Below are 218189 nucleotides of genomic sequence, written 5' to 3' on the forward strand. Positions count from 1 at the left end.
AGCATTATTTTAGTTTGCAAATAGCTGGGGTAAACTCAGGCTAGAATTTTCATAACTGGACTGAATATTTTCCATATGAACTTTCCACTGGACAAGTTGATGCGAATCTAGGTGAACACAGCACTTGTTTGCATAAAAACACCAAGGTTTGTATTTTATAATAAAGCAGCCATTAGGTGTGTGCTGGACTGAAGTTTTTTAATATAAAAAAATGTTTCTACTCAAACATTCACTGAATTCCCAGACAAAAAGTCATTTATTTAAACACAAATACATTTACAGCATGCAGTCAGTCAAAACTAAATGATGGCTTAACAAAAAACAGAATTTTATGTGCCTTCCGCTGTCCGACTTATTCTGCACCATATTCCACAGGCGGAAACCTTAGTGTCATCTCATGTCAAATTTAGAACTATTACAGTAATTTCCTTAGCACTGTTTAAATTATGCAAATAATTTAGTTGATCACCATGAATAAATACGAGGTTTTTATTCAATTGCGTTTATGCTTTAAAACCATTCATTTCTACAAGATCTGAGGAACAAGCTTACAATAAGCACTTGAAGAGTACACTGCAATGCAATCAGGATAGCAAGGCATTTACTATTCAACAGATGAGAATAAACACCCTGGGTGCAGTCCTGTCCAGATGATTTGCCATGGCAACTTTGATGCATGTCACATATTTGAAATTGTACAAAGAAAATTGCAATACAAGAGATAGGTCCTTAAACCAGTCATGTCACCAGTGTAGTGACTGCACTTTCTGGCCAATATTGAGTGTTAGGCACATATACAACCCAGAAAATCCAACAATATGCAAAATTAGGTTGTTTGTACTACTGTCAAGACAAGAAATGTACAAAAGAAATTACGCTTCATCTTAGATAATAAATCAAGTCTTATGGTCCAAATTTTTTTTGAAACCAGATGGAATAATGCATTGTTTTTTGAAGTAAGGATATTCAAACAAAGCTGTTTACATCAATCCTTGAAAGCCTTTTTTAAAATGAAATCAGATGCCCTGATATACTGACTGGCTTATCAGTATCAAGAGCAACAGATCCAAGACTGATTGACCTTGCAATGAAAAGGCTTTGAATACAATTGACCTTGAAATATGTTCGGCACTATGTTTAACTTGAGTTGCTTTATTGGCGGATTTGTTGGTCAGCCTCTAGTAAGTAAAACATAGAGCTGGAAAATTTGGAGGCTGTCGTGCACAATGCCAAAAAAAAACGTTTAAAATGGTACATCAATGAGTCATTTATTCAGACCACACAAAAACATTTATACTACCTGTGAATTTGGCTATTAAGTTGTAAAGTGCATTTTCTTCTGCACAAGAATGAATTCACTTATTCACACATCCAATAGTCCTTTTTTTGCCAATGCCTTGTCACAAGGCTTGATTCACTAAGTTTAGGGTAAATGGAACAGAACAATCTTCTGCCTATATTCACATGTATTAACACCCCACTGGTAATCTTTAATGAATCAACAAGCAGAGACCTGCATTTCTGTAATTATAAATTACACATTGAGACATTTTAGGAAAGAACCACTTCAGGATATGCCTCAACAATGTTTATATCAGGACTAGATTTAGACCACTGGGTCCTTTGAGACACTGCATTGAAGTTTAGTGCATCACATACTGCTTTCTCATTTTTTCCTCTCCGTAATAAATCTTACCCAGTTATCAGATCATATGCATCGTTCATTTTGTTCATCACATTTTCCCTGATGTTAATAACCAGCCTTGTGTTGTAAAATGTTTTCTAGATAAGTGCCAGAATAGAATCAGTTCTATCTCACGTGGATAAGATAATTTTTAAAGACAAGGTAGATTTAAAAAAAAAAATCAGTATTTTGCTTTTCTAGAAAAACCCAATGATAAAATAGTAATTTACAAATTTGCACTGACTTTCTATTTGTGCCTATTTTTAATCAGCCATTTTGCATTTTATTGGTTATCACTAAACAGTGTGATTAACAACAGATATTAACATATATTTAAACACACCAGAGAGAAGGGCATAATGTTCAAGCAATGGCCAGTTGTTAATGATTTTTATCAATGACAACTTTAAAAAATTAAGTGTTTGCATTTCATCCGAAATCCATTATAAAACCAGTACAAGTACAATGTCTTAACTCAAATACTTTTAAATAATGCTGTCTTGCTATATAAAGAACACAAAGGTGAAATACTGATCCTCAAATTTATCACAAAAAGCAATGACAAAAATCTGGACAGAATATGCTGTTGTGTGCTCCATCTCAAAATATAACGCCTTTTAATTTTCCCTCATACATTTATGGTCAGCCAATGTGTTTCAGTGTTCTCCCATAACCTTAGTCGGACAATGCCACAATATATTCATGTTTAACAGTTTCATTGAACATTCCTGTATTTCACTGTTAGCAGCTTTTTATTCAGTACTACCCTAACAGTCTGCTCTAATCCCATACTGTCATTAATGTACCTTCAGTATTCAAATTGTACTACTCCTCTTCATCTCAAACCAAAAAAAATCAGTTTCAAGAAAAACTTCAAGTACTATCTTAATTTACACAAGGGTGATAGCTGCGTTCCTCCAAATCATTTTTCACTGTAAAACAAGCTTATTAAATCTACTTGGCGACATTGTTTCACAAGTCCTAAAACAATGAAATGTACACAAATTAGGCTTCAACGCTTCTGCTAAAGTTTTCCTGCAACAACGTACATTCAACTTGGCACAGTGCAGACTAAATTTAAGACATGAATGACAATGTACTGTGCAATGGAGCTACACGTTAAATTAGATGTAGTTATTTGCAAGACGCCTACATTGCACTCGTTTTGCAAGATCAGTAAGGAGATTCTGCCAAGGGTGGAGCTGTACAGGCCAATTTTTTTTATTTTTCAAAAATAATCCTGTGAAAAGTCTTAGTTGGAGAGTTCACACTGCTTTGGAATGATGGGTTGTTTGGATGATGTCTGCGTCTCTTTGATTATGTTGTTGCTTTAGCAGCTGTGTAGAAAAAAGAAACCAACATTTAAAAAACTAATAAATCCACACTGTAGCTTGTAGAAAGTCACTTCAATGATACAAATGCCTGAACATTATTATAAAACAAAGAGCATTTTAAAACAGAAAGCTGGCACAAATTTCCCCCTTAATGAAGCTGCAGGAGAGACAAGAGAAAAGGTAAAAAGGGTGATTGAAAATTGAGGAACCATAACTGGGAATCTTGATTGTAGACAGAGTTAAATTCAGCATTCATATTTTAGTATTTAAAATCAGGTGGTACGTCTTTCACGAGAGAAGTAAGGAAGTGTTGAACTTCCTACCATAATCAGTAGACGCTGGTTCAACATCTTGAAACTGGGGGGATAGATAAGTAGATTGGAGTTCTGCTCCTTCATCAGCTGAATGACATGGTGACTCCATTCACCTGACGAAGGAGCAGCGCTCTGAAAGCTCGTGGCACCAAATAAACCATTTGGACTTTAACCTGGTGTAGTGAGACTTCTTACTAGGGTATAAAGGGTTATGGCGCCAAGGAAGATAGGCACAGCAAAGGACATGGATCAGCCACGATCCCACTGAATGGCAGAACAGGCCCAAGAAGCTGAGTGGCCTAATCCTGCTCCTAGCATTTGCTGAGCAAAGCAAGCAATGAAATCAATTTACTTTTCCCCTTCAGATGTTGACCATCATGGATTGAAATGTATAGCAAAACTGTAATGTGTTCAATCAGCCTTTAAGTTTTCATATTAAAATTCTGAGTTTTTATTGCAATTCAAATATTATTAAACTTCAAAAAATACTGATAGATTCAATAAACTGTTAAAAGTAAACTTCTCTATACACAGGGAAATTAAACTTTTTGCCCATTACATTGTGACAAATGTATGAGTCACATTCAGAAGACATATTTTCACCAGAAAAACACAATACCATCAGATTACCAAAATCTTGGCTACCACTTAATAGTCTTGGAAATTCTGCAATAACCTAAGATTACTAATCTTAATTTAAGTGCTTTCCACATAGGAGTGAAGTATGTCCACTGTAGAAGAAAAACAGTTTTTCAGTGTACTATTAATAGGATATCAGTGAAAGCAAAATAGTGCAGTAAAACTGCAGCCTGACTGGCAGTTTTAGATGGTACTGGATGTGAGGAGTCAATCTCAACTGCTCCAAATTCATATTACTAAAATAACAAAAACTTAAAAGTTAAATTTTTGAAAACGTATGGTGTTGAATAGATTCCGCTCATTTTCAATTTTAAGAAAATACCAATTATCTTGTGTTTCTAACAGAAATATAACAAGCTAGTTGGAGGCTTTTCAGGTGGGTAATTGTATTTTGTTTTCTGTTTAGAAAGCAGTATAAATGGGCAGAATACTGGTGTTGTTTCTTTGCAACTTGAAGTTGTGTGTGGCACTAAGACAACAATGTAAAATCAGTGTGCGCTGGACCTGTGCACACAGCAGGAAAAATCTTAACTACTGATCTCTGTGTACAAATCAATAAAGTCCCATCTTATAAAGAACTTGGGAGGGGTCAGTACAAATGGGGTGGATAAAAAATCCCAAATTATTTAATATGCGATTTCATTGCACTACTAAAAGTCACAGGCAAATTCTAAAGGATTGTAATTTAAATTATTTCAAATACACAGAAGTTCAATAGGGATCCATAGGATTAGGAAAGATTTGGGGGGAGGGAGTTAACTATCACTACAAGTGTGAAAATAGAGATTATGTATTCACCTATTGTCATTTACATCTCTCAGGTGACCTGCATGATCCAAGAATACCCAGGAGAGAGAGAGAGAGAGAAAGTGCAACAGTAAAGTTAATGAAATGTTTAAAAGTTATGTTATTAAACAGGAGAATGCGAAAGGAAGAGGAAAACTTGAAGCCAACTCTTCTTGAAAATGCACTGTTGCTGGAACAATATTTCAAAAAAATTTGTGCCTTCCACTGATGTAGTGGAGTAAACTCAACTATAACTGCCTGTGCAGCAAGGGCAACAAATTAAATATGTGACAAGGCAAATGACAAAAACAAGATGGTTTAGTCAAAACTGCATGTGGAAATTTTCAAAATATTTGCATTTACATTTATAGATAATGGCCCACATGTTGTGATCAGTGGCAAAGTGAAAGTGGTCACTTGTGACCTTTTTATAGAATGCCTACAGGACAGGAGGCTGCCAACTGGCCCATCAAGTCTGCACTGTCCTACTCAGGCCCTATCCCCATAATTCCACTTATTTATTCTGCTAATCTTTCTAATGCTAAGGGGCAATTTAGCATGGCCAATCAACCTAACCTGTACATTTTTGGAGCGTGGGAGGAAACTGGAGCACCCGGAGGAAATCCACGCCAACACAGGGAGAACGTGCAAACTCCACACAGACAGTAACCCGAGGCTGGAATTGAACCCGGGTCCCTGACACAGAGGCAGCAGTGCTGACCACTCGGTCACTCTCTTAAGAAAGCTGTCTACAAAGATCTACTTATCTTCAAGGCATGGATTTTTCCCTTCCCAGATATCCAGGGATCTCCAATTCTCCAGGGATGTTACCAAACAGTATAAACAACCAATCACACTGAAGTACTCACAGCAAACCAGGAAGTAAAATGCACCTTAAAATGGTATTAAAAAACGAAGGCGAAATAGAGGGAAATAAGTGATTGGACCATGCAAATTGGATTAAGGTAGAAATTGGAATATCAAAAAAATTAAACCTGTGTTTCTACCACAATGGGGAAATTTGACATTATTAAATAAAAAAAGTTTATGATCAGAGTGGTTCTTATAAACTTTGTATGCCATTAAATACTATTCAATAAGGCACAACTTGAACATTTCAGGACAGCAACTTACACATTTGTTTTTCTGCAAAGGACTCAAGAGGTTGCTGTCAATTTAAGAGGAGAAATGTCAGTGAACACGGACTGTTTCACTGTCACTGCAAAATCAAGATCGCTATCTCAAATGGCATTCATCCGTTTTTCACAGCAACCAATTAATCCACAACTTTTGCATAGATAACTAAGCAAAGGTGGTTTGAGAACAATTACAGGTGTTCAAGAACACAGCAAAATATGCAAGACCATATGCACTTAAATACAGATTCTGAATATAATTCTGAACATACCCAATAACCTGTGGAAAATACATTCAAAACATTCCCTTAACCTCTAGCTTACACATTGAATAACAAGTTTGACGTTATTTTTATATTTAGCAGATGACCTACCTTTAACAGATGAAGGCAAGAAGCCAATATCTCCAATTTCAGCATTATTAGCCATCCCTCCACTGACACTACAAAGCAAAGAAAAACATCTTATTTAATACAATTCCAGACTTCCAAACAAACTTGATTTTTTATTTTTTTGGAGACCAAGTGTCTATTAGAAATTTTTGTTTAGCTGACCCACAACGATTTGCAATCTGAAATAGATTCCTATCTGCAGCTAAAAAGCACACAATTCTAATCAGAGTACAGAATTTTCAGACACATTACTTCACATCCAGGACCAGGTTCCACATCACTGTTCACTGCGGCTACTGGTACCCACTACACTACACCACTTCCTCTTCGATGACCATAAATGCTCTTCCTGAAGCTACCACATCCCTCCACAATATGGTTATCATCTCATAATAAAAATGTCAATCCTCTGAAAACAGTTACTGGAACTGCAATCTTGATACTTAATATATTTTGTTCCTTGAACATTTTTAATAAGGGTTTGTAATGAAATTTAAACGGTAAGCATCCTCCCTTGAATATTATACCACTGGAAACATATTTTGGGCAAACATAAAAGGAGAAATATTGCACTTGAAATTGCTAGTTAGAACTGTTGTCACACTATTCATCCAAAATAGTTGTGGTCTATACACAGAAGATCCAAAATTTGATGTCAAACTTCAAATCAAGAAACCAGTTGAAGTGTGGTGCTAAATAATTTGTGTGGTAGATATATCAGGGATGGGCAACAATTGCTGGCTTTGCCCACAATGTCCACACCCTGTGAAGAATATAAAGAAAAAAAATCACTGCAATTCAGGGCAGCTTCAATCTCAACTTCAAATGATTTCATGAAATAAATGTCACAGCCAGGCCACTAGATGCTGACAGCAGGTTTCACACCTCTTCCCTTTTCAGTGAATCACTCCAGTGAACAGTTCATAGACTAAACTATTGCAGCTTCACAGTGCAGGGTTAATGATGGGGTCAGATACTATGAAACATTTTAAAATAACTACCGGCTCACAATCTAAAGTACAATCAGCTAGTATCAATGGAAGGAGTTACTTCACAAAAATTCTGCTGCACAGAATCATAGAAACTTACACCATAGAAAGTCCTTTGTACCTATGCTGGGTTGTTGAAAAAAAATCAGTCAATATTTTTGTCCATAACTCTAATTCACTCTCTTCAAATGCCCCTCCAACTCTCAAAATTTATGTGAATTTGCTTCCAGCATCTTTTCAGATCTAAGAATTCTGGGGTGGAAAAGTAAAAAAACTACCTCCATATTCTCCCACATTAGATAAGAACATAAGAACATAAAAAATAGGAGCAGGAGTAGGCCATCTGGCCCTTCGAGCCTGCCCCGCCATTCAATAAGATCATGGCTGATCTGTCGTGGCTCAGTTCCACTTTCCGGCCCTCTCCCCATAACCCTTAATCCCCTCTCTTATCAAAAACCCATCAACCCGCTTCTTGAAAATATTTAGCGAGGCAGCATCCACCACTTCAACGGGTAGAGAATTCCAGAGATTCACCACCCTTTGAGTGAAGAAGTTCCTCCTCAACTCCGTTCTAAAACGCCCCCCCTTTATCTTGAGGCTGTGCCCCCTAGTCCTACTGTCTTTTTTGAGCAGGAAGAGTCTCTCCACCTCTATCCTATCCATCCCATTCATCATCTTATACGTCTCAATGAGATCTCCCCTCATTCTTCTAAACTCCAACGAGTACAAGCCTAGTTCATTCAGCCTCTCCTCATAGCTCAACCCCCTCAACTCCGGTATCAGCCTAGTAAACCTCCTCTGCACTCCCTCCAAGGCCAAAATATCTTTGCGCAGGTGCGGCGCCCAAAACTGCACACAGTACTCCAGCTGCGGCCTCACCAATGCCCTGTACAGCTGCAGCAAGACCTCCCTACTTTTATATTCAATCCCCTTCACTATGAAGGCCAGCATCCCATTCGCCTTCCTGACCACCTGCTGCACCTGCAAGCTGGGTTTTTGCGACTCATGCACAAGGACCCCGAGGTCCCTCTGCACCGTCGCCTGCTGCAGTTTTTCGCCACGTAAGTAATAGTCCTTCCTACCATTCTTCCTTCCAAAGTGGACCACCTCACACTTGCCAACATTAAATTCCATTTGCCATTTCCTGGCCCATTCGCCCAGCCTATCTAGATCCTTCTGCAGACTCTCCACACCCTCCGCACAATTTGCCGTTCCCCCAATCTTGGTGTCATCCGCAAATTTCGACACCCTACACTCGGTTCCCTCCTCCAGATCATCTATATAAATGGTAAAAAGCTGAGGCCCCAGCACCGACCCCTGGGGCACTCCACTAGTCACCATCCGCCAATCCGAATAGCACCCGTTGACCCCCACTCTCTGCCTCCTATTTGACAACCAATCCTCTATCCACGCTAACACCCTACCCCCAACTCCAAGTCCCCTGACCTTCTGCAATAACCTCTTATGAGGTACTTTGTCAAATGCCTTCTGAAAATCCAGAAAGACCACATCCACCGGCTCTCCTCTATCCACCGCCCTAGACACATCCTCATAGAACTCCAGTAAATTTGTCAGACACGACTTCCCTTTAATGAAACCGTGCTGCGTCTGCTCTATCAAGCAATTCCCTTCAAGATGCCTCGCAATTTCCTCCTTAATGACGGATTCTAACATTTTACCTACCACAGACGTTAAACTAACCGGCCTATAATTCCCTGCCTTTTGCCTGGCACCCTTCTTAAACAACGGCGTAACATTAGCCGTTTTCCAATCTTCCGGCACTTCCCCGGAATCCAGCGATGTCTGGAAAATAACCACCAATGCATCCACTATAACCTCCGCCATTTCTTTCAGAGCCCTCGGATGCATTCCATCTGGTCCTGGGGACTTGTCCACAATCAGCCCCTCCTTTGCTAATGATGTGAAATCTGTGACTGTTGATTGCTGACAGACTTAGAGGGAACAGATTTTCTTAGTCCTCCAATGTTCTTGAAATTCAACTCCATCTCTCATGTTTCTGACTATTTAGTCATCCAATTCAGGTTATTCTGCAGTCTGCAACTACCCTCAATCTGGCAAATTTCATATCATCTGCAAACATTACATTGCTGCTTCCTACATCAGTTCAGGGTCATTTATGAAAACAAAGAGTAACACATGTAGAACTGACCCTTGGAAGAACACCAATGCAACTGCTTCCTAGTCCAAAAAACATCAATCCACCATTCCACTAACCTATGCTTTCTATCACTGAGCTAAACCATGTTTGTACCAACACTTTTTCTTCAATTCCATGTGCTTCCATCTTCTTAACAAGCCTTGTGTGTCACTTTTGGACAAAGATTTTGGACAAAGTCCATCTATTACTCTACCTTCATCAACATTTCCTATCACCTCAAAGAATTCAATTGTCAGCCAGACATGATTTACTTCTAACAAATTCCCACTGGCTCTTTTCATTAACCTGTGCATTTGCAACATGAAAGTTTATTTTGTCCTTGATAATAGTTTTCCCACCACTGATGTTAGGCTGATTGACCCATAGTTTTGTATCTTACGCCCCTCTCCTTTCTTAAATGCTGACTAACATTTCAGCCCTCCTGTATCCAACGTGGACTGAAAGTTTGCAAACAAACACCTCTGTTATTTCTAGCATTGCTTCTTTAATCAACCCAGAATGTGGCTGACCCAGACCTGGCAATTTACCAACTTTCCACTTTTAACATAACCTTCGCAGCATCTGCTTCCTTGGGAAGCAGAGCTACCTTAGCTCTGGTACTGTGTAACGAGGCAGGTAGAATTAGGAATCTTCTTGTGAGGGATCCTCTTGGGACGAGTGATCATAGTATGGTTGAATTTCTGATGCAGATGGAGGATGAGAAAGTAGGGTCCCGAACCTGTGTCCTCTGTTTGAACAGAGGGGAGTATGATGAGGGCGGAATTGGCAAATGTAGATTGGGAGCGCAGATTGGTTGGTAGGACGGCTGAGGAACAGTGAGGATTTTTAAGGAGATTTTTTTGGTACTCAGCAGAAATATATTCCAATGGTAAAGAAGGACTGTAGGAAAAGGGATAGCCAGCCGTGGTTATCGAAGGAAATAAAGGAGAGTATTAAATTAAAAGCTGATGCGTTCAGAGCGACTAAAAATAGTGGGGAATTAGAAGATTGGGAAAGAATAAAACAAAACAAAGAATGACTAAAAAAGCGATAAAGAAAGGAAAGATAGAGTATGAAGCTAAACTAGCTCTAAATATAAAAAATGATAGTAAAAGTTTCTACAAATATATAAAGGAGGAGGAGACTGGCTAGAGTGAACGTTGGACCCTTGGAGGACGAGAGGGGGGATTTAGTGGTGGGCAATGAGGAAATGGCTGAGGCTTTAAGTAAGTTTTTTGTGTCGGTCTTCATGGAGGAGGACACAAACAGCTTGCCGAATATTAAAGATAGAAGGATGGTAAGAGAGGAGGTCCTTAATGCGATTCCTGTCACTAGAGAGGTAGTACTTGATAGACTAACAGGACTGTAGGTAGACAAGTCCCTGGGACCAGATGGAATGCATCCCAGGGTTCTGAAAGTGGCAGAGGTGATAGCGGATGCCTTAGCAATTATTTATCAAAATTCGCTGGACTCTGGGGAAGTGCCGGAAGATTGGAAAACGGCGAATGTTATGCCACTGCTTAAAAAAGGTAGCAGACAAAAGGCAGGGAATTATAGGCTGATTAGTTTAACGTCTGTAGGTGGAAAAATGATAGAATACGTCAAAGAAGAAATAGCAAGACATCTAGAAAAGAATGGTTTGATCAAGCAGACGCAGCATGGATTCGTGAAGGGGAAGTCGCGTTTAACAAATTTATTGGATTTCTATGAGGATGTGACTCGTGCTGTAGACAGAGGGGAACCGGTTGAGGTGGTGTTTTTAGATTTCCAGAAGGCATTTGATAAAGTGCCTCACAAAACGTTGCTGCAAAAGGTTAGGGTGCACTGAGTTGGGGGTAAGGTGTTAGCGTGGATTGAGGATTGGTTGTCTAACAGGATGCAGAGATTGGAATCAATGGATGCTATTCTGGTTGGCAGTTGGTGACTAGTGGAATGCTGCAGGGATTGGTGCTGGGGCCTCAACTGTTTACTATTTACATAGACAATCTGGAGGAGGGGGCTGAGTGTAGGGTAACAAAATTTGCTGATGACACAAAGATGAGTGGAAAAGCGAATTGCGTGGAAGGCGTGGAAAGTCTGCACAGAGATCTGGGTAGGCTGAGTGAGTGGGCGAGGACCTGGCAGATGGAGTGTAACGTTAGCAAATGTGAGGTTATCCACTTTGGTAGAAATATTAGTAGGAGGGATTATTATTTAAAAGGCAAAAAGCTGCAGCATGCCACAGTGCAGAGGGACCTGGGGGTCCTTGTGCACGAATTGCAAAAACCCAGTCTGCAGGTGCAGCAGGTCATCAAGAAGGCTAACGGAATGTTGGCCCTTATAGCGAGGGGAATAGAATATAAAAGCAGGGAGGTCTGCTGCAACGGAACAGGGCACTGGTGAGGCTGCAACTGGAGCACTGTGTGCAGTTTTGGTTCCCGCATTTGCGGAAGGATATATTGGCCTTGGAGGGAGTGCCGAGAAGGTTCACCAGGCTGATACCAGAGATGAAGGGGTTAGCCTATGAAGAGAGATTGGATAGATTGGGTCTGTACTCGTTAGAGTTTAGAAGGCTGAGGGGGGGATCTTAGAGACTTACAAAATAATGAAGGGGATAGATAGGGTAGAGGTAGAGAGATTCTTCCTGCTCAGAAAGGATAGCAGAACTAGAGGGCACAGCCTCAAGATTGGGGGGTGGGGAGCAGTTTAGAACAGAGTTGAGGAGGAACTTCTTCACTCAAAGGGTGGTGAATCTCTGGAATTCTCTGCTCGTTGAAGTGGTGGAGGCTACCTCGCAAAATATATTTAAGTCACGAGTAGATAGGTTTTTGATAGACAGGGGAATTCAGGGTCATGGGGAGAAAGCGGCAAAGTGGAACTGATCCACTTCAGATCAGCCGTGATCTTATTGAATGGCGGGGCAGGCTCGAAGGGCTAGATGGCCTACTCCTGCTTCTATTTCTTATGTTCTTATGGAAGAATACTCATTTAATACCAGGTCTTTTGCCTCGGCATCAATTCAATTTAACCTTATCTCTATGGAAGCTCATTTTAGATACATTCATAAAACATTACATATAAATGAATAATTACTGGAAAAAGAAAGGGAGATGCTATTGAAGCTTTTGATCTTGCATTCATAAGGTCAGATTCACAAGAAAATGGTAGAGACAATGTCATGGAAAATGTGACAGGGAACGGTTAACTGCCAAGCTTGTGTTTTAAATTCAAATCCGACAAGTTGACACCATTTGGTCAAGGCATTGCACTCGGGAATGAACCAGGCAATGGCTGTCCCCAAGCTTCTGTTTAGCTGAAAAAAAAATGATGCACAGACACATTACTCCGTCTGCAAAGGACATGGCCCTGTTAGTGAATGCAGTAACACTGCAAACCCAACTGATAACCTTAAGTGTAATTCTTAGCATGATAAAGATTGTTCAACAAGTGCTGTCCAATTGTAGGTTTACATCTAATGGCGGGCACGCGTTTGCAAGGATGGGCTGGTTGTGTCTGGTCAGTACTTTGCCTGTTCACGATCCGCTAGTTATTAGGATATCTAGGGCGGGATTTTAAAGCTTTGCTTGTAAATTCCCACCTAAGGTCAATGGATCTTCCACTGTCTGCCCCTTGCCTGCTCCACTTTCCATGGCAAGCTGGATGGTAACATTCCAGCAATGGAATCCTCACTGGGATTCAGACTCAGATTCCACTGTGATATGGGGCAGCGAGTTCGACAAATTCACCACCCTCTGCGAGAAATAGTTCCTCCCCTTCTCAGTTTTAAATCTATCATCTCTCAACCTATAACTGTGACCTCTTGTTCTCGATGACACCACAAGAGGAAACATCTGGTCTATATTTACCTTATCAATCCCTTTTAGAATTCCATATACCTCGATCAGATCCTCTCTCATCCAACTAAACTCCAACGAGTACAAGCTCAAACTGTTTAATTGCTCTTCGTACATCAACCCTCTTATCTCAAGAAGCAATCAGGTGAATCTCCTCTGAGCTGGCTACAACGCCACCACATCGTTCCTCAATTAAAGAGGCCAAACTGGACAATACTCCAGATGTGGTCTCACTAACACGCTATACAATTGCAATAACACTTCTCTACTTTTACACTCCAGTTCTTTTGCAATAAATGCCAAAATTCCATTTGCCTTCATTACATGCTGTACCTGCGTACCAGCTTTCTGTGATTCATGAACAAAGACACCCTGATCCCTTTGTTCAGGTGCATTTTTAATAGAATGTTTGCCTTCATAGAGAAATGATTCGAGTACAGGAGCAGAAGATGTCATGTTGCAATTATACGGGGCTTTGGTGAGATCTGGAATAGCGTATGCAGTTTTGGCCCCTTTGTCCGAAGGAGGATGGTTTTTGCCATGGTGGCTGTGCATTAGAAAGTTTGCCAGATTGCTTTCTGGGATAGCAGAAATGAAATATGAGAGCTTGACTCAGATAGGATTATATTTGCTGGAGTTAAGAATGAAGGAGGGAATTTCATGGAAACCTACAACATTTAACAGCACTAGATATGGTAGATGCAAGAAGGATGTTGCGATCGTGGGACAGTCCAAAACCAATTGTTACAGTCTAAGGTAAATTATATAGGACTATGACCAGGAGAAATTTCTTCACCTAGAGAGAGTTGTGAGCCTGTGGAATTCTCTATCACAGAAAACAGCTGAGGCCAAAACATTGTAGGTTTTCAAGGAGGAGTTAGATGCAGCTCTTGGGTCCAAAGGGATCAAAGGATCTGGGGCAAATGCAGGAACAAGTTAATGAATTGGGTGATCAGCCATAATCATAATGAATGACTGAGGGGTTTGAAGGGTCAAAAGATGTACTCATGCTCCTATTTTCTACATTTCTAGTTGTCTCAGGGATGGTATTTGCTACAATAGGATGCTGTCATCAAGCTATAACGATATTCTGCTTCACTCACACTTGAATGAGTATGTAGATGAATTTCAATGCTTGTGTGATGTCAAGTACATAGGCTGTATGTCCCAGCAATCGGCAGATTGTATCAAACAGCAATGTCCCTTTGGTTTCTCCCAACAAAGTACTGACTGTACCTAATCAGCCCACGCGGGCAAAACTCAAGTGTGTCCAATATTTGATGTGATTCAGCAATTGGACAGCACTTGCCGAACAATCCTGATTGTGCCAAAAATTACACTCGCAATTACAGTTGGGCACATAGTGTGGCTCAATTACACATATTCACAAACTCTGTCTTTTGCAGACAAAAGGAGCACATCCACACATTGCACCTTTTTCAACTAACCAAAAGCTTGAGGGATAGTTACTCTCTGGTTCATTCCCCAGGGCAATGCCTTGACCAATCAGATACAACCCACTAGGTTTGAACTTAAAATGCTTGGCAATAAGTGGTTCCTTGGTGCATTCACCATAACAGTGCCTCTACCAATTACTTGCCAACAAATCAGCACTCTTGTGCAGTATAAATTGTTGTTTCTTTTACAATTGGTATTCTTGCAAATCTTCCTGCAAAGTGCAAGATGCAAAGCTTCAAAACCAAGTTCTGTACAACCAAACATCTATAAATGAAGTCTAACAATAAAAGTACCCCATCACAGAGATCCAACTTTAATTACGTATTAACTATTCCACAACATTAAAATAATGAGTGAGGCCCATTGTGAGCGCATATCCACATCAACATATCAAACTTCTGTTAAAAGTTGAGAAAGGCACAAAGGATCTCTGGAATCAATTTGTCATAAGAACATAAGAACACAGAAATAGGAGCAGGAGTAGGCCACGTAGCCCTTCGAGCCTGCCCTGCCATTCAGTAAGATCATGGCTGATCTGAAGTGGATCAGTTCCACTTTCCCGCTTTCTCCCCATAACCCTGAATTCCCCTATCAAAAACCTATCTACTTGTGACTTAAATATATTTTGCGAGGTAGCCTCCACCACTTCAATGAGCAGAGAATTCCAGAGATTCACCACCCTTTGAGTGAAGAAGTTCCTCCTCAACTCTGATCTAAACTGCGCCCCCCCCCACCCTTATCTTGAGGCTGTGTCCTCTAGTCCTGCTATCCTTTCTAAGCAGGAAGAATCTCTCTACCTCTACCTGATCCATCCCCTTCATTATCTTATACGTCTCTATAAGATCCCCCCCTCATCCTTCTGAACTCCAACAAGTACAGACCCAGTCTATTTAGTTTCTCTTCATAGTCCAACCCCCTCATCTCCAGTATCAGCCTAGTGAACCTCCTCTGCACTCCCTCCAAGGCCAAAATATCCTTGCGTAAGTGCGGCGACCAAAACTGCACACAGTACTCCAGCTGCAGCCTCACCAGTGCCCTGTACAGTTGCAGCAAGACCTACATACTTTTATATTCTCTCCCCCTCGCGATAAAGGCCAACATTCCATTTGCTGCATTTGAAGGATTGTCCATTGTCTTGCATTTGAAGGATTGTAGCATTTTCCCATAATGCAAGTTGCAGTAACATTGAGACAAAAGGGGTGATCTAATTGTTCATGACACTTTATTTCTATCAAAATTGTTTAAGAACAGGTTTAATAAAAACAAAGCTCAAATACCCTTGTTGCTTGGTTCAATAATCTCCGTACTCATAGGCAGTCTGCTTTCCCAGCACAAGGCAAGGCATCCCAAAAGGATAGCACTCAACTACAGCTATATAGAAACATTTGGTGATTATACAATCTATTCAAAAAGGATTGAGGTTGTATAATCGTGCATGTCCCCTGGCTGCTATATCTGTACACTGTTCCCTCCAAATCAACTTGTCATTTACTTTGCCATTTCAATACTTGCAGTTGGTAACAATTTCAACGCCCACATCATGAGTCTTCACAGGAACAGTAGAGTCAATAACTGGTTCATTCTTCTGTTTTTATTCAGTTTAAGAGAACTGTTATCACACCATTTTACAAACTTCTTCAGAGTTTGAGGTTTACAGCATGGAAACAGGCCCTGCAGCCCAACTTGTCCATGCCACCCCTTTTTTAAAACCCTTAAGCTAATCCCAATTGCCCACATTTGGTCCGGATCCCTCTATACTCATCTAACTATCTAAATGCTTTTTAAAAGACAAAATGGTACTCACCTCTACTACCACCTCTGGCAACTTGTTCCAGAAACTCACCAACCTCTGAAAAAAAAAAATCGCCCCTCTAGATCCTTCTGTATCTCTCCACTCTCACCTTAAGCCTATGCCTCTAGTTTTAGACTCTCCTACCTTTGGGAAAAGATATTGAATATTGACTGTTTAGCTCATCTGTGCCCCTCATTATTTTATAGACCTCCATCAGATCAACCATCAGCCTACTACGCTCCAGAGAAAAAAGGCCCAGTCTATCCAGCCACTCCTTATAACTTAATCCATCAAGTCCTGGTAGCATCCTAGTAAATCTTTTCTGCACTCTTCCTAGTTTAATAATATCCTTTCTATAATAGGGTGACCAGAGTTGCACACAGTATTCCAAGTGTGGCCTTACCTATGTCTTGTACAATTTCAATAAGACATCCCAACTCCTGTATTCAGTGTTCTAACCGATGAAACCAAACATGCTGAATATCTTCTTCACCACTCTGTCCACCTGTGACTCCACTTTCAAGGAGCTATGAACATGTACCCCTAGATCTCTTGGTTCTGTAACTCTCCCCATTGACTAAGTCCTGCCCAGGTTCAATCTGCCAAAATGCATCACCTTGCACTTGTCTAAATTAAACTCCATCTGCCATTTGTCAGCCCACTGGCCCAATTGATCAAGATCCCGTTGCAATTAGAGATAACTTTCTTCACTGTCCACTATGTCACCAATCTTAGCGTCATCTGCAAACTTACTAACCATGCTTCCTATATTCTCATCCAAATTATTAATATAAATGACAAATAACAGTGGCCGCAGTACTAATCCCTGAAGCACACCGCTGATCACAGGCCTCCAGTTTAAAAACATTCCTTTACAATCACCCTCTGGCTTCTGTCAAAAAGCCAATTTTGTATCCATTTTGATACCTCACCCTGAATCTGGTGAGATTTAACGTTATGCAACAACCTACCATGTGGTACCTTGTCAAAGGCCTTGCTAAAGTCCATGTAGACAACATCAGCTGCACTGCCTTCACCTAACTTCTTGGTTACCCCTTTAAAAAACTCAATTAAATTTGTGAGAAATGACTTTCCACTCACAAAGCCATGCTGACTGCCCCTAATCAGTCCTTTTGTCTCTAAATGCCTGTAGATCCTGTCTCTCAAAATACCTTCCAACAATTTATCCACCACCGATGTGAGGCTCACTGGCCTGTAGTTGCCAGGCTTTTCCCTGCAGCCCTTTTTAAACAAAGGCACAACATTTACCACTCTCCAATCTTCAGGCACCTCACCCAAGACTATCGATGATTCAAATCCCATCTATTGACTTACGAGGAAAACTTTCACTAATCAACATGTGGAACAAGAGGATTTAAAAGTCCCTTTAACACAATGTGTTCGAAACAGTTCATGATCATTGATGTAAGAGCAACTAATTGGTAATCATTCAACTCAGCAGGCCAATTCCATTTGTGAAAATTCCATTTTGTGTTCCTAATGAGCCCATTTTTCTCTAAAAACCTGCTCCATTTTATATGTTTATAAAATGTTTTCTGGTTCAAGTTAATGTGTCAAACATATAAATCTTATTTGCAAAGTACTCTGCTGTTTAAAATTTGTCTGCCTTTACAGTTTTGTGTGCGATTAATACATTGCTTGAGTAGGTTCACCAAGTCTTCAAGACTTGAAAATTGGGGTGTAGTTTTTACATCAGTATGACCTGTGCATTAGCTTTTTGTTGAACAGTGGCTACTTTTCAAATTCCTGGAATCAGCCAAACTCACTATAAAATTCAAAACAGAGAAGAAACTGGACCAATTGCAGAGAATTATTACACATTAAAAGAAACGTGCAAACAAAAGCTTACATAGCCAGAATTGAAGACTTTAAAAAAGCTGCCAGGAACATGTATTTAATTACAGAAACTAACAACGTGCAGGCATTTACAGCCTTTTCTCCCCCAAAGACACCATCAATATCTGTATATATTGCTATCTTCGAGTAATAAATCAAGGAAACCAAATAACTCCACACAGGGAGATCACATAAATCATGTTGATGCATTTTAATTGCATCAGTCCAGCCAGCAAAATCAGGTTCAGAAGCCAATTAAAGGCATTGAAATAACATTGCTGCTATCAGTGTCATCTATTTTTTGCTTCAATCCTTCAAGCTCTTTCAATGGGGCCTAATTTGTAGTTCGTTCCTTTTGGTGGTTGAAAATAGTGGAAAATCCTGCACATTTGTAAAACACCTTCAAATTGATCTTTATAATTTGGAGAATTACTTAGAGCACCAAAAAACAAGATATGTCAATCACAGAAATTTCCTTAGGACAACCTTCTCAAAAGTTGATGCTAGCAGTATGGCAATGGGTGTCTTTTTCCTTCATTCTGTTGATGAAACCACTGCTGAAAAAGGTAGCTTCACAAAGATGACACCCTGTCTTTATACATCATCAAGGTGAACAAACACACAAGGGGACCAAAACTGCACACAGTACTCCTGGTGAGGCCGCAACTAGAGTCCTGCATGCAGTTTTGGTCCCCTTATTTGCGAAAGGATATATTGGCCTTGGAGGGAGTACAGAGAAGGTTCACCAGGCTGATACCGGAGATGAGGGGGTTAGCTTTTGAGGAGAGATTGATAGACTGGGCCTGAACTCTTAGAGTTTAGAAGGCTGAGGGGGGATCTTATAGAGATAATGAATGGGCTACATAGGGTAGAGGTAGAGAGATTCTTTCTGCTTAGAAAGGAAAACAGAACTAGAGGGCACAGCCTCAAAATAAGTGGGGGGGTGCAGTTTAGAACGGAGTTGAGGAGGAACTTCTTCACTCAAAGGGTGGTGAATCTCTGGAATTCTCTGTCCACTGAAGTGGTGGAGGCTACATCGCTAAATATATCTAAGTCACGGGTAGATAGATTTCTGATAGACAAGGAAATTAAGGGTTATGGGGAGAAAGCGGGAAAGTTGAACTGATCCACTTCAGGTCAGCCGTGATCTTATCGAATGACAGGGCAGGCTCGAAGGGCTAGATGGCCTACTCCTGCTCCTATTTCTCATGTACATTTCAAACAAATCTACAGAAACAGCATTTCAAAATAAAGACAGAAAGCAATTAATTATAGCACTTGCCTTCAACTAATCCTCAAGTCCTTATGTCTGCCTTTCATATTGCAAATCAGTCAATAATTTAATTTAACTTCTATTAGTCACATTTCAATTATCCACAATATAAATAATTTCCAAGACTCGGACAGCATAAAATCTCAAGAAATATTTCCTCACTCCACAGCATTAGGACATGAAACTCCCTATTCTGGTATTAACTTTACAATTGAGGATTATATTCAATTTATGCTGTTTGTTTAATCTTTGATCCATTTTACATTCAGAAAGTTAACAAACTCCACCAAAATTTTGAGATTTTGAAGTTTTCACTTAGCAGGGTAGGGAGTAATTATCTTCATTATGGCATAACACGATAGTTCCACTATTCTGACCAATAATTAATGGTTCAAGCAAGATAGCATATCCGTAGTTTTCAATGGGAAAGGGTTTGACAGAATATGAACAGAATTCTGTAGATTTGAAAAATTTGCATGTGGTTAAAGCAAGTGAGCTTGCAGGGGCTCAAGACACTGCGTCCCACATGCAGATTTAGTCCAAAGCATTTGCTTTATCAGATCCATCTCAAACAATTTTTCACATGCAAGATACGTACAACTTATCTGATTTCACACCACCTCCACCTCCACGTACGGCAACTGCTTGGCTGTTCTGGAAGAATCCGCCTCCCCCACGAATTGCACTTGGGTGAGTTGGGGAAGCCATAGGGGGCTGACCAGGCCGGATGGGTTTAGCTAGACAAAGAAAAATGCATTTGTGAAAACACTAACTGCTTAAATCTTCCTCAGTGACCAAGTTATAGATTTGCACATTAAGTGCTTACATAGATAAGAAAAGGTCAGTCACTTGCATACAATTTAGGAATGGTGCATTGATTATTTTGGCAGGGAAACAGACCATTATGCCCAATTGGTCTATGTTGGTGTGTACATTGCACAAACCTCCTTATATGCTAATTATCTCTACCAATTCTGATTGCCTTTTCCTCAATGACTATTCCCCTATTCGCTTCTTGTTCATACCATTCCCTTAAATGTCTCAATGCTACCTGCTTCAACTCCATGCGGAAGTGAGTTCCACTTGGTTATCATTATTTAAATTCTGTGAGCACCTTACATCTTTGGCCCCTTGCTCCAAATTACTCAAGTGGAAACTGTTTCTCCATATCTCTCCATCAAACCCATCATCCCTTCATCAAAGCCTTCATAATTTAAAAACCTGTCAGGTTTCCTCTTTTCCAGAGGAAGCAGCCCTAGCTTGCTTAATCTTTCACCCTGTTTTCAAACAACTAAATCTGACTACATTTCCAGGTGTGTGGTTAATATAATTGAATACACAATTTGTGATTCAAAAATTTAGTTACTACATTTAAGGGTTAGGTAGAATAAAGCATTGATTTGATTTCAATATCATAGGATGGTTAAAGCACAAAGAAAGCCATTAATCCATCGTGTCCATGCTTGCTCCCTGCACGAGCAACCATTTATTTTACTAAGTTACAAAATAACCTGTTCTTAACCATAAACTAAACCGTAAGATAAATGTTAACATAGAACATAGAACACTACAGCGCAGAACAGGCCCTTCGGCCCACGATGTTGCGCCGACCAGTTAAAAAACAATGACCCACTAACCTAAACCAATCCCTTTTCGTCCATAAACCTATCCACGGATCTCTTAAACGCCCCCAAACTAGGCGCATTTACAACTGCAGCAGGCAGGGCATTCCAATCCCTCACCACTCTCTGGGTAAAGAACCTACCCCTGACATCCGTCCTATAACTACCCCCCCTTAATTTAAAGCCATGCCCCCTCGTGCTAGCTTTCTCCATCCGAGGAAAAAGGCTATCACTATCCACCCTATCTAAACCTCTAATCATCTTATATGTTTCAATAAGATCCCCTCTTAGCCGCCTTCTTTCTAGCGAAAACAACCCCAAATCCCTCAGTCTCTCCTCATAGGACCTCCCCTCCATACCAGGCAACATCCTGGTAAACCTCCTCTGCACCCTCTCCAAAGCCTCCACATCCTTCCTGTAATGTGGGGACCAGAACTGCACACAGTACTCCAAGTGCAGCCGCACCAGAGTTGTGTACAGTTGCATCATGACGCTGCGACTCCTAAATTCAATCCCCCTACCAATAAACGCCAAGACACCGTATGCCTTCTTAACAACCTTATCTACTTGATTCCCAACTTTCAGGGATCTATGTACACATACACCTAGATCCCTCTGTTCATCCACAGTATTCAAAGTCCTCCCGTTAGCCCTATACTCGACACATCTGTTATTCCTACCAAAGTGAATTACCTCACACTTCTCCGCATTAAACTCCATCCGCCACCTCTCAGCCCAGCTCTGCAACCTGTCTAAGTCTCCCTGCAAACTATGACACCCTTCCTCACAATCTACCACACCTCCGACTTTGGTGTCATCAGCAAATTTAGTAATCCACTCAACTATAACCTCATCCAGATCATTAATAAAAATTACAAACAGCAGTGGCCCCAAAACAGATCCCTGAGGCACACCACTCGTAACCGAACTCCATGACGAATATTTACCACCAACCACCACCCTCTGTCTCCTATCTGCTAGCCAATTCCTGATCCAATTTCCTAGATTACCCTCAATCCCATACATCTGCATTTTCTACAGTTAAATCAAATGTTAAAAAAATAATACTTTAAAAATAATCAATTCATGACTAGGTAAGTTGTTGGATTCTAACATACCAATCTGGTATGTTAGAATCCAACAACTTTGTAGGTAACGTACCAATCTGTGCAGAGTGCACTCTCTTTGCCATGTTCTTTGCTCGCACAGCATCCTTGATGCGATCCACTTCCTGCTGGTAACGTTTGCGATCGCGGGCTGCATTCTCTTTGGCTTCCTTTAATGCAGATTCCAAAGCCTTGACTCTCTCAGCTGTAGCTCTAAGTCGTTTTTCCAGTTTTGGAAGCTCACAACGAAGATCTGCATTATCTCGTACCAACTAAAGATAAGTATAACAATTTAACATTAACAAAATATGAAAACCTGATCAGCTTGCATTGGGACTTCACAAAATTACAATTTAAAAATGGTTCATTTAACATACACACAATATACCAGATTTATTTCTCAGTCCTCGACTTACACAAATCTACTATGTTTTTATATCTTTAGGATGGTTTAAATGTTCAATTGAAGCACCAGGGAGTTCAAATGCTTCAAATGAAATTATAGGGCAACATTTTCTGGTCCTGCGCACTGTGGCAGGTGAGATGGAAAATTTGGCAGACCATTGAAAGGCTGGATGACCTCTGGTCAGAATTTCTAATCTCAGGGTGGGCAGGACCAAAAAATCCTGTCTATAGTATTTCAAAATATACTAAGTGAAATCAGCATTATAAATTGATCTATAGAATCCCTGAGCAGAAAAAGGCCTTTCAGCCCACCGAGTCTGCACCGACTCTCCGAAAGAGCATCTTGTGGGGACTGATTTTATTGGTAGTCATGAATTAACTGAAAAGCAAGGGCAGGACTCTCCAGCCTCCCAGCCACTGTTTCCTGGCGGCAGGAGGAGGCACTGCATTTGTAGATGGTAGGATTCTTTGTTCTGGCCGGTATCAATACAATTTCCCAATGAAGCCACCCCAGGCTGCCAGGAAACTCGTGGGCAGAAGTGGGCTGCCAGCAGGCCAGAGAATCCCGCTGGCATGGACAGCTGGAGAATTCCAGCCCTTGACTTTTATTGCTAAGAACTGAACATTAAAGTAAGATTTCTATCTGTATAGTCCAATCTGATCACTGAATAATCACAATCTTGCATTTATTCAAAGCAGACACAATCAATAATACTTTGTCTCTTCAAATCTTAAGTTAATCAACGTTCAGCCATTAAACTGGCCTGTTTAAATGGGTTAGTGGTTTAAATTGGGACAGTTCGGGCTGTTTTTTTTGAGAGTTGCATCGGGCCTTGGTTAACAAGAAGTTTAAATATAGACTCATCGATTTGTACATTGTTAGTTACAGATCTTGGGTGTTCGGAATAAGGGTTTATCCATCAACAAAACAGCTAAAGGCGACCCTTATAAAATCTTGGCCAAAAGATTCAAACAGGACATACCAGAAACATGAATTACAAATGTACGTTGGATTATATTCAGGGCCAGAATGGCATAGCTCAGGCACTACAAAATGCCATCTAGGGTTCCAAAATGGAAACTAATATAAACAGGAAAATCAGAATAGATGTAGCTGCTTATAAACTGCTATTATCAAGGGCTTGTTGCTACGTCTGCAAATTCTAGCCTTCACATCAATGACTTTTTTTTTAATTATAAAGCAGATAGTTTTAATCAGCAAAACATCAACCTGAGAGAGATAGGCACAAACCATACAAAATTGCTTACTTACACCAGCAGATTTATCATGACATTTTTCAGTGCAGGAAAGACAGTGTGATGTTTTTGTGTGGAAGTGGGGGATGGATGCACATCTTCAATGAACAACACTGTTACCTCATGAAGAAATCACCAAAGTATTTTCCAAAAATCAAAAGGCAACAGTATATTTCTCATTGCAAGGTTCATAAATAAGCACCAAAGTTACAAATCAAATATCAACATAATGTGGAAAAGCAACTATTTATTTTTTATCCTTTATCATTTTAGAATTTTGAATAATAAATACTTAAAAGCTTTCGTTCAATCTTGTCTTTTGTGCATTTTCCTTTTACTCTCTTGCTATAATTACAGGACATCAGCTAATATACACTAAACACATTTTTGCTTTCTTAAAAGTTAGCTCAGAAAAAGCTGGAGTTCATAATTGATGCTGTTCTAAAGATGTAAACAAAAACATATTCTGATTATTCCTAAAATTGTTCCCATGGGTTTTGTTTAGTAATTTATCATTTCAACGGGTAGAATGAAATGCAAGTCCTGGCACTCAGTGACTGGCCTTGCGTCAGACATGAAAAACTGTGGAAGTTGTAGGTGTGTGGCTAGATCCTGGCAAACAGAGGCCTCAACGCAAATCTCTTTCGTTAATTTTGCTGGATCTGGGCATAAATGCTTAGGATTCTCAAACTGGCAAAGGTCTCCTGTAAATTTACTAATTTTATACCTAGTTACAGATTTTATTTAAGCAGCAAGTACTAAATTCAGTGAAGAATTTAGGATGGCAGCTAAATGATTTTCAAAACCAAAAACTGGTGTGTTACTTGAATGGTTACTTTTGATTTATAGCTTTGGAAGTTTGTGATTGGTTATTTTTAATCCCTCATCAGTACGTTTCCTATATTTTCAGCTGTTATTTGTTGTCTTCTAAATATGAAATCTGTATCGATTAAGTATAAGGTCTGGTGTCTGAAAAGATTTCCTTGCAGAAATGTTAATGCCTTCAGCTTACCTGTTTGTGAACCTTTGTGAGCTGTTCAAGGTTGTTCTCGAGAAAGGAGATCTTTTGCTTCTGTGCAGCACTGCCACCAGTGTCATCAGAATCCATTTCTGCACTCTAGGAAAAAATATCATATTGAGCAATGATAAAGATTTACAGCTTCAAGGCATTCAAACATTGAGTTGGAACTTATTACTGTAAGACACAGTACAAGTAAATGTCAACAAGCAGATCAGGCCAGAATTATTTTTTTCTCCAGTGACTGGAATGTAATTTTTTAGACAAGTCAATTAAGTAAAATACCTGGATAGGCAAAGGCTTTTCACATTTATAACTGAATGCTGGTAATAGTGTGTACTGTTCAACCTGTGTGTGTAGATTTATTTTTCAAATACTCCCAGTTGTAGTATTACATAACTGTATACTAACCATAGCACAGAATCAAGACATTCTGCCTAACTGATCTATGCCAGTAATTTTACTCCACAAGCCTCCTCCCACCCCTCTTCACCTAATACCATCAGCTTATTACTGCGAATATTCAGTTTCATGGCGCTTGTGTCTTAGAATATAAAAATAATTCTTAACTTATAATTAATATAACTAAAGTTATAACTGTTGACAATGCACAAACTCAAAGTAAACAAGCTGGGGAACAAGTCAGACAAGAAGAGCTATAAAACAGCAGGCAGACAGACTTAATGTATGACCCAACTAAAAACAAAAACTGGCCCTTCCAGTTACTAAGGAAATAAAAATGGAACCAGAGATTTAGAAACCAAAACTTCTGAACAGACTGAAATTGGTTCAGGCTTTATGAAGGGAACTGATGTTTGCAGTTTTCAGCTCACTGAGAAATCAGCCAGAGAGTAAAATGACAGCTAACAGACCTTCACTGTAAACTGAGTAAAAATCTAACTTCATCATTCATTGTGTTGATTGCAGGCGAGGCTTAATTTTGGTTTGAATTTTGTGAGGAAGTAGAAGCTGGAGGGAAGGGAGGATTGGTAAGGAGCTCTTTCAGAAGGCTGGTGCAGGCTTGATGGGTAGAATGTCCTCCTTCTATTAGGAAAGTAACCAGACTAAGGAATTAAGGCATCCAAAGTTGAGGTCATAAACATGTACTTCTGAAAATAGCTGGAGCTGAAAAGGACTGTGGCATACTTGGGTGATTCTTGTAGAAGTAAATAACCTTCTACAGTACTTCTACAGTACTGAATAAAAACTGACATAGGACACCTAGTGGTATAAAGTATTGTAGCAGTCATATTACATAAGATATTGAAAAACGGCCATGTTCCACACAAGAGAGCAGGTAGTAAATTATCTTAGGGCAATTATGATTTGCTAATATTTCATAATTCCTAAAGATAAAAAGAATCAGCAAATTCAATTACGAATTTTAAATCGTACTGAGATATCTCTAACAGATTTAAATTTATTTTTAAGCTTGAAACCAGTCACTAGGCTTCATATCTTTCATCCTTTTCAAGGTTTATTTAGAAATTCTAAGAGTTAAAAGGCAGTAGCTATGCTGCTGCAGCTACTATCAATAAAGGTTGTGCAAAATCTAGATAAATCATTTTAAACCAATGAACTGGATATAATAAACAATGCCATGCAGGGTTACTACGTGGATTTAAATTTATGAAATAACAAATAAAACTTCCTGGGGATCTCAGTGATATAATGCGTTAGGCAGCAGACTCTCAGTCCTGGAGCATGTGTTTAAAGCAGCTTAGACTGATGGACTGACGCTGTCTTCTTTTGCTGGAAAAAAGGTCAACATTCCACTAGCTTGGAGGGCCTTAAAACAATTCTTAGTGGACTTGGGTCCAACAGTGTTCATTGTCCATTGTGCCAATATACATCCACAGTATTTTGCTTTTATTATTCATGCTGAAACTGGGTGCTCGAAACAGAGACTGTCCCATTCCCAGATCAAGTTGTCTTGTTTTGACCAAAGTTTACAAACATGTCAAAAGAAAAAATTTCTAGACAGCACTCAAAATTAAGGATGCAAAGCCACTAACAGAACTCTTGTAATCCACAGACAACATTACTGGTTTCACATTTACTGTAGGTTTTGAGAAGTTATTGGTGTATTAAAAAATCTGTACTTTGTCACAGGCACCTCGGGTTCTTGTGCATGAGTTGCAAAAACCCAGCCTGCAGGTGCAGCAGGTGGTCAGGAAGGCGAATGGGATGCTGGCCTTCATAGCGAGGGGGATTGAATATAAAAGTAGGGAGGTCTTGCTGCAGCTGTATAGGGCACTGGTGAGGCCGCAGCTGGAGTACTGTGTGCAGTTTTGGTCGCCGCACTTACGCAAGGATATTTTGGCCTTGGAGGGAGTGCAGAGGAGGTTTACTAGGCTGATACCGGAGTTGAGGGGGTTGAGCTATGAGGAGAGGCTGAATAAACTAGGCTTGTACTCGTTAGAGTTTAGAAGAATGAGGGGAGATCTCATTGAGACATATAAGATGATGAATGGGATGGATAGGATAGAGGTGGAGAGACTCTTCCTGCTCAGAAAGGACAGTAGGACTAGGGGGCACAGCCTCAAGATAAAGGGGGGGCGGTTTAGAATGGAGTTGAGGAAGAACTTCTTCACTCAAAGGGTGGTGAATCTCTGGAATTCTCTGCCCGTTGAAGTGGTGGAGGCTGCCTCGCTAAATATTTTTAAGACGCGGGTTGATGGGTTTTTGATAAGAGAGGGGATTAAGGGTTATGGGGAGAGGGCGGGAAAGTGGAACTGAGCCACGACATATCAGCCATGTTCTTATTGAATGGCGGGGCAGGCTCAAAGGGCTAGATGGCCTACTCCTGCTCCTATTTCTTATGTTCTTATGTCAGACATTACTGTATTCAGGCTGGCTGCTGCATTACCTAATAACATTAACTAATTCAAAAATAATTAATTGTAGGTTAAGCACGTCAGATGTCTAGAAGACATGATAAAACATATAAATGCAAGATCTTTTTCTTAAGACTACCACAGAAGCTAATTCTAGTAAACATGCTTCAATAGTACATGTTTACTGATCCAAATTCAAATCGCCAACAAACAAATACGGTCAAGCTCTCTTCTACCTTTTTTTTTTCCATATTGAACAGAGCCAAAACATCATAATTCTGGTAGCTGTGACATGGTTTCCACCATGTTCCAATATGTATATGACATTACTTGGCAGCAAGAACACTATTTACATACCTTTTTAACTCTGGTCGCCAAGTCTTGAACAAACAACTTTCGAAGGTTATGGAGTGTCTGCAGTTCTTTTGCCTACAGAAATTAAAATAGAACAGGGATTAATTTTTGCACATTTATGAATGGATTCTATAAAAATCTTAAATCCAAACTCAATGTTTTCAATTTCACTTACCACTGTCTCTTCCAGTCCTTTGAGGTCTTGTCTTGCTTGTTCTCGTCGATCCTGCATTATACTAAATGACAACAGATTGTATTATTTAGAATGGTATATTTACACCAAGTGAAATATTACATGCACTACCAATGATTTTGAAATAAATACAAAACAGGCGGGATTTTCTGCACAACCCACAGCAACGAAGGCGGCTTGCCATTAGCTGGTGGCAGGATCATCTGGTCCTGCCGTTGTCAACTGGTATCCCATTGAATGCACCCCTCGCTACCAGGCAAACCCATGGCTGGACCCGAACATCCTGCTGGTGGGAACAGCCAGAAAATTCTGGCCAAAATTCCTGCTCCATTAAACAGGAAAACGTTTGAGCTAGTGTACTGATTAAAACTTGTCCTAAAATAATTTTGCTTCAACACCACAGTTTTAACCTTAAAAATAATTTTACAAAGTTTATTAAAACTTTAAAAGTCTTGCAATTAAGACACACACAAAACCACATATTACTTACGTCAGTTCATGTAATTTGCGGCTTTTATCCTGATCCACAGCTTTCAGCTTTTCGTGTTCTACATGTAGACGCTCTTGTTCCAGCATCATTTTCTGATTTTGGCTAAAACAAACACAGCATCTTTTGTTTTAAGCTGTAAATATTACCATTTTAAAACCAAACCACATCCAGTACAGTAGTAACACCACCCAGCAAATCCTTTGAACACCAAATACACAGGGAAATCATCAGTTTCTGTCAACAGTTCAGCACTGGGGCCAGGACACTAAATTTGAGCCTTGTGTTCAATTCTCAGCCAGCATACTATGTAATTCTAGAGCATAAAGCACTCTGATGCAAGAACTGATCATTAACTTATTTCGCCAGTACAATATTTTAAAAAAAGATACACCCAGAGAATAGCAAATCTTACTTAATGAAGCTTGAAACGTTTGAACAGTTGTTGGGGGTCAAATATTATGCTAAAGATTTCAAACTGGATCCCTTGTTTTTTGAAAATATTAAAGATCCGTTTTAATCATTGAGCCAAATGTCACGGATCATAAGAAATCAAAACGAAATTGATGTACTGTACAAGTGGTCAGATATTTCTTCCAAAAGAAAGACAAAATATTTATGAATTCAAGTATTATACTTAAAAAACATACTCTTGAAGGTCGGTAATGAGCTTTTCTTTCTTTTCAATCTCATCCCTCAAACTACTGATCTGCTTCTGATGAGCTTCACGGTGGCTCTGCATTTGTTGCTCTACAGCTTGCTGTGGACAAATGAGAAATATTATACGTCAGTTTGAACCACGAACAATCTATAAAACATTTTACTATACAGTGAAATGTTACATGCATGTCATAAATTAATATACAGTCCTACTCAGCAATCACTTAAAGCATCAGGACAAAATATAAAAGAATTCATATGGACAGTACCAATGGATAGAGTTACCTTCACTTCATTTGCAGTCTGCACTTTGTTCAAGTGCTCCTTTTCCATTTCATGTACTTTTTCTGTAAATTCATAAAAGATAATCATTTATTGTCTATAAAATCTCAACTAACAAAATCTGCATTACTTAACAGAACATAAACTATTTAAAAAAATTAAACGTTTACTTTCAGGTCTATTTTCTCCATGCTGTCAAATTTTAAGAATTCCTGGCTTTGATCCCTTGGCAAACTGCAATAGTTTATTAAAACAAAAGCAAAATATTGCAGATGCTTGACATCTGAAATACAAACAGAAAATGCTGGGAAAATTCAGCAGGTCTGGCAACATCTGTGGAGAAGAAACAGAGCTAATCTTGTGCGATTAATCGGAACTTGTTCTGAAGAATCAAACTGCACTTAATTTTGAAGTGGACTCGAAACCTTAACATTGTTTCTCCCTTCCACAGATGCTGCTAAACCTGCTGAGTTTGCCAGCATTTTCTGTTATTATGTGCCTACAACAGCCATGCTGAGATAGAAGCTAGGTCAGAAAACTATCTCAAAGGGCATTTTTTGGCTTGGTGAAGCCCAAATCATAACTGCACCCAGCTGAAGACATTTGTTTGAGATGTTGCCAGATCCATCTATCTCCTTTGCTAAACTTCACTGGCCATACCAATCAGTTTATCCCACCACCTATAATTGTGAATGACTGCAGTACCTGGCAGACCCCACTGCTGAGATGATTTGCAGAATAGAACTCGTCACCTTCTCTTTAGCATCTCCTCTCCTTCATATAACGACTCTTGCAAGCAGGTAGCCATTTTGCCCCCAATCTGGCCTGCAGCAAAATGGCTCAAGGCTAGGTGGTGCCAGCAAATTGGCATTGATCAGTACTGTGGAATTATGCTCTCCAAATACACCCACCCATCTCAGTCCTCATCTTGCATCTAGGTGAAAATGCTGCTGCATTTTACTCTTCTTTCCTCAATTCAAAATTCTGCCTCTACAATTTCAGACAATACAACTCCTCCAAATTTATAGAACAAACACCTTGTCTTTGCAATTGCAAAGGTAACTGGTGAATAAAAGAAAATAATAGATGCATCTAAACACTGCATTAGAACATTTCTATAAATTACAATCCTTGTTAGAGAAATACATATCAGCAAAAATACTACATGTCCATGAAAACCTACACTTCTCCACAGCGTTATGAATCTTGAACATACCTTGTGTCTGAAGCTTGACCAAGTCTTCATTGAGTGAATCAACAGATTCTTCCAGATGTCTCTTTTTGTGTTCTACGTTCTGCAGATACTCTGTGAGTGACTTGATCTTTGCCTCATGCTAAAATCATTGATGAAGAAAAACGAAGCTATGGTTTAACTAGAATGAAATAGAATCTGCTCTTCCCCTCTCCGCACTCGTCCCCTATGTAAACAAAGATTCTGGTACAAATTTAGGTGGCCTTTTCTTTAGATATTTCTATTAAATGATAAACAGGTTAAAGTGGCAATCTAGGTTATTTCTAATTGTTAGGCTTTTGCCTTTTGCAGTTTTATTACAATGAATCAGAATCCCTCCAGTACAGGAGGCCATCATTTGGTCCATTGAGCCTGCACCAACAACAATCCCACCCAGGCCCTATCCCCTTAACCCCATGTACTTATCCTCTAACATAAAGGGGCAATTGAACATGGCTAATCAATAAAACCAACACATCTAGGGTGGAGGAGGAAACTGGAACACTCAGGGGAAACCCATGCAGACACAGGGAGAACGTGCAAACTCAACATGGTCACGTGAGGCTGGAATTGAACCCGGGTCCCTGATGTTGTGAGGCAGCAGTGCTAAACACTATGCCGTCCATACTGAATTACTATATATGCAGAGGAGGCAGGAAAAACCTTGGAGGTAGAGCAGTTAGTATATACAGCAACAATCTAAATAGAAACAGTAACCTGCAGGCAGCTTTAATGAAAAATTTTAAATACTGTGTATTGACTGTTTTGTACAGAACAGATTTTTAGTCTTGAGGTGACAGCAGATATAGGAATGCTTGTACAATTGCTACCAATTCAATGGTTCATGTACTAGGACAGCACTTATAACTTAATTTCCTCCTAAATGCCACAGTGAACTTTACTGTGACTCAGTGCAACAATATGGTTTACTAGCTCAGCTCTAGTTTTACGTCAATCATGGTGACATCATGTAGATTAACATAACCGTGGAACATATAACCTGACTGAATGGAGATGGAATAAAAAGCACAAATAACTCTAGCAATGCGAACCTTAAATCAATATCAATGTTGTCCATGGGTCAATCAAATGCATCAAAATGACTGTGGGCTAAAAATGCTGAGTTGAGATATTTATTCAGCCTTTTGAATTATGTTGAAAAATAAAGCCTTTGCAAATTTACGAAGTGGATTTCAAAATCCATTTAATGGTTTAATTTTCAGATGTGGGGCATTTCAACTGACAACTTTCCAGATGGGAGGAAAGCACAGATCATCAACTTTCAGCATGCATCAAGCTAAGATTGAAGGTCCACCAGCAGTCACTCAGTGGAGGGGGTTTCCAAGAGGGGAAAGGGAGGTCACAATCATAAAATCTTTATGGCACAGAAAGAAGCCATTCAGCCCATTGAGTCCATGTCTCCTTTTCAATGGGCAATTCAGTCAGTCTCATTCCACACACCTCTCATCCCTATAGCCTGGCAAGTTTATTTCCCCTCTCGAGCCAAACTAACTCCCTTTTGAAATCACTGATCCTCTACATTTCTACCAGCCTTGTAAGTGGTGAATTCAAAGTTATTACTACTTGCTGCATAAAAACATTCTGTCTCAGATCTCCTGATGGGAGGAAAGTTGTGATTTTCTTCATAATTTACAGGAAGACTCCGCTCTTTGTTCCCACAATCTTCTTAATTTACTCAAAAGACCTCTTTGAACTTTCCAAAGACTACAAACCAGTTTCAGGCTGGCAGCAAAGCCACTGTAACTGTCAAGTCCTGGTAAAAATACCATTGCAATGTTATCGCTGCAAAGGGAATATCAGTTTTGATAAATGTAAGATGATCCTGCTGTTTTAGACAGGCACCCATCTGCCTGTCGAGTACAGAAGGTCAAGCTCCACATAGAACTAATACTAACCTCTTATCATCCGAATGACTGTACCCATTAAGCTCCTTCCCAACGTTTGATATATTGGTCCACTCAGTGGGCAGCCCATTTCCAGCTTTCATCAGAACAGGTTATGTACAATGACATCTTACTTTAGATAAGCACTTGAAACACCATAGCATACAAAGCTACGGACTAAGCATGGAAAATGGGATTAGAATAGATAAGTCCCCCGCTCGTTGGGATCCCCAGTTTTAAACTTACTTATTGGATAGTTACCTAGGAAACACTGGACAGAAAAATCCCCGTCTAACTCCTGGGTAACTATACAACCGACCTTCCCGCACAAACCTTCACTGACTATCCTGAGCATTTCCCCCCCCACACCCGCCCTCCCACGCTGACCAAAACCTACCACCTGATTCTACTCCTCCAACTTACCCTGACCAGATCTGACTATGTTGGCTCCATCACGCAAGCTGATCCCCAAGCCCCTAGTCTACCCCAACTACACCGCCCCCCCCAACCCAAATCATTCTCTCACTCTCACCATTTATTCAAGGCACTCATACACTAACATGGGTACTGGCCTTTTAATGCGTTAATGAACATTTACCAGAATACATTAGTTAGTGCTATTACAAGGGGAGTGATTTGCCTTCCCCAAGCAACCCAGTGGTTCAAGGAAGCAGCTGGTTTCAAAGTACACTTCACAATTCTGAAGAAGCCAGGTTCAGAAGTCCCAGCCAGAAAGGCGGCACTCTGACATGTGGCAGTGAAGTAGGAGTAGCGTGGAAATCTGAATGTGACTTCCACTCCTCAGAAGGTTCGGGCTAATGCCACTTTATGATTGATTGTAACTTGTTTGAAATTACATGCGCCCAACATATGGTAGAACCCAAAGTTTCCAGCCCTTATTTGAAAAGTAAACGCAGGGAAACGAGGCAGGGTAACAAAGGGATAACGAATATTAGTCAGTTTATTCAAATACTTGACTCCTAATATGCCCTGTGAATCATGACAACATGTTTACATCGATCTTTCCAAATCGAAACCAGTTTTACAAAATTAAGTTTTGGCTCTGATGGAAACATAGTGAAAAGGTTCACTTTTCAAATTATTGAGCAAGCTGGTCAGAGCTTTGTAGGATTTGTTGGAGCTCTGCATGATAATGTGCTTCAGGTTGAAACTGTAACTAGCAGAATAATAAAATTAGACAACCAACTTTAGATTATTACATCAATTACCTGGGAAACGCGAAGTTGACAAGCTGCCAGTTCCTTCTCATTCTCTTCTAACTTCTGATTACTCTCGACCTGTGTGCTTTCCAACTGCTTGCAGCGTTTCACCATGGTTTTCACTTCAGATTTCATTTTACTAATGTACAGTCGTGCAACTGTAAATTCCTCATCTAGGAGGCCACTTCCCTCAGGCTGCAAAGTAGTAAATTTATATTCATGTAAGTTGTCACAATATCAGTGCTGTTTTCAGACAAACACTGAATACATTTGAGTTCGCTTTTCTTTAATAACCAATGGGAATTATTGAAACGCAAAGTTCAGCAAGGTGTAGCTGAAATTATTCTCTGCCTGCTACACCACTTACAGCAACTTGCATTACTACAACACTTAACTTCATAAAGCAACACAGCGCACTTGTGCATTAACAGTATCCCACAAATACTGACACCAAGTCAAGAAATGTGACCAGAAGTTTGATCAAAAAGGGTAAGTTTTTAAAAAGGAACATCTTAAAAGGAGGTGAAGAGATTGAGGGAGCGAACTCTGGAGCTTTTACCAGGTCACCAATGGTAGAACAATGAAAATCAGGACGTACAGACCAGAATTTGAGGAGAGCAGAAATGGTGACAGATTGTATGACTGTACAAGGTTATCCAATATAATTGCTGAAAGAGCTACACGAGCTATTTACATCTTGTGGCAATTCCTGCTTACTAAAGCAGGTTCTTTTCAATGCTAACATTCTTGGTGTTTCAGCAGCAATTCACCCCAAACACCAAAAGTTTACTAATTAAGTTCATCGGGGCTTATAGCACTGAGATGGTGTTTTACTAAATTTTAATGCTAAAACACTGTGGCTCAGTCTGTGGAGTGTTTATTTTCCTGTCATCTTACAAACATACCAAAAAATAAGATGGCTCATTTATTAAACACAGAGTGCAGAACTTCATGGTAAACTATTCAGTGATTCACTCAAGGCAAACATTCTGATGCTCCATTCTTGCCAGAAAAGAAACTCATCACTGCTTTCCAAAAAAATGGCTATCCAGATGAAGGCGGCTAGATGATACCAGATGGTTAATGAAGTCTAAAATTTGCAAATGGATTTTTTAAAACCCAGATGGTTCCTTTTTCAGAAACCATTGGTTCAGAAACCAATGAAATGAGTGCATAATTTCAAAATTCATTCACAGCATCCAACCTTCAGTTTCATCACCTCTGGCTACTCTCTCAATTTTACATTCTAAATGTACTGCAAGATCTCTTTGATAACAGAAAGCACGAAGCCTAAACACGCTCACAGTAATCAAATATTTATAATCTTTTAGATAACCTACCTTTTGGCACCCTTAAGTGACAAATTGAGACAAAATTCTCAGCACTAAAGAGTCATCCTAAAAACAGGAACCTGTGCCAAAAGGTATGTTACAATTTTCAACCCCAAAAGTTTCGAACAGCGGTTGAATTGAAGATCAAAATCTGTTAACTATCTCATCTATAATCTAGCAACAGGCCCAGATGCCGTAACTAGAAAATCTACACTTCCAAGGACGTATAGACTGTGCCCTTTGTCAATATTGACTGAGCTCCAGTATTACAAGAATCTCAAAAATGCCCAATTCTCCTCCAGATCTAGCGGCAGCCATGGAAAACAACTTCACATGAGGATTTAGCATCACCAACTATGGGAAAGACACTTAAACGGTGAAGGAGGATGGCACATATGACTACATAGGCCTTGACAAAAACAATGATGCTATTGTAAAGGGCAGCAATAATCAAGACCAACTGAAGTAAAAAAGCAAGCCTGTTTTACGATTTAAGACTCAATGTCCAACAGCAACAAGATAATGTCACAGACTCTTAGAGGCAAGAATGAGCAAAAAAAACTTTTTTGTTTATATCCAATTCAATCCAAAGTCCAATTCAAAATCTCAGCAAGTGAGACATTCCAAATCCAAGTTGACAAGACAGGCAAGCCACTTCCTGTCTTGGGCTTGATCTACATGATCCAAGCTGATTGGAGCAGGCAATGCACCTCCTCCAAGGCTTGATCTCATCTGCAGCTTAGCCAAAAGGCCGAGATGCCACTTTAAAAAATTGCTTCAAATGAAGCCTCAGTGAAACTGCATGAGTACTGCACAGCAAAACTACAATTGATCTTAGCCAAAAGGCCAGGAAGTGGAGTGGGCAGAATTTTTTTTTAATACTTTATTCCAATTCAATCCAATCAAATTCAATTCAGTCTCAACAAGTTGAGACATTCCCAATCCAAGCTGACAAGACAGGGCTCTCACCTCCTGTTTTGGGCTTGATCTACATGATCCAAGCTGATTGGAGTAGGTGTAGCTCCTTCTCCAAGGGTTGATCTCATTTGCATCTTAGCCAAAAGGCCGAGATGCCACTTTAAAAAATTGCTTCAAATGAAGCTAAAATGTAACCCAATGACTTCAACTAAGCGCAGCATGTCAACACCACACCTGATCCTAGCCAAAAGGCCGAGAAGCGAATGCACCAGCGAAGTCACTCAACTGCTTCTACTGGATGTGGGCAAAAAATTTGCTCCAGATGACCAGCACAATATTTTTGCAGCGGTTTGTCGGAACAATTTAAAAATGTTTTTTCAAGATTCTATGCTTACTTTAACATCATTGTTACCAACTGCAATTCCAATTTCTGCAAGATCTTTTAATAATGATGTCATCATCTCAGTCACTCGTTTCTTCTGATGATTGGTCATTTCTTTCAGTTTTTGCAGCTCTGCATCGATGGATGTTAATGTGGCCTGAGACAACAGAATTTAAAGCAATCGTCTTAAAATATTTATTAACAGTTTGAATAAATAAGCTAACCATTTAGGCTATAAATTAGAATCAGAGATTCAAACCAGGAACAACTAAATGTTGCTTTGGCACATAAAAATGGTACAAGCTCATGTTAATTCACGTGAGGGCTGCTTGGAGAGAAACACCATTTTGATATCCTACAAGTTTTGTTAAAAATATTCAGCATGGAAACACCACCTTTAAACCATTAACAGCACCAAGATCTTCTCATGGAAGTTACCTATGACCTTTTAACAAAGTGTACAATTTTGAGATCGTATCTGGAGCAATTTCTTACCGACTTTTGACCCAGTTCGTCGCTTAGTAACTCAAATTCCCTTGTCTTGTCCTCCACTTCTTGTGATTTCTGGTCATAGTTAACTGCAAGTTCTTCCAAGGCTTGCAGCACCTCCTTCACTTCCTCTTTGGAGGCATCATTCTCAGCTTGCAGGCGATTTAGTTCTGACTGCATATTATCTTGGTCTCGTCTGGTGGATGCCAGAAGCTACAAAAAGGTGGAAAATCAGGACCATGTACATGAAAGTACTTTTTTCCCCCCGCATGTTGCCCGCAGTATTGTAAACAAGTTTCATGCTCAATGTTATTTTTGAAAAGGACCAATTATGTCTACACTACTTCAGTCATTTTATTCCCAAAGATCAAGAAATGCCTTAAATGATGCATTTAATATTGTTGCTCATATCTATGGATGAAACATAGAAAATAGGAGCAGGTGGTGGCCATTTGGCCCTTCGAACCTGCTCCACCATACATTATGATCATGGCTGATTTATGCTATTGAGTCGCACATCCTGCTTTCTCCCCATAACCTTTGATCCCATTCGCCCCAAGTGCTATATCCAGCTGCCTCTTGAATACATTCAATGTTTTGGCATCAACTACTTCCCGTGGTGATGAATTCCACAGGCTCACCAGTCTTTGGGTGAAGAAATGTCTCCCTCATCTCTATCCTAAATGGTCTACCCCGAATCCTCAGACTGTGACCCCTGATTCTGGACTCCCCACCATCGGGAACATGCTCCCTGCATTTACCCTGTGTAGTCCTGTTAGAATTTTATAAGTCTCTGAGATCCCCCCCTCATTTGTCTGAACTCCAGCAAAAACAATCCTAAACTAGTCATCTCTCCTCATACATTAGTGCCACCTTCCCTGGAATCAGGCTGGTAAACCTTCAAGGGAGTGCAAACATCTTGCAGTCCCTTGAGAGCAAGAACATCTTTCCTCAGAAAGGAGACCAGAACTGCACACAATATTCTTGGTGTGGCCTCACCAAGGCCCTACATAATTGCAACAACACATCCCTGCTCCTGAACTTGAAACTTCTTGTAATGAAGGCCGACATACCATTGCTTTCTTTCCTGCCTGCAGCACCTGCATGGTTACCTTCAGCAACTGGTGCACAAGGACATTCAGGTCCCTCCGTGCACTCTCCTCTCCCAATTTACAGCCACTTTTAAAATCTTTTAATGCTTTAATGCATAATCACATAAGCACATTGGATTAATGCAATAGAAATGAGATCCTCAAGTTGGATCTCTGAATTATAGAATCCATAGTGCTGACTGAGGCCATTCAGCCCATCGAGTCTGTGCTAACAACAATCCTTCCCAGGCCTTAATCCCCATTTCCCCAATCCCTACAACCCCATGTCTTTACCCTGTTAATCCCCCTTATGTTATGCAACAATTTAGCATGGCCACTCATTCTAACCCGCACATCTTTGGACTCTGATCTATTCAGAGTTAGTCTGTGTAATAGTTGTAGCACCAGCCTAAATGGTCTTAGCACCTTGAGCTAGAAAAACTAGTTACACACAATGATTTCTGTTTAGAAGAGTATCCAGACAGCAGACACTAATTGAGTGGGATGTTGATAGCTGTCAACATCCAATGAGCTATCACCTGATGCAGGTCTATTTCTCTCTCATGTAACTACATGAGCACAATGTCAACAAGTTTGATCAGGCTTACTTCTTCCTGGTCCAACATCTGCTGCTTAAGTTTTTCCACCAGTTGGCTCTGCTGATTAATCTCCTCATCCTGCAACCAGTACAAGCAGTTAGTGAATTATCAACAATACTAACATTACACAAAAGAATTCCTTATGCAAGGGTACACCAGTGCAGTTTAATTTAGAAATACTTTGCTTTCCCACTGCCAGCAAACCACATTTTGTTCATGTATGATCTAGGAAGTGAAAAAACCCTTAAATTTTCAAGTTTTTATCCTTATTTATTAGTGTCACAAGTAGGCTTACATTAACAGTGTGAAAATTGCCTAGCTGTCACACTCCGGCACCTGTTCGGGTACACGGAGGGAGAATTTAGCATGGCCAATGCACTTAACCAGCACATCTTTCAGACTGTTTCCGGGAGGAAACCAGGGGACCCAGAGGAAACCTATGCAAACGTGAGGAGAATATGCAGCTTCTGTACAGTGACCCAAGCAGGGAATTGAACCCAGGACCCTGGCACTGTGAGGCAGCAGTGTTAACCACTGTGCCACCCACAATCTTAAATTGTATTGACAATCTTAAATTGTATTGAAGATGCACGCAAATACACATTTGAGACCAAATCTTGAATGGTAAAATTAGGTCAAATAATCAATTACTTGCAATATGCAGTTTCTAAATGACTCGTGCTGTTTTTAAAAATAATCTGGCAGTGTGTGTTTTAAGAACATAAGAAATAGGAGCAGGAGTAGGCCATCTAGCCCTTCGAGCCTGCCCCGCCATTCAATAAGATCATGGCTGATCTGTCGTGGCTCAGTTCCACATTCCCGTCCTCTCCCCATAACCCTTAATCCCCTCTCTTATCAAAAACCCATCAACCCGCGTCTTAAAAATATTTAGCGAGGCAGCCTCCACCACTTCAACGGGCAGAGAATTCCAGAGATTCACCACCCTTTGAGTGAAGAAGTTCTTCCTCAACTCTGTTCTAAACCGCCCCCCCCTTTATCTTGAGGCTGTGCCCCCTAGTCCTACTGTCCTTTCTGAGTGGGAAGAGTCTCTCCACCTCTATCCTATCCATCCCATTCATCATCTTATATCTCAGTGAGATCTCCCCTCATTCTTCTAAACTCTAACGAGTACAAGCCTAGTTTATTCAGCCTCTCCTCATAGCTCAACCCCCTCAACTCCGGTATCAGCCTAGTAAACCTCCTCTGCACTCCCTCCAAGGCCAACATACCCTTGCGTAAGTACGGCACCCAAAACTGCACACAGTACTCCAGCTGCGGCCTCACCAATGCCCTATACAGCCGCAGCAAGACCTCCCTACTTTTATATTCAATCCCCCTCGCTATGAAGGCCAGCATCCCATTAGCCTTCCTGACCACCTGCTGCACCTGCAGGCTGGGTTTTTGCGTCTCATGCACAAGCACCCCGAGGTCCCTCTGCACCGTCGCCTGCTGCAGTTTTTCGCCACGTAAGTAATAATCCTTCCTACCATTATTCCTACCAAAGTGGACCACCTTGCACTTGCCAACGTTAAATTCTATTTGCCAGTTCCTGGCCCATTTGCCCAGCCTATCTAGATCCTTCTGTAGACTCTCCACACCCTCCGCGCAATTTGCCGTTCCACCAATCTTGGTGTCATCAGCAAATTTTGACACCATACACTCGGTTCCCTCCTCCAGATCATCTATATAAATGGTAAATAGCTGAGGCCCCAGCACCAGCCCCTGGGGCACTCCATTAGTCACCAACCGCCAATCCGAATAGCACCCATTGACCCCCACTCTCTGCCTCCTATTTGACAACCAATCCTCTATCCACACTAACACCCTACCCCCAACTCCATGTCCCCTGACCTTCTGCAATAACCTGTGAGGCACCTTGTCAAACGCCTTCTGAAAACCAAGACCGACCACATCCACCGGCTCTCCTCTATCCACCGCCCTAGACACATCCTCATAGAACTTGGCTCATTAAATTCCACAGATGACAATCGTATAACTCAAACAGGACAATGGCAAAGGTTTGAGTCATTCATTTCCATCCTTTTATTTGTTAATCTCCTTTCTAGGTAATAGTCTGACTTCTCTGTTTTTAGGAACTAAACAACACAATCAACTAGCTATCATTTAAATTATGTCACAAATCTGGCAATGAGGAAATTGGAGTCTATTTTGATTTCACAATCAACCCAAGTTAACCTGCTTACATCCATATTAAGCAATTCTTTCAATCCTATTTTAAAAACATGAATCATGCCACTCTTAATTTTACCTTCTCTGAAATTAACAAGTTCAATTACGTTATATCTTCATTATTGTGAATTTTGCTAAACCGTGATATTTCTCTCCTAGGGTAAAAGTCATTTACTAGGGGCCATTGGTTTAAGGTGCGAGGGGCAAGTTTTAAGAGATGTACGAGGCAGATTTTTTTTTTTTTACACGGAGTGGTGGGTGCCTGGAACTCATTGCCAGGGGAGGTAGTGGAAACAGATACAATAGTCACTTTTAAGGGGCATCTTGACAAGTATATGAATGAGATGGGAATAGAGGGATATGGTCCCTGGAAGGGTAGGGGGTTTTAGTTAAGTCGGGCAGCATGGTCGGTGCAGGCTTGGAGGGCCAAAGGACCTGCTCCTGTGCTGTAATTTTCTTTGTTCTTATACTGGAGTTCATATCCAAATCAAAATTACATGTTCTTTCATTTGAGATATAACATCCAGTTTTATTTCAAAATTATTTATCTTCAACACTGCTCAGAGTATTTGTTTTCTTAAACAGGTACAATTGGAATAGATTTAAAAGCATTGTGGGGTATCCCGTTTTTGAGTTAGTTCCTTCAATTTAAAATGGCAGATTTATAGTAATTTTTTAGTACAGGAGATCAACTCAACTGCATTGGTCAACTACTTCACTAATTCTAGAAAAGTCTGTTACCGTAAGAATTATTTCTGGGGATTGGGAGTCAAAAGGAAATGATCTTTACTGTAAAGTTAACGTGTTTTTGACAGCAAAGAATTAGACAACAGAAAACAGCATTTCTACTTATTGTATAAAAGCATTGTAGAAATATTCAGGACAGGATCAGCATACCTTGTCATCAAGCTGCTTATACAGTTTTGAAATTTCTGAATCCATCTTTAATTTTTCTGCATCAGTGAGTTTAACGGTAGGAGTTTCCTCTATTTTGTCATTGGTGAGAACGATCTCAAGTGCTTCCTTGTGTTTCTCTTTGTCATACTGTTCTTCTACAGGTACAGATTCACCTATGGGAAAGAATTAATTGAAGATATAAAGTAAATAGTTTTGGTTAAATTATTTTAAGTTACCTAAAATCACATGCAACAATGATGTTTACAAACTTAAAATTTAGGCAGCCACTTTCAAATGGATGCGAAAAGTAGCAATGGAGGCATATTAGACAATTAGGAAGTCATCGATGTTAGTAAAAATAAACACATTTGAATAAGATTCAATAACATTTTGGAAGTGAGGTCACTTCACTCATTTCATCATGGGCAACCTAATAAAGCAATTGGTTGGAAAGTTAAATCACTTTTCAAGTGTAACTTGAGTGGCACAACTTGATTGATGAAAGGTTACATACCTTTCCTCCATCTATTGAGTTCATTTTCAAGCCACTGGATTGTATTTCTTAAAGTCTTGTTCTTCTCCTTCTCTTTTTCATATTTCTTCTTCCACTGTTCTGCTGTGAGCTCAACATTAACAGTTACAGTATTCTTAATGGTCTTGGCTCTGTAGGAAACAGAAAAATGAAGAAACTAAGAAATTACTTTGGTTAAAAAGATCAAAACAGTATCCTCCCTCACCTGTAATCAGAATTCGATACATATAAATATCTCCAAAAAATAAGCATTTGCTCTTGAAATAACATAGGTACATTCATGCACACACTACACTACAACTATTCAGCACTAGCAGAAAAACAGAAAGAATTGCCCACTACTGCCACACTTGACATTCTTACAATATACCTGTCACTCCACAGAATAATGCCCTGCTTCACAAAGGCTTTCAATTCTTCACAGAAGACTTTCAATTGCTCCTCACATTTGAGCCTTACAGCCCTCTGTGGCCCTTGTGGATGGCCAATTTTTCTTTTCTATATCATACCTGTATTGTGAAATGTCTATCACTGCATCTTTGACAGTCACATTGTAAAATGTATGATCAATGGACATCTGCATCCCCTTTGATGCAGATGTCCAACTCTTTCCTAAGCAGCGAGCCTTGTTCCAGAGTCAGACTTTCCATACACACAGTGCAACATGCAGCACCCAGGTACACTATGGATCTACAACCGCTGACATATGCTTCTTGTGCTGCTATCCAACCTACACCTAACTTAAAAATAGTGCAAGCACGACTCCCACCACTATTAAACTTTACTTACAAACTTAGCAGACGTATTGATTGAAAATTAAAATCCTCCTGCCCAACTGAATTTAAAATCTGAACTCCCATTAAGATTAAGGTTCGCACTGTTCCAGGTTTTTGTCATCCACCGGCAGTCCAAGGACACCCTGATAATTTCTCAGCACTCTTATGGTAGATTTCAGTATGCAATATTCATATCTTTATAATCTTTCCTTCAATATAGATCAGCTGTGGTTAACCTAATCAATGCCCAGACATCGAGGGGATAAGGATAGAACTAAGAAAAAATATTTGCAGAGGTTGAACAGCAATGGGAGATATTCAGCATCAAGAAGCAGTTTCACTAAAAACATGACAGAATTAGGTAATAATGAAACATATGGATGAATAGATATGGATGAAATTGAATCCAAAAGAAAACTACCACAGACCAGAATACAAAAGAGTTAGCCAAGTTAAAATTATGAAGGCAAGCTGAGAATGTGCAATGAATTTATTGAAAGTATTTTAAAGACATAAATAACACAATGAAAACTACAATAGGGATAAGGCCACTAAGAGGCGCACAAATTAAATTCATAGGTAATAACAATGAAGCGGCAGAAATAAGGCATAATTACTTTTCCCAGCTTTTAACCAGAGGCCATCAATTTAACATAAGAATCAAAAAGGTCAACAAGACATTTGATTTAGAATGCAGATAAACAATGGAAAAATTATACATAATGAGGGAGTTTAAAACCTATGATCTGCATGGACTGTATCCATACAATAATTCCAGGGGACTGGTAGACAGCTATTATTCCTATATTTAGAAAAGAATGATTGAATATAAAAGTAGGGAGGTCTTGCTGCAGCTGTATAGGGCATTGGTGAGGCCGCAGCTGGAGTACTGTGTGCAGTTTTGGGCGCCGCACCTGCGCAAGGATATTTTGGCCCTGGAGGGAGTGCAGAGGAGGTTTACTAGGCTGATACCGGAGTTGAGGGGATTGAGCTATGAGGAGAGGCTGAATAAACTAGGCTTGTACTCGTTAGAGTTTAGAAGAATGAGGGGAGATCTCATTGAGACGTATAAGATGATGAATGGGATGGATAGGATAGAGGTGGAGAGACTCTTCCCGCTCAAAAAAGACAGTAGGACTAGGGGGCACAGCCTCAAGATAAAGGGGAGGCGGTTTAGAACGGAGTTGAGGAGGAACTTCTTCACTCAAAGGGTGGTGAATCTCTGGAATTCTCTGCCCGTTGAAGTGGTGGAGGCTGCCTCGCTAAATATTTTTAAGAAGCGGGTTGATGGGTTCTTGATAAGAGAGGGGATTAAGGGTTATGGGGAGAGGGCGGGAAAGTGGAACTGAGCCACAACAGATCAGCCATGATCTTATTGAATGGCGGGGCAGGCTCGAAGGGCTAGATGGCCTACTCCTGCTCCTATTTCTTATGTTCTTATGAAATCAAAAATAATAGTCAGCATGGATTTCAAGAGAAAAGGTTATAGTTGGCCAGCCTCTCTGAAATTACATGAAGAGCAGACAAGGGTAATGCAGCCAATATACACAGTCATTCAAAAATCCTTTAATAATATACTACACAATAGGCTCATGACTAAAATATGATACAAGATCAGGAGACAAGTAGCAGAATATGTACAAACATTACAAGAGAAGGAATTTAGAGTTACAGACTAGTGGAAGATTAAAAAGTGATGTTACACAGATTGATGCTAGAACCACGATTTTCCATTATTTACATAAATCATTTGATTCAGGAATTGGAAAAATATCTAAATTACATAAATTTCAGGGTGGGAGGGTGTTGAGTTAATATGGTGCAGGACTGAGATAAAAGGTAAGTGCAAACTGTGTGGAGTTTGCACATTCTCCTCATGTCTGCGTGGGTTTCCTCCAGTGCTCCGGTTTCCTCCCACAGTCGAAAGAAGTGTGGATTAGGTTGATAGGACACTAAGGGACAATTTTGGCAAGGCCAGAGATGTGTAGGTTAGAGGGATTAGTGAGTAAATGTGTAGGGATTTACTGACAAGATGTACAGGGATATGGGGGTGGGGCCTGGGTGGGATTGTGGTCAGTGCAGACTCGACGGGCCAGATGGCATCCTTCTGCACCACAGGGTTTCTATGACAAGAACGTGCTAAAATTGCGTTTCAACACTGTAGACAGAGAAGGTGTTTCCACGTGTGCAAGAGTTTTTTGAATGGACCTACCTCACATTAAGTTGATCTTCCTCTACACCCTAGCTATGACTGTAACACTACATTCTGCACTCTCATTTCCTTCTCTATGAACGGTACGGATTTCCATCGAACCCTACGGTGCAGAAAGAGGCCCTTCAGCCCATCGAGTCTGCACCAAATACAATCCCACCCAGGCCCTACATCCTTATCCCTACATATTATACCCACTAATCCCTCTAACCTATGCATCCCTGGGCACTAAGGGGCAATTTCTTAGCATGGCCAATCAACCTAACCCGCACATCTTTGGACTGTGGGAGGAAACCAGAGCACCCGGAGGAAGACCACGCAGACACGAGGAGAATGTGCAAACTCCACACAGACAGTGACCCGAGCCAGGAATTGAACCCAGGACCCTCGAGCTGTGAAGCAGCAATGCTAACCACTGTGCTACCATGCTGCCCAGGTATGCTCTGTCTATAAAGCACACAAGAAACAACACTTTTCACTGCATACTAATACATGTGACAATAAATCAAATTTAAAAGCTAGACGCCATAAATACAAGATATTTAATAGAACTAATAAAGAATCAAGGAGAAACTCTTCACTCATGAGTGGTGAGACATGGAACTCACTGTCACATGCAGTGATTGCAGTAAATAGCATAGGTCCATTAGTGGGAAACCACATAAGTACTGGACAGACAGGTTGATGGAGTGAGGTGAAGTTGCTAAGAGTGGGAGAAGAATTGATAAGATCTTTTAAAGTGATAAGATCTTTTAAAAGGAAGAAACAAAACAATGGAGGCCGTTCCTATCAATCCCTGCTCCACATTGACACATTCACACTTTCCAGGGGAGCGGGTTGGCTCATCTGAAGGAAATCTGATTCCTGGCTTGGGTCATTGTCTGTGTGGAGTTTGTACGTTCTCCTCGTGTCTGCATGTGTTTCCTTCAGGTGCTCCAGTTTCCTCCCACATTGCAAAAGATGTGCTGGTTAGGAAAATTGGCCATGCTAAATTCTCCCTCAGTGTACCCGAACAGGCACTGGAGTGTGGCGACTAGGGGATTTTCACAGTAACTTCATTGCAGTGTTAGTGTAAACCCACTTGTGACTAATAATTAAACTTTAGACGATTGTGTGGACCAGACATGCCAGTTGAACAACTGGATCTTATGCTGCAAATTCTGTGCAACTCTTAAGCATATTGAGCAATTCACAAAACACAGCACTTCATTGGACTCATCAACAGACATTCAATACATGCACCACATTAGAAAAATAGGTTCAGCCCATGTTCCTATTCCTCACATTTATCAACAGTCGTTGGTGTAATTGTGCATGTATCACTTCTGGATTTTGTATAGTACTTGACTGTCCTATAATGGTTATCATAGTCAACTATCCAGCTAGAAAGGCCCATAACACTTCAAATACAGATACACGCAGAAGCTAAGAGAGGATGCCAGATTCTCACAGAAAACATAATCCAAACAGCCAACACTTTCAGGAAAAGATAGATAGAAAAATAGAAAAATAAGAAAAAGGGAGTTTCAGATGAAACTGACTAAAATTAGTGTGCCTGCTTTATAACATCTTGTTTATTTTCATTTTGCAAAGAAATTCAAGTTCTCCATAAATTATATTTGTTTTAAAATATAGAATTGGAAAAGATGAACAACATAATAGAATATTCTTAAAGCAAATAATACTTATGAAGTAAATGTCACAAAGAAATTATCTAGCATGAATAAAGGATACCTCGCTCTACCAGCACAGGACTCTGCCAGGAGCTTATATAACACAAAAAACATTTGTAATTGTTCCTAAAATACTTAAGAGTTTACTCACCTCTGACCGAACATCAATGTAGTTTTAGTCTCTGCTTCATTGTAGGATGATGGTGAACAGCAAATAACTATTGTAGTTCTGCAGTTACCTCCCAGTGAATCTTGTAAAATTCTGGTCATTTTGCTGTCACGGTACGGTACATACGTCTAAACGAACAACCAAGGTTTTAAAAGTATACTTGATGTACAAAACCATCTTAACATTTATATGCCTACAAGCCTATTTTTCAAATGCAACTTGCATTCATACAGTACTCAACACTGACAGCATCTTACACCACTTTGCAGGGGGAGAAACAAAAATAAAATTAATACTTCAACCGTTGAAGGACACTGGTCAAGGTGACTCAGTTAAGCAGATAGATTGTTTGGAAATCTATAAGGATGTAAAAAAAAAGTAGAGGCAGAAGGGTTTTGAGGAATAGTGGAAGGAGTAGTAGAAAGGGTTGGAGGCAGTGCAGGGATGCAGGGTTTCATAATGTTGCACTGGCACAGCAGGGAAGGCTAGAAAGATTTGTAAACAAGGACCTTAAATTTGTTGCAAAAGTGGAAACTGGGAACCTGCACAGGCTAGAACAGACAGGAATAAGTTACCACTTAGTGTCCAAAGATGTGTAGCGTCGGTGGATTAGCCTTGGTAAATGCGCATGGGGATAGAGTGACTTGGGCAGGGGCTGGGTAAAACGCTCATTTGGAGAGTCTGTGCAGACCCAATGGGCCAAGTGGCCTCGTACTGCACTGTAGGGATTCTACAGAAAGACATTTTATAAGATGCATATTTATTATGTTTTGTTAACTCTCCTGCATATATTGCATGTTCGATGGAATTCTCATATTTAAGTTTCCTCCTAATAAAAATATATGGCAATACAACTGAAAAGTCTCAAACTGCTGGATTTATTCTGATGTCTTTGGTCAAGTTTCAAAAGGTATCCACAGGAAAAATCCTTAATCTGTTAAGATCTACACTAACAGTATATGTAGTATACTCACGCTTGATTCTGCTAGAGAAGCAATGACATTCCCCAACGCTGACAAAGATTTGTTGATATTCTTGGCTTCATCTAGTACGGCCCCTTCTGCTCCAGTTTTACTGACCTTAAATGGATTTTCAACAGAAGAAACATTCATTAACATTACTACAATAATTTCCACATTTTAAAAATAGTTTCCCCATCATTCACATTACTTACAACCATACACATCAAACCAGAATGGAACATCAGACCAGATAGACTACTTTATAAATAGTGCTCATGAGGAAGCAGCCTGTAGAGGTCTCAGTGCAAATTATGTCAGATAGAGGAAAAGGCGGTAAGGGCTGGGCAACAGCAGAGCCAAGCAGCATTGCAAAATTCTCTGAGATAACATCTAGGGCATCACTCTGCTAGCCATTTCCCCCCTGCCTTGCAGTGGGGCCATCAAGTGCAATTCTGAGCTAATCTACAAGGTGGTCTGCAGGGTCCTGACGATGTTCCTCGCAAACATCATCAGGGACTCTGTGACCTACACCAAACACACCAAGCACAAAATGATGGACAGCGATTTGGTATACGTCTGAAGCACCAGGGGGAGCCCCTGTAGAGTTTTGGTGGTTGAAGACAGTTTTAAAATCTGGAGTAGAGCAAATTACATACTTGCCCCTTTCTCAAACACAGCAAATGAGTACAGTCAGAGATTTACAGCATGGAAACAGACTCTTCGGCCCGACTTGTCCATGCTGTCTTTTTTTTTAAAGCCCCAAAGCTAGTCCCAATTGCCCTCATTTGGCTCATATCCCTCTATACCCATCTTACCCACATAACTAATTAAATGCTTTTTAAAATGACAAAATTGTACCCGCCCCTTTACTACCACCTCTGGGAACTTGTTCCAGACACTCACCACCCTCTGAAAAAATTGCCCCTCTGGACCCTTTTGTATCTCACCCCTCTCACCTTAAACCTATGCCCTCTAGTTTTAGACTCCCCTACCTTGGGAAAAGATAGCCTATCTAGCTAATCTGTGCCCCTCATTATTTTACAGACCTCTATCAGATCACCGTTCACCCACCTACGCTCCAGAGAAAAAAAGTCCCAGTCTATCCAGCCTCTCCTCATAATGCAATCCATCAAGTCCCAGTGGCACCTTAGTAAATCTTTGCTGCACTCCTTCTAGTTTAATAATCTCTTTTCTGGTGACCAGAACTGCACACAATATTCCAAGTGTGGCCTTACCAACGTGCTGTACAACTTCAACAAGATGTCACAACTCCTGTATTCAATGATCTGACCAATGAAACAAAGCATGCTGAATGCCTTCTTCACCACTCTGCCCACCTCTGACTCCACTTTTAGGGAGCTATGAACATGTACCCCTAGATCTCTTTGTTCTATAACTCACCCCAGTGCCCTACCATCAACTGAGTAAGTCCTGCCCTGGTTCAATCTACCAAAATGCATTACCTCGCATTTATCTAAATTAAACTCCATCTGCCATTTGTCAGACCACGGGCCCAACTGATCAAGATCCAGTTGCAATCCGAGAAAACCTTCTTCACTGTCCACTATGCCACCAATCTTGGTGTCATCTGCAAACTTATTAACCATGTCTCCTATATTCTCATCCAAACCATTAATAAAAAATGACAACTAACAGTGGACACAGCACTGATCCTTGAGACACACGGCTGGTCACAGGTCTCCAGTTTGAAAAACAACCCTCTACAAACCACCTTGTGTCATCAAGCCAGTTTTGTATCCATTTAGCTACTTCATTCTGGATCCCGCGAAATTTTACCTTATGCAACAACCTACTATGCTGTACCTTGCCAAATGTCTTGCTAAAGTCCATGTTGACAACATCAACTGCATTGCCCTCATCTACCTTCTTCGTTACCCCTTCAAAAAAACTTCAATTTGTGAGACATGATTTCCCATGAATAGTAAAAAGCATTTGAAATTGAGAGGATTTTGAATACTTAACTTCATGTTCAGAGGTCAACCTCTTTGCTTTTTTCTATTTCTATGATCTAGGCATTGCTGGCAAAGCCACCCTTTATTACCCACCCTCAAGTTCCCAGAAAGTTGACAGTGAAACTTCTTGAACCCTGCAGTTCAATATGGTAATGGCCCTTTCACATTGTTGTAGCTATTTGAAACAAGTAAATGACTAGCTGGGCCATTTCAGAGGACAGCAAAGAGTCACAGTATGGGACTGAGTCATAAAGGGCCTGACCAGGTAAAAGCAGGAAGGTTTCTTCCCTGAAGGAGATTTTGTGAAACAGCTGGGACTTTTAAAAACAATATGACGGCTTTGTGGTTATTTCTACAGCTGTCAGCTTTTAATTTCCAGATTTTAGCTGAATTCAAATTCTCCAAAAACCTGCATTTTCTAAATTCAGTCCCTGCCATTGAAATTTGGGAACATTGTGAAAGTCACATCTATCATAAGAAATATGGCTTTAGCATGCCAGCATTTCCTTCTGAATGGCAATCAATACAGTTATGAATGAAGCTTCCAAAAGGACAATGGCACTCTAAATTCATTTGCCAAACAGTGCCAGGAACTATATTAAAATGGAAACTCACTTCAGTTACAAGCTTTGGGAGACAAAGACTATTGTGTTGTGTAATTTTTATTTAGAGGGCAACAGTAAATAGAACATAGAACACTACAGCACAAACAGGCCCTTCGGCCCACAAGTTGCGCCGATCACATCACCTACCAACCTACAGACCTATCTATAACCCTCAATCTCATTAAACCCCATATACTCATCCAGAAGTCTTTTAAAAGACCCCAGCGAGTTCGCCTCCACCACCACTGACAGCAGCCGATTCCATTCACTCACCACCCTCTGAGTGAAAAACTTACCCCTAACATCACTTCTGAACCTCCCTCCCCTGAATTAACTAACTTGCTGTCCTGGCCTAGTTTTGTGTCAGACAGTTATTACGATGCATACCAATCTGATTTCAAAGCCCGAACTGAATTATCTTGTTAGCATACATTTGAAAAACAAAAAAACCTTGGAAAATGGCATCGCTGGCAGGCCATCATTTATTTTCCATCCCCAACTGTCCTTGAGAGGTGGCAGCGAGTCACTTTTTTCAGTTATAGCTGAGTAGATAGGTGGATAGGTCATTTACGGCCAGTTGAGAATCACCCACATTTCTGGTGAGTTTGGAGTCGCATTCAGGCCCAATCAGGTAAGGGCCAAAAGCTTTCTTTCCCCAAGGGACATAATGTAAACTTAGAGTTGCACTTATTCATTAAGACCAATAGTAGAGTCTTGCTGTCTACATCTCAGTGTCCTCACAAAGTTCAATACTCAATTAAGTTCTCGAAGTTTGATTTTCCATTTGGTACATGAACATTTTTCACTTGATTGCTACTGTTTCATCACCTCTTGAATGCTTGGGATTCTCAGCGGCACATGGTATTCAACATGACTTGGCACAAATTAGTTATGCTGCTAAAGTATTTTCGAAAACTGTACAAACATATGAATTAGGAGAGTAAGCCATTTGACTCTTCCAGCTTGCTCTGCCATTCAATATGATCATATCCGATCTGACTACAGTTCCCAACTCTACAATCCCACCTACCCTCAATAACATTAGATTCCTGACTAACAAGCGAGTCTCATCTACCTCTGCCGTAAAACAGTCAATCATTCTGCCTCCACTGGTCCCTGGAGAAGGAGAGTTCCAAAGACTAATGGCCCTCTGATAGAAAAAAAAACTCATCATCTTCTTAAAAATGAAGGATGTGGAAGCATTGGAGAGAGTGCAGAGGAGATTTACCAGGATGCTGCCTGGTTTGGAGGTAGGTCTTATGAGGAAAGGTTGAGGGAGCTGAGGTTTTTCTCTTTAGAGCAGTGGTGGATGAGAGGTGACTTAATAGAAGTTTAAGATGAAGGGAATAGATAGAGTGGACATTCAGAGACTATTTCCACGGGTGGATGTAGCTGTTACTAGGGGGCATAACTATAAGGTTCATGGCAGGAGATAAAGGAGGGACGTCCGAGGTAGATTCTTTACTCAGTGGTTGGGATGTGGAATGTCAGACACTTTAGGAACTTTCAAGCGGTTATTGGACAAGCACATGGAACACACCAAAATGATAGGGAGTGGCATAGCTTGATCTTGGCTTCGGACATAGCTCGGCACAACATCGAGGACCGAAGGGCCTCTACTGTGCTGGACTGTTCTGTTAAATGGGATACTACTTATGTTTAAAACTATGTTCGCTAGAATAGGTCTGGCCTCTCCCACGGGAAAACATCTTTTCATCACCCAACCTGTCAAGTACCTCAGACTCTTGGGGTTTCAATAAAATCACCTCTCATTCTTCTAAACTCAAATGGATACAGATCCAGTCTAGCCATCCTTTCTTCAAGATAACACCCCTACCATTAATCCCCATTATCTGTCGAATGCATCTTCTATGAACTGCTTTATATCATTTTATAGAGAACTGCATAGTGTACTCCAGATGTGGTCTCACCAAAGCCCTGCTCAACTATGGCAAAACATCCCTACTTTTATATTTCATTCCCCTCTCAATAAATGACAACATTGCATTCACCTTCCTAATCAATCACTCTACCTGCATACAAATATTTTGAAACTCATGTACCAAGACATACAGATCCCTCTGCACTTCAAAGTTCTGCAATCTCTCTCCATTCAAGGTATAGCACTGTAAAGAAATATTCAATCTTACCTTTTCACTACCTGCCAAGTCAACCAGATAAAGTTTGCCACTTAACTTCTGCTCTGTTGCAGTGTTTTCTTGTTTGACATTAATTAGAAAGATACTGTGGCTACGTGAGCTGTGTTCATTCATATCTGAAACAGACAGAGACTACTGATTAAAACTATACATTTTGTCCAGCTTCAACTGCACAAAATTACAGGGTGGTCGAATTTCATTTCTTCACTTGGTCTCCAGAGCTGTTAAAACCAGTGAGTGAATAGTTATAGCCAAAGGTTGATTTTCTTTTGGTGTGGTGCCATCGGTTAAATTTATGAGCTTCAGATGATGCATGATACAGAGATCATTAGAAAATGGACTGGGAGGGAGATACATATCTGTATTCGTCTCTAGGCATTGCAGATGCAATTTTGTAAAATAAATCACTTTTATTTACAAATTTGTAAAGTTTTCATAGTCACAGATGCGGAGAGGCATGATTTAAAATACCTGCAAGCTTTAATGGAAAATGGTTAAGTAACAGAGAAATCAGAAGTGTAGTACACACAAACTATATTAAGTGGGGGAGAATATCAAACTTAGTGAAAATTTAGTGTTTAATTAGTCGTCAAGTAACATTACAAAAATGCTTCCAGATGCATTGATCAGTCCTCAAAAATCACCTCCTATAACTTTTTCAAAGCTTGAAGTTAGCTATAGTACAAGTGGAAACCTGAAAATTACTGTCCATTTTACTATTTTTATAAAATTGCAGATTGAAATAAATACAACTTTAAAAAAATCACATTAACACTACAATGACACACAGTTTGAAAGAGTTGGTGCTTAATGCACTGTGGCTACACTTACTTGTAACTGCTACGTGTCTGTTGGATTTTCCTTCATCAATTGTATCCATGACCTCATCAGGACTGCAGACAAAGCGCTCAGTGCAGCCCTGTGTCAGGAGAACAAAAAAAAAAGGTCTTGTAAAAAGATAGTATCAGCACATTATGGGAAATATATCTTTGGGATCTTTTACCCACCTTCACATAAGGAACTCTATTTTTATCTTCATGGACTGAGAGATTGGTCTTAGACACTGCAAACAAAAAGGAACAATGTTTCATCTCATAAACCTGCAATTAAGATTTACACACAAATATATTAACTGCACATCCCTATTTCTTGCCCCACGTTTCCTCTCCATGGAACATACTTTGACTGTATTCAAATTCTTAAGGCAACTCATTGTTCAATTAGTTTCACCTGCTAACCTTTGGTTTCAATTTTTGGACCAGATCCTTTCTTACCCCATTGAAGTTAGCTTTTCCCCAGTTAATTCTTATTCTGGATTGCTCCTTGTCCAATACCATAGCCAACTTAAAACTTATGATGCAACTTTCATTGTTACCCAAATGTTTCTCTGCTGACACTTGATCCACCTCACTCTCAAGAATCAAGTCCAGCAACACTTGTACTGGAAATGTACTGCTATAGACAATTCTCCTGAACATCTAAGGATTCCTGCCTTTGTCCATCCTGTAAGATTGATAATTCTACTAACTTTTTGGATTTGTTCCTGGTTTGCAACATTAATTTTTTATCCACAGTTTAAATTAAATAGTTCAGTTTGAATTTCTATTAGAGACACAATGGCAGTCAAGACAGTTGAGATTCTTTATGCGATGACCATTGTTTGTTTAAAACTACACAAACAGCAAGAACTTTTGTTTAAAATCAGTTTGAAGAATTGGTTAAAAAGCAGTTTGACTATCTTTAAATAAAACCTATGCATTGATTTAATTGATTAACTACATTTGTCCGTTAGAACATCATCTGTTTTATTATGGTGTTCTTAACATTTGTTCTTAATGGTTTTAGTATCGGAGAGACTTTGGGTTACATTTATTTGTTGTAACTGTTCTTTAACTAAAGGAAATGTTATTTGCTTGCAAAGAAATACTAACTCTAGAGGCAGGGAACAAGGGATAGACCTGTAAACATTAGTCTACATGACTCTAATTACAGAGATAGGGTGACATCAGATGAGTCGCAGCCCAAGCCAATAGAAGAAGTGAATTTGGACCATCACCAAATAGGAGATTGTCAGATTCTGTAATGAGAAATGAGGATAAAAATGGGAAAAAAGTGATTCTTTGTTAGTGCAGTGTTACCATGGCTTCTGGACACAGTTCAACGTCACTTCAAAGATAAAGAGAAAGACATCACTTTGATTGACAATGCTCAATGACTTCTAGGAACTTGGGAGATAAGGAAGTTCCATATTGTTTTCACTGTTTTGTGTTAGGTAAGCCTTATGTAAATATTGCTTAAATTATATTTGATTAATAAATACTCGTTGTTCATACCTTGTCATGCCAAGCACAAATGAGGACTCTTGCGTTTGAAATTAAGAATTAGGAGCGCCCTTAAAATCTTTCACTATTCAAGTTATATTTAGATAATTATTCCCCCATCATAACAACTCTAATACCGCAACTCTGATTTCCTTGCAAAGTTGTTTATCTACATTTTTCATATTAGTTGGTGGCCTATAGAGTAGAAAAAGTAATTGTACCTTTTTCCTTCCCTTGGCCTCTGGCCACATTGATTCTGTCTTTGACTACTCTCGGACATCCCTCTCCAGCACTGCAATTTTCTCTTTCGTTAATACTGCTACCTCCACTTTCCCATCATTTCTGAACACTGGATAGCCAGGAATATTTAATACTTAGTCCTGTTCTTCTTTGAGTCAGGTCTCTGCTATTGCTACAACATTATATTTTCACGTGGCTATCTTCATCTGAAAGTAATCAATTTTCATTTCCCACATTCCACGCATTCACATACATGCACTGTAATCCTAATTTAGACTTTCCTGCTTACCGTCTTATGCTCAGCCAACCCAACACGTTATTCGTCCCTACTCCAGTGCCATCAGTCTCTCCCAATATTCTTTGCATCTTAGCATTCCTCTCTAATTTTGTGGCTCCCACATCCCTGCAAAATTAGATTAAATCCTCCCCAATAGGAGTAGCACATTGCCCTTGTAAGCCAATCTGCCTGTACCTGTCCCATCTCCCAAGAATTGATCCTGATATCCCAAGAATCTACAGCCCTCCCTCCTGCACCATCTTCTCCAGACATACTCCCAGTGCCAACACAACTGAGTGATTTTGAAAATCCTGCTTCCCAATTTCCTATCTAGTTCCCTAAATTCCAACTGCAGGGCCATTTCCCTCTTTCTAGCTAGGTCATTGGCAAGGAAACAACTGCTGGCTGCACACATTCTCCTTCACCTTTAGCTCTTCAGCAGCACCCATGACTCAGGCACCAGGAGGCAACATATCATCCTGATTCATGCCTTTGACTGCAAAACATCTGTCTATTCGCCTAACTATTAAATTGCTATCAATATTGTTCTTCAAGTCATTCTTGTGCCTCCTTTTACAGCTGAGCCAGACATGAGACAATGGGCTTTGCTCTGGCTGCATTCCCAAGTGCATCACTTTTATCAACATTCAAAATGGAACACTGATCTGAGAGCAAGATTTACTACCTCTTGTTATTTCTTGACTGTCTGTTGGGCTCCTATTCCTCCTCTCCTTGCACACTCAAGCTCTGAGGTTACTATGTCTATACATATGCTTTCCACAAAGTTCTCAGCACCACTCATGTGCTGTAGTGACAACAGATGTTGCTCAAGCTCTGAAAACCAGAGCTCATCATAGCAGCTGATCGCACTTTCTGCATATATTATTTTCCAGGAAACAGGAGATCCCACATGGAACAAGATGTGCACTCCATCAGTCAGAGCTGCTCTGCCATTTCTCCATCTATTAGATCATCTACTGCTTTTGCCCAGAGTAAGAATATCAAAATAAATTTACATGTTGAAATGCATGCTGACAAATCATATGGTTGCTGCAGAAATGCAACATTAAAAAAGTCATCGATATCCTCCAGATTTTATGGTTTCACTAATGGCGCTTCTTGAACTGGTTAATACTTGGACACTGTTGATTTAGGATGTCCATATGAGGAACAGGAAATCAATGCTTCACATAAAAGAGATATATGCTATGCTTGCAGTCTGACTGGGAAGTTAGAGAGAAGGATGTTAAAATAGAGCAGAACTGTGCTAAAAAAAAACTCATTTTATATAACACCTGTCACAACCAGAAGACCCCCCACCCCAAAGTGCTTTATAGCCATTGAAGTACTTTTGAAGTGTAGTTACTGTTCACTACAGGAAATGCAACAGCCAATTTGCACAAAGCAAGGTCTCACAAGCAGCAATAAAAAAGTTAAAACTTTATTAATCACAAGGAGGCTTACATTAACATTGCAATGAAGTTACTGTGAAAATCTCCTAGTTGCCACACTCCAGCACCTGTTCAGGTACACAAAGAATTTAGCATGGCCAATGCACCTAACCAGCAGGGATGAGTTAATGAATCCCTTCCCACAGTCCCCACATTTCCATGCCATCTCTTTGTTGTTCCCGCAATTATGTTCTGAAAGGCCAGATAAGCTGAAATCTTGTCCACACAAGAATACATGTACAGTGTAATCTATAATTAGATAATCTATTTTCAGTGACGTTAATTGAGGGATTATATATTAGGACAGTGGGGATGGTGCCATGGGATCTTTTACATCCACTTCAGGGGGACAGTTAGTGCCTTGCTCTAATGTCTCAACTGAAAGATGGCAACTTCAGCAATGCAGTACTCCCACATTACTGCACTGGAATGTCAAATTTATCTTTTGTGTTAAATCCTAGAACCTTACTTGGACCCACACCTTTTGACCCAAAACGCAAGGAAGACTGACAAAAAGTGGTGATGCAGGCTAAACTGATCAGTGTTTTCAAAAGTTTTGATGGTTTGTGATAATGTTGAAGAATTACATTCGTAATTCTCTTAGTAACCTTTTAAACTATCACTTGATTTTCTTTTGCAGTGTGACAAATAGAAAATAAGCTATCAATCCAATAGGTGGCACTAGCCACAAGCAGCAACAGCAAGATCTCCCATATTCAGTGGGTATTTAGCCTACATAGGAATACCCTTGTTTACTGCCACATACAAGACTGCCCAAAGTATGGCAACAATGATAACCATTTACCTCAAGCAAATCACATGTTAGGGAGAAATCATTTTGCATTAAAGTACATGACTCAGATGCCAAATACAATTATGTTTTGAAACCAACATTCACACAATTGACTTGTAGCTTATATTCTAAGGGTGTTCCATCACCATAGCCACACTTCATTTTTGAGGAACAAAACAAGCATTTTCTATTACATGCAAACTAAAGAGTAATTCAAGACAATTTATTGTTTACATTTGTGCATAATTCAGTGATGTTCAAAATATGGTAAACTCAAGCAGAATGGACTAAAATAATTTAGAAGCGCAAAGATATGCAGTCTGTAAATGTCTTCTTGTTTGTTGTTTATAAATAATTATTTAATCAATACCTTTTAAAATAATTAGCCAATTTATCAGGTTACACCAATAGAAAATAATTTAAACGCAAGAATCAATGATTCACTGATCCCTAATTATGGATTCTAGCGCTACCTTACTTCATCTATCACAACTTAACCAAGCAAATTTTTAAATTGAAAAGTGGGTTAAAAATTTCCTGCGTAGAATTTAGTTTCCCCATTCATATTCCTTTACAAACCTGTTTAACGCAGAAGATTTGTTTTGATATTTGGTCAACAGTCCATCCGGGTAAAGCCAAAACAATGTGGAGGTGAATTAACGCGCACAGACAAAATCTTAAGAAGCTGAAGACTTGATGTTATGTCCACTCCTATCAATGTTAACTACATTAATTATTTATACAAAAATACTCCGATGAAGAGACAAAATAATTTAGAAGTCTTAGAATATTTATTATTCTAATTTATGATCAGTTTGTTATAAAATGGAGAACAGGTAATTGCAGTATTGATGTAAGCCTACTCATGACACTAGTAAGTAAACAAACTTTAAAACTAAACTTTAGATAATAAGGCTTTCCCTTCCCCATTAAATTTTTTCAAACAGTTTATATGGCCTACAAATGAGGCACAATGAAATAACAATTAGAGTTAAAATCATGTGTAAAAGCAAAACTAAAATTGCACTATGAAATCTGATGGTTATGTGTAGCCTTATAAACAGTATTATCTCTGATATATAGCAATCTTGTGCAGGAAATTAAGTTTTCGGTATTCACAGGTGGGTGAGCCTAGTCTTTCTGGAAAAAGTTCCTGAACAACAGAGGTCATTAAATCATTATGAAACAAAAACAAAGCTGCTAGTTAGTGAAACAAACTGCCTGCACAGAAAGCAGATTTTTAATGACACTGTCAGCCAACATCCAAAATCTACTTTGTTTCAGAAAGCAAACACGAACAGAAGGCAAGATATATATTGGGTATCAACCACTATTTTTGTCACATAATGCAAACAACCGGCATACATGTACAATGTTATAAACTATTCAATATTTAAATTCTAAGCATCAATACTAATAAAAAAAATCAGGTGATGCTGAGCAGATTATTTTATGACAATGACCGAAGACAGCCAGAATGGCATTCACTATTACGCCAGTGGAATGTTTCTCAGAATAACGCAAACTAAACTGAAATAACTGAGCAAGGGTGAAACATATTACATAGTGATTTCACTCAACAAGCATGTGTGAAGTCCAACTTCATTTGCAAGGAACCAACTCAAAATAACTGAGATTGAGCTTACCCACACCAATCTGAGAGAGTGACATTTTCTAGAATACATAGAGAACTCAGAGCAGTGGGAGTAAACTCACTCTCCATTTGAAAAGAACTATCAGCCTGTAGAGGTTACATGAGGAAAAGCGAAAAGAGAGCATGCAGAGAAGTAGAACAGGGAGAGATACTCATACTTCATATTACTAATGCCAGTATCTACAGCCATTATGAAAACTATACTTAAAATTTGTTGTGAATGGAGATCAGGAATTTGATGGAACTCAAGTTGTTGCGCATGTGCAGACCTGGCATGGCCTTCACGTGCAATTCTGCATTTTATTTTGAGCTCTTTGGGCCCAGTGCACCTCTGCTGGAAACAAGCATGGTGCAAATAGCCCAGATCCATGTGACTGGGAGCAGCACACTATTGAGAACAAATGTTTAGGCTGGGAACAGGACCCAAGAGTCTCAGGAAAGGACAGGAGCAGGAAAAGATCCTAGCTCAGTAGGGTCCTAGTTCAGTTTAAAAAGCGAGAGACAGAAAAAAAAATAGGAAATGTCCACTTTGTGCAGACCTACGTGAAAAAGGAAACCGAACGTTGTTGATTCCATACTGCAGGCGAAGGTACCTGCTTTTGAGCAGTTGTGTTTTGTTCAGGACAGTCAAAGTGCTAAAGTTCTGCTTACAAACCGGTGGAGTATAAACACTCAGGAATCCAGGGGAACAGAATCTCGAGACGAGAAGGAAACCCTGTGACGTGGGCCATCGATCATGTTGCCCGAGTTGGAGCAGCTTGTGAGAAAACACGCAGGTTCGATCTTCAAAAGGTGAAGATTGGAATCCCTTGCGAGACATCGAACTTCAGTGAGACTGGTTGACTCTGTTACTAACATCTATGTGGGCTATTGAGAAATCCATGGACTATTTTGGTCCCATATGGCATTTATTGTGCATGTGGTGTGTTTGACCACTGTTTGCCTGTTAATTCAATGTATCTCATATTAAACCTGAATGTTAGAGTACAAAGTAGATATTGTAAATTATATCTTTTTGACCTTGTATAGTAATGTTAATTATCTTTTGGTTAAAACCTGTGGAATCTTGTCACTTTGTTCTGTGTCCTGAATCTCGGATGTTGTCTATTTTAAATAGCATGTTATTAGTCCCTAACCAAACATCAAAAAAACTTGGGACCGTGGTCCAAGATCATAACATTTCAATTTTCATAAACTGTTTCTTTTCCACAGTAAAGCAATCATTTTGTATGGCAGCAATCTTCACTTGTGTAAATAAATTTTAAAATTAAATACTTTTAAAATCTCCCAATGGCAGAAAAGGTAAATCTCAAAAATAAATTATGTTGGTGGCAGATGACCCAGTTCTGAGGAAAGTTGGAATGGTATGGAGCAATGGTATAAAGCTTCAAATCAATAATGAAAGCTCTTCAGCAATAAAGTCTACTTTAACTACTCAGATCACATTGTGACAGGGTAGCACAATGACATTAGGGCCAAGTGAAAATCCAAAAAAAAGTCACAGAAAACATGGCTTAAGTACATCTTCCAGCTAAAACTAGCCCTGATGTCACTTCACTGTATACTGTAGAAACTAACATGTCTTATTTAAACAATTTAAACGAGTTAAGAATATCAACCACTGCTTTTAAATTTTATGAACTATAGCAACAGCAACTTCCATAACTCTCCAAGACTTCAAATGAATTTTATTTGGCAACATCACTTCCAAATATATAATTCATGCCCCAAAAAAAAAAGCCCCAGTTAATGCTAGGATAGCTTAAAATACAAACCAATTTGTCATTTACAAACACTATAATCAGAAAAATTAAGAAGCTTACCATCTAAAAGATCCCTAATCTTGTCCAAGTAAATTTCAAAATATGAAACCTGGAAGATACAATTTAAGTGACACCAGTGAATCTCAAAGAACATGGTAATGTTCATTCAAACATCTTTACATAGGTAATGTTCATGGAAACATATTTTAAGTGGTGGTTGCAGAAGTTCTTTTCAACAGTTATGTTACTAGAGTAATGTTCCAACAAACGCAAACAAATCCTAAAGCAACAGTTTGAGGATCTTACTTTCTGTTAAAAAGTCTGCACACAAATAAAACCTGCAAAAGTGACTACTGCTGCCAAAGAACAGAAAAAAAGCAACAGGTTACTACTGCTCTTCAAGGATGGAAACTTTCCATTCTTATCTGATCTGGCTAATACATGACTCAGCTGCTCCCTAAAGTGACCCAAGCAAGTTACTCAGATGTATCAAAACACTACATTGACAGAAGTTTAAGAAAAAGACCAAGTATGACCTACTCAAGGGCAACTGAGGATAAGCAATAAATAGCAACCTTGCCAGTGACCGCCACATCCAGTAAATTTGCTTACCTTGATGTGGAATTCCAAGTTTTCATCCATGGAGTAAATGTAATTAAAAATATCTTGGGCTATCCTGGGGATTATTCCCATACAATCAGGATCATGAAGTGTTCCCTGTAATTAGAAATACAGTTATGGTATTATAAAGTACATTCAACAGAATATTTACTTAAACCAGAGAAATTAACTTATTCAGAATGCAACTGCAGTAAATTGTTCAGTTGATACCAGTATAGAGAGGGCAAGATCAGTTTTTACAGCCCAGTTTTCCTAATGTTCTACAAATAAATCTGCAGCAACTTGTCCTGAATCACTTGTTAAACAACAAGTTAAACTCGAGAAATGCAGGTAGAGTCCTTAAAACTTTTTGTATCTCTGGAAATAGTTTTCAGGAGCCAAAGCCCACTGCCCATACGAGTAATATTATTTGCTTATTTAAGATTAACTTTTTAAAAAAAAACAATTGGTGATTTTACAAATAAATTGGTCAAGAATTGGCAGACACAGATCAATGAGAGTGAAATGAACAAATAACAGATGGGTGGGGGAAAACACCTACCTCCATAGTGTGTGTTTTACCAGAGGATGTCTGCCCATATGCAAATATTGTACCATTATATCCATCAAGTACATCTGAAAAAAAAGATCAATAGTAGAAAGTTAGCACAACTGACCATAACAAATCTTCATGCCAATTTGTTGCAAGAACTTTAGCACATAAGAGCACAAGAAATAGAAATAGTAAGCCATATGGCCCATCAAGCCTGCTCTGCTACTCAACACATGACCAATCTTGGGCTTTGGGATCAATTTAGCTCAGTTGGTTGGTCAGCTGGTTAGTGATGTAAGGTGATGCCAATGGGCAGACTCAATTCCCTTACCAGCTGAAGTTATTCATGAATGGCTGCTTTCTCAACCTTGCCTGAGGTGTGGTGACCCTCAGGTTAAGATTACTATCAGTCATAGCCTATAGTTATCTGGGACTATGGCAACATTTCCTTAATTTACCTTTCAACCTTGGGTTTTAACTCCACTTTTCTGCCCACTTCCCATATCCCTCAATTTCTTGAGACACCAAAGATGTCTCTCCTAGCCTCAAAAATGTATTCAATATGACATTACAACAGTTGAATAGAGGGCAGATTTACTGGTATCTACGCGCCAATTGTACATTCCAGGGAACTATTGAGACACATTATTGCAGGCAAGTCCATTAAAAGATGACATGTTTAACTATTATTGCTTTAAGATATTAAAAGGTTTTTTGTACTCTATCTACAATCAACATGAAATTACTAGCCAGCACGATTAATAATGGAAATTAAGAACATTGCATATGAATTGACTTATGTTCTTATGACTCAGTATTTTGCACTGATCTCCACAAGAGGATAGAAGTAATATCCCAGAAATAGCTGTAACTCAAGAAATGGAAGGGAGAGAGGAACTCAGGAAAATTACAAATCAATAGGGAAATGGTACAGAGCAAATTAATGGAGCGATGGGCTAAGTCCCTGGGTTCTGACATTCTTCATCTTAGGGTCTTAAAAGGTGAGTTGATCAGTTGGTTTCACTTTTCCAGAATTCCCTAAATCCAAGGAAGGTTTCAACAGATTTGAAAATAGGTTACTCCTTTAGTTTCATATCCATCTTCCCAACATGCTTCTAAGAGCTTTGGAATATTTTCTACAAAAGCTCAATTCAAATGCGATTTGTTGAAATAATATACAAAATGGACTGTTCCTTTGATGTATGCACTTTGAATTCCAAAACATGTTTCATAATGCTCTGCAAAAAGAAACTACAACCAAAGCGTGTGGCAATGAAGATTCAAAGCAAAAAAACCTGAGATAAGAAATTAGCAAAACAACTGGACACAATGTTTAACTGAATTACGATATGGATGAGTAGGGCTATTTGAGTTGAAGACCACACGTATAGTATGTGGAATTTTGACTGTCTTTCTAATCTTTATTAATAATTTGGATTCAGCAGCTCAAATGCAAAGTTTCTTACATTTGCAAATCATCACATTTGGAAATAGGAATGGCAGTAGAATCTATGGAAGCATATCAGAAATTTCATGTTTTTTTATTTGTTTATGGGATGTGGGCATCCCTGGCAAGATCAGCATTTATTGCCCATCCCCAATTGCCTCGAGGTGGTGGTGGAGGGTCACCTCCTTGAACTGTAGTATAGGTGATGTAGATGCTCCCATGGTAATGTTAGGTAGGAAGTTTCAGGATTTTGATGAAGGGATGGCTACATATTTCCTAATTAGGGACAAGAGTGACTTGTGGAAAAAAACTTGCAGGTGGCAGTCCTCCCACTTGCTCATTGCTCTTTTTCATCTAGGCAATGGAAGTTGCGAGTTGGTAGGATGCTGCAAAGAAGCCTTGGAAAATTGCAGCACAGATGATACACTGTGCAGCCAGTGACAGATGGTGGGTACAGTATCAGTCAACAGCTGCTTTAATCAGGGATGGTGTAGAACTTGTCCCTTGCAGAAGATGGTAAGGCTTTGAGAATCAGAAACCACCATAAAATGTCATGCCTCTCGGCTACTTCTGTAGCCACAGTTACCCAATTAGGCAACTGGGGGCACAGTGGTTAGCACTGCTGCCTTGCAGCACCAGAGACCTGGGTTCAATTCCGGTGTTGGGTGATTATCTGTATGAAATTTGCACATTCTCCTCATGTCTGTGTGGGTTTCCTCCAGGAGCTCTGGCTTCTTCCCACAGTCCAAAGATGTGTAAGTTAGGTGGATTGCCCAAGCTAAATTGCCACTTAATGTCAGGGGGATTAGCAAGGTAGATACATGGGGTTACAGGGATAGGGCCTAGGTGGTATTGTGGTTGGTGCAGGCTCGATGGGCCGAATTGCCTCCTTCTGGACCGTAGGGATTCTATGATCAGTATTTATTGTCCATCCCCAATTGCCCTCGAGAAGATGGTGGAGGGTCACCTTCTTGGGCTGTAGTATAGATGATGTAGATGCTCCCATGGTAACGTTAGATAGGAAGTTTCAGGATTTGATGATGAAGGGATGGCTACATATTTCCTTAGTTAGGGACAAGAGTGACTTGTGGGAAAAACTTGCAGGTGGCAGTCCTCCCACTTGCTCATTGCTCTTTTTCATCTCTGTGATTCCCCCAGATATTGATGGCAGATTCAGCAATGGCAATCCCTTTTGAATGCCAAGTAGTGGTGGTTAGACTCTGCCTGGTACTTGTATGGTGCAAACGTTAATTGCCATTTATCTGCCTGTCCATACCTGCTACAATTGCAAGTGAAATGGAACACTGCACAACCTGCAGCAAATGTCTTCACTTTATGATAGCAGAAAGCTTACTGATGAAGCAGCTGAAGATGATTCGGTTTTGGACATTGCACTGAGGAATTCCTGTTCTTAGACTGAGATGATGGGTATGAGTCTAGGCAACGCAAAGTGTCTGTTGTGATTCACACGGCCTTTAATTATTCACAGGTTCCTTAATGCCACACTGTCAAATGCTACATTGAAATCAAGACCATCATTCCCACCTCACCTCGGGAATTTAGCCCTTGTGACATGTTTGGATCAAGGCTTTAATGTCACAAAAACAGAAAATGCTAGGAAATCTGACAGCATCTGCGCAGAGAGAATAGAGTCAATGTTTTGAGTCTAGATGACCCTTCATCAGGCTATAATGACATGGAGTCAATGGTCTTGGTGAAACCAGAATGGAGTATCTGTAAAATGGTCATTGGTGAGCAAGTAATGTTTGAAATGTTTGCACCATCTGCAACCTTTTTCATCACTTCACTGATGACAGTACACTGATAGGACGACAACTGGATGGACTGTCCTCCCTTCAGTGGCTATGACATAGATAGGGACTTTTCTGCTGGACAATTGCCAGTGTTGTATTTGTACAGGAATAGTTTGGTCAAAGGCATGGGTAGATCTGAAGGATTTCTTCAGCACATCAGCCGAGATGCTTTCCAGGACCCATAGTCTTTGATGCACACAGCGTGTTCTTTCTTGATATTTCATGGAATGAATGGAGCTGGCTGATGACTGGCATCCGTTATGGTGGAGGCCTTAGTAGGCCAAAATGGATCATCCACTCAGCGCTTCTGGTTGTAGGTGTCAGAGCTAATTACAGCTTACAACCATAAAAACAGGAGCAGGAGTAGGCCATCTAGCCCTTCGAACCTGCCCCGCCATTCAATAAGATCATGGTTGATCTGAAGTGAATCAGTTCCACTTTCCCGCTTTCTCCCCATAACCCTTAATTCCCTTGTCTATCAGAAATCTATCTAGCATTTCTGCATTTAGACATGGATAGCTTGTTTTGGAATTGCCACGTCAACAACACCCAAAAAGCTCAACACCATCCAGCAGACTGCTTGATTAGCGCCTCTTCCAAAAACATTCACTCCCTCCACCAACAAGCAGAAATGTGTCCCATCTGCAAGATGCTTTGTATGAATTCACCAAGGCCCCTTCCAATTATATTGCAAAGCCAAGACTGCTACCATCCAGAAGGAAGAGGGCAGCAGATACTTGGGAAAACCGCCACCTGGAAGTTGGCCTCCAAGACACACACCATACCAACTTTGAACAATAACACCTTCCTTCACTGTCATGAATCAAAATCCTGGAACTCCATCCCTAACAGCACTGAGGATGTACCTATACACCATATGGACTGCAGCGGTTCAAGAAGATAGCTCACTACCACTTTAAGATGGGCAATAAATGCTAGTTTAGCCAGTGACACCCAGATCCCATGAATAAAAAAAGAAAATCCTGCTTCATTTTTATCTGACATTTTCATAGCGGTGTGGCCATTTCAGAGGGCAGGTAAGAGATAACCACATTGCTGTGGGTCTGGAGTCATTTATTAGCCACTGGTTAAGTACAACAGAATTCCTTTCCTACAAGGACTTTAGTGAACCAGGTAGATTTTTATGGCAATTTGTTGGTTTCACGATCTTCATTATCAAGATGAAGATTTTATCATTGAGTTAATTAATTGAATTTAAAGTCCTCAGCTTTCATGGTGGAATTTGAACTCATGTCCTTGGATTCTGTAGACAAGTACTCCATAAATGAAATTCACCCAGCTAGGGATGAAGTTGAAAGTGACATAAACTTTAGCAGACTAAACATTCATCACATTCAAATATTGCATAATGACAATTAAAAGGAACCAAATGAACTATACAGAAAAGACAATGCAGTAATGAAAGGTGTACTGAAAGTAGGAAGTGCTCTGATAAGACCACATTTAAAGACAGACTGGATCGACTGGGCTAGTACTCCCTGGAATTCTGAAGAACGAATGAGAGGGGATCTCTCAGAAACAAAATTCTGATGGGACTAGACAGGCTAGATACAATGTTGGGGAAGTCCAGAACTAGGGAACATGGTAGCACAACGGTTAGCGTTGCTGCTTCACAGCTCCAGGGACCAGGGTTCGACTCCCAGCTTAGGTCACTGTCTGTGTGGAGTTTGCATGTTCTCCTTGTGTCTACGTGGGTTTCCTCTGGATGTTCCGATTTCCTCCCATAGTCGAAAGATGTGCGGGTTAGATTGATTGGCTATGCTAAAATTGCCCCTTAGTCCTGAGATGCTTAGGTTAGAGCAATTAGCTGGTAAAATATGTAGGTATATGGGGGTAGGGCCTAGGTGGGATTGTGGTCGGTGCAGACTCGATGGACCGAAGGGCCTCTTTCTGCACTGTAGCATTCTACGATTCTAGGAGTCACACTAAGAATAAGGGGTAAGCTATTCAGGATTGAGAAGAAGAAGAACTCCTTTACTCAGTTGTGAGCCTATGGAATTCTCTATCACAGAAAGATGGCCAGTTCGTTAAATACGTTCAAGAGGGAGCTGAACGTGGTCCTTGTGGCTAAAGGGAACAAGGGGTATGGAGAGAAAGCAGGAGTGGGATACTGAAAGTGCATGATCAGCCATGATCATATTGAATAGTGGTGCAGGCAAACGGCCTCCTCCTGTACTTATTTTCTTTGTTTCTATCTTCAAGTGGTGCATCCTGTAAAGAGATAGAAAGCACCTTCATATCCTAGAGATGGTACAAAGAACTACAAGGTAAATTCCTTGCCTTAGATGGTTGAATTATATTGAAAAGGGAAAAAGAAAAACCTGCATTTATACTGTGTGTTTCTTGATTTATAATCACTCTTGTAATGTAGTAAGCATGGTAACCAATTTGCACACAGCAAACTCCCACAAACAGCAATATGATAATGACCAGGAAATTTATTTGGTAATGTTGGCCAGGACACCTACTCTTCTTCAAAATAGAAAACCACAGAAAGCATTCTTTCTGGTTACATCACAGCTTGGTATGGCTCCTGCTCCAAGACCACAAGAAACTAGCCTCCCATCCATTCACTATCTACACTTCCTACTGCCTCAGAAAAGCAGCCAGCATAATTAAGGACCCCACACACCCAGGGCATACTCTCTTTCACCTTCTTCCGTTGGGGAAAAAGATAGACAAGTCTGAGGACACATACCAACCAACTCAAGAACAGCTTCTTCCCTGCTGTCATCAGATTTTTGAATGGTTCTACCTCGTATTAAGTTGATCTTTCTCTACATCCTAGCTATGACTGCACCCTCTCCTTTCCTTCACTATGAATGGTATGCTTTGTCTGTAAAGCATACAAGAAACAATACTTTTCACTGTATACTAATACATGTGACAATAATATAATCAAAAAAATAGTGTCATGGGATCTTTTTTATCTACCTAATAGGGCAGATGGACCTTGGTTTGATGTTTCATCTCAAAGTTGGCACCTCTGACAGGTCAGCACTCTCTCACTATTATTACCTGTTCAAGTCCTGGGTGGGATCTTGACCCACAACCTTCTGCCTCAGGTGAAATTGCTACTAAAAGCAATTTCATTGCAATTTCATTTCAAAGACATTGATCAGAGAAACTTGGAATCGTGGTTAGAGAGGAAGTAACTTCAAAAGTGACTTGGCATACATCAACAAATTATATTTACGTAACACCAGTAACATAAGAAAATATCTTAAGGCTTTTAACAGGAGCATTTTAAAACAAACAGATATTGGGACAGACAGTCAAAAGCAGTTTTTAAGATGTACATTAAGAGGAAAGTGAGGGAGAGATATTGGAAGGAATTCCTGATCTTGGGTCCAAAGCAACTGAAAGTATGGCTACAAACAGTGCACTGCTTAATTCAAAAGGATATTAAAGACCAAATTTAGGAGGAGTGCAGCAGATATCTCAGAGGCTTGTAGGATTAGAGGTTACCAAAATTGGGAAAGGCAGGATCATGAAGGGATTTGAAAACAAGGGATGACAATTTTAAAAATCAAGATGTTGCTCACAGTATGGGTCCACAAGCACAAGAGTGATAAGAACAGACCTTGGTGTGACACAAAACTGCCTGCAGCTTTGTTGACCTCAAGTTTGCAGAGAATGGAATGTGGAAGACCAGCCAGTTAGAACAGTCATGTCTCGAATTAACATAGGCATGAATAAGCATTTTAGCAGATGAATGGAGACAGAAGTTAGGCAATGATGCAGATGCAGAAATAGGCCATCTTACTGGGACCAAGGTTGCAAACATACCAGTTATTTGAGACGGTTGTCAGGGAGAGAGATGGAATTAGTAGTTAAGAAGAAATAGAGTATACAAGATAATATGCATTATAAAAAGTAAATTTCCGACATTACGTCAAGCTATTCCGGGAGGGCTGTAAATTCAAATAAAAGGGAAATTCTGAGCTTAACGGCAGGAGGTTTAACAATAGCTACTTTCATTTATATAGCTTCTTTAATGTGTGAAAATATCCCAAGCCATTTCAAAGGCACTGAAGACAAAAACTGAGTGCCAAGTATGATGCTACGTGACAAAATACTTGGTCAAACAGTAGAGAATCATAGAACCCTACTGTGCAGAAAGAGGCCCTTCGGCCCATCACGTCTGCACCGACCACAATCCCACCCAGATCGTACCCCCATATCTTACCCACTAATCCCTCCAACCTACACATCTCAGAACGCCAAGGGGCAATTTTAGCATGGCCAATCAACCTAACCTGCACATCTTTGGACTTTTTCACCCAGAGGGTGTCAAATTAGGCTTTGAGGATCTTCAAGTGGGACAGAGAATCACAGACAAAGCAGCGTTCCTGCCTCTAGCACCCTTTCACAGAGAGTTCCAGATTCTCACCAACCTCTGGGTGAAAAAGTTTCTCTTCAAATCCCCTCTAAATCTCGTGCCCCTGACCGTAAACCAATGGCCCCTGGTATTGACTCCTCTATTAAGAGGAAGGTTTCTCAACCCCAGTCCAATCAGCCTTTCTTCATTGCTAAAATGCTCCAGTCTAGACAATATACTGGTGAATCTCCTCTGCAACATTTTTGTGCAATCACATCCTTCCTAGTGTAGTGACCATAATTGCACAGATTAATCTAGTTGTGGCCTAACAAACATTTTATACAGCACCATCATAACCTCCCAGCTCTTATATGCCTTGGCTAATAAAAACAGATATCCCATATGTCTTCTTAACCACTTTATCACCTGGTCTGCTGCCTTCTGGGATCTTTGGACATAAACCCCAAGGTCCCTCTGGTTCTTAGTACTTCCTAGCGTGCGACCATTCATTATGCATTCCTTTGTCTTGTTAATCCTCACAAAATTCATGACCTCACTTCAGGATTAAATACCACCTGCCACTGTTCTGCCCATCTGACCAGCCAGTCTTGCAGTCTAAGGCTTTCCTCATCACTATTCATCTCACCACCAATTTTCATGTCATCTGCAAAATTACAGATACCTCCACATTCACATCTAGATCATTAATGTACATTACAAACAGCAAGGGTTTCAGGACTGAAACCTATGGTGTGCCACTGGCACAGGTTTCCAGTCACAAAAATGACCTTCGACCATCACCTTCTGCCTCCTGCCAGGAAGTCAATTTTGGATATAATTTTCCAAATTACTCTGGATCTTGGAGGCAGAGGGGATTAGGGAGGAAGTGCCAGAGCTCTTTGAACACTTATAAACCCATGTAATCAGTTTTATATGGATTAGTGAAAGCAAAACCGTAAAACCATTTTTTGAAAGGTTAGGTCAAGAAAATCCCAGCATTTCTAGATGGCTGAGCTCTGATGGGCCGAAAGCACTTATGCACCTATACTACTTGACTAGTTAGTTAAAACTGGTTTAGGCCAGACGTGTCACCTTCGCAAATTTATTGTGGGATATGTGATTTTGAAGTAAAATTGAGCGTTACTAACAATTGGGTTCCAAGTTCTCAGGATCTTTTGAACAGTAAAGATTAAAAACTGCCGTGATTCTTATTCCTGATTACTAACCAGGCACTGCAGGGAGGGTGGATGCTGGGTCAGGGCAGGCCAAGAATCTCCACATGTGGGAGATACAGTAAAGTATCTTCAGACATTGTAATATAGTTTTTGTAAACAGTTCACTCTTTAACGAATGTCTGACGAATTTATTGGAATTCTATGAGGATGTGTCTAGTGCGGTGGACGGAGGGGAACCGGTGGATGTGGTGTTTCTCGATTTTCAGAAGGTGTTTGATAAGGTGCCGCACAAAAGGTTGTTACAGAAGGTTAGGGGGCATGGAGTTGGGGGTAAGGTGTTAGCGTGGATAGAGGATTAGCTGTCAAATAGGAGGCAGAGTAGGTGTCAATGGGTGCTATTCAGATTGGCGGTTGGTGATTAGTGGAGTGCCCCAGGGATCGGTGCTGGGGCCTCAGCTATTTACCATTTGTATAGATGATCTGGAGGAGGGAGCTGAGTGTAGGGTGTCGAAATTTGCTGATGACACAAAGATAAGAGGAAAAGCAAAGTCTGCGGAGGGATCTAGATAGGCTAAGCGAGTGGGTGAGGACCTGGCAGATGGAATACAATGTTGGCAAGTGTGAGGTTATCCACTTTGGCAGGAATAATAGTAGGAGGGACTATTATTTAAAGGGCGAAAAGCTGCAGCGTGCTACGGTGCAGAGGGACCTGGGGGTCCTTGTGCATGAGTCGCAAAAACCCAGCCTACAGGTGTAGCAGGTGATCAGGAAGGCAAATGGGATGCTGGCCTTCATAGCGAGGGGGATTGAATATAAAAGTAGGGAGGTCCTGCTGCAACTGTATAGGGCACTGGTGAGGCCGCAGCTGGAGTACTGTGTGCAGTTTTGGTCGCCGCACCTGCGCAAGGATATTTTGGCCTTGGAGGGAGTGCAGAGGACGTTCACTAGGCTGATACCGGAGTTGAGGGGGTTGGACTATGAAGAGAGGCTGAATAGACTGGGCTCGTACTCGGAGTTTAGAAGGATGAGGGGAGATCTTATTGAGATGTATAAGATGATGAAGGGGATGGATAGGGTAGAGGTGGAGAGGCTCTTCCCGCTCAGAAAGGACAGCAGGACTAGAGGGCACAGCCTCAAGATAAGGGGGCGGTGCAGTTTAGAACGGAGTTGAGGAGGAACTTCTTCACTCAAAGGGTGGTGAATATCTGGAATTCTCTGCCCGTTGAAGTGGTGGAGGCTACCTCGCTAAATATATTTAAGACGTGGGTAGATAGGTTTTCGGTAGGCAAGGGGATTAAGGGTTATGGGGAGAAAGCGGGAAAGTGGAACTGAGCCACCTCAGATCAGCCATGATCTTATTGAATGGCGGGGCAGGCGGCCTACTCCTGCTCCTATTTCTTATGTTCTTATGTTCTTGATACAATTAAATAAGGCACTAGTGAGGTCATGTACACTCAAATAAAATGTCAATCTATACTGATATATATTTGAAAAAATAGCTACATAAACATCATACTAAATCAAGAGTTTGTGTCTCAAATCCTGAAACAGTGGGGCTGGCGTTACATGAATAAAGACTTGGACAAAGTTTTTGGATTGCAAGATTCTTCTTACTAAGACTATATGCATGCAGAAGTAAAGCATTCACATGCAAATTATTTGTGGTTAGTGAAATCAAACAATTGTATACACATTAATATATTTTGCCAAGTTTTTAATTTTAATGCATTACAATATACTGTGAAACTCAAATTAATACTTTGCAATGGAAAATTTATAAAACAAATTCAAACACATCTACTTTTCATTAACATAACTCACCTTTGACAATATTTTTTGCGCAGGCATTATACACTTGTTCTTGTGTTGCATTTGATGGGAAAACATAGTCATACATGTAAGACTTGCCCTGTAAAAAAAAATTAAATTAACAACTCAAAAAATAGTCTGCACAGAACTTACGTACACAGTGTATATGAACAGTTTTGAGTTAAGTGTGCATAACTGCACAAGTGGAAATTCATTAATTGGCAATAGCTGTTTTGATCATGAGCATGCTGCTGAAAAACACTACAGCGCACAAAATTAGAAAAAGACAACTAAATCCATTTGAAAATAGAAATTGATGCCTCCAAAACAAAACATATCAAGTCCAAATATTCAAAAATAATAAATGTGTAAAGACACATATGTGAAGATGAAGTGTTTGTTGTGTTACAACAAAAAGAACAGACAATTGCCATTGGGATGAAAATTAACCAAATGAAGTACATCTCTTGAACAAGGTTGTATACACTACATAATCAGTGTAGTACCCAAATGGCTAATCTGTACAGTCTCCTGATTACACAATAGTTTATTAAATGAGCAAATTAAATGAAGGATAACCCAAAATCAATATAGTAATATGTTCAAGATATCCCCAAACGCTAAAAGAACAAAGAAAAAAGAAAATTACAGTACAGTAACAGGCCCTTCGGCCCTCCAAGCCTGCATCGACTATGCTGCCCACCTGAACTAAAACCCCCTACCCTTCTGGGGACCATATCCCTTTATTCCCATCCTATTCATGCACTTGTCCAGACCCCCTTAAAACTCACTATCATACCTGCTTCCACTACCTCCCTCCTCTCCCCACCCCCCCTCAGCAAGTTCCAGGCACCCACCACCCTCTTTGTAAAAAAAACCTGCTTCGTACATCTCCTTTAAACCTTGCTCCTCACACCTTAAACCTATGTCCCCTAGTAATTGACTCTTCCGTCCTGGGAAATAGCTTCTGACTATCCACTCTGTCCAGGCTCCTCATAATCTTGTAGACTTCCATCATGTCACCCCTCAACTGCTGTCATTCCAGTGGGAACAAACCAAGTTTCTCCAATCTCTCCTCATAACTAATGCCCTCCATGCCAGGCAACATCCTGGTAAATCTTTTCTGTACCTTCTCCAAAACTTCCACATCCTTCTGGTAGTGTGGCGACCAGAATTGAATACCATATTCCAAATGCAGCCTAACCTAAGTTCTATACAGCTGTAACATGATTTGCCAATTTTTAAACTCAATGCCCTGGCCGGTGAAGGCAAGCATGCCGTATGCTTTCTTGACTATCTTCTCCACCTGCATTGCCACTTTGTGACCTGATCCCTCTGCCTATTAATATTTTTAAAAGGTTCTGCAGTTTACTGTATATTTCCTATCTACCTTGCAAAATGCATCAACTTACATTTGTCTGGATTAAATTCCATCTGCCATCTCTCTGCCCAAGCTTCCAACTGACCCATGTCCTGCTGTATCCTCATCGCTGTACACAAATCCACCAGTCCTTTGTGTCATCTGCAAACTTACTAATCAAAACCAGTTACATTTTTCACCAAATCATATATATCCTAGCACTGAGCTCTGGAGAAATGCCACTTGTCACAGCCCTCCATTCAGAGACCCACCCTTCCACAGCTACCCTCTGTCTTCTATAAGAACATAAGAAATAGGAGCAGGAGTAGGCCATCTGGCCCTTCGAGCCTGCCCCGCCATTCAATAAGATCATGGCTGATCTGTCGTGGCTCAGTTCCACTTTCCCGCCCTCTCCCCATAACCCTTAATCCCCCCTCATCAAAAACCCATCAACCCGCGTCTTAAAAATATTTAGCGAGGTAGCCTCCACCACCTCAATGGGCAGAGAATTCCAGAGATTCACCACCCTTTGAGTGAAGAAGTTCCTCCTCAACTCTGTTCTAAACCGCCCCCCCTTTATCTTGAGGCTGTGCCCCCTAGTCCTACTGTCCTTTCTGAGCGGGAAGAGCCTCTCCACCTCTATCCTATCCATCCCATTCATCATCTTATACGTCTCAATGAGATCTCCCCTCATTCTTCTAAACTCTAACGAGTACAAGCCTAGTTTATTCAGCCTCTCCTCATAGCTCAACCCCCTCAACTCCGGCATCAGCCTAGTAAACCTCCTCTGCACTCCCTCCAAGGCCAAAATATCCTTGCGTAAGTACAGCACCAAAACTGCACACAGTACTCCAGCTGCGGTCTCACCAATGCCCTATACAGCCGCAGCAAGACCTCCCTACTTTTACATTCAATCCCCCTCGCTATGAAGGCCAGCATCCCATTTGCCTTCCTGACCACCTGCTGTACCTGCAAGTTGGGTTTTTGCGACTCATGCACAAGGACCCCGAGGTCCCTCTGCACTGTCGCCTGCTGCAGTTTTTCTCCACGTAAGTAATAATCCTTCCTACCATTATTCCTACCAAAGTGGACCACCTCGCACTTGCCAACATTAAATTCCATTTGCCATTTCCTGGCCCATTCGCCCAGCCTATCTAGATCCTTCTGCAGACCCTCCACACCATTTGCCGTTCCCCCAATCTTGGTGTCATCAGCAAATTTCGACACCATACACTCGGTTCCCTCCTCCAGATCATCTATATAAATGGTAAATAGCTGAGGCCCCAGCACCGACCCCTGGGGCACTCCACTAGTCACCAACCGCCAATCCAAATAGCACCCATTGACCCCCACTCTCTGCCTCCTATTTGACAACCAGTCCTCTATCCACGCTAACACCCTACCCCCAACTCCATGTCCCCTGACCTTCTGCAATAACCTCTTGTGAGGTACCTTGTCAAACGCCTTCTGAAAATCAAGAAAGACCACATCCACTGGCTCTCCTCTATCCACCGCCCTAGACACATCCTCATAGAACTCCAGTAAATTTGTCAGACACGACTTCCCCTTAACGAAACCGTGCTGCGTCTGCTCTATCAAGCCATTCCCCTCAAGATGCCTCGTTATTTCCTCCTTGATGACAGATTCTAACATTTTACCTACAACAGACGTTAAACTAACCCGCCTATAATTCCCCGCCTTTTGCCTGGCACCCTTCTTAAACAACGGCGTAACATTAGCCGTTTTCCAATCTTCCGGCACTTCCCCGGAATCCAGCAACGTCTAGAAAATAACTACCAAGGCATCCACTATCACCTCCGCCATTTCTTTCAGAACCCTCGGATGCATTCCATCCAGTCCTGGGGACTTGTCCACAATCAGCCCCTCCAGTCTGTCGAGCACCGCCTCTCTAGTAACAGTAATGTCATTGAGACCCTCCAGTCCTACCACCTTTCCATCTCTAACACCTGGCAAATTATTCACGTCCTCCGTGAAGACCGAAACAAAAAAGTTATTCAAGACCTCAGCCATTTCCCCATCCCCTACCACTAAGTCCCCCTTCTCATCCTCTAAGGGTCCAACATTCACCCGAGCCAGCCTCTTCCTTTTTATATACTTATAAAAACTCTTGCTATCCTTTTTATATTAAGGGCTAGCCCAGCTTCATAGTTTCTCCTACCCTTCTTTATCAATTTCTTTGTCAATCCTTGTTGGCATTTAAACCTCTTCCAATCCTCTTCTCGCCCACTACTCTTAGCTACTCTAAACGCCTCCGCTTTTAATTGAACACTTTCCTTCACCTCCTTCATTATCCACGGCTTATTACCTCTCCTCCTACGGTCCTTTTTGACCATTGGAATAAATTTCTGCTGAGTACCAAGAAAGATCTCCTTAAAAATCCTCCACTGCTCCTCAGCAGACCTACCTTCCAATGTGCTGCCCCAGTCCACATTCGCCAATTCCTCTCTCATCCTACCGTACTCCCCTCTGTTCAAACAAAGGACACGTGTCCGGGAACCCACTTTGTCCTCCACCATCTGCACCAGAAACTCCACCATACAACGATCACTCTCCCCAAGAGGATCCTTCACCGCAAGGTCCCTGATTCTACCTGCCTCATTACATAACACCAGATCCAAGATAGCTCGCTCCCTCGTCGGCTCCAACACACACTGTTTAAGGAAACTATCCCAGCAGCATTCCAAGAACTCCTCCTCGAGCCCACCGCGTCCAACATGGGTCGACCAATCAATATGCAGATTGAAATCCCCCATAATTACGGCCGCCCCATTCCTGCACACCGCACTTATTTGCGCGTTAACAGCCTGCCCCACCTCCAGATCATTATTCGGGGGCCTATAGACGACACCCACTAGCGTCTTCCTCCCTTTGCTGTTCCTAATCTCTACCCACAACGATTCCACTTTCTGCTCCTTGGCTCCAATATCATCCCTTGCTACCACCCTGATGCTATCCTTAATCAGCAGAGCTACACCCCCCCCTTTTTCCTCCCGCCTATCCTTCCTAAACACTTGATACCCCTGGACATTCAGCTCCCAGTCCCTGTCACCTTGCAGCCACGTCTCTGTAATGGCCACCAGATCATATCCATTTGTGCTGATCTGCGCCACCAGCTCATCCACTTTATTCCGGATGCTTCGTGCATTCAGATAAAGAGCCTTCATCCCAGCCTTCACCTGGACCCTATTTGCCAGAACGCTACCAACCATACTCAAGCCCCCTACTCCCTTTATTATTGGGACATCCTTGGCCTCTACCCTTACTTGTACCCTCTCCTTAACTTTAAGCCTCAATGTCACCTACCCTCGCACCCCCCCACCCCCAACCAAATTAGTTTAAAGCCCTGTCTACAGTCCTCTTTACACAATTCGCCAAGACTCTGGTCCCAGCACGGTTCAGACCCACCCCATCCCACCCGAACAGGTCCCACCTACCCCAATACTGATGCCAGTGCCCCATAAATGCAAACCCATTCCTCCCACACTAATCCCTGAGCCACCCATTCACTTCCTTAATCCTGTCCACCCTACGCCCGTCTGCACTCGGTTCAGGCAGTAGCCCAGAGATAACCACCTTGTCAGTTCTACTTTTTAATTCCATTCCCAGCTTTTCATACTCCCTCCCCAGATCCTCAGTTCTCATTTTGCCTACGTCGTTGGCACCCACATGTACCACAATGACCGGATTCTCACCCTCCCACTCCAAGTTCCTCTGCAGCCCAGATACGACATCCCGTACCCGAGCACCAGGCAGACAACACACCCTTCTGTGCACTTTGTCATTGTGACAAAGGACAGTGTCAATACCCTTCACCCCACTATCCCCAACTACTACTACGTTCCTTTTCACCTTCTCTTTGCCTATGCCCTGCTGCGTCACTGTACTGTGCGCAGTTTGCTCACCGACCTCACCTCCCTCGTCCAGACTGGAAGCAAGAACCTCAAACCTGTTATGCAGATTGAGAGGCTGAGGCCTCCTCTCCCCACCCCCCTTCCTCCTCTCCCCACCCCCCTTCCTCCTCTCCCCACCCCCCTCTTATTCCTGACCCTTAGAGTTAGCCAGTCTAGGGGGGGTGGATGTCACTTGCACCCCATTGACAATGTCACCCTCCCTCCCCTTGATGAGCCTCAGCGTCTGTAGCTCAGAGGCCAGCTCATCTACCTTGAGCTGGAGCTCCTCCAGCAACCTGCACTTACTGCAGACGTGGTCACCTGGGAGGACCCTGGGGTCCACCAGTTCCCACATCATACAGAAACAACACATCACATGCCCCTCCATTATTCACTGTAGTAGTATTGAAAATTTCCACACAAACTTACCTGGCCCTTTTTCTCCCCAGCCCTTTTGATCTTAAGCCCTAATAGCTCACTCTGCTTCCCTCTCACTCCGCTGCCCGCTCTGACGCTGCCTGCTGTCTACACCAGGCCTCCTTTTAAACCTGGCGCTGATTTAAAGCTTGCTCCCCCTCAACTCCCTTCTAACCACTCCCTCAGAATTCTTAAAGCGGTAAATACAAAAAGCCCGCAAAAATGCTGTTAAATGATTTAAACAGTTCTACAAGGTTAGTTCTTACTACAAAGCGCTTTAAACTTATTTAAACAGGTTTTTAACAGGTAGTTTCTTATCTGTCTCCCTGCTCCTTCACTCGTCTGCTCCAGCCACTTGCCAATTCACTTCTGATCCCATGCAACTTCACCTTTGCACCAATCTGCCATGAGGAACCTTGTCAAAGATCTTACTTAAGTTCATGCAGACAACATCCACTGCCCTATCCTCAATCATCTTCGTCACCCTCAAAAAATTTGTTCAAGTTAGTGAGACATGACCTCCCCTTCACAAAGCCATGTTGCCTCTCACTGATATGTCCACTTATTTCCAAGTGGGAGTAAATACTATCTCAAAGAATTCTCTCCAATAAATTTCCCTACCATTGATGTAAGGCTCACCAGCCTGTAATTACCTGGATTATTCTTGCTACCCTTCTTAAAGAAACAACATTGGCTATTCTGCAATCCTCTGGGACCTCCCCTGTAGCCAGTAAACTGGATGACAAATTAAAAGAGGGAAGGAAAGGAATTTAGATTTCCCTAAGTTTTTTTTATTCATTGGTGGAACACAGACATCATTGGCTGGCCAGCATTTATTGTCCATCCCTGGTTGCCCAAGGGCAGCTGAGAGTCAACCACATGGCTGTGGCTCTGGAGTCACATGTAAGCTGGACCAGATAAGGATGGCAGATTTCCTTCCCTAAAAGGACATTAGTGAACCAGATGGTTTTTTCTGTCAGTCAACAATGGTTTTACAATCATCAGCAGATTCTAAATTACAGATTTTTAAAAAAAATTAAAATTCCACCATCTACCATGGCGGATTTGAACCCAAGCCCCCAGAACATTAGCTCAGTTTCTGGATTAATAGTCTAGCAATAATACCACTCGGCATTGCCTCCCCAAGGATGGTGAACATATGACTGCTCAGAAGGATGGCAATATGGAAATATGAGAAAATTAAACCTAGGAAATAAGTGAAAGAGGGGATGCAGGTGAGCTCAGTGACTAGATGGCTGGAGCATCATGTAAGACCATACCAACAGCACAAGTTTGATCCCTAGACTGGTCATCCCTAGATTCTGTCTCCTTGCCCCATTGTGATAAACAACCCTCATTTCTACATGGATGCTAGAGGAAGAGAGAGAGGAGGAAAGGGAAAGTAAGCATATGAGGAGAAAATAAATCAATTAGAATTATATTCATTGGAGTTTAGAGCAAGAGGCAATCTCAGAAACTTATAAAATTCTAACAGGTTTATACAGGGTAGCTTCAGAAAGAATGTTCTCAGTGGTGATGGTGATGGTATGTGGCGTGTGGTGATGGTGGTTGGGGGCGGGGGAAATAGGAAAAGGATATGGGGTAAACCTTTTAGAAAGGTGAGGAGAAATTTCATCACCCAGAGAGAGAGAGTGACAAATCTGTCAAATTCACTACCACAGAAAGTAGTTGAAGCCAAAACGTTGTGAGATTGCAAGAAGAATTTAGATATAGCTCGAGGCAAAAAGGGACCAAGGGGTACTGTGGTGATGGAGGGGGCGAGATTAGTATATTGAGTTTGATGATCAGCCATCATCAAAATTAATACTCCTGCTTCTAGTTTCTATGTTTGAGAAGAATTGGCCAAATGGAGTAGATGGTATTCTCTCATCTGAGGTACCTACGTAATACATCTCTGACAATTTAGGTGTACATTAAAAATTACAGGCAACATTAGTAGCTATAACTTCAAACAGTCCTGCAAATACCTCAAACGCACGTATGGTCATAAGTGCCAAGCTCACCCCTTGATTGATTAAGGACTGTTGGATAATCTCTGCACTGTCCTGATGTGGGGCTTAGTAGAATATACATTTCAGATTGGATTTTTAAAAATGAAAATGATTGATACTAAAATAAAATCTGAACTCACAACATATTAGATCATTTAGCACCCATGAAAAAAAAAAATGGTTTTTGGGTACACACCTTTTAACTTGCCCTTTGAGAAGTTGCCAAATTATGTATATTTCAAAATAATTTAAAATCTCATTTAACCTATGTATTTTGACTGCTGTTTCTGCTAAAATTCAATTTCTTCAACCAAGCCTCAGCCCACCTTTGATTTCTGCTATAAAGATTTGGTATCCATCTAAACTGAACGCATTTCCAAAATTAACGGCTACATAAAACCTTTTGTGCAAGGTGCTGTGCTTCACACTTTGGTTTAATATTTATTATTGTCACAAGTAGGCTTACATTAACACTGCATTGAAGTTAATGAAAATCCCCATGTTGCCACACTCCGCCGACTGTTAGGGTACACTGCGGGAGAATTTAGCATTGTCAGTGCACCTAATCAGCACATCTTTCGGACTGTGGGAGGAAACCTGGGTTCCCTGGTGCTGAGGGGCAGCACTGCTAACTGCTATGCCACTGTATCATACCACCTCCGATTTGCATCTACAGATATTCGAGCATTTCCATCTGCAGTATCTCTAGAGTGAGTTTTCAAAAAAACTTTCAAGGTGGGGCTTCGCTGTTTTGGAGCCAAGCTAACATTCCATTCTCAGCACAGTAATTGGAATCAGCAACTCAGCTTCCTCCATGAGCTGAATGGAATGCAAAAGTCAAGACAAGATCTCAGTCAAATTAAATGATGAGTTTGTTACTTTTTTCTATTTCCACTCAAACTAATGATCAAAATGAGCCACTGTTCCACAGACAGCAGCCATCTCATGCCCATCAGGAGGTTACCCTTTACCTAAATCAAAAGGGGGCAAGTCCTGGAAAGCTATTCAACCGCGAAGGGATAAAACAACTGATCTTAACCTGCTCTCATGTGAATGAGAAGCAGATACTTTCCAGAAGTTACTGCATAGCCACCAGAAGCTAGGCTACTTTTCCATCCTTATTTCACTCTACATGCAGTGTTTTAACAGTAGAGACAGGCTTAACATAAATGTGAATAAACAGTACATTTAGCACTGCATTCAGTTGCTGAGCTCAGAGTAGTCAGAGTGGATCAGATTCTGAATATTCAAAAATGACAACATCCATTGAAAACATATTTTCTATGGTTCACAGCAATAAACTATCAAAACATATGGCAACTATTTAAACAATCATTCAGATAGGCAATGAGAACATTAGGTGAATGTAATGGGTTAATAAAATACAGAAAATGCCCTTGGCGTAGGTGCTGAAATTGGAAGCACTAAAGGTCCTGAAGCCCTGGAAATTCGGCAGATTCCCAAGGATGAATAGTTATCAAAAATGGAAAGAATGCAGATAATAACATAGCTAACATTTACTGAGCCAAATGTAAGGGTGCCGATATTCACAAAATCATAGAATCTAGTCTACACTGATCACAATCCCACTGAGGTTCTATCCCCATAACTCCATGGATTTACACTAGCTAGTCCCCCTGACGCTAAGGGGCAAGTTAGCATGGCCAATCCACCTAATCCGCACATCTTTGGACTGTGGGAGGAGACTGGAACACCCGGAGGAAACCCACTCAGACACGGGGAGAATTGCAAACTTCACGCCGACAGCGACTCAAACTGGGAAATGAACCCGGGACCCTGGAGCTGCGTCAACTGTGTGACCTAATTATATCAGTCCAATGCCACTTACTTCACCAGGAGATTATTACATTGGTTACACAAATGGTAAAGTACATGTAAAATCTGGGAAATAAAAGCAATTGCAACCAGCAAGAAAAGCTGCTGTCATGCAGCATGGATAGTGAAAGGATTTAAAGGAAAAGGGCAAGCACCAAGATGGAGAATCTAGATGAATCCTTTATTGAAGGGGAGAGCCTGGTCTGGTATTGTTTTTATGAAGGAATTAGTATCACTGTATCCACTTTGAGTTGGTCTTTAATACCCCATTCTATAATAAATAGAGCGCAATGTCCTCTAAAAACTATGATCATGGTGCTAGCTTGCTGGTTTTCCACAGAATGTCACAAATAAACCTTAAAAAAGTCAATGTAACGTACATTTGCATGGAATTGCATTTGACAAACTAACTCAAAATATACTGGGTGCACTCAATCTAAGAAGTCTCACAACACCAGGTTAAAGTCCAACAGGTTTATTTGGTAGCAAAAACCACTAGCTTTCAGAGCGCTGCCCCTTCGTCAGGTGAGTGGGAGTTCTGTTCACAAACAGGGCATATAAAGACACAAACTCAATTTACAGAATAATGGTTGGAATGCAAGTCTTTACAGGTAATCAAGTCTTAAAGATAGAGTGCAGCGAGCACTCTCTCCACTCACATTGTCTTGTTGGACTTTAAGCTGGTGTTGTGAGACTTCTTACTGTGTTTACCCCAGTCCAACGCCAGCATCTCCACATCATGCACCCAATGTACAGCCAATCTTGGCTTTGATTTGTATAACAAAATGTGAAAAAAATGTACTCAAGAGCTCCAAGTGATGGTTAGGCAATTGTCAAGCCAACGAGCTGAAAACCTTGGAAAACTTTTAGGATAAGCAATGTAACTTCTGAGTCACAAGGGGGAAGTCTGCTATAAGAAAATGGAGAATGGTTGGGTCAAGGCTTATGTATTATTTTTAAAAAACGGGTGCTGACCACTGATCTAAAAGGAAGGAGACAGTATCTGAAAAGAAAGAACTATTAACAATATGTGGTACGTGGGTCCAGAAGCGAAGTTAAGTGGTCAGCTATTCAATGGGAAGTCGTAGTAACTCACCAGGAAAACAATGTCATTCTTGAGTGACTTAATGGCAATGTAGGTGAAGATAAAAGTAAAGAAGCTGATGATAGTGAAGTGAGCATACAGGAGGACAATTTTTTTGGTGGAACGAGTAGGAGGGGAAAGAGAGTTAGGCAAGGACATGTGGATGGTAAGACAGTCAATATAGTCGTCAAGAGTAGACACGGATTGAGACCTAGTTGGCAGTGAGGTCACACAAAATTGCAATGTTGAGGGGATATGAAATGTAGATAGGAACAATGTAAAGGTTGAAGTTAGTGTAGAACTGGAAGTCAGAAAAATTATTCATTTTCAGGTTATGGTGTCACTGCAGAGTCGCTGAACAGAGACTGATAGCCAAGTTCCGCACACGAGGACGGTCTCAACAGGGATCTTGGGTTCATGTCGCACTATCTGTAACCCCCGTGACTTGCCTGGGTTTGCAAAACCTCACTTACTGTACTGTCTGGAGACAATACACATCTCTTTAAACTGTGATCAGTGCTCCTTCCACTCACATTATCAGCCACTTCAGGTCTTGAACAGCAGGTTAGGTGTAAGGATTTGCATTTTAATCAGTAATCTCTAAACTCTCTGTGCTTTATATGCTCTGTCTGAGGCCAGAACTCTCCATTCACCTGACGAAGAGGCAGTCCCCTCGAAAGCTTGTGAGTATATTATCAAATAAATAGGTTGGACTAAAACCTGGTGTTGTCAGACTTTTTACTGTGTCACTGATAAAACCAGCACTTATTACCCATAATTTGCTGCCGTGAATGTGATGGTGGATTGTTCTCACAGCAACAATTGTTGAACAATTAGCCCAATAATATATCCATTACACAATGTGTGGATGGCCACACCTGCACTGTAGTTTGGGTAATAAAATATGCAGCCTGGCAGGTAAGCTTTAATGGATGAGAATGAGTCAGTACCTGTGAGACAGGTTTCTGAGTGGCAGGGAGTCAACTTGTATTTTTCTGTTCCTTCATTGGATGTGGGCACCACTGGAAAGGCTAATTGTTGCCCATCCCTTATTGTTCGAGTACGTGATGGCATGACACTCTGGAAATATTGGATGCATTGGTGGTCATTGAGGTTATGGGGAAAGGGCAGAGAAATGGGGACGAGAAAAATATTAGCAACGATTGAATAGCAGGGCAGATTCGATGGGCCAAGTGGCCCAATTCTGCTCCTACGTCTTATCTTCCAAAATTCTATCGACTCTAGTAAAGTCCTACAGTTTGGAGGTGACAAATGTAACCCCACTATTTAAAAAGAGAAAAAAGACAATAACAGATCAGTTAGCCTGACTTCAGTATCTATTATGAAAGGCATGAAAACAGAGCATTTGGAAAGCATCAACTGGATTGAACAAAGTCAGCATGAGTTTATGAAAGGTGAATCACGCTAAACAAATCTACTGGAGTTTTTTGAGGATGTAACAGCATAAAGAAGGAAGCACCGTGGATGTGTGTATTTGGACTTTCAGGGGGTTTCAGATAAGGTCCCTCCTAAGAGGATAATGGGCAAATTAAAGCCCTGACCCTGCGGTAACCCATTAGTCACCGCCTGCCACTCTGAAAAGCACCCATTTATTCCCATTGTTTGCTTGCTATCTGCCAACAGTTCTCTATCCATGTCAATACATCACCCCCAATACCATGAGCTTTAACTTCGCTCACTGATCTCTTGTATGGGACCTTGTCAAAAGCCTCCTGAAAGTCCAGATACACAACATCCACTGGTTCGCTCTTGTCCACAGCCTAAAAATTCAAGCACAATTTCCTTTTAGTGAAACTATGCTGACTTAAACTGATCCTGTCACTTTCCAAATGCTCGGTAATTACATCTTTAATAATTGACTCCAGCACTTTCCTCACCACCAATGTCAGGCTAACCAGTCTTTAATTCGTTTTCTCTCTCCCTCCTTTTTTAAAAAGTGGGGTTACGACAGCTAACCCCCAATCCACTGGAACTCTTCCATAGTCTATAGAATGCTGGAAAATGATCACTAATGCATCCGCTATTTCTAAAGCCACTTCCTTGAGTACTCTGGGATGCAGAGCATCAGGCCCTGGGGTCTTATTGAGTTTTAATCCCAGCAATTTCCCAAATACAATTTCTTGACTAATAAGGATTCCCTGTCCCCTAGTATTTCTGGAAGGTTATTTGTATCCTTCTTAGTGAAGGCAGATCCAAAGTATTTGTTCAGCTGGTCTGCCACATCTGTTACCCATTATGAATTAATCTGATTCTAACTGTAAGGGAGCTACTTTTTTTTCACCAGTCTCTTCACATATCTATAGTCAGTTTGTAGTCAGTTTTTATGTTTTCTGTAAACCCTCTCTCGCATTCTCTTAACCTAAGAAAGGATATTCTTGCACTGGTTTCAGAGGTTCACCTGGCTGATAACAGAACTGTCCTGTAAGGAGACATTGGTTCAACTGGGCCAATATTCACTCGCATTTAGAGGGATGAAAGGAAATCTGATTGAAACATGTGAAATTTTAGTAGGTGGATAGACCAGATGCAGTGAGGATGTTTTCCTTGGATGGAGAATTGGGAAGTCTCACAACACCAGGTTAAAGTCCAACAGGTTAAAGTCCACTAGGTGGCTAGAGAGACTGGTGTTGTGAGACTTCTTACTGTGTTTACCTCAGTTCAATGTTCGTATCTCCACATCATGGAGAATCGAGAACCAGGGGAAACAGCCTCAGGATATAGGGTAGACCATTTAGGACTGAGGTGAGGAAAATTTTCTTCGCTCAAAAAGGGGTACTGAATCTGTGGAATTCTCTACCACAGAAGGCTATAAGGACCAAGTCACTGAATGGAATTCAAGATAGATAGATTATTTTAATGGCATCAAGTGGGAACTTAGCATGAGATAAAGGATCAGCCATGATCATATTGAATGGCAGTGCAAGCTCAAGGGGCCAAAACAGTGTCTAGAACTGCTACACACCACTGGGTACAGATGCACGCACAGGTGCTGTTAGGAAGGAAGCTCCAGGATTTTGATTCAATACCAGCGGATGAACACAGATATTAGTTCCAAGTCAGAATGGTTTACTGCTTAGAGGTAAACTTCAAGTAGATGGTCCCACCTTCTGCTGCCCTATCCTTCTAGGCGTTCACAGGTTTGGAGGCGCTGTCAAAGCAGCAGTGGCAAACCGCTGCAGTGCATTTTGTAGGTGGAACATATTGCTGCCACAGTGCATTGGTGATAAATGAAGAGTCAATTTGGTTTTGCCCTGAATAGATCCCAGCTGTTTACAATATAAACAGGCTTTTGGAAGTCAGGAGGTGAATTCCCAGTCTCTGACGTGCTCTTCTTTCAATCACGGTATTTATACAGTTTTTGGTCAATATCTCAGGATATTAATACACAGTTACAGGCTCTTTACATATAAAGTTACAGGGAGATAGTTACTCTTAAAAGTGATATGTGGGTGACTGCTCGAAGGGGTAAGAAGCAGTCAGTGCAGCAATCTCCCAAGGCTGTTCCTCTCCAAAATAAGTACTCTGTTTTGGAGGCTGCTGGGGAGGAAGACTCAACCAGGGTAAGCCATGGAGTACAGGTCTCGGGAATAGAGCCTGTCCTTGATGCTCAGGTGGGAAGGGGAAAGAAAAGAACAGGATTAGTGATTGGGGATTCCATAGTTAAGGGGACTGATAGGAGAGTCTGTGGGAACGAGCGAGACTTGCGGTTGGTATGTTGCCTCCCAGATGACAAGGTCCATGATGTCTCTGATTGAGTGTTCGAGATCCTTAAGCGGGAGGGGAACCATCCCCAAGTCATGGTTCACGTAGGTACTCATGACATAGGTAGGAAATGTAAGGCAGAAATTCAGGGAGTTGGGTGGAAGCTTAGGGCTAAAACAAACAGAGTGGTTATCTCTGGTTTGTTACCTGTGCTGCGGGATAGCATGGAGAAGAATAGAGAGAGAACATTTGAACTCGTGGCTAAAGGGATGGTGCAGGAGGGAGGGTTTCAGATACTTGGACAATTGGGGCTCATTCTGGGGTAGGTGGGACCTCTACAAAAGGGATGGTCTGCACCTGAACCAGAGGGTTCTTGAGGGGGAAAATTTGCCAATGCTATTCAGGGGGGTTTAAACTGATTCAGAGGGGGGATAGGAGCCTGAATTGTAGCTCCAGTGTACAGGAGGATGAGAATAGGGAGGTCATGGATAAGGTTTCTAGGTCGCAGCAGAGTATTGGCAGGCGGGAGGGTGGGCTGAAGTGTGTATACTTTAATGCGAGGAGCATACGCAATAAGGTGGATGAACTTGCAGCCTGGATTGGTGCCTGGGGCTTCGATGTTGTGGCCATTTCAAAGACAAGGACAGGAACGGTTGTTGCAGGTTCCGGGGTTCAGATGTTTCAATCAGAGCAGAGAAGGTGGTAGAAGAGGGGGAGGCATGGCATTGTTAGTCAAGCACTGTATTATGGTGGCAGAAAGGATGTTTGATGTGGACCTGTCTATTGAGGTAGTATGGGCTGAGATTCAATATAAGAAAGGAGAGGTCGCCCTGCTGGGACGTTTTTTTTTAAATAGGCCTCCAAAGAGTTCCAGAGATGTAGAGGAAAGGATGGCAAAGATGATCCTGGATATGAGCGAAAGTAACAGGGTAGTTGTTATGGGGGACTTTAACTTTACAAATATCAATTGGAAAAGCTATAGTTCAAGCATATTAGAGGGGTCAGTTTTTGTCCAATGTGTGCAGGAAGGTTTCCTGACACAGTATGTACATAGGCCAACAAGAGGTGAAGCTACATTGGATTTGGTACTGGGTAATGAACCAGACCAGGTGTTAGACTTGGAAGTAGGTGAGCACTTTGGTGATAGTGACCACAATTCGGTTACATTTACCTTAGTGATGGAAAGGGATAGGTATATACCGAATGGCAGAAGTTATAGTTGGGGGAAAGGTAATTACAAGGCTATTAGGCGAGATTTAGGATACATAGGTTGGAGTAGGAAACTGCAGGGGCTGGGAACAACTGAAATATGGAGCTTATTCAAGGGGCAGCTACTGTGAGTCCTTGATAAATATGTACCTGTCAGGCAGGGAGGAAATGGTCGAGCGAGGGAACCTTGGTGTACTAAAGAAGTTGAATCTCTGGAGAAGAGGAAGGAGGAGGCTTATGTAAAAATGAGACATGAAGGCTCAGTTAGGGCACTGGAGAGTTACAAATTAGCCAGGAAGGAGCTAAAGAGAGTGTTAAGAAGAGCTAGAAGAGGACATGAGAAGACTTTGGCGGATAGGATCAAGGAGAACCCTAAAGCTTTGTATAGATATGTCAAGAATAAAAGATTGGTTAAGGCAAGATTAGGGCCAGTCAGAGACAGTAGTGGGAAGTTCTGCGTGGAGCCTGAAGAGTTAGGAGAAGCACTAAATGAATATTTTTCGTCAGTATTCACAGAGGAAAAAGTCAATGTAGTCGCGGAGAATACTGAGATACAGGCTTTTAGGCTAGATAGGATTGAGGTACATAAGGAGGAGGTGTTAGCAATTCTTGAGAGTATGAAAATAGTAAGTCCCCTGGGCTGAATGGGATTTACCCTAGGATTTTCTGGGAGGCTAGGGAGGAGATCGCAGAGCCTTTGGCTTTGATCTTCATGTCGTCATTGGCTACAGGTATAGTGCCAGAAGACTGGAGGATAGCAAATGTTGTCCCCTTGTTTAAGAAGGGGAGTAGGGACCATCCTGGGAATTATGGACCTGTGAGCCTTACTTCTGTTGTCAGCAAAGTTTTGGAAAGAATTATAAGGGATAGGATTTATAATCATCTAGAGAGGAATAAATTGATTAGGGATAGTCAACACGGTTTTGTGAAGGGTAGGTCATACCTCACAAACCTTTGAGTTTTTTGAAAAGGTGACCAAAGAGGTGGATATGGGAAGGCAGTTGACGTGGTGTATATGGATTTTAGCAAAGCGTTTGATAAGGTTCCCCATGGTAGGCTACTGCAGAAAATGCAGATGCATAGGTTTGAGGGTGATTTAGCAGTTTGGATCAGGCATTGTCTAGCTGATAGAAGACAGATGGGATGGGTTGATGGGAAATATTCAACCTGGAGTTCAGTTACAAGTGGTGTACCTCAGGGATCTACTTTGGGGCCACTGCTGTTTGTCATTTTTATAAATGACCTAGATCAGGGTGTAGAAGGATGGGTTACTAAATTTGTTGACGACAAAGTCGGAGGAGTTGTAGACAGTGAGGATGGATGTTACTGTTTGCAGAGGGACATAGATAAGCTGCAGAGCTGGGCTGAGAGGTGGCAAATGGAGTTTAATGCGGAGAAGTGTGAGGTGATTCACTTTGGTAAGAGTAACAGGAGTACAGAATATAGGGCTAATGGAAAGACTCTTGGTACTGTCGACAAGCAGAGATCTTGGTGTACATGTGCATAGATCCCTGAAAGTTGGCACCCAGGTTGATAAGGTTGTTGAGAAGGCGTACGGTGTGTTAGCTTTTAATCGGTAGGGGCATTGAATTTCGGAGTCGTGAGGTCATGTTGCAACTGTACAAAACTCTGGTGCGGCCGCACTTGGACTACTGCATACAGTTCTGGTCGCCACATCATAAGAACGATGTGGAGGCATTGGAAAGGGTGCACAGGAGGAGGTTTACCAGGATGTTGCCAGGTATGGTGGGAAGGTCTCATGGAGGAAAGGCTGAGGGACTAGAGGTTATTTTTGTTAGAAAGAAGAAGGTTAAGAGATGACCTAATTGAGGCATACAAGATGATCAAAGGATTGGATAGGGTGGACAGCGAGAGCCTTTTTCCTCGGATGGTGATGGCTAACACAAAGGGGACATAGCTTTAAATTATGGGGTGGTAATTATAGGATGGATGTCAGAAGTAGATTCTTTACTCAGAGGGTAGTAAGGGCATGGAATGCCCTGCCAGCAGCAGTTATAGACTCGCCAACTTTAAGGGTGTTCAAATGGTCAGTTGACAGGCATATGGATAACATTGGAATAGTTTAGATTAGAAGGTCATTAGATTGGTTCCACTGGTCGGCGCAACATCGAGGGCCGAAGGGCCTGCACTGTGCTGTAATGTTCTATGTTCTATTAATAGGTAAAGTGATTTGGCAATGGTAATGTCCTTGAATGCCATGGAGAAATGTTTAGTTTCTCTCCTGTTGGAGATGTCTTCACCTGGCACCTGTGTGACTTGCCACTTTAAGCAGAATGTTGTTCAGGTCTTGCTGTGTATGGACACAGACTATTTGTATGAGGAGTTGAGAACAATATTAAATACTGCATTATTACTGAACATCCCCACTTCTGATCTTATGATGGGGCACAGTTCTTGATGGAGCAGCTGAAGATGGCTGTGCCTAGGACACAGGAACTCCTGCAGTGATGGCTTGAAGATTGGTCTCCAACGACCATAACCATATTTTGTGCTAGGTATGACTCCAACCAGTGGAGAGTTTTATCCTGATTTGCTGACTTAATTTTGCAGTGTCCTTTGATGCCACTTGGTCAAATGCTGTCTTGATAGCAATGACAGTCACTTCCACTTCATATTCACCTCTTTTGCACAAGACCAAGGCTATAATGAGGGCAGAACCCAAAAGTGAGCAGTGTATTGCTGTCCAAGTACCACTTGATAGCATTGTTGACAACACCTTCCATATTTTTTTCTGATGGCAGGCTGAAGGGCTGTAATTGGATTTGTCCTGATTTTGGTGGATAGGACATATTTGGCAGTTTTCAGCATTGCTGGGCAGTGTTGCAGTTATACTAGTGTTGTAGTTGTACTAGAACAGCTTGGCTAGGGCATGTCCTCAGTACTTTTGCCAGAATGTTGTCAGGGCCCATAGCCTTTGCGGTCTCCAATGCTTTCAGCCACTTCGCAATATCATATGAAGTGAATTAAATTGGCAGTGACGCTTTGCACCTCAGGAGGAGGAAGACATGGATCAACCACTCAGCACTTCTGGATGAAGATGGTTGCAAGTGCTTCAGCTTTGCCATTGGTATTAATAGGTTAGGCCCCTCCATCATTGAAGATTAGTATATTTGTGAAGTTGCCTCTGCAAGTGGTTCAATTGCTCACCACCATCCACAGCTAAACGTGACAGGACTTCAGAACTTTGATCTGATCAGTTGGTTGCGTGATCACTTAGTTCCATCCATCACATCCTTCTTCCACTGTTTTGAATGAAAGTAGTAGCTTCACCAGGCTGACATCTTATTTTTGTGTGCTTTTATTAGGAGGGTCATTTGGACTTAATACATTAACTCTGTTTCTCACCACAGATGCTGCTAGACCTGCTGAGTTCTCCAGCATTTTTTGGTTTTATTTTAGATTTCCAGCATCCGCAGTATTTTGCTTTTACTTAAAGAGTAAGTTTTACTTTTGCAAATCAATGCGGCATGCTGCTCCGGGTATGCCCTCTGCATTCTTCATTGAACCAGAGATAATCCCCTGGTTTGGTCGTAATGGTAGAGTGGGTGGCATGCCAGTCCACAAGATTACAAATGCTTTATTACAGCGCAGAACAGGCCCTTCGGCCCACGATGTTGCACCGACCAATTGAAAAAAGCAATTACCCTCTAATCTAAACCAATCCCTTTCCATCCATAAACCTATCCATGGACCTCTTAAATGCCCCCAAACTAGGCACATCTACAACTGCAGCAGGCAGGGCATTCCATTCCCCCACCACCCTCTGGGTAAAGAACCTACCTCTGACATCCGTCCTATAACTACCACCCCTTAATTTAAAGCTACGTCCCCTCGTGCTAGCTTTCTCCATCTGAGGAAAAAGGCTATCACTGTCCACCCTATCTAAACCTCTAATCATCTTGTATGTTTCAATAAGGTCTCCTCTTAGCTGCCTTCTTTCCAACGAAAACAAACTCAAATCCCTCAGTCTCTCCTCATAGGGCCTCCCCTCCACACCAGGCAACATCCTGGTAAACCTCCTCTGCACCCTCTCCAATGCCTCCACATCCTTCCTATAACGTGGGGACCAGAACTGTACACAATACTCCAAGTGCGGCCGCACCAGAGTTTTGTACAGTTGCAACATGATGTTGCGGCTCCTAAATTCAATCCCCCTACCAATAAACGCCAAGACACCGTATGCCTTCCTAACAACCTTATCGACTTGAGTTCCAAGTTTAGAGAGCAACTTAGCTAGTTCCACTTGTCTGCCTTTTCACCACAGTCCCACAAATTTCAAATTATGCAATTCCCTTTAATGCTTATTGAATCCACCAACATCATAATTTTAAGCAATACATTCCAGGTCCTAACCACTTGCTTCATTTTTTACAATTGTCAGGTCCCTTTAGTTCCTTTGCCAATCACTTCAGAGATCTTAACCCTTTCTCCAATGGGAACAGTTTCTCTATTCTGTCCAGATCTCCCTCATCATTTTGAGCAACTCGATCAAATCTCCTGATAACTCTCTCTTCTCCAAGGAGAACAATCCAACTTTTCTAATTTATCCACGTAACAGTGGTTCCTCATTCCTGAGGCCATTCATTCACTCATGCCCTTCCTAAAGTATGATGCCCAGAATTACACTCCAGTGAAGGCTGAACCAGTATTTTATAACAAGTTTACCACATCTTCCTTGCTTTTGTACTCTAATGCATCTATCTAGAAAGCCCAGATTCCCTATGTCTTTAACTACTTGTGCATGCGGACCTCAGATCCCTCTGTTCCCGAAGTTTTTATTTTACACCGCCCTATATTTTATACATTCCTACCAAAATATATTATCTGACACTTTTTTGGTTAATTTTCATTTACAATATTTCTACCCATTCCAGCAGCCTATCCATGTCCTCTAATGCCCTTTAGGGAAAGGAATCTGCCATTCCTATCCGATCTGACACAGAGATGACTCAAAACCCCACAGCAACGTTGTTAACACTTAACTGCCCTCTGAATTGGCCAAGCAAGCCACTGGGACGGGCAACAAATGCTGTCCTTGCCAGTGACACCAATTTCCATGGAACAAAAACAAACAAAACAATGATACTCCTCACAGGTCATGACTCTTTCAGCATGTGCCTCAGGTGCAAGTTTTGAAATTGTACCTAGCGTCCAGGTCTAGGTCATTAATACAGATCAAGAAAAGCAGTGATCCTAATACTGCCCCCTGGAGAACCCCAATTGTGCTTGTCTGAAAAACCACCATACGCCACTACCGTTTCCTGTACCTCAGTCAACATCTGCCATTGCAGGGCTTCAGTTTTGCTGACAAGTCTGCTTATGTGACATTTTATCAAAAGTGTTTTGGAAGTCCATGTACATGACAACACAGAAAGAAGTCTTACAACACCAGGTTAAAGTCCAAAAGGTTTATTTGGTAGCACGACCCACTAGCTTTGGGAGCGCTGCTCCTTCATCAGGTGAGTGGGATTTCAGTTCACAAACAGGGCATAAAGACACAAACTCAATTTATAAAATAATGGTTGGAATGCGAGTCTTAAAAAAAGGTACAGACAGACAATGAGTGGAGAGAGGGTTAAGCACAGGTTAAAGAGGTGTGTATTGTCTCTAGTCAGGACAGTTGGGTGAGATTTTGCAAGCCCAGGCAAGTTGTAAGGGTTACGGATAGTGTGACGTGAACCCAAGATCTGGGTAGAGGCCATCCTCATGTGCAGAATGTGGCTATCAGTCTCTGCTCAGTGACTGCATTGTCCTGTGTCACGAAGGCTGCTTTGGAGAGCACTTACCGGAATATCAGAAGCCAAATGCCCATGACCGCCGAAGTGTTCCCCAACATGGAGAGAACACTCTTGCCTGCTAATTGTCGAGCAGTGTTCATTCATCCATTGTAGTAAAACCCGCATGGTCTCCCCAATGTACCACGCCTCAGGACATCCTTCCCTGCAGCGCATCAGGTAGACAACGTTGGCTGAGTTGCAAGTGTATGAACCATGTACCTGGTGGATGGTGTTCTTACTTGAGATGATGGCATCCACGTCAATGATCTGGCATGGCTTGCAGAGGTTGCTGTGGCAGGGTCGTGGTCAACGTTCTCCTGAAGGCTGGGTAGTTTGCTGCGGACAATGATCTGTTTGAGGCTGTGCGGTTGTCTGAAGGCAAGAAGTGGGGGTATGGGCATAGCCTTGGTGAGATGTTCGTCTTCATCAATGACATGTTGAAGGCTCCAGAAAAGACGTTGTAGCTTCTCCGCTCCAGGGAAGTACAGGATGACAAAGGGTACTCCGTCCGTTGTGTCCCGTGTTTGCCTTCTGAGGAGGCCAATGCAGTTTTTCGCCTGTGGCGCTTTGGGACTATCGATCGAAGAGTCGCATGCCATATCCTGTTCTTGAGGGCATCTTTCAGTGCTTGGAGGTGTCTGTTGTGATCCTCCTTATCTGGGCAGATCCTGTGTATATGGAGGGCTTATCCGTAGGGGATGGCTTCTTTAACGTGACGCTGAAAGATGCCCTCAAGAACAGGATATGGCACTCGACTCATCGATCGATAGTCCCGAAGCACCACAGGGGAAAAACTGCATTGACCTCCTCAGAAGACAAACACGGAACACAACGGACGGAGTACCCTTTGTTTTCCGTACTTCCCCGGAGTGGAGAAGCTACAACGTCTTTTCCGGAGCCTTCAACATGTCATTGATGAAGACGAACATCTCGCCAAGGCTATGCCCATACCCCCACTTCTTGCCTTCAGACAACCGCACAGCCTCAAACAGATCACTGTCCGCAGCAAACTACCCAGACTTCAGGAGAACATTGACCACGACCCTGCCACAGCAACCTCTGCAAGCCATGCCGGATCATTGACACGGACGCCATCATCTCACGTGAGAACACCATCCACCAGGTACATGGTTCATACACTTGCAACTCGGCCAACGTTGTCTACCTGATACGCTGCAGGGAAGGGTGTCCTGAGGCATGGTACATTGGGGAGACCATGCAGACGCTATGACAATGGATGAATGAACACTCGACAATTACCAGGCAAGAGCGCTCTCTTCCTGTTGGGGAACACTTCAGTGGTCATGGGCATTCAGCCTCTGATATTCTGGTACACGCTCTCCAAGGTGCCTTCATAGCATACGACAATGCAGAGTCGCTGAACAGAGACTGATAGCCAGGTTCTGCACACGAGGACGGCCTCAACTGGGATCTTGGGGTCAAGTCACACTATCTGTAACGCCCACAGCATGCCTGGGCTTGCAAAATCTCACTAACTGTCCTGGCTGGAGATAACGTTAAACGTCTCTTTAACCTATGCTTAATCCTCTCTCCACTCACATTGTTTGGGCCTTTAAGATTTGATTACCTATAAAGACTCCGACCATTACCTATAAAAATTCCAACCATTATTTTGTAAATTGAGTTTGTGTCTTTATGTGCCCTGTTTGTGAACTGAAATCCCACTCACCTGACGAAGGAGGACGCTCCAAAAGCTAGTGGGTTGTGCTACCAAATAAACCTGTTGGACTTTAACCTGGTGTTGTGAGACTTCTTACCGTGTTAACCCCAGTCCAACGCTGGCATCTCCACATCAACCACATTACTGTCATGAACCCTCTGTTGTCTCGAAAGTTCAAGTTAGCTAAATACAGTTTCCCTTTAACAAATCCAAGCTTCTTTTCCTTAATCGATCCACGTTTGTCCAAGTGACTTCATTTTGTCCTCCATTATTATTACTAAAGTTTTCCTACCATAGTTAAACAGACTGATCTGCAGTTACTTGGCTTATCCCTACACCTTTTTTGAACGAGGGTTCAACATCTGCAATCCTCCAAGGCCTCTGGCATCATTCCCAGGAGAACTGGAAAATTATGACATGTGCCTCTGAAATTTCCACTCAGATGCATCTAATCCAGTCCTGGTGACTTATCAATTTTAAATGCCGCTAGTACAGAGACCTGAAGGGTTTAAAATTGATGAGGACATGATGGCTATTTCCCCCTTTCACCATGATCCTCCCTGCCTGCCCATCATCTTCCTCTGTAAAGGTAGATGCAAAACATTCATTAATACATAAGCCATGCCCCCAAAGTGCAAAGATTCTTTTTAGGTCCCTAAATTGGTTCTATTCCTTCTTTTACCATCCTTATATTTAAATGTCTACAAAAGACTTTTGGATGCCCTTTTATGTTAGCTACCAATCTCTTGTATTCCCTCTTTAGTTCTCATTTTTTTCTTCACTTCCTCTCTGAACTTTCTACATTTAGCCTAGTTCTCACTTGTTTTATCACTGCATATGAACAATTTAGAGGAAGAGATCCCTGAATCTCTACCCTGTATCAATGACACCAAAATGAGAGGAATTATGAAAAAAATCAGGAAAGCAGGCCAGTTGTGCAGGAATCTGGAGGTGAGAGATTTTTAATGCAGAAGAATACTGAGCTACAGAAAACAAAGAAAATACATTAGAATAATTTACAGCAAGGAACTTGAGGCTATAATGGCAAATACTCTGTGCAGTGATATTGATTTTGAAGCAAACAGGATCCAAGAATTTGCAGCAAGAGCACAAGTTTCAGGAAGTGAGCAGTTTCATTAAAGAATTTGCCCACCCCCAACTTTTAATTATGGTGCACCAATCTGGGAATTCACCATCTTTCAAACCAACACAAAAACAAATTAAGTTGCTTAAAGGGATTGAGCACGTCGCTATGGGAGATACTAGGGATCTTTGCACTAGAAAGAGAAACAGATAAACCGGGTATCTAGAGAGATGCTCAATATTAACAGAGGCATGAATATTTGATGAAAAATGATCTTGCAGCTCTGAAACAATTCAATCAGGGAGGACGTTGAGTATGTAGAATAGACTGCCAATGAAAGTTGTAACTTCCAAAATGGTGATTGGTAAATTTTGGGAGGCAAAATTAAATATTCAAGTTAAAATACTACCTTAAGATTCAGCAGTTATTTCCAGTCCTGCCATTGAGTGATGCTTTCAAGGGGACGCTGTGAAGGGAGTGGCTAGCCTAAGCTAGCAACAAGTCATAAGTGGCCTGGTTTCCTAGAACTTGCTCAATTGAAAATTCCATCCTCAATTCCCAAGACAAACTGCGACTTTTTAGAACATACTCAGGCAATCTTCCACAAAGGCATGCCATTTTAATAATTTTATTTTAAATGAATCTATCTGGACTTGCGTTTGCAAAATATAACAACATAAGAAATAGGAGCAGGAGTAGGCCATCTAGCCCTTCGAGCCTGCCCCGCCATTCAATAAGATCATGGCTGATCTGAAGTGGCTCAGTTCCACTTTCCCGCTTTCTCCCCATAACCCTTAATCCCCTTGCCTACCAAAAACCTATCTACCCGCGTCTTAAATATATTTAGCGAGGTAGTCTCCACAACTTCAACGGGCAGAGAATTCCAGAGATTCACCACCCTTTGAGTGAAGAAGTTCCTCCTCAACTCTGTTCTAAACTGCACCCCCCCCTTATCTTGAGGCTGTGCCCTCTAGTCCTGCTGTCCTTTCTGAGCGGGAAGAACCTCTCCACCTCTACCCTATCCATCCCTTTCATTTTATACGTCTCAATGAGATCTCCCCTCATCCTTCTAAACTCTAACACGTACAAGCCCAGTCTATTCAGCTTCTCCTCATAGCTCAACCCCCTCAACTCCTGTATCAGCCTAGTGAACTTCCTCTGCACTCCCTCCAAGGCCAAAATATCCTTGCGCAAGTGCGGCGACCAAAACTGCACACAGTACTCCAGCTGTGGCCTCACCAGTGCCCTGTACAGTTGCAGCAAGACCTCCCTACTTTTATATTCAATCCCCCTCGCTATGAAGGCCAGCATCCCATTTGCCTTCCTGATCACCTGCTGCACCTGTAGGCTGGGTTTTTGCGACTCATGCACAAGGACCCCCAGGTCCCTCCGCACCGTAGCATGCTGCAGCTTTTCGCCCTGTGAGTAGCAGTCCTTCCTACCAAAGTGGATAACCTCACACTTGCCAACATTGTATTCCATCTGCCAGGTCCTTGCCCACTAGCTCAGTCTATCTAGGTCACTCTGCAGACTTTCCACACCCTCCACACAATTTGCTGTTCCACTTATCTGTGTCATCAGCAAATTTCGACACCTTACACTCGGCTCCCTCCTCCAGATCATCTATATAAATGGTAAATAGCTGAGGCCCCAGCACCGATCCCTGGGGCACTCCACTAGTCACCAACCACCAATCCGAATAGCACCCAATAATACCCACTCTCTGCCTATTTGACAGCCAATCCCCTGTCCACGCTAACACTCTACCCCCAACTCCATGCCCCCTAACCTTCTGTAACAACCTTTTGTGCGGCACCTTATCAAAGCACTTGCTTCATTTGCTGCTTCTCACTTCATTTGACACTAACACCTGTCCTTTATGAAGTTGATCCTCCCATTCAAAGTTAAACTTTTAGAAGTAACTTGCATTTTTGAAGGGCCTAATGACCTTCTGCTGCTTCCATGATCTATGTTTCTACGGTGTGTGATAAGTAGCAGCACAAAAAGGAAGACTAATCCCCAGCTATGCACAACTCTTTAACGATAAACTGTAATCAAATCACTGCAAAAGCAACGCCTCACATATACCTACTCCAGCCTAGTGCAAAACCAACCCCTTTGTTGCTTCTAAATTCTCTAGATAATGTCCAAAGTATCCATAATACAATACGCAACTGCTCTAGGCCTTTTACTTTGTTGCTATTTTTAACTAACAAGTTACTTTCTAAATAGGCACATTGTGTGCCCATAATGATGCTTTGGGCTTCGTCTTAAGAAGTGATTGCTTATAAAAGTTAGTTTTCATTTCATTGTTCAAAGTATAGAAAATCTACACACTAGTTTTAAAAGCAAAAGTGGGTCTCCATATGAAAATTAACTAAATATTGCAGTTACAGCAGGTTTATTACTGCAGTGATATGCAGGATTCCATAATGAAAAAAGGAAAACACAAACAAACCAAAATCAAAACAAATTGAAGATAAATATCAATATCTACATCCCTGAGCCATGATTAATCCAAGTTGAATAGTTTGGCTGTCAACCAAAGAACAAAGTTTGCCTTGTGATCAAAATTAAACCTCCAGCAGAAAACATTTTTGGGATGGAGTTTCCTCCTGCAAACCCAATTATATACAGAACGCTCATGTAATCAGATAGCATAAATTTAAGACAATAAAATGAGTTTGAACGTAGAGCTTATTGCTTTAGTCTAAATAGAAGGCAGCTGCTTAACAAGGAGAAACATAAAAAGGTATGAGGATTAAACAGCAGTATGGACTAAGTTAGATGACTCGTGGAGAAATAACATTAGATCAACAGATTTGATTTGTCTAATGGTGTATTTTTGTGCCGTGTCACTTATCAATTCTATACAATCTTGGGTGCTGGCCAATTCTTTTTATCTTGGATCTTTTAACTGGTTGTATACAATATTTAAATATTGATTCATATGATTGATCTTGAATGCAGTGCCTACTCTGTAAATAAAGGTGGCACGGTGGCTAGCATTGCTGCCTCACTCCACCAGGGGCCCGGATTCAATTCTGACCTTGGGTCACCATGTGAAGTTTGCACATTCTGTCTGCATGGGTTTCCTCCGGGTGTTTCAGTTTCCTCCTGCAGTCCAAAGATGTGCATGCTGGTTAGGTTGATTGACCATACTGAATTGACCTTAGTGACAGGGGGATTAGCAGGGTAAATATGTGGGAAATACAGGAATAGGGCCTGCGTGGTTGGTGCAGACTCAATGGGCCAAGTGGCCTCCTTCTGCACTGTAGGGATTCAATGATTCTATGAAAAAGGAGTGGCAATCCAGAACATGATGATTTTCCATGACAGTTCCAGGGTCCTTAAATATCATTCTTCTTCATACCACAATGAACCAAACTTCATCTACAAAACTAGAATCTAGTTTTAATGAGGTCAGTCACAAATTGCAATGATTTTGTCTTCATCAGGTTGTGAGGAATCAAAACTGCGAGAAATCAAAGTGACAACTTTCCTTTATAATTATTTTACAAATTATCTTTCTATTGGAGAGTACTTACATTTTTAATAGAATGCTGCAGAGTTGAGTGAAGTAGGTTTAAAAAAATGATTGCAGAACTATAATCAATATGGGGAATTCTAGGTCAAAACTCCCAAATGGCTCAGGTATTAGGCAATTTTGATTTAGTCATGAGATCAAGCTCCTCAGCAATAAATAATTGCTCCACCTTATTAAACAATGGATCTAACTCAGCTTTCATCTGTGCCTTTCCCAAGTCACTTACTATTGAACTTGCAAAACTTTGGCCTTCTCTTTTTAAACAATGCCATTCATCTGTTATCTATTAGTTTTTTTTACTTCTATTACTGATGTTTTTTCCATTCAAAACTCAGCCCCAAACCTTCATACAATTTGGACCAAGCATAAGGATCAATTAATTGACAGAGCTAAGTGATTCCACAACCAAACGATCAAATCTAAGCTCTACAGTCCTGCCACATCCAGCCATGAATGGCAATAGACAATAAAACAATTCACTGCAGAAGGAAGCTCCACAAATAACCTTATGTCTCAATGATGGAGGAGCCCAGCACACTAGTGCAAAAAATAAGGGTGAAGTATTTGCAACAATCTTCAGTCAGAAGTGCTTAATGGATAGTCCATCGCAGCCTCCACCAGGAGATCCCTGCATCACAGGTGCCAGTTTTTAGCCAATTCAATCCAATCCACATGATATCAAGAAACGGCTGAAGGCACTGGATACTGCAAAGGCTCTGGGCTGACAATATTCTGGCAACAGTACTGAAGACTTGTACTCCAGAACTTGCCATGCCTTTCACCAAGTTGTTCCTGTACAACTACAAAACCGGCATCTATCCTATAAATGTGGAAATTTGCTCAGGTGAGTCCTGCGGATAAAAATTGGACAAATGCAACCTGGCCAATTACTCCCCCACCTGTCTGCTCTCAATCAATAAAGTGATGGAAGGGGTCACCAACAGTGCTATCAACTGGCATTTGCTTACTGACAGTCAGTTTGGGTTCTCAGCTCCTGATTTCACTCCAGCCTTGATTCAAATGTGGACAAAAAAAACCCAGAATTCCAGAAGTTAGGCAAGAGTGACAGCCCTTGACCAAGTGTGGCATCAGAAAGTCTTAGCACAACTGGAGTGAATGGTTACAACCTTTTTGTCCATGTTTGTCACAGAATTTGAAGACCAGTATCTGATATGGGGGACTTACAAGGAGGTCATGCATCATCTACTTGGCACTTCTGGTTGAAGATGGTTGCAAATGTGGATGGCAATAACAGGAGGCAGAGGCTCCTCCAATAATCATCTATCATCATTCACAACTAGGTGTGGCAGGACAGCATAGCTTAGACCTGATTCGTTTGTTGTGGAATTGCTTAGCCTGATTTATTGAATGCTGTTTGGCCTGCAAGGTTGTCCTGTGCTGTTGCTTTGTCAGAGTGACACCTCATTTTTAGTTATGCCTGATGCTGCTCCTGGCATGTCCTCATGCACTCCTCATTAAATCAGGGTTGATCCTTTAGCTTGAAGTTAATAGTAGAGTGGGGGATATGCTGGGCTACAAGGTTACAGGTTGTGGTTGTGGTTGTATATAATTCTGCCACCCTCAATCCAACTGAGGCTCTTAATTTGAACCATAGAATACCTACAGTGTAATTTGGATCAAGGATATAAACTGGGGTGTCTCCCTAAGGGCTACCTTTATCAATTGCTTTAAATGGGCCACAGGGATGTGTTTACTCTGCAGTCATTAAAAAAAGTCTTCATCCTATCTTCATGGACCAGATTAACTAAAAACGACAGCAGCACAAGAGTCAGCTCATGAAACATACAAAATTAGTCTGGCTCCCGAAAGGTGAAACAGCAATGGCTGACCACCTTCTGGATTGCTTGAATAAATAATACCACAGATTGCTCATGTTGGGATCATGATTCATAACTACATTTTAGCAAACATAAGAACATAAGAACATAAGAACATAAGAACATAAGAACATAAGAACATAAGAAATAGGAGCAGGAGTAGGCCATCTGGCCCTTCGAGCCTGCCCCGCCATTCAATAAGATCATGGCTGATCTGTCGTGGCTCAGTTCCACTTTCCCGCCCTCTCCCCATAACCCTTAATCCCCTCTCTTATCAAAAACCCATCAACCCGCTTCTTAAAAATATTTAGCGAGGCAGCCTCCACCACTTCAACGGGCAGAGAATTCCAGAGATTCACCACCCTTTGAGTGAAGAAGTTCCTCCTCAACTCCGTTCTGAACCGCCCCCCCTTTATCTTGAGGCTGTGCCCCCTAGTCCTACTGTCTTTTTTGAGCGGGAAGAGTCTTTCCACCTCTATCCTATCCATCCCATTCATCATCTTATACGTCTCAATGAGATCTCCCCTCATTCTAGTTTGCAAAACTGAATGCTTGATAACTATCATGAGCTATTACAAAGGTAAATTAAAAGATTATGATACGATCATTGCTATAAAATGATTATGCAAGACTTCAATGAATGGACAGGCAGGGTAGTCATCACCCTTCAACAATAATAATTAAAAACAAATAGTAGTTAGCGGCCTCAAAGAATGCAAGAACAGACCATTACCAATACAAGTAGAAAACATCCTGGAAGCATTCAAGGCACAAGGATTTACATCCTATTGATCACATCAGTAAGCTGCAGGTACAAGAATCACTTGAGCTATGCAGCACAATATTGAATACATTATACGACATATTTCAAGCTACTGCTGGCAATCTAGCTACACTTCCAGAACAAGAGCCAGTTGTGCTCAGTTGTTGGCAACCAGAGTGATAATTTTGAGTTCCAATCCCATTATGGATTTGGGTGACAGGTATTTTAGCCTACTGGAGTTAGCATACATATTCAAAGCTTGCCATGGCCAATTCTGGAATGGAGTTCAATAAATCATATCACCGTAAAAACTGCTGTGGCCTACATGTAGAATTGTTAGCAAAATTCAAGTCCAGTGGATTAAACGGACAGTGACAGCATGGATACAAAATTGGGCAAAAAAGGACAGAAAGCAAAGAATAGTGATGGATAGTTGTTTTTCAGAAGTACATTTCCTAGAGGTCAATATTAGAACCACAGCGCATATCTATTAATTACCTAAACATGGTTATGAGGGCATAATTACAAAGTCTACAGAAACTTGGAGCTGTTGTAAAAAATGAAAATTGGAGGTCAAACTCAGAGTTAGAAAATGCACAGCCACATGACAGATGATAGTCCATAGGGCAGGAGGGTTCAGTTATATGGAAAATTAGAAAAGCAAAGTTAAAAGAAAGGGTAGAAGTGCAGGTTAATGAGGAGGACTTTCAACTAGTTAAAGGAGCCAAGGGCTGAGGAGAGGTTAGTCAAGTTTCAAGACCACATAATAGAAGGTAGCAGGAATCTAACCTCAAGCAGAGCAAAAAAGGTGACAAGAATGAGACAGGTGGTGGTCAATGCAGGGTGTTCTGTATATCGTGTGCATTTAGGTACAAGGTAAATGAGCTTGTTGCGCACATTGAAATTGGGTGGTACAATGTTGTGGGCATCACAGAGGTGTGGCTGCAAGGGGACCAGGGCTGGGATCTTAATAGCCAAGGATGTGTGTCCTATCAAAAGGACAGGCAGCTGGGAAAAGGGGGCAGGGTTGCATTGTTAGTAAGGAATGAAGTTAAAATCGATAGCAAGCGATATAGAATCAGAAGGCATAGAATCTCTGTAGGTAGAGTTGAGGACTGGCAAAGATAAAAAGACCCTGATAAGAGTTGTGTACAGACCCCCTAGCAGTCGTCAGGATGAGGGGCAGAAAATAAATCAGGAGATAGAAAAGGCATATAAAAAAAAAGACTATTACAATAATCATGGGGGACCTCAATATGCAGGTGGACTGGGAAAATCAGGTAGGTAGTGGATCCCAAGAAAAGGAATGTGGAATGTCTAAGAGTTGGTTTTTTGGAGCAACTTGTGACAGAGCCTACTAAGGAACAGACAATTCTGGATTTGGTGATGTGTAATGAGGCAGACTTGATTACGGGAACTTAAGTTGAATGAACCCTTAGCGAGCAGTGACCACAATGATAGAACTTACACTGCAGCTTGAGGGGGAGAAGCTGCAATCAGATGTAACAGTATTACAATTAAATAAAGATAAAGACGTGAGGGAGGAGCTGGCCAGAGTTGATTGGAAAGGAAGCCCAGGAGGGAAGACTGTGGAACAGCAATGGTAGGCGTTTTTGGTGGTTATTCAGGAGGCACAACAGAAATTCATCCCAAGGAAGAGGAAACATGTTAAGGGGACGATGAAGCATCCAAGGTCCAAGGCTGACGATGTAAGCCAAGGACAGCATAAAAGCAAAAGTAAAAGCATACAAAGTGACAAAGATTATTGGGAAGTCAGAGGATTGGGAAAGCAAGCAGAGGACAATTGAGAAACAATAAGGGGGGAGAAGATGAAATATGAGTATAAGCTAGCTCTTAATATAAAAGATAGGAAGAGTTTAACATATAAAAGGTAAGGGGCAAAAATAGACATTGGACCACTGGAAAATTAGGCTGGAGAAGAAATAATAGGGAACAAAGAAATGGCAGAGGAACAGTGGGAAGCCAGAACTCCAGGAGAGTCAGGGGGCACAGGTGAGTGTAGTGACCATCACTAAGGTGGTGGTTTTGGGGAAACTGAAAGATGTGAAGGTGGATAAATCACCTGGACTGGTTGGACTACACCCCAGGTTTCTAAAAGAGATAGATGAGGAAACTGTAAAGGCATTGGTGGTGATCTTTCAGCAATCCTGGAAGCAGGGAGGGTCCCAGAGAACTGGAAAGTAGCTAATGTAACTACTGAATAATGCTGTTTAAGAAGGGAGGGAGGCAACAGATAGGAAATTATACGCCAGTTAGCCTGATTTTGGTCATTGGCAAGATTTTAGAGCCCATTATTAAAGGTGAGATTGCGGAGCACTTGGGAGTGCATGGTAAAATAGAAAGGAGCCAGCACGGCTTCATCAAAGGGAGATCATGTCTGACGAATCTGTTAGAGCTCTTTGAGGAAGTAACAAGGAAATTAGATAAAGGAGAGTCAGCAGACGTGATTTATTTAGATTTCCAAAAGCAAAAGTACTGCATAGGAAACTGTTAAATAAGTTAAGAGCCCACGGTGTTAATGGTAAGATCCTGGCATGGATAGAGGTTTGGCTTACTGGCAGAAGGCAGAGTGGGGACAAAGGGGTCTTTTTCAGAATGGCAGCCAGTGACTAGTGGTGTGCCTCAGAAGTTGGTGCTGGGGCCACAACTTTTCACAATATACATTGACGATTTGGGAGGAAAGAACCAACTGAAGGCACTGTTGCTAAGTTTGCAGATGATACAAAGATATGTAGCGGGATAGGTAGTATTGAGGAAGTGGGGCGGGGGGCTGCAGAAGGACTTGGATAGGTTACAGTGAGCAAAGTGGAAAAGTGCCAGGTTATGCATTTTGGAAAGAGGAATGGAGGCATAGAACATTTTCTAAATGGGGAAATGCTTAGGAAATCAGAAACAAAGGGACTTGTTCAAGATTCTCTTAAGGTTAATGTGCAGATTCAGTCGGCAGTTAGGAAGGCAAACACAATGTTAGCATTCATGTCGAGAGGGCTAGAATACAAGAGCAGGGATGTACTTCCGAGGCTGTATAAGGCTCTGGCCAGACCCCATTTGGAGTATTGTGAGCAGTTTGGGTCCTGTATCTAAGGAAGGGTGTGCTAGCCTCCAGAGGAGGCTCACAAGAATGATCCCTGGAGTGAAGAGCTTGTTGTATGAGGAATCGTTGAGGACTCTGGGTCTGTACTTGGAGTTTACAAGGATGAGTGGGGATCTTATTGGAACTTACAGGATACTGCGAGGCCTGAATAGAATGGATGTGAAGAGGATGGTTCCACTAGCAGGAAAAGCTGAACCAGAGGGCACAACTTCAGGCTAAAGGGATGATTCTTTAAAACAGAGATGAGGAGGAATTTCTTCAGCCAGAGTATGGTGAATCTGTCGAACTCTATGCTGCAGAAGGTGCGGAGGGTAGGTCTTTAAATGTCTTTAAGACAGATAGATAGGTTATTAATTAATAAAGGGGTCAGGAGTTATGGGGAAAAGGCAAGAGAATGGGAATGAGAAAAATATTAGCCATGATTGAATGGTGGAACAGACTTGATGGGCCGAGTGGCCTAATTCTGCCCCTATGTCTTATGGTCTTAAAGAATCCCTACAGTGCAGAAGGAGACCATTTCGCCCATATAGTCTGCACTGAATCTCCAAAACAGAATCTTATCCAGGCCCACCCCGGCAACCCTGCGCACGTAGCAGGCCTAATCTACCTAACCTTTTGACACCAAGGGACAATCTAGCATGGCCAATCCACCTAATCCGCCCATCTTTGGGCTCAGTAAAAATGTAAAGTAATGCAATCTTGCTGGAAAGAATCGGTAAGACAATATAAACTAAAATATACACCTTTCAAAAGATTGTGTGTAAACACACACAAATCTATGAAATTAATATAATAATTTGAAAATATATGAACAAGGAGCCAGATTATGTCATAACAGCCCCATGAGCCACTTAATACCATAGTTGATCTGATACTAATCCCTCCCACCTATCCTAATAACCTATCACCCCCTTGCTTACCACCTCTATCTGAAAAATATTCAAATACTGCTTCCACCACTTTTTCAGAAAAAGTACAAAAGACTCAACACAATACTCAAAATATTTCACCTCATCCATTTTAAATGGATGACCCTTATTTTGGGAACACTGCGCCCTGGTTCCAGAGTCTTCCACAAGCAGAAATATCTTCTACACATCTACCCTGTCAAGTCACCTAGGAATCTTGTATTTTTCAATTAAATCATCTCTTACTCTGCTAATTTCCAGCCTAGGTACAAAACTAGCATGTCCAACCTTTTGTCAAGACAACTCACCCATTTCAAACATTAGTCAGACATGGAATCCTTGGCTTTGTTAAGAGAAGACTGGAAAAGCAAGTTACGCTAAATCTTTAGAAAATACTGGTCAGACTTCAGCGGACTTGTGTTCAATTCTGGCACCATGCCTTAGGAAGACATCAAGAGCTTGGAAAGTGTGCAAGTGTACAAGATTGAGGACGTTCAGTTGTGTGGAGAGACTAGCAAAGTTGGGGTTGCTCTCCTTACACCAGAGAAGGTTAAAAGGAGATTTGAGGGATGTGCAAAATCATAAAAGGTTCTGATAGAGTGGAAGTAATACATATCAGAAGTAACCTGGCAACATTTCACTCTTAGTACAGCTAAAAACAGGGTACTGTATCTGGTCATTAATTGTGTTACTTTGGGACCATGCTGTGTGCAAGCTAACTGTTTTATTTGCTTACCTAATAGTAACTGCACTTACAAGGAATGCTGCTGGTTCTCAAGAAGGTCACTTTAGGTTGGTCTGAGGATGTGATAAGGTGATACATAAATGCTGATAACTGCTTCCAGATCTATTACTTAGATACAAAGTGGTTGAAAAATCCAAATACTAAACTGATGTGCAGTACCATGACTCCACAGCATGTTCATCATGTAACATCTAGGGATGATGCTATTCAAGAACTCAGCAACTAACCTGAATGAATACGCCACAACAATAACAGACTTCATCAGTAACTGCGTAGAAGACTGAGCGCCAAAAAGCCAAACCATGCATTTCCCAAACGGAAACCATGGATGAACAGGAACATCACAGCTTACTTAAGTCCAGATCTCAGGTATTCGAGTTAGGTGACTCTGATCTAAAGAAGAAATCCAGATACAATCTACAGAGAATCAAAAATGTCAAGAAACAATACCAGACCAAGCTAGAGTCCCAGGCTAGCCACATGAACACCCGATTATGGCAAGGTTGACACAACATAATAGGCTACAAGGTGAAGGTATGTAAAATCGTTGGCAACTATGCACCTCTCCCCGATGAGTGCAAAACATTCTATGTCCATTTTGAGCAAGAAGTCAGCGAGAGGATGTCACCTGTCCCCGAAGCCTTAGCCAAAGCGGTATGTGAGGTCACCAGTGCAGGCGTCAGATCAGCTTTCTTGAAAGTTAACCCACGAAAGCGACTGCCCCGAATGGGGTACCCAGAATAATACTCAGATCCTGCGAAGATCAGCTGGCGGAGGTATGCACAGATAATTTTAACCTCTCCCTACACCAATCTGTGATCTCTACCTTCAAGAAGGCAGCCTTCATCCCTGTACCAAAGAAAAGAAAGGCAGCATGCCTTAATGACTACTACCCAGTGTCTCTGCTGTCCTTCATTTATGAAGTGCTTTGAAAGGTTAGTCATGGCATGCATCAACTTCAGTCTCCAAGGTTGCTTGGATCTATTACAGTTTGCCTACACCACAATAACTCCACAAACACATGCCATCATGCTGGCCCTACACTCAACCCTGGATAAAAAGAACACATATATCAGACTCCTATTTATAGATTACAGCTCAGCTTTCAAAACCATTAACCCAAAAGAACTCATTTTCAAACTCTTGTGGCCTAGTGCTCAGCCCCTCCCACTTCAACTCAATCCTAGATTTCCTAACCCACTGACCACAATAAGGAAGGATAGACAACAATATCTCCTATATGATTATTCTCAACACTTGTGCCCCCATAAGGGTGTCTCCTCATCCCCTTACTATATTGATACACTAAGTGTGTGGCCAAATTCCATTCTAACTCCATTTTCAAATTTGCTGATGACATCATTGCAGTTGGTCTCATCTCAAACAATATTAACCACGTTATAACATGACTGTCAATCAACCTTATCGAAAGCCCCAGGGGAAATCTTCATTTAGAAACAAAAAAAATCACAAGCTCTCTGGTAATGAGTAATTATCCAGCTCTCCGAGCATCTGATCTGTATTCCTTCCAAACATAGTTGGACATAGGTGGTTAGGTAGATTGAACATGCTACATTGACCCTTAATGTCCCAAAATGTGTCAGTTAGAGGGACTGGTGGAGTAAATATGTGGGGTTCCAGAGACTGGGCCTGGGTGGGATGCTCTGTCCGAGGGTTGGTGCAAAATCAATGATACAAATGGCCTCATTCTGCACTGTAGGAATTGTATGATTTTATGAGATGGAGTACAGGAAACAGGTAGAGAATCTGGTGAAATAGTGGGACGACAATAATCTCTCCCTCAATGACAGGAAAACAAAGGAGATGGTTATCAACTTAAGGAAGCGTAGTGGAGGACATGTCCCTGTCTACGTCAAAAGTGATGAAGTGCAAATGGTCGACAGCTTCAAGTTTCATAGAATAGAATCCATGCTGCACAGAAGGCAGCAACTTGGCCATTCAAGCCTGCACCGACAACAATCCTTCCCAGGCCCTGTATCCCCGTAACCCCATGTATTTGGCCTGTTAGTGCCCGACACTAAGGGGCAATTTTGCACACCCAATTAACCTAACTTGCAAATCTTAGGATTGTGAGAGTAAACCAGAGCACCCAGAGGAAACCAAAACAAACATAGGGAGAATATGCAAACTCTACGCAGGCAGCAACCCAAGGCTGGATTTGAACTTGTGCTGTGAGGCAGCAGCGATAACCACGGTGCACCATACTGCCCTGGTTCTACTTTCTAGATGTCCAGATCTAGATGTCTAACAACCTGTGCTGGACGTCAATGCCAATGTTTAGTTAAGAAAGCCCACCAATGCCTCTATTTTCTCAGGAGGCTGTCCACTATGACTCTCACCAACTTTTACAGATGCACCACAGAAAACATTGTTTTTGGTTATATCACAGTTTGGTATAGCTCCTGCTCTGACCAAGACTGCAAGAAACTACAAAGGGTTGTGAACGTGGTCCAGTCTGTCACACAAACCAGCCTCCAGTCCACTGACTCCATCCACACTTCCCACTGCCTCAGAAAAGCAGCCAGCATAATCAAGGACGCCATGCACCCCAGAGATGTTCTCTTCCACCTTCTTCCGTTGGGGAAAAGATACAGAAGTCGGAGGTCATGTACCAACCGACTTAAGAACAGCTTCTTCCCTGCTGCCATCATACTCCTGAATGGCTCTACCATATATTAAGCTGAACTTTTTCTGCACTCTAGCTATGACTGTAACACTATGTTCTACACCCTCTCTGTATGTTTGGTCTGTATAATGCGCAAGAAACAATACTTTTTCATTGTATCCCAATACATGTGACAATAATGAATCAAATACACTGGTTTAGTTGAAATCAATGAGTTTCTCTTTACCAATGGCTCTCAAAAGGAAACTTGAACATTTGTACATTGGCTACATAAGTTTATTTATTGGTGTCACAAATAATGAAGAGTTTAGAAGAATGAGGGGAGATCTCATTGAGACGTATAAGATGATGAATGGGATGGATGGGATAGAGGTGGAGAGACTCTTCCCGCTCAAAAAAGACAGTAGGACTAGGGGGCACAGCCTCAAGATAAAAGGGGGGCGGTTTAGAACAGAGTTGAGGAGGAACTTCTTCACTCAAAGGGTGGTGAATCTCTGGAATTCTCTGCCCGTTGAAGTGGTGGAGGCTGCCTCGCTAAATATTTTTAAGACGCGGGTTGATGGGTTTTTGATAAGAGAGGGGATTAAGGGTTATGGGGAGAGGGCGGGAAGGTGGAACTGAGCCACGACAGATCAGCCATGATCTTATTGAATGGCGGGGCAGGCTCGAAGGGCTAGATGGCCTACTCCTGCTCCTATTTCTTATGTTCTTATGTTCTTAATATGCAGACTCCGCAGTGACTCAAGCCGGGAATCGAACCCAGGTCCCTGGCACACAGTGGAGGTAGCAGTGCTTACCACTGTGCTGATAGGTCACAAGAATGGCTTCTATGCAAATCACAAATGCTATAACAGCGCATTCGGTGCTCGTCTGTTGTCAATATTCAGACATAATTGAGAATGCTTTATTTAGACCATGCTGGACCTGACCTCAAAATGACAGCAGGAGCACTGGGTGCCAAGTGTTTCACTTTCCAACACTGACATCACTGACCTTGATGAATTCAAAAATAAATCAGAAGCAATGCATGGACATGTAATGATGTAGGGTAAATCAACCATTTCAAACAAAGCACCAAAACTCCCAGTCTGCAATGTAGAAATCAAATTACTATCAGCTCCATTACTACCATTAAAGAGTGAGTGACAATGATATTTGGTGAAAACAAATATTGTAAAGTTCCACAGGCAGTTTTTAAAAATGAAATTACATCCTCAGTCATTTAGAATACAATGTGCTGTGGGATTTCAGCTGGTATTTGCCCTAAAATTTCCACACAAAAATAGTATTGCTTCTCTAGCAATATCCCAAACACACAATTTATCAAAATGATAACTTTGTCTCGGAACAAAGTTATAAAACTAATCCAAACTAGTTATATATTTGTTATGACTATTAACATCTTTGAATGAATTTACATTAGAGAGCTTATAAAGCCAGATTATTCCACAACCAAACGATCAGATCTAAGCTCTGGAGTCATGAATTGTGGTGGACAATGCAACAACTCACTGGAGGCGGCAAATCCATAAATACCCCTTTATGATTAGGATGTATAGTAAATTAAATGCAAAAGACTGAAGCATTTGTAACAATTGGGCCATTTAATAATTGGGTAGTGGATTGCATCTCCAACAGTGATGAGACACAGTACAAGAGTGAGATAGAGAATCTGGCGAATTGGTGTAATGACAAAAATCACTCCCTCGATGTCAGAGGAGATTGTCAGCGACTTAGGAAGTGTATTGGAAAACATGCCGCTGTCTACATCAACGGATATGAAGTAGAAATGGTTGAGGGCTTAAAATTTTTAGGAATCCAGATCATCAACAATCTGTCCTGGTCTGCCCGTGCCGACTATATAGAAAACCACCAATGTCTCAACTTTCTTAAAAAGAAGGAAATTTGGCATGCCAGCTACAATTTTCACCAACTTTTACAGATGCACCATAGAAAGCACTCATTCTGGTTACATCACAGCTTGGTATGGCTCTTGCTCTGCCCAAGACCACAAGAAACTACAAAAGGTTGTGAATGTAGCCCAATCTATCACACAAACCAGCCAGCCTCTCATCCACTGACTGTCTACACTTCCTGTTGCCTCGGCAAAGCAGCCAGCATAATTAGGGAGCCCACAAACCCCAGGCATTCTCTCTTCCGCCTTCTTTCCTTGGGGAAAAAAGATACAAAAGTCTGAGATCATATACCCATCGACTCAAGTAGAGTTTCTTCTGTGCTGCTGTTGGACTTCTGAATGGACCTACCTTGCATTAAGTTGATCTTTTTCTACACGTCAGCTACGACCATAACACTAAATTCTGCACTCTCTAGTTTCCTTCTCTATGAACGGTATGCTTTGTTTCTATAGCTTGTAAGAAACAATACTTTTCACTGTATAATAACACATGTAACAATAAATCAAATCAATTGTCAATTGAATGGTTCACGTTGTCCTCCTCCAGAGGTCCCCAGCATCACAAATGCGAAGCTTCAGCTGAGTCGATCCATTCTACGTGATAGAATGCTGGATACTGCAAAGACTACGGGTCCTGAAACGATGCTCCAGAACTTGCCATACCCCTAGCCAAACTGTTCCAGTATAGCTACAACAATAGCATCTGCCGAGCAATGTGGAAAATCACTCTGTATGTCTTGTACACAGAGTGGGACAAGTCCAACGTGGTCAATTACCATCCCATCAGCCTACTCTTGATCATTGATATAATTATGGAAGGGGTCAACAATGCTATCAAGCAGAACTTACTTAGCAATAGCCTGTTCACTGACCCAGGCGGAACCCAGATTTGGCATCACTCAGCTTCTGACCTCAATACAGCCTTGATTCAAATAAGACCATAAGCTGTTTCATCCAAATATGGACAAAACAACTAAACTTCAGAGGTGGAGCAAGAGTCACTACCCTTGACAGCATTTGACTGAGTGTGGCATCAAGGAGCCCTAGCAGAACTGGAATGAATGAGAATCAGGGGAAATTCTCAATTGGTTGGAGTCACACTGAATAAAGGACATCATTGCAGAAGTTCCTCAGGCGAGTGAATAGGTCCAAACATCTTCAGCTGCTTCATCAGTGGCTATCCCTCCATCATAAAAGGTCAGATGTGGAGATGTTCACTAATGACTGCACAATGTTCAGCAACATATGCAACTCCTTGGATACCGAGGCAGTCTGCATTTAAACGCAGCAAGGTCTGGACTTGGACAAGTGGCAAAGTGCCAGGGAATAATTATTTCCAACAAGAGGGAACCTGACCATTGTCTCTTGACATTCAATGGCATCACCATCACTGAATCTCCAACCATCAACATCCTGGAGGGGGTTACCATCAACCAGATAGTGAACTAGGCTAGCCATACAAATACTGTGTCGTATTGTGTCCACAAGAGCAAATCAGAGGCTAGGAATCCTGTGGTGAGTGACTCACTTATCGACTCTCCAAAGCCCATCCACCATCTACAAGAGAGTCGGGATTCTTTCAACATACCTGGATTAGTGCTGCTCCAATAGTACAAGAAGCTTGATACCATCCAGGGAAAAACAGTCAGTTGAAACTCCAAAAAACATCAACTCCCACTAGCGCCAATGCACAGTGGCAGTAGTGCAAACCATCTGCAGGATTCACTGCAGGTACTCACCAAGCCTCCTGAGCGGGCACCTTCCAAACTCACTAACACTGCCATCTAGAAGAAGCGCAGCAGACATGTGGGAACACAAGTTCCTCTGCCATTCTGACTTGGAACTGTATTGTCATTTGCCTAAAATCCTAACAGCAGTATCTACATCACATGGACTGCAGTGGTTCAAGCTGACAGCTCATCAGCACCTTAAGGGCAATAAATGCTGGCCTGGCCTGCAACATCCACATCCCATGAATGTATTGAAAATAAATCATTTCAATGTAACCCAGTTAGCAATCAGGTAGTTAGTCTGATATTTACTGTGCAACAAATGGTTATTAAAGGGGGCGAAACATTCTTACTTATTAATGTTGTGAATGAATATAAACTAATCTTTTGCTAAATCACAGAAATCTCATAACTTTGTAGCATGCAAGTTGTAAAGTCCTCACGATGTATTGAGTTTTTAAAATTAAACTGCACAACTATCAGTATGAAAATCACAGAAATAATCCAATAGCAGGCTGTGAAATAGATTAATCCACTTTGGCCTACCAACTACTCAGTGCCAACTATTCAGTGCCAACAAAAACATTGAGCACTTACATGAAAAGGTAAGACTGGTCTGTACTGCCTAATTTTCTAACAAAATGCAATAATCTATGATGACCTTTTCAAACTTTGAAGTAATAAAAGAGATGAATGGGCTCAAGTGGAAATGGTTGTTGTTTCAATGAAAATCAGCTATTCAAGAAAACGGAATGATAAAAGAAAAAAAAAGTTGGAACTATACTATGCTCTGGTCAGGTAGGAATTTATTGGAACCAAATTGGAATATTCAAACAGTTTGGGATAATTCGAAATCCAAGTTTTAAAGAGTCATGTGCCAGAGATTATGACAAGGGACAATCAAGCTCCAAGACATGAGGTTGCCCCAATGCCATTGGACTGAATTGCATGCAGCTGGAGTACTGTGTGCAGTTTTGGGCGCCGCACCTGCGCAAGGATATTTTGGCCTTGGAGGGAGTGCAGAGGAGGTTTACTAGGCTGATACCGGAGTTGAGGGGGTTGAGCTATGAGGAGAGGCTGAATAAACTAGGCTTGTACTCGTTAGAGTTTAGAAGAATGAGGGGAGATCTCATTGAGACGTATAAGATGATGAATGGGATGGATAGGATAGAGGTGGAAAGACTCTTCCCGCTCAAAAAAGACAGTAGGACTAGGGGGCACAGCCTCAAGATAAAGGGGGGGCGGTTCAGAACGGAGTTGAGGAGGAACTTCTTCACTCAAAGGGTGGTGAATCTCTGGAATTCTCTGCCCGTTGAAGTGGTGGAGGCTGCCTCGCTAAATATTTTTAAGAAGCGGGTTGATGGGTTTTTGATAAGAGAGGGGATTAAGGGTTATGGGGAGAGGGCGGGAAAGTGGAACTGAGCCACGACAGATCAGCCATGATCTTATTGAATGGCGGGGCAGGCTCGAAGGGCCAGATGGCCTACTCCTGCTCCTATTTCTTATGTTCTTATGTTCTTAAATAGTTTTCACAGGAAGGAAAATTGGCTGCAACTGTATAATTTGATCCTTAAAAAAATTGCAGAACCCTATGCAATTGAAATGGAACTTGACGTGAGCAACATCAACCAATAAAGTATATTATGAATCAAAAGAATTAATTGCTATCCGCCAAGCACACTAAAGTCTAGAACAGAATGAGTTATTCAACCACACGAATCAGTGGTCAATGCTAGAAATCCCAAATAAATGGGAATAACTGAGAGGGCTTTCACATTGTTATATGAGAAAGTAACTAGCTTAAATCAAGGCAACTACTTTGGAGCAAACTGTACAGTAGGCCAAAGATGATGGGTACCATTTCACAGAAAGAGAAATTTTTAACAGTTCTTGTGTAAATGCAGCAAGAACAACAGTTGGAAATGACTTCTAGGTTGGTTGATGAGGTGAACTACAATACTGTGTTAGATAAGCTATAATGGGTAAAATGGTCTTCTTCCATATTCATTGCATGGCTTGCTGTAACTGTGTAATTGCAGGAGTAGAAAACAAAAAAGTTTCAAAAGCTTCAGGGTCCATATTTCAGAACAAGTCAATGCAAAACATTCCAATAATTTCATATGAAAACATGCAACAGTGGAAAGAACAAACAAGTTTGAAGAAGTTTCAAAAACCAAGGACAGCAAAACCTTGCTTTCAGGTGGAGTTGGCACATAAAATTGTGCAAAAAGCACATTTAACATTTCCCATCAACTACTTCGTGTACCAAGTTTAAGTATGTCCTTCCAGCAGGAAAAATACAGAAAAGTCTGAGAACACATACCAACCAACTAAAGATCATCTTCTTTTGGATGGACCTACCATGTATTAAGCTGATCTTTCTCCAGACCCCAGCTGTGACTGTAACACTATATTCTGCACCCTCTCCTCTCCTTCTTCCCTATATACTATGAATGGTATGTTTTGTCTATAGCACACAAGAAACAATACTTTTCGCTATACCTCAATACTTGACAATAAATCAAATAAGATCAAAAGTTGCAAAGTGACTTTACACTTTTGAACAACTTCACAGGGTTAAACTACAAAGTGCAATGACTGCTACACAAGATGGAACAATAGTAAGTTAATCAGTTTTTGATAAATCACAGGGCCCGATTTTACCAAACAAAAGGCGCGAAATCTTGGTAAATTCAGGTGTCGGGCCTTTAACGCGATCTGCACCTGAATCCGAGCAGATCGCGCCTTTACCGACACCTGTTTGGGGCCCGGATCTGGTCCACGTCCCAAATTGGGCAGCTCAACGATTTAAATGCATTAGCGTGTATTTAAAATCGATCTAATGAACCGTGCGCCCAACTCTACTGCTAAATCCCACTTTACCTTCTTCAGATCTGTTCCAGATCCGCCCTGTTATCAACCTGCAGAATAAAAATCTGAAGCCAATTCTTATTCTGCAGGGGAATCTCTGAAGCCCATCCTCCTCGAATACCCTTCGCAGACCCCCCCCGCTAACCACCATCGCCACACCCCCATCCCTCGGCGCGGGCTCAGATGGATCTCTGGTGTTCAGGGCTCCAATCGTTCCAGCAGGTGGGCTAAGCCCCACCCACAGTGTGGTTCGGATCGGTGCTGGCAAAAAGTGTATCGGCGCGCTGGAACGAGGATTCCGGCCCTTAGCCTTAGCCTCCAATTGGTAAAGTGAGGCCCATAGTGTCCCTGCAGTACTGGAGGCCATTGAGCTCATCGGGCCTGCACTGACTCTCCAAAAGCATCCCACACTATCCTGTAACCCCATTTATTTATCCCGCTAATCCACCTAATTTGTACATCTTTGGACTGTGGGGGGAAACCAGAGCACCCACTGGGAGAACATGCAGACTCCTCACAGTCACTTAATGCTGGAATCGAACCCAGATCCCCGAAACTGTGAGGCAGCTGTGTTAACCACTTTGCTTTAAAAGGAGAAAATTTAGTCCGGGCAATTCTTGAACTAACATCTTTTTATCCTCCACTGAACAAACTGACAACAGGTCCGAGCTTTAACGTTTCATCCAAAGAATAGAAACACAGAAAATAGAAGCAGGAGTAGGCCATTCGACCCTTTGAGCCTGCTCGGCTATTAATTTTGATCATGGCTGATCATCAAAATCAATATCTTGATGCTGCCCCACCCCCCCCACATCCCTTGATCCCTTTAGCCCCAACAGCTATAGCTAATATCTTTTTGAACTCAGTGTTTAGGCCTTAACTATTTTCTGTGGTAGTGAATTCCTGCACCACTCTCTGGGTGAAGAAATTTCTCCTCACCCGAGTCCTAAACCGATAACTCCTTACCCTCAAACTATGACCTCTAGTTCTACCTTGTCTAATCCTGTTGAAATTTTAAGTTTCTATGAGATTGCCTCTCACACTTCTAAACTTCAATGAATACAATTCTAACCAACTTAGTCTCTCCTCATACGATAGACTTGTCTTCCCAGGAATCATCTTCACAAGCCTTTGCTGCACTGCCTCTCTAAGCAAGATCATCCTTCCTCAGATCAGGGCACCAAAACTGCACACAATACTCCAGGTGTGGCCTCACCAACACCCTGAACAATTATAGTAAAACATCCCTATTTATGTAGACAAATGCTCTTGCTATGAAGGCCAATATACAACTTGCCTTCTTATTGCCTGCTGTACCTGCATGCTTACTTTCAGCAACTGATGCACGAGGACACCAAGATCTCACTGAGTATCCACCTCTCTCAATTTACACCAAATAACTTTTGCTACTGAAATGGATTTATCCGCATTATACTGCATCTGCCATGATTATACCCACCTCACTCAGCCCATCCAAATCTCACTGAAGCATCTCAGCACCCTCCTCACAGCTCATCCTCCCACCCAACTTTGTATCAACTGCAAATTTGGAGATAATACGTTGAGTATTTAGCAATTCCAATTTCCATAAAATTACACTGGAGTCCCAATTCCTAATATGAGCACAAACCAAGGGTGGAGAAAAAAGGAGAATTCAATCTACATGAAGACTGAGTAAACCTAATTAGTGTTAATGCTGTGGAGGACAAATTCTTGGAATGAATGGGAGATGACACTCTACAGCAGTACATTGAGGAACTAATTAGGGAATTTCAGTATTGTGCAATGAAAAAAGGCTAATTAATAATTTTGTTTTAAATGAGCCTGTAGGAAAGAGTTGCCATAATACAACACCATACAACTGGTAGCACAGTAGTTAGCACTACTGCTTCACAGCACCAGGGACTCGAGTTCAATCTCAGCCTTGTCAGTTTTGTGTGGAGTTTGCACTTTCTCCCCGTGTCCACATGGACTTCCTCTAGTTTCCTCCCACAGTCCAAAGATGTGCAAGTTAGATGGAGTGATTGTGCTAAATTGTCTCAGTGTCAGGGTGACAGGCCTTGGATGGGATTGTTGTCAGTGCAGACTAGACAGGGCAAATGGTCTCCTTCTGCACTATAAGGATTCTATGATTCCATCAGAAATTAGGATCTTAAATTTAAACAAAGGAAACTGCACCAAAAAGTGTAACGGCATACAGGCAATGGCTACCATTTAAACAACTAATACCATTAGATATTCAGAAAGCTTTTGATAAGATCCCGTACAAGAGGTCTGTAAACATAATTAGAGCAATTGGGATGAGATAAATATAACTGTCACGTATTGAGAACCAACAGATGGAGAGAAAAGACTCAGTAAATGGGTAATTTTCAAATTAACTAGCAGACTACCTCAAGGATCAATGCTTGAGGCCCCAGCTATTCATAATCTATAAATGATTTGCACGTGGGGACTATTTCCAAATTAGAAGGTGACAAAACTTTGGGAGGGTTCCTGTGGAGGCTTTATGGATGGCCGCTCTCTATAGAGTCCCATAGCTCTTCTTCCTCTCCCTAAGATTACCGAGATAAACATTCACTTCCTTCATTGGATATTATTTTGAAGCAAGTCAATTAAAATGTTCGGGCAAGATTTAAACATTGATTTTTCACCATTAAATATACACATGACGCCTGTTTTCCAATGTTCATATTTCCACATATCTTTTAGAACATGTTTCAGACGGCTGAACACTGGCCCCTTGATGTATTACGCTACTTTACATAATAAGCCAATTAGAGAAAAACTCTGCTTTCTTGAACTGCTGGAGATGGAATATGCAATTTTTTCTCATGTCTATGCAGCTGTTGTCAGTTTGGGGTGTCTTTATTCTGCTACCTTATTAGTTTTGACTAGTTTATGGCTACTTAGGTTTTTATGTTATTAGGCTGCTTAATTGACAGCTCCTCCTTGTATGAAAATTCTGCCATGTGACAGGAAGAGGTGAATATATATACTGGATTTGGGTTAACCGGAAAGAAAATAAGAAATTTGCTCTGGCTATTAAATATTGTGCTTTCATTTCTTTGAATGCATATTAATTTGTCCTCTTTCAATAGAACTGCCCACACATACAGCTTTTCAATTACATAAATCAATATAAAAGTACTGTACAAAGTTAGTGTCACTTAGGTTTCCACTGATTAGGTCAGAGGTAGCATAAAGCCTTTCAACTCTCCAGACCATGCATTGTGTAGAGCATACATTTTCTTGAGAATTAAGTGAGGGTTTTTGAGAATTACAGAAGGCATTAAATTAATGCCATTTCACATAAAACTGGGGTTGTGGTTTGCATACTAATTCATAATTTTAGAACTGGATCAATAAGGGACTTTTAAACAGCACCAATTTCCATAAAAATGAACAGTGTTTACATTATTTTCTATATCAACTGAAGTAAATTCATAACTGCAAAAGATCAAGAAATTAATCGATCATTAATTCCCATGAGGATTTCAGTCAAGAAATTTACCAAGAGCAGTTTATCTACTTAGCCAGCCTTTGCTTTCCAGGCCAATGATAAATTTCTACAGGAAACATGAAATTCTAGTCAGAATGCATCGGAAGTATTTATTTGCCCACTTGAATATAGCTGCTCAATCCTGATGCTTGAGGGATTTTGAAGAAATTTTACATAAGGAATATTAGAGGTCAAGCTTGAAAATTCCCACATGACAATTCTTGTCAGCATACTTGCACAATAAATCAATTCAAAAAATACAAAGGTCAGTGTTTACTAACACTTACAAGTTGTTAGCTATTAAATAATTTATAAATCAAAAGTTTAAAATATTTCATAAACTAGTATTAATATCTCATCTCCTAAAATACTCCCCAGCTTTCAGGATGGAGAAGTCAAAACCAGAGTAGTTTTATACCTGAGCTAGTTCCAGCTTGCAACTTTGTCATATATCATTCGATTAGGATAATCTCAATTTGAATGCAACTCAAAATAACTACCAAGTTGACTTCAAATTCTGATCCACCAACACACAAATGAGTTACCTTCTTAAAAAAGCTCGAGTTCGTTATTGAGAGGTGTGTACTACATTGAACTATAATAATTATTGTTCCTACCCCCTTCCCAAAAAGTATTAAGATCATTCCCAAATGTCAACTTAGGGCTCGTCCTATTCGCCTCAAGCGTTAAGAATTACGCAGAGGATTTTCGTCAATTTAAAATATCCACACCCTACTCTATACTCTATGATCACTCCAACTAAGACGTGGCATTTTCCAATATTTCGGCAGTGAAAATACATCATGATTTCTACTGTAAATATAAAACAGAGTTAAGGCAGGAGACGACCTGGGAGAAGTTTTTAAACAACAGCCGCACTTGGGGAGACGCCTTGACAGATGAATGTACTATATTTTACAGCCCCAGCCCCTTTCAGTCTCACGTTGCGTCCGATTTTAGCGACAGATTCACTCAGCACAAACTTGAACTGCCTGTATTAACGCGCAAATTATCATCGAAAAGGATCTGGCTTCAGAAAGACAAGTAGCCAGAAGAAGAAAAACACTCACCCCGACCGACACGGTTTCATTCCCTTGAAATTTGCAGATATATTTATCTCCGCGTTGGACCTCAGACTCATTCAGGGGCCTGAAACGGCACATCACTTTTATGCTGCACTCTGCCGGGTCCGCCATTGTCCTGTTTTTATTGTATTGGGGGGGGAATTTTTCAATAAAATACAAATTAAACTTCCCCCCCAACCGCCAGAGCCCCCACCAACAGCTTCGCTTCTTTCGCCCGCCTTGATCGATAGATGATGTTTCTCCGGCGACCCCTGGAATGCCGACTCCCGTTCCTGACGGCGAGTTTCTAGGGGGGGGTAAGGTTTTTTTCCGCTCTCTCTCTCCTTTTTCACTTCACTTCCGATCCAACATGGCGGCCATTAAACCGGCGAACTTCTCCCGTCTCGCAGCCGCGGCCTCGCTTTCCTCACGCAGCGCGCACGCGCGGAGGGGCGGAGCGAGGGGCAAAGGGGGCGGGCCCCCACGTCACATCTGCCGATGAACTCCGCGCGGCTCCTCCGCCCGCTCGCTGCCACACCGCGCGTGCGCGGTCTGCACTGTTTTTTCCCCCTGCCCCGGCTGCCGAACAGGTCGGAAGGTTGGCTGTCAAAGAGGAGCGGGAAAGAAATCACTGGTATAGTCCGTGCTTTGCTCTGAAGGACTTATACGAAGACAATTTCCTCGTGAAAAGCAAGGAAGAAAGGAGTAACTAATAATATGTGATTTGAAAGGAGGCGATTCCTGTCACCAGGAACCGCCACCGCTTGGCCTTGTGGGTAAGAGAATGTGAGGGCGAGGAAGCAGGTGATATCATCCGGAGCCGAATATCGCGAGACTTTATCGCGCTGACAGTGGCGAGAGTAGGCAGCTCAGTCACGTGAGCCACTGTACTGTCACAACTCTGTGCACACCCAGCCTCTGACCCACCCTGAACAAGAGGCAAAACAATAATGAAGCAAGTCAACTGACCACATTCAAATCAACCCTGGATAATTAACAGGGCTGCTAGTACTGATTGCACATATGATGGAGGTTTCATCATATGAATTCCTGCCTATGACTGCTCCAATAAGAAGTCTCACAACGCCAGGTTAAAGTCCGACTCACCTGATGAAAGGGCAGAGCCCCAAAAGCTAGTAGCATTTGCTACCAAATAAACCTGTTGGACTTTAACTTGGTGTTGTGAGACTTCTTACTGTGTTTACCCCAGTCCAACGTCAGCATCTCCACGTTATGACTGCTCCACCCAGTGAAAAAATTACTTCCCACCCTCCATTTCTAATACCTCTATAACTAATAAACAAATTGTTGATGAAATGAAATGTTTTTATGCTCCCATAATTTACCACTTGTGCACAACAGTGACTAGGATATTAAATATAAATTTCCAGCTGGGACAATCATGGAAGGTTATCCACCCCAGGGATCACAATCGGAGAATTATTGCAGAGCAAAAGGAGACAAAAGCAGCCTTCTTGAAAGTCAACCCACAGAAAGCACCTGGACTGGATGGGGTACCTGGATGAGCACTCAGATCCTGCACCAACCAGCTGGCGGGAGTATTCAACCTCTCTTTTGAACAATCTGAGATTCCTACCTATTGCAAGAAGACGACCATCGTCCAGTATCAAAGGAAAGCCAGGCAGCTTGCCTTAATGATTATAGCTTTGACATTCATCATTAGATGCTTCAAAAGGTTAGTCATGGCATGAATCAATTCCGGTCTCCCAGATTGCTTGGAGCCACTACAGTTCACCTACTGTTGCAACAGGTCCACCACAGATGCCATCTGCCTGGTCCTACAATCAACCCTGAAACACTTAGGTAATAGACACATATGTCAGACTCCTATTTATTGACTACAGCTCAGCCTTCAACACCATTATTCTACAAAATCCATCTCCAAACTCCGTGGACTGGGGCTTGGCTCCTCCTTCTGCGACATACACGCAGGGCAGGGTAGGTGTAGGAGGATGCGGCGGCGCGGGCTCGTTGGGCCGAAGGGCCTGTTTCCCGTGCTGGGTTGTTCTTTGTTCTTTGTTTTTGTTGGATCCTAGACTTCCTAACCACAGACTGCAATCAGTAAGGATAGGCAACAACACTCCACAGTCATCTTCAACACTGGTGCTCCACGAGCTGTGTCTTCAGCTCCTTACTATTTATACACCTATGACTCTGTGGCCAAATTCCCCTCCAACTCGATTTTCAAGTTTGTTGATGACACCAGTGTGGTGCATTGAATCTCAAACAATGATGAGACAGACTACAGGAAACAGAATCTCGTGAACTGGTGTGATGACAATAATCTCTCCCTCAGTGTCAACAAAGTGAAGGAGATGGTCATCGACTTCAGGAACCGTGGTGGAGGATGTGCCCCTGTCTACATCAATGGGGAAGAAGTAGAAATGGTTGAGAGCTTCAAGTTTTTAGTTGTCTAGATTACCAACAGCCTATCCTGGTCCCTCCATTCCGACACCTCTACATTTTCAGGAGACTAAAGAAATTTGGCATTTTCATTATGACTCTCACTAACCTTTACAGATACACTGTAGAAAGTATTCTTTCTGGTTGTATCAGAGCTTGGTATGGCTCTTGCTCTGTCCAAGACTAATAAACTACAAAGGGTCGTGAACGTAGCCCAGTCCATCACTCAAACCAGCCTCCCATCCATTGAATCCATCTACACTTCAGGCTACCTCAGAAAAGCAGTCAGCCTACGCACCCCAGGCATACTCTCTTCCATCTTCTTCTGTCAGGAAAAAGATCGAAAAGTCTGAGGACGTGTACCAATCGACTCAAGAACAGCTTCTTCCCTGCTGTCATCAGACTTTTGAATTGACCTACCTCGTATTAAGTTGATCTTTCTCTACACCCTAGCTATGACTGTAACACTACATTCTGCACTCTCTCCTTTCCTTCTCTATATACGGTATGCTTTGTATAGCGCACAAGAAACAATACTTTTCACTGTATACCAATACATGTGACAATAATAAATCAAATAAAATCAAATGGCTGTGCTGCCTCTTCATCTGATTTTATTTTAATTTATTATTGTTACATGTATTGGTATACAGTGAAAAATGTCATTTTTCGCATGCTATACAGACAAAGCATACCGATCCTAAAGTATGTAGCGGAGAAGAATGTAATGTTACAGCCATAGCTAGCGTGTACAGAAAGATCAATTTAATATAAGGTTCATAAATCTGATAGCAACAGGGAAGAAGCTGTCCTTTAATCAGTTGGTGCATGATCTCAGACTTTTGTATCTTTTTCCCCACAAAGGTGGAAAAAAGTATGTCCGGGGTGCATAGGGTCCTTGATTATGCTGGCTACTTTTCCAAGGCTGCCAGAAGTGTAGATGGAGTCGATGGATGGGAGGTTGGTTTGCAAGATGGACTGGGTCAAATCTGCCCATCATTCTTGATCCTTCCAGCACCAGGAACAGTTAATCCCTATGTACTCTGTCCAGACCCCTTGTGATTTTGAATATCTCCATCAACTCGCTCTTCAAGATTCCTCACAGAAAGTAGTCTGGATATGGGGAGCAGAAGATCAACTATGATCACATTGAATGATAGAGCAGGCACGGGGGTGGAGAGAAGAGTAGGCTCCTGGAGAAAACACCACCAAAGACCTGAGGGATCAAATAGTCCTTTTCTGTGCTCCAATATTGTATGTTTCCCTGAGAATTAAATTACAATTGTTAATTCATATCAATATTGATTTTTATTAACAATGTTGGATTTTTAAACTGCAAAAGACCATGGTCTGTCTTGTTTACCTTTTACTAACGTGATATCACATGATACAACAATAAAGGAATTGATGACTAATCATTATATCCAATCTACAACACTCAGATCTGAGATAAATTTTTACAACCTTTGTGTACTGCACTAATCACGAATGTACACATTATTCTACATTCAGCTGCCACTATGATGTATGCAGCAACAGTATTTCCTAATTCATTCAGCTCAATATAGATCTTTTATTAAATTGCAATATCTGATTTATTTTGCTCACTTCCTCCAGGCAATGTTGTGACAGTTTCAATTTATTGACAACCTAGATCATTAGGTCTTTCAGTTTCCAGACAGATTATTTTCTGTCTGTTTAACCAATGAATCCTTTCCAGAATTTTTGGCCCCCACTGAAGCAATTCACATTTCTCTGCATTGAATTTTATCTGCCTAATTCCCAGGTACATTCAGATTCTCCTGCTGTGGCTGATGGACCTAGAAAAGGATGAAACAGAGCACTTTTTAAGTGACAAAACGCTGGAAACAGAGAATATCCAAAGATACTTTGGAAAATAATCAAAAAGATTTGAGGAATACCGGTCTTTATAGGAATAGAAAACTAGGGGTAGAAGTCATGCTTCAGTTATACAAAGCCCTGTTTAGTCCACACCTAGAGTTCTTAGCAGTTCTGGGCACCAGAACTTAGGAAGGATATTTTGACCTTAGAGGGAGTACAAAGAACAAAGAAAATTGCTCTTCAGCCCTCCAAGCCCGCACTGACCATGCCGCCCCACTTAACTAAAACTCTCTACCCTTCCGGGGACCATATCCCTCTATTCCCATCCTATTCATGTATTTGTCAAGATGCCCCTTAAAAGCCACTATCGTATCTGCTTCTGCTACCTACACCAGCAGCAAGTTTCAGGCGCTGGGGGAGGTAGTAAAAAACGTGCCTCGTACATCTCCTTTAAATCTTGCCCCTCGCACCTTAAACCTGTGCCCCCTCGTAATTAATTCTCCCATCCTGCGATAAAGTTTCTGACTATCCACTCTGTCCATGCCCCTCATAACCTTGTAGTCTTCTATCAGGTCACCCCGCAACCTCCATCGTTGCAGTGAGAACAAACCAAGTTTCTCCAATCTCTCCTCATGGCTAATGTCTTCCATAACAGGCAGCATCCTGGTAAATCTTTTCTGTACCCTCTCCAAAGCCTCCACATCTTTCTGGTAGTGTGGCAACTGGAATTGAATTGAACTATATTCCAAGTGCGGCCTAATTAAGGTTCTATAAAGCTGCAACATGACTTGCCAATTTTGAAACTCAATGCCCCAGTGGATGAAGGCAAGCATGCCATGTGCCTTATTGATTACCTTCTCCACCTACATTGCCACTTTCAGTGACCTGTGTAACTGTACATCTAGATCCCTCTGTCTATCAATACTCTTAAGGATTTTGCCATTTATTGTATATTTCCTATCTGTATTAGACCTTCTAAAATGCATTACCTCACATTTATCCGGATTACACTCCATCTGCCATCTCTCCACCTAAGTCTCCAACCGATCTATAACCTGCTATATCCTCTGATACTCCTCATTACTATCTGCAAATCCACCAATCTTTGTGTCGTCTGCAAACTTACTAATCAAACCAGTTACATTTCCTCCAAATCATATGTTACAAACTGACCCCTGAGGAAAGCCACTTGTCACAGCCCTCCATTCAGAAACACATCCTTCCACTGCTACCCTCTGTCTTCTATGACTGAGCCACCTTGCCAGCTCACTTCTGATCCCATGGGACTTTACCTTCTGCACCAGTCTGCCATGAGGGACCTTGTCAAAGGCCTTATTGAAGTCCATGTAGACAACATCCACTGCCCTACCCTCATCAATCATCTTTGTCATTTCCTCGAAAAACTTGATCAAGTTAGTGTGGCACAACCTCCCCTTCACAAAACATGTTGCCTCTCGCTAAAACATCCACTTATTTCCAAGTGGGAGTAAATCCTATCTCAAAGAATCCTCTCCAATAATTTGCCTACCACTGACATGCAGCTCACCGACCTGCAGTTATCTGGGTTATTCTTGCTACCCTTCTTAGACAAAGGAACAACATGGGCCATTTTCCAATCCTTTGGGAAATTCTTTGTAGACAGTGAGGATACAAAGATATCTCTCAAGGCAATTTCCTGCCTTGCCTCTCTCAGTATTCTGGGGTATATCCCATCAGGCCCTAATATTCTACCTTAATATTCCTCAAGAACCCCAATATCTCCTTTTTGATCTCAGCATGATTCAAACTATCTACTACATACCCTCTTCCAGATTCATCATCCACCAAGTACTTCTCTGGTGAATACTGGAACTAAGTATTCATTTAATACCTCGCCCATTTCTTCTTGCTCCACGGATAGATTCCCTCCCCTGTCCTTGAGTGAGCCAACCTCTTGCTGGCTACCCTCTTGCTCTTCATATAAGTATAAAAAGCCTTGGGATTTTCCTTAATTGTGCTGACCAATGCTTTTTTGTGACCCCTTTGAGTCCTCTTTACTCCTTGCTTACGTTTCTTTCTACTTTCCTTGTATTCCACAGTGTGTTCCCAGCCTCCTAGACTTGACAAATGCTACCTTTTTCTCTTTGACTAGGCTCACAATACTTCTCGTCACCCAAGGTTCCCAAAACTTGCTATACTTATCCTTCATCCTTACAGGAATGTGCCCATTCTGAATCCCTATCAACTTACACTTGAAAGCCTTCCACATGCCAGATGTTAATTTGCTCTCAAACATCTACCTGCAATCTACATTCTTCAATTCCTGCCTAATATTACTGTAATTAACCTTCCCTCAATTTAGCACTTTAACTCGAGGACTACACTTATCTTTATCCATCAGTATCTTAAAGCTTACTGAATTGTGGCCATTGTTCCCTAACTGCTCCCCTATTGAAACGTTGATCACCTGGCTGTGCTCGTTCCTCAACACCAGGTCCAGTACGGCCCTTCCCTAGTTGGACTATTTGCACACTGTTTCAAGAAGCCCTCCTGGATGCTTCTTACAAACTCTGCCCCATCCGCACCCCTAGGACTCAGTGCATCCCAGTCAAAATAGGGGAAGTTAAAACCTCCCATCGCAACAACCCTGTTACTTTTACACCTTGTCAAAATTTGCTTACATATCTGTTCCTCCATTTACAGCATAAATTTACCAGAATGACACTTGTATTCCAAGAGTTAAGTTATGTGGCGAGATTAAACCAACTAAGTATGTATGACCTAGAATTTAGAAATGATTTGATCAAACTTTTCAAGCTATTGAATGAAATAAAGTAGATTGGCAGAAACTATTTAGCTGATCGGGAAGGTTAGGACTGAAGGGCATATTATAGAAATTAGAGCCAGATGAGAAAATACTTGTTCCTACAAAGGATGGTAGCAGTTTGGAACTCTCTCCAGCAAATGAAATTGATGCTAGATTAATTGTTAAATTCAGAACTGATTTAAAACTATTAATTGGCTGGCTGCAGGAAGATGATACAGGCAGGCAACACTCAACCACCATGTGGGTTGTGATACACATCTGTTCCCCACATTAGTAAAGACATATGAATTAGGAACTGGAGTAGGCCACCCAGGCCCTGATTGAAAGGAAAAATCAGATGGGCAAAGGTCAGGAAGATGAGGAGTTTCATAGAACAGCATTCTTTGCTGCAGGGCACAGCGTCAATCCCCCTCACTGTAATGTCCCCTAACTACCTCTACATTGCTTTTTGCTTCCCCCCCACCACTTGAATGGCATCCTGTATCACATTGCCATGGTCAGTTAATTGATACATTCTGTAGCCCCCACTCTCATCCAAACAAGTTGAAAGATTCTCAGCTTGTTGGACAATTGCAGAGACTGACATTCCTGCCCTCTGTGTCCATTTACCTGCCCCAGTTGTAGTCACATTGTCTTGTCCCTGACCTGTTGACTAAAGAAGAAGACCCCATCCGAAGGATTATTGCGGCCTCCTTGTACAAAGCATCCAGTTAACTTTCCCCCTCCCTAATATGTTGCTGTGTCTGCAGCTCAGCCTGCAGCTCAGTGACTCTGAACCAGATCTCCTCAAGCTACAGACACTGCAGACATATTTATCTGGATCACGCTGGTATCCATGAGCTCCCATATGCTGCAGCCATGACATATTACCTGTCCTGCCATCCTTATGTGTTTTTGTTAACTTGCATTTCATTCATCACACTACAAAGTCCTGCACTATCAGTGTCCTGATACCTGCTGGAAAATTCATCCTCTAGTTTCAGATCATGTATGAAGATACTGAACAAAGATAGAACACAGAAAGATCTGTTCAGGCATTGTATCAAAGACTTTACTGAAATCCAAGTAAACCACATCCTGTACCATACCCAATCAAACTCCTTTTGCACAGCGTCAAAGAAAACCACAATAATTTAAGTAATATCTTTGATGTAATGAAATGTCTCAAGGTACTTCAGAGGAGCATTACAAAATACCTTACAATAGCGAGCCATATAAGGAGATATTAGTTCAGACGACCAAGAGCTTGATTAAAGGGGTATGTCTTAAAGCAGGAAAGAGGTAGAAAGGCAGAGTGAAGTAGGAGGATATTTCAGAGCCTTGGGCAACTGAAAGCAAGTCCACCAATAATGGAGTGATTAAAATCAGGCCAGAACAAGGGATGTGTAGATATCTCAAAGGTTTTTTGGAGTGAAGTACATTACAGAGGTAGAGAGGGACAAGGCCACAGAGGGATTTGAAAACAAGGATGAGAATTTTAAGATCAAAATGCTGCTTGACCTGGAGGCAATGTCAGTCAGCGAGCATGGGACGATAGGGGAATGGCACTTGCTATAACTTGTGACATTGACAGCTGAGCTATGGATGACCTGAAGTTTATGGAGGGTAGAATGTTGGAGAGCAGCCTGGAGTGTGTTGGAACAGCTGAGCTTAAAGGTAATGAAGGCATAAATGAAAGTTTTAGCAGCAGATGAGCAGAAGTGGGGGTGAAATCAGGTGATGTTGCAGAGGTGGAACTTGGAGATCTCAATACTTGCACAAATGTGAGTTCAGAAGCTCATCTCTGTGTCACATCTGTAGCGAACAGGCTGGCTTAATCTCAGGCTGTTGCCAGGGAGAGGGATGGAATTGATAGTTAGGGAATGGAGACTAGTGTGGGGGCCAAAAACTTCAGTCTCCCCAATACTTAATTGGAGGAATTTTCTGCTCATTCAGTACTGGATGTCAGATGAGCACTATAATAATTTAGTGACAATGGAGATGTTGAGAGAGTCAATGGTGAGGTAGGGCTGGGTGTTGTGAAAACTGTGTTTTCGGATGATGTTGCTGAGGGGTAGCATGTAGATGAGAAATCGAAGTGGGTGGTGGCAATGATAGATTCTAAAGACAACCAGTAAATTAAATTAACAACAATTTGCCTTCAAGGTTACATATTGGCTATCTTTCCAAATTAAGTAATTTACCTACCTCCTCCTTGGTAAGAACTGAGGCAAAAAAACTACGTGGCACTTTTGCAACTTGTGTTGCATTAATTGTCATGCCCTCACCCAATCTTACTTTTAGTTTCTTGTTTTTCTTTTAATACAACTAGAAGTATATCATTGTCCTTCACAGTTCTGCCATGTTCCATTTAAAAAAAACATTCAAATTTATTTGTTAGTGTCACAAGTAGGCTTACATTAACAGTACAATGAAGTTGCTGTGAAAATCCCCTAGTCGCTACATTCCGGTGCCTGTTTGGGTACACTGAGGGAGAATTTAGCATGACCAATACACCTAACCAGCACATCTTTTGGACTACGGGAGGAAACCAGAGCATCCAGAGGAAACCCACACAGACACGGGAAGAAACTGCAGACTCCGCAAAAACAGTGTCCCAAGCTGGGAATTGAACCTGGATCCCTGGCACTGTGAGGCAGCAGTGCTAACCACTGTGTCACCGTGTCGCCACCTTTATCAAAGCAAAATAATGCCAATACTGGAAATCTGAAATAAAAACAGAAAATTCTGAAAACACTCAGCGTGCCTGGCAACATATATGGAGAGAAAAACAGTGTTAATGATTTCGGTTCAAGAGTTCATTAACCTGAAATAATGGCTCTATTTTAACTCTGGATTTTTTTTCTCTTTCCACAGAGCTGACGAATCTGCTAATTCCACCATTTACTGCTCTTATTTAAAGCATGTATTTTCATTCTGACGCCTTCAAAAATAAACTCCTGGCATGCCTTTTGGCACCAAATCTAACTTAATTATAATTAATTAAGTTCTTCTTGGCCCTATATTCCTTAATTATCTTAATAGATTGCTTGCTAATCTCACTAGCCAGGCAAACATACATTTTCAACAAGCAAAATACTGTCAATGCTAGAATCTGAAACAAGAAAGAGGAAGCTGGAAAACCTCAGCACAACTGCCAGCAACTCTGATTCTCTCCTAATAGAGGCAAGCCTACATTTCAGTTTGGTACTTTTGCTTTTCAAGAGTACACATTGGGCCCACTGCATTCAGGCCATTTTCTTGAAAGAACCCCATAGATCATCCACTCCCCTAGCCATATTCAATCCTGCCAGGGTTTATTTTAGGCTGGGCCAGCATTTATTGCCCTCGAATTAAGTGGCTTGCTAAGACAGTTAAGAGTTAAGATGGATCTGGAGTCACATGTGGGCTACACCAGATAAGGATGGCAGATTTCCTTCTCTAAAGGACATTGGCGAACCAGGTGGGCTTTTATGACAATGGTTTCATGGTCATCATTAGACTTTTAGTGCCAATTTTTTTTTGTTGATTTCAAATTCCACCATCTTCTGTAGTGGGTACGTCTGGTGACCAATCCAGTGACAATACCACTACCATAAGAATAGAAAAGTAGTATATTTTCTAAAGGCTGTGAATTTGTAAGATGTTCAAAGAAACTTGGATATGTTTGTACAAGAAATACAGAATGTTGGCGTGCAGATGTTGCAAAAAATTAGGAAGGCAAATGTCATGTCGGCCTTTTTTGTCAAGGGATTTGACTACATAGAATCACTACAGTGCAGGGGAAAGCCATTCAGCCCATTGAGTCTGCACTGACTCTCTGACAGAATATTATACCCAGGCCCACCATCCCGCCCTATCCCATGGCCAATCCATTGAACCTACACATCATGCAACACTAAAGAGCAATTTAGCATGGTCAATCCACTTAACCCGCATTTCTTTGGACTGTGGGAGGAAGCCGGTCACCCGAAGGAAACCCACACGGATACGGGAAGAATTTGCAAACTCCACACAGACAGTCACTTGAAGCCAGAATTGACCCCCGGTCCCTGACGCTGTGAGGCAGCAGCGCTAACCATTGGGCCTCCCTACTGCCCCAAAAATATAGGAGTCTTACTACAAACGTACAGGGTTTTGGTGAGGCTGCATCACACTTGAATTGGAGGCAGGACAACAAAGATTCTCTAAATTGGTCCCTGGGAAGGGGTCTGTCCAATGATGAGAAGCTGAGAAAATTGGGTTTATAAAAAATTAAAGTTTATTTATTAGTCAGAAGTAAGGCTTACATTAACACTGCAAAGAAAATACTATGAAATTCCCCTGGTCGCCACACTCCAGTGCCTGTTCGGGTCAATGCACCTAACCAGCACGTCTTTCAGACTGTGGGAGCAAACTTGAGCACCTGGAGGAAAACCACGCAGACATGGGGAGAACATGCAAACTCCACATGGACAGTGACCCAAGCCAGGAATTGAACCAGGGTGCTTGGTGCTGTGATGCAGCAGTGCTAACCAATGTAACTGGAGTTTAGAAGAATGAAAGGCAATCTCATTGAAATCTGCAAACTTGTGAAGATGTTTGATAGGGACAACTCTGAGAATTGGCCAGGATTTTCTACGGCAGAGGCAGCTCGTCAATGCGCCATCAGGATCTTCCAGTCCCGCCATCATGCATGGCTTGCCTGCCCTGCTACTGGGAACCTATGGCATTTGCCTTTGGTGGGACCAGAAGATCCCATCAGTGGGAAGGGCTGGAAAATCCCGCACATTTAATAATGGGGGGGCACAGTCTTGGCATAAGGGATTAATCATTTAGGACTGAGATGAGGAGAAACTATCTCAAAGGGTTGTGAATTTTGGGAATTCCCTCCCCAGAAGGTTGTGGATGCTCCATCATGAATACAACTGCAACAGACAAATTTCAGATCCCTCAGGAAATTAAGGGATGTAAGGAACAGAAAATGGAGTTGTATTGAATAATGGAGCAGGTTCAAAGGGCCATGTAGTCTACTCCTGTTCTTGTGTATAAGTAAGATATTCTGTTTGCAGTTTTCAACAATTGTTGCCAGCAGTGCATCTGGCAAAGTTAAATCTCTACGTTGTTTTCTGTACAGATTTTGTATTGTTCCATGAGTGGCATGGTGACACAGTGGTTAGCACTGCAGCTTCACAGCGCCAGGGACCCAGGTTCGATTCCCAGCTTGGGTCACTGTCTGTGTAGGGGCTGTACATTCTCCCCATGTCTACATGGGTTTCCTCAAGTGCTCTGGTTTGATTGGCCATGCTAAAGTGCCCCTTAGTGTGAGAGGGATTAGCAGGGTAAATACGCAAAGTTATGGGATAGGGCCTGGGTGGGATCGTTGTGAATGCAGGCTCAATGGGTTAAATGGTCTTCTTCTGTGCGGTAGGGTGGCACAGTGGTTAGCACTGCTGCCTCACAGTGCCAGGGACCTGGGTTCATTCCCAGCTTGGGTGGCTGTGTGGAGACTGCATGTTCTCCCCATGTCTGTGTGGGTTTTCTCCACATGCTCCAGTTTCCTCCCACAGTCTGAAAGGCATATTGATCAGGCGCATTGGCCATGCTAAATTCTCCCTCATTCAGCTGAACAGATGCCAGAACGTTATTATGTTTTATTGGACAACAACACAGAACCTCGGACAGTAAACAGTTAGATGTTGTTGATATCTTGGGAATCTGTGCATGCCAATGATCCATGCCACTTGACCTACTCTGATGAAAACAATTCTTCTCTATATTTACAGTCAATAAATAGATATGTGCACAAAATAAAACTTAAGAATGAAAAAAAGATTCATTGTTTCAGATGGCCACAATCCATGAACAAATAAAAATTCTCACTTTGCTTTTGGAGATTTCTACATCAGAAAGCCTACAAATAATTGCTCAGATATTCTGCAACATTTAATAAAGAGTTTGTGACACTAATTTCAAAAATTGCTTCAGGAAAGTAACATTAAACCATTCTGAGATGTGAATAAAATCATTCATGGCTTATGGTTAAACTTTATTATGAATGCTTGGATTTTTATTATATAATGAAGTGCAGCAGAAGCTCTGAATAATCAGTGCAAATATCTACAATGGAATAAATTATTCCACCCTGTTCAGTGTTGATTTCTTTTTCTGGTGAATATTTTCCGGCTGTGCTTTGGCTCAGTTCATTCGTGTAACCTCATTGAAACCACTCTGCAAACATCACAAGTTCATTCATGTGACAACCCTTCCCCCAGGTTGAATTATCAATCAAACATTTTGGAATTCTCTGGAAGTAAACTCCAGACATTTATACACAATGCATGAATTTGCACTGTCGAAAAATAAATTTTTTGGAAATATTTGGATTTGTTGTCCCACTTCATTGTAGGTGGACTAAGGGGACAATTTGAGGACGCCTCACAAGTTGTAGAATAGAATATTATTCACAATCTTCTTGATAAGAAAGGCCACTTGGCTCATCTTAAAGCCTCTATTCAGGCACACCCTGCTAATCCCTGTTGCTGCATTTGTTTCAGAAATGATTCCAGTGTTTTTGCATTTACTATTCTATCTGGAAGTCCATTTCCTGATCCATTGATCACTCTGTTTGTACAAGAATTGCCTGACCTTAATACTAAAATGTCCATTTACTGCCTTCAACCAGTGTCGCATTGTTCTACAGTCACAATTTCATTTCAAGTTCCATTAAACATTTGTATTATTTTGATAATTTTCTATAATATAACTTTGCTGAAATCTCGGGTAACTTTTTTGCTTGACAAGGTGGGTGGATGACAGGTGGACACACTACCTGTTATACATTCTGCCGCATTTTCCTTTCTATCCAAATTACTGGACTGAAATCTCTCCAGATTTTCTGAATAACTCAGAACCCTGACTCTGCAGATTAACCTTTTGTCATCCACACAACTCAAGCGCTTCAATGCCTCTCTTGCGTTGCTGCGACCATAGATAGGCATAGATTCCCTTGGACTTATTCCCCATTGTTTTGGATGTGTCATTCAACATTCCATTACCTTTATCGGTTGCCATTTTGCACCTTTGTTTGTAAATATTGAATGTAAGCCATACAGCTCCCCCAGCTACTCCTGCTATTCAATATCATAGCTGATCTTTGATCTCAAACCCTCCTGTCTGCCTTGGGATGTCCTAAACTCATAGAAGGCATGATATAAGTGTAAATCTTTCTTTGAGACTGACATTGAATTACATGGAAGTATGGATATCCAGTATCCTTCGCTTTGATTGTACCAGTTGTCCTGTGCTGCTTGTTGTGATTTGTCATTAGCGTTATTGATTAATGGGGCCTGGATAAATGAAATTTCAATCTGATCACTTTGTATTGTGGAAATGTTAATAGTATTTGGAGGCCCAGAATTGGTTAATGTGTGCACCCTTGTGTGGAAACTGTAAATTAGTAGTCTAGATTGTAAGCATGCTTCACCATTGTACTTGATTATATTTCATATGCCTTTTAAAGCTCTGGATAAACAGCAAGGCGTTGATACTCAACGATGCAACTAGGTAAAAGATATGTAACAGAGTGGGGATTGTGTGAATTTATGAGTTTTGGAAGTAAAGGGTGGGAAGCTGAGGGTTCAGGTAGGATTGACAAATGATACTGGTTTTGGTAGAACTTAGTGGGACTTGTCAATGCTGTAGCATTTGTATAAAGATTTTTCAGGTTGTGGGGGCGTTTGATAGAATTTAGATTTAGAACGGTTTGGAAATATTGAGGGAGAGCGTTGTTAGACAGAGGAAAAATGACCACAACAATGATTTTAACTGCAATAATGGCAATATTAGCTTTAAAAAGCAATGGTGTAACTGGGAGTTAAGCATGCTGGGATGTTTGGTGAAGATGTAATTAAAAACAGATGCAGGCTGCAGAGTTACTGTGAGTCATGATCTGGTCTGGGAGCTATGATCTGAAGCTTCCTGTGTTGATCAAACATGGGAAGTTCTTCAGCTGGAACTAGACTCAATGGCATCAAGATTTATGGGTTAACCACAGGTTGAGGTGATGTGAGCTACATGCTATCTGAACCAAGCATTATGGGGTCATTTGCAAGTAATCCCATTGGCTGTTCAGGCAGTGTGATCGGTTTCTGGTCACATAATTGGGTGCGTACAAGAGAACCTTCTGGAAAGTTGAAACAATTTGTGGATAAAAGAGATGTGCAGACCTTTGTCTCTAGCAATAACTCTAGAGATCAACCCTGGCAAGCAGTGACCTGAAGAGCATCTCCAGAGAAGACCACAAGGATTGATTCTACAATGGGAACAGATCTGGCCATTTTGTTCTAAACTGGGTAGTATCAATTTTCAGTTAAAGAACTCAAGTTAATGTTCAGTTAAAGAGTTGATGTTCAGCTGAAGAGTTAATGTTCAGTTTAGCATTAAAAGTTCAGTAAGAGAGTTAAAGTGTTGCAACTGTTGTAAGTTTGAGTTTGGTATCTGAAATGTTAAATAAAGGAAGCTTGCTAAGAGAATTAGGAGTCAATTCCTGACCTTGTTGGTCTCATTAACCTGGAATGCTTGGAAAGAGTTTGAACCAGTAGCTGGATAATAGTGTTAAGGGGTTTGCTGGAGTGGTCATGGAAGGTGAAAATTAATGGGTTTTGGGGGTTGCTGCAGGGTGGCACGGTATGGAAGGATTGGGGATAGAGTGCTGCATTGTGCTCAGGATAGGGGGAGCGGCTGGTGTGTGGGAATGCTACAGAGAACATCCTGAGGGTTTGAGGGCAATGGGGTAATAGAGTGTGCAAGAATTTGGAGGAGAATGTGCAGATCTGGATGGAATATGGAAAACAAATATTGAATGGAATTGTGGGATTTCAGTGGGATTGGGTTCACAATGTCTTCAGTTTATGATATATATCTCTGAATTAAGCACTTGAAAATTTAAGCATTACATTCACGGATTATCATCTCAGGGTCTGGTTGTAACATTTTGCGGCAATGGTTAGGAAGATGTTTGTATGGTTTGGATTTTGGGGACCATAAATGTCCCAAATTACAATAGCAAGCTAGACAGACCCCAGCAATCTTTCTATTTTAGCATAAATGTGAGGGTAGGATGCTTCACTCCTGGAGTGATTTCACTGACAAAGTAAGGATTTTTTAAATATCAAAATAAGCTTTATTCATAACATGGCATAAATGTAGCAAGTGTGAGGTGGTCCACTTTGGTAGGAATAATGGTAGGAAGGACTATTACTTACGTGGCGAAAAACTGCAGCAGGCGACGGTGCAGAGGGACCTCGGGGTCCTTGTGTATGAGTCACAAAAACCCAGCTTGCAGGTGCAGCAGGTGGTCAGGAAGGCGAATGGGATGCTGGCCTTCATAGCGAGGGGGATTGAATATAAAAGTAGGGAGGTCTTGCTGCAGCTGTATAGGGCATTGGTGAGGCCGCAGCTGGAGTACTGTGTGCAGTTTTGGGCGCTGCACCTGCACAAAGATATTTTGGCCTTGGAGGGAGTGCATAGAACATAGAACATAGAACATTACAGCGCAGAACAGGCCCTTCGGCCCACGATGTTGCGCCGACCAGCTTTTAAAAAAAAACACTAACCCACTAATCTAAACCAATCCCATTTCGTCCATAAACCTATCCACAGATCTCTTAAACGCCCCCAAACTAGGCGCATTTACAACTGCAGCTGGCAGGGCATTCCAGTCCCTCACCACCCTCTGGGTAAAGAACCTACCCCTGACATCAGTCCTATAACTACCCCCCCTTAATTTAAAGGAGGTTTACTAGGCTGATACCGGAGTTGAGGGGGTTGAGCTATGAGGAGAGGCTGAATAAACTAGGCTTGTACTCGTTAGAGTTTAGAAGAATGAGGGGAGATCTCATTGAGACGTATAAGATGATGAATGGGATGGATAGGATAGAGGTGGAGAGACTCTTCCCGCTCAAAAAAGACAGTAGGACTAGGGGGCACAGCCTCAAGATAAAGGGGGGGCGTTTTAGAACGGAGTTGAGGAGGAACTTCTTCACTCAAAGGGTGGTGAATCTCTGGAATTCTCTGCCCGTTGAAGTGGTGGAGGCTGCCTCGCTAAATATTTTTAAGACGTGGGTTGATGGGTTTTTGATAAGAGAGGGGATTAAGGGTTATGGGGATAGGGCGGGAAAGTGGAACTGAGCCACGACAGATCAGCCATGATCTTATTGAATGGCGGGGCAGGCTCGAGGGGCTAGATGGCCTACTCCTGCTCCTATTTCTTATGTTCTTATGTTCTAAAAGAGCTAACCATTACAGTTGAACAATTCTTAAAAATGAAAGGAAACAACTTTAATTTCTAAATGATTACTGACTGTTTCAGTTCTAAATAAGCTTCATTCTCTTACTTAAAATTTCAATTTAAAAATAGTTAGCAACCATAAATATACTTGACACAAGGATTGTAGGCACAGTGGCACAGTGGATAGCACTGCTGTCTCACAGTGCCAGGGACCCAGGTTCAATTCTGGCCTTGGATGACAGTGTCTAGTTTGCACGTTAGCTCTCTGTGTCTGTGTAGATTTCTTCTGGGTGCTCCAGTTGTCTCTCACAGTCCAAAGATGTACGGGTTAGGTTGATGGGCCATGCTAAATTGCCCCTTAGTGTCAGGTGGACTAACAGTTAAATATGTGGGGTTATGGAGCTTGGGTGAAATTGTTGTTGGTGTAGGCTCAATGGGTCATATGGCCTCCTTCTGCGCTGTAGGGACTTTATGATAAAAGCTGCATGGGATGGCAACAAAAGGTGTCATAGCGCCTACGGTTGAGGTCACAGAATGGGTTTCAGCAATGGTGGCTACAGTAAAGAGAGGTGGTATGGTCAGGATATGCATTGACTCAGTGCGCTAGAACAAAGCGCCGTTCAAATCAAATCACCCTATATAGACTGTGGAACAGATGATAGCAGACATGCCTACTGCTAAGGATGGAAAATGGAGTTCTAGCAGATCCTGCTAGATGAAGCATCTTTAAAACTGATCATACTTATGCCTCCAGTATGCAGATACCGTTTTCTTCTTTAGCTCCCCACTGGCAGCAAGGTCTATCAGTTGCGTATGGAACAACTCTTTCTAGACCAACCCTGAAAAATCATGTCCTGGTTTGGGGTTGTCCTTTGCAAGAACATGATGCACGTCTTTGTCTCATCCGCAACAAAATCAGGACCAAGGAGTTGAAGATTAATTCTGCAAAATGCAGATTCCGAGTCAACCAAATTCGTCATGTGCATCACCTACTCACATCCGATGGTATAAAGCCTGTTTCAGACAAGACAATGGTATTACAACTGATGGCCACCCCCGTGGCACTCCCTTGGCATGACAAATTATATTTCTAAGTTCATTCTGTGTTATAGGGAGGTCACTGAGCTCTTCATCAGTTCCTGCGCCAGGACATCAAATGGTGTTGGCAGGAGCAGCACACAGCAGCTTTAACAGGCCCCAGCAGGCACTCACAACCCCACCAGTATTGCAATACTTCGACATTGGAGCACCTATACTTACAACAGCAGATACCTCCCAGCTGGAACTTGGCACAGTTGCATGCAGACCAATAGCCTTTGCTTTAAGGGCCCTCGCTGACACTGAGATCATTATGCACAAATTGAAAAGGAACTCCTTGCTTTAGTCTTCACCTGCCAGTAATTTAATTATTTCATATATGGTTGTCCTGCAACATCAGTCACCCATAGTAAATCCTCTTCGTATTGCACCTGCATGGCTGCAATGCATGATGCTAAAGTTGCAACATTACAATCTCAGCATTGTTGATAGATGTGGTAAAGAGCTGTACTTGGCCGATGCCTTCTCCAGAGCCTCCCTACCCACTACAGACCAGGTGGATTGAGAGGAGGATGTAGAAATTATGATAGTAGAGGAGAGGAGCCTTGGTGATAAACAGGAGTGACTTAATCCTGGAGCATTGCCAGTAAGAGAGGTTAACAGGGAGATACATTGAATAGAATGGGGAATTAACAGGAGCAAGTTGCAGCAAAATAGAGGAATAAATAATTAGTAGAACTGTAAGAGATAGGTTGAGACTAGGAGGGCTAGTGGAAAGCAGTCCAGGTGAGGGCAGCAGAGTGGATTGCAACAGGATCTTGATCAATTGGGCCAATGGGCTGACGAATGGCAGATGGAGTTTAATTTAAATAAATGCAAGATGATACATTTTGGTAGATTGAACCAGGGCTTTTTTCTCTGAAGCGTAGGAGGCTGAGGGGTGATCTTATAGAGGTCTATAAAACAATGAAGGGCATAGATCAACTAGATAGTCAATATTTTTTCCCATAGGTAGGGGAGTCTAAAACTAGAGGTCATAGGTTTAAAGTGAGAGGAGAGAGATACAAAAGGTCCAGAAGGGCAATTTTTTCACACAGAGGGTGGTGAGTATCTGAAACAAGCTGCCAGGGTAGTAGTACAGGCAGGTATAATTTTGTCTTTTAAAAGGCATGTAGACAGTTACATGAGTAAGATGGGTATAGAGGGATATGGCCCAAATGCGGGCAACTGGGACTAGCTTAGACATTTAAAACAAAAGGGCAGCATTGACAAGTTGGGCCAAAGGGCCTGTTTCCATGCTGTAAACCTCAATGACTCTATGACATCAAAGGAAGATACACACAGGTTCACTTGCTATTTAATTTTACCACCATTCCTATGTCAAAGAAGAAGCTTTCTTGAGTTTATCTTCTTCCCCAGACAGGATGAGTTGAAAGAGATTGCACCTTGACTTTTGAACTTGAACATTAAAATTTTTTAAAATTAATTTTGTGGGACACGGGCATCGCTGGTTGGTCAGCATTTGTTGCCCATCCCTTATCATCCAAGGGCTGTTGAAAGTTAACCACATTGCAATGGCTCTGGAGTCACATGGAGGCCAGGACAGGTTAGGATGACAGATTCCCTTCCATAAAGGACATTAGTGAACAAGGTGGGTTTTTCTGACAATCAACAATGGTTTCATGGTCATCAGTACATTCTTAAATCCGGATATTTGAATTCAAATTCCACTTTCTGCCAAGATGGGATTTGAACCCAGGTTCCCAGAACGTTAACTGAGTTTCTGGATTAAGAGTCTAGTGATAATACTAGCAGCCATTACTTCCCCGTTTGAATCCATCATTCTGATTTAAAGGTGAGTTAGCAATAACATCACAGCTATCACTTACACATCATTTTACCATGAGGTAGACACTTTTTGCTTGTTTGGGGAATAAGTAAAACAGTGCCATTTGAGTTGAAGTGAAAGACTTGAATGTTAAATTTGCAGCGCAAGCTAATGCTTGTCACGCAAATAACTTATTTGCTCTGGGATAATGGAAAACAGGTAATTAGTTAGTTAATGCATGTTCTTTTAGCCTGCTTCTGTTGTATATAGACAATATATGACACATATAGAGTTAATGTGGGCTGAGTAGGCACCACCCATACAGTGATGTAAGAGAGTACATGACAAGCATCCAAATCCAACTGAAGATCTAAGCAGAGGCTGCTTCTAGCTCGTACCCTTCACTATATACTTGTAAACTAGTAGTTGACAAAGACTTACAGTTAATTTGCTAAAGGCTAGGAAAACTTCTTCAGCCTTATCAAACTGCAACCATCTCCGTACACCAGTTCCCATTTGTTGATATGACCATCTTGGATGAAAATGGGTCATTGTATATTTTGAATAACGATTCAATTCACTCAAAATAAAAGTCCTGTGCCGTTCTAAAATTCTAGATTTCAAAGACATGCAGGTGTGATCCAGATTTCCAAACCGCACTTTTATTTTCAGCTGGCTGTGTCTGCTGTTAAATTTTTTAAAATTCCATTCATTCACATTTATTTCTCTGAATTTTGATGCTACCCTCACTCCCACCCCACTCCCTTGCAGGTGTGAGCCCATGTTTCCCTCTCTGAAGAAATGCAGTGATCAAACACTTTTATTTTCCTTACTGACCCAGCACCCCGCTTGGCGAATTTCTCAAGGCCTGCTTAATATTAAATAATTTTGCTAAATGTCTGGGTAGATCTCCACCGATATGAGGGACCCAAAACCAGGAGAGGAGACATCAAATTAGCTACAGCTATGGCAGATTAAAGTGTCAAGTAGATTTCCCAACTGGAATTATACATAATTTAAATTCTTTCATGGGACATAGGTGTTGCTGGGCAGGCCAGCATTTTTATTACCCAATCCTAATCGCCCTCAAGAACATATGGGTAAGCTGCTTTCTGGAACTGCTGCAGTCCACGTTTCATTTGATTTGATCTGATTTCTTATTGTCACATGTATTAGTATACAGTGAAAAGTATTGTTTCTTGCATGTTATAAGCATACTGTTCATAGAGAAGGAAATGAGAGAGTGCAGAATGCCGTGCTACAGTCATAGCTAGGGTATAGAGAAAGGTCAACTTAGTGCGAGGTAGGTCCATTCAAAAGTCTGATGGCATCAGGGAAGAAGCTGTTCTTGAGTCGGTTGGTACGTGACCTCAGACTTTTGTATCTTTTTCCCGATGGAAGAAGATGGCAGAGAGAATGTCCAGGGTGCGTGGGGTCTATGATTATGCTGGCTACTTTTCTGAGGCAGCAGGAAGTGTAAACAGAGTCAGAGGATGGGAGGCTGGTTTGAGTGATGGACTGGGCTTCATTCCCAACCTTTTGTAATTTCTTGAGGTCTTGGGCAGAGTAGGAGCCATACCAAAAAGAAAAAATGACTTCTATGGTGCATCTGTAAAAGCTGGTGAGAGTCGTAGCGGACATGCCAAATTTCCTTAGTCTTCTGAGAAAGGAGAGGCATTGGTGGGCTTTCTTAACTATAGTGTTCCTGTGCTGTGGTGTGGTTTGTTCTATTGTGATCGAGTGGCAGTGCAGCAACAGCAACATAGCCCACATTAGGATGCTGAGTAGCTTGCAGAGGAACTTTCAGGTTGTAGTGTTCCCAAGTGCTGCCCTTGTCCTTCTAGATGGTGTAGATAGCAGGTTTGGAAGGTGCAATTGGAGGAGCCTTGATGTATTTCTGTAATGTATCTACTAAATGGTATCTTCCAAGTGACTGTGCATTGGTGATGGAGGGAGTGGATGCTGAAGGGAGTGGATAGGTGCCAATCAAGTGAGCTGCTTCATCCTGGATGGTATTGAGCTTCTTGAGTGTTGTTGGAATTGCATCCATCCAGGCAAGTGAGGATATTACATCACACTCCCGACTTGTGCCTTGCAGATGGTGGATAGTCTCTGGGGAGTCAGGGGAGTCAGTTAAACATCAGAGAATTCTCGATTCTGACCTGCTTACGCTGGCCACCGTATTTGCATGACTGGTTCATTAAGCTTCTAGTCAATAGTAACCCCCAGGATGTTTATGGTGGAGAATTCAGCAATGGCAATACTATCTTTACATTCATTTGAATGGGCCTTCCTCTACCGGGTACCCAAATCCCTTTTTTGCATCATCACACTCTAACACCTCTGGTAGAAAGCCCTCCTTGTTGATTTTTGTGTTGAGATGGATATTTATGAGTACCCATCCCCTGCCAAAGCTCCCTTGCAGGGTATTTTTCAAATGCGAGATTAAACAGAAACATCCCACAATTCCACAATGCCTCTACTGTATATTCAGTTTGCTGCAATTCATTTGTTATCACGTTTGCCTTTGAGTTCAAAGCTTGTGGATTCAAATCCCAATCCAGGACTTGGAATTAAAATCACAGCTGACACTTCAATGTAGTACTAAGGGAATGCTGCACTGTCAAAGGTGCATTTTTTTCAGATGCAATGTTAAACCCAGGCCTTGACTGCCCTCTTCTGGCGCTATTTCAAAGTGGTGTAAAGTAATTATCCCCAGCGTCCTGGCCAATATTTATCCTACAATCAATATCACAAAAAATAGAATATCTGGCCATTATCTTGTTGCTATGTACTCTGCACAAATTGGCTGTCACATTTCCCATATTACATCTTTGGCCACATTTCAAGCATACTTCACTGGTTGTCATGCACAATGGAATATTTGGAGGTTGTGCAAAGCTTAAGTAAATGCCAACTTTTCTTTTTCTTTCTTTCAGTGAAGATACTGAAGTGAACACTGATGTATCACAGCTTGGTATGGCTCCTGTCCTGACCAAGACCGCAAGAAACTAAAACAGATTGTGAATGTAGCCCAAGCTATCACGCAAACCAGCCTCCCATCCATTGACTGCATCAACACTTCCTCCTACCTCAGAAAAGCAGTCAGCATAATCAAGGACTCGATGCACCCCTGACATTTTCTCTTTCTTCTTCTTCCATCGGAAGATTATACAAAAACTTGAGATCACGTACCAACCAATTCAAGAACAGCTTCTCCCCTGCTGCTATCAAACTTTTGAATGGACCTATCATATACAAAGTTGATCTTTCTCTACACCCTATCTGTAACTGTAACACTACATTCTGCATCCTCCCCTTTCCTTCTCCCCTGTGTAATCTATGTGTGGTGTGCTCTGTCTGTATAATGTGCAAGAAACAATACTTTTCACTGTATCCCAATACATGACAACCATAAATCAAATCAAATCAAACCAAGACTCTCCACTGTGACTATGGCTAAAATCAATTAAGTTATCATAGAGCAACCCTACCATTCAGAAATAGTCATAAATCTGAAATGTTAGAATATGTAATAATAAATTCACACAAAAAATTTGATTAATGTAAAATAATATGCTTTCAGATACTGTAATTAATTTGGGAAACATCATAAAACATAATACATTGTAAAAAGTTCAAAAATAGAACACTATTGATCACCATCCCAACTTCCCACGAGCTGAAAACATGACTTCCAAATGAACAAAGTAAGATTGTTAGATCCCATAATGGTTGCAAGATCTATAACTCTAAAGTTGTACGTTTTTAGTATTTTCAGAATCATCAAATCAACCGAGGGTAGAATCGCCCAAAAGCATTGCTTCAGAAAAACTCCTTACTTAAGGAAAGATAAACTTACGAGCAAACAAGATCGCTTGTGTCTCTGTTAACAACGAGAAAAGCCGGAGACGACAATACAGGGGCATCTCTGTCTTGATCCACCGCACATGATTCTTTAGGTTGCTGACTAGCCTCGCTCCTTGAGATGGTGCGCGCAAACATTTACTAGACAATCATGTAGGTGCCTTCCAGAAATTTCCAAATTGTGGCACGCCACTGCCTCACTTATCAGCACAAACTGTTCTTTCTGTTCCCAGAATCAAACATTTTGTTTCTCCAGTTACTGTGCTGGGGGAGAAACTAAACTCTTACGCAGGAGGAAGGCAGGCCTCAATTTGCTGTCATCTCCTCAGAGATCTTCAACTGCAGGATGCGTTCTAACAATTTAAAATTCAGCAATTAGGAAAAAGCCATAATGTGCCCTTGCCATATTTCATATCCAGCTACTCATCCTTTCATTGTGGTTGCTGCTGTGAATCTTCTGAAAATCTATGAAATAGCACTGCCTCACACCCTCTCCATCCAATCAGTTAGGTCCTTATAACATGTAGGCTTACAAATCAATTTGTGAAGGATCAATAGGGGCTGGGCAATGCGCATATCCCGAGAATGAAATAAAAAATAACACTCACACTTCTTAGTAATCCTGTTCCGTGCTAATTATTAGCTGATAAAGAGTTCCAACGTTCTAATGTGGAACTGGCTAACGATGAACAATCTGACACTCTGATTTCAAGTGATTAATTAAGAAAACTGACAACTGAATTAGGTAAAGTGTGATGTGACGCTTAGCTATCTAATTATCTCGCCTCAAATGTACCACATACTAACAGATGCATTGAACAGAATTAACATTGTATGTGTGACTCAGCCATCCTGATATCAATTTGAAAAAAAAAGTAATTAGAGTTGTGTTCAGACAAAAGCCTGATTTTTAAGTTGAAAAGATACTGTATACATTTGTGTTCAAGGGCGGCAGCACAGTAGTCAGCACTGCTGCTTCACAGCGCCAAGGACCCAGTTCCAATTCCGGCCTTGGGTCACTGTCTATGTGGAGTTTGCACTTTCTCCCCGTGTCTGCGTGCGTTCCTCCAGGTGCTCCGGTTTCCTCCCACAGTCCAAAGATTAGGTTGTTTGGGTTGGGTTGATTGGCCAAGCTAAATTGGCCCTAATGTCAAGGGGATTAGCAGGGTAAATTTGTAGGGTTATAGGAATAGGGCCTGGGTGGGATTGTAGTCAGTGCAGACTTGATGGGCCAAATGATCTCCTTCTGCACTGTAGGGATTCTATGATTCTAAAGGTGAAAACATTGGACCTGTGGCTGAAACATCAGCTTTTTAGGTTTGCTTATATACATTTCTGATGAGACTTTACAAATCCTGAGGTTAAAAAGATGAGATTATAAGTTTAGTGGTTTTGAAAAAAAACACAAAATAGTAAAAACACAGATTTGATTGTTACCTAGCAACAATGCTCAAGGGATTCTGAGACAAAGAAAGACTGACGCAGAACAAGGGCAGCAGATATATGGGAACACCACAGCCTGACATTCCCCTCCGAGCCATTTACCATCCCCACTTGGAAATATATCATCATTCCTTCTTGTCGCTGGGTTAGGTTTCGTAATAAGCCTTCAGTTGGTTTTGAGTCTATGGGGATTTAGCTGGGTGAAGAAATATTGTGGAAATTGAATCATCTTCTTGTGTTTGCATTGTGATCATTCCAACCTTTATATCTGATGTAATATTGTTCATTTTTCTGTACAATATATCTTTTATTCTTTGTGTTAAAGGCAGACTCCTGTGCAAGTGTTCAGTAACTTTCCTCAATGATTTCTAAACAAAAAAATTAAGATCTATCAAGTCAGGTTTCATTCTGTGATCTGTCCAGTATTAACAACAGCTGGGATCAGCTCCACAAGTTCCATGATTTGATTTGATTTATTATTGTCACATGTATTAACATGCAGTGAACAGTCTTGTTTCTTGCATGTTATACAGACAAAATATATCGTTCACAGGGAAGGAAATGTAGTGTTACACTCATAGCTAGGGTGTAGAGAAAGATCAACTTAATGCAAGAAAGGTCCATTCAAAAGTCTGACAGTAGCAGGGAAGAAACTGATCTTGTGTTAGTTGGTACCTGACCTCAGACTTCTGTATCTTTTTCCCTATGAAAGAAGGCAGAATGGAGAATGACCAGGGTGATGGGGTCCTTAATTATGCTGGCTGCTTTGCTGAGGCAGCAGGAAGTGTAAACAGAGTCAATGGATGGGAAGCTGGTTTGAGTGATGGATTAGGCTACGACTTTGTTGTAGTTTCTTGCGGTCCTGGGGAGAGCAGGAGCCATACCGAGCTTTGATACAACCAGAAAGAATGCTTTCTATGGTGCATCTGTAAAAGTTGCTAAGAATCGTAGCTGACATGCCAAATATCCTTAGTCTTCAAAGGAAGTGGAGCTGTTTGTGGGCTTTCTTAACTATAGTGTCAGCATGAGGGGAACCAGGACAGGTTGTTGGTGATCTGGACACCTGATAGCTCAAGGGTTAAAGTCACTGTGAGAAATTAGTCTTAACGCTCTCCCACATCCTTCTGTCCTATTTTCCTGGATCATGCACCTTCCTTAGTTGATAGGAGGTGTATGAGAGTGATAATGAATGATTGAATTGCCTATCCTCCCACCAATGCACACTGGCAGCACTGTGTTGTACCATCCACAAGATGCAAGGGTCGGGTGACCTACTCCTGTTCTTAATTTGTATGTTTGTGTTCATTACCAGCCCACACGTGTTAATCTTTGCTGTTTAAAACTTACAGAGTATCAGATTCCGTTATAAACTGACAATGAATTTTCCCATCAGCTGTTAGATTTTTCCCTCTGGCTGTTTCAGTTCCATCTTAAATATAGAAATAGTTTGATTGCAATCCCTGTGCAGTAAAATAAAAAATGCTCCAGGATGTGGAGTGACACTGCCTGAAAGGAAGATGAAAGCAGATTCGACAGTAAGTTTCAGTCGGGCAAATTGAATAGCCTATTGTGCAACAGGATAAAATGGGGGAGAAGAATGGGCCTAATGAATAAGCCTTATAATGAGCCAGCAAAAGAATAATGGGCCGAATGCCGACGTTAAGAGCAGAATGAACGTACTGATATTCCATGCTATGCAAGGAAGTTATCAGGAAAACCCTCCTGAGAAAAGTTAGTAAGGTTTTGCATATAAAATTAGAAGCATTGATTGATGTTGAGTAGCTTTGTGTGTAATGTATTATAAATAGGATGTACATTTTTAGATCTGAGCCAGATTTCATCAAAACAACCTCTGGCACTAACTTCAGTGAAGAGGTCTTGGAAATTCTTCTTGTCCTGATGTTCAGTGGGGGTGGGGAGGGCGAGAGGTGGGGACTCGGGATTTGCGACCTGCCCACACTGATTGGAAATGAGGGGGTGGATGGGTGCAGCACACAACGGTGGTGTACTCCATCTCATTTCCCTCATTGTAATGTGACCAATGACTGGGTCCTGTACTCAGCTGCTTTCCATTGTGCTGCCAGAATCCTCTGTGTGTCTGAAGAAACCATGAAGTACCGGCAGCCTTCTGTTTGTAAAGGCCTACTATTTAAAAGTGATGTTGCATCGATGCACTCGATAGGCACTGCTGGAACACTGAGGGAGAAGGAATATGGCGCCTGGGTGAAGGAAAAGGGTCTCCCACTTTAGTGACACCACCTTGGACACACTGTTAAAGTTAATTCATTCGTCACAAGTAAGGCTTACATTAACCCTGCAATGAAGTTACTGTGAAATTCCTTGTATCTATATATGCCCTGTTCATGAAACAAATCCTGCACTCACCTGATGAAGGAGCGGTGCTCCGAAAGCTCGTGATTCCAGATAAACCTGTTGGACATTAGCTTGGTGTTGTGAGACTTCTTACTGTGCCTACCCCAGTCCAATGCCGGCATCTTCACGTCATATTTTCCTGTTGTCAGCAAAAAAAACTTCACTTTGCTCCAACATCTCATCAAGAACACTTCCACCAACTGTAATAGCAGGAGTAAGTCAACAGCACCTCAGTTGTAACACGTTGAGTGACCATTTAAATAGCCCCAGGAAGGGCCCATCTTGCTTTGTAAATCTTATTGTTTCATGAGTGAATAAAAAAGATGCTGCCTGCACATTTGAAGGCCAATGTTGGCATCCTGACATTGCAGCAGCCCGTTCAGGTCAATGAAGCCATAATCTCTCTCTCTCGACATCTCCGAACCCATGGAAGGAATGCACTTGTCAGCCCCACAGCACTAACCTTGTGCCTGCTGTGTGGGGAGCACCACTTATACAACAAAACCCCACGTATGTCTTCATAGCTAACAGCTGCACTCTGCAAATGAATTTCAGGTCCTTTTTAAATTCCCTGATTTTATAAACATCTATTTCATTATACTTAATTGATGAAAGTAGCTGATACTTCTTAATTTGCTTCCTTAATGGATCAGTTAATCAAGGTAATGTGTGATGAGACATTCACACTAGGGAAGTTCCAGGTTAGATGCTCTGTTCATGTTGGATTAGCTGATCTTTGCTGGTGGGACTCCTTTAGCCTGAGTACCTCTCGGATTTAGTGAGTGGAAAATCACTCTGGCTTGTTGCTGTCAGGTGGGAAATGCATCTCCTACATTTCCATGATCAATCCAATTAGTCACTTAAAAAATTCTACTCAATGTGTAAAATTTGTGAGTCCACACTGATTTTCTTTGATCAATCTGTGCATTTCTAAATGTTCAGTAAGGATAATTAACGTTAGAGTAACTACTCGAGGATTATCTAATTTTGTCTTTCCCCATTGGTTTTATTGTCTGTACTTAGGAAATTTAAGTTATAGCTCATGCCTCTGCTAACTAATGGCTGTATGGTGTTACAGTGGTTAGCACTGCTGCCTCACAGCGCCAGGCACTTGGGTTCAATTCCTGAAGTGGGTCACTTTCTGTGCAGAGTCTGCAGATTGTCTGCGTGGGTGCTCCAGTTTCCTCCCACAGTCCAAAGAGGGGGATTTTCACAAGAACTTCATTGCAATGTCAACGTAAGCTGACTAATAAATAAACTTTAAAACTTTACACATGCTAATTTGGTGCATTGGCCATACTAAATTCTCCCTCAGTATATCTAAACAGGCACCAGAGTGTGGCAACTGGGGATAACTTCATTACAATGTTAATGTAAGCCTACTTGTGACACTAATACTTAAACTTAACTCCTGCCTGACTGTTATTAGGGTTGAGTGGTTTATCCAAAGATATGTAGGTTAGGTGGATTAGCTATGGTAAATTGTCCCTTAGTGTCCCAAAATGTGTAGGTTAAGGGGATTAGCAGTGTAAATGCTTGGGGTTGCGGGGATTGAGTGGGGGATGGGCCTGCTAAGATGCTCTGTCAGAGAGTCAGTGCAGACTCGATGGGCTGAATGGCCTCCTTGTGCACTGTAGGTATTCTATGAAACTCTGTTCATATTTCCAGAACCAGCATTTTTTGGCAATTATCCCTAAAAATTGTTCTACATGACCTTTTTTTAACTTCTGTCTTATTTGCACTTGAGAAAGGGGGTAGTGTGCCATCACCTTGAACGACTGTTTAAGGTATCATGCAGGTACTGTAACAGTACTGTTGGAGAGGATTTTGACCCAGTGACAGTGAAGGAACAGTGATAAAGTTCCAAGCTAGGATGATATGTGGCTTGCCAGGGAACTTACAGATACATCATCTTCTAGTATAAACACACTTCCACCATCCTTTGTAAAAATTGAGGCAAAATAAGTGTTTAATATTTCAATCCCTACATTACAACAGTGACTAACAACTTCCTTGTCCAACAAGGGGCATACACGCGATGGGTCGTATGAGGGCTGCTAGAGTAGCCTTTCGAGATTGGCCTAGTGCTTCATGTGGTTAGTGTGTGCTTAAACTGGACCAGATACTGGGCAACACGACAGCTCAGTGACTATCACTGTTTGCTGTGTAGATACATGGATTTGGGCCAGTGTCTGTGGGAGTTTGTGCATTCTCCCCGTGCTTGCGTGGGTTTTCTCCGGGTGCTCCGGTTTCCTCCCACACCCCAAAGATGTGCTCTTAGGCTGATTGGTGTAACAAATTGTCCCTAAATTAGTCTCCCCTCAATCTGGTTTCCAATGTGGAGTGCCATAAGCGTAGACATGGGTCATGGGTGGAGAGGGGACTCACATTGTTAAAATGGCGGCGCGGGCTCGTTGGGCCGAAGGGCCTGTTTCCCGTGCTGTGTTGTTCTTTGCTCTTTGACTAGACTTCATGAAGTATCTGTTCAATGATAGTCAAGGAAGGAAAAGGGACAAAATTAAAAACTGTGCATATTTACAGAAGACTAAAGTGATATGTTTTGGCTGGATGAAAATTTACAAAGTATTACTTTTCTAACAACAACTTATATTTATATAGCACCCTTAATCTAATGAAACATCTTCACAGAAGCATTATAAAACAAAGTGACACTGAGCCACAAAGGAGATACCAGGACAGATGATCAAAGCTTGGTGAAAGGGGTAGTTTTTAATAAGTATGTTAAAGGGAGAAAGTTAATAAGAGAGCCAGAGAGGTTTAGGGAGGAAATTCCAGAGCTAGGGGCCCCAGACAACTAAAAGCTCGGCCACCAACGATGGAGCAATTATCATGATTGGGAATGCACAAGAGGTCAGAATTAGAGGAGTGTAGATATCTCCGAGGGTAATGAGGATGGAGGAGATTGCAGAGATTGCTGCCAGGGCAGGGACTGATGTGGTAAGGCCATGGACGGGTTTACAAGGAAGCACAGTGGTTAGCACTGCTGTCTCACTGCGCCAGGGTTCAATTCCAGCCTCAGGTCACTGTCTGTGTGGAGTTTGCACGTTCGCCCTGTGTCTGTGTGGGTTTCCTCCGGGTGCTCCGGTTTCCTCCGACAATCCAAAGATTTGCGTGTCAGGTTGATTGGCCATGCTAAATTGATCCTAGTGTCAGGGGGATTAGCAGTGTAAATATGTGGGCTTATGGGGATAGGGCCTGGGTGGGATTGTGGTCGGTGCAGACTTGATGGGCTGAATGACCTTCTTCTGCACTGTAGGGATTCTATGATGAGAGTTTTAAAATCAAGATGTTGCTTGACTAGGAGCCAAGGTAGGTCAGTGAGCACAGGGATGGTCGGGGAATAGAAACTTCTGCATGTTAATTCACGAGCAGCAGAGTTTTGGATGAAATCAACTTTATGGAGGGTAGAGTGTGGGAGAGTAGCCGTGAGTGTATCAGCATAGTCAGGTTAGAGGCGACAAAGGTGTGGAAGGGGATTTCAGCAGCAGGAACATTTTGAAATAAAGAGCTGTAATTCTTGTTCACAGCGCACAGAATTCAAGGTCACTCCACACCACAAGGGAACACAGCTGCGTAGCGGTATAATTATTTAAAGTGCTCATATATCATCAATAAAACCTTTGAGAAAACTGACTGAGAGTTAATTTAAACACAGCCAATTAAGTGAGCAGCTAGGGTTACTTTGTAAAAATAGAATTCTTTGAAAGGAATCTAGTAAAGCTCAGTTAGAAATAGACATTGAATGAAATTTGTGTTAATTTTCTGGCAGGTTGCAATTCCTGTGATGGCCACAAGATGGGAGAATAGTTCTATTTGCTGAATCATATCACTGTCTGTGATGAGTGATGATGTGGGTATGCCGGCGTTGGACTGGCGTAAACACAGTAAAAAGTCTGACAACACCAGGTTTTAGTCCAACCGATTTATTTGATAATAGACTCACAAGCTTTCGAGGTTTCCCTCTTCGTCAGGTGAATGGAGAGTGAATGGAGAACTCTCCATTCACCTGACGAAGAGGGAAACCTCGAAAGCTTGTGAGTATTATCAAATAAATCGGTTGGACTAAAACCTGGTGTTGTCAGACTTTTTACTGTGATGAGTGAGCCAGTTTATTCAGTGAGTCCACAGGGATGGATCTGCTGCGTGCTAGCTAGTCACTGTTTGCCCAAGAATAAAGTACTTTCAATTGCTGTAAGGATATATCTATACTTACCAAATGGCCAGCTTTCTACTGCCAAACCTTTTATAAAGTTATTATAGGCAGATTTTCTCAAAATCAGCAAAGTCTGATGTTTGGGTTTGGGGGGGGAGGCAGTATTAAGGCTGCCAATAGTAATGTTAGCTTTGTACATCATATAGTGCAGCTTTCAGTGTGAAAAGGAAGGAAGCGGGGATTCCAGGACGTATCGCTGGAGGGCGGCCTCTGGGATAGGGTGAGGGCCTGGGTGGGATTGTTCTCGGTGCAGACTCGATGGGCTGAATGGCCTCCTTCTGCACAGTAGGGATTCTATGGATTCTCTGCTTCTCCCACCCCGCCATCAACTCAACGTTTCGATGACCGGGGCACCACATTTAAAGGTCACTCCAGCACACAGCGAGCATACCAGGAAACATCCTTCACCCCGGTGCACCCCCCGGCACCCCATGGTATTCACTGGCACCACCCTGTCACAACCCTGTCACCCCAAGCACTGCACTCACCTCCGAGACCCTCTCAGTGTACTCCAGCCCGGGTTAATGGAGTCTGAGACCAGTCATGCATCGCACTATTCTGACATAAAATCATAGAATCTCTACAGTGTAGAAGAAGGCCATTTGGCCCATCAAGTCTGCACCAACCCCGAGCCCCATAACCCCCCACAATATTTACCCTGCTAATGCTCCTGACACGAAGGGTTAATTTATCATGGGCAATCAATCGAACCCGCCCATCTTTGGACAGTGGGAGGAAACTGGAGCGCCCGGAGGAAACCCGCGCAGACATGGGGAGAATGTGCAAACTCCACACAGACAGTGACCCAAGCTGGGAATCGAACCCAGGTCCCTTGGCACTGTGAGGCAGCAGTGCTAACCACTGTGCTACCATGGATGTATTTTGTCATGTGGGGTTGTGATTCCGGGGGTATGGCCTGATAATGATATGCTAATACATCCTGATGAGGTACCTGAGGTTAAACAGTGGGAAATGTGGCCTGTCACTGACTGGGGGTGGGTGGGGGGGTGAATGTTTCCTGCCTCTATATCAACATGAAAGGTGACCTTGGCCTTCTCGTCATATTTTCCACTCTCACCTGACACGAACAGGAGCAGAAAATCCCAGCCTGTGTCTCTTGGAAGTAGAGAAAAGGTGGACTTGCCACTTATTTTCTCACTGAGATAATTTCTTAGAGTCGTAGAGATATATAGCATGGCAACAGGCCCTTCGGCCCAACCCATCCATGTCAACCAGGTTTCCTAAGCTGAACTAATCCCATTTGCCTGTGTTTGGCCCATATCCTCTAAACCTTTCCTATCCATGTACCTGTCTAATTATCTTTTAAATGTGGTAATTATACCCACCTCTACCACCTCCTCTGGCAGCTCATTCCATATACGCACCACTCTCTGTGTGAAGAAGCTGCCCATCAGGTCCCTTTTAAACCTTTCCACTCTCGCCTTAAACCTATGCCCTCTAGTTTTGGATTCCCCTACCCTGGGGAAAAGACCTTGGCTATTCACCTTATCGATGCCAATCACGGTTTTATAAACCTCCTACACTCCAGGGAAAAAAGTCCCAGCCTCTCCTTACAATTCAAACCTTCCAGTCCTGGTCACATCCTTGTAAATCATTTCTTGCACCCTTTTCAGTTCAATATCCTTCCTATAAGCAGGGCAACCAGAATTGTACGCAGTACTTAAATCAGCTGAGCAACAGAGGGAAGCTCTGGACTCCTGCCATACTACTAATGTTTTAGATACTTTGATCTAACGCATTGCTGCTCTCTCTGAGTATTGTTTGTTTTTATCTCACGGCTCTTCTGTGCTGTTTTTAATGCTTATGTGTATTATATCTAGGTGTCAGTTTTGTCTCAGTGATAACACTATACTCCCTGAGTCTGAAGGTCATAGGTTCATGTTCCAGCAACTTGAGCATAGAACCCAGGCTCCATTTAATGCGGGAGAGAGGGAGTGCTGCACTGTCAGAGGTGTTCATTCCTTGGATGAGAATTAAACTGAGGTGTTTTTTACTTCCGCCTCTCGGGTGACTGTAAACAGTTCCAATTCACGATTTTAATAAGAGCTGACGAGTTCTCCCAGTGTCCTGGCCAACATTTATCCCTCTACAAACACAAGTTAAAAACAAATTATCTCATCATTTATCTCATTATAATTTCTGGAATTTTGCTGTGTATACATTGGCTGCCATGTTCTCTTGCATTCCAACATTTGAGATGTTGTAAAGACAGGGTTTGATTTGATTTGATTTATTGTTGTCACATGTACTGGGATACAGTAGAAGTATTGTTTCTTGCGCACAATATAGGCAAACCATACCGCTCACAGAGTACATAGGGAAGAAGGAAAGGCGAGGGTGCAGAATATAGTATTGCAGTGATAGATAAGGGGCGGATGTTTCCCATCGCGTTGCGCCCATTTCGAGGTGCATGAAGGTAGTAAAGTTGGCCGTGAGGTGATTAGTGTAATCCGCTCCTCTTTTCACGCCGGTTCTCACTTCGCCAAGGGAAAAGAATCAATGCAATCGGGAGCCCGTCCAAAATGGGCGCAACGTCAATTTAAATATTTTTGCATTCATGTCAATGCAATTAGTGAGCTGCACGCCTCAATTTACCAGCCTGCCTGCTTTTACCATTGTATTTCTCCGAGGTCTGGACACTTCTCTGAAAGTCAGATTCTGGTACTCCATCAGTGAGGGTTAGTGAGGAGGTAAGTGCCTTCCGTCAGGCTGCTCCGTGCTGCTCACAAGGGGTCGCTGTGTGATGGCCATGTTGCATTTTGGGTTGGGTGAGTTCTGCAAGTGTGTGTGTGGGGTGAGTGGCTGTTGCTGATCACAGTGTCCAATGTCTGATTTTCAGCATGGGCCCCGGTCTCAGCGCTGTCTTGGGGATACTGCTGGGTCCTAGTGCATGCAGCACTGTTCCAGGGTGGAGGATGTGCTGGAAACCCTTTGAAGTGGCAGTGCTGCAGCCTCAGTACTTTTCAAGCAGCAGTGTCTATGGCCATTACTGCATAGGTTCTGGTTGTATGTGGTGGGGGGGAGAGTTACTGGGGACTGTGGGTGGGGGGGGGGGGTGGGGAAGGACAGTATGGGGGGGCTGTGTTGCAGGGGGGCCTATGAGGAGGTGAAGGACATTATGGGCCGTGTGTGTTCCTGGGTTAGGGACAAGTAGAATTCCTTAACCTCTCCACCTGTCTCTCCTGTTCTCCAAATCCACCCTCAGATTGACGAGACGGCCCTTGTGACACAACCCATTGATCCTGCTGTTCTTTTGGCTGCTGCTGGAGCTGAGGAGGAGGGGCAGGAGGATGAATTGCGGGCACAGGGGGCCCAGGCTTTACCACTCACAGGAGGAGAGGGGGATGGCCTCTGGAGACAGGACATGGCCGCCATTTCCCCGGGGTGGTGGTGGTGGGGAGCGGGGATGCAGGAGAAGGAGGGAGCAGAGACCCCACAGTTCCACGCACGAGTGTCATCTGAATAGACGTCAGACACCGCATGCCACCAACGGCTCCGGCTCCGAAAGGAGACAGTGCAACACCGGTGTTATTTGTTACTGGACTTGGCATCTCGGGGCACCCACTCTTGGTGGCTGTCAAATTGACAGCTGCACTGAGCTTCTATGCCACTGGCTCCTTCCAGACCCCCAGCTGTCCACTGCTAGGCTTGGTCCAAGTCAAATTCAAGAAGCTGGCCAGCCACGGGCATGCAGGGTATCCGTGATCTCCTACACACCGGATGGGAGGCTGGTTTGTGTGATAGATTGGGTTATGTTCACAACCCTTTGTAGTGTCTTGCGGTTCTGGTTGGAGCAGGAGCCATAACAAGCTGTGATACATCTGGAAAGGATACTTTCTCTGATGCATCTGTAGAAATTGGTGAGAGTTGTAGCGGACATGCTGAATTTCCTTAACATCCTTAACATTGGTGGGCTTTCTTAACAAGAACATCAGTGTGGAGGGACCTGGACGCCTAGAAATTTGAAACTATCAGCCAATTCTACTTCACCCCCTTTGGTGTAGACAGGGACATGTTCTCCACTACACTTCCTGAAATCGATGACTATCTCCTTCGTTTTACTGACTTTGAGGGAGAGATTATTGTTGCTGCGCCAGTTCACCAAATTCTTTATCACATTCCTGTGCTCCGTCTCATCATTGTTTGAGATCTGACCCACTACAGTGGTGTCATCAGCAGCCTTGAAAATTGAGTTGGAGGGGAATGTTGCTGCACAGTTATAGGTTTATAAGGAGCACAGTAAGGAGCTGAGGACACAGCCTTGTGGGGCACCGGTGCTGAGGATAATTGTGGAGGAGGTGTTGTTGCCTAGCAATGCTGGTTGCGGCCTGTGGGTTAGGAAGTCTAAGATCAAATCGCAGAGGGAGAAGCTGAGTTAGATCATAGAGTTTGGAGATGAGTTTTGTATTAATGGTGTTGAAGGCTGAGCTGTAGTCAATGAATGGGAGTCTGACAGAGGGGTCCTTGTTATCCAGGTGTTCCAGGGTTGATGGCAGGGCCAGGGAGATGGTGTCTGCTGTGGACCTGTTGTGCTGATAGGTGAACTGGAGTGGATCCAGGCAATCTGGGAGACCAGAGTTGATGCATGCCATGACTAGGAGGTTCACTAGGCTGATAAGGAGGTTCACTAGGCTGATACCGGAGATGAGGGGGTTGGACTATGAAGAGAGGCTGAATAGACTGGGTTTGTACTCGTTAGAGTTTAGAAGGATGAGGGGGGATCTTATAGAGACGTATAAGATAACAAAAGGGATGGATAGGGTAGAGGTAGAGAGATTCTTCCCGCTCAGAAAGGACAGTAGGACTAGGGGGCACAGCCTCAAGATAAGGGGGGAGCAGTTTAGAACAGAGTTGAGGAGGAACTTCTTCACTCAAAGGGTGGTGAATCTCTGGAATTCTCTGCCCGTTGAAGTGGTGGAGGCTGCCTCGCTAAATATATTTAAGACACGGGTAGATAGGTTTTTGACAGACAAGGGAATTAAGGGTTATGGGGAGAAAGCGGGAAAGTGGAACTGAGCCTTTTCAGATCAGCCATGATCTTATTGAATGGCGGGGCAGGCTTGAAGGGCTAGATGGCCTACTCCTGCTCCTATTTCTTAAGTTCTTATGACTAACCTTTCGAAGTACTTCATAATGATGACTCTACAGATATGAAAATGCTTTTTCCCTTTATTTTTCTTGAAATACAATCCACAAAACCAGTTCTACCTGATTGTTTTAGTGTCAATGCCCTTGCAATACACACATAATGTTCAATAGAGGGTTTGTATTTAGAACTGAGGTAATATCGAAACGAGCCTATTGTTTACTTCAGTTTCGGAGCAGGAAGTTGCATCTCCTTCAGAAACTTTGCTGAATAATGTTCACTGGCTTTGTCAGTAGTTATTCTGAAAATTATCTATGAAGTTATTTTGAACATTTGTTTTACACCTTGTTCAATTTGTAAATCATTGATTTTTAGTTTTTTTGCCAACAGGAAAAGCCTCTTTCATTATTGTGTTTGCTGATAAGTGTACAACATTGCAACTCCCTGAGATACAGCTTCTGCTCTCACTCCTTATGCAATTTTACAATGAAGATGGTGATGAAACAGGATGTTTAAGAAGTTTATTTATTGGTGTCACTTGCATTATCACTGCAATGAAGTTACTGTGAAAATCCACACTCCAGCACCTGTTCGGGTACACAGAGGGAGAATTTAGCATGGCCGATGCACTTAACCAGCATGTCTTTTAGATCGTGGGAGGAAACCCACGCAGACACGGGGAGAATGTGCAAACTCTGCACAGATAGTGACCCAAGCCAGGAATTGAACCCGGGTGCCCAGTACTGAGAGGCAGCAGTGCTAACCAATGTGCCACCATGCTGCCCATACTGTGATTGGTTTGTTGATACAGTTTTTGTGAGGAGCATCCTCCAAATCTCCTCCACTCACCCCCCCCCCCAAACACTCAGCAAGCCCTCATTGTCCCAGCTGATAACCACATCTAGCTTCCTTTTCCTCTGTAAGATCTTTGCCAACACCAGTGCTCAGATCTCCCAGCTTAACCCTACTAGTGTGGATTCAGCACTGCTGCCACCCTGGTCAAGTCATCAGTAACATTTGACTGTGGGACAATGACCTTCTTCTTGTCCTGCTAAACCTTCCAGTCAATCATTCCATCCTCCTTTGTCGCCACTCCCCTGAGATACCGCTCTGGCCTCACTCCCTGCCCCATGTACCCAGTGAATGGTTTCTCCTCACTCACCCCGGCAGTTTTCTTGTTAACATGTTGACTCTTGTGACATTATAAACTTGAGGGCATTTTCACTTCGCTTTCCAATACTGCTCCCAAGATCCCAATTACTTCTTTGAAAATCATAGAATCGCAGAATCCTACAGTGCAGAAAGAGGCCATTCAGCCCACGGAGCCTACACCAATCCCACCAAAGCCCTATCCTCATAACCCCATGTATTTACCCTAGCTAGTACCCCCCTGACAGTAAGGGGCAACTTAGCATGGCCAATCCACATAACCCACACATCTTTGGAGTGCAGAAGGAAATCAGAGCACCCATAAATAAGGAAAGAATGAATTTGTATTAATATAGCACCTTCATCATCTCAGAACATCCCAAAGTGCTTCCCAGCCAATGCGGTACTGTTCTAATGTACAAAACCACTGTTGTGCTTTGCTTGTTGCCTCTAAAGTTTATGGATGAGCTGGAACTTCCTCCAATTGTACATTGGCAAGTGTGATGTCATTTTGCTTGGTTCCCATCATAAAGTCTAACTATTGCCAGCTGTTATGGTATGAATCACACAGTTCACAATCTCACCACATTCAGACTATTCCCAAAATCACTTCCTTTGGGAGAATAGGCTGCTGAGTGAGAACCTGAGAGAGTCGACTCCACTACACAACGGACAATAACTGGAGTGCTGCAGACTTTAGTTTACAGCATGAAAGTGCAAAGCACGGAAGGCTCCAATAATAGTTGGAATGAAAGTACTTTCTTTTAAAGAAAAGAATTATAGAATCCCTACAGTGCAGAAAGAGGCCATTTGGCCCATCGAGTCTGGCCCAACTCTCCACCAGAGTACCTTACCCAGGCCCAATCCCCATAACCTCTCAGGTTAATCCCGCTAACCTACGCGTCCTGGGACACTAAGGGACAATTTAACATGGCCAATCCACCTAACTCGCACATCTTTGGAGTGTGGGAGGAAACCAGAGCACCCAGAGGAAACCCACACAGACATGGGGACAATGTGCAAACTCCACACAGACAGTGACCCGGCCCCTGGCGCTGTTCTGTGCAAATCTGTTAATGATATTTAATTAATACTACAACAAGTTTGTCTGTCTTTTAATTTTGCTTCATTAATTCTGGCTCGCCAATCACAATAAAGTCAATGTTGGCAGATGTGATTGTTTGTAGTTACACAACATGGGGCTAACTTCTACATCGTATTTTGGCACAGACCCAGCTCCACATGGTACCATTGAATTGTTACTAATATTGGAACTACAGTTCATGGGACGGGATTGGGTAGTATGCAACTAACTTCCACAAAATGGGTTGTGGGAATGATTCATATCTTATTCTTACGTATTTGCATTAATGCGTAAAAGCCACAATATTATTCCTCACTTTGGCAAGCAGGTATTTATTTAACAAGTGATACAGTGACTAAGATAAATTTGTGATTATAAAGTGCTTTATATTCAGGGTTCCCCTCATGCTCAGGCAGGAAATTCGTTGCCCTGTATTAATCGGAGTTATACAGACCAAGTCAGAATCAAACCCTGCTCTGTGGGTAATTTAGATGATCTTTGTTATGGTGAAGGTAGATGCTGTTCATAATTGGTTTCAGAGTAACCGTGCAAACTATGGCAGACAGATAAAGACCATCTGCTCATCCGACCTGCTCCACACACCTGAAATGCCCTGTGCATCACAATACACAGACTCCTGCACCCTACTGGACAGTTCTCCTGGGGGGAGGCGGTGGACTGGGTGGGGGGAGGAGGGTGGAGAAACCGCATTAAAAATCCAGGACATCTAAAAGAAACTCAGGAAACCTCTCTCCAGCTCCTTTGACACACCAAGACTCTGCAGAGGTATCGAGTGGAGGGCTGGGGAAATCAGCTCCTGTTACTGTTCTTCCTCCACACAGCATGGTGGAGAATTTCCGTAGCTCTCTTACTGACCTGGGGCTGCATTTGATGGGGTGTTGCGGTCCCTGCTTTCCAAGCGAAAGCGTTTGGGGGAGACCACCGCAAGAGCCCAACAGCTGCCCACCAACAATCTAATGCTTGAAACAGCATTAATTGTTCTAAGGCAAGACTTCTATCCCTCTATCAGGGTGCGGGGAGTTGGGGGGGTGGTTGGGGATGTGGGAGTCCTGCGTTACATGGTGCTGGCCAGTTTGATGGCTGCCAGCTTTGTCATCCCAACAGTGCCAGTTGAGTGTGGTGGACACTGCTGGGACCTACGGGCAGTGTCACCACACAAAACAGCCCAGGTAAGTCTGGGCTGAGAGTAAATGGTTGGGGGGAGCGGGGGGGGGAACTGGGGTACAAAAGGCCAGGGAGGGAGGGTCAAAGGGAGAAAATGACTGGGAGAGTGGGGGGGGGGGGGGGGGGGGGTGCCTCTGATAGGTTCATGGAAGCTATGAAGGAGCTCCCACCCCCCTGCCTTGCCCTACACCAGTCTACACAGCTAAAGCCACTTAAGTGGCTCGACAAGCTCATAAAATCCAGCCCCGAAAGTTCCCTGTTATTATACCTGGGTCACACTATCATGAATCATGTAACCCTGACATTTTAAATGGTGCATTACATTTCCTGGATCATGGTGCCCACTTGTAAGAGTAACCGATGATGCTGTTCCTGAGAATACCATGTACAGAATCCAAACATTGTGACAAGCACGCAAAGCCACAAGGAGTCAATATAAAAACACCCTACATCTCCAGGCAGTATAAAAATACCCTAAATCTCCAGGCAATTGGCCATCCTGTAAAACACAGTTTTTCATCCTGCAAACAGAAGGAAATGAATTTGCTCCCTCGGACTAATAAGGGATTTCTACACTTGCCTCACATAGTGACGGAGAGCCGATGTTCTTATCTTCCTGCTGTCCCCATGGAAAGCTGAAACATGGAATAGTCAGGTATTAGCAGCTCCACCTGTGGAGGAGTTTGCCTGTAGGTCTGTCTGGAGATTGCTCTGTAACTGCAAAATCACACTCACTGCGGCCATTGCTCCTTGGACAGACTGATCCTCTGCCTGGACATTCTGAGTCAGGGTACTGGCAAGTTGGGGCAGGTCACCCCTCACATGGTCCAAACTGGTTCCCATCTCTCCCCTCTTCGAAAAGCACAAATCCTGTTGCAGCAAAATGACTGGCAATGGCACAAAATGTGGCTGGAAACCAGTTCAGATGCGAGCTCATGGCTGCGGCTCTGGAGTCACGTGTAGGCCAGACCAGGTAAAGACAACAGATTTCCTTCCCTAAAAGACATTAGTGAGCGAGATGGGTTTTTAACAACAATCCACTAGCCCTTTTTTAAAAATTCCAGATTTTTATTAATTGAATGGAAATCCTCCAGCTGCCATGGTGGGATTTGAACCTGTGTCCACTGTGATTTAACTTGGGTTTCTCTGAATTACTAATCCAGTGAGATTACCGTTACGCCACCACCTCTCTCTAGCATGAGAAAACGTGAAAATTATTTCCTGTATATACCCAAGTTGCCATAAACTCTCCCCCCCACCCAACTAACTGAACCCCAACCCTACCCTACCCAACCCAGTGACCTGGCTGCACCTATCTTCCCAATCACCCTCCAAACCCAACTACTCCCCTAACCCTAAGCACCTGACTAACCTCCTGAATTAACTACCCAGGAAAGCCCGCATAAATTCCTGACATGACCTGTCCTTCTCGGCCAGGACAGACCTACTATCCCACCCCCGACCAGCTGATTACCCTCCTCACCTTAAACTATCCCCCCCCTCCCCGAGCACCCAGCTATTTCCCAGTCTGACAGCGCCCCCTCCTGCCCTTGAGCACCAAACCACACTGCTGCCTGACTCCACTGTTCTCCTGGCTCTCCCCCCGCCCCCACTCCTGGCACCCAGTTATCACCTGACCCGACTAATCTCCTCACCCTCACACCCTCCCAACTATCTCCCAATTCAACAACCTGCACCCCTAAGCACCCAGCTACCACCCCCGAGAACCTGACTGATTTCACTCCCTCCCACCCACTACATATCTACTTCCCAGGCTGACCTGGCAACACCCTCAACCATCCTCCTGACCCAATTAATTCCACCTACCCTCATGAACTCCTGACCAGACCTGCCCACCCCACTGATTAGTCAATACTCTCCCAACTTGACCTGACTAATCTCCCAAACACACGGCTATCTCCCAACCCTTCCCCCGAACCCTTGAAAATTCCCTCCCCCCAAATATCCCTCCTCCCAATATGACCCAATACAGCACCCTCCAACCTGATTATCCATCTACCCACCTCACCCACCTACCCCCTATCCACACCCATTAACTCGTTCACCCACTTACTAACAGTCAGAGATTGGATCTTTAAATCTACCGTTTAGCAGCCAGGGACATAAAAAGGGGATATGTCCTGTCTTTCCCAACTCTGCTCCACTCTGACGGAGCATCCTGCAGGATTTTGTGCCGCGTGGTTCTGTGAAAGCCAGGATCGGGAGATCCCAGTAGAAGCAGCAACTTCGAGTCCTGGGGAGATTCTGGGCCCGGTAATAACCTGATGATCATTGCCGCTGCTCACAAGATCAGGCTGTATCGCAACATTGACACCTTCTGGAAGAAGTGACGGTATTTGGCAGACATACAAGTCATGAGTACAATTAGACAATCCCTCATGAATACTTCCATTGTTGATTTGAGGTACACAGTCCAAGGTGTGATAAAGGCTGTTTTCAACATATTTGCTAACTAACATTGTGGGGGGGATTTGCAATAATTTATATGGCCATTGAACAAGGAAGAAAACATTGGTCTAAAAGCCATCCCATTCCACTCTCTCACAGAAATCCAGGATTCAGAATTGAGACTTCAGAACAAATCACTGGTTATATCTCTTGGCACAATGCAGGGAAGGCAAAAAAGGAGAATATATTTTTAAATGTACAGTTTTTATCTGAAAATCTGAAGTATACAGGGCAGCATGGCGGCATAGTGGTTAGCACCAGGGACCTGGGTTCAATTCCAGCCTCAGGCCACTGTCTGTGTGGAGTCTGCACATTCTCCCCGTGTCTGCGTGGGTTTCCTCCAGGTGCTCTGGTTTCCTCCCACAGTCCAAAGATGTATGAATTAGGTTGATTGGCCATTCTAAATTGACCCTGGTGTTAGGGGGGCTAGTAAGTAAATACGTGGGGTTATGGGGATAGGGCTTGGGTGGGATTGTTGTCGGAGCACACTCAACGGGCCGAATGGCCTCTTTCAGAACTGTAGGGATTCTATGGGCAGCACAGTAGCACAGTGGTTAGCACTGCTGCTTCACAGCCCCAGGGCCTGGGTTCGATTCCTGGCTCAGGTCACTGTCTGTGTGGAGTTTGCACATTCTCCTTGTGTCTGCGTGGGCCCCCTCTGGGTGCTCTGGTTTCCTCCCACAGTCCAAAGATGTGCGGGTTAGGTTGTTTGGCCAATCTAAGAAAATTGCCCCTTAGTATCCAGGGGTGTGTGGATTAGTGGGTATAATATGTAAGGATATGGGGGTAGGGCCTGGGTGGGATTGTGTTTGGTGCAGACTCGATGGGCCTCCTTCTGCACTGTAGGGTTCTATGATCTATAATTCTATCCACAGATGTTACTTAAGGAATGAAGTCAAAATTATTTTTAAGCACCAGAATATTGCCCATCATTACTGCCCTTAAGATCAGCCAAAAATCCCGGGAGTGCTTGGAAATTTTGGGACATTTGTTGCTGACTAACAGGACTGCCCAATCGTCAGTGTGGAAATGACAAATAAGCAATCAGTCAGAGTAGTGATGTAAACAAAAAGGACATTATAGTCAGTGCAATTCATTGGCCTTAATAACAACTCTCTAGTTGAATTCACTCTTGTCCCAGCTAGTATTTTTTACTGCACTGGATCCCAGCCACTGGGAAGAAAGGCAATTCTCATTCAGTAAAGAGCCAGTTCAAGGTAAATTGGTCACTCACATCAATCAGTGGAGAGATGTTGGTGATTTCCAGCCTGAATTTCATATTTAAAAGATACAATTTCTTTCTACTCAAATAGAAATAATTTTTGACAATGATTTATTGGAGATAAAAATTACAGTATTTATGTGTCCTAGAATATTGGCAAGGTCTCCTTTCAAATGATGATGTAGCAATCATACTGGCTTTCAGAAAAGGCCACCATTCTATGATTATCTGTACTTTCCATTATCTGTACTTTATACAGTTCTAATGACACTGTTCCATTGCACCCTGTCACTGAAATACATTCTTTTGCAAAATGCCTTGGCCAAACCTCCCAAGCCAGTGTTTGAAGCAGCATATGTTCCTATTCAGCAGTTTTATTTGGCTGTCGGGGGCCTGGATGAAGTCAGCAGTTCTGAAGTTCCAGGAAAGAAATGGGGTAGAGATGTGAAGTGATACATTTCAATAGCAAGACAAGGAGAAGCAATGTAACAGAGAGGGCACAATTCTAAAGGGGGTTGCAGGAACAGAGGGTCCTGGGGGTATATGATACTCAAATCATTGAAGCGATAAGGCAGGTTGAGGAATTGGTTAATAATGCATTTGGGATCCTGGGCTTTGTAAGTAAAGCACTGACTACAAAAGCAAACAATTTGTGGAAAACCCTAATAAAACATTGGTTTGGCTTCAACTGGAGTATTGCAACCAATTCTGAGTGTCACACTGAAGGTTGTGAAGGCATTGGAGAGGATACAGAAAAATATCACAATAATGGTGACAGGGATGAGAGACTTTGATTTCATGGAGAGATTGGAGAAGCTAGTACTGTTTTCCTTCAGGAAGAGAAGGTTGAGAGGAAGTTAGATAGTTCAAAATCATGAGAATCTAGACCGAGTAAATAGGGAGAAACTATTACCATTGGCAGAAGAAAGAAATTGCAGGTCAATGCAAGATGGCATGGAGGGTTGGAGCTCTCTCACGTGCTTTTGCAACGAACTGGTTTGGACATGAAGGGTTAAATAAACTTATCAAACGTATAAAATGTTTAATTGGAAGAAGAGGAATGTGCAGGGTTACTGGGAGAAGCAGGAGAATAGTCCTAAGGGAAATTTGGTTCAGACATGATGGGCTGAATGGCCTCTTCCTGCACTGTAACAATTCTGTGATTCTGAATGGGGCGAGACATTGGTTTAGTCTTAACAGCTCTGCATTAGGGTTAGGGTTCAAGTCCTACTCTGGACAATCCCAGGAGTAGTGTCAAAACTCCAGCATCAGATTCTGAGTTAACTTCTGGGTGGGTGTATGATGAGGCCCTCCTCCTGCCTCATCATATAGGATGTAGAAATCCATAAAATGCCCTGCCAGACAGGATTAACTAACCTGCAGGTTGGTTAGGAAGAAGGCAACATTCAGCTTTCACACCCTGGCCTGTTAAACTATGATTTGATTTGATTTATTATGGTCTCAAGTATTAACATACAGTGAAAAGTATCATTTCTTGCGTGCTATGCCGATAAAACATATTGTTCACAGAGAAGGAAACAAGAGAGTGCAGAATGTAGTGTTACAGTCATAGCTAGGGTATAGAGAAAGATCAACTTAATGCAAGGTAGGTCCTTTCAAAAGTTTGATGACAGCAGGGAAGAAGCCGTTCTTGAGTCGGTCGGAATGTGAGTTCAGGTTTTGGTGTCTTTTCCCTGGAGGAAGAAGGTGGGAGAGAAAATGTCCGGGGTGCGTGGGGTCCTTAATTATGCTGACTACTTTGCTGAGGCAGCGGGAAGTGTAGACAGAGTCAGTGGATGGGGCTGGTTTGTGTGATGGATTGGGCCACATTCACCACTTTTTGTCGTCTGCAAATTTTTCCACAAGTCCTTTAAAGAAAGAGTGTGAAAATAAATAAACAACAAACTGGGTATGTGGCCCAATACACATGAGAGGAAATGATGTTGGATGGTCGGTTCCACATTTACTACTCAGGCCTGCCAAGTCCTTTACACAAGCATACAGCTCTATCATTGCTTATTTCAGCATGACACTTCTTCAGACATATAATTAAAGGTTTCGTCCATAAAATTATTATAAAGTGACCTTGCCTCATGGTATGTGGTCACTGTCTGACACATGGCACAAGTTACATTGCACACGTTTGTATCTATCGATACATTTGAAAGTGTTCCCATCCAGCAATGTGGATTTTCTCTAGATCATTCCATTCATCACCAGTCTTGCACTTTAAGATCAGAGAACCATGGAATTGTTGAATCCACATAGTGCATAAGGAGGCCAGTCGACCCATTGAGCCTTCACCGACTCTCCAAAAGAGCATTCCACCCAGGCCCTATCCCTGTAAGTCCACATATTTACCCTGCCAATCCTCCAAACCTAACCTAATGTACACACCTTTGGACACTAAGGGGCAATTTAGCATGGCCAATCCACTTAATCTGCACATCTTTGGACTAGGTTACATTGAATTACCCTGCTATTCATGAGATTTGAATTCCATGTGATCCGCATTCAGCATACGGTCCTGCTTGCTAAGCTTTTCTGTAATTAGCCATCATCACAGGAGAGAGATGTAATCATTTTGAATTTATTACCGTTCAAAAAGAGGAAGAAGAAGAAGGCTTTTCTTTGTTATGTTGCACCTGCAAATGAAAGCACAGGAATTGGCAACAGTCAAATGTGCACTTCCTGAGAACCTAATTTCATTAACTTGTATGAAAAGAATCAGCCTAATCATGGTATATTTATAACAATAATCCTTTAACACATTTCAGGCTGATAATAAATCACTGGAAGCTTATAAATGTCGGAAAGTCCAGCTTAAAATGTAAACTGTAGAAGAAAATTGCTCAGCAAAAATTGAGAAAAAAAAACATTTAGCAAGAGATGTATTCAAGAGTCTGTCTGTCGCCTCACATAAAGGGTACAGATGTGGCTGGATAATAAGCAATGTCCAGTTCTTTTGACTCCACGAATTCATTCACTGAACAGTGTCACTCATTTTTAGTGCTATGATTTGAGCGCCAAAGATAGAATGTAAAAGCTTATCTTTATAGGAAAGATACATCACATTTGGCACTAATAAAATGTTTTTATAGGGTTGTTGGAATTTGCTGAAGCTTGTTTTATTGGAAATAATATGCTTACATTTCCCTCCTATGAACTCTTTTGTGATCAAACTTGGTAAAAGTGTTTGCTTGGTAAAAGTGTTCACTTTCAGAGGAAGGCAATGGCTTAGTGGTATTATTGCGAGACCATGAATCCAGAAACTCAGCTAACTTTCTCGAGACCCGGGTTCAAATTCCCACCACTGCAAATGGTGGAATTTGAAGTCAATATAAAATATCCAGAATCAAGAATCTACTGATGACTGTGAAGCCATTGTTGATCATTGGAAAAAGTCCATCTGGTTCACTAACCTCCTTTAGGGAAGGAAATCCTTATCGGGTCTGGCCTACATGTGACTCTGGAGCCACAGCAATGTGCTTGACTCTCAACTGCTCTCAGGTAACTAGGGACGGACAATAAATATTGGCCAGCCAGCGATGCCCATGTCCCACGAATAAAGAAACATGATGCGCAGATTTTGTTATGATGCTCTATTAAATGTTATTTCAGGAAAGAACTAAATTAACATTCTTCATTGTGAAATCATAATAGTTTTCTTGGTCAATACATCCCTAGCCCAAGCAGCAAGCTTGTCCCTCTGAAAAATTACAAAGAGAAGCAAAATTAGTTTAATGTCACTCTGGACAAACTGAAGAACCAAAGCAACTAAGACTACCCTTCCTCCAAATGTGACAGACGAAGATCTGGAAGGATTATCAAGCCTTAAGAACGTCTGAATCTATGAAGTCAGAGAGGCAAGGGGGTAGAAAATGAAATAAAAACTGTATTGAGGATAGTCATACTTTGTTGGAAGAAGGGACAGGGTAGTATTTTTTAAAGCAAGCTGTGATATACCTTGAGGGAAAGCAGCGTGCCATTTTGATATAAGCGTGTCCTGCAGAGCAAGGCTTAATGTGGGACTGGAGAACAGTACCATCCATAACATAATGTAAAGAGTCACACCATCATAGATTGTGTGCCAGAGTCTGGGAGGGAGGTAGCATGGACACAGCACCTACACAAGGCAGTACAGTGGACATGTACGTTGTTATGGTTTACCAGTAAACCTCTTCATGAAACATCAAACAAACATTTACAAATGGTATATTAGAAATAGATTCCCATGAGGGGGAAATCTAGGGCAAACAAAGTCAGAGCTCCCTTGATGACAAACAAGATGGAAGGCTGGATTCTACCCCACCGCTGATGGGTCTATGTCTCAGGTAGGAGAGCATATTGCTTCTTCAACAGAAAGGGTGGTGATAACCTTTGGGAGGTAAGTCAGGAGACCACATGATGGATGCTTGGTGTAAATGCAACCCCATGTGTGTGTAGTCTCTTAAGGCACTGTCACAGGGGCATCAGGGACCTGTATTTGCCTCTGCCTTGCTACCTGACCTGCAGTCATTGTGATCCCTTCTGTTGCTGCTACTAGACTGCCTGAGCTAGTTCCTGTGTAGCACTGGAGTGTAGGGATAGTTCACAGAATTCCTACTGTGAAATATTCTCTTGCTTTCCTTCCAGAATGGCTCTGAAATGGCCTTCCCTTGGTGACTCAAATATGTAATGCCACTTTAATGAGTGACCCTCTGACCCTAGGCTTTGCACTGCCTGTTTAATTTTAGAACCAACAATTTTGGCTTAGTCACTTCCTATCTCAAATTCTGCCCCTCAGAGCATCAGATTATCAAGTTTGAACACAGAAAATCTCTCTGAAGAGAGAGTGCAGATCCATTCTCCTACAAATGGAAAGAGCTCTCAAAGTGAGTGAGGTAAACCATATTTAAGTTGCCAGCATTCAATAGGTGGGTTGTTGGGGGCATGGGAGATTTGTGTCAGTTTCATTTAATCAGGACAGCTGTATTTAATCCTGATGAACTTCACTCAAATTGCATGCCAGTACTCAATTTTGAATATGTACAAGGCTCCTACACTAATGGACAAATTTCCTGCTTGCTTACCCTTCCACAGCTGATATAATTTGGAGCCATTTTCATGAAGTAGATAGGGTTGAGAACTTCGAGATTTTAGGTGTCCAGATCACCCAGGTGTCCTGGTCCCCCCAAGCTGACACTATAGTTAAGAAAGCCTACCAATGCCTCTACTTCCTCTGGAGGCTAAGAAAATGCAACATGTCCAGTAAAAGTCTCAGCATTTTCTACATATGCACCATAAAAAGCATTCTTTCTGGTTAGATCACAGCTTGGTATGGCTCCTGCTCTGACCAAGACCACAAGAAACTACGAAGGGTTATGAATGAAGCCAATCCATTACTCAAACCAGCCTTCCATCCATTGACTCTGTCTACGCTTCCTGCTGCCTCGGCAAAGCAGCCAACATAATTAAGGACCCCATACACCCTAACATTCTCTCTTCCATCTTCTTCTGTTAGGAAAAAGATACAAAAGTCTGAGGTCACGTACCAACCGACTCAAGAACAGCTTCTTCCCTGCTGCTGTCAGACTTTCGAATGGACCTATCTTGTATTAGGTTGACCTTCTGTTACTCCCTAGCTATGACTGTAACACTACATTCTGCACTCTCTCCTTTCTTCTCCTCTTTGTACTCTATGAACGGTATGTTTTTTCTGTATAGTGCAAGAAATAATATTTTTCACTATACACGAATGCATCTGACAATAATAAATCAAATCAAAACAATTCCATTCAATTCAACCAGGGATCTGTCATCTTCCACACAATTCTCCAAACCTACGCACCATCTTGCCTGTTCCAGACTCCACAAAACCCAGCCCAGAGAATAAGGTGAAGCAGAAAAAAAGGCACGTACAACAGACAGATAGCTAATACAGTTTGAGAATCAGGTTCAGAGAGGAAATGAAAGAAAAACAAATAAGCAAAGCAAAGAGAGAATGTGAGAAGAGACTGGCAGCAAACATATAAGGGAATCCAAAAGGCTACTGAAGGCCCCAAACCACATCAGCTTCCAGCTGTGCTCTCTCTCCCCCTCCCCCAACTCTACTCTCTAACCCCACTGCACCCGCGTTCATCTCCATCCTGGGTACTTAGTCCTGCCAGTGTTGAAGAAGATTGTGGGAGTGTGTGTGTGTGTGTGTGTGTGTGTGTGTGTGTGTGTGTGTGTGTGTGTGTGTGTGTGTTGGGGTTGGGGTGGAGCTGGTGGGTGATGAGGGGCATGGGGAATTCTGGGTGATGGGGGAAGAACAGCAATTTACAGTAAATTAAACCAAAGATGGAAAATTATTTTTAAAAAAAACACTTAGCGACGGTGCTGAGATGGACCATTAATTGAGAGAATGTCAGTGAGCTGAAGACAGATAGCAAGAGGAATGTTTTCAGTTTGTGGATATTGGGGGGGGGGTATAGTTCCACCAGCTCTGTATCATGTCCAGGAACTTGTAGAATTAAGAAATCAAAGCCCCCCACAGGCAGTCGATCCTTTCCTCTTTCTGTTTCAGCCCTCACTCCAACTATTCACATCAACTTCATTTAATTTTGATGATTTGGGAACAAACCTCTTTAAGCGATGTGGATGTGTGACAATACCTCAGGGTCTCTCCACTGATTCCGTTCACTGGCTCTCCCTTGGATCTTTACTTTTTGGTGAGGTGGATCATTATTAAAGACCTCACTAGGAGCTTAACAAACACAAACTGGAATTTGCACTTCTCATTAATATTCAGTATTAATATTCAGTTTGGAATAGGATCAGCATTCAGATCATCACTAAAAATCATCATATGTGGTTTGTGTTGCCACTCTGAACTTGGATTATTTTATCACTTGGTAGAAACCAGAGTAGGTATTGTGGCCAGTTGAGGTGCCTTAACAACGAGAACCCCCTTTTTAATCCCCAATTCTCTCTGGGACAATTCCATGATCTCAGCTCTTCCAGCAATCCTATCTCCCATTGGGAGTACAGGATCACAGGATTATCCAAAGAATCATCTATCTTTTACGAAGCACCTTCTAATCCTTTGCATGAAGCACGTTCTTCTTTTAACTACTTTAACTTGAATTTTACTATTATGGTCCTTATTGGCCATGTTAAGTTGCCCCTTAATGTCCAAAGATGTGCAGGTTAGGTGGAATAGCCATGGTAAATTAGCCACGGATAGGATGGTGAAGAGGGCCTAGGTGGGGTGCTCTTTCAGTGAATTGGTACAGACTCAATGGGCTGACAGACCTCTTTCTGCACTATCGGAATTCTATGGCATAGCGGTTAGCACTGCTGACTCAAGGTGCCAAGGCCATGGTTCAATTCCAGCCTTGAGTGATGGCATGGGTTTCCACCGGGTGCTCCAGTTTCCTCCCACACTCCAAAGATGTGGAGGTTAGGTGGATTGGCCATGCTAAATTGCCCCTCAGTGTCCCAAGGTGAATAGGTTAGAAGGATTACCAGGGTAAATATGTGGGGTTACAGGAATAGGGCCTAAGTAGGATGCTCTGTCAGAGAATCTGTGCAGACTTGATGGGCTGAATGGTCTCCTTCTGCATTGTATGCATTCTACGATTCTATAACCTTGTTCCCTTCATTATTTTAAATAGCTCAGTCAGGTCACTCCTTGTCGAAAGAACCTGAGCATATCAAGTCTGTCAGCATTGTCAGTCCCTCCATCTCAAATATCATTCTCATGGTAAATAGTCTCACAACACCAGGTTAAAGCCCAACAGGTTTATTTGGTAGCATGAGCTTTTGGAGCACTGCTCCTTCTTCAGGTGAGTGCAGGATTTGGTTCTCAAACAGGGCATATATAGATACAAGCTCAATTACAAGATAATGGGCAGACTGCGAGTTTCAACAGGTAATCCAGTCATTATAGGTGCAGATAATGCAAGTGGAGAGAGGGTTAAGCACAGGTTAAAAGAGGTGTGTATTGTTTCCAGACAGGACAGTTAGCAAGCCCAGGTAAGTTGTGGGGGTTACAGATATAGTGTGATATGAACCCAAAATCCTGGTTGAGACCGTCCTCATATGTATGGAACTTGGCTGTCAGTTCCTGCTCAGCGACTCTGTGTTGTCACGTGTCATGAAGGCCGCTTTGGAGAACATTTATCCAAAGATCAGAGGCCGAATGCTCATGACTGCTGAAGTGTTCCCCGACAGGAAGTGAACACCCCTGCCTGGTGATTGTTGAGCGGCGTTCATTCATCCATTGTTGTAGCATCTGCATGGTCTCCCCAGTGTACCATGCCTCAGGACATCCTTTCCTGCAGCGTATCAGGTAGACAATGTTGGCCAAGTTGCAAGAGTATGTACCATGTAGCTGGTGACATAATGGCATCCGTGTCGATGATCCGGCATGTCTTGCAGAGGTTGCTGTGGCAGGGTTGTGTGGTATCGTGGTCACTGTTCTCCTGAAGGCTGGGTAGTTTGCTGTGTATAATGGTCTGAAGTTGCGCAGTTGTTTGAAGACAAGAAGTGGGGGTGTGGGGATGGCCTTGGTGAGCTGTTCATCTTCATTGATGACACATTGAAGGCTCTGGACAAGATGTCGTAGCTGGTCCACACTGGGAACATACTGGACATGAAGGGTACTCTGTCTGCCATGTCCCAGTTTGTCTTCTGAAATCAGTGCGGTTTTTCACTGTGGTACATCAGAACTGTCGATCGATGAGTTCAGCGCCATATCCTGTTCTTATGAAGGCATCTTTAAGCATCTGTAGGTATCTGTTGTGATCCTCCTCATCTGAGCAGATCCTGTGTACACGGAGGGCTTGTTTGTAGGGGATGGCTTCTTTAATGTGTTTAGGGTGGAGGCTGGAGAAGGAGGATTGTGAGGTTGTCCCTGGGCTTACAGTACAGTGAGGTGCTGAGATGACCATCCTTAATGGAAATGCGTGAGTCAAAGAATGCAACAGCATAGTCCATGGTGAGTCTGATGGTGGGATGGAACTTGTTGATGTCATCATGTAGCTGTTTCAGTGATTGTTTGCCATGAATCCAAAGGAAGAAAATGTCATTGAGATGTATGTAGTTTATAGCATCGGTTGAAGGTCCTGTGTGGTGAACAAGTCTTGTTCAAACCTGTGCATGAAGATATTGGCATATCGGGATGTGAACTTGGTCCCCATGGCTGTTCCATGTGTCTGGATGAAGAACTGGTTGTTGAAAGTGAAGACATTGTGGTCCAGGATGAAGTGGATGAGTTGTAGAATTGCGTCTGGAGATTGGCAGTTGGCGGTGTCGAGTACTGAGGCAGTGGCAGAATGCTGTTGTTGTGCGGGATGCTGGTGTAGAGTACCGAGACATCCATTGTGACGAGGAGTGCTCCATGGGTGCTGAATTTATATAAGAAATCCGTAATATCATGACAGAAGCTGGGCGTTCTTTGTACGATGGGTTTCAGGATTCCTTTGATGTAGCCAGAGAAGTTCTCGCACAGGGTCCCATTGCCTGACACTGAGCACGGCTGGGTGTTTTGGCCTTGTATGTCTTTGGGAGGCAGTAGAGATCTCAAACGCAATGAGTACGTGGGATGAGAGCACGGAGGGTGCTCTGAAGGTTCGGATCAAAGTTCTTGATCGGTCTCTTGATTGACAGGTGTGTTCTTTGGTCGGATCTGTGGGTAACTGTCTGTAGTGTTCCTCATTGTTCAGTTGTCGATACACTTCTTTGCAGTAATCCGTCCTGTTCAGTATGACGGTGGCCCCTCCTTTTGTCTGCTGGTTTGATGACAATGTTGCGGTTGGTTTGAGAGTGTGGATGGTGTTGCGTTGTGCTTGGGTGACATTCGGGGCTGTCTTGAGAGTGCGGCTGATGAATCTGGCATTGATGCACCTCCTGACGGCTTGGACATACATGTCAAGTCAAGGGCAGTGGCCTTCCGGATAAACCTGGTGTTGTGAGACTATTTATTATGCCTACCCCAGTCCAATATTGGCAACTCCACATCATTCTTGTGAAAAGCTCCTGGACTTTCTGCACAGTTGCTGTATCTTTCCTAAAATGGAACGCCCCAAAGTAAACACTGTAATCTAATGGAGGCCGACCAACTCTCTGTATAATTGCATTGCACCTTAGCTGCTTTTTATATATATGTGCAACACCATTCATGATGAAGCCCAGCATCTTATTAAGCTCGGAGATTGCTTTTCACACCAGCAAACTAGCTTTTAATAACTTGCGTCGCAGATCTGCAAATCTCTTTGTTCCTTGTCAATTTCCTATTTGGGAATTTATGAATGATGACTACATTTGTGATTAGCAAGGAAAGGAAGGCACGGTCCTCATTGTATTAAAGACTCACTATGAGTAGATGAAGGTTCAAATAACAAAATAGTTCAGCTTAACAACAAACGCATAAAAACAAGGGGATTCTGCTTTTAGCTCCGTGGCTAAAAGTACCAGATGACCTCGAATTGACATCAGGTTCAATCCTGATCTATACTCATGCAGCTGGAAATGATCATTTCCTTTCCTGTGGCTGAGCTAAGGAAAGTTAAAAATTCAGGATTTCTGATTCTAATTGTTATTTACCCCTGCTGACCAATGATGGGATTACAGAAAATGCAAGTGGGGATAATGCGTTCAGATAAGCAAAGCAGGACTTTGGAATTAGAGGTATATATATTTTTAAATTACCATTGTTTGGTTTCTCCAAAGATAAGAGTGGCCTCACTTCAATTATGACTGTAAAATATTAACAAATTCATGTTACTATTTAACTTAAATCCAAAGCTGTTACTCAAATTATAATCTTTTCTCAACAGTTGTAAATAGTAAAATAGCACATATTATATATCTTTCAAATCAGTAACTGAACCTTGAAATTCTGGCACCAATTGTGTATTACCTTCATAACTTGTCATTTCAGAAATTCTTCCAAACAACTAGTCTTTTAAAAATTCATGCATGGGATGTGGTCACTGACTAAGCCAGCGTTTATTGCCCATCTCTAATTGCCCTTGAGAAGATGGTGGTGAGCTGTCGAACTCAAACTGCTCCAATCCTTGTGGTGTAGGAGCATCCGCAGTGCTGTAAGGGAGGGAGTTCCAGGATGTTGACTCTGCAACAGGTGAAGGAGCAGTGAAAAAGCTCCAGCTCAGGATGGTGTGAGGCTTGAAGGGGAACTTGCAGATTGTGGTGTTCCCATACTTCTACTGCCCTTGTCCTTCTAAGTGGTAGAGATTGTGGGTTTGGAGGGTGCAGTTGAAGAAATTGCTGCAGTGTATCTTACAGATGCTACACACTACTGATACTGTGCATCAGTGGTGGAGGGAGTGGATGCTTGTGGGTGAGGTGCCAATTAAATAGGCTACTTTGTCCTGAATGACATTCAACTTCTTGAGTGTTGTTGGAGCTGCACCCATCCAGGCAAGTGGAAAGAATTGCATCACACTGCTGACTCACACCTTCTAGATGATGGACAGGATTTGGAGAGTCAGGAGGTAAGTTACCTGTCACAAGATTCCAAGCCGTTAACCTGTCTTGTAGCCACAGTATTTATGTGGCTAGTCCAGTTCAGTTTTTGGCAATCCTCAGGATGTTGATAATGGGGGATTCAGTGATGTTAATGCCATTGAATATCATGGGGCAATGGGAACTTGGAGGTGGTGCTGTTCCCATGCATCTGCTGCTCATGTCCTTCTAGGTGTTAGACGACATGGTTTTGGATGTTGCTGTCAAAGGAACCTTGATGAGTTGCTACCGTACGTGTTTGTCCAAGAGGTTCGCCGCTCTCTCAATGGAGGAGATTGTGTGGACAAAATACTGAAACATTGTGCAATACACACGATGAATGGATTCCTCTATTCTTAGCCTACATCAGATACTCCAACATGTGGGCACGCATCTGGTTTTCCAGCTAGAATCACCTGTTTGCAGATCCCCAGTCACTGCACCTCTGCTAAGCTGAGCAGGAATACTCCTTCCCTCCGAGGGGGACTGGCTACAGCTGCCTTTGCATCCTCTGAATCCTCCTATCCTGACATGGTGCCCAATTCACCTTGTGCGACCCTCTCTGATAACAGACAAGGACCCACTGAGATAGAAGAAGTGTCTGCATTGGTGGAGGATGCACTGCTAGGATGCAATGTTGTAGATTTAAGGTGTCTTCCTCCTCTGACCCCTCAGGAATTCATACTTGGTGTTGTGGGGGCTCCTGCCCCTCTGCAGCAGGCTCTGTGGGCGACATAAGAGCAGATAGTGACGAGAGCTCGGGACAGGTAACAGGCACTCGTACTGTTTAACATAATGAGATGACAGCTCATGCTTTAACAGATGGTTGCACAGGGAGTATCCATGGAGATGTGCATCTCCACATTCAGTGAATACGGAGATGTTGAGGTCCTTTCACCCTGCCTGGGGTGAGCTCCGTCACCAGCATCCCAATGGTTTGTCACGCTCACTGCATTAAAATGTGCCAATTCTTTGAGCTGGGGCATCCCACCATCCAGTCAGGCCCTCTCCCTCTCCTCGCATTCACCTCCTGTTTGGGGAAAGTTGCTGTTAGGACCATGCCCTCCTCTTCACCATCCACTGCCTTACATTCAGAACAGATGTTGCAGCCTCCTGTCCAGCAACACTAGAGCTCTGACCTCTGCATTAAAGATGCTGAACATATCCCTCTCCCCTGAGCTCAGGGGAACTCTGTGCACCCTTAAGATGCCTCTATTCACTGTCAATCAGGATGTCTGCCATCTGGCTCCATCTTTGGTCTCACATTGTTAGACCTGAGAAGAACATTGAATGATTTCCTGCATTGTTTATTGGGACAACATGGTGCACGGTGGTTACCACTGTTGCCTCACAGCACCAGTGACCTGGGTTCGATTCCAGCCTTGGGTCACTGTCTGTTTGACATTCTCCCCATGTCTGCGTGGGTTTCCTCCGGGTGCTCCGGTTTTCTCCCACACTCCAAAGATGTGCGGGTTAGGTTGGCTGGCCATGCTAAATCGACCCTAGTGTCATAGGGATTAGCAGGGTAAGTGTGTGGGGTTACAGAATGGGGTCTGGCTGGGATTGTGTTCTGTACAGACATGATGGCCAAATGGCCTCCTTCTGCACTGTAGGGATACTTGAATGTACTTTAGGGAAAGAAATCTGCCGTCCTTACCTGGTTTGGCCTATATGTGTCTCCAGATCCACAGCAATGTGATTACTCGGAATTGGAGGGCAGTTAGGGATGGGCAAAAATGCTGACACAGCTAGCGTTGTCCACATCCCATAAATTTATTTAAAAACCGTGCCCAGCTCCTCTTTGCCACTCCTTGGCTGTTGATTTTCATAGAAACCCTACAGAAAGAGGCCATTCAGCCCATCAGGTCTGCACTGACCACAATCCGACCCAGGCCCTACCCCCACATCCCTATATATTTACCTGCTAATCCCTCTAACTTATGCATCTCAGGACACTAAGGGGCAATTTTTAGCATGGCCACCTAACCCGCACATCTTTGGACTGTGGGTGGAAACTCACGCAGACACGAGGAGAACGTGTAAACTCCACACAGACAGTGACCCAAGCTGGGAATCGAACCCAGGTCCCTGGAGCTATGAAGCAGCAGTGCTAACTACTGTGTTACCATCCTGCCCATGGTTTGTTAGCCATCTCCAACTATGCCCTCATGGTAAGCCTTGCTAGCTTTCTGTTGCAGGGACAGTGTGTTTCCATGTTCAGTCACCTCCTCCAGGGAGGACTTCCAGTGATGTGTTGGTGGAACAGGGTGGGGGATAGTGGAGGGATTGCCCTGGCATGGGGTCCGCCTGGCCTACTCCCCTCTGCATCTTCTCCTTACACTGCAGAAACAAAAGGCAGGCTTGGCAATAGCTGCTGCTCACCCTTTTAATCGGACCCACTGCTCCCTACATCTCTCCTTCCTCCCTCTGCCACCACTAACTGAATGCTGAACGTGACTCTTAGTTAGTTTCTTTGCACAATTAAATAGCATCACATGGTATGGAGTCAGCATCCAACAATGGCAGTGATCCTGGATTTGAAATGCTGTCCATAGAGTGAATGTCTTGGTTAAATCTGGCTAATGCCATCTTCAAGCAAATGTGGGACAAAATGTATGAATTTGTACAATAAGCTTCATGTAAACACCAGAATCATTTCTGTGCACAGGTCCAGCAGCGAGAAGCAGCTTTTCAGATGTACAGACAGAGCAGGAGGCAAAATACTGGACACCAATCACAAGCTCAAGTGAGCAAAGCTCACTTTCCACAATCTCCATCATTTTGTTCCATTTGGAACTTTAACTGTGGAGGAGTGTAATCTGCTGTAATACCAGAGCATCAGATGACCAGTAACCATGCCAACACCACACATGAAAGACCAATGCAGATAGGACCCTTGGCAAACCAGATTCTCGAACATTTCCCTTATTATTCTGACACATTTCACTGACTGGCTGAGCTGCCTTTCTAAGGAACCTTCCTGTACACTTGTGCAAAATAAAATTGCCCCCAAATCCCTTCAGCAACACCATCCTCTGCACTGCTTTAAGTGCTTTGTTAGCCCTTCCTCTCCCTGACACCAAATCCCAATTCACCATCACCCCTGTGTTCAGTAACTCACACTGGCCTCTGGTCTGACAACACCTCGACCTCTGTGTGCTCCTCCAATTCCGGCCTTTTGTACCTGCGTTTCAGTCAAGGTCAAGCTGAGTGTTTGAAAATTGTTGCACCTTCATTTGTTTTCCTTCCCTGAGAGGGGTCAATATGTCATACTTAGTCCTCAATATTCCACATCCTTCCACAACTCATTCAGGCCTGATTCCTATTGTTATTAGACCTAATGTTCAAGTCACTATTTATTTTATTTGCTATTTATTTTCCATTAGCATCGCATTGCTATTCTTAATCCTCAATTATAAATACAGGCTCCACTACTGACAAAATCCACACTCTAAACACGCAGCTGCTTCCATCAGCCAAAACGCGATCACCATTATCCATCAATTTGCATTAACACCCATTCTAACATTGCCAGTTACAGCATAATATGTGCTCGGATTATTTCAGGCAGAAACAGCTGTGTTTACTCACAAGTGCGTACCTCATTAAGATTTCTCTTTCATTAAATCCATATCTGTGTATTCAGCCCTATCTACTACTTTGGAATGTGGTTGCTCTGTGATCATTTTCACCCAGTTCATTTTCCCACCGGTTTTACACTGACGTTGAGGAGAAGGTGACTATTTTCTGCATGGATCCTTCCAATTTCTGTTCTCCCAGTTCTAGCTTTGCTACGATGTGCAAAGAATTGCACAGACAGCGCTAAGTGCAAAGAAGGTTCCCCAGGATATTGCCTAGTCTCGAGGGCGTTGGCTATGAGGAGAGGTTGACCAAATTAGGGTAAAAGCAAAATACTGCGGATGCTGGAATCTGAAACAAAAAGCAGAAACTCTGAAAAATCTCAGCAGGTCTGACAGTATCCATGGAGAGAGAATCGAGGCAACTCATCCACCGCATCTCTGCCCTCAGTCCCTCTTCTCCCTCCCCTCCCTCCCAGAACCAGGATAGGGTCCCCCTTGTCCTCACTTTTCACCCCACCAGACTCCACATTCAAAAGGATCATCCTTCGCCATTTCCGCCAACTCCAGCAGGACGCCACAAGCAAATAAGTCTTTCCCTCACCTCCCTCCATCTGTATTCTGCAGGGACTGCTCCCTCCATGACACCCTGGTCGACTCCTCTACTTCTTCCCACAGTCCTGCAATCGTAGAAGGTGCAGCGTCTGTCCATTTAGCTCCCCCATCCTCACTGCTCAAAGGACCAAACATTCCTTACAGATGAAACAATGTTTAAATCCTTCCATTTGGTCTACTATATTCGTTGCTCCCAATGTGTTTGCCTCTGCCTTGGGGAGACTAAATTCAGACTGGATGTTTTATTCATTCATGGGACGTGGGAGTCACTGGCTGGCCAGCATTTATTGCCCATCACTAGTTGCCCTTGAAGGGCAGTTGCGAGTCAACCACATTGCTGTGGCTCTGGATTCACAAGTAGGCCAGACCAGGTAAAGACAGCAGATTTTCTTCTCTAAAAGACATTAGTGAACCAGACAAGTTTTTCTAACAATCGGCAATGGTTTCATGGTCATCAGTAGATTCTTAATTCCAGATATTTTTTACTGAATTCAAATTCCAGCATCTGCTGTGGAGAGAATCGAATTGGCTTCCCAGAACATTAGCTGAGCTTTTGGATTAATAGTCTGGTGATAATACGACTAGCCATCACCTCCCCTAACTTTGCTGAACACCTTTGTTCTCTCCTCAAGAATGAGCCCAACCTTCCAGCTAGTTGCTTGCCATTCGGCTCAGCACGTCTGTTTTATCCACACATGTCTGACCCTGACCCGCTGCAGCAGCCCAGCGAGGACCAGTGTAAACTGGAAAAGCAACACCTTGTTTTCCGATTAGACTCGTTACAGCCTCCTGGGCTTTACAGTGAGTTCAACAACTCTAGATTGTGAACATGGGCAACATGATGCTAACTGTGCCTCAACTATATAATAGCTGCAGGGGTATGAGACGCTCCCAGGTTGCTAGCAGTGACTCAATTGACTGTGTCAGCTAGTTGTTCACTGCAAAGCTTAGACTGTGCTCACGGTGGTCTGAAGTCATGAGTAAACTGAGCAATCCATTGTCATTGCACAGTATGTCTTTAGTGTGCTGCTATCATTATATATTTTCAACTGTTAGTGAAATTTTTAAAGCACGAGACTATTTCTGAAGTGGTATTTGCTACCCGGGTACATTTGATAGCTGTGATTAGCGAGCACTGAATCTCAGCAGCAACTTTAACAGAAGAGAAAAAAAATAATACCATCTGTTCCTGTAACCGCAGCCCAAGTAAACTACCATCTGTGAAGTGAACTTAAATCTTTGAACAAAGAAAGATTAGCAAGGAAAAACACAGGCTGACTGCAAGGTGATGGTGGACTGAATCATAGGATCCCTACAGCGGAGAAGGAGGCCATTCGGTTCTTCGAGTCTGTACCGACCACAATTTCATCCAGGCCCTATCCCCGTAATCCCACATATTTAACCTAACCCCTGACACTAAGGGGCAGTTTGCCATGGCCAATCCACCAAACCTGCATATCTTTGGCTCCCATACACAGGCTCCCAAATACACTCAATTAAAAGTCTCCAAACTCACACATACTGCCTGACTGTGTGGCAAAAGATGAGAATCATCAGGGTTAGTAGTAATCTGTCTCATTCCGCCATCATAAAAAAAACAATGTCACCGCCAGTTAGCTCGGTAGTAAAAGATTATTTGTATTGGTGAGCCTTCTTCCTGTTCACTCCTGTATTTTCAGCGTCCCACATGAGAACATAATAAACAGGGGCCAGGGTTGGTCACTCACCACCTTGAGCCCAGTCCGCCATTCATCATAATCACAGCTGACCTGATTCAACTCCACTTTCCTTTCTACCCCCAGAAGCCTTAATTCCCTTATCAAAACACGGTACAGGATGTACTCAATGCCTCCAGTGTTCGTTAGAAATTCCAAACATTAATAACCCTCAGAGAGAAAAATCCCTCCTCATCTCCATTTTAAGGAGGGCCGTTACTCTGAATCTGAGCCCCCTACTTGTAGATCCCTCCACCAGAGGAAACACTCTCTCAGAATCTACCCGGTAGGCCCCCTCGGAATCTGATCTGTTTCAATAAAATCATCCCTCGTTCTTCTGAACTCCCGTGAGTATAGGCTCAACCTTTCCTCATAAGAGCAACACCCTCATACCAGGAATCAGCGAATCATCCCTGAACTGTTTCCATTGTTATGTAAGGTGACCAAAACAGTGCCATAGATGAGTCTCACCGATGCCCTGTATGTTTAGAGCAAAACATCTCTACTTTTATTTTCTATCCCCCTCACAATAAAGGCCAACATTCCATTTGCCTACTGAATTATTTGTTGTACCTACATGCTGACTTTCTGTGATCTATATACATGAACACCCAGATCCCTCTGTACTGCAGCATTCTGTAGTCTCTCTTTAATCAAGATAATTTTCTATTATTTGTCAACATTGGCAACTTTACATTTTCCCATGTTACACTCCAAATTTTGGCCCACTCACTTACCCTATATCCGTTTGCCGATTCTTTGTAACCTCCTCACAACTTGCTTTACTACCTATCTTAAGAACATAAGAAATAGGAGCAGGAGTAGGCCATCTAGCCCTTCGAGCCTGCCCCGCCATTCAATAAGATCATGGCTGATCTGTCGTGGCTCAGTTCCACATTCCCGCCCTCTCCCCATAACCCTTAATCCCCTCTCTTATCAAAAACCCATCAACCCGCGTCTTAAAAATATTTAGCGAGGCAACCTCCACCACTTCAACGGGCAGAGAATTCCAGAGATTCACCACCCTTTGAGTGAAGAAGTTCCTCCTCAACTCCGTTCTAAACCGTCCCCCCTTTATCTTGAGGCTGTGCCCCCTAGTCCTACTGTCCTTTCTGAGCGGGAAGAGTCTCTCCACCTCTATCCTGTCCATCCCATTCATCATCTTATACGTCTCAATGAGATCTCCCCTCATTCAATACAATCTGCCCCTTCATCCAAGTTATTAACATAGATCATACAAAGTTGAGGCCCCCACACTGAGCCCCGTGTCACTCCATTAACTACACTTTGCCATCCTGAAAAATGACCCATCTAATCCAACTCTCAGTTTCCTGTTAGTTAACCAATTCTCTATTCATTCTAAGATATCACTCCCAATACTATCAACCCATACAATCACTGCAGTGCAGAAGGAGGCCACTCAGCCCATCAAGTCTGTATTGACAACAATCCTACCCAGTCCCTATTCCCATCACCCCACATATTTACCCTGCTAACCCCCCTGAAACTGAGGGGCAATTAATTTGGTATGCTCAATTAATCGAACCCACACATCTTTGGACTGTGGGAGGAAACTGGAGCACTCAGAGGAAACCCACACAGACACGGAGAATGTGTAAACTCCACACAGTGATCCGAGGCCGGAATCGAACCCGGGTCCCTGGCACTGTGAGGCAGCAGTGTTAGCCACCCATAATACTTATCTTTTATATGGCATCTGACTGAATGCTTTTTGGAAATTCAAAAACATTTCATCCATCCTACATGTAATTGGGTAAAATGGGTATAGAAGGATATGGGCCAAATGCGGGCAATTGGGACTAGTTTAGGGGTTTGAAAAAAAAGGGCGGCATGGACAAGTTGGGCCAAAGGGCCTGTTTCCATGCTGTAAATCTCGATAACTCTACGTCACATAGAACCCTTACAGTGCAGTAGAAGGCCATTCAGCCCATTGAGCCTCAATCGACCACAATTCCACCCAGGACTTATCCCTTTAACCCCACGTATTTACCCTGCTAATCTCCCTGACACTGAGGGGCAATTTAACGTGGCCAGTCAACCTAACCCGCACATCCTCAAAGAACTCTAATATCAAAGGTGCTGTTACATGTCTGTGACATTTAATGTGATTTTTCCAATTTTATATAGGCTTTTCCATTTTCTATGAAAGCAAAATCCTTTCAAAAGAATTCCATTGTAGCAAAAGCTTCAATTATAACCTCAACCTTTAGAATTAAAATCAGCACTTTACATATTTTTCTACAAGGAAAAGCAATTATTGTTTGAAGAAAATATTATTAATTTTTTAGCAGATATTCATTAATAGCAGAAAAATGTGATGTACATTAAGGAGGAAGTTGTTTTTCTCATTTCCTGGATCAGGTGCAGACAGTTCTCCCTTCATTAATTTAAGTAAGTTTATTCGGTTTGCCGAAAAGATTGGTGCCGGCAGTTCTAATCTCATCATTAAAGAGAAGAGGTGCCCATTTACTCAGGAGTAAAGCTGTGCATATTAAAGTCTTGATTACCAGGGAACAGTCTGAACATAGAAACAAAGAAGATAGGAGCAGGAGGAGGCCATTTGGCCCTTCAGGCCTGCTCTGCTATTCATTACGATCATGACTGATCATCCAACTCAATAGCTTGATCCTGCTTTTTCCCCATACCTTTGATCAAAGTGCTATATCCAGCTGCCTCTTGAATACATTCAACGTTTTGGCATCAACTTCTTCCTGTGGTTATGAATTCCCCAGGCTCACCGCACTTTGGGTGAAGAAATATCTCCTTACCTCTGTCCTAAATGGTCTATCCTGAATCCTCTGACTGTGACCCCTGGTTCTGGACTCTCCCACCATCGGGAATATCCTCCCTGCATCTATCCTATCTCGTTGGTTTGTGGTGCACCTATCCTGCCTGCTTCAAGTGGACACAGCAGCATTTGGTGTCAATCAACTCAAAAATGGTTAGATAACTTGGAAGTCAGATCAAGATTCAAAAGCATTTAGACAAAGTTGCATGAGACCTCACTGCAGGAGACTGTATCAAAACTGTCTGACACAGGCATCATGGCACCTTCCGTTAAGATGCACAATTCTTTGCATCTAACCACTTTGTTTCTGTGAAACTCAGTCGAGAGTTTACAGTCGGATGCTACGTGGTTACCATCTATCACAGCTTGATCTCTGAGGAAGGCAGCAACAGGGCAACACTGCAGAGCAAAGTGAACAAACCCTGAAAATGCTGGAAAATGGCAACAGTCATTCTGGTGAATTCATACCCAGACTGTACCAACTGATGAAACAACATTGAATTCCACAGAACCCCCACAAGGCAGGAGGCCATTCAGCCCATTGAGTCTGCAACGACTCTCTGAAAAAGCATGTTTACACAAAACCCGCCCCCGCTCCATCCCCATAATCCCACACGTTTACCTGGGCCAGTCCACCTAACCGGCACAACTCTGGGAGGAGACTGGAGCTCCCGGAGGAAACCCACGCAGACACAGGGAGAATGTGCAAACTCTACACAAACCTGAGGCCAGAATTGAACCCAGATCCCTGGTGCTGTAAGGCAGCAGTGCTAACCACTGTGTCACCTTTCTATTGTTGCTTATACTTCCACAAATGTTTGTTTAAAACGTAGGAATTAGATTTCCTCCAACTTCTTTGATGATGCATTCTCATTTCATACAGATTCCTCGTTAAGGTTGTGTGTCAGTGTGTGTGTGTGTCAGTGTGTGTGTGTGTGTCAGTGTGTGTGTGTGTGTGTGTGTGTGTGAGAGACAGTGGGTGGAGGGGAGTTGAGGGGAACATTCCCCAACATTCCTGGTTCTCCGACTGTCAGAGGCTGCTCCAACAAAATATAAAGGGAAGGAAAGGGAGGGAAGCCTGTTATAAAAGCTCTCTTCCAAATTCAGCACTGGCTCCACAAGGTTTTGTTTAGCGCTGTAAGCTCCAAGGATATACAGATATCGATCTTTAAATGCACCTTTGGTAAAGTGAGTACAAGCCAGGGTTAGTACCACTCCAAAACTATTTATTCTCGTGATCTATGCTACAGCATCAACAAGCTCACAGTGAGGACTTCAGACTTACTACAGGCCAGAAATGTGAAAACACAGGCTTCTTCCCAAAATGTACTCCTAAACTGGCTGCAGGATTGAGTGATACAGGAAAGCACTCAGCACGTGTTGAGTCAGCTTACTGATTGACCAGAAACTTAACTCCAACTCTCTCCCCACAGATGCCACCAGACCAACTGAGTATCTCCAGCATTGTCTGTCTTTAACTCAGAAAATGGCAAGTGATTTCCGTATGGTTCCTACGTTAAAAATTAGTCAATAAGGTAACAATCAAAACATAGTGCTCTCCTCCTAGTGGGCAGTCTCCAGGTGGGCACCATGATCAGAGTTGTCTCTCTCTCTCTAGGTGGGCATCCTGTTCAGAGCTCAGTCTCTCTCTCTCTCTCTAGGTGGGCATCATGTAAATAGTACTCTGATACATAATATTTTTGCGAGCTGCAGTCTTCAGCTTCTGATCTGACTGGTGATGTTATTAATTGCAGCGTTAGCGAATGTGATAAACATTGTAAAGAGTCCCTGAATATTAACATCAGTGTGTCTTTTAGCACTTTTGTTCTGATCACAGCTGATGTTATTACTGAGCAGTCAAGTCCCAGAGCGGAACCTCAGCTCAATAGATCGGAGCTTTTTGTTTAGTTTAGAAACATGGATGAACAGAGTCACAGGACTATGAATTAATTTTTAACAAAGAAAACAGTTATTAAGCAAAAAAAAAGCTGTAATACGCTACACTGTCACCCTAGCTATACCTTTATAGATATACACAGATTTGTAAGGGTAACACAAGTTACAAATACTCTAATGTTCTCGATAAATACAGAGTCCACGGGGTAGCTTCGATGCTATGCATTGTTGCATTGGGCTGGAACATCTACAAAACTAGTGTGGGATGAATTATCCCAGACTGGTGCACGGTACTCTGCAGTCGAGTAGATGATGGCAAGAGCTGAGATCCCTAATGTTTTGAGCTTCTTCACCACATGAAGAGCCAGCAAGTTTGCTGAGAAGGTTGTTTTGCATCTCAATTTTTGCGAACAGCATTGAGATCTTGTGATTTTAAAGGGGCGTAAATCACAAAAAGCTGGCACGCAAGTTCAGCAGGTAATAGAAAATGGCAAATGGGATGTTGGCCTTCATTTCAAAGGGAACGGAGTATAAAAACAGGGAAGTCTTGTTAAAACTATACACTAGTTAGATCACACCCAGAATACTGTGAGTAATTTTGGTTCCCTTATCCAAGGAAAGATATACTGGCATTGCTGACAGTCCGAAGAAGGTTAACTAGGTTGAACCCAGGTATGGAGGGATTTTCTCATGAGGAGAGGGTGAGAAGGTTGGGCCTGTACTCATTGGAGTTTAGAAGAAAGAGAGGCAACCACATTGAGTCATCTCGGATTCTTGAGGGGTTAACAAGGGAAATGCCGAGAGGTTGGTTCCCCTTGTAGGAGAGCCTAGGAGCAGACGGCATAATTTCAGAGTAAGGAATCCACGTTTAAGACAGCGACAAGGAAGAATTCATTCTCTGAGGATAGTGAATTTTTTTTTACTACAGACTGCAGTAGAGTCTGGGTCATTAATTATGTTCAAAGCTGAGATAGACAGATTTTTAATCAGTAAGGGAATCGAGGGTTATAGGGATAAGGTGAGGAAGTGGAGTTGAGGATTATCACATCAGATTAGTCATGGTCTCAATGAATGGCACAGTAGGCTTGATGGGCCAAACGGCCTACTTCTGCTCCTATGTCTTATAGTCTAAGGGGCAAAGAATAATGTTATGTTGTAGTATTGCTGAAAAGAGTGACTTGTTGCTGATGCTTTTCATTTTGCACTCATCAGGACAAATACAAGAATGCCAAATTTCAAACATGACAAAAGGGTGCTGATTGGTTAGCAAGTCAACTCCAATTAGCCAAGGTGTTGCCATAAATAAAACAACTGGAAACTAAATGTAGATTCAGCAAATTCCCAGATAATTCAAAAAAGACACCAAGACTTGAACATTTTCCTTTAATCTCAGGATAACAGAGGCAGTATTCTCCGACCTTCCAACTACGTGTTCCTGAGCAGCGGGAGGCAGTCTGCCATTTGCTGGCAATGGTATTCTCACTGAAGCTACCACAAGAAACCCACAGCTGGGGGGTGCACTGCTAGTGGGACCAGGGAATCCTGCCAGCATGAATGGCTGGAGAATCCTGCCTCGGGTCTCTGCACATGAATTATGTTGCTTCTAGCAAGTGTAATGGAGCCACATTATGAGCTTGACTGAATATCTTAAATTTATTGTCAGTGTAGCTATTAGCGCAATCAGGATTGTTCAACAAGTGCTGCCCAATCACAGAATCACCTTGAACTATAGCATTGCAAGCACAGGCTGGCTGGTTAAGGACAATCTGTACTTTATCTATCACGAACAACCAGAGGAACATGCTGGTGATTTGATCAGCCAGTCGCTCAGATATAAAACCCACCTTCCTGACATTGCACCAGTGTTGAAATTCATACATGGTGTTGCTCGGCTGTGTGGCAGGAAGGACGTCCTCCTGGTCTGGCTGCAGCATCTGTTAGTGGAAAAAACCATTAATGTATATATTATACTTTACTTGCTAATAGTTCTTATAAAATTGTGTACTTTTATCAGATTGTCTGCAGTTTCTCTATTGAGCTCTTGAATCACTTTGAATAAAGACAAACAATTCAACATTCTGAGCTGAAGCCTAACTATGATCACTTAAAATTAACTCACCTAGCCTTGACCCAATAGACTAGAGCTGGGTTGTCTGTCCTTTATACTGCTTTTGCCAGAATGGCTGGAGGCAGATTTTAGATATGTCTCTATTAGAGACATATCATTTTCACTTTCAGTCCTTAGATGTCCTACCCCTCATAATATATATCCGATTTTAAATTCCTTTGAAATCAATGGGGATGGAAACTGGGGGACTTTGAAAATGAAATGAAATGAAAGGATATACTGGCACTGGAGAGGGTGCAGAGGAGATTCGCTAGTTTGATTCCAGAGTTGAGAGGGTTGGCTTATGAGGAGTGATTGAGTAGACTGGGGCTATACTCATTAGAATTCAGAAGAATGAGGGGAGATCTTATAGAAACATAAGATTATGAAGGGAATGGATAAGATAGAAGTGGGGAAGTTGTTTCCATTGGCGAGTGAAACTAGAACAAGGGGGCATGGCCTCAAAATAAGGGGAAGCGGATTTAGGACTGAGTTGAGGAGGAACTTCTTCACCCAAATGGTTTGGAATCTGTGGAATTCCCTGCTCAGTGAAGCAGTTGAGGCTACCTCATTGAATGTTTTTAAGGCAAAGATAGATAGATTTTTGATCAGTAAAGGAATTAAGGGTTATGGTGAGCAGGCACATAACCCTTATGGTAAGGATTATGAGAAAGTGGAGCTGAGTCCATGGAAAGGTCAGCCATGATCTTATTGAATGGTGGAGCAGGCTTGAGGGGCCAGATAGCCAACTCCTGCTCCTAGTTCTTATGAAATAACAAACTACTCTGCCAGTCTAATCAACCAATTCAGTTAATCATTTTCACTTTATTGCCCTATGGAAATTCATTTCAGATGTATTGATCGTTCATTAAAAAAGTACATACAAATAAATGAGAACAATAAAACAAAGAAAATTACCCTATCACAGAGATCTAACTTTAATTAAAATGTGTATTAAAAACTATCCGCTGCATTAAGATAGTCGGTGAGTCTGACCCTGAGTACATATCCTCATCAATACATCAAACTTCTCCCAGAGAAGGGCACAGAGGAGTTCAGGAATTGATTTGTCCTGTATCTGACCGATTGTAATTCGATCCCCAAAATCAAGGTGCAGTAACATTGAGACAAAGGGGCAATTTGAATTGTCTGTGACAGTTTACTTTCGAGAGCAGATTTCGCCAAGAGACACCCTTCCTGTTTGGTTCAATAATCTCTGTTCCCTTAAAGAGTTCACTTTCCGGAGACAATAGTACCAGGCAAGACATCCCAAAAGGCTAGCACACTCTAGTGGAGCTGTATAGGAACGTTTCATGATTGTAGGATCTGCTTAGGAAGGATTGATGTTGTAAAATTGTGCATGTACCCTGGCCGCTACATCTGCACACTGTTCCCCCCAATTCAACTTACTTTGACATCGAGATATTTGTAGTTGGGAACAATTCAATGTCCATGTCATGAATTTTCACAGGAACGATAGTAACTAGATTTTTCCTGAAGTTTACAACTAGTTCTTTTGTCTTGTCTACATTCTCTGTAAGAGTTACCACCCCGTTTTACAAACTTTGCTACCGAGTTCCTGTAGCCTCAATGGTTATTCCTGGAAACTCACCAATACTACAGCATCAGAATACATCAGGATCTGCTGTCATACTCTGACTGGCAGTCATTTATAAAGACTTTATACTGTAGAGGATAAAAAGCAACAGTGACAGAACACAGTCCTGAGGAGATCTAGAATTTGTTAGTATCAGCTCGGAATGAACCTGGAAACTCAAACCCGCTGGTTTCTGTTGTGAAGGAAATCAGAATTCCCACAGTGCAGAAGGTGGCCATTAGGCCCTTTGAGACTGTACCAATCACAATCCCACCCAAGCCCCATTTCCGTAACCTCATGTATTTACCCTGCTATTCCCCCTGACACTAGGGGAAATTTAGCATGGCCAATCAAACTAACCCGCATATCTTTGGTCTGCTGGGGTGGGGGGAAACCGGAGCACCCAGACGAAACCCATGCAGACACAGACAGTGACCCAAGGCCGGAATTGAACCCAGGTCCCTGGCGCTGTGAGGCAGCAGTGCTAACCACTGTGCCACCATGCTGACTCTTCATTGATGCAAAGTAGGAGTGATATTAAAACCAAAGGTTTTTTACATTTTCAGAATAAGCTCGAATGGTTGTGTATTGTTAAAAGCTGCAGAACAATGACCAAAAGGTTTTTTTCTTATTCTTTCAAGTGATGTGGGCATTTCTGACAAGGCCAGTGTTTGTTGTTCATCCCTCATTGTCCTTGAACAGAATAATTTGCATGGCCATTTCAGAGAGCAGTTCAGAACCAACCCACACTACTGTGGGTCTGGGGCACATGTAGGCTACACCAGCAGATTTCATTCTCTAAAGGGTATCAGTGAACCAGTTTGACTTGTAGAACAAATAACAATTGTTTCATGGTCACCATGACTGAGTGAAGCTTTTTAATTCCAGAATTGTTCATTGAATTTAAATTCCACCAGCTGCTCCAGTGGGATCTGAACTTGTGCGCCTAGAATATTAGCCTGGGCCTCTGGATTACTAATCTGAACCAGAACAGCCAACAGAGAGATCCGCAGTGCGGCAACCAAAGAGGAGAGAGTCGAATTGGACTCCTCGGGAAGGCCGCTGCCCTCGACTCGACATGTTTGGCCAAGCCATCAGGAGGTGCATCAACGCCAGACTCATCAGCCTCACTCACAAGACAGCCCCGAACATCACCCAAGCACAACGTAACACCATCCACGCTCTCAAGACAAACCGCAACATTGTCATCAAACTAGCAGACAAAGGAGGGGCCATCGTCATACTGAACAGAACGGATTACTGTAAAGAAGTGTACCGACAACTAAACAATGAGGAACACTACAGACAGTTACCCACAGATCCGACCAAAGAACACACTCGTCAACTCAACAATCTGATCAAGACCTTTGATCCGGACCTTCAGAACACCCTCCGTGCTCTCATCCCACGTACTCCCCGCATTGGAGATCTCTACTGCCTCCCAAAGATACACAAGGCAAACAAACCTGGCCGTCCCATCGTATCGGGCAATGGGACCCTGTACGAGAACCTCTCCGGTTATGCCAAGAGCATCCTGAAACCCATTGTACAAAGAACCCCCAGCTTTTGTCGCAACACTATGAACTTCCTACAGAAACTCAGCACACATGGAGCAGTTGAACCAGGAGCACACCTCATCACAGTGGATGTCTCAGCATCCCCCACGATGATGGCATTGCTGCAACTGCCTCAGTACTCAATGCCAACAACTGCCAGTTTCCAGATGTAATTTTACAACTCATCCGCTTCATCCTGGACCACAATGTCTTCACCTTCAACAACCAGTTCTTCATTCAGATAGATGGAACAACCATGGGGACCAAATTCGCACCTCAATATGCCAACATCTTTATTCACAGGTTTGAACAAGACCTCTTCACCACTCATGACCTTCAACTGATGCTGTACACTAGATACATCGATGACATTTTCTTCCTTTGGACTCCTGGTGAACAATCACTGAAACAACTATATGATGATATCAACAAGTTCCATCCCACCATCAGGCTCACCATGGACTATTCCCCAGAATCAGTTGCATTCTTGGACACACGCATCTCCATTAAGGACGGTCACCTCAGCATCTCACTGTACCGCAAGCCCACAGATAACCTCTTGATGCTCCACTTCTCCAGCTTCCACCCTAAACACATTAAAGAGGCCATCCCCTATGGACAAGCCCTCCGTATACACAGGATCTGCTCAGATGAGAAGAATCATGACAGACACCTCCAGATGCTGAAAGATGCCTTCATAAGAACAGGATATGGCACTCGACTCATCAATCGATAGTTCTGACGCGCCACAATGAAAAACTGCACTGACATCCTCAGAAGATAAACATGGGACATGGCGGACAGAGTACCCTTCGTTGTCCGGTACTTCCCCAGAGCGGAGAAGCTACGACATCTTCTCCAGAGTCTTCAACATATCATTGATGAAGACGAACATCTCACCAGGGCCATCCCCACACCCCCACTTCTTGCTTTCAGACAACCACACAACCTCAAACTGACCATTGTTCGCAGCAAACTACCCAGCCTTCAGGAGAACAGTGACCACAATACCACACAACCCTGTCACAGCAACCTCTGCCAGATGTGTCAGATCATCGACATGGATGCCACCATCCACCAGGTACACGGTACATACTCTTGCAACTTGGCCAACATTGTCTATCTGATAGGCTGCAGGAGAGGATATCCCAAGGCATGGTACATTGGGGAGACCATGCAGATGCGACGACAATGGATGAATGAACACCGCTCAACAATCACCAGGCAGGAGTGTTCCCTTCCTGTTGGGGAACACTTCAGTGGTCAAGGGCATTCAGCCTCTGATCTTTGGGTAAGCGTTCTCTGAGGCGATCTTCATGACACATGACAACACAGAGTCGCTGAGCAGAAATTGACAGCCAAGTTCTGCACACATGAGGACGGCCTCAGCCAGGATCTTGGGTTCATGTCACACTATCTGTAACCCCCCCACTGACTTGCCTGGGCTTGCAAAATCTCACTAACTGTCCTGTCTGGAGACAATACACACCTCTAACTCGTGCTTAACCCTCTCTCCACTCACATTGTCTGTACCTTTAAGACTTGATTACCTGTAAAGACTCACATTCCAGCCATTATTTTGTAAATTGAGTTTGTGTCTATGTATGCCCTGTTTGTGAACACAACTCCCACTCACCCGAGGAAGGAGCTTGAGGCTCTGAAAGTTAGTGGCTTGTGCTGCCAAGTAAACCTGTTGGACTTTAATCTGGTGTTGTGAGACTTCTTACTGTGTTTACCAATCCAAAGACATTATTGTTACACCACTGGCTGAACTCAAACTGAGCATTAGTGAGCAGGCTATTGCTCAACAAGTGCCACTTGATAGCACTGTCCATGACCCCTTGCATCACTTCACTGATGATCGAGAGCAGACTGATTGGGTGGTAATTGGCCAGGTTGGATTTGTCTTGCTTTTTGTGGACGAGATATATCTGGGCAATTTCCCACATTGCTGGGTGGGTGCCAGTGCTGTAGCTGTACTGAAACAACTTGGCGAGAGGCACAGCTAGTTCTGAAGCACAAGTCTTCAGTGCTATTGCTGGAATGTTTTTAGGACTCATAGTTTTTGCAGTATCACATGGAGTGAATCGGCTGAAGAATTATTACAAATAAAAATATATATATATTCATCAATTGGAGTATTTTATAATGCCATTTTTTTCTGTGCTGTTAAAATGGAGAATTGTTGAACTAACACATGATTCAGCCAGTCAGCTGATGGCTTGCAGCAATTTCAAGTTAACAATGGCCGCACAATGAGGAGTCTGGTAGCTAACTCTACACAAAGGAAATCCTTCACAAGACTTATTCTCTCATCGCAGTGCGGTGCTAATGGCAAAAGCTTTATCAAACCTAACACCTAGGTTCAACAAAGGGAGCGGCAGTTTGTCAACCTGACACCAATGTCTCCAAAAACAAAAGGAATCTCAACTCAACCTGGATTCCAGCTGTGGGTCCATCGTAAAGGAGATGTCACATCATCTCACTACCCGCCACACCCCCCATCCAAACTGCACTGTGATAACCTCTGTTGGAATGTAACTCCAGCACTTCCTGTTTGATTCCAGGAGTGAACAGAACTCCAGGCAACAGCCTGCGCTGTCTCCCAGCTAGCTAGTGGCAGCAGAAAGAACTGCGACCCTTATCAAACCTGATAATTTTCTTTGTGGTCCTGCCCTGAGCTCTCTTCCTTTTCCTTCATAACCATTTATAATGTGAGTGCAAAAAGGGATGGACATTGTGAAACACCTCTCAATGTGTATGTGTAAATCATAGATCATAAAACCCTACAGTGCAGAAAGAGGCCCTTCAGCCCATCGAGTCTGCACCAAACACAACTTAAACTTAAACCAACGCTTTTGTTTTCTTCTTCCCTCAAGCTTCATGTACAAGTCATTAATAGAGAAACATTTCCAAATTCAAAGAACAAAGAAAATTGCAGCACAGGGCCCTCTAAGCCTACACTGACCATGCTGCCTGACTGGACTAAACCCCCTACCCTTCCAGGGACCATATCCCTCTATTCCCATCCTATTCATGTATTTGTCAACATGCCCCTTAAAAGTCACTACTGTATCTGCTTTTACTATTTCCCCTGGCAACGAGTTCCAGGCACCCACCACCCTCTGTGTAAAACATCTGCCTTGTACACCTCCTTTAAACCTTGCCCCTCGCACCTTAAACCTGTGCCCCCTAGTAATTGACTCTTCCACCCTGGGAAAAAGCTTCTGACTATCCACTCTGTCCATGTCCCTCATGATCTTGTAGACTTCTATCAGATCACCCCCTCAATCTCCACTCCTCCAGTCAGAACAAACCAAAGGTTGGGGGAAAATACATCACAATTTATAAAGAAGGAGACCAGGATAAAAACCTCACCTTTCTGTTTATGGATGGGTAGTGGGGAAATCAGGGCAGTTTAAATTAACCCTCCCTCCTGATTGTGACAAATGACTGAAGTATCTATGGTACCTGCCATTTCTGGCTGAAGATGGTTGCAAATGCATCAGCTTTGTCTATTATACTGATGTGTTATATTATCCTCTGAAGTTTGGTACATGAAGCAAATTTTCCATGATCAGCTCATGCTGAAGTAAAATGGTCAAGAGATTCAAGTTTCTAGGTGTCCACATCACTAACAATCTGTCTTGGTCTCTCCACATTGATGCTATAGTTAAGAGAAGCCACCAATGCCTCTACTTTCTCAGGAAGCTAAGGAAATTTGGCATGTCTGCTACAACTCTCACCAATTTTTACAAATGCACCATAGAAAGCATCCTTTCCAGATGTATCACAGCTTGGTATATCTCCTGCTCTGATCAATACCGCAAGAAACTACAAAGGGTTTGTGGACCTAGCCCAGTCCATCACACAAACCAACCTCCCATCCATTGATTCCATCTACACTTCCCGCTGCCTCAGAAAAGCAGCCAGCCTATACAAGGACCCCACGTAACCAAGACATATTCTCTTCCACCTTCTTCCATCAGAAGTAAGATACAAAAGTCTGAGGTCACATACCAACTAACGCAAGAACAGTTTCTTCTCTGCTGCCATCAGAATTTTGTTTGGACTTACCTTGCATTAAGTTGATCTTACTCTATGCCCTAGCTATGACTGTAACACTATGTTTTGTAGCCTCACCTTACCTTCTCTCCTATGTACTCTGTGAATGGTATGCTTTGTCCATATAGTACCCAGGAAACAGTACTTTTTATTGTATCCCAAAACATGTGACAATAATAAATCAATTCAGTTCAAATTACAATAGCTTGAATTGTGGATTCAGACAGGTGTACTAAACACAAGAATAGGTGAATCAAAACAAGTGATATTAAAGGAATAGGTACAAGTGTGGGAGAGTGCCACAATAGAGTGAAGGCTCTCCAATCTATTCCAGCCTTTACCAAGAGGCAGAGAAGTGACATGCAGAAATGAAGGGGTTAACCCCATGTGAGAGTGGTTATGGGGTTAACCGCTATGAGGTATGATGACAGTGGCATCCCTCAGCACCACTCCCTGGAGTCAGCAATGGCAGCATATCTGCAATGATGTGAAACAATGCTTCAGCTCACAGCTGATTGCTTTTTTTTTGTTATATCCAATCAAAATCCAATCAAAATCCAATCAAAGTCCAATTAAAGTCCTTACAAGAGAGACATTCCAGGCTCCCCATTTCCTGTCTTGGGCTCGATCGACAAGATCCAAGCTGATAGGAGCAGGCATTACACCTCTTCCAATGCTTGATCTGAGCTCCATCTTAACCAAAAGGCTTAGCATTTTAAAAAATAGCTTTAAATGAAGCCTCAGTGTAATCTCATTGACCTCGATCAAGTGCAGAACAGTAATTACTACACCTGGTCTTAGCCAAAAGAAGCTCACTGATTTTTGATTTGATTTATTATTGTCACATGTATAAGCACACAGTGAAAAGTATTGTTTCTTGCACGCTATACAGACTAAGCTTATTGTTCATAGAGAAGGAAACGAGAGAGAGTGTAGAATGTAGTGTTACAGTCATAGCTAGGGTGTAGAGAAAGATCACCTTAATGCAAAGAAAGTCCAAATTTAAAAATCTGACAGCAGCAGGGAAGAAGCTGTTCTTGAGTTGTTTGGTACGTGACCTCAGACCTTTGTACCCTTTTCCCGAAGGAAAAAGGTGGATGAAAGAACGTCCGGGGTGCGTGGGGTCCTTAATTACGCTGGCTGCTTTGCCAAGACAGCAGTAAGTGTAGACAGAGTCAGTGGATGGGAGGCTGGTTTGCGTGATGGATCGGGCTACATTCATGACCTTGTGTAGTTCCTTGCAGTCTTGGGCAGAGCAGGAACCATACCAAGCCATGATACAACCAGAAAGAATGCTTTCTATGGTGCATCTGTAAAAGTTGGTGTGAGTTATATGTGACATGCCAAATTTCCTTAGTTTTCTGAGAAAGTAGAGGCATTGGTGGACTTTCTTAACTATAGTGTCAGCTTGGGAGAACCAGGACAGGTGGTTGGTGATCTGGACACCTAAAACCTTGAAGCTCTCGACCCTTTTCTACTTCATCCCCATTGATGTAGACAGGGGCATGTCCTCCTTTATGCTTCCTGAAGTCGATGACAATCTCTTTCATTTTGTTGACACTGAGGGAGAGATTATTGTTGCCGCACCAGTTCACCAGATTCTCTATCTCATTCCTGTACTCTGTCTCAGCATTGTTTGAGATCCGACCCACTACGGTGGTGCCGTCAGCAAACTTGAAAATCGAATTGGAGGGGAATTTGGCTGCGCAGTCATAGGTGTGTAAGGCTGAGAACATAGCCTTGTGGGGCACGGCTGTTGAGTTATTTAACATCAATGTGCTAAAATAGCTGCAGGAGTCCTTGAAAGTGATCCCTGCCAACTGCTTTTGTCTCACTGCTGATTGACTTCATTGTTAGGCAGGCAGAGCTGAACATCTAGTGCATACAGCCAATAAGGAAATAAAGGCTTTACCTTAACTTGACATTCAGTGCTTCTCTTTTTTGTCATCAAAATTCCTTTTGTTTGGTGTGTTTCATTGTAATTGGTCAGACATTTAATAAGACCATAAGATTTCAGAGCAGGATTAGGCCACTCAGCCCATCGAGTCTGCTCCGCCATTCAATCATGGCTGGTATTTTTCTCATTGCCATTCCCCTGCCTTTTCCCCATAGCCCCTGATCCCCTTATTAATCAAGAACCAATGTATCTCTGTCTTCAAGACACTCAATGATCTGGCCTCCACAGCCTTCTGCGGCAAAGAGTTCCACACATTCACCAATCTCTGGCTGAAGAAATCCCTCCTCATCTCTGTTTTAAAGGATCGTCCCTTTAGCCTGAGATTGTGCCCCCGGTTCTAGTTTATCCTGCCAGTGGAAACATCCTGTCTGTGTCCACTCTATCCAGGCCTTGCAATATCCTGTGAGTTTCAATAAGATCCCTCCTCATGTTTCTAAATTCCAACGAGTACAGATCCAGAGTCCTCAGCCATTCTTCATATGGCAAGCTCTTCATTTACATTTCTTCAGGTGCCACATAAAAGGTTAATAGGCAAAATAAAGGATCATGGGGTTTGTATAGTATTTTTGCATGGGCAGATGTAAGATTTTTGGGTTTTGAAGTATAAAACCTTTCTAAGTAAAATTTCAAATTCCAAATTCTTTATTTCTAACACTAGGATCCTCAGTTGTGTTTGACCTAACAAGATACGAATAACTACTATTTATGAATTAAGTAGAACTTATTAAGCAAAACGTTACATATACTTAACATGAAGCGAAGCAGACAACATGGACAACCCTCATCCCTTAAGTTCTTAGGAGTCCATGAGCCTTGCCAGCATAAGCAATGTCTTTCTCTGTCTTTCAAGAGATATACAACTGTGTCCAGAAGAGTCACACTCCAGAAGCCATGGGTAACACTATTCCAACACAAAGATTACAATTTTCCAACTTTTATCCCCACTTTTCATGATTCCTCTTCTCTTATTTTGGAAATAGTCCAAGTTCCCATCTTCCATTGATTTAGGCAGAGAGTTGCCCCGGAGCCCCAGTTTACATTCCATTGCAAAGAAATGACAAACTTGCTTTAGACACAGGACAGTCACCAAGTCACATCCCTTTCCAATAGTACACCTATCATAAATATTCACATGAACATATTGTAAATCATTCCCACAAATATTCGATGATTAAGAACATGTTAAAAACATTTCTTACCATAATGTTAAAACAGAAAGATGCTCCACCCTACAAATAGAGTTAATGAATTACGTGGGTTTTGTGTAATTGTCATCCACATTTCAACATACGTTTAACCAGTCCTTCAAAGTTGATTTAAAAAACTCTTTGTTGTATTGTGGGCAATTAAGACAACACATACAACTGCTCAGAATCAAGATTCTTGGCAACTTAAAGCTGTAAGATAATTAAGGGTGGGATTTTCTGGCTGCGTTCGACCCAAGTTCGGAAAATCCTGCCCTACATCAATGGATCTTTGCATGGTCCATGTCCCACCCGCTATAATTCCCGTGGTGGGCAGGACGGTAAAATTCCAGTCTAAGTGTAGTCGCTAAGTGTAGCTGTAAAGCATCACAACTGCCCATTGTCTAACAGAAACTCAAACCAAACCGTTTAATTTAAAACATGGTTAATCATAAAACTCTTTGATGTTTACAGAACAACAACAAACCCTAAAAATTAGTAGAATTATTAAAATCTTGCAGTCCCCAACTGGAGCAGGGATGTATACCAACACTGGTTCCTTTCTTAGCCTATACTTAATCTAATTCTATTCACTCAAAATCATGTACATAAACCCTACTTCACCTGTTGTTAACCCTTATAATATTCTTTCCGTACTCTCTCTAATCTCCTTCACAATCTCTCTCTAATCTGTTCTAAAACCCAAATTATATCCTCAATTCTCCAGTTATTCCCATGAGACCAATGTGGTTATTCTCTATTATTATTTTCCTAACCCTTCAATCAACTTAGACAAACTCGTTTCATTTTATTATATTTCCTCTAAACAATCATTGTTAAATCAGTTTCTCAAGACAGACTATGCCTCGATAACCAAACAATTCTTTCTTCCAATTCTAGCTGTTTTAACCACATCGCTCTGCTGTCCAGTAGCAAAGCAAGTTTGAGATCTATTCTTCAGTGCATTTCAGCATGCATTTTTGCATGTTAATCATTGAGAACAGCACACTCACATTGATATCTCAACATCACGTTGTCCTCCTGCACTCCCTATGATCTTACAAAATATATAGTGTGTATATACACATATTATATACAAATGTTCACAGGGGCAGGGGAGGGGTGAGGAGGGGGGGGGGGGGTTGGTTGGTGGCAGGGGTGGTGGGGGGGGATTCTCCATGACAGAGTCTTTGCTACATTCCACTTCAGGGTCTCAATGACTTGGATGTTGGCCAAACTATCAAATTCAAGCCTCTTCAAAAAAACCTTATAGACAAGGACACAAATATAACCAAAAGAAACCCATTAAATTACTAATTTAATTGACTTTTACTAAAACTTACGTTTAAACCAGAATATACCCTTAATGTTTATTCTAAGTTGAACCTTTTCTTTATCTCTTCCTCTCAATCACTATTTACACAGTCCCTTCGGTATCATTCCTATCTCATTCATAAACATTGAAAATACTTTACCATCCAATATAATATTTGACTTTTCCACTCAGGAATCAAGCATTCCACTTGATTCCTGGCCCTAACATGTTTTGTTTGCTTATTCAGTTTAATTACTTTGTCACAGCTGTCGTTGCAATTCTAAATTCCTAATAGTTATAGCCCAAAATATTGGTTCCAATTTGCATAATCTAAATTAGTTGAAAACAGAAATGACATCAAGGCTTTAAATAACTCATGCAATTACCTGACCTTTATGTATGTATATTGTAGAGGAAACTCCGCCATTACTGTATTGTTGTTCTTGGCTGCTCTCCTTCCCCTAGTTCATGAATAGCGTGATCTGTACAAATTCCACATTTTATTCTTCTATAAAGTTGTCTTTCATTCCATAACCCCAGATATCTGTTGCAAGTTCATTGACACTCCCTAGCTGCAGATCTTTTCACTCATGAATATAACATTCCCTATACTTTTACAGGAAGTTTTCATTCCCTAAGCTATTAGCATATAAATACATGGTATTAAAATACCAGGTTACGCATGTTCACATAGGCATCACCTTAGATAACATTTTACTATCCAAATTCAAATAGTAACATCATAAACTGAGAAGATGTCCATTTACCTTTCTACAAAGAACAAAAAACAAGTTTTTCTTTGTTACTCGAAAGCCACTCAGGCTGTCTTTCCATTACCCTTTGTTTATTGAAAATTGCTTTATTAAAAATTAAGTTATGGGATGTGGGCATCGCTGGTTAGGCCGGTATTTGTTACCCAGCCCTAGTTGCCCTTGAGAAGCTGATGTTGAGCTGTCTTTGTGAACCGCTGCAGTCCCTGACGTGTAGGTACATCCACAGTGCTGTTAGGGAGTGAATTCCAGGATTTTAACCCACTGACAATGAAGGAATGGCGGCGATATATTTCCAAGTCAGGATGGTAAGTGACTTGGAGGGAAACGTAATTTTAAAGTTTTAAATTGATAGATATATCTAAGCTAAATTAACTCATTTGGCTCCTAGCATTGTGTTTTTCTAATTTTTTAAATCATGCAATCACAGACAACAAGCAATTCTAGCAGTTTCAGGTTTTAAAAATGTTTGTCACGGCATGGTGATAATTGGGAAAATTAACTAATTTAGATATATTTATTATTTATTATCTTTAGAGCTGAAGTGTAATTAGTTACAGTTAATGTTCATCCCAACTGTAGACACTACTGTTTGTGATCATTTAATTTTAAAACCACCACACCTGGATGTAATAACTCCTGATATTCAATTGAATTAAATAAATTGTGTGAGCTGCTATTCCATGCATTCATAAGAACATAAGAACATAAGAAATAGGAGCAGGAGTAGGCCAACTAGCCCTTCGAGCCTGCCCCGCCATTCAATAAGATCATAGCTGATCTGTCGTGGCTCAGTTCCACTTTCCCGCCCTCTCCCCATAACCTTTAATCCCCTCTCTTATCAAAAACCCATCAACCCGCGTCTTAAAAATATTTAGCGAGGCAGCCTCCACCACCTCAACGGGCAGAGAATTCCAAAGATTCACCACCCTTTGAGTGAAGAAGTTCCTCCTCAACTCCGTTCTAAACCGCCCCCCCCCCCCTTTTTCTTGAGGCTGTGCCCCCTAGTCCTACTGTCCTTTCTGAGCGGGAAGAGTCTCTCCACCTCTATCCTATCCATCCCATTCATCATCTTATACGTCTCAATGAGATCTTCCCTCATTCTTCTAAACTCTAACGAGTACAAGCCTAGTTTATTCAGCCTCTCCTCATAGCTCAACCCCCTCAACTCCGGCATCAGCCTAGTAAACCTCCTCTGCACTCCCTCCAAGGCCAAAATATCCTTGCGTAAGTACGGCGCCCAAAACTGCACACAGTACTCCAGCTGCGGCCTCACCAATGCCCTATACAGCCGCAGCAAGACCTCCCTACTTTTATATTCAATCCCCCTCGCTATGAAGGCCAGCATCCCATTAGCCTTCCTGACCACCTGCTGCACCTGCAAGCTGGGCTTTTGCGACTCATGCACAAGGACCCCAAGGTCCCTCTGCACTGTCGCCTGCTGCAGTTTTTCTCCACGTAAGTAACAATCCTTCCTACCATTATTCCCACCAAAGTGGACCACCTCGCACTTGCCAACATTAAATTCCATTTGCCAGTTCCTGGCCCATTCGCCCAGCCTATCTAGATCCTTCTGCAGACTCTCCACACCCTCCGCACAATTTGCCGTTCCACCAATCTTGGTGTCATCAGCAAATTTCAACACCATACACTCGGTTCCCTCCTCCAGATCATCTATATAAATGGTAAATAGCTGAGGCCCCAGCACCGACCCCTGGGGCACTCCACTAGTCACCAACCGCCAATCCAAATAGCACCCATTGACCCCCACTCTCTGCCTCCTATTTGACAACCAGTCCTTTATCCACGCTAACACCCTACCCCCAACTCCATGTCCCCTGACCTTCTGCAATAACCTCTTGTGAGGTACCTTGTCAAACGCCTTCTGAAAATCAAGAAAGACCACATCCACCGGCTCTCCTCTATCCACCGCCCTAGACACATCCTCATAGAACTCCAGTAAATTTGTCAGACACGACTTCCCCTTAACGAAACCGTGCTGCGTCTGCTCTATCAAGCAATTCCCTTCAAGATGCCTCGCTATTTCCTCCTTGATGACGGATTCTAACATTTTACCTACAACAGACGTTAAACTAACCGGCCTATAATTCCCCGCCTTTTGCCTGGCACCCTTCTTAAACAATGGTGTAACATTAGCCGTTTTCCAATCTTCCGGCACTTCCCTGGAATCCAGCGACGTCTGGAAAATAACCACCAAGGCATCCACTATCACCTCCGCCATTTCTTTCAGAACCCTCGGATGCATTCCATCCGGTCCTGGGGACTTGTCCACAATCAGCCCCTCCAGTCTGTCGAGCACCGCCTCTCTAGTAACAGTAATGTCATCGAGACCCTCCAGTCCTACCACCTTTCCATTGCTAACACCCGGCAAATTATTCACATCCTCCTCCGTGAAGACCGAAACAAAAAAGTTATTCAAGACCTCCGCCATATCCCCATCCCCTACCACTAGGTCCCCTTTCTCATCCTCTAAGGGTCCAATGTTCACCCTAGCCAGCCTCTTCCTTTTTATATACTTATAAAAACTCTTGCTTTGCCTGATCTTTGAGGGGATTGATACCAGAGGTGAGGTGAAGTGAGGTGACATCAAGGCAGCATTCGACCAAATATGGCATCAAGGCCCCCGAGTAAAACTGGACTCCATCAGAATCCAGGGAAACCCTCCGCTGGTTACGGTCATACTTGGCACAAAGGAAGATGGTTGTGGTTGTTTGAGGGGAATCATCTCGGCGCCAGGATATCTCTGTAGAAATTCCTCAGGGCAGTGTCCTAGGCCTAAACAATTTCAGCTACTTCATCACTAACCTTCCTTCCATCATAAGGCCAGAACTGGGAATGTTCACTGATGGTTGTACAATGTTCAGTATCATTTGCAACTCCTCAGATACTGAAGCAGCCCATGTCCAAATGCAGCAAAACCTGGACAACATCCAGGCTTGGACTGACAGGCGGCAAGTAACATTCACGTTACACAAGTGCCAGACAGTGACCGTCTCAAAAAGCGCGGATCTAACTATTACTCCCTGACATTACCAGTACTGAATCTCCCAGTATCAACATTCTGGGGGTTACAGTTGATCAGAAACTGAACTGCACTAGTCAAACTAATACTGTGGCCACCAGAGGGTCAGAGCCTAGGAATCCTGCAGCAAGTACCATAGATCCATAGAATCCCAACAGTGCAATAGGAAGCCACTTAGCCCGTCGAATCTGCAGCAACTCTCCAAAAGCCCATCTTACCCAGGCTCTGGCAAAGTATCATTGGTGGGTGGGATCCTGAGAAAGAACATTAGGCCTGTGCTCCTCATGGTTTTAGTTATTTCACCTGCGTGGTGTCTCAGCAATCCTTGTAATCTGCTGGAGTGCAAATTGCTTGACTACTGTGAGACCCTGCAATGCCCTGCAAGGTCCAGTATCCACAGCCATGATGCCAGCAGTCTGGACTGCACAGCAACACCGAGACACTGGGGGCTTTGGCTTGTGCTCCAGTGGAAGCTGAGACATCAGGAGCTGCAGCATGGCTCTGCTTTCCCATGGTGCAGGCCAACACTAGCTCCACATTGGAAAGGATAGGCTCCAATCCCAGTATAAAACCCTGTGCCAAGTTAGTGTCCAACCCCTCCATGCTCCCTGACAGAGACTGCAGGCTTTCAGGCCTGCCAATCAACAGGCATTTCTGTGCACATTCCCATCAGCCTTCAGTCAGTAAGCTGTGCCACTGAATCTTCATCTAAACCCGTGTGACTTCACCCATTGGGGAGCTGGGCCCCAGGTCACCCTTCCCACCCTGGCCCCAGACTGGGACAGTTGTACCTGGTGGCTCAGCCCGTGCATATCATCCTGCTGTCTTTCCTCTAAGGAATGTGCTGTGCCATTATCTGAGCTGCATGTTGCAATGTTTAGTGGTGGTGTTTCATGGATTTTATGTTCCTGCACAATTCCAGGAGTCTTTAAAAGAGAAAGATGCGAGGGTAGAAAGAGATGGGGCGTGAAGCAGTGTGTGATTACTCCAATTACAGCTCCTACGTCAAAACATTGTGAGATGAGGGATTAGTAAAATGTTGCAAAAGTAGATTAGGTTAGGAACATGTTGTGATAAGTGGAACAGCAAATTGTGCGGAGGGTGTGGAGAGTCTGCAGAGTGATCTGGATAGGCTGAGCGAGTGGGCAAGGACCTGGCAGATGGAATACAATGTTAGCAAGTGTGAGGTTATCCACTTTGGTAGGAATAATAGTAGGAAGGACTACTACTTACAGAGCAAAAAGCTGCAGCAGGCGACGGTGCAGAGGGACCTCGGGGTCCTTGTGCATGAGTCGCAAAAACCCAGCCTGCAGGTGCAGCAGGTGGTCAGGAAGGCGAATGGGATGCTGGCCTTCATAGCGAGGGGGATTGAATATAAAAGTAGGGCGGTCTTGCTGCAGCTGTATCGGGCATTGGTGAGGCCGCAGCTGGAGTACTGTGTGCAGTTTTGGGCGCCGTACTTACGCAAGGATATTTTGGCCTTGGAGGGAGTGCAGAGGAGGTTTACTAGGCTGATGCCGGAGTTGAGGGGGTTGAGCTATGAGGAGAGGCTGAATAAACTGGGCCTGTACTCGTTAGAGTTTAGAAGAATGAGGGGAGATCTCATTGAGACACATAAGATGATGAATGGGATGGATAGGATAGAGGTGGAGAGACTCTTCCCGCTCAGAAAGGACAGCAGGACTAGGGGGCACAGCCTCAAGATAAAGGGGGGGCGGTTTAGAACGGAGTTGAGGAGGAACTTCTTCACTCAAAGGGTGGTGAATCTCTGGAATTCTCTGCCCGTTGAAGTGGTGGAGGCTGCCTCGCTAAATATATTTAAGAAGCGGGTTGATGGGTTCTTGATAAGAGAGGGGATTAAGGGTTATGGGGAGAGGGCGGGAAAGTGGAACTGAGCCACAACAGATCAGCCATGATCTTATTGAATGGCGGGGCAGGCTCGAAGGGCTAGATGGCCTACTCCTGCTCCTATTTCTTATGTTCTTATGTTATCTTTCATTTAATCCCTACAGAGCATTAGGTCCATCGCATCGGCACCATAAATAATCCCAGCCAGGCCCTATCCCCATAACCCCAAGTTTTCACCCCATTAATCCCCCTGACAGTAAGGGACAATTTAACATAGCCATTCAACCTAACCAGCACATCTTTGTCCATAGTATCAGTTGTCAGGATGCGCTGATTGTCGGCACTGTCCCCTCCACTGGGACTGAGGGTGAGGGTGAGGCTGCCAGTTACTTTCTGCTGTCTGTGGCTATGTGCTGCCTTGTCCTGCGCCAGACGATTGTTTTTGGTTAGAAAATCTTCTGTAGCATTCACTACTGTCCTGGTAATATATGGACAACATGGTCTCCATAACTCAACATGAAGGGACCATAACTGCAGCTCTCACCTGAGATGAAATATTCACTCCGTGTGTCTCCACAGCTGCAGAATTTCCTTCTTAACAACCTTTAAACAGACCTTGATAAGTCTTTTCTCTTTATCCTGCTTTTAAGGCTCAGGAGTATTCAGAGCTGCTGTACACACGAACAATTCTTGTCTCCCCCTCCCATCCCGCTATTCTTTACTCTTTACATTCTAGCCAAGGTTCATGGGCAGAGAATGCCAGCTGTTTGATGGGAGGTAAAAAAGCACTTTCTACTCATTGCCTGAGCTGCAGCTCAAAGCTTAGGGCAGAGTTCGCAGAATAGTTGTCATGACCATTAGGAGAAAATGGTTGAAATTTTGTTTCTCTGTTTCTGTTATGCCATAAAATTAATACAAGATGCTGCGATGAAGATTCTGAGCCGTGCACCTCCGTTGTTGGGTATCCTCGGTCTGTCTCTAGGAAGAATGCTGCAGAATATCTCTGTGTGAGATGTGACCATGAGAGTGCAGTGCAAAGTATTGACGTGAAATACTGATATGCATCGTTAACCTTAGTTACGCATTTGTACACTTCCTAATAGACCACAACATTCGTGTGTGTCAAATACTTAATTAGGGAACACTGAGTAGCAGTGACTAATGTTGGAGATGATGCTTGCTTGATTGTAATCACCAATTAGCTAATACTTTCTTTCCTGTCCAGATGCTCACATGGCTAATTCATCCGTGATTCAATATCACCAACAATCCAAAACCATTCTGGCTGGTGCTAAACCGTGGCTACCACAATTCAACTGACTCCGGAGTGAAATGAGGACCATTTCCTCTTGGGAGTCTCATTCTGCCTGGAATTTGTGGTCAAGTCAGACCCTGAAACTGCATTTATATAGCCGCAGCATCAGTGTGAAGCGTCACACAATTGGCATTTAAGCTGGGGCACACTTGTAATTGTTACAGTCATTTTAAGTACAGTATTCTTATAAGCCTTTTCTCCGATGTTTTACAGGCAATTTTCACAGTAACTTCATTGCAGTGTTGCTGTAAGCCTGCTTGTGACTAATAAATAAACTTTACTGGTGTCTGTTGAGGATTCTGAGCATGGGCAGGCTTTAGCAATATTTTACAGTCTGCAACAGGGTATTCTGTAAGCAAGCCCTGTTTTACTTGTGCTCCTGTTTGTAACTGCTGAGTTACTGTTATTGTTGAATTGTTATTTATTTATATAAAAAAGATTCTTTAAACAACGCATTCGACGAACGTTTTCCTGGTCTCACGTTACCACTTTTTAGTAACAAGGAGAAAGTGATGTTTTTGGTGTTCAATGTGGCTCTGTGAAGATGTTTGGGGTGGTGGGTGAGTTCGATGAGAGAGACAAAGGCCGGCTGATTAAGTTCATTTTAAATGAATGGAATAGATGGAGCAGCGGGTGTGTGCGGGTAAAAGGCCTAAGTTGATGAGGAATCTGGCCATGCCATAGACGTCAGAGGAGATTTCATTTGTAGATTTAGTCGCTCTGGCCCAGAATCACCATCATCTGAAGCCCTTGGTGATTATCAAAGACCCAAGTTTCAGAGCCAGGACTCCCTCCCTGTTCTTTGGAGAGAATGATGTGGGAATGCCGGCGTTGGACTGGCGTAAACACAGTAAAAAGTCTGACAACACCAGGTTTTAGTCCAACCGATTTATTTGATAATACTCACAAGCTTTCGAGGGGACTGCCTCTTCGTCAGGTGAATGGGCCATGGTGCTGGGCCCTCGAAAGCTTGTGAGTTTACTATCAAATAAATCGGTTGGACTAAAACCTGGTGTTGTCAGACTTTTTACTTTGGAGAGAAGGCCAGAGGCTCAACCCGACCTCAGAGCAAAAGTCAGCTCGATGGGAGGCAAAAAAAACACTTCTTATTCAACGCCTGATCTCCAGCTGAAAGCTTAAGGCAGGGAGAGTTCACTAAATAGCTGTCATGACCATTTGAAAAAGGAACTGGGAGGAAATGGTTGAACGAACAAAAGGATAAAAGGCTGATCAGAACACTCTGTACTCAATTTTGTTTCTCCGTTTCTGTTACGCCATAAAATGAATACAAGATGTTGCGATTAAGATTCTCAGCCGTGCACCTCCAGCATTGGGTATCCTTGAGCTGCCTGTGGAGGCTGTCTCTAGGAAGAATGCTATAGAATAGGTTTGTGTGAGATGTGACCATGAGGGTACAGTACAAAGTACTGACGTGAAATACTAATATGCATCGTTAACCTTCGTTATACATTTCTACACTTCCTAACAGACCACAACAGGCATGTGTGTCTAACATGTAATCAGGTAACACTGATGTGGCAATGCCAGTGTTGGACTGGGGTGGGTGCAGCAAGAACATCAGGTCAAAGTCCAACAGGTTTATTTGGAATCACGAGCTTTCGGAGCGCTGCCCCTTCATCAGATGAGTGGAGGTAGGTTCACAAACACGGCATATATAGGCAAAGACACAATTGCAAGATAATTACAGATTGGAATGCGAAGAATGGTTGGAATGTGAGTCTTTTCAGGTAATCAAATCTTTACAGGTACAGACAATGCAAATGGAGGGAGAGATAATCACAGGTTAGAGAGATGTGAATTGTCTCAAACCAGGGACAGCTAGTAGGATTTTGCAAGCCCAGACGAAATGGTGGTAGTGTGACATGAACCCAAGATCCCGGCTGAGGCCGTTCTTGAGCGTGCGGAACTTGGCTATTCGTTTCTGCGCAGCGATTCTGCATTGTTGCGTGTCTTGAAGGCCGTCTTGGAGAACAGTTACCTGAAGATCAGAGGCTGAATGCCCTTGGCTGCTGAAGTGTTCCCTAACTGGAAGGGAACACTTCTGCCTGGCGATTGTTGCATGGTGCTGGGCGGACACCTCTGTCACGCTCTGCCTCTCGCTGTTATTCTATCTGTTGTGAACTTCATGTCTCAAGACATTTTGAGGCTTGTAACTCCTCACATACTGAAAAAAGGATTTTCACGTTTAAGGTTGTAGCAAGGCGACTCTTGTTTACTGTCACTAAAACCTCGCACACTTATTGGATCTGACACCTGCAGATGCATCTGCCAGACAACGACATAAGCAGTTCTAGTAACCAACACTTTAAACATATTAAGAGACATAACGTTGTATTTCTAAGCTATAATTTGAAACATTATTCAGTTTGAATAGTATTTTTAAAACACTTACTCCTCTTAACATAATGAGAGTCACAATCCATAAATACTGATGCTTTCAACAAAAAAAACCCCAGCTTATCTCTCTGCCACTTCATACACCAGCTGTCTCAGTGGCTGGGTGAATAGTCAGATAACACAGCTATGCATCAAGTGGTACAGTGGCTGTGACAGTGAACACCAGAACTGCTTTCCAAGAGTTTAAATTCCCTGTTGTTTTCTGAACAAAGGTGTTGGGGAGAGGTTGTTTCCCCTCATGGGAGAGTCTAGGACCAGAGGCATAATCTTAGGGTAAGGTGTCACCCATTCAAGACAGAGGTGAGGAGGAATTTCTTCTCAGAGGCTGATGAAGCTATGGAATTCTTTACCGCAGACGGCTATATAGAGGCTGGGTCATTAAATATGTTCAAGGCAAGGCTGACAGGGACAGATCTTTAATCATTGAGGGGATCAAGTGTTATGTGGATAAGGCAAAGAGGTGGAGTTGAGGGTTATAGCAGATCAATCATGATCTAATTTGAACAGCAGAGCAGACTTGATGGGCTGAATGACTGCCTTCTGCTCTTACGTCTTATGGGGTTTCCATTCAATGGCACCAGTTTAAGCTGCCTGTAGGATTGTGGCATTTCAATCGTATGGTCAGTTCAGATCAAGTCTCCATCACCTTTTGCTTGATTTGTGCTTAGCCAACTGGGGCAGCAAGACCATATAAATCACTGCGCTGTAACCTCCCAGCTCCCCAGCTTGGGATCAGGGGATAGCCCAAAGATGCTTGGAGCTTTCCAGGTAAGCTCTAGTTAGCAGTGCAGACTTCTTCCAGGCAATTGCCATGCACTGTGAAGATGACAACGCGATTTAAATCACAAACTCTGAAAGGTTCCAATGGGGTTACACCAGAAAGGTGACAGGAATTAAAACCGCTTCCAACTCCTGCATACTTAGTATAAAGACTCTGCCCCTAGACAGGACCCTCACCTCCTCAGGGAACTTCTCCTGACCTACCAGGGGACTCCCTCGATTAACCCCCCTCTCCCCTTCTCACACCCCTGACCGCCATGGGATTCCCACCACCTGTAAGGGACCCTTCACCCACCTAATCAGATCCCTACCCCAAAAGGTCACACTCCCATGCTCCAGTGGATTCCCACCACCTGACTAGATCCCTATCCCAAAAGGTCACATTCCCATACCTCAGTGGAATGCCACCACTTGACCAGATCTCTATCCCAAAAGGTCACATTCCCATACCCCCAATGGATTCCCACCAGCTGCAAGGGACTTCTCACAGCCTCCTGGCTTCCTGATCAGATCCCTCTATCCAGTAGGCCTTACTGGACATCCCCTCCTCTCCAGAACCCCCTGACCTGAGCCAAGGGTCAGCTAGACTTGAAACGTTGGCTCTACTCTCTCTCCATAGCTACTGTTAGACCTGTTGAGATTTTCCAGCATTTTTCTGTTTTTGTTTCAGATTCCAGCATCCGTAGTATTTTGCATTAATCTTTGTGGAACTGAAGGATTCAGCTAAAGTCTAAAGTTTAATTCCTAGTCTGTGCCAAGTGCGCTGATCTGTGCAGCAGGGAAAGAATATCAGCTATCGTTCCCACTACTAATTGTTACATTCTCCTTCTGCTTAGCATAAGTGGACCAGTCCTACACAAGGATTGGTGAAACAATAATATGGTTCATTATTTGAAGACAATAAACAGATGGGATTAACTGGGAGACTACGTATGGTACATCTGATCTCTACTGCTTGTTGACTGACTTCCAATCATAGGGCTAATGCATGTTGGCTTGGTAATAATTGGCAGTAGTTTAAGATATGCGACCTTAAAGATGCACACACATCATATCACAGCATTACCCGTGAATGTCTCTGATTATCCCACATGACTAATCAAACCGCGATGTATTGGTTTATAATACACAACACTGTTAATAAGGAAGTCCTAACAATGCAGTTAGAAACTCTAACCCTAACCATTGCCTGCTGCCGGAAGGCCACAGCGTCTGGATAAACTCTGGCTTCTGTTAAATGCTGGAATTGTACTGTCATCTCACATTTGAAGAATGGCTGCCTAATGATACACTAGAAAGCTGCCAACACCTACACGCATATACTAGCTAATAATGCCAGGAGGGGAGAGAGAGTAAGTATGACCATGCAAGTGTGCTGTTGGTGTGCTAACCGAGGGCTAACTCATTTGTTACTTAGCTTAAAGGGTTACAAAGGAATCTGCTCAAGGACAGTAAATGTGCATTAAAACCTGCACAGGGAGCCTTCAGTATCATTAATCCTGCTCGACCCATGTTGACTTTGTCTGATTGTCATGATTTTCTAAGTGCATTGTCAAGGCTTCCTTAATAACAGTGTTAGTGTATTGTAAACCAATGCATCTTGGTTTGATTAGACATGTGACATGTGGTGAGCTAATCAGAGACATTCACCATTTTTTCTCTCTGTTCCATCCTGGACTGTAGGCCAGCACCATGCTGTCTAATAAAGTTCCACTAACTGGTTAACTAACCCATCCTGTGGTAATCTCTTCACCCTTTGATCTTGCTGTACGAGTGAGTTGATCTTGGTTAGTTATATGACAAATAGATTCCAGCATTTCCCCAGTGGCTAATGTCAGCCTAACTGACCTTTCTCCCTCCCTCCTTTCTTGAATATATGTTAGAAATGTGAGGTTTTATAAGATGGTCTTCTTGATCAAAAAGACACATCCTATGGCACTCGAACACACTGCAAGATTTGTCCTTACAATGCAGAATTAGATATTGCTAGAGTTAAGGACCTCGACAAAAACTGAGGGAAAAACCTTTCAACAGTGAATCTGTAGGAAGTGACTGAGAACCATTTCCTATCAAGACTGCTATCCTATGGAGAGCATGTTCTAATGTATATGTATGTGGCATTGGGTTATTGGACACATTAAGACATTGAGAGGATTAGTTGCTTACAAGATAATGTTTCATTGATGTTGCAGTAAAAGTATTAAAACGTGAGGTATTCTTATGCAATTTCTTCACAGAGGTCACTGGGAATTAAAAATAGTTATTAAAATAAAAATATTTGAAAGTCATTGGTCACTACGGGGGTTGTAACAAAGTGTTACATCTGCAAAATTCCAACCTTCTGGAACCATTTTCTGGAATCATAAGCAGTGAATCCAGTATCTCTGCAGCTCCCTCCTTTAGAACACTTGAATGTGGGATCTGGCAGCTTTTTGTCCCTTAACTTTCTCCTATTCCTTTTCTGGTAAAGTTCCTCAGTCTTATCGGACTTTACATTGCACTCTATTTCTGGTACATAACTTGTAAAAGCAAGACATTACCTCATGCCCCATGGAAACTTATTCTGCCTCTGAGAGATCAGCTTGTACTTCAGATACTCTCTTTTAAATTGTTGTAAAAGCCAGTTTCTATATTTCTGGCTATTTTACCCTCAGGGTCAGTGGCTGGGTAACTCGTGTGGTGGCATTGGGTTCACATACTAAAGTAGAGGTTGTGGCATCTCTTGCATTTCAGGGGAAGGGAACAGGGCCTGGGTTATGAAGGAGCCTGTTCCCAGATTAGGAAGGTGGCCACTCCTGTCCCACTCCCAAACCTCCTTGCCTCTCATGTGCAGGCTTCAGGAACCCACCATGCCTCCATCACTCCGAGACCAGACACTGAGACCCATCACTCCCCAAGATTGTACAAGGTCCTCAATTGCTCGGAGACTGGGAACAGGGGCCCTCCATCGCTCCTCCGAGATTCCATTATTACAGCTTCGCCAGTAATGCGTAAATGACATCAGCGATACCACTATATGTGTAAACCACTTCATATGGACAGAGTGATCTTTAAATCAGCAGTTTTCCCTTCAGCAGTGGCACCAGCCATGGTGTTTCTTCATGGGCAGTGAATGCCACTCATTATATAAAAATTATCTACTGATTGCCCCTGCCTGTATTGCAAAAAATCTTTTTCCTGTGTCCCCTATTCTTTGTAACATCAATCAATGGAACATTGGTCCTCTTTGCTCAGAGGACAATAACCCTGGCTTTTCCAACAAGTGTGGTGATCAGAACTGAAGGCAATACTCTATAAACATCTGCAACTAAGTGTTCAGCATAAGGTTCGTGCTTTTATACTGAATGTCCAAGTAAGTCTACTTACGAAACCTAAGATCCCAAATACTTTGCTAATCACTCTGTGTCCTGCCACCTTCAAAGATCTACACATTTTGATTTATTGTCACATGTATTAACACACGGTGAACAGTATTGTTTCTTGCATGCTATATAGACCAAGCATACTGTTCATAGGGAAGGAAAGGAGAGAATGCAGCATGTAGTGTTAAGTCATAGCTAGGGTGTAGAGAGAGATCAATTTAATGCAAGATAGGTCTGTCCAGAAGGCTGATGGCAGCAGGGAAGTTGTCCTTGAGTCAGTTGGTATGTGACCTCAGTCTTTTGTATTTCTTTCCTGATGGATGAAGGTGGGAAAAAGCTTCTGACTATCCACTCTGTCCCATGGTCCTCATAATCTTGTAGGTTTCTATCAGGTTGCCCCTCAACCTCTGTCGTTCCAGAGAGAACAAACCAAATTTCTCCAACCTAATAGCTATACTAGCTAATGCCCTCCATACCATGCAACATCCTGGTAAATCTTTTCGGTACCCTCTCCAAAGCCTCCACATCCTTCTGGTAGTGGAGCGACCAGAATTGAACACCATATGCTAAGTGCGACCTGACTAAGGTTCTATAAAGCTGCAACATGACTTGCCAACTTTTAAACTCAATAGCCCAGCCAATGAAGGCACGCATGCCATATTGCCATCTTGACTACCTTCTCCACCTTGTTACTACTTTCAGTGGCCTGTGTACCTATGCACCCAAATCCCTCTGCCTATCAGAGTTATCCCCCCCTAACTCTGAAGGGTTCTGCCATTTACCATATATTTCCTATCTGTATTAGGCCTTCCAAAATGCATTACCTCACATTTGTCCAGATTAAACTCCATCTGCCATCTTTCCACCCAAGACTCCAACCAATCAATATCCTGCAGTATCCTCTGATGGTCCTCATTGCTATCCGCAAATCCACCAATCCTTGTGTCATCTGCAAATTTACTAATCAAACCAGTTACATTTTCCTCCAGATCATTTATATATTACAAAGGGCAAAGGTTCCAGCACTGATCCCTGAGGAATGCCACTTGTCACAGCTCTCCATTCAGAAATGCACCCTACTGCTATCCTCCTGCTATTGTTGTTAAATTAATTGGCCTAATGCCAATGCGGTCCACACAATCTTTCTTGAATAAAGGGTGTCACATTTGCCACTTCCAAATTCTCTGGCACCTCCTTTCTTTCTAGAGAAGATTATGGTGAGCTTTCCATTATTCCCTTCCTTTAACAACCTGAGATACAAAACAGGTGTCTTAGCCACCTTAAACACAGCAGATTTTCAACAATACTCTCCATTACAATTTGCACCCAATCCGTGACCGCTACTACTTCTGTTTCCACCAAATTTTGACAGATTCTTCTTCTTGAGTAAATTCCAATGCAAAAGAGAATTCCAGCCTTACCTACACCTCTAACCTCTCTAATAGGACCCACTCCACCTCTTACTACCTATCTGCTATTTACATACCAGTAGAATATTCAATTTCCTTTTATGTTAGGTCATTCTGTTCTCATTTTTTTGTCAGATTTATTTTCCTCATGCATAATATTCTATTTGTTTCATCATATTCTCTATTGTCATCTGGGGAGCTATGGTTTTGGTTCCCTCAGCTTTTGTTCTTGTTAGAATGTGCTTTGCCTGTACCTGAAGTGCCTCTTGATGATCACCCATTGTTCTGCAAGTTTCCCCTCAGTCTTTGGTCATTTTATCCTGGCTAGATCCCGTCTCATCCAATTAAAATTAGTCTCATTTCAACGTAGACCTTCTACTTTAGATTGCTGCATGCTTTTCTGACCTTATGATTCAATAGTCACTCAACTCAAGTTCTCACTTAGATTCTCAGGACTGGAAACTTGGCAGAACCCCCCCTTGGTTTAAAGCGCTCAGCTACACTTTAATGTTCATTCATGGAAGTTGAAGTCAAGCTGAAGTCAGGCCCACCAACCCCAGACGCTGACCCGAGATGGCCATAGGTTAATGGGAGCTGTTGTTTAGAAAGTAATTTCAGTTCATCCCAGTTGTTTTAGATGCTGTTAGGCCTTCTGGCTCTCCCCACTCATAGCCCTTCATACAATGGCTCCTTAAATCTCCAAACCAACTCATGGCCCCCACCAAGCCATTCTCCCATTCCCCCATATCCCCTTCATAGTCATTCACCAAATAACCATCAGGAGCAGATCTCAGGGACCATGTGAAGATAAAACATTAAATCTAATACAGCTCTCATACACACGTGATAGTAAAAAAGGGCT

At 42.4% G+C, this 218189-nt stretch overlaps 1 protein-coding gene across 1 annotated transcript; it reads right to left on the reverse strand.

Moving 5' to 3' along the window:
- Positions 1 to 228: 228 nt before the first annotated feature.
- Positions 229 to 122533, reverse strand: LOC145358223 (kinesin-1 heavy chain). The gene is made up of 27 exons (XM_080212059.1): positions 122185 to 122533; positions 73431 to 73518; positions 62841 to 62914; positions 62291 to 62395; positions 61739 to 61787; positions 54187 to 54242; positions 54011 to 54098; positions 53171 to 53295; positions 48455 to 48559; positions 47463 to 47608; positions 42633 to 42781; positions 42119 to 42291; positions 39041 to 39109; positions 37348 to 37554; positions 36866 to 37009; positions 34231 to 34416; positions 31083 to 31200; positions 29870 to 29931; positions 29575 to 29684; positions 28928 to 29029; positions 28420 to 28480; positions 28248 to 28319; positions 25048 to 25152; positions 22429 to 22645; positions 20244 to 20382; positions 6268 to 6335; positions 229 to 3021 (listed from the first exon to the last, which is right to left on the reverse strand). The coding sequence occupies exons 1-27, from the start codon at positions 122308 to 122310 to the stop codon at positions 3002 to 3004; spliced, it is 2964 nt and encodes a 987-aa protein (XP_080068185.1). The 5' UTR covers positions 122311 to 122533; the 3' UTR covers positions 229 to 3001.
- Positions 122534 to 218189: the final 95656 nt, after the last annotated feature.

The sequence above is a fragment of the Carcharhinus amblyrhynchos genome, chromosome 2 (genome assembly GCF_965287045.1).
Source record: "Carcharhinus amblyrhynchos chromosome 2, sCarAmb.v2.hapA, whole genome shotgun sequence".
Taxonomy (NCBI): domain Eukaryota; kingdom Metazoa; phylum Chordata; class Chondrichthyes; order Carcharhiniformes; family Carcharhinidae; genus Carcharhinus; species Carcharhinus amblyrhynchos.

What these genes read in the sequence shown, in the direction of transcription:
- LOC145358223 (XM_080212059.1), bottom strand. Translation starts at nt 122,310, where the DNA reads ATGGCGGACCCGGCAGAGTGCAGCATAAAAGTGATGTGCCGTTTCAGG. An exon ending in CGCAAAAAATATTGTCAAAG is followed by an intron (nt 62,915 to 73,430) that starts GTGAGTTATGTT and finishes CTTTTTTTTCAG; the next exon opens with ATGTACTTGATGGATATAAT. An exon ending in ACTTGGAATTCCACATCAAG is followed by an intron (nt 61,788 to 62,290) that starts GTAAGCAAATTT and finishes TGTATCTTCCAG; the next exon opens with GTTTCATATTTTGAAATTTA.